Below are 288,358 nucleotides of genomic sequence, written 5' to 3' on the forward strand. Positions count from 1 at the left end.
TATATATATATATATATATATGCTACACCCGCGAGCATATACATACATGCATGTGCTTGTGTATATATATATACATGATGCAGGACCCGTATCCTGCCCGGAGAGCGGCTGCAGAGAGCGGTGAAGCCGCTACCCTGTCCCCGGGAGCAGATTTACGCGGGAACACAGGGAACAGGGGACAGAGGGAACAGCGGGGACAGCTCTCCGCAACCCCCGGCACCAGAGCACCCCTCGCATGCACAGCCCGCGGGGACCAGGCGGACAAAGAGAGCTCTGTGAGGACCAAAAACGAAAGCCCGGAGAAAACCGAGGGAATTTAGGAGAAACCCTCCGACTGCACACCAACTCCCACCCCCCAGCCCCCCAAACTGCTGAGAGGATTTATGAAAGTCCGCACGGCTCCCTCGTCCAGAAATGCACTCGTGTTTCCACTCCTTGGCGTGGGCATTTTAGTTTAGTTGAGATGCTTCAACGGAGAGGCAAAGGAGAGCCCACGGGTGTGCGTGGTGTGCTCTAGAAGCCACCGTGCCAAGGTCCAGAGGGATGCTGAGGAACATCTCACAGCAGACTAACGTATAAATAAATAACTCCGGGAGAAAAGGGGGGAAGTTCGTGTCCTGACAGAGAACACTCCCCTCGCTTCCAATCCGCCGGCAGAGATCGCCTTGGCTCTGAAAGTTCTCCAAACGCCCCTACAGACCTCAGCACCTCCAAAGGGAGACAGGGATGCGAGAGGAGCACATACTTCCCTCCTCCACCCTCAGCTACCCTTCGTACCGGTCATATTCCACCGCCAGACACCGACTCCCCGCTTATACCGCTTCTCCTCCCGGTATGAGGGGGAGGGTTTACCGCAAAGTCCGGAGAGCGGCTTTGACTTGTAGATCCGACCGGCGGGGGCTGAGACCAGAGTCAGCGGCTGCCGCCCCCCGCGCCGGGCTCCTGTGGCCCTCCCGGGTCCCGGCCGGTGACATCAGTGAGCCCCGAGCCCCGGAACCGCGGTACCGGGGGCAGGGATGCTTCGCCTGCTTCAACACGGCTGCCTCATGCAATATGCTGGGGGAGGGAGGCGGGGGATTTTAAATTTTTTAATTGCCCGGAGTTTTAAATTTCCCGCTCGTCGCCTGATGAAGAGAAGCAGCAAATAGCATCCCACTAAAAAAAATAAATTAAGAAAAAAAAAAAAAAAAAGAAAAGAGGCAGGACGGGCTCGGCGACGATCCGGGGAGGTGGGCTTTGTTTTGGGGCCACGCAGGGGGGGGGCGGGCAGGCTGCTGCTGCTGCCAGCGCTCATTTCACTGGGCAAGGGCGCGGCAAAGCTCGGGCAGGCAGCCTTGCGCGCCCGCGGAGGAAGCTTGAGGCTGTCTGCTCGCCACCGCTGCCTCTTCCCCAGCCCGGCTGCGGGCGGAGGAACCGCGTATCAGCAAGTAGCATCTCCACGGCTGCGCCTCCGCCCCGCGTCCCCCATCCCCGCTTCACGTTCAAGGTTTAACGGCGAGGTCACGTCCACTGACGTCAGCTCGAGACATACTGTACGTCCGGCTACATTTGCATATATCAAGGAAATTAGAGCAATGAAAAAAAAAAAAAAGGGGGGGGGTGGGGGGGGGGGGAAGGAAAAAGAAAAAAGAAAAGGATATGTAAATCACGCCGCTTGGAGAAGAAGAGACCGAGGATTCCCGGAGCGATCGCCCTTATTGCAGAAGATCCTAATTAACGGAACAAAAAATTGGGCCTCCCTTCTCCTTCCAAATATCATCAACAGCAACAAAACAAGCATCCCCGAAACAAGCGATCCTGGCTGCGGCTCAAGGAAGAGCCTTGCGGGGGCGGGCGGCTCCGGTGCTGATGCGGACTCCGCCGCCGCGCCATCCTCCTCTCCTCCTCCTCCTTCCACTGCTCCTGTTGGCTCCAGCGTCTATTATTTTTAATGCTGATGCCTATGTAAAGGTATATGTGCATTTTTAAAAATTTACTGGAAGTTACAGGCTATGGATTTTACCTTAATGTCTTCTTTCTTTCTTTCTTTCTTTCTTTCTTTCTTTCTTTCTTTCTTTCTTTCTTTCTTTCTTTCTTTCTTTCTTTCTTTCTTTCTTTCTTTCTTTCTTTCTTTCTTTCTTTCTTTCTTTCTTTCTTTCTTTCTTTCTTTCTTTCTTTCTTTCTTTCTTTCTTTCTTTCTTTCTCTCTCTCTCTCTCTCTCTCTTTCTTTCTCTTTCTCTCTCTCTCTCTTTCTTTCTCTCTTTCTCTCTTTCTCTCTCTCTTTCTCTTTTTCTGTCTTTCTCTCTATTTTTTGTTACACCCTCCCCGCTTCCTTTTTTCCTTTACCCCCGTTTTTTGGCCAGGTTCTGCTGTCTGTGTGTCTTTATACTCCGTTTCCTCAATGCTTCAGTTTATATAAGGTTACAAAATAGGCAGGGTGCTAATACCACAAAACGAGGTGCACAAGATGCTTGTTGGGTCTTGAGCGGAAAGGAGGATGTAGCTACCCTGCTCAGCTGTCATACCGCTAGCTCGAAACTGGTGCTGTGATCGCCTAATTAACTTCGTATTAGGGAAAGAAAAACCCACACCATAAAAATCCCCCAAACAACAAAAGAAAACCAGCCCAAAAACCTTTTACCATGTAAGGCGATATAGGTAGTGCAGGTGATGGGAACTGTTTCAAAGGATTTATGATGTTTCATTGCTGTGTGACGACCTAAAAGTGCACTTAGGTCTGCCTTGATTTCAGGACTATTTTATTTAAAAATCGCTTAATATATGTAGACCCAGATACGGAGTGCTTTCTCTGAGGAAGACATTTTGTATGTTCTGCCCTAAGTGCGACGTTGTTATATGTGTTACATCTCATTTTAACGTGTGAAGCTATAAACCCACTTCCAAATTCGTTACAGAAAAGGCATTTTTTGGAGGTTATTTTAAAATACTGGAGATAGCATTACGTTTGCTTTTTCTGAAACCCACAGGCCTTGAATTCCATCGCAAGCAGGGTTTAGCACATTTCGATTTACCTGAATGGGCAAATCCTTGCAAGAAAGAACAGTAGTTTAAATCTGATTAAAACCAGAATATTACTCTCTTTTTATGTCCAACCATCTTACGTTTTTTTAGACGCCTAACGTTATTCCATAAATAAAACCAACACCCGCCCACACATACTTTTTTTTTTTTTTTTTCCCCCTGGGGAAAAAATATTCCAAGTGCGTTCAAGATAATTCGTTACACTAGGAATTACTTATCTGCATGAACGTATAGCCCTCCCCACAGATTGTCATGCATGTGTTTTTATTATTTTTTTAATAAAGAACTGAGTGTTCTGCTCGGACTGTATTACTCAGTGCCTGTTTCACCACATTTATACTTTAATTATTTGGCGTTTCTCAAGGTATTTCCAGTCCTACCTCTCGCTCTAGATTTTCAAGCCGTGCACTGATATGTCACCCAATAAAAAGATGGTCAGATGGCTGCACGTAAAGCATCTAAAAAAACCCCAAAAAACCCACCCCAAAACGGAAGCCGACACCACCATCCCTTATCTTAGCTCTTACCTTGTCACATATAGCAACAATTCATTAGGAAAGTACCATTTCTACACGTTTTTACCAATAGCTGGTGCTGGTGGGGACTCCCTGCCCTCGGACGCAAACCCAACCCTCCCTCCCCGCTTCAATTAGCGCACGTGCAGCTCTCGCTCCCCCGGCGGGCCCACATTAGCATATGCAAAAACGCGGAGGTGAGCGCGGGGGCGTGCGCCTGGGTGTCCGCCTGCCCGTCCCCGCAGCGCACCCGCGCTCACCCCATCGCTTTCCCCTCCCCTCCCATAGCCCCCCCGCCATCACCGCCTCCCCGCTTGCTTACCTCCCCGCTGCCCCGACGGGACGGGGGTGAGACCCCCCCCCCGTTTCCCCGGGGCCTCAGTCGGTATGTCGAGGATCCGCGTCTCAGCATCACTTCCCCCCCCCCGCAACAACTCCGCTCCTCCCCGCTCCGCGTTACCATCCTCGAATCAACTGCGGCGGCGTTTGAATGAACCCCCGGGATGGGGGGCGGGGGTGGGGGCAGCGCCTGCTCCGCGTCCTGTGCCTTGGGCAGCGCGGGGACAACTGGCTGCCCTCGGCCACTTGCCGCTCGGACGTGAACTCGACGGGTGCAATAGGGACAATAAATACTCCCCCCCTTGCCCCCCCCCCCCCCCCCCCGCTTTCCCGCAGGCGCCTTACCTAATATCTGCCTTTTACAGCTACAAATACTGGCGCGGACATTCCGCTGCGCGTCCGCACGGCAAGCCCGGGGCCTTCAACGCGCCACCGAAGCTGACGATTTCATGGGTATCCGGACAAGGATAGAGAAGTTTTTAAAAATGAATGCAAAAAGACGCTGATAATGCTCAGATTTAGGTCGGCAGCAGGGATGAAACAGGTTGAACATAAATAAATGCATGAAATAGATCCACTCCTTCCTCTTCCCTTTTTATTTTTTCTTTTCTTTTCTCTTTTCTTTTTCTCCTCTACCCTCATGGTGCTATTATTATTATTATTATTATTATTATTATTATTATTATTATTATTATTATTATTATTATTATTATTATTATTATTATTATTATTATTACTACATTGTATTTATCCCAATGCCTTTAATGCCTAGACTGCCCTAAACGGAGCACTCACAGTTTGCACTTAGATTTCCTCTCGCACCCTTCTCTGTCTTATTATCAAACCGTAAATAGTCGAAACGCTCCGATGTGGCCTACAAACGAACGTAGATGTTTGGGCATTTTTTACAGGTTATTTTAGAAGAGATGAAAATGTAGAGAGACATCCTTTTTATTTGTTTATTTGCCGGTTTTCTTGTTTGTTTGGGTTTTGCTTTGTTTTCTTTTTTTTCTTTTCGCATTTTTTTTTTTTCCTCCACGAGATGTAAATACTGAAACAAAAAGGCGTAAAATGGCAAACATACAATATGTGAAGTAACGTGATTTCGGCATGATATTTTTTTTTTCTTCAAGTAAAGAAAAAAGCTGAATTTAGAGTGTCATGCCTGCGCACACACACACGGAAACCAAAAACCAAAATCCATAATTTTGAATTCCTTACACAGAAGCTTCCAGCGCGGATACACCCTCACGCTACACCTCCTTTGGAAATACTAAAGAGCACCCCAAAACCATACTCCTTCTGCCTGCTTAAAGACCTCTCCCCTGATTCGAGGCAGAAAGGTGGAAACCACGAAGAGCGACTGGGGTCGAGAGCTGTAACACCTTCACCCAGACTTCATCGCTAAATGGGGATGTTGCCGGGACGTGACGTACAGTAAAGTCTTGTTAGGGGCGTTTTAGTGAGCAAGCAGCAGGACAACTCCAGCAGCAGCCCGGGATGAGGGGCCGAGGCAGCTGAGTTTCCGCGCACGGCTCGTTTTTGGCTTCCAGCCCCGGCAGGACAAGCGAGACCCATTTTCGCGACGGCTTTTCTGCTCCTTCTCTTTTCCTAATCAGTTAACCTCTGGGCAGAAAATAATCCATCCGTGAAGGCGAGGTTTGAGACGCACGGTTCTTTCATAGAATCCTGGAGTGGTTTGGGGTTGGAAGGGACCTTAAAGAGCATCCAGTTCCAAACCACGGGCGGGGTCACGTCCCACTTAGACCAGGTTGCTCCAAGCCCTATCCAACCTGGCCTTGAACACTCCTCGAACGGGCCGGACCCTACTTGTGAGAGGGGCGGGGAAGGATGCAGGGAGGGGAGCGACATTTAGGTCCTCGGCGGAGCTTTTCCCATCCCCCGGAGACCCCCAGGCTGGCCGGCCAGGCGGCTACCAGGAGCTCCAGGCTCCCATTCCCACCCCATTCCCGACGGCGGCGGGGGGAGAGCGACACCTGCCGGTGCCCGCCCGCGAGTAGGAGCAGGCAGGATTAAAAACAGTAAATAATTTGTAAAATAAAATGAAATTAAGAAAAAAACCCAAACAAACAACCCAACATATATGAAGACCTGGCAAAGAATAACGATGAGCGGCTGCTTGTGGGAAGAACATGGGTGACGGGCAGCAACCCTGGCTCCGTCTGCACCCTCACCCCGGGGGGAAGGGGGAATTGTCACATAACCCCTCTGCCCCCTCCTCCGCCCCTCTTCGAGTGTTAATTGCCGGGATCAAAATATGGCCTCGCTCCTTGGGTGCCTGTTGGAAGAAAAGCTGGGCTGACGGAGGGCCGGACACTGCAATATAGCAGGGTAATATTTCAGTGTTCGTCCCTGCAGAATGGCCCCAGCCGGTACCCGATTTGTACCTGTGCTGCGTGGAAAGTGTTTTTTCTCGGAAGCACTTAATCGTACGAGGTTTTTCCTTTCCCAGACTCTCCGTTCTTTTTTTTTTTAATTAAAAAAAAAAAAAAAGAAAAAAGAAAAAAAGAAAAAAGAAAAAAAGAAAAAGGAATGCTTGGTGTTACGGAAAAGCAGTTTTTACCAGCGGGAATGGCGGTGAGGATCTCTCATCGCGGTAGGTTGTCAGGAGGAAGACACACTCCCGAGAAGTTGGAGGTTAGTTTGATTGGATTAACCGCCACTTTTTTTCCTTTTTTTTTTTTTAAATTTATTTTGTTTGTCTGTTTTATTTTGTTGTTTTGTTATTTTGTTCATTAGCCGAGCTTCCGCCAAGTCGCTGTGCTTCAATAATTGATTTCCCAGATCTCCTTCAAGGAATTTTGGTTGTCTCGTAACTCAGCAGGCTGCGGGTGGAGAAAAATAACCCCTTTCTTTCGGAGAACATCACTTCTGCACCCGAAGCATTTAATATCTTCTTGACCGAAAACAAACAAACAAAAACAAAAACAAAAAAAGCGCCTGCAGGGCTTTTACAATAAGGAAAGGCTGTAGGGGCACTATCATAAAATATTTATATTACAGAGTGGTGTGGTTGCTGTATGCTGCTGCAAAAACACGCGGGGGGTGGCTGCTGTGCTGCAGGAACCGGCCTCGTGGTACCCGGGATGCGCACCGAGGCAAGCCAACAAAACTTAGCCGAATCCCCCAGGTGGTAAAACCCGAGTTGTAAATTATTCCCCCTCAATGGCATAACAAGCCTGAGTTATCCTTCTTAGCGAAGGTATCTATTTTAAAATGGTGAGTTTTCTGAGCAGTGTTCTCTCTCGGGGTGGGAAAAAAATATATGGATTTAAACCAATGACAAAACCCCGAGGGGCTGCAGAGGTGCCTCGGCGCTGGCTGCCCGTGCCCTTCTCTGCTTCCTGAGAGGGCTTGTTCTTTTGTCCTAATGAGTCCCGGAATCGCCAAGCACTATTTTGACAGTGCAATGACAGCCACGGATCTCACGTATTCTGCCCTGGACACGCCGATATTCTCCCACTCTCCCTCCGCCGCACCGGGCCGTGTTGGCAGAATTGCGGCTCCCCGCCGTGCCGTGTGGGGAGGACGGAGAGACAGACAGACGGAGCCAGCTGATGGCACCGGTTCCCACGCTCCCGGAGCAAACCCCAGGCCGAGGCCGCAGGTCCCTCATCAAAATCTTGCCGTATTGGTGCGCATGCCCAATGACAAAAAGTTTCCAACCTCTCCCAGAAGCATCCTCCGCGCCGGGTACCAGGACCAGCTCTGGTCGGGCAACCGCCTCCCCACCCTCCACCCCGGGGCATTAGTCAGGACAGGCCAGGCAGAGCCTCTTGCCCTGCGAGCCTACTCACTCCCTTGTTTTCTTCCCCTGATTTTCAGTAACAATTTTCAGTAGGGAATCAAGAAAAGGATGAAGGACTGGATTGGAAGGAGCAAAGCTGCTGTCCAGCTCGGGGCCGGCTGGCGAGGGGGCGAGGGGGGTGGTTCGACACACTGGTACAGAAGGATGGAAGGGTGACCGCTGCACCCCCACCTGCTCTTTCACCCCCCAAAAAGGACGCTCGGCGGTAGCAGAAAGACCTTGTACATCGGCTTCAGACCTTGGACTCCCTCGCACGGGCTTTTTCAGGAGCCCTCGAGCAACCACCGGAACGCACCATCCCACCTCGCCCCCACCCCATTTATTTCGATTTATGCCCGGGGTTTACTCTCCTGGCCTGTCCCTCGTCCCTAACCCTCCGTGCCGGTGCGGTGGGATGCTCGGGGTGCGGATGTCTCCGCTCCCCACGGGCGTGTTTGTGGAGCCCGTAGCTGAGCTCCCATCAGGTGACCAGGCTTGTAATCCAATGGCTTCTGCTTGCGTAGATAACGTTTGTCACTGACGGTAAGAAGTGTAAGGACGAGGAGTGTTAAGAAGAAAAAGTGGGCGGCAGAGGAATCCTCCATCTGCCCCCGGGAACCCCCCACCCCGGCACTTACCGCGCTTCCTCCGCTCCGCGCTCCGCAGCTGCCCGCGGGAATCTTCACGGAGAAGGGAAAGGGCGACGGAGGGAGGGAGGGAAGGGAGGATGGAGGGAGGAGGGTGACCACTGGTGCTGCCCCACACAGAGCTGCGACTCAGCTTCCCCCTCCTCTTTTCCTCGGCACTTCCCACCCACTCACCTCCCCTCTCCACCCCACATCAGGCAGCCGGGGGGACGAGGACACGTCCTTCGGGGCGGTCTCTCCTTCGGGACCCCCGCCTGGAGGGGGCGACAGGTCGGAGCTCTGCCTGTGGGGCTCTAGGGACGCTCGGTTTCGGGCTAAAAGAGACAGAAATAGGGTCGGGGGCTTCTCGCTCCTGAAGGGGGTTGCTGTCGGAGCTCAGGAGGGCTGGCTAGTGAGGCGAGCATCGCCCCTTCTGCGCCAGTCATCGCCTCTTCTCCTTCATCTTGTCGCTCTTACTACTATTATTACTCCTACTAATAATTAATTAAGGCTTTGCAAACAGAGGCCGGCACCCGGGGCTCGCTGGGACAGAAGACATTGGGGAGGGGTCTTTACGAGGAAGGGGGTCTCTGCCCACCCCGGGAGGGCGGCGTTCCCGGGGAAGGACTGATTCGGCATCACCTCTGCAACGCCGCCCGTTCCCCGGGAAGTGCATTACCGCAGGCCCTGGTGGTTAATTATACGGGAGGCTTGATGAGCTGCTTCTCTCTCTACCGTTAGAGGGGCTTGGGGGCCGCACACCCATGTGCAAAGGGCTGAGGTTGTCTGGGGGTTCGCCCTGCCCCTCCTCGAAAGTTTCCCTACCGCAGACATACTAATTGCCCCCCCGATTCCTAGGCTGAATATTTATTCGGCGATTTTTCTCCGAAAGGTGCATAGAAAACTTGCTCTCGTTGGTATCCAAGGGCGGTGCAGCACCAAAACCCCCAACTCCCGCCCCAATTTGTGATGCGCCTCCCCCCTCTGTGACTCCACCACGACTTGCCGGCAATTCGCAAGCCAGAGATTGCATCATTCTCAGCCCTCTGAGAATGCAAATTACTGCAAAATATGATTTGCCACGGAGCTAATTGGAGCAAGAGGACAGTGAACCGGCAAGGCTGTGATTTCCGTGGCATTATGGAAGTTTCGTGTTTATACAGAGTGAAAACCAGCAAACGCTAACAGTTGCCAAAGCATTTCGGGATGCTTATACGTGCTACAACCTAATAAACAAAATAATAGAAGGAGAGATTGTATTAATTATATCGAAATAAAATGAAAAAGTAAGAATTGCACTCTATTTAAAAAACAGCACTAAAATAAAAATAAATCGTCGATGCTTTAAGAAAAGCAAAAAAAAAAAAAAGGCATTGTAAACATATATGTTCAGAAATTGTCTTAAATTTCGTATGGATTTTGATGTTCTATAAAAATTATAACAAATAGAAACACCCAAGTCAGATTAAATTGAGAATTACTATTGTTTAAATCATCAAAGTAAAATTCATCGAATAATGATTTCGAAATAGTCGATAACGAAATAATTCGTTTTAATGAACATGGAAACGCCTGCCTTTTAATTTACCTGCTTTAGAACCAGAAATTAAATTAGGTTAGAACTAACTTCCTTTCAAATCAGAAGGGTTAACATTAGCACAACCGTCTGCATTTTCTTGCTGTAACATGCCGCTACCTGAAGCATAGAAATCGAGCAGGCAAATCACTGATTTTGCACTTTTTTTTTTTTTTTTTTTTTTTTTTCCTTTACCCCACCTATAATCCCTGCTCCTGATTACATGTACTCGCTTTCTCATGCAGACCATCGATTCTCTGGTGTCTGCTTCTTGCCAAACACATTCAGGTTCATTGTTCTTAAGAACATTTTGTTTTTCTTTTTCTTTCTTTCTTTCTTTCTTTCTTTCTTTCTTTCTTTCTTTCTTTCTTTCTTTCTTTCTTTCTTTCTTTCTTTCTTTCTTTCTTTCTTTCTTTCTTCCTTCCTTCCTTCCTTCCTTCCTTCCTTCCTTCCTTCCTTCCTTCCTTCCTTCCTTCCTTCCTTCCTTCCTTCCTTCCTTCCTTCCTTCCTTCCTTCCTTCCTTCCTTCCTTCCTTCCTTCCTTCCCCCCTTTTTAATTTTTAAACTTATTTTTTATTAATAGAGAAAGATAAAAATTTTGTTCGACTTAGTAAACCAGCTAAGCTCTTTCTGGGTAGCTCATCTCCAGCGACTATAGACAATGGCGGCTGTCGAGTTCTAAGAATTCAAGCGGGGGAAAAAGTGGATGATTAAACATGGAATCATCACCAAACTGATCTTAAAGCCCTTGAAATCGGTGCGATTTACTTTAAAGGGGCAGAATTTGGCCCAGTTTTTCGAGTTGCAAGGGCACGTGGCTGTTTTAAAATGTACCTCTCAAACTCACCTCTTGCTAAACTTATATGTACGTCAGGTAAGGGCAAGTGTTCAGCTTTTTCAAAGGAATTTAAGGGGGATGGGGGGATCTGCTGAAGTTAAAACTGTTTACTCCTAGATTAATCAGATTTCTGCAGCAATGCAGTTTCACTGAACCTAAGTATCAGAGGAAAAATCCTTGCCCAGGGGTTGACGCCATACAAATAGGGATAAAAAAACATAAAAATACTGCTTAATTAGTCTGGCGAAGTGAAGTGCTTTAAATCTGTTTCCATACTTCCTCCAGTGATTTTCTTTCCCCAAAACTCGCGAGCAATACACCTGTACTTCTGAGCAAAAAGCAGAAACTCACTGTCCGGGCAGTGGGAGCTCGGCGGGTCCGTGATGCACCGCAGCAGCCACGTCTGCCCCTGCCACCTCCTGAACCCCCTGGAAAATTCGGCTTAAGACAGATTTTGTCCTCTTTTTCGCTAGAGTAAACCCCTTCGAGTACATTGTATATAAAAAATGTATTATTTTTTATTAATTGAATAACTCTAAAGCAGACTTCAGTCCTGGTTCTCTAGCAGAGCATCACGAGAGGGAACATTTTTCCTGGGGAAGGACTGAGTATGGTCTTAAAAACAAAGATAAAAAGTTTGTCGTGTTCATTTGAAGTTGTTGTTGTTTTTTGTTTTTGTTTTTTTTTTTTTTTTCTTAAGTCTGAGTGGAGTGTTATTATAACAATGTGATTAAGTAATAAAACTAGAGCTTCTGAACATGCCTTGGCTGTGCACGTCTGACTCGAATTCTGCAAAAAAATCGTGGAAGATCCCTCTCCCACGGCAGAAGTATATAAATAAAAAGAAGAATTCAAGATGCTGTTGCGTTCTGCCACAGCAGGAAGAGTCCTTGAAGCGCTCTTTTCTACACAGAGATGTGAATTCCGGGCTGCTCCCCTCTTCCCCTCCGAGGCACCCCTGACAGCCAGGGTGTGCGTTGAGCCCTCGGGGGGTCTCGGGGGGTCGCGGGGGGTCGCGGGGGGGGAGTGTGGGACACGACACACTGCGATACCCCTCCGTGTTTTCGGTGTGAGTGAAGAAGAGAAGCAAGCAACCTGGCCGGCCTCGAAAACGAGGTGGGGATTTTCCCTGCCAAAAAGGCACCAACAGTCTCATCCCTTGTGAGGAGCATCAAACGGTCGTTCCCTGAGCTCCAGTGTCCTGTTTAAGCTGAGATCATTGTTGACACCAGAGAAAAACGAAGAGTTATATGAAGTTCCTCAATCTACCCTTTAATTTTATTATATATTTTCGGGGGTGGGTACTCTTTCAATACGCTGAAAGGGCATAATTTTCCACAAGAAGTGCAGAAACGACGTGAGAAATTTTCAAGAGTCCACTATTTTCCTGCCTATTTCATTGTTGTGGTTGTTTTGTGTGGGTTGTTTTGTTTTGTTTTTACTTTGGAAGATTTTTTTCAATTGGTTTTGGCTTTTGTTTTTCGCTCCCCAAATGAGCAACTAACCTTGCCGAACGCCTCAGGGGGACGAAAAGAACTCCAAAACTAAAGGAGCTTAGGTTAAATCCACGGGTGTGATCCTGGACCTGCAGCAGTCGATCCACCTGGAGGTGGGAATCAACAGTGTGTAGAAGTAAGCCTGCAGCCCCGCTCAGGTGTTACACCCCACATCAGGGATTCCATGTCCTTACAGACCTGCAGACACCCTGTGATGTGCCATACGGAGTACCTCTTCGGCTATATGTGATTAAGCACAGCTGCTAATAAGAGTGGAACGCTTGAGGAAACGTTCCCAGCTGAAGTTCCTGCCAGGTGAGGAAGCCAAAGCCCTCCCTTCCTGCATGTGCAGCTTCTCCCCAGACACCACCAGCACGTTGCTTCTCTCCTCCTGCACTTTTTCCTCGTAGGCGGGTTCCCCAGAATTGTGGTGAGAGGGAGGGCAGGACGCAGGTACACTCCTTCCAGAGGAGTTTCTTTTGTTTTGCTTTGGAGAAAGCAGCACCACCCAGAGAAGATACTTGTGCACCCCCCACCCTGCCCCGCCACCGACAGCTAACTCCAGCCGTGTGGAACCGTCAGCCTTCAGGAGAATGACAAGAACAACTACAACAAAAAATCCTTTTTCTCAACCCCTGGCCAGGTTAATATAACACCGGGTTTTCATCCCTACGTAAGTGTTTCAAACTGCCTTGTGCAGGTCGGTACCTGCTCCCTGCACGTGCCTCTCCCCTTCTGGAGGAACACATACAATAAATACATAATAATATTAGAATCGCTTAGGCTGGATAAGACCTCTAAGACCATCAGTCTAACCACTAACAGCACTGCCAAGGCTAAGCCATGTCCCTCAGCACCACATCTATCTGTCTCTGAAATCCCTCCAGGGATGAGGACTCCACCCCTGCCCCGGGCAGCCTGAGCCAGAGCCTGACAACCGTTCTGGGGAAGAATTTGTTCCTAATATCCAATCTAAACCTCCCCTGATACAACTTGAGGCCTTTTCCGTTTGTTTTATTGCTTGTAACTTGGGAGAAGAGACCGACCCCTTCTTACTCCAGCCTCCTCCCAGGTAGTTGCAGAGCCAGCAGGTCTCCCCTCACCTCCTCGTCTCCAGGCTGGACACCCCCAGCTCCCTCAGCTGCTCCTGCTCACACTTGTGCTCCAGCCCCTTCCCCAGCTCCCTTGCCCTTCTCTGGACATTCTCCAGCCCCTCCATGTCCTTCTTGGAGTGAGGGACCCAAAACTGACTCCAAGATTGGCACAGTCTCACCAGTGTCACAAAGGACTGCACCACCACCAATAACAGTGACAGTATATTACATTATACTTGTTATTATTACTGTTATCAGTACTATTATTTATAATCACAGCCCAGATTAATAAAATATAGGACAAATAAACCAACCTGCTGAGCGGGCACCTCTCCCCCGGCACGGGCGGTAGGACGGACGGGCGGTAGGACAGACGGACAGGGAGGATCAAAGCCGCTGTGGACTCGGGTGGGACCCCCATAGCCCCTCGCCCCCCTCTTCCTCCGGGAGCCACCGGTGGGTACATGGGGTGTCCCGGGCTCGGGGTGGCCGGTAACGGCGGCGGTGGCAGCGCCGGGGGTTTGCGTGGGGGGGACACCAGGGGGGGTTGGACCAGGGGATGCGGAGTTTGACGGGGCGCTGCTGCCCCCCGGCGGCACCGCCTGGAGCCGCCCCGCCCCGCTCCGCGTTCGCGGAGCTGCGCGGAGCCGGCGGCGTCACCAGCAGGGGTTAGGGCTGCCACCCGTCCCCCTCCTTCCCCCTTACTCCATAGCTTCTTCAGGGGCTTCCACGTCCCCCCACCACGCACCCCCGGAAACGGGAAAACAGTAGGAAAGACAGAAAAAATAGTAACAACGGTATGAAAAGGCACGCGGAAGTGAGGAAGGGAATGAGGAGGGAGGGGGAGGCTGGAGGAGGGGAGGGAAACACACCCATGTCCCTTCTCTGGGGTGAGATGTAAAAAAAAATAAAATATATATATATATATATAAAAATCCGAAACAGAATAAGCCTAAAAATAGAAAAGACTTTCTGCTTTTTAGGAGTTGCCGGAAACTTCGGAAAACCACCGCGAGATGTGGCGGGGCAGCACGCTGGAGCAGCTGGGTCCAATGCGAAAAACAGGGTAAACGGGCGAAAATTTAGAAAAGATGGAGGAGGGAAGGGGACAACAATTTTTTTGGGAAACGCAGGGGAATGAGGCCGTGGAGAGCTGTGGCAGGAAGCGCGGATAGGGAGGCAGGGACGCGGCAGAAGTAGTGGTGAAATGGACATGAAGCATCACCCGGAGTGGGGAAAAACAACCCAGTTGTGCGTAGGTTTTAATTTTATTTTCCTTCGTCGGATTTTATCCTCTGCTGGGTCCAAGCAGCGGTTCCGCCATCCGGGCAGATGCTCTGCTGTCCCCTCTATCCCCGCCCAGCGCAGCCCCTGCGGGAGTTCCGCTGCTCTCCGCGGGGATACCCGCTGCGGGGATGCAGCGGCAGTGCACAATTGCTTGAAAATTTGGGGGGTGGGAGGGGAGAGATGGGTTTGTGGGATCATGTGGAGCTCTCAACACTGTGTAGTGATATTTAACACTGGCGGGACCCAGGAGGAAAGTTGACTCTCTGAACTAGGCAGCTTTTATGGTAACCATAATTTATAAGCCCAAATCCCCTGGATTCTTCTCCCGTTGCTGGTAGGGCAGAACTAAATTTGGGCAAACAATGCCAGGGGTGGGTCATGAGGAAAAATGGCCTTCCCCAGATGCAGTCCTGCCCACAGAAAGGGGTGAGACTTTTTAGATGTAGGTCTTGTACGTGAGAGCTGTCAGGGTGCTCATCACTCTTTGGGAAGCACAACTTGAGGACCAAGCTTCCCCCAGTCATCCCTTTTGTCACTGGTCACCTACTCCCCCATGAGGACAGCTAATCATCAAAGGGAAGCCCATGTTCATTAATGGAGATCAGCTGTCCTGAGAGTACCAGGCTCCTCTCAGTGATGGAGTTTTGCTGCTACTGAGGTTAAAACACCAAATTCAGGACATTAGCAGGAAACAGCTATTTCAGATGCCAGCTGACCCTTTAAATGCTGTTTTCATTGCAACTGTGATGAAGAACCGAGGTCTTGTTCCTGCTGTCAGGCCCTTGCTTCCCACGCAGTGCTTCTCCTGCTTTGCTTGTGATTACTCATCCAAAAACATGTGAAAGAAATAATTTATCTGTCTAAAATATGGGGCTTTTTTCTTGTTTTGTTTGAATTTTCAGACAAACATTTTATCAGGTGTTCAGCAACCTAAGTTCCAAAGCCAAGTACAATTAAAATAAAACGCTAAATACTTGAAAACCAAATAATCTTTCATATGCCTAAGGGTGTTTGTAATGAAGACTATTTTCTGGGTTAAACTTTTTTTCATCCATGGATATGAGTACAATAGCCTTCCTCTGTGAGTTCATGTTTAACAGCTGTTAAGTACAATGGCTCAGCTGTTTTTCCTGAACTGTATCAAAGCGCCCATCGCACGATTTTGCCAATTAGAAAACGGAACTTAATAAAACTGAATTCGAAGTCCATTCTCTGCTACATGCTTTTGAAAGGGTAAGATCAAAACAGATGGAATAACAAGTATTTGTTTTTTCCTGCTGTGTCCAGAGCAGCATGGGTAAATGTCAGATGCTAGATGCCATAAGGCTTGGAGCTGCCACCCCTCCCCTCCATTAAATCTAGTCCTAGCTTGGGGGTCCTGAGGTTTTCCATATATTTACAATCTACGCACAAAAAAACCCTGTAGGCTCCAATATAGAGACTCACTTTCTCAGCCTGAGTCACTGCAACACATAGCAACACCATCACTACTGTTGTTTTTGTTATGTATTTAATTACTAATCAAATAAATGAGCATGTTATGGGGGTACAAGTCTGAAATATCTAAGTGAAGCTTATGTTTCTCTTCCTTTCCATTAATTTAATTAGACACACGTTTTGGACTACTTATCTTTTAGAAATATTGAGCAATACTGAGATTATGTGTTTTTTATTTCAGGGTTAAAATACAGAGCTAGAATATACCCAGCTTTGCTGCCCCACACAGTTATAAATGCTATGACTCTTTCTTAGGCCCATATTGGGATCCTGAGAGAGTCACTTTCTGGCCCAGAGGTGATCTTGTAGGATCACTGTTTCTCTTAATGCACTAGAGCCTCTTGACTTAGGGCAGAAGCAATTAGAAGCCTTCCACTAAATTTCCCAAAAGTAAGAGAGGATCTTCAGTGCCTGAGTACAATTCACAACAATTACTAAAGATGAGAAGCGTTGACCAGATAGTGACCATGATGATTTCAAAGTCAACACATGCACTTTGCAAACATTGATGAGTTTTAAAAATTTATTAAGCACACATTTCAAAATCCAGGAACCACCAGCCTGTGAACTGACTCTAAACCCCATCTCCAACCCCTGTGCCACTGGGGGACGGAGGGAGAGAAACCAGGAACAAAGGGATTTGGGGCTGGGAAGAAGGGAGGGGTGGGGTAACATATGCAAGCCCTGCTCTGTGTGTGTCTGTGTGCTGTGGGTGTTTGATTAGTGTGAAATTAAGTTACTATTTTTTCCCCAAGGTGAGTCTGTTTTGCCCGGGACCTTCATCGGTGAAGATCCCTCCTTGTCCTTTGCCTAAACCCGTGAGCTTTGTTCTCCTCATCCCAGAGTGTGTGTGTGGGCAGTTGAGTGAGGCCATGGGGCTGTTCCTTTGTTGTCGTGTTGGGCCCAAACCAGGACATTAATGGTGAGCCAGGCAGGAGGGAGACAAAGAACCACAACATTTAGTAAATGTGAAAATTAAAAACCCCTATTCTATTCACAGATAGGCATTTTTTCTTCCCTCCCCACCCGCCCCCCCCCAGTTATACACAATTCCTGCTACACACATTGCCCTTATAGGATGACCTCAGTATTTTAAAATGAGTCTAGCACAAAGAACAGAGCTATTAAGGCATTCCTGAAGAATCTTTAATCCGTGATTTGAATGGTTTTGTTCTTGGCAATGGGGCAGCAATCTTCCTTCACTAATGAAATCCAATATCATTCCATGATACAATTGTATGTAATCTGGGGGGATGGAATAGCAGGGTTTGATTCCTGGACCCCATCTGTCCTTGGCATCTGAAGGGGTTTCCAGCGGTGATGTCAACTTTGAGGAAATCTGGAGGAGAAGCAGACTGAGCAAGCTGTGGATGTTTATTCCCTTCAGCAAGGGAAATAAGTGATTCAACTGAGTATGCATCACACACTTTTCCTTAATACCTAACAATTAACTGATTGGTTTGTGACGAGCAGCCACTCACAATGTGAGATCTTGGTTTATTTGTAAACTCTCCCTACCAAGTTGCCAAGAGAGGGACCTGGAGTTTGTCCCCCACATTGTTTCTTCCCAGTGTCCTTTTAAATTTTCTGTTCTCCTCAGATGATGCTGATGTCTGGGTCTTCTGATTAAGACTAACTATTGACATTCCCCTATAAAACCTTCCTTCTCCCAGCATATTGCACTTCTGACAAAGGCAGCTTTTTACTACTTCCCACCATACTGTAGCCATTCACCAACAGCAACAATGACAACCCCTGCCCCCTGGCTGAATTGTCCAAACATCGATTTTCTCATTTGCTCCTGCTAGGTTATTATAATTTGTGCTTCTTAGCATTGGCATGGGTTTTCTTCCCTGTTGGCCGCAGCTTGTCTGGAAGGCAGAGGTGATGCAGACTTTGTGCCCCCAAAAAATCAGAAGCATCTGACCCTTGTTCACCCTTCTCCTCTCTTAAATGAAGTATCACGTTTCTTCAGTGAACTGCTTACAGCCTCCCTCCTCACCCTCACCTGTCCCAACTAATTAAGTTTATATTATTCGTGCTCACTCTGCTGAATCTACCTTCAGTCACTGACAGATTTCTCCTGCAGAAGTCTATGACCTCTATTACACACTCCCTGATCTTCCTCTGCTTTAAATACTATGTCCTGCCTTCTTCCTAAATCCCGTCTCAGGTTGCTACACCTGCCTTCTTCTTACTCACAGGGCCTTTATTTAACATTTCTTTCCAGCTACACCAAACCTGATGAGGTCTTTGTGCAAAGGCATCATGATCATCTTTAGCAGTAAAAACTGCATATCTTTAACTCACACACCCTGGCAAAATAAATGGGAAAACACTTGAGCCAACACTGCTCCCTAATTGTTGCATGTACAAGAAAAATAGCAAATTTATTCAGTGGTATTTCAGCAACATAATAAAACTCATCAAATTGTGTGGATTATATGTAGTTAGTAAGTTTAGATAGCAGTTTGAAATGAACAATGACGTCATGGCTTGTGACCTTGAGATCAAAGATGGATAGAGAAGAGAAAACCCAATTCATATGATTTCACTCTGTCTAACCTTGTTTCTTTGTAAAAAATAAATGTTAAAATTGTCACTTTCCAGGAAGGTCACTGAAGGCTCTCTCTAGTAATTTGCTTTTTTGAAGAACGTGTCAACTTCCATGTGGCTGTTGGGCACCAAAAACTAACTGCTGTGCCTTGAAGTGCACCGATACCATTGTTTTCTCAGGAAAATGTGCTTGCAGAAGGTCAGTTGGGGTGATGCACTCTGCATGTTTCAGCATGAGGAGAAATGCATGTCTTTCCTAATGCATCCTTGAGCTGATGGAAAAGAGAGGCAGCATCATGACTACCACCTTCCTAGTGTCAGGCAATGCAAAGAGCCATCTGCTTGTCCTGTCACCTCAAGGTTTTTCAACACCATGTTCCAATTCTTCATCTTTTCAGTGACTTGCTGGTGAACATTGCAGTCTCATGACTTAGGAACTGCAATAGTCACAGTCTCTCAGACGGTTTGCTAAAAAACAATCTATAATTTGCAGGAGTCCAAATGTGGTTATAGTGGGTGCTCTATCTACAGCTTTCTTTGCAAAAGCTTTCACTCTTCACACTCATTTCTTCAAAATCCAAACTTTTGTGACTGGCAAAATCAGCTCTGGAGATTTGTACTTTAGCTAACACATCATCCATTTTGTACCTTTGTTTTATCATCAATTTCTGTAGACTGAAGACAGCATTTTTTGATGGTACCATTGTGCAAGTAGTGCTTCTGGGATCATATTTGTTGTCTATCAAGTCAACAGAGACACGCAGAAAAATCTCACTCGTGATATGTTTTGAAATTAGTAACTTTCTGTGACAACATCATGCTCTCTGTGATCAGAACTGGATAATTTGCAGTAAAACCTATCTGATTTATACACAGATTTTTGGGTCTTTTCAGCCTCAGAACAAGAGTGACACTGACTGCAAAGAGCCAAAGAGCAGAAGAATGGCTGTTGGAAAACTCAGTGCTCTCCCTCTGATATATATATATATATATATATATATAAAAGTATCAGGTGTGTGACTGGAGCTATTTATGGCTATTTTCAGCAAGATCTTGAGTTGCTGAGAATGAAAACTAACTTTAATTTCTCAAAAAGTGTGCATTACTGCCAGCAACTACTCTTTTTGTATGAAACAAAGTACTGAGAATAGGTCTTAATCACTCATAATAAAGTTCCTGTCTTTTTGTATAGTTCTAGTTATTTTTAGAATGTCATGTTACTCCGGGCAAAGTAAATGAATTTAGCATCAATCAATTATATAGTAATAGAATCATAGAATAGTGTGGGCTGGAAGTGACCTAGAAGATACCTAGTTCCAACACCCTTCAAGGGCAGGGACACCTCCCACTAGACTACGTTGCACAAATCCCTGCCCAACCTGGTGTTGAACACCTCCAGGGAGGAGGCGAGAAGAGAAGACTGATAGGGGATCTTATTAATGTATCTGAATATCTGAGGGGTGGGTGTTGAGAAGGAAGAGCCAATCTCTTTTTCAGTTGTGCCCTGTGATAGTACAAGCGCCAGTGGATGCAAACTAGTACACAGGAAGTTCCACCTCAACATGAGGAAAAACTTATTTACTATGAGGGTGATGGAACACGGGAACAGGCTGCCCAGAGATTGCAGAATCTCCTTCTCTGGAGGCTTTCAAGACCCATCTGGATGCATTTCTGTGTGACCTGCCCTGGATTCTGTGGTTGTCCTGCTCTGGCAGGGGCTTGGACTCAATCTCCAGAGGTCCCTTCCAACCCATATCATTCTGTTATTCTGTGATTCTGTGATCTGAGACAGCATAATGAGGTAACTGAGGTATGATTAATCCAGAAGAAACTGAAGGATGGCAGTGCAACTACTGCCAGTTCACAGTTTTATGGAAAATGGCATTAATCAGAGAAATGTGACTTCAGTTTTGTGAGATAACTGGTTTGACTGATAAGAGTAATTGCATAGTTCTGCATGGTGTGTGATTTAGCAAAGCATGACAGTCAGACTGAAGACCAACTGGCTATCAAGAAAGCACACCTTATTATGAATTAAGAACTAGTCAGCCAGTAGACCTCAAAATATTTGCACCAGTGGAAAAACTGTCAGATAAGTGTTTTCCTGACAGGATTCCCATTGATCACTTGATGACTCTGTCCTTTCCAGTATTTTATTAGCTATCTGAAACTAAATACAAAAAATCACAACTGGCAATATTTGCAGACGATACAAGCTTTGGATAAGAGAGAAATAATGTTACATATGAAAGTGTTACAGAGCGTATTGTGGGGTTGTAACTAATTTGGGTCAATAAAAGCATTTTCTAGTACATGCAAGTCAAATGCAAAGCCATGCATCATGGGACAATTGCAACCACCTGAAGAGTGGTTGTTATTTTAAAAAGCAATAGCCTTGTAGAGGTTCAGAATCTACAGGCAACTCAGCACTAATTCTCATCTTGAGACTTCTGGAAAAAAGACTAATCTGTTTTCAAATGGTGAAAAGGTATTAGAGTGTCCAGAAATATAATTTTGCCTTTTTGTACAGCTCAGGAACAGGGAGTCACAGCCTGGACACTCTCTTGTGTTCACAGTTTCTCAGGTTCACCTTTCAAAATGGATGCTGAAAAGTTGGAGACCACACCTAAATATATATATTTGAATGCTGGGGAAAAACCAAAGCCTGAGTAAGTCACATGAATGAGTATCTGCCTATCAAAAAGAAAAAGAAGAAGGAAGAATGATGTGCTTACATAATTAGCTTTACTGAGAGAAAGAAGATACTGAAGAGGTCTTCTTTGTGGGAGGGAAACATGGGGCAGATGGTAGAGCTGTATTTGTCATGTGTAGGCACATATCTTCAGTGCACAGAGCACCCCACCTGTGCATCTAAGCCTTGCTATCCTGACTCAGAGGTGTATTTTAGCATGCTAGTGAGCTCATTGTGGGGTGTCATATGAAAATCTACAGCCCACAAGACTCAAGAAGTCAGCTGAGATGATCTAGGGTTCAGTCCAGTTTTCTAACCTGAGGCGATCACTTAAACTTTCACTTTATTTAGGAGGCTATTCCCTGTAGGTACTCAATAGTCACTGGAGGGAGACAGAGTCCTCTGTGAGAGCATTTAGGGACTGTTCTCGGGAGAAGCCTTTTTTTTTTCACAGCTGAGTGGGATGTCCAGAAAAATAACAATTTCCTGATGCTGGTGGTAAGGCAGAGGTGGTCTGGTGCAGATATATATATGTTGCCCCTCTGCCTCATGCTTCTTGGCACCTGGAGGCTTCTGGAAACCAGTGTCTACCCAGGCAGGGGTGGGGAACAGGATACCCCAAAAGCAATGTCCCAGGTGTCACAGAAAGCAGAGTGGTCTCCAAGAGGAGGGTGGTCCAGGAGCAGGTGGTGCTTCAGGTGGTGTCTCTGCAGAAGCAAATGATGACAAGGTAGCTGAAGGGCTAAACTCTGCTCTGGAACAGTGGCAGATGTCTATGTGAACAGCTTGCCTGGTACTTGGATGCCAGCTCCACAGCATACATTTCTGGAACAGGAGTGTCAGACAAGGCGTCTTGTGAGGCTCAGTTTCCTCTGTCTCTGTTGTTTGGGAGGGAGAGGTGGCATCCTGCTGCAGGCAATGGGAGCCAAAGGGGGGACAAGAGCTGGCAGCACACCAAGAATCAAGGTCTTATTCAAGCAAAACCAAGACATAAAATGATGTTCCTGTAAAAGCAAAAATTCCAGCTGCTAAACCTCTATACATCAAGGAAAATCAAAACATGAGTACATTCGTGGAGAAAAATTTCTGTTTCCTTTGTACAAGCAGCCCTTAAAGATGCACAACTCTCCCTCTCTGAGCGCTCTTTATTTTGTGACACTGGGAAATAAAGATCTCCAGGAACTGCCCACTTCCTCTTTGATGAACAATTCATGTTCAAAACATGATGCCCGAACTGTGGTCCACAGTTTGGGACTGAGCCCTCACAGTACCTTGGGCAGCCTGATGACCACTCCAGTGCCAACAGCAGGTTGCAGTGGAATTTATCACAGGATCGTTCTGGTTGGAAAAGACCTTTAAAATCACGGACTCCAACAATAACCTAACTCTAACAACCATTAACTTAACTCCACCAAGTCAAATGCTTAAACCCTGCTCCTAAGCACTGCAACTACACATCTCTTAAGCATCTCCAGGGATGGAGACCCAGACATCTCTCTGGAAAGCCTATTCCAGAGCTTAGTTACCATTTCAGTGAAGAAGTTTTTTCTAATACCCAATCTAAACCTCACTGGCAAAACTTTAGCCCATCTCCTCTTGTTCTGTCACTTGTTCCTTGCGAGAAGAAACCAACCCCCATCTGGCTACAGCCTCCTTTCAGGTTGTTGTAGAGAACAAGAAGACTAAACAACCCCAGCTCCTTCAGATACTCCTCAGACAGCTAATGCTTCAGACTCTTCATCAGCTTCACTGCCCTTCTGTGGACTTGCTCCAGCAACTCCATGTCTTTCTTGTAGTGGGGGGCCCAAAACTGAACACAGTACTGGTATGGGCACAGTATGGTCCATGGCTACACCAGAGCTGGAAAACTGTGCAGTAAAGAGGTGACCCAGGAACACCAGCCCCTCTCCTGCTCTGCACAAGACCTACAGATCAGGTCCTGGTTTGACACTAGTCCATGAGGTGGCAATGCAAATGCTAAAAGAAGGTGGCCGTGGAAAGAAATAACCCCTTTGGATTCCCTCTAGACCATTTCCTCAAGATCTCACTTCAATATACGCTACTGCATTCTAAAACTGGACATATTTGAAGAGGACCGTCTTGCCACCTTCTTTTTCACTCTCTTTTCTTCATCTTTATAGCCTTCATCTTTATCCCCTTCCAGGTAACTCAGGCTTTCCAACTTGGATGAATTTTTTACTGTCGCCTCTGTCCTCCTTTTTTCTTGTGCAGGAACCTGTCAATTCTCTTCACCTCTCTCTCCACACCAGAGCACAGTGGAGACATGCCACTGTACTGCCTGTAATTCAGACTAGAGCTGTGCTGTGACCCTGCTTGGTCCCACGAAAATGCCATATACTCTCATCTTTTGCTTACAGAAATGGTAATTCAGATTGTTAGTTAATTGTTTTATTTCATGACATAAAATAACACAAGCAGATGAACAGTCTCATAGATGTTCCCTGTGGCTAGATCTTTTTTTATAGGGATTATCTGGTATGTTGCCTTAAAAACATTGCCTTACTAACACTATAGTGGTAGAAGAGCAGACAACAATCATTAACTTTTACCTGCTACTGATTTTATACAAAGGTAGGGCATTTGTACTAAGCTTAATAAAGTCTTCTAAACATTTATATTTATGTTCCAGTACTGTGTATGATGAGTGATAAATTTAACTATAACAATACTATATATTTAAGCTTAACTATATACTTAATTTGCCTTATTCAAACTTTGTAAATTATGGAAATTATTTACCATATAGTGTTTAACTGCAAACCCATATATAATTACGAGTGATCCTCAAAGTCTTTCCAAACACACTGTAAGCTTTTGTGAAGAAAGAACATAATGTCAGCTCATACAAAAGAATGAGAGCTTCCATCTCTGCATTCAAAGATGTAAGGTCAGAAAGGACCATTTGTATCACATAGCTAGATATCTCTGTGTCCAAGCTGTAGTGGTTCACACGGGAAGATAACGTGAGTGATATTTTTACCAAAATCTTGCCATCTGAGAGCAAGAAAGCAGCAGCACTTGCAGTTTCTATAGCTGCTTTTCCTGATGGGGGCTGCCTTCATGTGTCTGAGGGCAGGGCTGGGCCCATAGGGACTATTATCAACCTTGGGGTTTTACCTGCAGATCTGTCAAAACATGGAGTTATTAACACAATCACACACAGAGAGAAGAGCACACAATTGCTTCCAGCAATCCTAAACTTACGGACTGCAGATCACACAGACAGTGTGGTGGGGTGGTGTCACACGCACCCTCAGCTCCCCCACTTGGACAAGTATCTGCTCCTGAAAGGGAAAAGGAGACCCAGTTGCTTGCTCAGGAATTAGGAATGGGAAAGCTAAAGAGGAACACTGAGTTAATCTCCCACCACAGCCAAGAAGCTTGAAAAAGACTCTTAAAATGCTTTGCCATTTTCCCCTGTTGGAGCTCATCTACCAGGAGCAGGGTTTGGCACATGGAGGGGTAGATCACCACTCTGTATCTCAGCTTAGACTAAATGGGGTCTCTGTTAGTCTAACCTGGAGGTGCCCAAGGGAGATGTCTGAGTGCTGCTATGCAAAGGGGATGTTGTCTGCGTTCTGCAATGGTCAAGCAGCTCCTGAAGTCCTTCCTGAGTATGAGAAAAGTGCCTTTGGACAGACAAGTCCTGCTCTGAAGCCTGTTGAAGGCAACTGGAGCCCTTACAACACCCTCAGTGAAATTAGTCTTGAAACATTAACTGAAAACCTGCCTGGCCTGTTAAAGCAAACTGGTTATATAGCTGTGTAGGGGTTTCTTGAAAAACCCATTGATCAGGTTCTGGTTTTTTTTTTTTTTTTTTTTAATGAAGCTGGACTGTTAGTCACACAAATGGTGCCAAGCCACTAAGTCTCTCAACCCCATCACGGAGATGGAAGGAACTAATTCCACCAACAGAGGGGCTTCTCCATCCCAGCATGCAAGCTAGGGTTAGTCTGACATCCTCCTTGCCAGGACTACAGTGTATATGTTTATATTAATCTTCTGCTCACTTGTGGACATGCAGTTGAAATGGTCCTGGATGGTTTGGGAGTGTTTCTGACACTGCAGAAAACTGAGAGACAGACAGAGTGGCTTGCCTGGGAGGAATTGTGGAAGATTTATTAATTTAAATTTAAATTGTAATTAAGGTGAAAAAATGGCCTCATCAAGTCTCTAGGCACCTAACACATAGTTAATAATAATATAAAATCGTAGCAGCAACAAATAATGGTTTGAAACAGTAACTTAACCAGCCAGTTAAGAAAGCTTTGTTGCAGTCCTACATCTCTCCAGGAGGAATATTCCCATTGCTCTCCAAAAAACCTCTAACTAAACAGATGTCTTTTGCAGTGTGCCCAGAAGAGCTGGGCACAGCTCTAAATCATAGGCATTATACAACAGAGAGGGGGTTAGGATTATCTGTGCTACCTTAACTTCAACGTAACTCCTATATGCCCTGGCTCTGCATGCCTCTGCAAACTCTCAGTCTTCTAAGAAAGACTTTAAAATATACTTCTGTCTTGTTGTCTGTCTGTTCACTAACCCCGTTATTAACATTCAAACTTTATTCTTCTAGCATTGATTAAAAAAAATACTTTGGAATTAAAGGGAGAGGGGGTATCAGATAGTTCTGGAGCTCCTAACATAAGAAGGACATGGAGCACCAGGAGAGAGTCCCGAGGAGGCCACAAAGATGATCAAAGGTCTGGAGCAGCTCTGCTCTGGAGATGGGAAACTTGGGGACAGGAAGTGTTGATTTTGTTTTTTGTTTTTGTTTTTGTTTTTGTTGTTGGTTTGTGTGGTGGTTTTTTTGGTGTGTGTTTTGTTTTTGTTTTTGTTGTTTGTTTTCATAAGAAATCAAAAGTCAAGAGTTGGGTAGCCAGGTTTCACTCTTCTCTACCACACAGGCAGGTAGATTGTGAAAAATAGAGATCCAAAGCACTTTACTGACTGTTGTATAACACTTTGAAGACAGCCCATCCACTGCCAGACTGGTCTGGCATGGTAAGGAGTCCTGGATGGTAACTCTGTGTGAAGGCAAAGTATCACAGCTGTTATACAGGAAACACACATGGGATCTGGTTAATCTTTTAAAAATCTCTTCTGCTTGATCAGTTCTTGGTCTCCCCCAGAACCCCTGCCTTTCAGCAGAGGTGTCTGTGGGTACTTATCCCACCATCAGCTGCTCAACCCTCTGCCTTGGTGCATAGCTCTTATTTCTAGCTATGAAGGCTGAGCATGTGCTTCAATACCATCAGCACTTTATATACCAGCTGCCCTCCAGGAACACTATGTGATGCATCCATCACCAGAGTACCCAACAGAGCAGGGCAGGTTTTTTTTTTTTTCTGCTTTGAGCAATGTGAGGACAGGATGAGATTTTTCTACATGTGGTATCCACAGACAATAGTTATGTACTGTAAATTCAACCCAGTCCTGCACTCTAGGAAGAAAAAACATTAACCTCAGGGAAATAAAGTCTCCCAGGAGTGAGACTGAGCCAAGGTGCAGCTGTGCAAATGCTGTGTGGCCTCTGTATCCCTCTCTGGCTGACTATTTGCGTCTACTATTTGCTAAACCTGATTAATCTGATGAGAAAATCATAGGACTGGGACCATCTTCTGATGGAGAGAATGATTGCACCAATTCTCAAAAAATCAGAGAAAATTCAGGCAGGCAGCAGAGAGGTTCCTTTAAGGTATCTGAATCTAGTCCAATGTGCAGAACTGGCTTTTAAAATTATTATTATTATTATTGGTATTATTATTATTATTATCATTATTATTATTATTATTATTATTATTATTATTATTATTATTATTATTATTATTATTATTATTTTCTGTTTTAATATTAAGTGACTACCTGGGCTGCCAAAAAGCAAGAGCAGAGGCAATGACCAAGCACCTGGGACATGGAAAGGAAGGGTCTTCCCAAAGCCTCTCCAAGTCTCATGCTCTGCATCTCCAAAACACAGGGCAGAAAAACCTCTACAAAAGAGACTGGTACCTCTCTCCACCAACAGAACTAGCTTCCTGATAATCTAGTAGGCTGGAGAAAGCTGCTGACATTCAGAAGGTGGTAAGAGAAGAGGTTTGGCTAATGCTCCCTCTTTCAGCAGCTATTCATAGATTGTTTGAAGGAGATTGATGTTAGCATTAGCAGAGAAACTACCCAAGCTTTGCTATGAGGCCTGACCTCAGCTGGCAGCATAGCTACAGAAATTTATCAGAAACAGCAGTCAGTCTTTTCAGCTTTGTCAAAGGAATTCAGTGCAAGTGGGCAGCTTACACTGTCACCTATCAAAACTTTTATGAAAAGAGACTATATTGGATAAAAAAGATTGAGAGGTCTACACTGTCTACTTAAAAATTAGCCCTAGTTTGAGGATGTTTTACTGTCTTTTATATAGTGTTATCTTCCCATGCTTGGCAAATAGGCCGAATAATTGTGAGGCAAAGTGGTCCTCCTTTGGATAAATACATTATCATGTTTTTCTTCCCATTTCTGACTAGGAAAAATAAATTTTTCAGCTAGTAAGGAGTCAGAGGGGAATTTTGCAACTTAATGCAGAACAAACCTTTTGGTACAGCCTCCTTGATGGTCACTTGTGTGGCCACAGTGGCCTAAAACCTGAGACCTGATATCCTCAAATAAATGTGTGATGAGAGCCTTGGATGAGCTGAGCTTTGAGGTGACAATGTCTGACTTTTTCTCACCGTGAGCATTCTCATCAGGGTTCTCTCTCTTAAGCAAGGTTTTCTTGAAATGGTAATTGCTAAACACAAGAAAACTTTAAATAGTGGAATATCAGGTCTGCAGGATGAGACATTAAGTAAGAGTAGGTAAATTAACTCTCTTCTTTTCTTGTTCCTTGTAGTCTTACTGGTCTTGTCTCCACTCCAGCAGCCTTTTATGGCCTCTTGTACTGTACAATCTTCAAATAATTCCCTCCTAAGAAATGTTCCTTCCCTTCCTCCTTTTAGTCTTTCCTAGGGGAGGGTATTTCTTGCCATGGTCAGTACCCCTCTCTTGGTGGGTGGCTCAGACTGTGATTATATGACCTTCCAGAAACTCTCTGCACAGTTTCTCCCAGCAGAGGCTTCATCTCCTTGTTTTTCCAGAGTGCTTTGCCTGCATAAAATAGTAAAAACCACAGTAAAGCAAACTAGTTGAATTCTCAGACACAGTCCTTCAAACAAAACATACTACATGAACATAGTAAACTGCAAACTGATAAAACAGTGTTTATTATTAATCAGTCAGGAATGGACAAGCCAATATTGCTGAACTGGAAGCAACAACTGTGATCCAAGTGCTGCTGAGCACCTACATAGAGGAGCAATGGAACTCTCACCTATGCAAAGATGCCCTGAAGCTAGTCTTTATTTTCACAAACTGTTTCTTTGTGGTGAAGTCTTCTTGCATGTGTAGACACACATATAAACACCACTTTATAAACTGACCATTAATTCTCCCAGCTTCTATTTTCTGATTTCAATGGCTTCTCTAAGTAGAAACATATTATTAACTCTCTTTCTAATATGATAGCATTTTGCTCTCATTCTGCTAAGTTATATAAAACTATCAGCAGAAAAATGAAAAAGGACCAAATTGGCACCTTGTAAACATGGCATCTTAAAACCAAACAAACATGACAAAGCAGGAGAAATTTTGGATATTATTTTGCAGAAGGACATATTCTGAAAAATAAATCCATACAGACACCCTATTACACTAAATCTTCTCTCTTTTCTGTCTCCCATCTTAGAATGTGTCAGAAGGAGATAAGCAACCCCCAAGGTCCAGAATAAAAGAAATGTACTTCAAAGTCTTCTTCTAGCCAGGGCACATTTAAGGCAGTACAGCAGAAGGGAGCTGAGGAGGAAAAAAAAAGGATTTTTCTCCTTTTCCTGTTATCCATCAGCAAGGGGAGAAAGGGACAGCAGAATATTTGCTAAGGCATTGCCTTCACTGACTAGACAAGTTGTTGGAGCACCTCTGCTCTATTTTTTATGGCTTTCCCATGACTGCCTGTCCCTAAAACAATATTTCATTTGACACTGTGTTTCAAAGCTGCTGTTTGTCCAACAGTTTACTGAAGCAGAAAGAATTTTGCTTTCTCTGAGCCACATTGATAGTTTATGGGGTTTTTTCATGTCCCCATAGTATCCTGAAAGCATCTTATAATAGTAACAACTGAAGAGAGGAAAAGCTAGATATTTAATAAATTGGCTCTGGAATTTAATTGCAATACTTAGCTATTACTTAACAGGTGAGAGACTCAGAAAGGTCAGTGGTGGAAAAAAAAATCAGTGAAAAGCTCAGAAGGTGACTGATACGTCCCTGTTGCATGTTGGAAGAAGAGAAGACCCCCATGTTATACCAAATCACACTGTACTTCATGAATATCCACATTTCATGCCGCAGAAATAGAATGAATCAGCCACAAACACTGGGTTGGAAAAACCTCTCTTATGTTTTCAGGAGGCAAGGTGTGCGTTTTATCTGCTACATTCAGGAGCTAAGAGAACAGTAGCCTAATTGTTCAGAAATTCTTGCCTGTGTCACACTCCAGTCTGTGCTGATTAGCCATGTTGGCTCTTCTAAAACCTTGACTAGATCAATGCTCTTCTTACTCTTTTCAAGGTCCTTTACCTTTAAAATGGGACTAGAAGCCACTGTATTGGTAATTTCCGTTACTTGATCTTGAGGTTGACGCTAGCTCTGCAAGTTCCCCCATTGCTATTTACACTTTGTGAACAATGCTGACACAGCCATATGAGAAGCTAGATCAGGATTAGCTTTACAACTATTTAAACCTAACATCTATTTTTTAAGCATTCAAATTTAGAAGAGCTAAGATTTCAAACAGATTTTGGCAAGATTGCCCTGAAATACTGTTTGCAGGCTGTTCAGGCTTCTTGCATACTTTTTCATTTGTCCAACCGTCTTCTTCTCTCTGTATTCTATCTTGGGACAAAGCTTGATTTTCTGCAATAATCAAATTAAATGATACACTGAATTGTTCAGCTAATATTCTGAGAGTGTAAATAGAGAAGTCGTTGCAGAAGGCTGTGTTTGACGAGGACTCAGCCTCTGCCTCCACAGGCTAAGGTAGTACAAGGGAGGTTTTTTAAAATTATTGTTACATTTATGCTGCATCTGTCATGAACATTTCTTGTGAGCTGCTAAATTACTCTCACTAGATGATTTCATAGCTAGACTATTAATACACTTGACTAGTTCACAGTCTCAGAGATACAAAAACATTTTTAGAAGCTCCTAAAATACATTGGTCTACATTGAAGGATTAGAAGCAGCAGAAACCACCATTTGACAACCCTTGAGTTTGATCTGTGTAGCGTATCTGTGGAATTTTGCTTAGGAGTTTCTGCACTTAGCCCTGTAATTTTGACGAAATTACAGCATATTGTTTAAGTCAGTCAGTCTAGACAAGAAAGTCTGCACAAGGATGGCTAATCCAGGATATGTGTTTGTGCACTGATCTGATGGGCTGCTTGCAAAAGCAATCTTAATCCGCTGAGCACATGGAATACGTTTCCCAGTGATGCTGTTCCATGGAATTTCCTGTGTGGCTGGGTGCTCCAACAGTGAACAAAGATTTCATTTGTTATCCTGGGCATGTATGTAGTTTATTAATTAAAACGTAAATACTAGCATATTTACATTTGCAAGCATGTTTTTTTTTCATGGTGGGAGCAGTCCCAGTGAATTAGCTGGCACTTTGGAGACAGCTACAAATCAATCTTTGGAGCAAAGTTCTGGTGCTTGGTTGAACAGAGCTTATCAGCCCCAAGTCTGTATTTGTGTCACTTCTCTGTTTTCATTCCCCACCCCCATGGTTACACTATCATATTGTCCCATTCCTGTAGGTGCACATTAACTCTATCAATCACACATCCTTAACTGTACTTGCACATCTGTAGTTTATGCAGTTATTAATTTTTCCTGGCTGTTGTGGAATAAATAAACAGGTGCAAGTCAACTGGATGTGCCTCACAATATTGAAAAAGCAAAGCCATACTAAATGTAAAGGCCTAACAGCTTTAGCTCTTGGCTTTTCAGGCATGCTGACTGCTTAATTTGTACTGTATTCATTTCTAACATATGCATAGTCTGGGAAAAAAAAAAAAAGGGTCTGCAGGGAAAGAAGGATGATTATATTATGTGATATGTATGTAGACACAAGAACTGCCATATGGGATCAGATCAAAAGTGCATTTATCTCATTATCTTCTCCCGGACAGTGGTCTGTAGGGGATTTTCAGAGGGAAGAACATGAAAAAAAAAAAAAGGCATATATGAATTCTCCCCTAGAATACCTCTCATTTTCCAGAAATAAGCTGTGGAAAATCTTCCCTTACCCCAGCTGTGAGCTGTAAGTGTATCATCATGCTTAACAGGAGTAGCACCCCCTTAATTTGTCTAACCCCTTATGAACTTACCCAGACTTATTCTTTCTACAATGTTTTACAGCCACAACTGCCCCCACTTAATGACATGTACTGTGGTCATCATAGATCCTTGTGAACCTGATATCTGGTGGTTTCCTTTGACATCCCTTGATTCTGCTGTTTTTAGAAGAGAGCTGGTAGTGGTTTCCTGGAGATCTGCTGCCCCCACACCATTCATGTAAGGATATAGTCTCTCATTTACTTATTTTCCAAGCTGGAAGCTTCATATTTTGTGTAATTTCTCCTTCCGACCAGATCTGCCAGTGGCTCATCCTACTCCATACTCTTTTTGAGGAAAGGTATTAGATCAGAGTTTCCTACTGTAGCAACACATCTGAAAGAATGTCCTAATGGTATTTCCTAGGTCTCAGTTCTTCTAAAAATCCATTCTAATGTAGTGTAGAAAGTTCAAAAAACTTACTTGGACAGCCGTCAAGGAGAGATAAATTTATGCAGGATGACTAAGTGCCACATGTATAATATTTTGACAAGCTTATCTTTGAACGTTTAGGGTGTTGCTGTGAGGTAACAGCCACAGTGCAATCTCCTCCAAGTTTATGTCTTAAATTTCACTGAGTGACTGTTCAGTACGCATAGTTAGAGAGTACCACTGTAAATCAGGCTGCTTTGCCTCTGCTGGTGACTATAAACTAAACACACTTAGATGAGGAACCTCTTTTCAGTTTTTCCAAAGTAATTAATATGTATTATAGCAAAGTATAGGGAGAGAAAGTGATTGCTTCCTGATACACGTCAGAGTTTCACATCAAGAACCACTCTTTTGACATATATTCATATATGTAGGCACAGAAAAGCAGAATTTTATGTTTTATTTGTTTATTTTTAACAAGCAATTCCTATGATGATTTCCTCAGTGGTTCAAAATGCAACCTAGTAAATGCAGTTGATTGCATCTGTACCAGTCATCTTGGTGGTCTGCATGCTGTGTCTTGGCTTGTCAGGTGTCCGTAGTCAGATTCCAGGTGCTTTTTCCTTGTTTCCTCCTTCTGAGTTTTGGAGATGCAACACACTTTTGTACACACTTGTCCCAGGATTCTGTGTTTTCACTCTGAGACTGCATGACCTATGCTGAGCAACTCTTCTAAATACAGCAAATAATTAGCACTGTAATGTGCTGTCTGAACAAAATTGTGGTTTACACCAATGTTTATCACGAAAATATACTGCCTTGAAGTTTTCCCAGCCAATTAAATGTTCTTTTACATCCCTTCTTGTATTCAGTTAAAGAAATGTAACCTTTCAGCTAACTGAGCTCAACCACTGCCTCCAGAATCAGGCAATATATTTTCTAGGCTAAACCAATTGTGGGTCATTATCCAGACAAGTACAAGCAGATACTTGAAATGAAAAGCTCTGGGCAGGCTACGAAGGAGTTGCAGACAAAAACACAAAGACAGAAGAGAGTAGAAAGGACAATTAGAACAGCATACTTTGCAGGTTTCAGAAGCAATGTATTAATTTCAAATTCATCATTTGCACAAGCATCCTTGTGTTAGCTTTGAACCATCCCTAGTGATTAAGGTGATGCAGAATGGAACCATAGCATGCTTTGAAATCTGCTGGGAGAAGAGGGAGAAACACCTTCATCAGCAGAAACACTACTGTTAGCCATAATGCCTGGTAACAACAGTTAAAGTTATCTTGGACATGTTTACTTGAGCTGCACAGAATGCAGTACAGATTTACCAAGTGCAGGTGATCTGAATACTCAATATAAAGTGTCTAGTGCAGTACACGAATACAGAATAAACACAGCATGAGTTTGCTATGGCTATGCAGTCTGAGCCTCCCAAAATCAGGGACTCCAGAAAACCAGAGTTCCATTTATATGTATGGGAAAACATCCACGGAGCAGGTGAAGCCTTACTACATTGCTCTGCTTTGGTAGTTTTCCACTGAATTAATAAGAAATAGAGGCATGAACGATGTCTTTCTGCCATTAACCAACTAAATGGTCGGATTGTTTTAAGATAATTTCTCTTTGCTGGACCTTCTCATTGCCCAGTATTTTACCTGTGAAAATGCAGGCATTACCTTTGAGAAAGGTCTAGGCATGAAAGGGTCACAGCAACAACAAGCGAAGGTATAAGCAGAACTGGAAGTCTGAGGTCTCTTTTTAGACGTATGTAACAACTCTCTCAGCACAGTTTTCCAGTTCTAAAATGATGATGTTGACTTTTGCTAAAGGAGATGAAGCAAACAATTCAGAAGAAAAAGCTATGTGGCTTACTTAGATCATACAACTGCTCTTTAGAATTACATATGGAACATTATGGGAGAAAACTCATTTAAATAACTGGTCCACTTCTGTTGCAACACACAATTAAAATAATTGTTTAAAAATATAGTTCACAGAATCTAAAGCAAAGTAATCAGCGTGTGTTTTTCTGGAATAATATATAACAAAACATAGTATATAACAGACTCTATTTGCCAAGGAATTCCTTTTGCAGTGCGGGTATGTCATTGTCAGTATTAATCACACAGATGAGTGACTGAAGGAGCAACTACTCCCAAATATTAATTCTCTGAGGTTTCAGAGAGTATTACATTCTACTGCATTTCCAGAAATATTGTGCTCATCCTTGCCAACGATGACAAAAAATTATTTACTTGAGAAAAATGTGTTATGGAATAAAACCCATAAGACATTTAATCTCAGTTTTAGCATCTAATTATTATGCTGCGTCTAACACTGCAATACTAGAAATGTTTATATTTTAAAAACTGTCATTAAAAGCAACAGGTAAATAACAGCACAGCTGTTTTCTTTCATAAACATATTTAGAAACTAGGCCTTGTAATGTTATTTTTGAAATTGACACATTCACCAAGCACCTTCAGTTATTAATAGCTGGTCTGCCTCTGGCATGAAAAAAACATCTTGTTGAATTAAAGTGATCCTTGTATTTTTAGACTCCAAAACTATAAATGTTAGAGGGGGGAAAAAAATGAAACTACAACAAAAGTACACAAAAAGAAACAGATTAATTCTGACACAGTCTCTACGAAGTTATCATGTTAAAGCATATATATAAAGCATGGACCCAAAAATATACGAATTTGACACAGAACACCTTCTTGTTTGGTAGGGTTTTTGCATAGTTCTCTGCATGGGGAGAAATTACAGGACATGTATATACAAGAATCTGGATTCCCTGACAAGGACTAAGTACCTAAAAGACAGGCATTATCTCACCTAGCTCTGCTCCTAGCTCAGACATCAGGGCCAGATTCAGATGGACTCATTCAAAATGACACTAACTTCCAGAACAACTACAGATTTTCTCTACCTTGGTGGGATGATATGTGATGGGGCATTAACATTTGTGTGGCACCAATATGCTCAGGGCACTACAAAAAGGTGCTTAACTTTCTCAGCAAGCACAAGTGACAGGCAGAGAGGTCCTCGAGGCAACTGCCAGCTGTTAAAGTTCTGATTCTTTCACATATTACAATGCAAAACAGTGAAAATAGAACAGTATTCAAATTAATTAAAAAAAAAAAAAATGCACCACAGACACCATATCACTAAGAAAGCCAGTAACTTTACTGATTTGTCTGCAAAATACAAATTATACCTTATTTCCAGCAGGAGAATCTTTTGAAATTTTCCCATTTTTGTTCACTACAGACAGCTGAATTAAGTCCCTTGAGATACACAGATGTGGTTTAACTTAGTTATAACATCTTGTCATCTAGTGGCGACAAAGTCCAGCTTATGCCGCTGTGAGCCTCTACTTTAATATTTTTGCAAATGCTTGTATGCTCCCATTTACAAGCTATTTTGTTATCACCATTGTTTTATGGAAGCAAATCCCCATGAAAGAGAAGAAAAAAAGAAAAAAAAAAAAAAAAAAAAAAAAGAGGATACAACAAACCATCTGAAGCAATCCAAGTGTAATGCCTGTGGTAACCCAGGTCTGATATTAGTTACTCCACAAAAGATTCTGGTACTGCATTTTAAATTATTTTTTTAAACTTTTTTTATTTTATTTTTTTTTAAATGAGTTGCTTAACTGACCTTTTTTGAATCAAACTGAGGTATGGATCAGTCTGAGGTATGAGCAGGGAAGGTAGAAATGCAACACCTGATAATGAAAATAATCAAACAGTTTTGATGCAGAAGGTCTGTGGCTCAAAGCTTGGATTGCTCCACATCTTTGGTTAAAATATATTAACAAAAGCCTTTTTTTTACATCTACAGTCTGAAGCATTCTAACAGACACCAATGTTCCATCAGTCCTTCAAGAGACCTGTAGTGGCAGGAAATTAATGCCATATAACTGACGACATCACAGCAGATGGCACAAACAGGAACAGATGAAGTATGCCATGTTTAGGCAACAGCCTTTATTGAGGTTTCAAGTGGCTTTTAAAAAATTACAAAGCATTTACCTTCAAGGCGAAGGAAGAAGGAAAACAAAACAGCTCTGTTAGGACTATAGATAAAAGAGGGTATATAGGATAACACATACAATACAAAAGGGTTGACATCCTTGAAAACAGTCTATGGGTTCTTTTATTCTTATGCTAGCTTTACCTGAAAAAGATCTGAGGACAACAGATTTTTTTTTTATATTATTCATTAAAAACTGCTAAATTCCTCTTCTGGGAAAAATATAAGCCATTTTGTTATAAAACACAACTTTTGAAAAACACTGAAATGACAAAAGCTTTACTGCCAATGGCTCAATGCATACAATATACAGGTTGTGCAGATAGGGTATATCATATAATTGTCACCAGCAATTAAACACTAACTGACAACACCTTTTAATAGAGGTTAGCATAGCTATAACAATACTTGCAGATGTCTAGAATGCCACTTCAGGTGTTTGAACTTACAATTAAGAATGTTGCCTAAAACATTATATAGCATGGGTTAAGGTAAAGTAAATGTTAATACTCTTTCAGGGCTCTGCCCCAAACTCCTTAAATACAAAGGAATCACACAATAAACCCAAATTAGCTTTGCAAATACAATAAATGGTAAGGTACAGATAAAGGAACAAGAAAGGTAGACAGTTCTAGTTTACAGAAAGTGACTTCACAATCAAAGTTGTGCTTCTTATAATTAGATCAGTTTGCAAATATGCATTATCCCCCACAATTTGCCAGTATAAGTTAGTTGCCCTCTGCAGCAGGAACTAGAGGGGTGACTGGCATTTATTTTCACGTGATTCTGTTCTACTTGTGTTTATACAAAAATCACTGTCAGAGTTAATATAAATTGCCCAGGCAATACTTTTCACGCTATTTCTGCTTAGTTACTTGCAGTAATATATTACACTGCATCTTCGTTAAATACGATACCTTTCCTTTTTCATGCGTTGCTGAGGCAAATCGCAAGGTAAACTATTAATATGGCTATTCTTCATATATCAATAGACCAAATCCCCTTCCCCACTGACAAGTTTCTACTACAATACTGATAAAGTTGTATTTATTTCTTGAAATTACAAGGTACATTTGTGATATATTTGCATATTTTTGACACACCAAAGATTAAAATTCTCAGAAGAGAATACGAGTATAGATTCATTTGAAGGTGAAGAAAGTGGTTTCAAAAACAGCTTTTTTGTGTTTTAAAATTAATTATGGGCCCCATTATACCTTTTTTTGTTTTGTTTTGTTGTTTTTTTGTTTTGCTTTTTTGGTTTTTTTTTGTGTTTTTGTCATTTTTTTGTGTTTTTTTTGTTTTGTTTTGGTTTTTTTGTGTTTTGTTTTTTTTTGTGTGGTTTTTTTGTGTTTTTTTATTTTATTTTAAACATGCGTATCTTTTTGTTTACCCTGCAGACTGCTACACGAGATAAGATGTATGCATTAGCAGCACAGTATTCTGCTTAACGATTATCCAGATTATGCACTAGCCCCTGCACGGCTGAGAGTGCCTGTAAGGCAGGCTTCTGCAAAGTCTTGTTAAGTGAAAAGTGTATGTCCCAATGCGTGCTGTGGTCTGTTCATCTTTCTCTATGGAGAGGTTACACTCTGTCATCCAGCAGTGCACAGCAACTGCATGTACAGGTGGGAAGCAGCGAGTGGATTTCCCTCAACAAACTATTCTGTGTTGATTTTTAGCTGTCACACCTGTAGCCTTCGTCATAGTGTCAATGTAGGTAGGTGAGAGTTGGAAGGACTCTTGGAAAAAGGAGAAATATTACAGTTTTACTCTGGCACGAACATTTTGCTTAAACACTTTTTTCCCTTCAATAGAAAGGTTAAACTGAAACACTTGAATATGTCATTTTCTGGTAATAAACATGAGGGACAAAGAGAGACTTATAGGAGGGATAGATTCCCTCTGGTCAAGCTGTTTTAGTCAAAGGAACAATACGAGGCAGGAGAAAACGTGGGTGCCATTTGCTGAAGCAAATCTTGCTAGGGTGAAAATATACAAGGAGCGACCAAAGTGCCCACGGTGAGATGACATGGCTGCAGAGGTCCATGAGAACCAGGGACCTGATGGCCAATATTGGCTGTCTAAGATCAATCGCCTTCTGAATGGTCCTTTAATTGAGGATCTCTCTACTAGCTTCGAATCTGTGAGAGAGGGGAGCAATCTTTACAGCAGGCATGTTCGTGCCCATCCCTCCCTTTAACTCTCCCTACTGCTTCTGCAAATATTCACCTGCACTCACGTAGCTGACAGCCGTTAGAGCTGTACATCCAATTCTGACAGGCAGAATACCAGCTTAATTAATGAGAAAGGGCCAAGTTATGCCACTTTGTCATTTAACCCATGGAAAACTACAAGATACGCAGGACATTGAGTAATAGAAGGGCCCTTAACTTGTTACAATGCACAAAACAGCATGAAAGAACTAATCAGTATATACAATGGATCGCAATTCACCCAACTGATTGTAAAATGCTGTATTAAAATGATTAAAGTTGTTACACCATGGGTAAGTTCTAACTTTTTACAGATCAGTCTTTCAACAGCTGACTTTGATCTGTATAATATCTACCCAGTAAAAGAAAACCAAAAGAAAATAGTTAAATGTGCAACTGCACAAATATAATTCCCCACTATTAAGATAACAAAAACTTTTGCTATTACCATAATTATTATATATATTAGAAAGCTATACACAAGCATGTTAATTTCACAGATTTTTTTAAAAGATTCTTAATATTTTATATAATTAGAAATACACATTTCAGAAACAAAACTTCTGCAAAGAGAAAACAGTTAACTTGGTTAGCAAAGCATGGAGTTCTTCATGGCTTAGGGTAGTGCTTTCTATACAAAAAGTCCTTTTTGTTTGTTTCTTCAGGACTGTTTAAAAGATTAGCAAAGCTATCAAGGAAAAAAGAACACATTTTGGCTTAAGGAAACTACAAAAGCCACAAATGCTTTGCAAACTCTGTCTTATTTTTTAATATGAAAATAAGCAAAATGTAATGTACATACTTTTATTCTTTTTTTATTTAATAAGTGATGCAGACCCAGAATTTTTAAAATTAATTGTTAGCCCTCAACCTCAACATTTTTACAAGTATGGTCCTCTTTAATTGTTTTGATCCTTTTTAACTGAGTGCCATACTCCAATGATATGCCTGCATGTTTGTTAGCATTTTCGGCATGTTAGGTGACCCGGTCTCTTTCTAGCATCAATTCATGGTCACCCAACTGCTGGGTCTGTCAAAACATCTGTACATTTTCTATATGTTGCATAACAGCTGCTTTCTCTCTCAGTAAAGATCTGCCATTTCTGGCAAATGTTTTCCTTTTTTTGTCTATTTACAAGTAAATAACGTTGAACCTGCAACATGACACTATCTATTGTAACATACATTTTGCAAGGGAGCACAACAGTGAAAAGAAGTTAGCCTTAAAATCTATTTTGTACAAGTGTTCTGTTGTACAACTCAAGTGCTAAGCTTATCTCAGCATTTCTGTTTATCCTTATACTGTATCACTGAGGCAATTTAAAAGTACTTTTACAAAACAGAGTACCTGACTTTTTTTTTGTTTTGTTTTGTTTCCACACACGGCACATATAATGCATATCGACCCCCCCTGCCCCCCTCCCACCTCCCTCCACCCCCCCCCTCCCATTAAGGTATAGCACACACACACTGCAAGAAAAAAAATAAAATAAAATAATAAAAATAAACTAATAGGTAATAAAGTTATCATGTCGCCCATCCTTCAGAGAGCCGCATGCGCTTGACAGAGGGGCTTTCCCTTTCGTCCGGCGAAGGTCTGGTGAGTCCAATGGGGGAGTGGAATTCGTTCCGGTGGTCTTCCCGGTCACTTCCATCGTAGGAACTGCTACAGCTGCTCAAACTGTCAACAGGAGATCTCCCCGCCTCATGGCGCGTGTGCTGTGGGTATCTCGAGGGTGTGGTGGTACGGTCTCTAGGAGGAGAAACAGGTTCTGACTTGATGTTGAGGCTTTGAGTAGAAGGCAGGGAGAGATTTGTACTCTGAGATAAATGAGTGCTAGTGCAAGCTCTGTAGGAGGAAAGGAAACCCAGTTACAGACGGAGGAGGCATGGAGCCCCCAGATATGCACAAACACTCACACAAAACACCAGTGTAAAGGCTCGCACGGGACCAGCGCCTGAGGAGAGCATAAGGACTGTTTTCTGGGTAGAATTCACTAATTCAAAGAGGTGAAAGCCGCACAACCCATGTGGTTGGCGGGAGCGGGACGTGCCCTTGGGATTCCAAGGAGGTCTTGCTTTTCAGTCTCTCTCTCTCTCTCCTCTCCCTTTTCTGACTCAAGCGTCACCACAAATTTTGGAAGGCGAGCCTTTGCACTGTTGCAGCCACCTGAAGGTTTCATTGTAACTAATGCTTGTGTGCGTGTAGGCAGCGGCTGAGACAGGGGAGGCGCGGCCTTTTCGCTGGGATTAACCCAACTAGTTTGAGTGCACCCAACTGTTTCATCGCTGGTCATTTGACATGTGGCTTCGGGTGCAAAAAGAGGAACAAAAAATTAGGGCCAGGTACATTTTATGCCTTTTAGAATCGAGTTGAAATTACTGGTCCTAGGATTGACATTTGTAAAATACCGCAGGCAGGGAAGGATTGAGATACGATTGTATGGTTTAAATCGATGGATTCATTACTTAATCCAGGATACTTTTGAATAAACTACCAAAGAGATGCGGAAGAGCAGTGGAAGATGCCACAGGATTGTACTCTGCCTGTAGGAGAGCTCAGCTCAGAGGATGCTCCAAGAATCAAGAGAAATTGCTAAAACTTTTTCAGAGGTAAGCTCTGTAACTATTCTACGGTTCATTTTCTTTCTGTGCATTTTTTCTGGGCAGGTGGAGGCAGAGGGAAGTTGAGAGGCAGGGAGGAGAGTGAACAGTGAGAATGTGCTTTATCTCTATGAAGAAATGAGATCGCTTGTGTCTGCAGGATGTTTTGTACAAAAGCACCACCTCCTGGCAAAACCTGACGTTTTGTTATTAAAATAGAGTTCTCGACATACAGTTCACATACTACATTGCTAGGCTGGAGTTAGTGTCTAGCCCTAGAGAGACAGTTTCAAGGGTTTTGGTAGTGAGTATTTGTACAGGGGGAGACTGAAGGCAGCTGGGGGCAACAGGCCTCTTGGCCTCAAAAGCTTTTAAACCCAATGGATGTGCAGGGTTTTTACTGCAAGCAAAAGAAGTACTGTGATTTGGAAGGAATTTTTAAATATTTAGAAGAAAAAAAAATCAAGTTTAGATGTGGTATTTTCAATTATTTAAATATTCCACTTCTTATGATTTCTCATCAACTGGGAATTGAGCTTCACTTACACAACATTTACTATAACTTCCATGAAAGAAAAAATGTTGTTTTCGTCTGACAGAGTTAAAATGAAACTACACGACTTCAATATTGAATGATATAAGCTGCTTTCACCAGGAATTATTACAGTCTTTAATAATGGATGGATCTTGTTAGAAACAGAGAAAGCACGATGTTCCACCTCCAATTGTTTTTATGTACCCTTCATTCCTATACAAATGAATGTGCCAAATTTGCAGCAAATCCTTTCATAAGTCACAGAGTTCTTGAGTACTAGCCCTCACAGTAGTAGAGGTAGGCATTTTTTTTTTTTTTCCAAAGAGGGCATTTTATTTACTTTTGTAATGACTAAATTAACATATATATAAGGAACTTCAAATATCAGACTTTGTCATTTCAATTTAGTTAAATATTCCACTCTTTTCCTAAAAACTTGTTGCAAAGAATCCAACAAGAATAAAAAAATGCATGCAAGGTTGGTGTTTGGTTTTTATTGTTTCTTTTATTTTTTTTGCTTTTTTTTTTGCTTTTCATTTCCAGTGACTTTATTTTTAAGTTGCTTAGGAGACACTAGGACTTCACATGGGAAAACTGACTGTCAGTTTAGTAACATCAGCAAATAGTATTTAATAGTATTTCAGAAGTGAACATGAGAATGCATCTCTATAGACCTTTCTTTAGGTTCCTTGTGCAGGCTTATACAAACACCTGGCATACAAATTTGGGACAGTCAAAAAAATTCTACAGGTTGATCTACATTTTGGACATTTTTTGTAAAATGAAAAAAAAAAAAAGTTAAGAAGTAATTCTGGCAGGTCAAGACCAAATTTTTGAGGTTTAAAACAACATCAATATATTAAAGCAGTAATAAATATATATATATTTTTTCTTTCTAGTGTAGTCTTTTTCAGCTACAACTATTTCTGAATTTTAATATCTGGTTTTTTTTATGACTATAATTTACTTCATTTCATTAAAATTTTCTGGAACATTTTAGTGAGAATCTCATCTCAGCTAAAATGGTTTAATTACAAGGGAAACCTGCAGTTGCACATAGATGTGAGTGATGAAACAATACATACTTCGGTGCAGTCCTTAGACTTGTATTCTAAACAGAGGATTGATCTCTATTCAGAAAAGAAACTGTATAGTAAAAAATGAGAATTCTGTCTGCTGCAAAATTCTTTCTTTTTGTGTATTCATGTGAGTGAGTGGAGAAACAGCTGCTTGTGTCTATATGTATCAATGTATATTTCATACTGTCACTTCATATAGGCTGTTCTGGTCCAGGCATGTCTCATTTTCATCACCTGAAACCTACGCTAAGTTCACTGGAAAACAAACAGGTTTGTAATATAGAAAATCCACAGAGAAAATAAAGCAAATTACTTCAAAGAATTGTTTATAATTGTAGGCACTCAACAAGTGCCATGCAGTCCACTCACGTTGATTTAATCACTTTTTTTTTTTTTCCCTCCCCCCCATATATCGCATGAAAACATTTTGGTTTATACGGACAATGAAGAAAATTAATGTTTTACTTTTACACAGCAGTTCCTGTTGAGACCAGCATGGTGAAAATGTGATGCTTGTTTAGAATAAAACAGCCACAGGGGAGAAATGCTGATTCCCATCTGGGTTGAACACAGAGCAACTACACAGCTCTCCTGTGCAAGGGGTGGGAAGCAAGTCAGGACACAAGGTGCTTACAACTGGGCTTGGTCCTTGCTGATGCCAGCGAGATCAGCTCTGTGTTTGTCTCCATCTATTCAAAACTTCAGCTGGTTTGGAAGCTCAGCATGCACAGGTAGAGATGCAGGTCTGAGCAGGTGGTGAGTGAGGACATGAACATGCACCAAACAGGTTTGTACAGAGGGAACAAAGTGTTCTATAGAAGGAAGGAAGAGCCTCACATACCTTTTCTTTATACCCAGACTTACTTCTCTAAATCAGTTTACTTCCTCACATCATACAATTTCCCACCATAAATAGAAATAAGGAAACATTGAACAGTCACTGCAAAATTTTGTTATGTACCTTTAGTTATGTGCTCGTCTGTAGCTAGGAGAACAGAGGGTATTTCTGACTTGCTAGCAAAGCAGCCTTCCTCCCTCTCCTCTGTTTTTCTTTCAGGTAAAAATAAAGGTTTTTTCATGCTTTTGATCAATGTAAAAGCAGAGTAAGAATTTCTGTGTCAAGATATTTTGATTATTTCTCATAAGTTAATGTCTACTCTTTAAAAATAAATTTCTAAATGAAGAATAATATGAAATTGAATTACTGGCACATCTTATTTACAATAATGGTATAAGAAAAAAGGCTCCACCCTGAATATATAGGGCTTTCATTCAAAACAAGGAGGTTGGCAGAACTGATACAAATTCACAAAACATGATATCTATGCATCTAAATTTTTCAGTAAAAATGTTTCAGTGGAGAATATTTGCCCATATCTAGCTGTGAATATTACCCAATCAAAACTAATTGTTGCTAAGTAGTAACCTTGCTGTGTAAGAGTCACAAAACAAGTCAACAATATTCATTAATTCAGCCAATTTATTTATTTTTTTCAAGTGAGTAGAAATTTGGAGGAACTTATTTTACATAAACAATGAAATGCTGTTTCTATGTTTGCATTTGTATTTTAGAAGAGCTAAAATTTCACCTGTGGATGATACTTAAGGAAGATTATATACTGTCTTAGACTGGGAAATATGGATGAAGGATAATATTTTCCATAGAATGGACTTGTGCCCAAAAATATTTAGATCGTTTATTTAAAAGTTTGGAATGGACTTCCCCTCTGGTTAGCAGCAATTAACTTCTGGTAAACTCTTTGGTCCATGTTAAATAACTAGTAACCCTCTCTGTAAGAGACACTGCAACAGTACTCAGACAAAATCCCAAAGTTTTTAAAGGGATTGCTTTTCAATAGAATTTGTCTTAAAAATGGTTCTGATAGTGCTGCTGAAATTGCTGGGGATTTATCTTGAGTGAGCTAATAATGTCTAACCGTATTCTAGTCTATTAGTAACCAAATTCTTCTGCCATGCACTGAGGAAGCAGAGCTGTTTTTCACATTTAGGGTTCAGTGAATTAAAAACCTGCTGGAGAACTAATATGTCTGTTCCAGTAACTGTTTTCTCACAGATCTTTTCAGCCTACTGTTATCGACCAGCATCTCACAGTTGCTAAACCTTTGCAGTATATGACCTCACTCAGCACGGGGATCTGGGTTGTCAAAACCTTTCTGGATGTATTTTGTCAAATACCTGGGCATGAGTATAATTTTCTGTGATTTTTTTACTCTTCCTGCAAATTCTAGCTTAGCTTGACATGTACTGAATATGTTCTGTATAACTTCAAGTTTTTCAAATAATCCAAGTTAGCAGAGGTGCTTTTTCATGGAGAACTCAGTGACTAAAATAAAATAGAGAAATGCTTATGATTTTCTGCAGTGATAGAAGACTTCTCCAGAACTGCCAGTGGAGCAGCTTTCATAGCTGAATTCATTTACAAATAACTGGAAGAACAATAATAAAAGTAGCAACTCAGAATGTATTCCACCAGCCACAGCCATTACACTTTGACATTCTGTGATACGAATTAAAAACAGATGATGTGTGACATATCTGAAAAGGCATGTAGTTAGTTTAGGATTTAATTTCTACTTTTTTGGTTAACCAAATAGCTTTACTACATTCTTTGGTACACCGCTGAAAACAATCAGCTTATTGTAAGCTTATTGATACCTAACATGTGAGTTTTCAATTTATTTGAGACTTTATGTCTTTAGTTTTACAGTTAGCCTGAATGTTGCCCCAGAAACAGTGTAAACTCAAAGACAAAATAGAAGTGTAAGACAAAGGTATTAAGACTGTTTTTTTCTAGCACAAAAAATAATTAAATTGTCTGGTTTTGTGTAGTTAGTATCTATATATGCTTATTTATATAGAAACAAGGTTTAAACAATTTTGTTTCCTCTGAAACACTTGTATAGCTGTCCTTTAAAAACCAAATCTACCCGTATATGATAAAGAAATTACAGAAAGTTACAAAATGTGGTCAGGTAAAATAGAAGGAGAATTTTGAAGTTTGAGCCACATTTATAGTACTAACTAGTTTCACACTATGGCAAACATCCTGAAAAAAAAAAAAAAAAAAATCAAATAATGCAGATGTGCAGCATGTCTTTATGAAAAAAAAAAAAAAGTTACCTTTCAAGTAATGCATGAGAATTTAATTTGTCCTCATAAATACACTTCAGCTGTATTCAATTCTTATAATAAAAACTTATAAAATTCAAACATGTCTATCCATACTTTGGGCTGTGCATGGTGTACTGGTGAATGCCTATGGCCTCACTCAACAGAAACTGCAGATGCCAGGATTTTTGAAAACCATAGTCTTAAACTTCACTTCAGTGAGCCAATAGGTCGCTTTTTTCATTAGGTGACTTCCTTGTGTGTATTTTCACGGTTTGAAATAATTATTTAGCAGTGTGCTTTGCCAGTCTTGATCAAATGCCTTGCAATTACCCACTAGAGGGCACGAACACCTATGCTCCTTAGCACGGGAAAATTGCTTCAAGTTTCGTGGATTTACAGGTTTTAGGCCTAATTATGTTATTTGCTTGCAGAAAACATTTCTGGAGAGATAAAACTGGAATGTCAGGCTTAAGCAGAAGGGAGTATGTGATTATTATATAAAATTAAGACTCAATCTCAGGTAAACTGTTTATGTCACTCTTGATTTAAAATATTTAGAAAAAAATTGAAGTTTGCTGTAAATGTTTGTGCTACAGTAACTGGAAATAAAAAGCATAAATGGCAAAATACAGCAACAGTACAATATGAGTGTTTAGTTTGGTGTTTAGTAGTGAAATGAAATGCTATCTAGAGAAATAAAGGAGTAAAACATAAACAGCAGACTTTACTACGCTACTGAGAAAATGTCATGGACACAGAATATTTCAGTTTAGCTAGTAAACTTTTCACAGAATACGTAGTTCCAGTTTGGGGAAAAAGAGCTCTTACACAGAGGAAATATGTGCTGATAGGTTCTCTTGATACATTTCAGATTTGGGATTACTGGGGAGATGGAAGTCATTGTAGAACAATAAAGAAAACACTGCTTACCCCAATTGACTGAGAGCAGACGGTGGCATGTTATGTAGGTGTTGCTGTTGCCAGCCAGTCACAGAACCAAGATGAAGAGCACTGGCTGTATTAAACCCAGAGAGAGATGATATATCTGCACTACTCAGAGAATATTCTAGATGTGAAAACAGAAAAGACAATAATTAAAAGAGGATTAAGGAGGAAGCAATTAAACAATAACTAGCAACATAATTTTCACGTTACTTTATAAGCCTTTTAATTTTAATTACACCAATCACATTAAATTGCAGCAAAAAAAGTAGACCTTCCTCCTCCCTCAACTCATTAAGTCAGGAGCAAATAATGCACTAATAATTATTCTGCAATTTAGCAGGGCTTTTGTGGATCTGGAAGATCCAAAGCATTCTTAGCCTTTATATCCACCATACTACAGCTACATACACATAACTACAGATGCATTCTCACATAGTCAAAGACTTAAAAACCATAATATTTTGGTTACAGTCTTTCCTGCAGAACTCAGCAGACAGTCTGTCTTCAATAGGAGCACTGGATCTGTATGCCAGCATGCCCTACACAGCAGCAATGTGCAATGGGAACCAAAGGATCCCTGGAGGCTTCATTTTGAGTCTCTTCCAGATAAGTATATGACAGCCTACAAAGTTACTGATCTCTGTTTCAAAGCCAGTGACCCTGCTTGCTCCCACTACCTTATGACTTTAAGAAGGTGCACTCAACTACAGGAAGTTACCTGTGTTGCTAAGACTACTAAGAAATGTCTTTTAAGTTACTTTTAAAAAATTATTATTTTTATTTTTTTTAAATAAAATAAATGGAAAAAAAGCTATCAAACCAGTTTTTCATTTGAACAAAGTAGCTAACTTTTAAATAGATATGTCTCAACTTAGTGACAGATACAGAAGTAAATGCAGTGCAAAAATGTATCAGCTATGAATTTTTCAGTTTCTCCCAATGAACATTAGCTAATTAATTAGTGCTGAGATAGACATTTGTCAGCTTCTTAATCCTTCCCCCACTCTTTATATTTTGCACCCATACTTACCAGTACCATATGTTGTTGAGATGGCTGATGGGTATCCTCCCATCCCTTGCCCTGGTAGAGTAGGAGTTGCTACGGAAACCACTGGAGTAGCCAATGACTGAGCAGACTGGGAGTTATTTATCCTCTGATTCTTTTAAAGTAAGTAAAATAAACATATTATTGACTAGTTTTAAGTCAGTTGAGTGTATTAGCTTTCTGGGTGTGTTTTGTGCATGAGAAATACAGGCTGATACAAATTTATGGAAATTAATCATTTAACATGTGGCTTTTATGAACTCTGCCAACCCTATCATTTACAAGCCTTCAAGAGACCAGTTGTCACCATAGTAACCCATTACATCAGTATCTCCTAGGTAACTGAGCTAGTAAGAAGTTAGATTGCTTTTATTGTGGGTAAGAAAACAGATCCAGTGAAAAACTAATGAAATATGTAAACTCTATTCCCATTATTTCCCTTTCACTCAAATGGAAAAAACAAAACAAAACAAAACAAAAAACCAAACACCACCCAACCCCCAAAAAGAACCCAAATCCAGCCCTGCTGGACTTACTTCTTTGGAAGTGCAAGGCACTTCATGATTGCTGAACACTGAACTCATTACCAGCAGATGGGGCTCTGACTACTTTGTTTTTGTGCAATAAAACAAACTTCCAAGACCATTAGGTAGCACAGCAGTTACTCAGTTTTTAACTCCGGGGCACTAAATGTTGCACTGTAAAAACTGCACTAGAAACTCTAATCCTGTGGGTGGCAGAAGAAAACGACCGGAGGGCTACCACAAAAATATCATGAGGCTGCACAGTCTTCAACAGCTCAAGTTAGAAGAAAACTTTATTCTAGCAGGCACAATTTGAGTATGTGCAACAACTGCACCTGGCCTTCCATATAAAAAATTACTATGACCTTTTTGTTCACAACATAGTTAAGGTAAAGTTTTCTGCTTTATTTCAACCAACACTTCACCTATTCAAGCATCAATCATACAAAATAACTGATTTTCTTTTCCTTGTTATTAACATGAACATCACTACCACTTACCAGAAGCAGATCAACATCCTCAGACTGAGTGCATAGGAAAGGAGCATTAAAAATTAGTGAATATAAATATTTACCAGGATGCAGATTTCTAGCCTAGGGAATAGCGTTTTCTGCTAGGGGCAGCAAAGTAAACACTTTCTGAGCATAGTTTGCAAAAATAACACTTCATAGATCTCTTCTTTGTCCTTCTAATGGGATGTTTGTCTCAATGGTGAGGACAATCTATCCAGTTTTCAGCACAAGACTTTCTCTAAGAATCCATTATTTCTTTAACAGCCCCAGTGGCTGCAGACTGTGTTGCTATACCTGATTTCAGGAGACCTGACCATTCACAGAATCCCTTGGAAAGTATCAGTTTTAAGGACCTTGGAATAAATAATTTGATGCAGGCAGCTTGTCACTGCCTTGGTTGACTTTCAGCATTGCCTTGTAGGAGACTGTTACTTATCCTCTCAGAAGGCAGCATCACATTTATGGGAGGTTTATTTTGGTGTTCAAAGTTAATTTATTATGCGTCAAGCTGAAGTAGCCACCTTGGAAGTTGTTTTAATAGTGTCTGTTACATAATGGAAAAATGTGGTTACAGTGTCACTTAAATTGACCATCAAGAAATTAAGCTCAGTTTTAATGTTAAATCACTCATGAAAGATTTACGTGCATCCACTAACTGACTTTCAAAAGGGAACTACAAGACATGCACATGACACCTTCAAAATTCAGCCTTCTAGCTTAATAGGCTGCCTAAATGTTGTCAATTTTGGCAGGACATACAGAAGTTTCATGCTCCTTTTTATCTTACTCTACTTAATACCTCATCATTACAAAATTTGGCCTTCGAAGCTCAGAGTGATAGAGTTCAAATTAATGTATTTGCAGTTAATCTGCCATCTGCTCAGACTGTGTGTGGCTAAATATTTAAGAAAAACACGGTAGATTAGGAAAACTCAGGGTTACATTCAGCCTTTGTAACAAATCCAGGAAAAGTTCTTCCAGCTACTAGGAAAGAGAGTGCAGAAGTTGAGACTGTGCAGGATGCAGTTCCTATTTTGCAACTCAATAGGAAAAAAAAAAGGGAGGAAGCAAATATGACTTCATAAAAGCAATCAGACAGGCTCTGCTTACATCCTCAGCACGATGTCAAGCCTAAAGGTTAGGCACCAAGACCATACAAGCAAGAATGTGGAATATCATTCTGCTGATTTTAGTTGCTTGAGCAGGCCTTGAAATTCCTAAGTATCTCTTATATGAAGGAGATTTAAAAAGAAAAAGCTTTGAAAATGCATTACCACTGATGGCATTGTGTTCTTGCTGCCAGGTGGAATAAGCACGCGGAGATCTGGTTTACGGTTGTTCATTCCCAAATTCATTGGAGGCGGAGATTTTGCTTGCATATTCTTGTTCAAGTTGCCAGGTGAGACCAGCAGACCTGGTGAGTTGCGGGGGTTGCCATATCCATTTCCTGTTCAGATGACAAAAAGAAGAGGAAAAAAAAAAAGAAAAAAGAGAGAGAGGGTTATAAACTCCAATGTATTTCTTAAGACCAAACACTAAAAACATAAAATAAAAAAAACAAAACAACAATCAAGGTGAATACCTGTGTCATGCAATATGTCTTTACAGGAAAACACAACACATGATATATTTTGAACAACTGGTCTGAAAATGCAGCTGACATCTCAGTGATGTGCTGAAGTAATTTAATTATGTGACCCTGTTTAGAGTACTATGGTATATAGCGCAATACGCTGTGCACTCAAAGCACCCAAGATCTAATGTTTGCCTTACAAGAGCATGAGGATAGTCAGACAATTTTATGGCTTAAAAAAATGTCAAAGCTATACTGTGTTTTCCTGACAACTACAGAGAATTTTGCCTTTCCTGACTCAGCCCTTTGCAGGTCATGATTTTGTTTTGTGTTTAAACAAAGGATGAGTATAGCTAGGCTATAATTTCCAGAAAAGGCAGGGGGAGGACTAAGAAGATACTTAAGTGTTTTTTGGCTCTTTCACCACACTTTTTGGACCTGATTCTGTCAACACTAAAGTCAATGGGAGCAAGAGCATAACCTTATTTGGAAAATACCACTGTATCTTTCATCCTCATCTTTCTGCTCCTTTCTGCAGGCCCCAGGAACAAGTCTGACAGGCACACGATTCATTTGCCTTTTTCAGAAAAGGGTTTCCTTCTCTCACCACATAGCACTGACAACTGTATTATCTGTAAGGTTACTGACCACTAAAATGAGACCTTCCTACTTCATCTGCCTTATTTTGCCTCTTATCCACACAAAATCTGGGGAAATAGGTGACCTTTTAGTGTAGCCTTGAAATTCTGCCTGCTTGGCTTAAGAGAGATGCAGAAACTGCTCAGTCACAGAAAGTGAAGAGCATGAAAACTAGTACAGAAAGAGAAAACCTTCACAAACAAATACTAAGGAAACAAATGCTAGGAGGGACTGTGCTCATCTTCTTACAGCTCACAAGCTGAAAAGTGTGGTAACCTAGAAAGTGTGAGAAGATGAGCTAGAGACTGTGGCAGAGACTTATGAACTAGAAGCCCTGGGCATTCGAATTTCCTTTGTAGTCCCAAAAGTCAGTGAAGAACTCAGTATCTCAATTTTTTTTTCCCACACCTGAAATGGGGCTTGCAGCCCTACAGGGCATAAATGGATTATAGAACTGAGTTGATAAAGTCTACGAGGTGGGCACAAAAATAACAGTATGTGAAAGTAAATCTGCTTTCTGGTTAGGATCATGAAATTAGGCCAAGCTTGACCAAAATCAAGTAATGTTTTAATCCACATGATAATTGTATTAATCAGATGAGAAAATCCAAAGGAAAAAAACCAACCAACCAACCAAACCCCCCCCCCCCCCCCCCAAATCTGCTAAAGGCTATTAGATAAAAAACCCCAACAAAACAGGCTTTGGAAGACTCTGAATTGTGAAGACCAGGCTTAGGACACTGGGTAAGTATCACAAAATGCTCAACTTTCATGTTTGTGAGGTACCTTTAGTCCCTGGTCTGGCCTCATGCTTTTTATTACCATGATCTTCCAGGCCTTTGCAAAAATTAATAAAGATGAAAACTTAGAAGTACTCAGATCACTCCAGAGATTTTGTGTTAAAATACTTTTCATAGTTAATCTTGTTGTTTATTTCCTTAATAATATCTGATGTAATGAGATAACACAAGCTAATGAAAAAAAAGTGTATTTTACACTTATCAAACTAAAATAGCAGAATGCTGTCAAGAATTTTCCGTTTTGTGTCAGTAGGCTTTTTTTTTGTTTTAAACTAATAATTGCTCTCATCATGGTTTTGCTCATATTATGCACTAGTCAATGCTATGTGTTACTAGAGGCAGTGAAATTAGAAGTGGTATTTTGAATACACAGTATTTTCTTTTAGAAACTGCAGTCCCTTGGTCTTTTACAAACTGAATATGGAAAAACTAATGATGTGGAGAAGATACCACCTGAAGAAATTGAAGCAAAAGTAGAGTTTCTTTGGTGCTGGCTTCATATGGGAGCTATTTTACCAAGAGGAAGTAAAACTGCCACGTGAAGTCTGTTGTATGACAACTTCTCATCTCAGAGAGTGAAAATTAAGCTGTTTGAAGATGCAGTGTATTTGATTTTAGTTCTACAGTATGGCGCCTAAGATATTTAACAAAACAGTATGCACTGTAATCTGTATTTTTTTCTTACAGCTGTGATTTTTGCAGAATAGAAACCCTTAAAAGAAAGAGATCCCATTTTCTGCATAAGATCTATGTAATACAATTTACTATTAGCAATTAAGAGAAAGAATGCATCTGTATACTGCCTCACTCTTCAAAACCTTTTATCTGACCTTTATACTATTTACCTACTGATGCAACATATTTGGACAGTGATAACATTTCTTACATTTATATTTTTAGAACACCAAATTATTTTTAAGCCCTACTGCAATCTTCTCTTTACCAGTAGATTTCTGCTGTACATGGCATACGATGCCAGTTAGCATTTTGGAGCCATATAATAACCATTCCTCTTTCCAGTCACCAAATTGTTATTCTTTCGGTATAATGTGGATTCAGGAATGTAAGACTGTGGACCTTAAACCAATGATACAGAAACCCATCATTTGAAAATCAATGCTGAATGCATGCATGTGGTTTACAGTTAAGAAGAGTCTGCATTTAAACCAGGTCTTTAAACCATATCCTCTTTACCCAGAAAGCAGTGGCCTGCTCTGAGGCAGCTGTCCCACCTTCAGATAAATTCACCAAAGAGAATGGTCTCATTTACATTCAGAGGCAAAAAAATGTATAAGACTTCTAATATACAAATTAAACCTTCCTTCTTCCTATACTTTAAAATTACACTCTGCCTGGACCATTATCAATTTAGATGTGACTGTATGCAGAACACTGCATTCTGCTATCCACTTGAAAGCACAAAAATTATATGTCATGTATGAATGGATTTCCTGATTATAGATTATAAGAAAATTAAAAACAGATGGATTTTAGAGCAAGTTGGCTTTACATTTTTATTTGGTTAAAAGCCATATTTTTGCTGGAATAGAACATTTTTAAACATTACAGATATAACTTGTTATGTATGATGAAAATAAAACCAGTAGATACACAAGTTTTAAAGGGCAGAATTTGTAAATTTGCAGCATTTTCAATTTAATAAGTTATCAGATAATTTTTTTTTCCCTCATATTGTTTGTTGTATTGACTTGAAAGATCAAAAATATTTTACACAGAAAAGAGCTTGTTTCTAGACAGAACTAGCAGAGCAGCACGTGTCACGAAATGCAGTGCCAGACTTTGTATTTGGACTAATGGCAGAATATAAAGATAAATACTTTCTGATCATAGAATGCTCTTCTTGGGCATGTTTCCACATTCTGCATTTAGGCACAAGTGCCATTGACTTTAGAAGGAATTCTGTCCAAGTACAGACTGCATGATTATTCCCTGCAATGTTACTTCTTAAAAACATCCAGAAAAGTTATTTTTGTTCACCAGTAGTTAGTCAGTCAAGAGGAATTATTAAAAAAAATATTATTTACTCATAAAAAACTATGATTTGAACTATGTTACAAATGAATGTTACAAATGAATCTTAAATGGTCACTTCCATGTTTTAAGAATTTAAGGGTCCCAGTAGGGTGTAAGTTTATTCAGCACAGGACAGAGAATTAAGTTTACTTCTCTTCTTTCATCCCCCATTAGTAGCACCTGTACTTTACACGTAGTTTTGGTCACTGGTGTTACAGTGATGGCAAAGTGGCTGCAATTCTTGTTATTCTCAGAGTTAGGGCAGTAACTCTATACTAAGCATTTAAGTCAGGAGATGTAAGAGAGAAAAGGAACACTCCAGCCCTTCCATTGTCTTCATGGCTTCCTCTGGTCTCTCTGCAAAAGCTTCATGTCCTTCTTGTTCTGGAGTCTTCAGCACTGGACCCACCACTGCAGGGGGGTCTCACAAGAGTGGAGCAGAGGGGAACAATCCCTTCCCTGGCCTTGCTGGTCTTACTGCTGGGCATGCAGCCCAGGACATGGTTGGTTTCTGTGCTGCTAGCTTACATTGCTTGCTGATGGTGAGCTTCTCATCATCCAACACCCCCAAGTCCTTCTCCGCAGGTCTGCTCTCAATCCGTTCTCCACCCAAGCTGTACTTTTGCTTGGGATTGTCCTGACTCATGTGCAGGACGTTGCACTTGGCCTTGTTGGACTTCATGCAGTTTGCACAGGCCCACTTCTAAAACCTGTCACTGTTCCACGTCCTGAGGGACAGTTTGTGAAATATCAGCTGCTTTTTGCACTGAAATATGATGAAAGTATTGTAAATGCATAAACATTCGGAAGAATGAGAAGAGAATGGGGAGAAAACTTTCTCAACAACACCACGTTGTAGCTTTAGAAACCAAAAATTCAGAAATAGTGTAAATAAAAAAGCAGAGATTTCCCACAACAATATAAGAAAAAGTTGATAACCAGCTCTCTTTCTAACTCAACTCATTCTTGCCATGTAGGTTGTATAATTGTTAATGGGAAATACTTGCTTTTTAAGTTGAAAACTATGTAAAGGGCTCTAATGGCACAACAGTTACCATATGCAGGTACAAAAGACAGTATTTGGGTCTCCCTAAAATACTGCTAATAGTGTAGGCAATTTAGGTGTTCATGAAGACCACCTGCACTGTAGCTGCGCACAGCTAAAGGCTATACTATGCATCCCATTTCACAATTCTGGGTGTTAGCGAAACCTCATTCTGGAAACCAGGCAGATCTCCGCTGCTTCCTCTGCAGTGGAGGTAAACAGTCTCATCAAATTTCCCAAGGAAAACAGTGTGTATCATCTGCTTATTGTTGTAGTATATTACGCAGAAAGTGACTTCTGTGTTCTGTGGCTCACATTTCTGTTTTGCTTTGTCCCTCGGCTGGTTCAAGTACTTAGGCTCAGATCCCATCTACTGGGACAGTAAGAGTCTTACTGCTAAATCCTCTGTTTAGTGTCATTAACAGTGTGTCATTAACATTTAAGTGTCCTCTAACCAGGCTTTCAGTTCCCCTCACCAAGTCTGATTCAGACCCCCACTGATGGGGCAACATCCTGGCCCATTCCCTTCCCCACAGGGGTGTCTGATGCCTGGTCCTGGGTCTGCCCTGCTGGCCCCTCATCAGCCCTGCTCCCTAGCTGGGGCAGTGGGATGGGTCCTGCCTTCCAAGCCCTGCCCTGCCTCCCTAGGAGCCTCCCTAGGAACCTCTGCTGCTCCTGGCTGCCAGCTGCCCCCCAGCCCTCATGGAGTCCTGGCACCATGTTCCGCATCAGGAAAGAATTAAAACCCAACTCTTCAGTACCTCATGTCGAGAACTGCCAGCTACCTTAATGAACTGTTTACATGGATGAACTAGTCAAAATTATTTCTAACCCTTGGGCTAGTGCCATATGAAATTTGGAACATCCTTACAATCTGTTCTATGTGGAGTATTTGCAGGTGCACACAGCTACTGCTGGAAAAGGGCACGTGTAACCCATAAGGCAGCAACTGGGCTCAGATTTCCTTCAGGACAGAGGTCATGCTTCTCAAGCAGAAGTGGGAAGAAAAGAAGTGCCTCTTTGGCCTCCCAGCAGTGCAAAACACATTGCAAAACGTGTTTCTGGAAATCTAAGGACATGCCATGAATCTAGGAGACTAGAAATATGAGATGCAATTTTTTTATTATTATTTTTTTTTCCCCCAGCCAAATGGCGAAATAGATTAGTCTACTTAGATGTAGAATCACAGAATCACAGAATCCTAGGGGTTGGAAGGGACCTGGAAAGATCACCCAGTCCAACCTCCCTGCCAGAGAAGGGTCACCTAGAGCATATCACACAGGAACGTGTCTAGGTGCGTTTTGAATGTCTCCAGAGAAGGAGACTGAAGGAGAATCAGAGACTATGATAACAGAAACCTGACCTGTGCATCACAGACCATGACTCTTCATGCAAATACTTTACTGCTGAGTAAAGTGCATAACTAAGTACATGGCAAACTAACCTGATCACCAACACTGCGGTTATGCTTTGTTGCTATAATAAGATCTATATTTAAATGTTTCTAAAGTATTTCCTTGCACTAAGCATTCTCCCACTTTAGTCTAGAGTTAACACCTTAATAAAATAAATATAAAGGTGGCACCTGACTGTCTGCAGAATTACCCTGTGGCTACCCACATAAAGAACTGTGAGCAACCCTTCAAAATATTCTTTATTGCAATTATGTTTCCCAAGCTGCAGGCAGATATTTCAGCACATCTCTGGACTCCTTCCTTGCAGTCTCTCAACAGGGGTGTGTCACATAGGCTGTAAGGGTCTGCTGCCAACTATACAGTGAAAGAAGGGGGAAGGCTCTTCTTCATCAAGGATTATCATCCTTATTCCTCCCTTTTTTTACTTAGCAAAGAGACACAACAATAAAAGATGTAAGTCCAGGCCCTGGTTGTGTTTTTAAAATTTTGCAGCACTGTTACTATTGTCAGTATACTTGTATTGTCTGATCATAGCATCTTACTATTTGCTTTCATAATTATTTAAAGGCACCCCTTTTCATGAATCTCAGACCATATTGCTTTAATGAAGAAATGCTATATTTTTCTTACACATATTTATTTCTGATTGTATTGATTCAATTATTTCCACTCCCACAAGACTGTTTTCTTCTAACACAGTTATTTCAACAGCTATGCTCTTCTCAGTACACATATGTTCCAAGTTAACCTGTTTGGCTTAAAGATCCACCTAATTAGCACCGTTACTAAGTTGTAGTTATTGAGAGAAATCACTTCAGAAAATCATACAGCGGTCTTCAGTTTTGTACTACACGTCTGCAGTTCAAACACGTGAGCACTGCATCATAAGCACCACAATTACATTCCCCCATGTGATAAGTTTTTAAGGTCCAAACGAAATTTCAGGAATCAGATAGTCATTTTAAAGTGTCTTGCCACTGGGAATGCAGTGATATTCCACACTAATGGTTAGCCTAATAGGAGAGGTCAACACCAAAGATCGCAGAGGGTTTTCAATGGTGCTCATCTGAAATTTACTTTGTGTAAGAGCTTTTCTGAAAATCTTGCAGTGGGATTGACCTCTTAATATGTGCAGGAATCACAAATCTCACCTCAGATAACCCCCTCTCCAAAATATGTTTTCAGGACTTAGATGGCTTCTTATGTTTATAAGTTAATTCTTATTCCAGGAAAGCAATTAAATAATGCATTCTGGGAGCATGTATCTTCTTTCTTCTCGCATTCTGAGAAGATGGCTCCACTCTAGTTGTGTTTTTGCAAAATAAAGGCCATTTTTTCTTCTGCTTGTATAATCTGCTCTCAAGTCAGCAAATAGGAAAAAACCTGCCTTATGTCAGAGGGAAAAAACTGTATTACTGAAAAATACAATCTTTTCTGAAGATACACAAAAGAAAGATGCAAGCCTGGGATGAGAAGGGGACTTGTCTCTCCTCCTGACTGCCTGAGTGAGTCTTCCACAAGTCACCTGTTTTTAACAAATTATTTGCTAATGAAAAATTAATTCCCTTATCTGGGTGTTTGAAATAAATTATAATTTTGGGGAAAAATGCTTTTAAAATGAAAAATATGTCAAGACAAGAAGTAGTTCCAGCTATAAACTGAACACATTTAATGATGTACTTTTTTGCTTCCTGAAATAATTTTTTAAAATAACTGTTAAATTTGTTGGGTTTTTTTCATAACCAAATAGCTAAAGTTAGATTCCTGATTTTTGTTAAATGCACAATTGTTGAAAAAATGAAGAATTCAGAATGTAAAATTCAGTGTCAGGCAAGTTTCAGGACTGTATATATTAAATACAAATTTTTAACTTATCATTGTTATTAGAGCAGATCTGCACACAGAAGGAAAATGTTTTCCACATAGATAACACTACTTAGATTTGTTCTGAAATTCAAGTAAAGATCAGTAACTAACTCATCCCTGTCTACTCTGGCTCTTATTTCTGGCAGGCTCTCCCAGCTCTTACCAGAGGAAAAATCAGCTTGCAAGAGATTTGCAAAACATGGGATTTATGGATTGAATATCTTATGGGAGGATCATGTTAAAAGTTAAAGAGCAAGGATCACATTAACTTAATACTGCCAGGAGCTTCCACGTGTGGCTGCAGACCCAGCTTGAAGAGGTTAAAAGCATTGCTTGCTTTCTTCTAAGAGCAAAGGCATTGCTGCATTCCAGATCCAGGAGGCATCAGCTATCTCTTTCAGGACCCAGACAGGCATGAAATCCAGATGTTTGCTAATTTGCAATGCCTTCTTGTATTTTCTGAATTTGAACAAGAATATGGATTGCAGTGTGCAACAGAAGACAGTGTGGTGTCGTTAATGAGCAAGAATGCACAGACAGAATAAACAGTGAAATCCCTGCCTCACGGAAGTAAAGCATAAAATTACCCCAGACTTCAATAGGAAATGGATTTTATGTAAAGAATCCAAATTATTCCTGAGGAACATTTGAAACTCTTGTGATAAAGGAAAAGAAGTCAATCACGCCTGTCTTTAAAATCCCACTTACAAAGAACCACCGTTTGTATGACTCACTTAATTGTTCAGTGCATGTGAACTTAGAGCTTCCTCCCTTTCAATCCTTTCAAGCTGTCTTTTTCTAAATACAAATATTGAAACACTGTTGATTAGAAAGATGATGAGACAGAGAATAACTAAATAAATTACTAAATCCACACTTACACAATAGGTGGAAACCTAACAAAGGCTGAATTTTCATAGATTTTCATTGAGGTTTACTCAGAACGTGCTTAGGTGGACCTCCTCACTGGTGTAAGGTCTCATGAGCTAGCTGAAAATATATGCATCCAAACTTTGTATATGACAACCCTTGCAAGATTATTTTCACACCAACAGTAGCATCTATCCTTTCAAACTTATTCTCAAATTTTCATTGTTGTGATTTTTACCTGTAGGAAAAGAGTCTGAATAAGCTGTATGAAACAGATCAGTTGCTTAGGGCAGAAATAGGACTTAATTTTGGAAAGGCCTGTGTTGCTTGCACAGAGATGAAATTCAGTCACTGGTTGGTAGACTTATTCTCTTCATACTATGTACTAGGGCTGTCAAAAAAGTTCCAGTGCTCTTCCTGTTTTAACACAGATCTCTTACCTGTAGGTACTTTCCTTAAAACACAGGGAAAAAAAGAAAAAAAAGAAAAAAAAAAGGATATATCCTCCTGATATGGAGGAAAGTGTGGGAAAGGAACACTACATGGCATAATATGAGAGGAAAAAGAGAAGAGAGAAGGAGAGCTGTTATGCTTCTCATTTCTTTTCCCTCTCCATGATTTTAAGCCAACCTGCCAGTTTATGAATTCTCATTGTCTGGATTTGGCACTATTGCACCACAAACTCTGTTATGAATGACTGCCTGTTCTTGCTTTTGGACTGTAAACTTCCTTGGACAGGAACCACTGTTTACTATACTGCTGTGCTGCATCTTGCCCAATCTTTGGATCAGAGGTCTGTGGGCAGCTGCACTCATGGAGTAACAAGGGAAGGGCAATGACTTGCCGTGCTCTCCCTGGCAAACTCAGTCCTAACAGGTTGCCCATAAACTGTGGTTTGGGAATCATATTTCACACTGTATCTGAAGAATTTATCTTCTCTTGACTATGCCAAACAAGATTTCAGGGTATGGTGGAGAATATTTACATAACCTTCCAATTAAAAAAAAAAAAAAAATATTTAGTGCTAGTTTGCATATTTATATTTATAGTTTCAAAAGACACTAATGCAGCTAGGTGACTTTGAAATTCTTGCTTATTTTTGCTACTGCTTGCAGATCTATTTCCTATTTGGGCAGATTACTTTTTACTAAATTAGTAAACCTCTGTTTGTTTTGGTTGGTTTTGTTTTGTTTTTTAGAAAATACAATCCAGATTGCCTTTACTCTAAGGGCTTATAAATTAAAAATCCCTCCTTTTACAAACATTTCTGTGTGGTTCAAAATACTAGTAGAATATATAATATATTCAACCACACTCGGTACATGACCAAGAAAATAAAAAGGGGCAGGAAAGCACTAGCAAATTATGATGCTGGCTGGCAGATCCAGGACCACAGCCCTCTGAAAATGAGAAGGCAACTTCTAGCTTGAGGTTAATTTCCATGAGGAAATGACTAGCTGCTCATCTATAGGTAAGTGTGGGACTCAGTTATTAAAAAGACATGAGATGAATGTTTCAAAATGCACTACTGATCTTTTAATTTCCTAACAATTTTAAAAAACAAGTTTAAAGGTAATTTGAGGGTGCTTGATTTGAAGAGAACTACCATGTAGTCTCTCTGATAGCATTTGTAGAGCCCCAACAACTGTTGAATAACATGCTCTTTTAGTTTAATAGTAATGTCAAGATGGAGGCAGTACAGAAATCAACTAGTGAGAAAAAGAAGTACAGAAAGTGAATAAAAAATTAAAGCAAGTATGTTTTTTATTGTGCCCATCCTGGATTTAAAACTTGAGATAGACTTTTCCCTTTGATTCTATTATTTATAGTAATTTAAAATATAAAGAAATGATGTTGATGTAGGTGGGCTTATTCCATTCAAAAGAAAACTTAATTATAAAATACAAAATGTCATAATCTGAAAACCACAGAAAAATAATAAAATATAACTAAATCTAAAACTATAAATCAGTTTAAAAATCAAAAGTTTAAAGTACAGATGCAAAGAAAGATGATCCCAAATATTGTTGCATTTTGATTTTAAAACTACTGAAATATTTTAAAAGATTTAATCTTTTATAAGGCTTTCAATGTAAATATTGAACCACTGAATTAAACTAGAGTTCATGCAATTTACAGTGCTAAAACTCTGTAGACATCACTTTTCTTTATTAAGTTGTTTTGCTAAAGACTCCACTCCCTAAAACTGAAAAGAACATCACATAGTTCTTTTCTGTAAACAAGTAGCATGTCACTCTGTCTTCATATTAGTTAGGGGGTAAGCTAAATTACTTTCAGAGAATACCAGTTTGGGTTCAGATATTTCTTGTTTTCTTTCAGTCAGAAGCCTCTGGCTTCACAGAGTGTTACCCAAGACATTGCTATATTTATAATTCAGCAAATATACTAAATGTGAAGTTCACTCCAATTTTGTTGGCAGATTTTATTGTCACATGATAGAAAGCATTCAGTCAGTGTTTGTCTAGGGACAAATTTACTTTAACAAACTTGAGATAACTTTGGGTTAACTTAAAAATATTTAGTTGTGTAGGATAGTAAGTCAGTTTTTAAAAATTCTATTTATGTCTTGGGTTGACTCCCAAGGTAAATTGTGAACGTTTTCAGGGTTATTACTTGAAATAACCCAAACCAACAAAAGAGCATACTTCCTAAAACAAAGACTTAACTTATCTTTTTCCATTTCTGATATTGCAGGTATCATTTAATTTGTTGTAATGTAATTTGTGGAAGTAGTGGAGAAACTGAGGCTTGGTATTAGTAATCAAAAGTAGTTTCATTTTATAATGGCAGAAATGAAACTCTTTAGACACTTCTTCTTGGAGATTTTGAATATATTCTATTTTTGGACACTGCAGAAAAATGCAAATTCATAATGGTCTAGTTTGGCCAGAAATATGAACACCAACAGATTAAACCACATGACTGTGCTACCAGCTTCTAAGATGCCAAATAGAAGAAAACACAGAGGTCTCTGTTTCTTGTGAAGAAGGATGAACAAAGAGAACTTTTGATGTTTATTCTTCTGCACCCTAAAGAAAGAGGACTGTCCAAAATAGTGCCATTGTGGAATGATGCAACTAAGGCAGAGGATTCAACCTCATAGTGACCTTTTAATCTTCCTTGAGCCCTGTATCAAATTCTTCCTACTGCTCTGCATTGAAGAGATTTAGAAAACACTTCTTTAATGGTGTTTAAAGCTCTTATTGCTAGATAAAGAACAAAGACTATTCATACGATTAAATATTTATGATGCATTCCTAGCAATACCCCTCATATATATGCTCGTCAAATCAATTGTCTACTCCAAAGTTACATTGCTTGAGAGCTTAATGCATAACACTGCATGCAGGAAATAAAAATTCTTAATTTGTAAGTAAATAATCAAGCTATTCCTCTTCTTATTCTTATATATATGATTTTAATATATTTGCAAAAAAACCCGTATTTCAAAGGAATGTAGATTTTCAACTGGGGTATTGATATACAGATTTTAGCAAGCACCAAGATTATTAAGCCAAGTGCATGTGTTGGCAAACTTTTATTTTAGTACATGCCTTTTTTAAAAGAAAACGTTGACTTATTTACTAATTGCTTTCCAGCGTGCTTTTAAATGAACACGGAAACCAGTAACAGGGCAATGATATTTCTTAATATGCCAGAAGAGGGAGCCCCTTAATAGCGCAATCAATTTCCTATCCGAGTCTCAGTTGCCATTCCTGAAGTTTCTGCTTTACATGAGGTTAAAGTGAGATGAAATGTGAACGCTGCCAGAATGAATCTTCCTTTAGCTGTGTTTCACAGGCTAACAAAAGATAATTAACAAAACTGTAATTTTCTATCATGCTTTCTTTTTCTGAGAACAAAGGAGACTAATAGCAAAGTTCCTGTGGTCTGCCTTCCCTACTCCTAAATTAATAAAATATTGACCCCTCAAAGCTCCAGCCTGTGTTTAAAGTGCCTTTCTGATACAATGCTGTGCAGCTTCAATTTTACTACACACGTAACACACAAACATCTGTGACTCATCTATGCATGAAGATAAAAGGGGGGTGGTCCAATGCAGGCTGAGAAGAGCCAAGAGAGAAAAGATCACTATACCCAGAATTTTTTTATAAGTAATTTTATGAGACAATGTCAGAATTGGCATTTATATCAGCCTTCGTTTATAGAGCACAAAATAGACCTTCCAACTATTTTTCCATACAGTTCTTTTTGAGGGCACTTAACCCAGTAAAATTGGATATGCTCCATGATTTACCACTCAGCTTATTTTCCTCAAACATATGTGTTTACTTCTCAAACTGAAACAGTAATCTTGCCATTGTCTTTTGTAATCTGTATTTGTAATAATGCAACATTGCTGACATTGCTAACAAACCACTGAGTTTACTGAGCAAAGGGGACTACTCTGACAACATTGCTTTGATAACACAGACCTTAGCAAAGTACAGTTCTCATTAGTTCTATGGGAGCAGGACTAAAAGGCTAATCTTTTTTTTTCTGCATGGGTGTTTTGAAAATCCTTTCCCTGTTGTGTACCAAAGAACTTAAGCAAATACATAAAAATAAGCTTAAGTTAATTACTGATTATTTAAGTAAATGCAAACAGATTTTGCTGACCAGCAATGGTCTTAGAGCAGGGGCTTGAAATCAAATCTGTGCTCAGCAGATTGAAGTCTAATGAGAGACTCAATATTGAAATCTTTACTTAAGCTTAAATTCATAAAACGAAACCCCATTTCCAGTAAAGTAAATGGAAAAAACCTCCCTGTGATTTAAAAAAGGAGCAGGGTTTCTAACACTGGCCTCAGTAGGAGTTTTGTCTGGACAGGGCTATGCAATGGACCCAAAAGTTTTTACAGAAAGGCTAATGTGAAGGAAAGCAGAGTATTTGTATCTGTGGAATTTGTTGAGGTGCAAGATTTTTCACATTACTGAAAACAAGCCTCTTCCTACTAACAAGAGACGCACAAATACCAGCTCCCCACCCCCTAGATGTGGGAAATAAACCAATGCTGATCACCTTCTAATATCCCACCTCCAATATGGAGCTATTTTAGGACTCAGACTTTGAAGGAAGTCCTTTGTTCACCTAGAAAAATAAACATAAATTATTTTCTCTTTACCTGCACTGGTGCCTGCACCGGTTGTGAGGTCTCCACCCATCAGGCCACCTAGGGGGTTGAAATTAAATACCTCAAGTGAGCACAATAAATCATAACAGTCAAACATTCATAACATTTTCTTCAAGTGGGCTGCTCCAGTATACACCACAGTTTTTCTCTGATTTTATAGAATTATAGAATCATAGAATACTTAAGAGTTTGAAGGGATCTTTTAAGTTCATCTAGTCCAACTGTCCTTCAGAGAGCAGGGACACCTTCCACTAGATCAGGTTGCTCAGAGCACCATCCAACCTGGCCTGGAATGTTTCCAGGGATGGTACATCTACCACCTCTCTGGATAGCCTATGCCAGTGTTCCATCACCCTAATTTAAAATAAATAAATAAATTTCTTCCTTCTATCTAATCTAAATCTTCCCTCTTTTAGTTTAAAACCATCATACCTTGTCCTATCATTACAGCCCCTGCTAAAAACCCCCTTAAAGTATTGAAAGATGACAGTTAGGTCCTTCTGGAGACTTCTCCAGGCTGAACAACCCAAACTGTCTCAACCTGTCCCCATAGGAGAAGTGTTCCAGCCCTCTGACAGTTTTTGTGGCCTTGTCTGGACTCATTTCAGGTCCATGTCTCTCCTGTGCTGAGGGCTCTAGAGCTAGACACAGCACTGCAGGGTGAGGTCTCATGATAGCAGAGCAGTGGGTTGAACCACCTCCCTCAACCTGCTGCTCAAGCTTCTTTTGATGCAGTCCCTTTAGCAGGCATTGGATCAGATGCATAGTCATAAAATTGCAGTGTTTAGTGTTACCAGCATGAGACTTTTCCCTTTAATGGACAAACAAAACATGTAGTACACAACATCTATCAACATCTATCTTTTTAAAATTTTCATACTTCCACGGCATATGAGAAACCAATTATATTTGAAAGTTATGCATAGTAATTCTAACTAACCAATTTTAGTTCACTAATGGCCCAAAAATCAAAGGTTTCTACATAGAATTGGAAGGAAGAGACTGAAAGGTCCTGGATGAGAACATAACTCAGAAGCTGTAATATGTATTTACACAGCTTTTCATTTTAATTTCCTCAACCTTTCACAGACATTTGCTCTAAGGATTTTTAAATCTTCTCTTTGCAGTTGGGAACCTCACATGGTTGTTTGAACCCAGTGTACTTAAGGATCTTGAAGTTGCTTCAGCCAGATTGAATGAACTTAATCCCCAATTACCCTATTCAGAGGTGAGCTCTCATCATCACCAGAGCAAAGCACAGCCTCTTGCTATACCAGGCACTCAGCTACAGAGCTTGACTAACATTTACCCATCAAGGAACTTCTGAATGCATAAAAGATAATAAATTCTGCATTTAGCCTCTAAACTGATGATTGAACTAATGAGTGTCCTGTTTTACTGGCTTCAACTTGTTTGTGTTGGCTACATTTTCTCCCCTGCTTCCATAAGCTTTATGTTATAGAGAGTTCTTGCATGAATTAAGTAGACAAGCTGCCTTTTTAAGAAACAGCAAATTGTCTGCCCTTTTATCCTTTATCGATTTCCTTTAATCTTAGTCAATATTCAGCTTTTCCTAGACCTTTTTTTTTTTTTTTTTAATTTTTAATTTTATTTTCTAAATTGGGAATAGAAACCCCTTTGGCTCCTCTTTCGATTTTTCCACGCAGCAGTTTTGGACAAACTGTTACGACTGGTAAAAAGAAGAGTCCTTGTTTTTCAGAGTACAGTTTAAAGTGACCTAAAGCACACCAGCAGCTGATAAAAAAGCATTTAAAGGATGGGATGGAACAGAGCCTACCTGTGTTACCTGCACTCGGAGGCCGATGTGTCACGCCAGGAGACATGCTATTTCTTTGCAAAGAAGGATGAGCCAGCGGCAAAAGGTTGGGGTTTCCCAGCGAGCTGACTGGGTTACTGTACACCAAACTGTTGTGGTTGGACACTGGGATAGAAACTGGCATCTCAAAGTTTGGTGGTGGAACAGCCTGTACAAGCAAAAAAGGGAAACAAAGATGGGAATAGTACAGAAGCACAACAGCCTTCAAATACAGTTACTCTGTATTTAGTTCAAATATTTTGTTGTTGGTGGTTAAAATATTTATTCTCACCCTCTTCCCCAAGAGTCAAGAAAAGGGTTTCAAAAGAGTTGCCAGGGCTTTTAAAAAATGATTTTTCAAATAATAATTCCATCTTCCTTAAATGCAGCTTGCACGTTTACTTTGTAAGAACTGGAAATATTTTAATTTTTTTTTTTCTTTAAAACAAAACCCTGCTTTATGGAGCTTGATTTTCTTTTTGCTCCATTCTGTAAAGCCACAATTGTTCACTTCTGATATCTTAATCTAGTGTCACAGATGACTGCAAGATCAAAGGTACATGATTATGATGACTTCATTGCATGGAGAAAAATTAGAAGCAGTGGAATGCAAAAGGGAAAGCTTTAATTCCAGCTTATGTTGCTCTAGCAACCAGAATGATCCCAAATCATGTTAAAGGCACTAACACTGTAATTTTTTTTTTTTTTAAAGTTCCTATCTCAGCCTGGAGTGGCTTCAAAGAAGCGAAGTTCTACTCAGGGACAGGCAGCAAATACAAGAACTTTAGATACACACCAGTCTTTGTATTATTTGTGGGTTTGGTTTTTTTGTGTGTGTTTTTTAGGTTTCTTTTGGAGAACGGGGAGTGGTGGTGTTTGCTGAAGCCTTTTCCGTAGTCTTTTCACACTTTAAGGCAAAATCTTCTCCTGAGCCATTTTTCTTTGCAAGAATCTCTTTCAAAAAAGAACTGAATTATGGACCACTCTGACAGAGGGTGTGAGGAGATGCAGTACTTGATTCTCATTATGAACTTAGCAAGCCCAACTCAGGTTTTCTAAGATGGTTGCTGGGTGTGTTGGTTGGGTTTTTTTGACGTTGCAATTTTCTGAATTTCTTCAAAATGAATAACTCTGGTGTCATTCAAAGACATGAGAACTCCATATTTAACTTACTTGTTTTTCAAGTAATTTATTTATTGTCTTTTTGAATGGAAAGAAAACTTTTTCAGAATTACCTGACTCCATTTAAAATTCTCAAATGCTTGAATGCAAATGAAGTACCCTTTGATTTACCACTTAAAAATTGTATAATCTTCAGGAGTCTGAATCCATAAAAAATTCTTTAAACCAACCTTGTAACATCTTTGGAGGGAAGAAATCACAGATTTTAATTTTGTTGCTGGCAGCTGATACTACTGGTAAGTCTTCCAGGATCTAGAGGGAGTATGTTGAGAGCTGGACACATAATCTGCTGTGTCAGGCCACCAAGGCACCCTGACCTTGTGCCACCCACATGTCTCTTCTCTGGCTAGCCAGAGCTGTTGGCTGTGCCCTGACCACCAGATTATGGTTATCCCTTCATTTGTTTTTGGTCCTCTCCCCTTTCTAGGGCCAGACGTAATTTTGTTCTAAATATAGGGGAATGATTTTGCTTAACTACTGAAACACACAGCAAGAATTTAGTTCAGGTATGATGTGAAGGGTACATTACACAAATGCCTTGGGACTTATTTCAACGTGTCAGCTTAGTTCTGGAACCCACTATGTAGCCTGTTTTTGTCAGAGATGGACATAGCAGGATGGCTGAGATCAGGTAGGGCACTTGAGTGAATTGATCTGCTGACATTGCTCCTGAGCCAGGGCTGCATGGTGGGACTTGCTGCCCTTTGCCAAGAGGCTGAAGTGCACCCCAAGGATTGTATTTTCCTTAGAGCTGGTTGGTTTAAGAAAAGGTTTGAAGGGGAGCAGCAGTGTCTTCAGAATCTATGTGCTCAGTGTATAAGAAGCTGCTAGGTCTGCATAGGGATCCTGAAACATACTAATGTTTATGTCTCACAAACAGTAAAATGAAAACAAATGATTACACTGTGAAAAATGTAATTGCTGAAGTATGTTCTTCATTTATTCCAGAAGCAACCTTTTTTTGCCTGCAGATGTTTTTACAGTTGAAGTCCAGCTCACTGGCTGCATCTGTGGCTTGTGTTTCAAAAGAAAATTTACGTGGCACATAGCACAAGCAGTACCAGCTTATGCCATGACTGAGGTCTGGGTTCCTTGCAAACAGGTTAGCACAGCATGATCTGAAATGTTTTATCTGCCTGAAGGTAAGTTTTGAAGCAAGACATTCTCTTCACTGACCACAGAAGGACCAAAGAGGTTCCCAAACCCCATTGGAGTCAGAGTGCATGGCTGTGTCTGGAGCTCAAAGCCAGTTGCTTCTGCTGATGGTCTCTGCTTTTTCAAAAGGTTTTAGGCAGTGAGTTCACATGAGAATAGAAGTCTCAGCTCCACCTCCAGCCTGATGTGAGACATAAATAAGTCAACATGGAGTCTGTTGTTATTGCAATGTTCAGGGCTGTGTTGGAGATCTCTCTGTCTGGTGGCTCTGAGCACACGAAGTGGCCTGTCTGAGCTCCAGCTCATGTCAGACTGAGTGTCACCCACTGGGAAGCACTTTGCACAGTGTTTCTTCACCTCTGTCATGAGATCTGTGAAATCTGCCCTCTGAGCCTGGGTAGACAGCTGGTGGCACCAATATTGTCTCTGTTTTCTGAGTTTATTTTCCCAATCCCAACCTCTGTTCGGCTATCTAAACTAAAACATGGGTACAAACGCAAATCTTAAGGCCTTGCCAATCCTGAACAGGCTTGTCTACTTTAATCATTACACTGTGTTTCTCCATGTACAAACCAAACCCTTCCAGGGCAGCAGTCTTTTTCTATATTAGTACAGAACAGTAGAGCTCCAGTCTTGGTTGCTCTTGTGGCTGCCAGTCTCACTAGTCACCTCTGAAACTTACAAACATAGCTGAAGCAGGTACTTAGCTTTCCTTCTGTAATATATTCTTTTTCAAAAACAAGCAAACAAAAAAACAAAACCTAATCAAGCAAACTATTCTGTGAATTTCTGTAGTAAGGGTTTCTTTTTCACCATTATATCTACTGTCTGGGTATATTTACATCTATTTGCAGAGTATTTGGTAGTTTTATTTGGGAAAAGTGAGTTCACTCTCTGCTTTGCAGTACAATACATACTATACCTGGAATATAGTAGTTTTTAGTTCTTCTCCTCAGTAGCTAAAGGTTAGAGAGGTCTGACTGGATAAGCACCAGTATTAAGCAGCAAGTCTCTAGCTACAGTTTTTCTCTGGCTGCCCAAATTTTATTACAGTCTTGTATGTCATTCACCAAGAACTGCAACCTACTGCAGATTCCCTAGTCATTCCTGGTAGCAAGTCACAGGGTATATCTATTCCAGCTAGGCCTGGTGGACATTAAAGCTTATGATGCACTTGCGTAATATCTATATTAGTAAATTAAACTTGCCTAGGAACTGAGGCCATCTGAGGCCACAGAGCAGTCCATCTCCATACCATTAAGCTTTCTCAACCTCAAAAACATCATGACTACATATAAACTGACAATTGGGAATTGTTCCTGGCCTGGGCTAACTACCAAACAGAGCTAAGAAATTGCCTGGGAGAGCATTATCTGGCCAGTGCCAAAAGCATGCCAGGGACTGTTCAAACAATTCAGGACAAAGATAAGCACCTCCTGCTGCCTTGGTACGTTTTTGCCATTTGCTGATTTACTAGGATAGTGTAGCCTTACTCTAATGTGCATGCACTTTGCCACATTTTGCTTTTTTTTTGGTGTGTGTGGGTTTTTTCCTCCCCTCTGTCTGTTCTTCTTTGGACACCATTGCCAAAGAGGGCAGATGGCTCACCTGAGAGGAAATGGCCAGTGCACAGCACATACTGTATCAGATTTGTGCTCCACAAGCTGTGGCACATTGTGCAAAGCAGCATGTTAGGGACTCAAAACCTTCAGCAATTAATGGGCCAAACACTCTGTGTTAAATATTGTTTTTATCCTTCCCATGTTCAACCAGGCCTTCATTTATTTAGAGACAGAGGTACTTATAGCTCCCTTCTAGTGGACTATTTCTGTCTCCTCTGCTTTCATCACTCTTATGAAAACTACAAATAAATGCCTAATTATTATCAGATGTTTTAAAACAATATAAATACTTATCCCCAGAAAATTATCTGAGGAAACATTATTGGCCTTAGCTGTTGTGAGCAAAAGCCAATTTTGTTTTCATTTGGCAGCAGCTTTATTCTGTTACAAGACCAGGCAGAGGCATTGCATTCTTTTATATATTTTGTAAGTAGTGATTTAATGACTTGATTTGATGACTTTTTGTTCAATTTTACTTTCTTGCCTAGAACTTTCTTGGCTACCTTTGCTGATCACAAGTAAATTAACATAACTTCCCTGACTTCACTGAAGTTATACTGATTTGTACAGCTAAGGATATTATTGTATATATTACATATATATTAAAAGATATTATCTTTACAATTTTCCATTATGTACTGTCCTTTAGCTCAGTCTTGCCAGCTGCATCTTGGGCTACACCAAGAGAAGAGAATCCTGTTGCATTAGGGGAAAACACCTACTGATTTTTTTCCTTTTGTGGTAAGTAGCTTGAGGAAGCACACAGACCTTGAGCTCTGCATGCCAAGTATTCAAACAAGGGATATCCTCTCTTACATAAAAAGAAATGCTCACATTTTGCAGTTCTGTATCTCTGAAGCATCCTTGAAGTAATCTCACAAAAAGAGAATACATTGTACCCTGTAACATCCCCTCAAGGTAGGAAGCTACATTATACACAAAATACAGCCAGGAAAAAGAGTTAATCACCCAGTTAATAACTGAGGTAGGACTATACTTGACCTCAAAAGGTTAAATTTAATGAAAGCAACCAGAGGGAAAGTCCATTAATTTTTGGGAGGGCAAAAGTGACATACCATGTTTTGATTAACTGTGTTGTCTCTAATTCCTAGAATTTCCCTAGTTTTATAGAAAATATGTTTATTCAAAATGCTTATACAAATAAAAAAGTGATAGAACTCACTATCACAGGAATGAGGTTTTTTTTCCCAAGTGCTTTGCTTTTTTTTTTTTTTTTAACTTTTAAGATTCAAAATGGTTTTAAAGTGCTGCTTTGTTGCAACAAAAGCAGGTAGCATGAGAAAAACAGAGGATCTTAAGGGTCACCCCAAACAAAATCTTTAAAGTGGAAAAAGCTTGGTTAAATACTATCTGATTGAAAATTCTGCTGCTTTGATTTGAACAAGCCAAAGGTCATCCTTGAAAGAGGAAAGGATTGGCAATTTGTAAGATTCTGAGGTGAAAAAGGGTTAAGCATTCCAGTCACCCAAAATGCTGCAGTCATGGTTTGTCAAACTTAGTTCCATCCTAGGAAACCAAATTCATGGTGACAACTTTAGAGGTTTGTTTTTTTTTTTTTTTTTCCTGAGAAAAACATCCATGCAAAAGAAGCAAATAAAAGGGAGGTAAAAAAGATGCAGTATGCATGTATTTGTCTTGATATTTTATACACATGTGGCATGTATACAAGGGCATCTTGAATCAACCATTCCAAATACTAATTTATAAAGTTTGGTGCCATTCTGATCTCTGGAAATTTATTTTTTTATTTTTTTTTTTTCCCCAAAAATACATTTGTGATGGTCTGAGAACTTCTTCAAATTTTGATGGACTCAAGTGAAAATCCTTCTGCCGAGAAATAGCAGAAAGAAGGCTTAGAATGCATGAGACAGAATCTGAGCCACCTTAAAAGGTACTCTCAGCTTAGGTATCAGGTTTTGCACACACAATTGGCTAGCAGTACAGAAGAGACTTTGCTCAACCTGGGAATACCAATATCTTTTTTTTTTGGCAGCTAACCACACAACCTACATGTGGGAATGAGGAATGAACACATCCAAATGACTTCTTCTAGAACCAGGCAGCTATCTGTGTAAATTCAGGTGTTTCCTTGGACCTGGACAGTTTTTTGGTGTGTTACATTCTCTTTCACATACATTTGGAAGAGAGGACAAAATATAACCTCCAAACCTTCACATTCTTTTTGTTGACCTTATAAATGCAACATCAAACATAATGAAAAAGTATTTTCTCCTTCTATGTCTTGTGCAAACAAAATAGCACATGCAGAGTTATTTCTCTTAGATATCTGGCAAGGCATATGACTGATGGTTAGAAATTTTGACTTGGTTAAAACAAAATTTAGCTCACGTTAAAGCATTAAAGAAATGCTGATGAGGTCAAAGCAAATTCTCTGGTAAAGCTGTAAAATCACCCCAACACACAAACATGTCTGAATCCTACCATTAGGCTCTCATGCAGTCTGTTTCTCTGCAGCGAGCAAGTAGCTGTAACCCTTCAGTGCTGCAACTGAGTTTAGCATAGATGAGAACTGAAGTGACACGCACACAACGCGCTAATTACTATATATAAAGGAATTTCAGTTCTACATCGTGTTTTTTTTTCTATATTACCACAGAAAGTATTCTGTGGGTTTGTTAGCCTGTCCACAAAGCAAGATTTCCATCGTCGTTTTTTAGATATAAATTAGGCGAGTGGTGTGGTAGAACAGTTCTGTAAATCAAGTGAATATAATGTATATATGTGTATTTCACTTCCTTCTGTAGGTTTCACCTATAGTAGGCTTTGTCTGTGAGTCAGAGGTAAAGACTTGGAAGAAATATATGTCGTGTGAAATTTTCTGACCACAGTGCTTAATTATACAGTGGGCTATTAAAGCCTGTTTCCAGCTGAAATGTTTTCCTTAAGAAGCCAGAACTGAAAGGGTTATGGTTTGTTACTGCAGCAGTTATCAGCAGACAGCCATCTAACCTTTGGTACTTACAGGTATTTTATGGCTCTTGATCATATTATCAAATTCTTCATTAATTTTTTTGTATTTTTCTTCAGTGCGTGGGGTGAGAGCGTAAGAGGAGTCAGGATCGGGGCTTTCACAACCTTTGTTTTCTTTCTTGTTCAATGCCTGCCAGGTTCAGAGAAATATCAAAAGTAAAAAAAATGAAAGGGATCTCAGAGTACTTACACATAATCTTTGCCTGCTGATCATTAGATCAATATCTTCATTAATTTTTCTGTACTTGTCCTCAGACTCAGGGCTGTGACCTACTGAGTCGTCTGCATCGGGGTCTGGACTGTCACAGCCATTAAGTCCTTTCTTTCTCAACGTCTGAAATACATAATTTGGAAAGTTCAATCCTTGACACAGGCAGCAAGAAAGACTCAGTAGTGTTACAGTAACACAGACTGCCCCTCAGTGCAAAATTTTACATTATGCCTTAGGGAAAGAAAATGACTAGAAATCCACCACACTGATACTGAAGGACTCCAGTTATGAGTGGGAAGAGAGGACCGTACAGACCTCTTCCTTCCAGAACTGGAATCAGTCAATAAAGAATAAAGCTGGCAGTCTGTGCTAGTGTCCCCCCCTCCCCCATATCTGATAGCATTAAGGTGTAAAGATACCCACCCAGAATGCAATTTATTTGAACTCATTTATCCATTTGAAATGAAAAAACCCCCAAACATTAAAGGCAAAGGCGACATACTGTTTACAATCAAATACTCTGATGTTTTCCTTTTCTCTAAAGAGAGATAGAGGAGGAAGAAATTGAAAGAAAAAAAAAAAAAGAAGCCTGCAACAAATTTAGGAATTTTTCTTCTTCACAGAAGAAGAAGGAGGAGTACAATAAATTGGATCATTCCTTTGAATTGGATGCAAGGGATGACGTTAGCAATATCCTGCCTTCCTAAATGTATGCTTTTGATAGGACAAGGGGGAGGACAGAGTTGCTAATGTGGCTGTGAAATACTGATTAAGAGCTTCTAGACATGGTGTTTATTTTTTATTGACTCCAGTTACAGTGCTACAAATGCTTAGTGCCCAAGCTTAATGTACAGGAAAAAGCACTGCTGAAACAAAGTCAAAACAGGTGATTTTCAGGTTCAGCAGCTCAAATCAACCCTCACAACCATGACAATCCTCACCAAAATAAATACTAGAGATTAATTAACTTAAAACCGGAATGAAATCAGTAGCTGAGAATTCAGAATGGTTATCTGGCCTCATTAAGGTTTTAACTGATCTACCCCAACAAATCACCAAAGGACAGTCATAGGTTTCATTAAGGTAAAAGAATATATGAAACAAGTCTTTGTGGACTCCCCACCTACAAGCAATAGTACAGAAAGTCAATATATGTAAGATTTCTCAAATTGAGCTTCAAGAATGTCTCAGTCAAAAACTCTTCAAAGAGTCCATTTTGCTGTCTGCAGACTTCATTAGACAGCATGCAGTTGATTCTGAGTGTAAATCTGGCTAAGCAATCTCAGGTACAGCATACAGATCACAAAGCACTTGCGTTAGTAAGTGGCTAAGCTTGTGCTGTGCATCAGTGTGGGAAGCTCTAAGTGGTTTACTTTTGCCTTCTCAGCATGGCTGCCTCTCATCAGACCTTTTTATTCCTTTCGGAAAGGTAAATGGCCTAATTGTTCTCTTCATGGCAATGCTCAGTTTACCACGATTAAAGCCCTCAAGTATCACAAAGTTATACTTTGTTTCTGTAATATTGTATTAATTTGCTTATAAAAAAATTAGGCCTTATTTTCTGCCTTTTACCTGATACTTCAGAACAGAGCCCTCTTACTCCTGCAAAAGCTATGAAGCTGCATGCCTTGTGGAGGCACATCCCCTGAACCTCCTATTTTCATCAAGTCAGCAACATAATGGTGATCTGGCCTAAGGGAGCTGAGCCTTCCAAACTCATGTTGTAGACCCCTGAAACAGATTTAGGCAACTGTGGAAGTCTGGCTCAATGTAGATCTTTTTTTTTAAACTTTGTTTCAGTAGAGCTACTACTGACACAAAGACAAAACTATAAATCCTTCGGAATAAAAACCTAAGAAGCAAAACAACCTGAATGATTCTCTTCTCCACTCCCAGTTATCTCTCTTCTAAGCGTTAACTAGCAGAATGGAGAGAGTATTGTATGATTTCTACTGCTACGAGCTTGAAATAAGCCAATTATAAAGAAGGCTTTTGCAATCAGCTGTTGTTTGATAGATTAATAGATACAATATGATATATTTAAAGTGAAATTTCTCTCTCACATCTGAATAACTAATATCAGCTAATGTTTTTCTCATCATATAAGTACAAACCAGCTGTTCAATGAACCCATAAAACATTCTGTTTTCAGATCAAGCTGTTCAGACATAAGACCCAGATCAGCACTCTAGAGACCTTTTCTTCAGCTCATCTGACTCACTGATGGAGTCCTGCTGATTCACATGGAGCCTCTGAGGAATGAGGCTGATGTGAGCTGGATTGGATGGAATCATTAACTCCAAACTTTGAGATGACAGTCCAGATCCTGTATTTACAAGTGGCAATGACCTCTTTTTTAACCAGAGGTCAACACAGCTGGAAATGAATGGACATAGGTGCACAGTCATAGCAAACAGCCCAGACAAAGAGCAATATGACAAAAGGGAGAATGTTTTGCAGCCTTTTTGAATCTTTTCCTCTCCCATCATGCCCAAATCCTTGTCTGCTACATTCACTGAGTGAAAGAAGGTGCACCTTATCCTCAGCACACTGTCAGTGTCCTAAAGCTCTGTCACCGTCTCATCAACAGTCCTGTGAAACAGTCATTTCTGTGGTTTGTAGAGGTTCAGGAATGCACTGCCATCTTTCAGATGTTCAGAGAAGGAAATGTAACCTAATTAATGTCTTGTAGCAGGCTTCAAAAGGAGACCAGGTTTCCTCCCAACATAGTAATGTATTTGTTTTCATAAATATTTTTATTTTCTTGTCTTAGAAAGCAGGCTGCCACATCAGGCAGGGAAGAAGCAAACTCTGTTTTAATCAGAAAGGCCAAAGACCAACTCTAGCGAAATCATACTGGTAATTCTACCCAAAATTAATTTTAGCCCTAAAGAGTAGAGCCATACCTTTCCCTTGCAAACCCAATCAATCCAGTGTGTTCTGCTGGTACTTTGGCTGACTTGGCTAATCAAGGTCACTAATGCAGTGCACTTCCTCCCTGCCCACCTCCCCCCTATCCCTGGGGGGAAAAAAAAAAAAAAAAAGAAGAAGAAAATAAAACAAAAAGTAAGAAAAAAGCACGTCTCAATGATCTGGGGTAAAGTTAGGCAACAGGAATTTCCAGAAGTGTGCTGCACTCAGAGGCATAGCTCCTAGCTTTGTGAGTGCTGGAGCTAATGTTGAGTTCTCTGTGATTTGCATTTTGGAGTAAAGTGCAATAATCAGAGAAGTTTTGCTGTGGCTGGGTCTCTCGAGGTTTTCCTTGCCTGCTACCCATCCTTCTGCTGGTTCTTTGTTGCTAATGTGTGTAAGGACTCATCCTGCAAGGCTGCCTTCAGCTGTGAGTCTTTCTGGAAGTAATTTCTTTTTCTCTTTTTCTGCCCAGGAACATACGATGTTCATGAAAGTTGCTGAAATATCCTTATCTATGAGACCTCTTTGAGCCACATTTGCTTGGCACTGAATAAAAAATGAAAAAAGTTGTAAGGGAAATACAGAAGAACAGATTTTAAGGATGGCTACCAAGAAGATGGAGACTCCCTGTTTACAAGGAGACACAGGGAAAGGAGAAGGGGTAATGGGCACAAGTTGCTGATTGTACACAAGAGGTAAATTTTTCCCATGAGGAAAGTCAGACATTGGAATAGTCTCCCAAAGGAAGTGGTAGATTCCCCCACATTGGACAGTTTGAAGTCTCAGCTGGACAGGGTGAGGAGCCACTTCATATCAACTAGAGTAGTGCCTAGAAACATTGGACCAGACAATCCTTGAGGTCCCTTCCAGCCTGGCATGCTATGATTCTATGATCTGTTTACATTGTTTTTTTTTCTTTTTTTCCCCCCGTTTTACATAAAATAACTACACATTGCATACACACTGCATCTCTCACCAACTTATTTTCCTGAGATACAATTATTAGTCATAGCAGTTGTGAGTCCATAAAAGAAATATTCCTGAAAAGAATCATTCCTGAAGGAGTCCAAAGATGTGACAACTGTAATGAAAAACTGAATATGAGCCAGTAATACGCTCTTGTAGCCTGGAAAGTAGGGCTGCACAAAAAGACGTGGGGCTAGCAGGTCGAGGGAGATGATTCAGCCCCTCTGCTCCGGTGAGACCCCAGCTGGAGTACTGTGTCTAGTTCTGGAGGCCACAACACATGAAGGATGTGGACTGTTGGAGTTAGTCCAGAGGCGGGCCACAAAGATGATGAGGGGGTTGCAGAACATCTCCTCTGAGGACAGGCTGAGAGAGAGACATCTGACAGCCTAGAGAAGAGAAGGCTACAGGGTGACGTAATAGCAGCCTTCCAGTACCTGAATGGGACTTAGAGGAAAGATGCACAGGGACTCTTTATGAGGGACTGTAGTGATAGGAGGAGGTGTAATGGTTTGTGTGAGGGTGGTGATACTGGCACAGGTTGCCCAGAGCAGTTGTGGATGCCCTCTCCCTGGAAGTGTTCAAAGTCAATTGGGATGGAGCTTGGAGCAACAGGGTCTAGTGGAAGGTGTCCCTGCCCATGCAGGGGGGTTGGAACTAGATGATCTCTAAGTTCCCTTCCAATGTAAACTACTCTCTTCTCTTCTCTTCTCTTCTCTTCTCTTCTCTTCTCTTCTCTTCTCTTCTCTTCTCTTCTCTTCTCTTCTCTTCTCTTCTCTTCTCTTCTCTTCTCTTCTCTTCTCTTCTCTTCTCTTCTCTTCTCTTCTCTTCTCTTCTCTTCTCTTCTCTTCTCTTCTCTTCTCTACTGATACTTCCTCACTTACATGCTCTATAGACTCCATGTTAATTTTTACTCTTCTCCTCTGCTCTGTGTCAACTTTTGAAAGCAGAGGCTGCTTCTGGCCATCAGACAAGACTGGAGTAATTAAGAAGATCAACTGGGTTTCAGCAGGCTAGAGTCTTTGACCCAGTCTTGCAAGGATTTAGAAACCATTTTTCTTACCACGTTAAGCTGTCACAGCCTCTTGCAAACCCTGGAAAACAGCCAGACCTATCGCATCCTCCTAGAGATTTGCTAGTTTCCAAAGATTTAATGACTATTCAGGGAATTTTTAAGAGGATAAAATTACACAAGTGTATACTGCACTGCATTCTAGAGTACCCCAAGCCAGATTTTGGTTATTTTTAAAGAAAATAAGCCATTTTTGAACTACGGAAGCTCTACTTCTTCCAAGCAATTAAACAAGTAATTATATTGGACTCCAATAACATAAAATCAGCCAAGGCATCTGAAAAACAAAATGGTTAAAGGAAAACAACCTTTGGCTCAAATCTCATATGCCAGCAATTAAGCCTAACTCCTGCTCTATAAATCTTGAAGGAGAAGTGCTGACTTAGTGACATACTAGCTGCTGTTAAATGAAGTATAAACAACTATTTACTTTCATATCATGCAAAATTTATCATCACTATAAAAGCACAAAAGAAAATATGGCACTACCAGCCAGGCCTGATTTTATCTAGGCAATAGAAAACATCACAATTTGTAGGCTTTTGAGGAGGAAAAGCCTTTAATTTTCCTAATCCTGTCTCTGTTTCTGCAGTATTTTAATTTTTTTTTAAATTATTTTTTATTATTATTTCTGTAACAGGAAGAGGGGAGAAGGTTAGAAGTTTTTTTTTGTTTTTTTTTTTTTTTTCATCCTATCCTCTAGCTTGCTCATATTTGTAGAAGGTTGTCTCTTTTCTTCATAGCAGGTTCATCTACTGTAGAGCTGCTTCCCACTAGGGCTTGAGAAACCACAGATATTTGGGCTTGGAAATGCTCCAGTATAGCTACTGAATTAAAAAGACCTGGTTGGTTGGTAAGTTCCCCAAAAGGTTCAGACCAGCCTGCTTTGTCTGTTCCATTACGATATCTTCTGCAACAAAGGGATAACTATTGCAAGGTTAATCACTGTCTTCATTTGTGTAATGAAAAATGTGATCTTGCTGGCTCTTCAACTGTAATCAAGATCTACAATATGGAAAAATTCAGAATTACACATCTACAAATTCCCATATTTGTTATGTTGTCTAGAAGCCATCAGAATGATCTCTAACTGCCTACTCCACTAGCAACCATGACAATCCACAGAGTTGTAATTTGGTAAATTATATCCACTGTAAGAAGACAAAAACCACAAGAGACTTCCATTTTCCACTATGACTTTCTTTCCTGTATCTGGATGGGATGAATCTTTTAGCCACAAATGAAAAATGGTTTGGTCTCTTTTTTTCTCACTGAAGCCACATATCTACGTGGCAAGGCAGACAACAGACAATTACAAAGGAATGATATACTGTTGGGTTCAACTGTCTTATTATTTGTAGCCATTTCAAAGAGCACAGACAAATTTATGGAGGCCTCCTAAAAAAGCAGAAAATATTTAAATCATGGGCCTGATTAATTTAAGCATCAGTTTGCTCTCCGTAAAACAGAAACATTAAAGTTAGAAAGTGTGAAGACAACCTTCACTCTCTTCTCTTGCACAGTTATATAATGATGAAATTTTATGATGAAATTGCACGATACAATGTATGGTGCAATCAAGTAATGAAAGGTTCTAGTGAAATGAAAAACACAAAGAGGAAGAGATAGGTTGCTATGGGAACCGTCCATCTGAATTCCCTGACTTCTGTGTAACTAAAATCTCAAATTTCATGTTCCATTAATGTAGAGTTCTTAGATTTTTACATTTAATAATGAACATAAACTAGTATGCTGGTACTAATGTACTTTAATTGCATGTTTAGAAGAATCAGATAAAACAATATTATACTTACTGTTATCTAACAAGCTCTGGGCAAAAAAAAAAAAAAAAAAAAGTATACCAGTAACACAGGATAATGGAACATTTCTTACCTCTTTTGTATAAATAATAAAATGCTTTTGTGGTTTATACTCATTTTGAAATAAGCTACAGGCCTCATATAATAGCTGAACTTCTATAACCACATGTCAACCTTTTTGTTACTATTTTATTTTCACCAAAGTTTCAAAGAAAAAAATATTTCCATTGTCTGGTCCTGTACGTCTGTCTTCTTCAAATGAATACATGTGCTTTTCACAATAATACACCCAACCCTCTGCTTGGATTTGCCTCTCATTTTTGCATGCCAAGTGGTTGTTCTCTCCTCCTTCAAGTACCTTCTCTAATCACACCTCTTGTGAAACCAAATAATGTTGAGACCCTTTGCCAGTAACATCTGCTTCTCTTTGCTTATGAATGATCAACCAGCATATTATGAATGTTTATACATGTGTGCTCCAAGCTCCTGCAAACATGAGGTTTCTACCTGCTTAGGGAGTCCAGTCTATTCTTTTCCCCTCACGCTCTTGACCTGTGCCAAGGCACACCCACAATGTTTTGTAAAATCTGTATAAAATGAAATTAATCTGTGTTTTTTTGACAGGGCACTTAGACAGAGAGGTTTTTGCTTCTTTGTATTGTGTAAGTTGGGCATGGGGGAGCTTTGCAAGGCAGTGAATGCACCTGCTGCAGCCCCTGAGCCAGGGTGATGAAGCACAGCCCTCTGGAGGTGCAGTCTGTTCACTCTGACCTTGCAGTCTCTAGCAGGCCTCTCTGCACTGTGTCACCTGCATCCCTATGACAGAGCACACCTGGCCATCTGGTTGAGATGGTGGGGTTACCCCTCTGGAGAGATGGTGGGATTGGAGCTGTGGAGATGGTGGAGGTTTGCTCTCTAAAAGGAACCAAGCACAATCCCTTTAACATTCAATCGTCTTATCACTTGCCAGTGCCTTTCTATTTAGTATCAACCTAAATTACACAGGGCAACTTTGGTTATGTGAGCAAAAACAGAAGAAGGATATGTAAGATTCAGAGATATCATAGCAGCTAATCTAAACCATGTATCTTTTTGGATTTCCTCAGAAAGAAACAACAGCAAGTAACATGGTCACTCCAGCATGGAGGCTTTGTAATAAATTTCTGTTAATGCACACAATTAGGCTTAGACCCTCCTATGTCCACAATTATTTTGTGGGACACACAAAAGACTTTCGCCCACCACTGCACTTGTATACTATTTTATCTTTTAAAAGAACTGAGATCTGAATAATTCCCAAGGCTCTAAGTAAGGATATTTCCTCATCCTTCAGGCTTTTCCCATCCATCATCGAGGCGCAAAAGGTCTGAAAACCCCACAAATCCCCCTGGGCAGCTGACGTAGGATTCCTACGCCAACCCTCAATGGAAGGGATCGTGTTTCCCTGGCCTTGACAGAGGAGATGAGCTCTGAGCTCAGCCGACCGGGAATCCACGGGGAGTGGGGGGGGGGAGAAGAGCATCAAGTGTCTGGTGGCACTGGCTGGCGCGATGTGGCCCTATCCTGGCGGGAAGCGGGTCCCCATCCCAGCCACAGCAATGCCACGCATCCCGGCCATCTGCACCTGTCAGCGCTGCCACCTGCTGCCCCATGGCCATAGATGGCTGTCCCTGGGGCTGCTGTGCTGATTGGGGACGCTCTGCTCACAGCCCCACCAGTCGACTGGTCTGGGCTTGGATTTGTTGTGTGGGTTTTTTTGGTTTTTCTTCACTTGTGCTGCTGCCAGAGTTCTCGGCTCTCACGTGGTCGCAGCCTACAGGAATGCAGCATTTGTGTTTTACAGATATATATATATATACATAAATACAAGTGTCTGTCTGTCTGTCTGTCTGTCTGTCTGTTTATCTATCTATCTATCTATCTATCTATCTATCTATCTATCTATCTATCTATCTATCTATCTATCTATCTACCTATCTATCTATCTATCTATCTATCTATCTATCTATCTATCTATCTATCTATCTATCTATCTATCTATCTATCTATCTATCTATCTATCTATCTATCTATCTATCTATCTATCTATCTACCTACCTACCTACCTACTTACCTACCTACCTACCTACCTACCTACCTACCTACCTACCTACCTACCTACCTACCTACCTACCTACCTACCTACCTACCTAAGCACACCCACCCTCTACTAGATCATTTCTCAGCACGTTTTTGTTCAAATCTAGAGGGATTTTTTTTGAAGTCTTCATGCAAAAGCATGACCAGCCTGTTTGCTATGATGCAGTATAATACCAGCTTAATATTGCTAGTATTTATCTCTGCTAGGGGTTAGCAGAGATAAATAAAAGAGATGTGCTTTTCCAGACAGGATTGCCATTTCCTTAATATTGAATTCATATGCAAGATTAATTGGAGGTGTTAAGATTAGTGACATAAATGCAATGCTGACCTTGTTGTGATAAAATCACCTCTACACATACGTGAGATTTAATAAGAAAAAAAAAAAAAATCAGCCTTGGACAAACAAAATTCCTTTTAAACATTAGTCAAAATATTCTCTAATGTCAAATGCACCTTTTGCATCCAAAGACTGTGTTAAAATTCCCTGCCCAAGCGGGGGAGTTAGAACTCGATGATCTTTAAGGTGTCTTCCAACTCTAACCATGATTCTATTATTCTATAAAACTAAACTTCTGTGTGTCTGTTTTTTAAACCTGTACTTTGTAAAAATAAAATTCTGCTCTGTTGTGTTAAAAAAAACTCATCAAACAACAAACCTGACAACTTTCCAGGGACTGGTTGTCAGTGCTCCATGCACAAAATTACTGGATTATTTACTTAAATCAGGGGTATTTTCAGGATATTTGTGTTTTAGGGATGGAATAGTTATCACCGCTCTTTGAACACCCCAATGATTATAACCCCTTACTGAGAGTTCAAAGGCCAGTCACAAGCAGTGGTTTTGCGTGATGGAAATATATAAGATGTAGTTAAGGGCAGAAAACTTCAGCTTGCTCTCCTGTTCCTCCCACCACTCTTTATGCATGCTGCCCTGCCCATAGCTGTGTGCTTTTCCTGCAGGATGAAGGCTAGTACCACAGCCTAGTGGCAAATACCTTATTTTCCATCCTCTGCCTTTGAAGGTGGATTTACAGAAAATGGCCTTCCACTGTTTATCAAGGCTCAGTATTTAGGGAATGACTCCATGAAAGCAACACTGCTATACTCTGGCTACTTCTACTAGTTCACTGGCAGGAGCACCACCAGTCTGCAAGCAGACCCAGTCTGCCAAAGGGTGCAAAGATGGCTAAAGCCAGAAGAAATGCGTCTCTGACTCTCCTCTTGCCCCTTAGCCACAGTATAATATCAGTCCATTATATCCTTTACTGATTTTTCAATACCGTTAAAGTGTATGAAGTGTTTAAATAGCCAGGTTTTCTCTAAGCTTTATTGAGCACATTTAAAATAGAAGATGATCTTGGTAAGACATAGTGTATTTGATTTTCACTAGGTTTTGCTGCCAGACACAGAAAGTACACGAATAGAAAAATAAACTTTACAGTAGTTCAGCAGAATCATCTCAGCTTCTTTAGGGAATATGAGGCCACTTTAAAATAAACACTGTAATCATCAACAGGTTATTTCCCTTCTTCTTTCTATGTTCGTCTAGCTATAATCCTTCCCCACTGACTCCAGCCCTTCCAGATGGAGCACTGCCCTCAACATTTTCATTTGTGTCTAATTTAGTCAGACATATACACAAATACAAGGCTGAAGTCAGATCTCATTTACACTAGTGTAAATCTGTAGCTGGATTTGGAACAGCTGTAAAGACACCAGCTGAGTTATTCTAGATGTACAGTGGTGTTACCAAGTCTGTTACATCAGTGTTACTATCTCTTGAAACATACAGTATTTGAAATATGCAGGGCTTAATATAAATGACTGCAGAAACAATTAACTATTTCAAAGGCAGCTGGTGTTTTTCTGTGATATAAGTGGGAACCTTTTATACTAAATGCCATATTCAAAATATGTGAGAAATGTGACATACAGGGTAACACATTTATTTTACAGAAACCTTTGCCACAAAAACTTATTACAGAAAGGATGGCAGCTGATAGGCATTATACTTTCCATATATTTTGAGCATTATCTATGTCCTACAAAAGAGATTCTGAAATTACATGTTCAAGCACTGCTTCACACACCATTAAAATGCAGCCATCCTGAGGGGAATGTGTTGTAAACTTGTGTAGCTACACTATCCAGCGGAATTTTCAGAAGCAAAAATTATATGTACCTCAAACAAATAAAATTGTAACACATTACATGAGTCACTCAGGATGGAATTTCTCCTAGACTATGGAGCAAGCACCTTCACCCTTAACCTTGGGGCCAGGGAATCTTAGATGACCACAACATTTGCTTTTCCATTTCATCTGAAACAGCACCAGCACAGAACTGGTCTGGTGCAGTACTGACTCAGCAGTGAAAATGCCACCCACTGAGACATGAACACCACTTCCTTCAGCATCTGGATTTTCTTTGGAGGTCTCCCATAAAAATCTTGACTATATCAATGTTCTGAACATTTTTATATTCCCCCTCCCCTTAGAATTTGAACATTTCTTTTACAGAAGATCAAATTACAGGGTATTAAAAAAAGAAATGGTACCAATATGACAATGAACAAATATTGATGAATAGCACTTGCTTTTAAAGGAAAAAGTACATTGTCTTTTATTTTTTAATATAGTAACATAATAGTTTTATCCATTGGTAAGAATACCCAAATCAATATATTTTCAAAAATGGTGAATTATAATAGAGGTTAGATCTCTGAAACTCTACCCCTGTGTTGCATTGCAGGATGGAGGCCCTAAATAGCACAAAGCAATAACCATCAGCTCACTGTTGTGCTGATAGAGTCAAGTTTTCACCAAGAGAAGGAAGTCTTCTCACTAAATTTAAAGTGAGCAAGCTCTCTTTGAGAAGAAAAATTGGCCCATGATTTTAACTATGAAATCAGATGACTCAAATGATGCAGACTTTCATTCTTTAAGATGGTTTTGTTTTTTTTTTTCTTTTGGACCAACAATTTCTATAAATTCTGTTATTTACCAGAAACATTTGTACAAATGGTATCTGTCTTTAAACAGCTGCTATAATCTCTAAGAGATGCATTTTTCTGCTCACTGAAGTGTCATCTACTAGAAAAAAAAGAACTGGGTTTTGTTTTCCCATGGAAAATCCTATAGGAGTGGCAAAATTCAGACAGAAACTTTGCAAGTTGAAACTTGCAAATAACTCAATGAAACACTAACCAAAAAAGGAGACAGTACAGTCAGGAGCTGTGTGGAGGACCTGGATGAAACTCCAGAACTGCATGATTACTCTAGGAAGCTGGTCCTTCAAGCAGCTCTGTTTTCCTGAAGCATGACTGCTTCAAAAGTCATACTGCTCCTATCACTCTGCTCTTGAGAGGAGTTTGCACTTCTCTCAAAAGGAAAGGATCAGTCAATAGAGAATTAGCAAAAAGTGGTCAGATTTTTATAATCATCATGAGAATTTAGGAAGCTTTCTAGGAAAGGGATTCTAATGTTCCATTACTGCAAATTGTGCCATCATGGAAGCAAGATTACACCACTTACAGAAGGAAAAACCTAAGGAAACTGATTTACTCAGTAAGGAGTCTAATTTAATACAGGCAGAAAGATGCTTGCATACATGTGCAAAAAACATTCTGCCCTCTGCATCCAAGTTAACAACATAATGGTTGCTTCAGTGCTGTTTGAGAATGAAGAAAACTTGAGAATCAGAGCTGCTTCTAGCTCTTATCACTGCTTGAGAAAGCAGAAGTGGCAGAGGCAGACTCAAGGTCTAGTCAGAAAAGTTTGACCAGAACTGAGGACAGACTTTACAGAGATACAAGAAAACTCATGGCTGAGCAGGTAAAATAGAAGACAAAATAAAAATTAATTCAGAAACAGCTTTTTTTTTTTTTTTTTCTTTTTTTTTTTTTCTTTTTATGAAAATTCCAGCTTCCTCCAGAGGCAGCTAAAACATACTTTAAATGTTAGAGTTTTTCACTGTAAAACTGGATTTATTTTTTTTTACAAAATTATAGTTTTGTAAAGAAGAACTGGTATATTGGCCTCCCAAAGCCCTACTGTCTGAAATCTTCAAACCTTTAATCATACGGTATTCCCACACAGAGAATTCTGTGGGCTGCAAAAGATGTTTCTGCTTGGGTCCCCTAATTCTGCAGGAGATCTGGACAAACAGAACAAGATTTCAGCCTATTTTCTTTCTTCCAAGACCTTGGTAGAGGTGGGAATGAAGGAGGCTGTGAACATATGCATGGCCAGTACTGTCTCACTGGGTGAAGACTTAGCTGTGGAGTCTGACCAGCTTTGGTGTCTGGCTGCTGCAGGATAAATCCTGGTGCAGAGCTGCCTGCTCTGCTATCTGAGATCACTCACCCCATGCCAGGGCTGCGGAGGTGGAGCAGCCAAGGGGTGGGCATGCATTCCCTTCCTCTGACTCTGCTGCAAAGGTGGTAAACTCCAACTAACAGAGGAAAGGCAATAAATAGCTTGGGGTACTCACATCTCCAGATGCCACAGCTGTTTCCTCAGACAGCCTCTGGCAGATTCTCATAAGGCCATGTTACACATGAGAAAGGGAACTTTCCTCATTGGGAATCCCAAACCCAGAAGACCCAAAGGGACTGTATTTCTTTCAAAGAACTGCCCAACTGGGGACTAAACCTGAAACCATTATACTGAAAGATGGAACAAGAGTATTTCCAATCAACATTACTGTGGCAAGATAAACGAGCTCATTGCCATTATCTTGGCTATCTTCTAAGCTGTGGCCAGCAGACTGAGAAAGGTGATTCTGCCCATCTACTCTGCCCTGGTGATACCTCACCTGGAGTACTGCACACAGCTCTGGAGCCCTCAGCACAAGAAGGACAGGGACCTGTTGGAATGTGTCCAGAGGAGAGCCACAAAAATGATCAGAGGGCTGGAGCACCTCTCTTATGAAGACAGGCTGAGGGAGTTGGGGTTGTTCAGCCTGAAGAAGAGAAGACTCCACAGGGACCTTATAGCAACCTTCCAATACCTGAAAGGGGCTTATAAGAAGGCTGAGGAAGAACTGCCCACAAGGGCATGCAATGATAGTTCAAGGGGTAACGGTTTTAGGCTAGAGAGGGTAAATTTAGGTTGGAAATTAGGAAAAAGTTCTTTAGTAGTGATGGATCACTGGAATGGGTTACCTAGAGAGGTGGTGGAGGCCCCAACCCTGGAGACATTCAAGGTGAGGCTTGATGGGTTTCTGAGAAATCTAGCCTAGTTGGAGATTACTGTAGGGGTATTGGACTAGATGACCTTTAGAGGTCCCTTCCAGCACAATACATTCTATGATTCTATGATCAACCTGTTGCCACACCAGTGAGAGCTCTTTCCTGAGCTCTGCAGAGCATTTACAATGCAAAAAGACAATCTAGAGGCAAGGTAAAGAGTATTACATGGAGTGAAAATGAGTACTTCAGGTTCTCTACCATTTTTTTTCATGTTTGAATATGAAAATTAAGTTTTAAAACCAATCAGAAGCTGACTGCCAAAGAAACCAGAGATTGTGATAAGACCAAAGAGATTACCTCAAAATACATGTGGCTTTGCCTCTTACTGTTGATATATTGAAATCAAAGTCATGGCAAAGATATCTCTACTGATTTCAATGGGTCCAGGCTTTCAAACAGCCCTTACAGTAGCAAATAGAACAAGTGCACAATATGGCTGCTAGCATCTGCAGAGAAGTTCTTTCTCAACAATGTGAAACTTTGAAATAAACTGCAGCAAAATTTACATTGATTTCAAAGTTTGACAGGATTGCTGTTTCTGCCTGGGGTAAGCTAGATCACAAGACCTCAGAATAAAATAGCGGTAGCAGGAATGGATGAGTACTTCTTTTATTTCTGTCACTGAATTGGTCATGGAGATCAGTAGGAAGTAGACTTAACTGCAGAATGTTTAGTCAGCTCTTTTGCTCCATCAGTCTCCATGAAGGAGTAGGTGGAATTAAAAACACCTCCCCCACGAAAAGGACTGTACAGAAGGAGTAGGAGGATTTCTCAGACTCCTTAATGGGAAGGGAAAGAAAAACTTAGACTGTGGGAGAGACAAGAGAGGCTTCTATAACCCTTGGGGATCCAGTGTTTCACCTCAAGTTCAAGCCCAGAAGCATCTTAGTTCTGTTCAGATTACAGCTGTGAACACCTCACGGACATTACTATCAAGTTTAGTCCAGCTAAACAAACTCCTTACTGTTGATGCAGGTGAGGACAGAATTGTCAAATATCTACAGAGTTCCTAAAAGTTAAAGGGTTCTGCTAAAGAAGCTCATTAGGCCGTGTGTTTTTGAAATGAAGAAATCTCCAGGACAGAGAAATGAGAGCACACCTTTTTAAGCATACTTTGGAACAGAAACATTTTTTAAAGTGACAGGGTAGGAAAATTGTCAATGAGGAGTGATCCCTCTCACCCACATTGCTTTAAGCGTACCCTGAAACCATAAAAAAACCCCAGTCCACACCTTGCTGAAATTCCCTTGCTGCAAGGAAGGGCCTTGTGACAGGAAAGGGCTATGGAATCTGTCCAATAAAGGATTCAGGGACACAGAAAGCTCAATTTGGCAATACTGACTATTTAGGCACCTGACCTACAGAGTGGAATTCACACTGTGTTGGGATCTGAGGCTTCCTATACAGGGCAGCGGAAGAGTTCGGTGCTACAGAACAGGATCCAAACCTAAAAGCATGTGGTGAAGTTGTGAGTGACCCAGATCAAGCAAATGGGGTTTCAGAAATCCTACCCCTCTTCACAAGTTACAGAGCTTACCCAGGGCTGCAGAGACCCCTTCATTCACAAAGCCCTGTTGGACATTCAGGCATTGACTCAGGCATGATTTTCCCCTCCTACAGCTAAACTTTCACAGATTTAAGGAAGAGTCACTCTTCCCTTTTAAGAATAGGCTGCTGTTGCAGATTTTCTGTATAGCAACTACTGGTTTGAAACCTGCTACAGAACTGGAAACGTAGGTTCTGTTTCTTCTTTGATCTGAATGGTCTCATATCTTTTCTCTCCCATACCCGTACAAGGGGTAGGTTTTACCCAGCTTCCCAAGATCTATGAAGTTCCAGATAGGTTAAACCTCTGCACTTCCCCATAATGTTCTGCTTTTTTAGCGTTAACAAGTGCAACATTTGTTGGGTCAGAGAAACAGAACTCAAGAGGGGACAGAGCTCTGTGACTTGTTACAGCATTTTTGTTTGAGGGAGGAGTTCACTGAAATCTGATTTCTGCTCCAGAGCTGGTGTTCATATTTTATGTTAAACAGGCTCTCAATAAAATGCAGAAGTAATCAATCCTTTAAGAAAGGAACTAAACTGAAGTCTCTGTCCCATTGATAGCACACAAACTCCAGTAACATTTTTTTTGGACAATCTTCTGAAAAGCTTGATCCTAGACTTGTGCGCTGCATTAGGAATGGCTTGCCAAAGGTATTTTGTTCACAGAGGACTGACAGTTCCTAGAATTTTGGGGCTTAAATTAGGAAAAAACTCTCAATTTTGGCCCAGATTGGGTTAATGCTTAGTAACTGCAGTAAAGGCTCCTAGGAATGTTCAGGATAAAATAGTAAGACCTCACATACTGTTCATGTGCCACCAGATTAGGCTCTTGGACAAATTACCTTAGTTGTAATATTTTAAAGTTTGTGTTTATTCACCCCTGTGAAACACTTTCAGATATATGATGGAAATTACTGAGCACAATTATGAATTTTTATTCATGAGTTAAACAATATATGTTGGTTGTGCAAAATTTTGCATCTGAGAAGGCAAGCTTCTTTTAAAAAATACAGATTAAGTGTTAAGGCACATACTGGTAACTGATGAACACGAAAGTGTAAAGCTTCCATTTTACTGATGCATGTTTGAACATGCTAGAAGTATGTAATAACCAAGCCTTGGAGTATAACAATGAAAGGAAAAATTATGTGGTTTTATGTTTTTCATATTATAGCCATGATGCTATTGTAGTAAGATAAATATACTTTAAACATCATATACTCCATTAGGAACTGCTTCTTTGTCAAGATTTTGATCTCTTTTGAATCAATCTATAGCAGCTGTGTGTTGTTTAAAGTACTTTTATTGACTCTTGTGTAATTTACTTCCTTTGAACAGCCTGTGTGCTGTAACATTTGATCAAAGAAATAAACGTATACTTTAACAACCCAATGTAAAGTGCATGCACATTTTAATAACTCTGCAATATAAAATGTAATTATAGTTGTCTATAGATCACACGGGATGATATAAATAAATGGGTTTGAGTTTTTTAAATGCAATTCTGTCCAATATATCACAGATTTTCCCTATAACACCACTGCCTATCCTATCAAAGCCTTAATGAACTGTTTAGAACAGAGATGATGCAACCTTTAATATGTGTTTACTCCTTCATTAACTAGTAACCATATATAGAAACACTGATAGCAAAATCAAGTAAGGAAGACACAACAACCTGAAGTTGTGGATAATTTACCACATGAAGAACTTGTTGATTGAATATCTGTTTTAAAGGTGTTTTGTTTTGTTTTGTTTTGTTTGTTGTATTTTTTCTTTTGTGTGTGGTTGTTGTTTTTTTTTTCTTTATCCAAAGAACAATGGGTATTTAAGATTTAACTATATTCAGTAGTTCTCGACTATGAACATTAATCCACAGCTGACTGCTAAACTTTTGATTATTAAAAATGTAGAACAGTAATGCATATGTGTAAGAGCTTTTACAGCCCTGCAGATCTGGTAATATATTAATTTCAATAATCTTTTATATAAACAAACACATAGAGGCCTCCCTAAATTCACAGCAAATGGAGTCTAATCAATATGAACTACATAATACATAAAGCATGAATGCAAATTTTATAGTACACAAATAAATAATTAATTTATACCTTCTTACTGTAATAAGTAAGAAAAGTCAGCATATTTTGAAGTTTAACAGGACTTTTTTTCAGAGCTATGAGAACTGTGGAAAGGCATCTCAAGAACAGATAGTGTAATTTTTGTGCAGTCCAGAGAAGGGGAGGTATGGAGATACTTTGCTTCATGCAAAACAGAAGGGTAAGGTGCTCTGGCCTGAGCAGAATATTTAAAATGCCAGCTCCCTAGCAGGTGGCATGAAGCAGGCAAAAAAATCCACGATTTGACTGACTTTTTGTATCCCCAGCTACTCTGGTGATTAAGCTCCCCTTGCACAGTGCCTCTGTTACTCAGGGAAGGGGGTTCTCTTATTGCCAGCTCTGGGGTATGGAAGGGAAGTGGACAATTTTACTTCTCAGTATGATGCACAAATGCTACTCCTAGTGTGAACTGTTTAGGTCCCAGTTCTGCCCCCCTCACTGACACTGGAACTGCTGCAGACAGAAAGCCGTGATTCTGCAGATATTTGCAGGAGCATTCAACTTTTTCCTTGTGAATAGTTTCACTGTCTGAAACAGGACTTCTATGAATCTTTGTAGAAATAAGACCTCTTCTAGTACTGCTTACTACAAAAGGTGACAGCATCTATAGAAATTGGTGTCTGTGCTAGGAACCAGAGGGTTTTGAATTTTAGTCAGAAGGCTCCCAGTGACCAGTCTAATCTTTAAATCAGGGGTCTAATTAAGCCTGAATGGTGAACTTTACATGTCAGGGTTTTTTTTTGGCTTTTGATAGCGTAGGGGTCTTTTTAACCAAACACTATGGCTACGGGCCCACATCTGCAAAGACTTATACACAAAAAAAACCACCTTTGGTCATATGCAAGCCTATGAAGAACTGTGCATCACTTGCTGATTTTCCTAGAAACTCAGTGCTGCATAATCTACAACACTGGTTTTACAAAGAACAGTTGACAGTTTATGGGAATCCGATAAAATAAAAAGTCTTGAGGGAAAAGAGGGCAAGGTCAGTAGTTTGCATTAAAGGTAGTTGTAAGGTAAGAAAACATGAGGTATTTCTACACTTGTGATCATTAGTACTGTGTAAGAATCCAGGTAAATAACCACATTTTGTATTTACCTTGCAAAGCAGGGATGTGTCAGTGATGAAAATGAAAAATGGGTTTGCTCACAAAAGCCTTTGTGTCTGGGACATTGCTATAAGTAGCTCACTATCTAGGTTGAAAATGGTAATGCAGGGTAGTGTGTCCTATTTTTCCATGCTCGCAGTGAAGACACAATACGGGAATTCAGCCTTGGTAATTACTAATACACCACACAGACACAATTACACCCTGTGTACTGCATAAAGGAATCACTTGTGGTCTGCCTCCATTACAAGGAGCAGTAGGGGGCCAACATGCAAGAAGACAAAATGCTTTACAAGGAGGAAGGAGACCAGAAGAGTCGATGTACCCAAATACAAGGACCTTGATTCTTTTTGGAGTGATTTAAGTCCCTTTCCATCAATTATCGTCCTTTGTCTCCAGAGTCTTATCACAAGCAGCATTACAGGAACTGAACAAAACAATACACAGGCTCAAATAACCCTGTGAACTGTGCTGACATTTCCACACCCTGTTGCTGTGTTTGACCAGGTTACTTAGTTTAAAAAAAAAACACCAACAAAACACACACACAAAACCTCCAAAAAAACTCCATACAGAAAAACAACAAACATTCTTGTTTAAAATATGTTCAACCCTTTGTGGTGTCTTTTCTGCTGTCTAGTGTTACTGATACCTCACACTGCAATACCACAATGGTGATGGGATATAAAAACCTCTGCAGCATAAAGATTGACTCTCTCTAACATGACTGCTTTTCGAATGAGAAGCTCTTGCTTTCCGGGGCTCTTGATAGGTTTATTTTTAAGTTAATTAGAGCCTGCCTCTTGCCATTCCCATCACCTCTACCCTCTAGATGAAATTTGATTTCCAAATAAATGAAGAATTACAAAAAAACCACATATATGCATCTAAAGTTTTATTTGTCAGTTAAATAAACCAGCTTTCTACACATTCAGCTTTACTGCTCAGAATCAGAATAATACAGTTTTCTTTCTTACTGGTATGTGAAGTTTCGTGGGCAAAATTTTAAGTATGAAATCAGTGGAAAGCATCTTTTTTTTTTTTTTTTTTTCATTTATTCACACTAGATATGTGACATTTCATGGTAAATCTTGACTGAACATTGGAGTCATTGCTCATCTGAAAATAAATTTAAAAATGTGGGAAGTCAAAAAAAGGACCTTAGGAAAGTCAGCTATTTTTGACAGTAAGTTAGCTTCTGTGAAACAAAGCCTTGTCTTTCAGAAAGTGTTTACGATCCATGAGAAAAAAAAATTAAAAAAAAAAAAAAAATATATCCTAGGGCTAAAATGTTTATTGGCAGCTAGGAGTCTGAAGAGAGCAAGTCAGGCCTGTGGTTTTTTGAGGGCACTTTATCATCGCCTGCATTCTCAAAGGGATCTGTGAATGAATAGAGCTGGATTACTCAGCCTTCTATTCCACGCCTATTCCTCTCCATTTTCCTTGGCAAGACTGAGAGCCAAGCTATTTTTAGTTAGGCCGTTTTCTATTTTTAGACAAATATCAGTTAAGAGACATTTGTTAGGAAAAATTTAAAAAAAGAAAAACACAAAAGGGGGAGGGGATGAGGCTTCCCATCTTATATTGTGAAGCAAGCCCTTCAACCTGTAACTCCAGGCGTTTCAGCTGCTTCCAATCTTGGAAAAATAAAGAAAATTCAGAGTTCAGGGATTTAAAAATAAACCTACCCTCTGGCAAAGAGACCAAAATACAACAAGCTGTTACTATGTGAAACAGTGACTACAAAAACAAAGAACATTCTCCAATGACTAGATTGGGATAAAACTTTGGAGCTATTAAGTTATAAGAATGTTACACAGCCATGTAAGATTTTTCCAGCTTCTCAGCCAGATATATCATGTTTTCGAGAAAGAAAAAGTGATCTGTGAAATAGACCTTGCTCTAAGAAACACCGATTTAAGTTCCCAGTTTGACAAAGAAAGGAACTATAAACTGAGTTTGAAGCACATGTTCTGCATATATTTTTCATCTCTGTCACTGCAGCATTTTTACAACACTCCATGCAGAACATTTCCTAAGTTATTAAAATATACATTTAAATCATAAATAAGACAAAACTCCCTCAAAATATACTCCAAAGTAGCTTTTGCTCTACCATATGGTTCAAAGTGACTTTGCATCTATTTTAATTTTCTCTGTCTGTATTATTTTATTCAAGGTATCAAAAAAAAAAAAAAAAGCTATCAGGTGAGCTATTGCACTTTCATTTGAGATGCATTAAGGTTACAAATTATGTCTCATGTCTACCAAATCCTTGTTGCAAATAAATCATAGTAGAAGACTTTTCTTTTTTCTTTTTCCTTTTTTCCCTTTTTTTCTTTCTTTACAGAGAAAAACCAAACCAACTCATTGTGCAACTTTCCTATAGCTGCATTTTTCACATTTTGGATTAATTCGAGATATATTAGAAAAAAAATGTGTTAATACTTGATCCTCTACCTAGAGGAAGAAATCCTCTAGGCTTCAAGGCATCAAAAAATCTATCACTTACTAGATACACAGCAACAAGATGCTGCAAAGTTATCAAAAGAGCTTAAACAATAGCTTCTGGATGGAAAAAGTAAAAAATCTCATGTGGGTAAGAGAGAGGAAGGGAATAAATTGCTATCTATTTGATGTAATAGAGGGACTAATTTGGGCAGTCCCACTGACTGTATCAGCAGTTCCATTGAGGGAGGACTTTGGACAGAATAGAATTGCCTTCTTTTTATACTAATCATGGCTAGGAAAAACATGGGGAAAAAGCTCATGAGGATATTAGGTTACAAACACATTTTCCAAGGGCTCAAAACTCAGAGTCAACAGAATACAAAAAAAGTCAACAGAATATAACAAATACGCTGAAGATCTTGAAGCTAATCCTATGATTTTGTCATACATGAGTTTAGCAATAATGGTTTGGCTTATATTTACTAAAAATGAAACAAGAAGTAAGCATTTAAAAAGCCTAAATCATCACCCAAAGGAAATTCTTTAGCCAGTTGACCCTGTCCAATCATCTCCTGGCCCATGGAAACTGGTAACAGTAGCTGTTTGTTTAACAAGCTGGTTTTCAACCAATTTACAAAGGAAATCAATAATGCTATCCCCATTTTACAGATAGGGAAACTGAAGTATTAGGAGGAAATGTGACTTGTCCAAGGTCACACAACAATATTTGGCAAAGCTATTAATAAAATCCAAGTCTCATGAGTCCTGGTCCAGGGCAGTATCCAATAGACTGTACTGTCTTTAGATCACCCTGAATAACCTTTCTTACATACAGACTTACTTTCTATACTGTCCCAGATCTTCAGCCCATGGTAGCTGAAATAATTCCCCTGATTTCAATGCTGAAGAGCTGAGTTGGTGTGTATTTCACAGTTTGTTTGTATGCAGTATTACGTTATGATGACAAAAGAAGAAAACACACTTATTAAATTAAACAAGCTACAACAGTTGCCTTACTTTTCCTAAAAAGAGCACATTTAGAGAGTTATATGGGCTTATTTACTACAAATATACAGATAAGAGTCTTAATTGATATTAAGAGGCTTTCAGAATCTAATTAACCTCCCAGCTAGTCATTAGCTCTGTGACCTTTAGAAATAATTGATGGAATTTTTTTTCTTCTTCATCTCATTCAGAACTTCCACACCAAGTGGGTAATTCTACATGTTCTATAGGACATACTGCACACCTGTAAGAATTAATAGGATAATGTGCAGCAAGTCCCTCAGCAAAACAGAACTGTGGCACTCCTCCCAGGCACAATATACTTTCACAAACATGCACTTTTTACTGCCATCCTCATCAACTCCAGCCTTCCAATGTGCTAAAGTTGTGCTAAGTTTTAAGTCTCGAGTTCCTCAAGCCTTCAGAAGACTTTGTAGTATTTCATGGTTATTAACACTCCATTGCTGGTCAGACTAAAAGTGATCGGATCTTTCATTCAATATAGTTCTTCTACAAACCTGTGGAATTATTCATTGCTATCTATCATTAGTTGCTTGTTTTCATGATACACATTTTTTAATAGCAAAATACCTTTTTTAACTAGTAATAACACACACACCAAAGAAAAGTCTGAATTTCACCATCCTATAAGCCTTGGTATTTCTTAGCATCTTAACATTAAGGTCTGTAAAGATCTCTCTGTGTCTTGTAAAACCCACAGAATGTGCAATCTGCGGGGAGAATTTCACACATCCACAAGCTCACTTCTTCCCCTTGCATGAAAATGCTGCTTCAAATGGTACTCATCTTTCTTGCTATCCTCAGTTCATTCTACATCACCAAATACGGAGCCCACTGGTGAAGGGAAAAGACTCTGCCAAAGGTCAATATATCAGCAGCTACTAGAGCAATGAAGATGTATGGCTCTATGCAAAACAAATTAAAAAGACAATGCTAGATCCTGAGTATTGATGAAAAACAAGCTATAATTTGTAAATTATTTTAAAATGTGACATACTATTGTAAATTAGAAATACTGTTTTCCCATGGTCAACCAGCAACTCCATCACAATGGCCCTAAGGTAATTAAAGTCCTCTAAAGCAGCTCAGGCTGATTTGTGATGAAGTCTTCAGTATCGCTAAAATCAAGAGTTTACCCAGTGCAAGTTTCTTCAAACATATCCAATTTCAGTGAGAAAGAAAAGGGAAAAGAGGATGAAGAGGCATCAAGTGTAACAGAAAAGTGTTCCCTAATGGGAAGACTAACAGAATAGCTGGTGAGACAAGAGACAAAGGAAAGCACAACTTAATAACCCTTTCAGAGGCAGGAAGACAAAAAAAAAAGAATCAGGTACTTGACTGCAGTGGGCAAAAGATTATGAAGGAAGAAGCTGAGGATGAGTTGAGGATGGAGAGAATCTCAGAAATGCATAAAAATGGTCCCTGGCATGAGAGGTATAAACATTGTTTGATGGAAACAGGATTGACATATCTTACATGAAAAATCATATTACCGTATCATCATCACCACATTATTTTGCTACCTGTTCTTACTGTGCCATGTCTGAAGTAGGGCTGCAAGTACTTTGAGTGGGGACCTGTTACTGTGCATTAAAACACAGCAAAATTGAAAGAGTGAGTGGAGAGGTGGGTGAAAGGGCATAGTATGCTTGATAAGTATTCAGGTGAAAAAAAACAACAACCCACAACATAAAAAATAAACCACACAAAATGAGGCAATGTACAGCTGAGAAGTCAAACAAGGTAAGGTTTTATTGAAGCAGAGGGTATGACAGTATATTGCAGGAGATGACATCTTCCTTTATGTAGAAACAAAACAAAATAAAGCAAAAAAACCCAAACCAAAACAACAAGAGAGACAGAAAAAGGATTAGTTGAAGCCAGATGCCAGCAAAGGACAGAGCCAAAGGCAGATAGCAAGAGAGGTATTTCAGAAAAGGAAAAGACACTGAGGTCATGGAAGAGTTCTATTGTAAGATAAAAGACAGCTGCAAAGATCATGGGCATGTGTGTGCATGCATGCAAATTGGCAGTTTTGAGTAGTGAACTTTACACAATTCAGAGAAGATTTGGTGGGTGATCAGTACTGATAACATAGAACCTTAGTTAGCAGAGGAAAATGGAGGAAGTTTGGGTTCCTCTTTTTAGTCTGCCAGTGATTAGTGGTATGGCAGAGGGGAACTGAGGAGGTGGATGTTTGTTGGTCAGAAAAAGGAAGATACTGTAAATGGGTTGAAGGGGCTGACCTAGTCAGAGAACTTGTGTTTAAGGTAGTGACCACTGAATCAGCAGAGAAATAGGATCTACTTGGAGAAAGAGGGACAGTAAGAGCAGCAGGGTAAAAGAAACTGATAGATTTGGGGCTTTAAAAGAGCTGAAGATGAAGGTGGTGATTTGTGGATTTATGTGCATGCAGAGCAAGGAACAACGTTTTAGCCTCAGTGTCTAAAAAACAGAATCAAACCCAGGACTTAGTAAAAACTCACTAGAGGTCTGCTAAAGCTGAGAGAGTAGCTGATGCCTTGACATGAAAGAAGCGACAAAGAAGAAGGGACAGCAAGAGAGAAAACAGGCAGGAAGTTTCACCTTAAGTCAGCAAAGGTGTGATGGCCTAGTTGATGAACCATAGCAGATTACTGTAATGTGGTCAGGATTGTAATCACATCTGGAGCAAGGATGCAAAATATTTCCCCATATTTCTACTCTGAATTACACCCCCTACAATCAAATGATGATGTCCTTTCTGTCTCCTAAGCAGTGGGCTCACAGTGCTCTGGGCACTTGATTCTAATTACCCACAGTAGTGTGGCAGTGAAATATCACTGAAATTAGTGTGTTACATCCTTTTCTCTTTTACAGAAACAAGGAGAGGATCTGCTCTCCTTTTAAGTAAATGTAAAAAATGGATAATGCATATAACTGTCTGTTGTACAACTCTGATATTTACTCCTCCCTCTCAGTGCCATAAGAAAATTATTGCCTAGTCCTATACAGTTATGTTGATAATGCTAAACAAAAAACCCATAAGGTATTTTTTTTAATTTTTTTTTTCTGACACAGCAGACAGGAACTGGATGTATTGACAAATGTCTAAGGACAGATTGGATGTCTAGTTGTAAAAAACACCACTTAAGTACCAAAGACTGCACTAAATGCCACAGGATTTTGTAATGAGAGAAAATGTAATCCCATTTTAAAGTAAAGAATTACAAATCTAGTAATTATATCACAGGATTTTAAATGACAGCTGCTGAATATGTTGTTGTTGGTCTTTACACATAGCACTTGGAAGCTACACAAAGACGAAATTAATGTTTTTTTCCTCAGCGTTGAAGGAATCCTGCACTGGTTCTGTTATTCTGTTACTATATCAAGCAACCAACATGCCTTTTTTAACAGAAATAAACTCGAATGAACAACTGTGGTGTGAGTGGTTTGGTGGATAAGGACATGAATACTTCAGTTTTAAGAATCCAGTTAACTCTAAACAGAAGTCTCAGAATGATATTATTATTATTATTATTATTATTATTATTATTATTATTATTATTATTATTATTATTATTATTATTATTATTATTATTATTATTATTAATTACCCCCCCCCCCCCCCCCCCCCCCAACTAATACATATCATAAAGCCTCCACACAGGTTTCTGGTAAGATTCACAATAATTGGCACTATTGCTTAAAATGGATAAACTTGAGTATTGAATGCAAATATTTTCTCCTTCATGAGTGCACATTTACTTTCAGTTACCTCTGGATGTTGTATTTACCAGGTAATAACTGAAATGCATTCAGTTGGTAGATAATTTTTGTGAGCTAAAGAACTCAGATATTCTGAATTGCACATTAATCTACTGCATTTTGAAAGAGGTATCTGGAAAAGACCATCTCTGTTATTTTGTTTATTTGTAAATAAAATTAATACATGTGTAAAGAAAGTATAAGCTACTTGTTTAAATCATCAAACCAAAATAGCTCGAAGACTAACAGTAACTGAACTTCAGAATTCTCTTAATATTAAGCCACTCCATTTTACAGTATAACAGATGTAATCAGATTGTATATGTATAAATTGGGTAGGACCATATTGCTTGATTTGCAGTCATACAAGTACTAATGTTTATGTAAAATATTTTTTCCTTTGAAAAATTGTAATGTTTGTTAGAAGTATGACACTTGGTGTCTTCTGATACTTCAAGTAACAAATTATAGCCTGAAGACTCATTCCTTCAGAAATGCTAAATATAATTAATCCTAGTAATTAAATGGAAAAATTTTGCTTAATAAAATTATCAGCTTTAGCAAGACCTACAAGAAAATTAATGTAATTTTTCCATCTGAATAGCGGTGGTTTAACTAAAAAGTAATTAACTACATATTAAAGACCTACTCTTTTGATTTTCTTTAAATATAGATTGTTCAAAGAAGTCAAACCACATTCTAATGCCTGATTACACAGTTCTACCAAATCCAAAAAGCAACTAAATAGTTAATATTATGCTGAATGTGCACACAAATTGGATTCTAAATTAAAGACCTCTGTATGGTTGACAGTTATATTTCAAATTTTCGTAAGTCTACCTAAAAAAGTTTTCTTTCTCTAACACTGTGCAGAAATCTGTGAGGACAGCTATGCCCTTTTCTTCTGCTGAAATATAGTTATTGAACAGTCATTTAGTAGAAAATTATCAGATTTAATAATACTGTCTGATTCTCAGCTGCTGTTGATTGCTCTGGAAGAACAAGATTAAAAACTTGTAAGTGTGACATCTAGCTGTCTGGAAGTGAAAAAAAAATAAATGGGCTCCTTACAAGGAAAATGTGTGTAATGTAGTCAGTTTAACTGATCAATTTAAATATTTAAATGTGTCACAGATTTATATCCTGTACCTAAAAATATATCCATACTACACCAAGAGTCAAGCCATTTCTCAAATGGCATACTTCCATGGGCCCTGTTCCTCTCTTGTAACTGTTATGTTAATTATCAAGTACAGGCATGATAACTTGAAACTCTTGTTCAAAACCTATACCCTGCACTCCATTGATCCTGAAATAGTACTGGCACTGTTGTGTCTTAAGTATTTAGCATTACAGGCAGAATATTGAAAAACCTAACAGCAAAACGATTGAATGACTGAATTCAGGGCTGACAGAAAATATGAAAAAAAAAATACGGAAACTGTAACCACGCAGTTAATTTGGCCTTTTCTGCCTCTTGTTAGATCACTCAATTTAAATACTGCTTCTTCCAATTGCCTACTTTTATTTGGCTTCTTCTAGAGGAGCAAAACGAGATGGTCACCAAATTTTCAGTATAGCCATAAAATTATATATTTGCATGCAAAATTGCCTGTCAGAATATCCAAACTGGCCCACTATCTTTGCAGAAAAGGGACTTTGTTGGTGCAGAGAGTGCTCTTACGGAATGTCTTGGAGTTACAACAAAATAGACATGATTTTAAGTTTTATATTTCCACTCAATTTTATTGAAAAACCATAGTTCTCATGATCAAAAGTATTCATTCATTGTGAAGCAAGTAATAAATCCTTAACTGCTGGCTTACTCACCTATTCCCACAAGAAAACCTGCAGGAAGAGGTAAAGATATCACAGGAAATTTTTCCTGCCAAGAATATTCTGGCTTTTTGCCACTCAAAAAGGACAGGACATTATTCTGGGGACAGAATTTGAATTCTGCTGGACAGGACATGGGCCTACCAGAGCTAGGTCACAGGAAAGGCTTCATGTCTATACAGGAGATTTGAAGTAAGAAAGGAAAAGAGATGATGGAGAGGAGGAAGAAATAATGTACTTTCCTCTTAGTCTTAACTCACATAAATTTTTGTTCTGCTGTCAGAACCTCATACTCTCCTAACAAGGGAGAACATCTGCCGGGAGATCACGAAGGAAGTGAAACAATATCATCCTATATGTTTACATAAGGATGGACAGAAAAGGGATATGAATTTCTTGGTTGCAAACTTTGCTAATCTATGGTGGTGTGACTGCAACATCTTGTAAAAAGTATAATGATGTTTATTCTATAGTATTTTTTCTCCAACATAAATATTTCACGTGCAATTTACAACCTTATTTTCTTTCAATGATAGTCTCAAATACGTGGCTAACCCAGGTGAAGCTTCCAAAATCACCAAAGTCTCATTTTAGACAACATCCAGATTATATAAAAATATGAAACTAATACCTTTAAAAAGATCTGAAGGAATCTAACTGTATAGGCCAAGGTATTCAGAAGCATTTATGAAAAAATTTCGACTGATCTTCAAGACAAGACCTCATCCTTTCAAGAGCTTTTACAATCATACTGTTAGATGCTTAATCATTTAGGTGCTTTGAAAATAAAATTTGTGTAAGTTATCTAAGCAATTTTTTACATAGTACTCTGAATGTTTTGCTATTACAACAAAATCATTCAAAGCTTTATATATTTTGCATGTGATTATAAATTAAGCTGACTTATCTGCAAACATTAGAAGCTGAAAATTGAAAATCTTAAATTTTAATTAATAATCTTCAGTAATTGGAAATACAAATTTTCCTATATGTTTATTGTGTTGTTTTTTTTAATTACAAGGTGTCTCCAGTGTTCTGATGGTGTTGGTTTGATACTGCTATTATTATATAAAGGCAGCATTCTGTGTGAGAGAGCTGAAACATTTGTCATAGTAAGTAAACTTCACATGCATTTTGTGAAACCTCCTTCCTTTGTAAATAACAAAAAAAATGAAACAGGTCAATTAGATGCCATAAAGCAGCGATTCTAGATCTTCTTCTATGTCTTTTACAGTGTATTTTTTTAGTTCCTCATGGATGGAGTACATTAAAACTGTTGGAGTAAGGGGACAAGGCACACCGTGCTTTCTGGAGAGCACATCACTGGCAGCGACTAGGAGACAATGGGCAGATTCAGCTAGGAGGAAGTGGTCCAGGTGTGTAGAGGACTGATGGGACAAAGGGACAAAGCACTACAGAATGTGGGACAACAGGGAGGCAGTGATCCCATTGCAGGGTTTTTGCTGAGCGTGTGAGACTCAGGAGGATAAAACTTATGGTTCACAAAAGACTTGGATTCCCTCCAGTCTCTACTGCACCACCCCCAAGGTCTGCTGCTCCTATTCTGCTCTCCTTCTGCTATGTCACCTCCCGGGTATGCTCTACAGCCCTCAATAAAGAAGATCAGGCCTCTCACTTTGAGTACTTCTGCCTCAGAGCAAAGTGAAAACAGAATCCTCCCAGAACATGAGATCTTACCTCAACAATATCTGAATTCGTTCGACTCTCATGCGGCTCATTGTACTCGGTATATTTCAGCAACACTTTGTCCATATCAGTGCTGGCATACTGGAACAATTTGTTGGTGCTGTTGAAGATGATCAGAGCAATCTCACAGTCACACAGAACACTCAGCTCGTAAGCCTTCTTCATTAACCCAAATTTCCTCTTCGTAAATGTCACCTGGAGAAAAAAAAAAAAAAAGAAGAGAAAAAAGTCCGTCAAAAAAATCCCCAAGCTGGTCTTTGTAGCCCTTCTTTTTTTGGAAATGTGTGATTGCTGTAGTCTTTGAATTGAACAAGTTCAGAAGGCAAATGCATAAATATAGATATAGTTCCAAAACAGAATGTATGGGTGTGTTATGAAAGTGATGAAATATACCGAATTCTGGCTGCACAAAACTCAAGATACAGGTAAAGAGCATTTTCATTAAGTAGCCCTATGAAGTGTTAATATTGCATCTTTCTCTATAAATTTTAAATTAATATACTCTTTATATGGTATGCATCTTTCACATCAATATTCTAAAACTGCACCGTGGATTTTAAAACTGCACCTCAGATTTACAGCTGGAAATAGTTCAGATTTTGGCAGTCAGTTCTTATTATTGAGAATTACTGACTTTGATTCCATGTCCCAAAACTCCTGCTAGATTTTTAATGAAGAAATTAGTTCATACAGCATTTAAGCTGCGTAAAAGAGATACATTGCTCAAGTAAACACCCTCACAATAATTTTGAAGACACATCTAGTGTTAAAAGTTCAAACACCCATGTGACAAATGAGAACTTAAAAGCCTGAATGAAGAGGAAACAACACTGACCAGCAACAAATACCACCTTAGAAACACAGTCTTTTCTAAACACATATGCGGCATACATTATTTCATTTCAGGTTAGATGCTTAGATACATGAACTGGCATTTTTTAGTATGAAGGACTTTGGGTCATACTGCATAGGAAAAATAGGGATGTGTGTACAAGTTCTCTGTAGGCCAGCAAATGCCCTGACACCATGCAAAACCTGCACAGTATGAAAAATATTGCTACTCTGTACAAAATGTTAATTTCTCACAGTGACTGTTGTGACAATGAAAAGACCTGCACATTTTGAAATAAATGTTGTTTGTTCTTTGTTGTTTTTTTTTCCCTTTTCTTTTCTGCACTAACTTACAAGTTCCTGTAAGACATGTGACTTAAAATGAGAAACTACCATGAAATGTTCAAGCCAATTGTATGGTGGATTTTTTCTACTTCTGTTACGTCATATATTAAATTTCCATTAAGTGTATACAATGACTATGATTTTTTTTTTATATACCTACATCTTTTATCATAAAAGTTTCAATGACAATAATTTTTAAGACAAAAATACTGTTCTGCTAGTAGTCAAGGTATTTGATATGTCAAGGACAGGCATGCAATGCATTTATAGTCCTGCCTAATCCTGCACTTGTTGCTCCATTCTTTAATACCCTTAAGCAGTAGAACCTCTGAACTTTAGTGCTGAGGCAAGTAGATTCTCCTGTACACGGTTCATATGGCTGCTGTTTTATCTTGTCACACTCCTAATGCAAGTTAATGCTAACTGCAACCCTAGACTACCTTAAAATCCCACCACATCAAGGCATGGAAAATGTGACCTTTAAGTATTGCTAATCCCTATTTGCTAGTCTATCTCAGAAACATGAGGCTCTATGCCAAAGCTATGAACATTTATTCTCCCAAATGTATACTGAATGTTATTCTTTTTATTGTAATTTCAATCTCTTTAGCCTCTGTCAACGTACTCTTAAGAAAAGATGGATTGCCACTAAATATTGTTATTCAAGCATTTTAAAAACACATTTTCACAGTACTGTACTGTTAAGCATAATTGATACTAAGTTACTTTTTTTTTTTTTTGTCTGTCTCAATGGCTTTTGATATCTGGGATGCTTGACGTGATAGGTAACAAAACTTCATTCAAATTCTGAAAAGAACCCTCGTCTTTCAGATACTCTTTTAATGTTTTCTCTGATTACAGAAAATTGCAATACATTTGTTGAAGTGTATATATATATATATATATATAGATATGTAAGCATGTCTTAGAAAAAGCTAAACACACAGAAAACAAAATGTACTAACTCAACATATTTTTCTGCATCTAAAATGTCTTTCAATCAACTTCTTGACCACAGGGCTGTAGGTGGAGTGTCTCTGTACAGTATGGTTTCTGTTGCACAGAAACCTCAGAATTTAGCATGTTGCAGCTTCTTACCATCAAAGCACACTCCAGTACAGAAATATCTTTAAAGCCACTGTTTGCATTTACTCTTAGGTGCTCCCGAACATTTAGAATAACCACACAGCTGTGCTGCACAGCACATACTTATTTCATAATACTTATCACCAGAATGACAGTGGTTAGAGTTCCTTTTTGTGGAAAGTGAAAAAAAGAAAAACAGCTAGACTTTTTTTTCCTTCTCCTTAAAACATAATCTTAATTGCTCAGAATTTGATTTGTTTTTAACTCTTTGATCTTTCTAACATTTTCTAAATCTTTCAGATAATGCTTTCTACAAATGGTGGTAAGTGCATTAAAACAATTGTATCTATGATTGTTTCTATGGTGATCTGGAATATTACATTTTTAAAAAAATACGCCTTTCATGATGGCTTACCTTTACATGTATGTATTACATATATATGTTATATATATATAAATATATATAAAATTGTCCTGTTTTTACAACAGTTTGTGGATAATATAACACATCATCTTTATTACTTAACCTTTTTTGTGCCTCAGTTTGTTAACCATTCTTTACGTTAGCCTAGATACACCCACAGAAACTGAAAAGTATCTATTGCAGAAGATTTGCCAAGTGGCAAAAATTAATGTAAATTTTAAAAAATATTTGGTCTCATTTTTTCTAGGTGGAAAGTAGAGTGAAAACTACACTTAAGAAGCTCTGACTGCACTTGAACTGATTCAGAGCTGATAATGAACAAGACAGACACAATCTGCATGTTCACAAACTTTCGAGTAGATGTAGTTACTGTACCAAAAAAATCCAGGTGGTCATACAGTCTTATTATTATATACTGTGTTCAAAGTTCTCAGTCATGATAGCATTGTATAACAATGACTGTTATTTTGCCATTTGACATAAAAAACACTGGTGAGGCTGAAAGAAAACATACACAGTGAGACAATTCACCAACATATTTTAAAAAGGACATCCAAAAAAATTAATGCATTTCAATATCTGTTTAATATTTAACTTTTTACTTAAGCAGAAAAATCAAATCACTACATGTTCTTTCCTGACAATGTTTGTCAAGATGTGATTAATTATCTCTGCTGTCTAAACCACTGACAATTTTTAGATGTTTTTCAATTCACAAATTTTCTCCTCTTTAGGAGGCAGGCTATTTGGAAAGTCCTTCTTTTTCAGAGATGTAGTATTTTACAATGACAGTGTGAGAACTGGGGAGAATGGGAGTGGAGTGGAGGCAGGAAGTGGATCAGATAAAAGACCAGCATTCTACTGTCTTTAAAAACTTTTAAACATGTGTACATAAAACACAAGGTTTGAATCACTGACAGTGTTTAATTACTGTTATGAGTTGCTTTTATGCAGAGTTTTTATATATTGCAAAAAGAGCAATGTGCAGAGTTTACCCCTGAAACATACAAAAAAATAACCTAATTCAATCTCTTTGTATTAATCAAAAACCTACTAGTATATTTCTGTCTGTTTTAGTCCTGTAGTTATTTTACTTATTTAAAGGTTATTTTTAAAACCTTCAGAGGCAAACTGCCCTCATAATAGGAATGGTGGTACTGAGAGGGTAGATTACTGAAGCATTTTTGTATATGAAATATTACAAATGCTGATGACTGTACAGGCTGTGAGCAAAGCAGATACTGCTCTCAACTATGGGAAAAACTGACAAAAAACCCAACAAAACCCTAACAGTGAAGTAGCCAGCTTCTAGCTTCCTTAACATAAATCAAGGCGAGCTTTTCATACATTTTGGATGAAATTCTAACCAAAGGTGAAGCCCACTGTATGTGCTCAAGGAAAGACATTGACAAAAGGAGATTGTTAAAAGGATGTTTTTCCACTTCAACTCTGGATCTTCTTTAATACTGTGGAAACACGGAAACACCTCTCAACTTGCTCTTCATGCATAAAGCTGCAAAAATCTTCTGAGAGGTGGTTTATGGACGAGACATTGCAATGAGTGGGGCTGCAGATAGCTTGAATTCAAGCCTGCATAGTACACACTGTGATATGCTCCATTTAGAGGGCAGTTTGGACAAGCGCACACTTCCTTGTTTAATTGCTAGTAAGTAAAACTTAGACTAAATAAACTAGAAGGTAATGTTGCTTTGTTGTGAGTATAAATTCTTTCATGCCTTGAAATTTAAATTTAAATATGTGTGTGTGTAAATGGTGATAGTGGCCACTGCTAATAGTCTTTATTTAGCTAATTTTGTAACAACAATTATGTGCTTCTCACAGATGTTAATACATTGGTGGAGGAACAGAAACAGCTATAAATAATCCCATTAAATTAATAAAGCCTTCAGGCTACCTTCTTTACCTTTGTCATGTTTCTTTCTGTATTTTTGGGTGGGAATGGTTTGGACTTATTAAATTTTAGCTTATTTTTTTGCTTTAATTCAGGTTCTTCTAGTACTTGTCCTGAAACCTCATCTACTCCAGGAGGCCGAGTGGTAACAGCACTCCATGTTTGTCACTAACAGCCACAGCATATGTGCTAACATTCTGTGTATTGAACGCAGCAGTCCTGTGATTTTTCAAGCAATTCAGTCCAGTCAGTGGCAAAATATAAGCATTCCCCTTGCTTCTTCCTATTTTGATTATAAATATATATATCTGCTGACACAGGAAAACAAAAGAAACAGGGAATTTGCACCTAGTGCCTCCCATATGCATCTCCTGCTGTTAAACACATATGAGTGATTACTGAAAATCAGGGACCACTGATGCACAGAAGCGTCTGATAGAGCCACTGCCTGGTCAAGAATAAATATTATTGTTCTTGTTCTTATTTCATCTCTGAGACAGGGACTAGCACAACTGTGTGGTAGATACGATGCATGTGACAAATACGAGCTGCTACACAAGCAATCTATCCAACTTCAAACATAATAAATTCAAGTTGTCCATGTGGAAAACAAAGGGCTCTTGACTAAAATGTCACTAACAACAGGCAGCTAATCCTATCGTATACTGAAATCCCAAACTACTACTGGAGAGGCAAGAGCTCTTGTCATATTCTCTCTTCCCCTTCCTCCTATTTGATTTTTATTTAGATCTGTTTGTCATATGAAGAGGCCTGGCTGCCTGGTTATCTTTACATTAACCCTCGGTGGGACTGGGAAGCAGCACCAGCGCAGGATTCACTCCAAACAAACCTTCCTTTATGCATTAGCTGGGCATGCCATATTAAATGAAAGACCCTTTAAAGAGAAGTGAAGGACCTTCAGCAGCCTGCTTCCATGTTCTTATAACCCTCCAGCATAATTTACAGGGAGGAGACAGCAGTGATTTGTGCTGGTAAAAGAGCTATTGTCCCAGAAAGCCTCAAGCATACTGAGCTACAACTTGCTGAATAGTTCAGATAAAGAGCAGTTCTAAGCAGGATGCCCTAAAATTATAGCTATGAAAAATAAAATGTTCATGATAAATCTGTATAAAAAAGGAGGTTTTGTACTTGTGTGTTACACCCCCTTTTTAGTATATTAGTACATAAATAACAGATCGAATACTTGAAATAGTGATGTAATTCAATCTGCCCAAATCCAACACATGAAGGTGGGTCTCATACAATTTTCTTCTTTGTAAGTAAAAAGAAGGGAAATGGAAGATGTGTTAGTTAACAGATGAGATAGGAGCTCAGAAATTAGTAGGTTAGACAGTATCAATATGCTTCCCACTTTAACTTAGAAGTTAAGATCTAGAAGCAGACAGGGTTGCAAGGATAATGGTTAATCTCTGATACTTCATTTCCTTTTGTTGAATCAGAGAGATAAAATTAAGTCTATTCTATACAGATATACAGATATGTATGTATTTTTGGCAAAAAAACCCCTCATAATCTCTATCAAAGTCATAGTAGCTAATAAAATATACAAGAAACATTGTTTCTTTTCTTTTTTTTTTTTTTTCTTCTTTTGTATGCTATCACCAGTTCTGGCAGGTACAAATAGATGTTTAGGGTAAAAAAAACATGTTTACTGGTTCTGTGCTGCTAAAATGTTCATAAGGTAAAGGTCAAAGAATATTTCATTCCCTGCTGAGCAAATGGTCAGGAAGCACATTTGTCTGCATTTCCTGTCATAACAGGAAGAGTGTAACTTCTTCCTCTCCACAATGGCTTCAGTTCTGCTTCCCACCGCCAGCTCTTTCTCCCTCAGGGCTTTCCAACCTATTCCTTGCAAGACAGCAAGGCTGAGCCCGTGTCTGCACTGGTTTTCAGCTCTGCTGTGCTGGCAGATGCCTCATTCACTACTGCACTCTCTTTACTTAGGATTCTTGCTCACACTTCAAATTAAAAGTAATTTGACCTAAATATTTACCTTATGCTAATCCACTCTAAATTATGCTCAGAACATACATTTGTAATACAAACACACTTAAATATAATGTGTTCTAGAAAACCACAGTTCAGTTCAGCAGCTCTCTTAAGACTTTATTTCTCAGATAGTCCAGTATAAAGTGAAATGTGCTGCCAGAGTTGTACAGATCACTACAATTTAGGAGTAATGAAAACTTGGGGTGTATTCTTTGCTGACAGAAACCTAACCCCACCTCTGCAAAAAACTAGGAGCAAGGTGTAACTGTAATTCTGTATTTGAAGTATATGTACTGTTGTGTGCAATTTAACGTAAGCAAGAAAAGGAATTTGAATACCTAAAAGATAAAAAGCATGTGATGTGTAACACAAACATTCATTGAACAGAATGATGCTTAGTTGCATAGATTAACAGCTGTTTTCACAGGAAAACATTTCCCTGAGGGAAAAAAAAAAAAAAAAAAAAAGATATTGGATAAAATGAAGACACCCAATTTGCAAAGACTGAAATGCCAGGAAATTAGTGAAAAAAAGTATTCTATCTAACTTGTGCTCATGTGCAAGGCTCTTCTCTCTTTCTACAAGGGAGTTTCTGATTCAGTTGATAGTCTCTTACTCATTCCTTTTAAAAGGAGTTGAAACACAGATAAAAATAGACACACGAGGCTGAAATTAGTTTTGAAACTAACAGCATTAGGTATCGAAGTCAGTAGAACAAATCTAGGTCTTCCTGCAAACGGTCATTTCCCTCTGGGATATTCTTCCCCTGCCCCGTAACCTCACTTTACTTATCTGCTTTAATTTGTTCTCTATTGAGCTGATAACTGCAGTAAGTCTGGTTTATGGCTTTACAGATTTTCTGGAATCAAAGAATGACAAACAGTCTATGAATGAAAATGTTAAACAGCAAGAGTTTGTTAGTGTCGTACCTCAGGGTTACATAGATATGTTGCTTTTAAAAAGGATGTCTTCTATTTAAGCACCTTAATGCTGAAGTGTACACTTCCTATGGTATTTAATAATACTTAAGCTCCCAGCAGCTCATTACAAATAGAAAGGTATGTTTTAAATGGTATGCAGAATCATTAGATAAGCTTAACTCAGTTTTAGCTGTGAATCTGAAAACAGCATGCTTCACGAGCAGGAGACAAAAGTGCAGAACTAATGATTTAGATGATCGAAGGGATAAGAAATGGTGGATCGCCATGTAAGACCTGATAGCTAGTAATACATAGGAAAAACAGCGAATTAGAAGAGAGCAGGTGTTCCAGACCTGATACTAGAATGTCAGTGGGTCAATAAGCCCTCTTTCCTGGGTCAGTGTTCCTCTGGATTTAGCTCACAGCCCATGGATTTAATGAGATATTTTGTAAGTGACCTTCTATGACAGTAATACAATATAATTTACGTCATTACACCTATTTATTTGAGATCTGGGCAGCCCAGCCTGTACTGCTGCAAAGAGAGTTTCAGATGATCTCAGTCTACAGCAGACCACAAAAGGCCTTCATTAAAAATTTCAAAGTTATTAAATAGAAAAAATACAAGGATTTTTCTGAGGTTAACTAATGCAATTTTTCTTTCATATGTTGACCCATGTTTTTGCAAATGCCCTCCCTCTTTTCTTTTTTTTTCAAATAAAACAGGATTCTTCATAGCAGCCTTCTCCAATTTGGCCAATTGAAACTTCTGCACAAAGAACTAGTAAGAGTCAGGAGCTTCCAACATCAGATGTCAGTGCTGATATTTTTGGCTATCAATTCTGTTAGTGGTGCAACTAATATAATATCTACTTGAATAGGCTGTTGACAAGGATACTGTGGTCTCATGAGCCTAAGCAACACTACCAGAGATTCATTCCACATTTAAGACTACTACATTATCCAGTGCCGCAATAATAAAAATAAAGTCTCTGGTCACATTGGCTGCTTATAACAGGCTTCTCTTGGGACTTTTAATTTCCATTTAGTTTCATGACAGTAACTAAACTACACAAGTAAATACATGTTTACTCTAGGCCTGGCAGTTATTTAAAATTCTTCGCCCTGTGGCTAAAAAAGGAGGGAAAGGGAATTTTTCAGATGGGCTTGTCTGAAACTCTCACAACTGCAGAGTATTTGTGATTACTCAGAAGATTCAAACATCCTTGCCTCCTTTGTCACCACATAATTCTAATGGCCACAAAAATACAGCCAACTGGCAGCCCACATGAAACAACACAAAATTAATGGCTCCTCTTAGTTAAAAGCCTGAATACTTCACTCACTGAGGTCAATGACAGAGATCTTATGCAGCACAGGGTAAAAGGACCTGGCTTCTAATGTCTAGGTTGCAGAAGTTTTCCTTTAACTTGTCTCAAAATGTCAAAGTTTTAAATAGTTCTTGGGGAAGTGCAGATCATATCCCCATATTGCACATTTTCATGAAATTTGCAGTAAGGTATCTGACTCTGGACAGTTTCAACTGACACTTCTTAATATATGGTCACTAAAGTACACAAATTCAACCAGGTAGACTTGCTTGGAAGGAATCTTCTGGAAGGGAGGTCAGCACTATTTCTGTCCTTCCCAATCCAGTCATATGAGCACTTTGAACAGTTGGGGAGTCTCCTACAACAGCAGACAGTATTGTGGAAGAAAGCAGTGCTGATACTAGTAGAACAAGTGCTCCATTCAATGGTTAATGTAAATAGCTAGTCAGGACACTGGGGAAGGAGTGTAAAAGCAAGGACAGAAATCACCTTTCATGGCCCTTTTTAAATCTTAAACCCTTTTGCAAAAACTCTGTTATCCAAACAGATTCACCTTTTCACTAGGAGAGAGCAGAAGAACTAAACTATTGCTGTATCCCCTTGATTCTGATGTGTTCCACTTACTTTTCCCTGCATGTGGTGTCCCACAGAGAATTTATGTGCTTGAAAACAGCTGAGGATACACTATCCATGTGTATCATATTCCCACCTAACATGCCTTGTATTGTGAAACCACACTGAATTTGAATGTGAGTAACAGTAAGGAAGTTTCAAGTGAACAGATTTGCTGCTGTTCTTGCAGACATCTTTCTGTGAGGTAGTAAGAAAGAAAATAAAAGAAAATCGTCTCCATCCATATAATAGTAAATGAAGCTACAAGTAATCTTTCTGGAATTGTGTTTCAGCTGGTATCTTAATTTTATTATGAAAAGTTTTCAACCTTTTTTTTTTTTTTCCTTATGGTGCAACCCTTTAATCTTTTCTATGCATTCAAATATAATTATGTAATCAATTAAAACAAAAATTAAGAATGTAAACCAGTTACTGTTTTAAGATTACTGGAAGTGTATAAGTTAGAAAACAAATAAACTGATGCAGCTTCACTGAGGCAGCAATAGCCCATGGAATAGATTATCTTTTAAGAACTAGTAAGCCCCATGAAAGAGGGGGGCTTATCTCATACAAATGGTAAAAAGATCAATCAGCTACTAGTGGAAGTCTAGTTCTATTTAAACATGTAGATATCACTACAACTAGAAAGCCTGATCCCACAGCACAAATGAATCAAGGGAAATATTTTCATTGGCTTCACTGGCTTAAAATCAGGGCACTGAATGCAGAAGGTAAAACCAGTAGAAACACTTTCTAAATTATGTTTCAATATATTAATAGAAATCAAAAGCAGAATCAAGACAATTTTTGTATTTGGAAGGTAAAGTAATGCAAATCTATTCCTTCAGCCTCACCGTGACTAATCAGCATGATGGGATATTATCAAATGCTAGAAAGATAAATGCTTTCTGCACCAACACTATAGTTGTTAGTATCCTAGTGTTGTAGGTTTATTCATAGTTACTAGTTCTAAAAGCTGGTGCTAGAAATCTTGACACTCTACTGACTGAATTGAAAGACTAGATGTCTTAAATTTCTAAAGTGAATTTAGCCTTTTGAACAATATCTCATTGAAAAAAATGGCGATTAAGTTCTCTGTAAATCTTATATTTGAGTAAGCAACTTGACACTGAAGCTATTGTATGAACTAACATTGCTAATGACAAAGAATTTGTAGTATCACTTCCAAAATAATTCAGGTTGACCTCAAAAAGAAACAGCGGAAGTATGGGAAAGTTTCAAACAACTCGTGTCTTAATGTTTAATGATAAATTCTGTTCAATATTTCAAATCCCATTTCAATTGTAAGGTATAAATAAATTAAAATAAATACAGTGACAGTTTTATAGTGATACAATTACTACTTTTTGGATTGGCCCACAGCAACAGGCAACCTCTAGGGAAAACAAAAGAAAATATCCATCATAAATTTAATTTCGCTTTTATACATAATTTTCCGTCATGGTGAACACAAGTGCCTACTAACAATACAAAAATTATGAACTATTGGAAAGCATATTTAAAAGTCATAATTTGTTGTTATGCCATAGCTCAGTTTTTTATGGCTTTATAAAATCCTTGAAGACTAATAACATTACTTCTTAAAAAAAACCCTTGCATATATGAAGAAATTTATGATTCAAATTATTATATCTAATATATTAATAGTATTTTGGTATCAAGTTCTTTAAAAACAATTACTGAAGATTACTCCTAAATTGCAGCAAAATGTATTAAGAACACTAATCATAATGTTAAATAATTTTGTTGCCAGTTTCTCACATGTGAACCTACAGTTTCAGCAAAACATCTATCCACTACATCAAATGTAAACAGCAGCAGCTTTTCACTGATTTTAAGATGACAATTGCTGAACTTTATTTTTCTGAAAACAGGAAGGCAGTTTCTCTAATTTATGACCATTAACCAGCAGAGATAGTATTGATAATATACAGCTACTTAGCCATTTTATCTGAAGCAGTTAATTAACCAGTCCTGCTGGACCTATTTAGACATAGCATCAGTAGCTGAGACTTTGTTTCATATTTATGAAACATAGATTCTATGATTCTATCTACAACTTGTCAATATTTTTGTATGCAGGTATTAGAAGATGTTAGGCTACTCACATTCTTTTACAAATTCAGACAGGAAAATATGAGACTTTTTATGAAGTAGTATCATTTATATAGGAAGAAGGCAGAATTAAAATCACTGCAAACATGTAGAAACATAAGTAATTTGGATCTATGAATTTAAATGCAAGACCTCCTGCAAATAAACTTATAATAGTTCTCAAAATACAGTACTTCAAGCCTGTATCCTGTAACAGCTTGCAGATGTGCTTAATCATGTATTTTGCACACTGAAATCAAAGCAAGCGCAGAAGGGGCCCAAAGTAGTACATACACATCAGTCTTTGTAGAATCAAGGCCTCAACTGATAAATTCCTAACTACACATTATGAAACTAGAAAAAACTGTGTGAGGTTTCTGGTTGCTTCCAAAAGTACTTTTTCTTTGATAGCCTTCCACACAATGTGTATATGTATACATTTAAGCAGGTATGTATATGTACACAAAGTTATCAACTTTTTAATCACTTATAAGTCACCTTAGAAATACAACACAATGTTCCAATACAGTATTTTTGCTACTCACCTGTCTGTTACGTTCATCCATAATCCTTGTAATCTGAATCTTTTTTCTCCCCATAGTCCCCGTTTTTTTTCCTCTCCTTCTTCCTTAGTATTATGTATTTTTCCCTTCTCTTTTCTTCCTCTTTCCCGTTTCCTCAAAACAAACCTCCTTCTTCAGCACTTGCACTACTCAGTTCACAGTCCCCTGCCTCCGTTCCTGCTAAACACAGAAAGGAAATAAAATATTATTACAAAACTGATAACTAGATGAAAGTTATTATATGGAGTGTCTGAGTATCCTAAGGATAATTTAAAGTACAAGTAAATGATAATAAAAAAATAATGCACCTATGAAATAATACCTAGAGAAATAACAAATAAATTCAAAGGCTTATTTTTATGAACGAACCCACAAATATATCCAGAAGTGAAAAAAGGACTGAAATCCACATTACCAAAATTTAATGGAATTAGGTGTCTCTAGTTTTAAGTATCACTCACTGCTCTAATATGAAAAATTACCTAAATCAGAGAGTTAATGAACCTTTCCGTACCTATGTATGCTAAGTAGGCCAGCTAATTCGTTTCTGAAGGGAAAACAATCTTGTGTTTTGACAGCAGAGGTGATAATGTCCCTCATTATGCAAATAGGATGGACCTTTTTTAAAATGTTACTTGATATATCAGAGATGTCAGCTACTTTAATTCCAAAATTTTAATATTATTCTTTAAAAATATATATTAGTCCAAGTATTACTCAGGATAGTTGAAGAAGAAAACAGTAGTGTATTTTCCCTCATTTCATTTCAACAGAAGTTCTAAAAGGTTTTGACAAATGATTTAAGACTAGCAAATACATACATCTTTCCTCAGAAAAATTCTTGCACAAAAAGCCAAGCTGTGTAACATGGAATAACAGAGACAGATGATAATTTAAGAATATTTTGAAAAATATTTTCACAGTTTCAGTAACGCACCAATACCAGCTCTCTGAACTTTACAGTACACGTTCTATCACAAAACTAAGGACAGGTAGATGCAATACGTAAGAATACACAATGCAGTGCACATTCCACATTTCACAAAATGTCATAAATCCCAACATAAATTTCTAATGTATGCAAATTATTTTTAGCAATAAAAGAAATATAAGAAAATACAGAAATAATGTTCAGTCTTGTACTAAAGTAAAAGATGCACTTTTGTCCCTTTTTAACCCTTGCTTATCATATTTTTATATTTAAATATTTTTAACAAAACAGCACAGAGTGCTTTTAAATACAGGAGAGGGAAAAAAAAAAACTGAATGAGAATGATTTTTTAATGTTTTTACGTTAGCTCTACAGTGTATTAAAAATATTGCTTGGGAAATAAAAACCCAGTAACTTTAAAACAGAAGCTGGTGTTCCCTGATTTATTTTAAGGCCGCAGTCTCACAGCCAACCTGATAAATTCTCACAATATCTTACGTAACACTAAGCCAATGTCCTGGCCATTTAATCCATTATTTGGCTCTGATTCAAACCCGCTGAGGTAGAAAAGCTAGAGCTCACTCATTCTGATCTTCACTTCTCTTGTGATTTTCTTTACATGCATTAAACTTTAAGCTTCTCAAGTGCTTCACCACTCTCAGAAAAAAAATGAGTTGACAAATAAGCAATACATCTGATCTTCCAAATTAGCGACTATGATATAGTTAATCTGCCGGGCAAAGCTAATTTTGAAGTATAATACTATGTTTCTGCACACAAATGCCTTTTTCTATTATTTGCTAAGCATATCTATATATGTCTAAATCATTACCATAATGCAGAGCATGGAACCATTCATGTTAACAATGTAATAAAGTGTGCAAGCTGTAATTTATTTTTTTCCTGCTTTTTACTTATTTGAAAACAGTTCAGCACTTGATCATCCTTGCGACAAAAAAGTCCTAAACTTTGAAATAAATGAAGTTGATTTAATGTATTTATAAAACTTTTTTTTTTTCCTTTCCAAACAAAGCTCAGAGAAAGTCTTATGTGATATTCAGTGTTGACAAACAAACCCAGCCTATTTTTAGAAACAGTTTTAAATTTCCTCGGACTGGTTTTCTTTCCTGTTTTTCCTATAGCCTTACCTCCGATACAAAGAGCAAGTTAGAATGGTGTTCCCCATGCACATGCGGGACCCAAAGGAGTCTTAACAAGCTTTCTCTGTAACAGTAAGCCAATACACTAATCCACAGCAAATGCATATGGAACAATTTCCTTGCCTTTCATTCAGCTGAAGCTAGTAGCACTATTGGCTTACACCACTGCGCCTGCCTAAGCTCCTATTCACTGCAAGGTGGAAGGTCAGGGTGGACAGATTAGAACAGTGGTGACAGGTCAGCAAGGATGAGAGCTGCTTGCCAGATCAAAATGCTGCTGCTGAATGAGTTCAATAAAATCACCAAATACTGAGAAAATCTACCAGGAAGGAAAAAAAAATCTTAATGGAGGAGCAATATGTCGAGTCCCTCCCACACACTTACCAGTTCCACATTTAGGACCAGTTTTAAAACAACAGGAACTTTTGTAAACAGTTTAAAGTCACTTAAAATTCCTATGATCTACACAAAATTACCCTAAAGTAATTAATGTAACACTTGATGAGCGGAACTTTGTTATTAATTTACCTGCAGTAGTCCACTAAGTATACTAGTTTTATTTTAAGAGGAAAAATAGATATGCAGGGAAATGAAGAAGAACAAGGATGATTTGGTTCTTAAATATTATAATACAATCTGAGAGAATGTGAAGGAATCTGAAGGAGAAGACAGAATGTGTTAAGTCTTACATATCCAACATACAATTTGCAATTAAACAGAATTTCAGTAAGTCGAGTTTTCTTGCCTTGATGAAAAAAGTCTCTTTCCTGTTTGCTTATTGGTTAGTAGTCTAATTTAAAATAAAAGCACTTCAGATTTTTTTTTCAAGCAAATTTATTTCCTTTAAAAAAAAACCTCCTATTTTTACTGCTACTAAAAACAAACTAGCAATGCTGTGGTATGCTCTCTGTCTTACTGTTTTACAGATATATACATATCAAAACATCCTGCTTCACATGCTATTCTTACTCTGTGTTTGCCTATAGTTAGATTCATTTCATTAGTATACACATTTGCACATGTACATATATAAAGCAGATAGCTGGATTGATTCCAAATCAATTAGATTCAGATAAGTAAATCAAGACATCTGATTCAAGGGCTACAACCTTCAAAGGCCAGTGACTCCTGAGTCAAACAGAATGTGAAGAATTCTGGAGACCAGCAAATTCCCATGGCTGCTTTAGGACTTTACCTGTGTTCTCAATAATTTCTGAAGGTTTTGCAGAATTAAGGATTACATATTAAGTATTTAAAGTTCCTGTTAACTGATAAATTGAATTTCCTTAATGGTAATAAAGAACACTTTAGAGAAGTTGACAGTACTACAAAACTCAAACAGTACTGCAGGATTTAATTATGAAAGAGAATCTAAAACGGAACTGAAAATAATTCCAGAAGTTTTGTTGAAGTAACTTTTCACATAAAAAAACCCTTCCAACATAATGACATGGTTACACGCAAACAAATTGCACTTATTGAAACACATAGTTACATGCTACGGTGTTACAGTCTTCAGCATTCCTCCTTTTTGCAAACCCAAACATAAAAAAAAAAATCAAATAAAAAAAAAAAATCAGACTGCTTACAAAAAGAGGAACCTCATTTTTGGCGGGCTTCTGTTCACTATATGATTTGGCAGAGAGGCAGTCGTAGCTGACAGAAGACAGATCTGAGCCTTGAGGAGGGAAAAGAGCTAATGGACAAATGCAGCAGATGACTTGTACATTCAGACACAGACGTACACACGCGCACACTCACACATGCACACCCGCTATCCCTTCTCTGCAGCTCAGAACAATCTTGATAGAATGGCAGGAAACACGCACAGAGTGGTCAGGGAAGGATATGATGTCAGCAACCACGAACAATAAAAGGTGTAAAGGTGCTTCCTTCCCTAAACTGTTCCAGAAGTGCAAAATGGGAACCAAAACTCTCCACTTCCTTCTCCTAGCAGAACTGTCTGAATCTGCTTTGCTGCAACACCCCAGACAGAGAGTTCTTTGAACAAGTCACACCAGGGGCAATAAGCAGTATCAAAACAGGAGAGTCAAAATATTTAGTTTATAAACAAGAAGGCAGCCAGAGGAAAACTAAGTTAAAATGTGCTAGGGTTTACCATTTTCATGGTTGCTTTACAAAAGAAACAAACTTGCCATAAAGATGCCCCTGTACCATTAAGCAGCTTGCATTCTGAGTAGATTAATTAAGTTAAAACTAAAAAAACAAACTATTTTTTCCTCATCCTGATGTAAGGAAGCAAACAAAAAATGTTGTCCCCCTTCTCTTACCATTCTTACCTTGATAAATAAAAGCAACTTCAAAGATCTGTGAAATCTTTTTATGCAAGCTTTTCTGTTTTCTCAAAAGAGTTTTGAATCAGATTCTAAACATCTAAATGTACTGAGTAACAATACAACAGCTACTTTAATGGAAATAAAAAAAAAATACAGCTGTAAAAACTGCAACCTATCTGTGAAACTCCACAGTAGGGAACACATATCCAAATAAAATGGTCACTGATGTGTTTTCTGCAAAAGCCCTAGCTGACTATGTTTCATATACAGAGAAAGACAGCCATACAGTGAAGAAACAGCACACTGCATCAAATAAAGATACCAATAATTTTGAGTCTGCCACCTTTAGCTGGCTAAAGTTGAGAGAAATACAGAAAAGGGGGAAAGCAGTGATCATCTCTTACGTTATCTGACTGAGATCATCTGACATTAAAGATAGAAGTGGCCCTTCACATTGAATGTGGTTTGGTTGCAGGGTCATTAGAGAAGACAGAGTTTAGGCCATTAACAGAAAGGTTATGATAAAATTATATATGTCATCACCACAGCAATATATCCGTAAAGCAGAAATAGCATGAACTGCAGTATGGCTATCCAGGCAGAAAGCCATGCAACAAATGAATCTGAGTCATCGTAAGATTTCAAACATCTGTCCACAACACTCCTATTTAGAAATTAAACATAACCTACATTTATGTGTTTTGATCTCACGGCCAGGCTGCCACATGAAAAGATTTGAAGTGAGTTCATCTTAATCTACTATATTTAACTCTCGGAAGATTGTGCATTTTGCTGCAGGAAGCATAAACCAAACATTTAAACCATAATGGATATAATGTAACAGATGAAATACTACAGACTACTAGAGAGGGAGTACGTCAAACTGAAGAAGTCTGTACACTAGGAAAATATTTGCAATCTTCAACTAACAAAGCTTATTCTTATTTAACTTTATCTAACCTGATTCCTGATTTGTGGCATGAGTTTAATTTATAACACATAATGGCATTAATTTCTAACAGATTCAACAGCAATGAAGTTCTGCATCAAGGGAAGAATAAAATGTTCATAAATGTGAAAACTGTCAAATAATTCTGTATATTTAAGTTGTTTATTAAGAGTTTTAGAGAAAACTTGAATGATTTGATCTGAATTCATATTCCACCAATTTTAGTATTGATTTTGAAAGCATCTGCTGAGTTTGTAGAAGTCTCTATTCCAGCTGATACCCCACATCTTTATTTATTTATTTGTAAAATATAGCAGAATCTGTTCATTTTTAAGCCAGAGCTTCAGGAGATACAGCTTATTTGCTTTTAACATTTATATTTAAACACATTATTACTACACTGACAATGTAGCAGTGAACTGCAGAAAATTCCTCTTTCAGCGAAGCTGCTGTTTTATAATCAATACCATTATTTGTATACCTAGGAGGAAGAGGCATGAGAATATCCAGCACTGTAAATTTTTTTGAACTTCAATTTAAAGACTTCTGAAAAACTAGTTGTAAGAACACTTCATCTCCCTTGAATCAAACACTGAAGTCATTGTATCTTACAACTCAAATACAGCACCAAGTTTTTTCACAGATTAAGAACTAAGACACTGTGGGTAGAAGAGTTTCACTTGCTGTTGTTTTGCAAAGTTCCCCTGAAAAGCTTTTTTTGGGCAAATTAAGTATTGTTGCCAAAATAGAAAAGAGGATGGTACTTCCTAATAGCAGTCCTACTTCATTATGCCACAGACCCTGCTTTTCAAAGGACTGATCTATCAAGTCTGTAGCCACTTATCAATTTAAGCCCAAATGGAAAGGAAAGCAGTGACTTCAGTTTACCTTCCAGAGGATGTGCTAAGTTGTCCATCAGACACACTGAAGAAAGGTTTTCTGAATAGTACATACGTGTTATACCAAACCTGGACATGCTGATAATGATCCATGATAGGAGGCCAAAGGCCTTCCAAATGATTGTGGAATTTGCCAGATGGTGAGTCATTCCTTGCAGCGGTGCACCAAAAGAGGAAGCAACCACCAGCAATCTAGATGAGAATTGATTGCCTGCAGCCCAGTAAAAAGAGGTGTGTGCCTGCTACGCTTGATGAAGAAAGGAAGACTTGGCTAATTTACAACATTTTGGAAGAATAGATGAAGAAAATAATCTAATATTCTTTTTTAATCTCTATTTTTTATTATTATTATTTTTCCAAATTTGTATTGAAAAGGTGTATTGGAACTGCTCCAGTCTTCATCTAGCTATATTTAAAGACATCTTGCATAATGTAAAGCAGGGAATGTAGACAGTAATGCATATTTTAAGGAAAGCAATCAAGTGAAATGCCAATATACTAAAAAAAAATACCAATGAAAGGCTGATTTTATAACTACAGTGACTGGCAGGTGATATTTCAGTGTCTACCCATCACTCAGTTGAAAAAAATGAAAAGCAAATAGTTTGAAGAAGAAGTTTACAGGTTTAAGATCAGGTTCATGACATATCTTTGGCATCTAGACACGCATAATGGGACTCTGACCAATAAATATGGAATAAGATCCCTGAAGTGCTTGGGAGACTGGCTCAACTATAACAGTTTATTGAATCAGACAAGCTAATAATACAAAGGAAAAAAATAAAGGACTGAAAACTGAAACACCTAATTGGTCTGAAATGGAGACAGTGACTAGGAATGGAAATCTGTCTGAAAATGGAGTAGGGAAATGGGACTGCTGCAATTTAAGCTAGGAGTCTCAATCATTTTGAGATAATAATTTGATTGGATTGCATTATAGTTAATAGGTGTGCAATAAAAACCAGAAAAGGTGTTTTACAAATTCAGTCTGCCATTTAATGAGCTGGAGGAGAAGGGAAAGCATTTAAGTGGACAAGAGAGTATGATTTAGTGCCCTCTGTGTTCAGATGGTGTCTTGGAACTGCTCTGATTTTGGTCTAGATATAGTTACAATTTTCGCTCTTATTGGGTAAGATACTAGTGCTTAAAGTTTGGGAGCAGTCTTATACACAAAGGATTTTGGGGAGTGTTCACTTGTTAGAGGAGAACTCTAAGACTTCTAGATTTAACTAATTGCATCACCTGAAAGCAGTCCTTGGCTGTGGTTAGATCTAGATTTACAGATTTGTTACTAGTGCTTGTATGAGAGGAAGTCTGTGGTGAGGAACATAAATCCCCACAATGGCTTTTAAGAATCAGGGGACAATTCCAGGTATTATTGGAAAAAACTATGCACCACAATATTAAATCACAGTCTGAACCTCCTCACAAGTGCTTGGTAATACCAATAACAGTGGTAGACAATTGGAGATTAAGCTCTATTGAAGAAAGTAAGGATTGATTCTTAAAAGGAGTCTTTGTTACCAGTAAAGATTTTTTATTACTTTCTTCTTATAATTTGCTGAACTGCAGAAATGAAAGCAAGCTTGGTACATGCACTTAAAGAAGCAAGCTGGAGACAGTAGTGTCTGAACTATCGTAAATGATCAGTCTTGAAGCAACAGACTGAGTAGATGGAATTAAATTTTGGGTAAGACAGGTGGACTTGTGCAGCTCTACAGAGACCTGGTCTCCTTTATCTTCATCCTACAAGCTGCCGAGGAGTTTTATACACTGAGCCCAGATCCTCCCTTTTCTCACTCTAAGGGCACTGTATCTGTCTAACAACACAAGTTCTGATATTCTAAGTTTGAGCTGCACCACCAGTTCATCTCTGTGAGGAGGACCAAAGATTTGGACTGTAGAAACCTAATCATAATATTTTGAAAAGGGATACCTTACACATTTTCAAATAAAACTTTTCATGAAGTTATTTGAGAAAAGAGAAAATTTTTATAACAAGAATTTTGTGGCAAATCAACAGGACAAAACATAACAAGAACCTGAAGTGTTTTGAAATACTGAGGAAATAAATGAGTGAACACTATATTGGGTTCACAGACTAAGATGAAAATTAAGAAGGATCATCTAAGGAGGTAGGATATGGGCAAAACTGAGGATGAAAGTACCTTACCTTACCTCGTGAATGTGAGTGTAGAAAGTAGGAGAAGAAAAACTGAGATGTAAACAAGTTCTTCATAAAATGTGTTCCTCTGACAGACAACATATTCTATAGAAATATTGTGAAGGGGTTAATAAAAGGAAACATTTCCAACCTGATCAAAATAAATGACAAAAATTTTCAAGGTAAAGATTGAATTAAAGTAAAACTGTTTTGGATTAGTGATGAGAAATATCTTGACAAGGGAACTGTATAAATATGTTAAGATGATAAAACATTTTTTTTGGGTGGGAAGTGTTGTTCATGGTGTTGCCATTTTAAGAGTAATTTGAGTAAAGGCTGGAAGATGAAAGGAGGTAGAAGGCATAGGATTACTGCTTGTAAATGTAATTTCTGTGATCTTACTTACCTGGATACTTGTACAAAATACAGCAAAGAATTTTGCTAAGTTTGTGATTTGTGACATTAATTCTTTAGTTACTTTTCAGTTCCCTGCCCTAATTAAAACAACTTGCAACACCCTGAATTTGGCTAGCTACTCCAGAAAAAAGGGAGCAGTATCTCTAAAACATATCCCCTGACACGGTTCAGCTTAATACCAGAGAATTGAAACAATAATTTGTGAAAGACTTAAGGAAGGTGTTGCAGAGCTGCGGAAATTACTCAAAATCTGACCAAATCTGGGGAGATCCATGAAAGCTGTACGTGCCAGTCTCTCAAGTCCAATAAATAGCTAATAGTTTGCTATTTTCCTATTCAGGCTTGAAAAAATAGACTCTTCATGGACTGAATAATGCCTCAGACATCTATATGTTTATTTATTCATTTACTCATCAATCTATCTTGTATGATGCAACTGGCTATCCAGAGCAATCACTGACTTGATGGACTTTGATATGATTATAAATCCAGAGAAAGCCCTGATTTCTATGTAGCCACTCGTTTATACTAATGCAAACATGAGAGCAGATCCATTCCTAGCACTGAAAAAGAAGTTAGACAACTTTTGAAAGCAGAGTTAGTATCTAATACAGATTCTCCAAGTTGGAAAAAAATAAATTGCCTTTACAGTGTACAAGCCCTTCTTTACAGTCTCTGTGTACCCAAAACTCACTTTTTTTCCAGCTGTAGAAGGTGGTCTAATAAAATACATTACCTCTGCCTAGAAACCATCTCTTGCTTGTGGTGTCAGACCATCGCAGGTACAACTATACTACCACAGAAACACAGTTGTTTTTCCTACAACATAGACCTAAACACATACATTTCATATTTCATTACCTTTTTTAGTCTTCTAAAGCAAACTCAGATCACATTCTTCATCTGGCAATTCGCTTCTTAGAGAAGATTGATTAGATACAGAGATGCTCTGCTTCTCTCTTTTGTATACCCAGTTCTAGAAACACACCTCTTTCCCTTTAATTCCTAACCTTCCCAGAAATATCAAGAATTAAATATAGTTCTCCTTAAATGTAATGTAGAATGCACAACATGGTGGAAAGCTGCTGAGCTGCTAACTGCTCATTCATTCTGTGTAAATGTTAATATGATAAATAGGAGTATAAAAAGTATGACACTCCCTGAACTCAACTGCTTGCCCAGAGACAGCTGCAGGCTTAAAATGAGGAGGAAGAAAAGAAAAAAAAAAAGCAAGCAAAAAAAAAAGCAAGAAAAATATATCAATCTTCCCAATGACCATGACAGCTGGAAAGTCTACATTAAAGCTTCCAGTCCCTCTCAGCCATTTTTTCCCAAGGACAAAAGGAGATGAAATGTATGTCAGGTACATAACAAGGCTAATAAAAAACAGAAAACACCTGCATTTTACCGAATAGGGGTGAGGAACTGCCTCTGTCTGTGAAATACATGCCTTTTTCTAATGGCAAAGCTTACAAATTAGGACAGGTTACTGCTTTTAAATATACAAAATATATACAATTTAAGTATAAACATAAGAACTCAGAATCTGTTCTACCAAAAAATGAAAAAGGGAAAATACAATGGCAGTGTAGCAATTAAGCACTTACATTGTGATTACGAAGATCTGACACCTCCTATATGCCACATGACAGGAAACAAACCTTGCAAGTATACTGTTTGGTGCCTCATGTCTGGAATTTTGCATGTTTAGGATGAGGCATCTCTTAGAAAAATGGAAGGTTCTGACTACCAAGAAATAAAGCACATGACCCTATCTGCTAGTTCTATCATACTGTCACTCATTTGCTGAAGCTACTTGCGACTTGCAGACTACCTCCTGGCCGTATCTTGACAAGAGGCCTCTCTCTGTGCTGGCAGATCCAAATTGGATTCCCACTGGTTTGAAACCAGAAAAAAATGCATAGAGACATAGCTATAAGAAAGGAAAGATAACATGGAAGTTGTTCTGAGGGACAAAATAGCAAAATATGCCTCATGGGAGAAGAAATCAGCAAAGTGCCTGAAACAACTGACTTCATGTTTGTGTTGAGGAAGGAATTTTCTGCTGTTCTGGCTTAGTGGGGTATTCTGGAGATTTCACTATTTTTTTTTTTTATTATTATTATTTTTTTTTTGTCCTTCATGGTGCAGAAAGGGGCAAGCAATAGATATATCTGTGTTAACAATATTCACATGGAAAGAGAAAGGACAAATGTAAAGATATACAGGCCACTAAGGAGTTTTGCTTCTATAGGATAAAGAGCTGAAAGAACTGCACTTCAGACACGGAAGATTCATCTTTACAAAGTCAGTTACAAAGACATAAATAGCCCAATCTAATCCAGCATGCTGTTCAACCACTTCATAGTTCACAATCAGTTTTTGAAAATTGTATTAGGTAACCAATTCATACTTTCCACATGAGGATTTGTTCTAATTTTTCACAGGAGTCTAAGAGCTCCCACCCCAATACCTGTAAAGGCACATTCTCTATGAAACAGAAGGTGTTTACCACAGAGATACACCTACCACTGTCTACAACTACAAAAGCCACAAGTGAGCATCACACTCTGCCTACTGAACCTCAGCTGTAACCACTCCATTAGCACATGCATCTGGATTTATTTATTTTATTTCTTGCACATAAAAAACACATTGCATTTGGCAGTAGCCAATGCAAAAAGTCAACATCCTTGACAAATATCAGAAGAAACCAGATATATAAAATGTGCTTAATTTGCAGAGGGAAATACAGTGCAATTTGCTTCATAGTCTCCATTCTATCTTGAATGAGCAATTTTTTTTTCTAAATGGATCATTGCCAGCATTGTTCATTTTATTATTGTCCTAGAAGCACGTTGAAAAAAAACAAAACATAATCAATACAAAGATACATTAGCTAAATCTTTTTGTGGCCTTGGTGTACATTATGTTTTCTCAGAAATGGCACTTTTCGAACTTTATTGATATGCAAGGTGATTTCTGACAAAAAATATTCTTAGAAACAGACAGCTGCAGCAAAAGTAGCAGGCAGTATAGTGTAAAGAATTGGATATATGGTTGGGATGCATATGTGGCTGAGATGTGCTCCTTTTTCTGCCAAAAAAATATTTCATGCCACCTTAATTTTTTCCTCAGTTTCTCTGTTGGAAACCTGGGGATATGAAACCTGAGGATTTGTTCATGCAAATGTTCGGAATACAGTGAATATTTATTACAAAACAGAGAAATTCTCAGGGATTTCAGTAAATATGCTATAATTCTCATATGGCATGGTCAGTGTGTATGCAAACATATAGAAAAGATCATTTAGAAAATAAAAACATATTAAAGTAATCTTAAAGGCAAGATTATACTAATAAAAATATTAATATCGTGCTTAAAATAGCTGATTTCAGAAAGTTATAATTATCTTGTATATCTAGAGGATTTGTATATGCATGTTGTTCTCGCACTAGAGTCCTTCATGCTAATGTATATCTTCTTCAAATAAAGATATTTGACAGTACTGTCATATAAGGTCCAACATGGTACACAGCAGATTCATCATTTTCCTGTTTCTCACCCTCTCTCTCTTACAGCATCCTAATCAACCTAATTAAAGCTTTGTTCATTTGAAACCTCAGATGACAATTTGTTTAACTCTATCCCACTGTGGTCTTTTTATAAAGAGAATTAAATTTGATCTTCTGACAGCAATTATTAAATGATCCCAACTGGCCCCAATTAAGACACATGGCTCACAGGCCTCAAAATCCAATAAAGTGCCAAGCCCTCTGTTTCACTTGTACATCTTCCTTTACCCTGCTTTATTTTCTTAAAGCCAATTAAGCTCATCTTACCAAGTGGAACGAAATGCCATTGTGCAGACTAATTCAAGATACAATGCATCAGTTTACTTTTACAGACATACTGCAGTCAGGAAAACATGCTTAAAATTATCCTTCCAAAAACCCTCCCTGGTTCAATTCACCTAACTTGAATGCTTTTCACCATGCTACACTTGACCTACATATGCGTATTTTTAAAACACTGCCTACAATGAGCAGTGATTGGAGAAATATATTAAATATCCATGGTATGAGTTTTGCACTGCTTACAGTAATACATCTCTTCTTCAAGTATTCCACTTGGTTATAAATTCACTTCAAAAATTCAAAGAAACGTGACATTTCTGTAACTTCTGAGGTTAACCTTTTTTTTACCTTTAATTTCTGCTCTAATTTTTTCCACACATGTTCAGTAGTAGGCTGTGAAGAAATGTTCCCAGGATTTCACGTAAATGCAGGTAGCCCCAGGATTTGGAACTCATTGATTGTGTGGTACTCCAGGGAAATAGCTGAATTAAAACCAGCCTCATGAGACCGAAGTAGCTTCCATACACATCTGGCTCTTCTTATTCTAAACTCTAACACCTGCCTGGAAATTTAACCCCCATCTTTTCTCTGAAGAACAAATGGGACAGATTTATCTACTGCCATTTGGTTTAGGTCAAAGCTGAGCTGTGTGGTGTTCTGCTAAATTAATTGCAATGTAATTGATATTGTTTGACACAGTTTTTGAAAAGATGATGATCCATCCATTTTATGACCAGACTGCTCTCTCTGAATTAAAACACATAAGATTTCCTATTTCTGCACATTCACTCCAAGTGCAGCTTTGAGTAGTAACATATTAAAATATAGCATACATTTTCTATCTAATATTTCTAAATAATTGCTGTACAAGATAAGGTTATGTGCACAATTGTCAGCAGGAGAGTAACAAGTAAAAAAAGCTCAAGGCAATGCTACTTCCCTTGTGTTGAATGTATCTTATATTTCTGTAATTTATATACTGAACCATGTAAGCACAATATTCCTTAAACATGAAAAAGAAATAAATTGACATTTTTTTTCATTAGCAGGAAGATGTGCAAGTTTATGTAAAACACAACTAGACATATTACCTGACCAGCTGGGAGCACACTTTTCTTTGTAAAAATTTAAAAAATTAAAGTGATGCCAAACACTTCTCAAACAGTAAAATAAATTTATTTTTAAAGAATTTGCAAATATTAAATTTAGGAATTAAAAAAAATATTGCTACTTCAAAAGGCAGGCAGAAGTTTTACTGCTAGAAATACTATGTGACTTCAATAAATCTGCAGTGTAACATGCAAAAACAGTTGACAGTGAATTTCTAATGATGCATTGAAATTTCTGAAGATTAAAATGATTCCAGTATACTGCATTGCAAATTATTTCTCATTGTATTCTCATAATCCCATGCAATATGTTAATTTTAGATAATTCTTTTTCTAAAAACAGCAATCCCTCTAACACACTCAGTGCAAAGAGCTGAAAATATCCTTTGGAAAAAAAATCTGTACAGAAATCAGATCAACCCAAATCCTGCCATTACTCAGCACTGCAGTGACGTGCAGATGTTTGTAGTGGTTTAAGGAGCCAGCAGGGGCTGGAAACTCTACATACTCAACTCCAACATGATTGCAATTGAACCTCATCAAAGTAAGAGCTCATAATTTGTCACAGAAAACAGCCAATTAACATATGCTAGAAAAAGGTTCCCATAAAGATAATATATGATTAAAGATCCAATGCAGCTGTCACAAATCAAAATTCTGCATTTTAAAAAGAAATACCATTCTGCGTTTCTGAATGTTTGCATTGATAATGCATACAATATAGTTTTAAAAACTGCAGGGGAAAAGAGCCCCTAATGATAGTACTTCCTCCAGGCTTGGAGTTAAGCTTAAGGAGATCTGGGTACCAAAGCACTATTTACTGTTCTGGCTGTTGTGCTGTTAATAGTTAAGGCTCTTGCCAAAACACAACTGTTATTTTGTTTTAGTGCTATTTTAAAAGACAGACCTTCATTGTGAGTGAGGTGGCCTTCAGTGATGAACTTTGTTGTCCAGACATTCCTCTGAAAACACAGCATGTTCTTATTGCTACAAAAAATACAGTACTGTAAAACTGTGTACTATAGCCCTGGGGCCACTGCTGTGATCCTAGCTATTCAAATGCACAGTCCTGAGTAAAACTGCACTGCAGCCAGTTCCACTATTTCACATTTGCATTGGTGAAAATGAGAACTGAACGTAGAATGCAACCATCCTTTAAATAAATACACAGATTCAAAATAGTTTTCAGATATATGCATGGAAAATGAAGCCTATTGCTTTATTAACACAAAACCCTGACTGTGTTGCCTATTCTGAACAATAATCTTTATTCCTTATATTTTGCACAGCAATATTTCAGTTACTGAAACACTGCATAATTAGGCTGCTATATTTTGCAAGCTTTATGCATTTTTTTTTCCCTGCTGTGATTTAGGATCTGATCTATCAGTCAGTAAACTCTGAGGCTATTTCAATAGTATCTTGTTTGTATGTGTGCATATGTGAGTGTGTGTGTCCTTGTCTTGACATCATGTTGTAAAAGGAAGTGCTTCCTCTTTTCTGTTTGAAAGAGACCCAAGAAAAACAAAGTTTTGAAAGTCAGTAGTCTGACATTAGTCAATGTATTTTTAAAAATGCTTTAACTCCTATTTAGTCAAATACAATTTTATATTGATGGGATAAAAGCAGGGACAAATTTTAATCGATGTTAAGAGAGACTAATATAATGGGGACAGTATTCTCCTGAAGTGGAATGTGATGATTTTCTCCCATTTAAAGTCTTTCAGTGATTCAGAAATACTGTTTCCATTAATGTTAGAGGCTACAGTTTGTGTCATCAGCACAAAGTTAATTCTCCTAAACCAGTTCCTTATTATATTGGTAATTAAGTATCTGTTAACTTTAAATCTGTGGTTTTGAAAGCCCTGAATTGGCACAGACTTTTGAATATGCTAAAACTTTATTTGCCAAGAGGTCAAACAGAAAACTCTTCAGTGTTTAAAGATACTCGTGTGTAAGACCGTCAAAAATATCAAAAATACTGAACATTTCTGACCAATTTAAGTGGAGCAGAAGTTCAGTCATGATGTTCTTTAATATTCTTTATTATATTATATTAAAATTAATAATAATAATTAATCACTGTCCCTTTTAACAAAACACTGTTAGTAATGTTAAGGTTATGCTGCTTTTTTTTTCCCCAGGAGTGTGTTCATTGATTCCCAAGCAATCAGTAACAGTTTTGATTAAGATCTCAGAAATAGCTGAAAATCCCATGGCTTCTCTACTATTGAAACTTCTCATGTCTTCGACTACCCCCAACTAATGACAGTAAACTATGCAGCCTCAAGCTAAAGAGATTAATTTCCACTTTGCAACGAATAGACAAAAAGACTGGACAAAATCCATTCCATATCAAGTACATTGTTATGTCCATTACAGAAAATACACTTTTGGCCCTAGAGACAGATTGAGATAGGAACAATAAAATTCAAGGTGCAAAACAAATACTTCACACCAAATGATATAATAAGCAGGAGTCAGAGAACTGTATTTTTTTATCATACTTTTTTTTTTTTTTTAGAATAAAACTACATGTTTTGGATAAGCTAGATTAAAATTTAGTTCTTATTCTTGACAATAAATCAGCTTTTAAAAAATGCTGCTAACAATAGCAGCAGAATAATTAAAATCAAGGTCTTCATCATGAGGAAATAATGTGTCAAAGTGATTTTCTATTCTGTAAACTTAGGTTTCCTCTATTCATAGGTAAAATCAAATAATTTTACAATTAGATCATGTTTAAATGACAAGTATCAGTCTGCTGCTATTAAGCAACATAGTCTTCCAAGCATAATTATCAAATTAATCTGTTTACTTATCACCATATCTCTAAGATATCTCCAGCATTTTTTTTACTACAGACTTGACAAATTATACATGACGAAATGCTTAAAAATATTCATACTCCTATTTATCCATGTTGTGCTGCATAAATGAAACCCATCTGAGTCAGTAATGGCTTCCACCAAATAGAAATGTTGACAGCACGTCATAACCTAATTCAGTATATTATAGGTTTCTTTACAATTATTTTTAAAAATCTGATTGTAGAGCTTGGAAGCAGGGTTCCTGAAAATATTATCTTACTTTCTCACCACTTCTGTGCATGTGGAAGTTACTAGAAATTTTTCTGTTTACTTTAACAATAGTAGCACTGAGACTTTGGAAAAGAATTTGAGGATAATGTATTAAAAATGTCCAAGACTACTCTAGTACTCAGGCTGCAGACTCTATACGATCTTACCCACACAACTCTATGGCATTAATCTGTTTCACTAAAGAAAAACCTGCTGATGCTTCTCAGTCTCTCTGAGGAGTCCACTGGGCATTGGACAGTTCTGGAGAGCAGAAATGAGCTACCACGATGTGGAAGGCTCTAAATCCTTGTAGGTTACAGCCATGTTATACAGTAAAAAAAAACAAAATTAAAAAAAATAATAACAAAAAATATATATATATCAGCAGCATAAAGCTCTGAAAGTAAATAATAATAGTAATAATAATAATAGTAGTAATAACAATAATAATAATAACAACAACAATAACTCTGTAGCAGCGATGTTAATACAAAGACATTAGTCCTGTATGTTACCTAAAGATGATCACCAAGGAATCAAAGGCTTCTTTTTGGAATTTTGCATGAAACAACTACAGAATACGTTGAATATATGCAAGGATAAATTAAGTACTGTAACTCCTACAGCTTTCACTGTTAAAATTTTTAAGTTACTGAAAACTCAAAGGGATACTTTCAAGTCATTTTAACCATCCAAAATTTTCCCATACCAGCTCATGGGTTTACTTTTCAACACCAGCAGCCTGAGACAAGAATGCACTGATTTATAGCCCATGCTAGAGGAGTATGCTGCTCAGTTGTCATTTTTTTCTTGGCTCCAGTAGATGGAAGCAACTCTCTTGCTGGGTTTTAAGTTTAGTGTGGTTTTGGGGCTGGTTTTTAGGCCAAAATCTTTATTTTTAAATTTATTTTGTTGTCTGTTGAACCTTTGATGTTAGATTCCCAGATAATTTGTTCCAGTTCCCAGAGCAGTTTCTTTAGATGAGAGCCATGGGTTAGTAAGTCTTTAGCTCCTGAGTGAAACCTCTTGCAGGGATAAACAGCCTGTAGCAAATCTACATGAGCTGGTTTCTGGGAGCTTTAACTACTGCATGGTTCTGTAGAAAGAACCAGTGACAAGACACATGCAAAAAAAATTGTGGTCTGGATTCAGGTGCTTACAGACTGGTAGTTGTCAGTCTCAGAGTACAATACTGTGCCTGATAAAAAAACCCCATGGAAACATGACAGCCTGCATTCTTTTGCTATTTTGGTTAAGCCAGTGCATCATTTGTTTCCCTTCACCTGTCAAAAAGTATGCTGACTGTGACATTCAACATCATGCCCATGATAGGCAGGTGTTGGAAGGATATGGAGTAAAAGGCTTCAGGACCACAGGCTACCCTGCTCAACTTGGCTTGTATGATGAGAAGCAGAAGAGCAATAGGAGTTGAGAGTCTGACACCACCTGGACCAGACTGTAATGATTTCTTCAAAATTAAGCAGGTGTTGTACCTGACACAGAAAAAGCATATTCCATACTAAGATAGATATGAAAAGTACAGGAGAGTAGAAAGATTTGCCCCCATTTCCTCAGCCCCTTAGTCTGTGCAGTGCTTTTCTGCCATGTAAGAAGGTGAGCTTAGATGTTCACCTTTTTAAAGACTTGTCACCTTCAATTAAAGAGGTGTTAACTACTCTTAACCTCTATGGCATATGGTTACCTCGGTTAACAAAAGACACACTTCCTTGAGTCTGCAGTGAAACCAGCAAGTGCTGTAATCCTGTAGATTCTCACAAGCTAATCAGGGTCAAGTGGGCTCATATTTATGTATGGGATTTTTAATTATATTCCTAAAGAACAGGGACAGTCTCTTCCTAAAAGCTTCTATGGTACGAAAAGTAACAGGCAAAATAATGGCCCTTCATTCACAACTGGAATATAAGGATATTATTGAACTCTTGTACATATTTAGCTGCAGATAACAAAAAACCTCCAAACATGTGCAGGTAATGCATGAAGTTAGAGAGATTTCAACCAATGGTGGATTGAGGGCACTACTCTAACAGAAAAGAGTGTGTTGCAAATCAACTGCAAAATCAAGATCATCATCGCTAAGAACATTAAACATTTAATTACAATCTTTACAGAACGAATTATGTCAAATTTCCTGGCCAAATTCCATCTTGGGACATTATTCTGCCCATATAAATTCTAATGCACTTGGAGAAGGCATTCTTTGCTTTTCTGGTTTAGAAAGATTTGATGATGTTTTGTTATGTTAAAAGAGTTAGGAATCACGTTCCCTGCTTGCATTTTGTTTTCAGTGGGTTATATAGAGGCCTATTTCATACTACACAATTAGAAAGCATTTTTATTAATAGGAATTCCACCATGTCTGAAGTGAACAAAATCTTTCTTTCTTACCATCTGTTTCATAAAAGTAAAACAGAAAGAAGAAAAATACTTATAAGAACCTCAGTTCAAATTAATGAAGACTAATGAAGACACGAATATTTTGCATCCAAACTGCCCCAATGAAAGTACTATCAACATTTTCTCTTCCCAGATATAACTGATTGAAACATGGAGGTTTTGGAAGTAGCATTTTATGGATGACTACAACAATGCCATGAAAGAAAGCTACGAACTAAACTAAAAGGGATATATACTTAATTCTTGAGTGCTGTCTGAATAAACCTAACCTAACTGATAATCTTTTCTTAAGAACAATATGGTTTACATCGACACAACTAATAGATAAGAGAAAGAACAGCTCTGTGTCACTCAGGGCAGCTGTTCTCATCACAACAGCAGAAACGCACATTCCTGCAAAATTTTTCATAGCCTGTATCTCCCCCTGCATTAGTTTGCCAACAGAGTAATCAACAGATCAAACTAGTGGATATAATTAAATCATGAACATGTTGAGGGGTAATTAAGGACACAAACCCTGGGGTGTGGAGATCCTTATTAAAATAAGTTGTTTTTTTAAAAAATAAATTATTATTTTTAAGTAAGGTCAACTGATTCTTGGAAACTGGTTTTAGTACTCACTGTTTTCAATAACTCATTTCTGATGGTTTTAAAGTTGTCACATAAAACAAGTATCTTAAAGACAACTGTTTTAGTGGTGGTATTTTCAAACAAGTATGTTGGAAATTTGACAGACTTTTTGTGCAGCAGCCTGTTTTTCTATCTATTTTTAGTATTGTCATGGCATTAATTACATTTAATGGCAAACATACCACTGATTTTTAACAAATTGATGCCCCAATTTCAAGTTAACCTGAAGATGTCAAATGTCAGTATTTGGTGGAATATGGTTAGAATGGCCAACTTCCAGCGGCAGAAGGGGGGGGGAGTGAGGGGGCAAGGACAGGATGGGCTTGACTGTGTGACTAGTAAATTGGATCACCAAAATTTAGCAAGGAACACAGCTTTGACCAGAAGGCCAGATCTACTGCTCAGAAACAGGGATTGATGGGCTCCATGAAAACAATTCTTAGTAATATAAGAATGCATACACAAAGGACGTGAAAGCCCACTCTACACTCCTGGCTTGGCAAAGAACAGAACAGAAAGATCTCCACACAAAAAATACTATGTTGGTAGAGGGGAAGAAATGTCCTTAAATATGTTCTCAGTAGTTAAAGATGGAATTTTATGTATTGTATTTACCTTTTTTTATACTACTCATTTATTAGTTTTATAGGTGAAATCAAATTCTCTGTGGTCTTTTGAGATGGAAAGATCAAAAATGTCTGCCAAGTAAGAAACTGTCTCTAGCATCAACTCTTTATACAAGAACTTGTTACAACAGAGTTTTTCACATTATTATGAATCAGAAGTCAGTGATCCATGGAAATGCTGCTAATTACCAGGAGATAGGTATACTATAACGTGCCATAATATGCTAGAGCTCGAGGCACTTCTGATATGAATAGATTATGTTTCCTAACACTATTCTGTCACATACACTATAGGTATTCTTGGTGTAGAGTTTTTATTCTCTTGCCACTGATGGGGAATGCAGTGATCTAGGTCTTGTCCATTTGATTAAATAGTTTGAGAAAGTCCTGTTTCTGAAAACCTAATTGCCTATAAAATCTACCACTTGAAAATGATAGAAGGAATTTTCTTCTACACATGCATAGCTTCTTATTGAAGTTGGACAAACTTCTGTGGGTATTAAATTTGTTTGCCTGCTTTCCTGGAATCATCCATGGAATAATAGCTTTTAGCCTTGTTGACTTGAATATGAACATAAAAATAAAACAAATAAACCTGCAAAATAATTATCTGTTCCTTCTTACTATGTGTCACAAGAAGGAGCCATACACAAGGGAACACACAGACACAAATGGAGAGAAAATATCAGAAACTAAGTCTAGATGAGGGCGAACGACGGCCATAAGCAACTCAGAACTCTTCCTTAAATTCTGATTAGGCAATGTTTTAGCCTAAATCAGTCTTTAGAAGGTAGCATCTGCAATGTATCAAACAATTCTGAACAAATCTGTCAAGATGTCAGACTCTTACTTTGTGTTTAAATGTCTGCCACAAAAACAGATGACAACACCAGCTTTGGATGTGGTCAAATTCTTCCTGGAATTGGACTAAAAGGGTAGAAAGACCTCAAAAACTCCATAGGTTAGATTTGTAACTTGGCAGTTCTGGGAGAGACTCATCAGGCAGAACTAAAAAAAAAAGAAAAACCTTCAAATTCTACTGCAGACTGTATGTTAGTGCATTACTTTCCTCTGGCTGATCAAATTCAGCTGCCTTTCAAATGCATTTAAAAAACAAAAGTAGTTGAACAAGATAAAGGTGTTGCTGCAGCACAAGCTGGAATTTCTAAGCATTCTGTTTACAACAGTTTCAAGGGCAAATCTCCTTTCCAAGGCTGAGACTTATTCCACTTTTGTCAAATGCCAGCACTGACGTGGAGTAGATTGCTTAATGTTGCTAACAGCAATAAGATAGTTCTTAACCCGGAAATTGTAATTAAACAAATCAATCCTACATTTTCTAAGGTACAGCCTGGAAGATGCAGTCAAATAAAATAATTTATCATTGAATTTATAAAGGACATTATAGATTCTAGTTTGCTGTTAAATCTGCATGGAAGAATCTAGTGATAGATTTACTTATATTTTTGTCGGCTGTTCCCCCCAATTTTTTTCCATATTTCAACTGAAATGCATGGAATTTTCCACTCAACAAGGTAAAAATAATTGTAGAATATGGTAAGACCAAAAATCAGTTCTAAACAGGGCATAATAAAGGCCTAGTCTTACTGAAAGAAAAGCAGCTTGTGAAAAATATGATACAATATGCTCAGTACATGAACATAATTACCAAATAATTCCATACATTTTAATCAATATCTATTGTGAGACTGATTTCTTTTTTTATAAGCATTATAAACGTGTATCCTTTGTGAACTACAGAATTAATATTAACATAATCTGTCACCTTATTTTTTACTAATTGCATGATTTCTCACGTTTCATTGCAGAAAAAGGGCCCACTGCCATGGCTATGGGGTTTATATCTGCATAGTAGGATTACTTGTCATATAAATTATGAAACCAAAAAGCGTGAAGGGTAAATATGTGCATTGTGTAGAAATGGTGGCTCCTCTCAGCAATGCTGTGCACCTGTTGCTGTGTGCTGTGACTCCTCTTAAATCTTCCCTGTTCATGAAATAATGATCAGTAACAATAAGTAATTTAGTTCTACATTCTTCTTCTCTTCTGTGAGCTAGATAATAATGAAAAAACTCCTAGTTTGCATTTTAAGAATGACTGTGTATTTCCTATAACTGAAAATCTGGTGATGCTGTAGTATAACATTTTGCCCTTGCTCTCTTCAGTAAATCTAAAATGATCTTTAAAGTTCTGCTGTATCACAGCCCTTCAGCAAATACACTCTACAACTCCAGTTCATTTTAAATCTCTTGCGTCTTATCAATGATTCGATTTGAGATTATGAAGCAGGTTCTCTTGGTTGTATTATAGCTTTAAGACTCTGTCCTGACTTTTTGCATCCTTGCACATGCATATTATTTCCCTTCTGCTGTCCATGAAAGATAAATGCATTATTTACAAAAAATGGAAAAGGATAACTTTCAAAATATGTAATAATATTCCAACTTTCACATAGATTTTAAAGAAAACTAGAGTAAATTAACACTATCTGCATCATTCCGAAGATACGAGGCTTCCATTAGAACCAAACACACAGAAATTTAAGAAACAGCTCTGATTTGTCCATTCATCCGATTTATCTAGTGTCCTCCATCTTAGTATCTGAACCCACAGTAATGCCCACGGCATCACTCCTTTTGCCTCTGCTTTGTCTGCAGCAGTGCATTTCCTTTGATGATGGGGAAAAGTTAATAATTTTAGTTCTTCTTATGAAAATAGACTAAATATATGTCCCTACTGCTACCTTGTTCATTCTGATGTAATATTCCATCTTTAGGTAACTAAACACCATCTGAACTTGTCAAAATTAATGATAGAAAAAGACTCCAGAAGTAACCTTCACTCATGCACTCAATTAAGTCCCAGGGCACTACAAAAAGAATGGAGATCAAACAAGAAGGAGAATTGAAGGTCCTGGGCAGAAGCTTGTTTAAATACATTTGTTCAAGATAAGAAGGAAAAGAGAAAATATGCATTCCTTTGTTAAAGGGAAAGCTTTTTTGTGTCTAATATGTTAGAGAAATTGTTCAAGAACAGTTCATCCTTACAGAAAGATTGTTTGTGTAATGCTGTCAAGGTCAGGCTCAGCCTGGTTTATCAGTTGTGCACTGGTAAGTGCCAGACGAGCAAGTTAAGCTGCCTTGATTCTCTTTTCTGCACTGCATGAGAGCCTGTTTCTTGCATGCTAAGAAACAGGTAAGTGAATAACAATTTCCCTGAATTTAGACAAATATGTTGCATGCTGACACACTTCTTTTTTAGTTGTATAAATTCAGACATATGTACAAATCATATAAAATATTGACATTCTTTAAGGATAATTCTGAGTCAGCTCAATATGAGTATTTTTTGTGTACATAGTTGCAACCAGGACTGGAGGACAATATCTATTATTTAATGTAGCAATTTTATACTTTTGATTTACAACAGTGTTTTTGGAAAACAGCCTAAAACAGTGTAACTTCTTATTTACCAATGACCTGTAAAATGTGCTGCATATCTGTACCTATAACTGATCAATATTCATACTGTGAGCATCAGGTATAGCATGACTAAGAACAAGCAGTATGTTCATATTGGTTATCCAATCCCTGAACTGTAACAGAGCTATTTCTGTACTGTGAATAAAAATAGATTAACACATCTCTTTTACAGTTTTGTATCTAGGGAGAATAAATCATAAAGCAAAAGAATGCATGGTATTCCACGATGCCACAATAAAATTTGCTCATAGGAACCAGCGTTATTAAAAATACCACATTCTGCTGGGATTGTGGTTCAAGGCCTAATGATTAAGAGTAAGTTACCCTGAAGACTATCCAGTAATGAGGATTTGTAAATTCCCAGCTTAATAATATGCAATACGTTTGGATTTTTTCAAGAATTATTTGGGCTAAAAAGTGCCTTGGTATTCTCACTGACTGCAATCCATCAGAAGACTACTAAAAATAACAAGACAAAAAAAAACATGTTAAAAAACCATCTATTTAGCTGACCTAAGGAGTTTGCACTGAAGTTAAATTTAGAAAGATCTAAATATAATGGAGTTAGCTTCAGGTATTCATGTCAACTTCCTCCATTTCCTTTTTTTCCCCGGAAATAACTAATTTGTAAATTTTTTTAAAGAAAAAAAAGAACCGACAACTTTTATTATTGTTATTTTTTCCTTAAGACTAGCTTTCACTTTGCAATAATACAAAGTCTGGAAAATGGTCTGAATTCTGATCATTTCAAGCAGGTTATATAAGTAACTTGCATCCATGGAACACTTTAAAATTAAAAGGATTTAAAATAATTTAAAAGCACTCTGTCACACCAACCAGGCAAATAAAGGCTTAATGGGGGGCATTTTGCTTGATGAAAATAATTGTGACAACATCCAAAAATAGTAAAAATATGTAAGTACTGTGTCTTGTAGCCCCAAACCCACAAGCATGAATGTGTACACCTAATTTGAAACACTTGAGTAGTTCACTGAAGGCTGCAGAATTGTTCGTGTACCTAAAATTAAGGACATATGTAATGGTTAATAGGAACGAAATCAGGGACATTGTTCCTGGTTCCCAGTAGGTGAAGCAAGCCAACAAGAACCTGAAATCCATGAGTACATTAGAGAGGCAAAATCACTGATGCTGCTCATAAAGCTTTGGTGGATACAAGTTGCATGCATCTGAAGACAGGCACTGTGTTCATCTGACAGGCGGTACAATCAAGACATGGATCAGTATTTAGAGGTATTTAATAAAAAGTGTTCCAAATGATTCAATTATTGAATTCAGGTGTGAAAAATGCAGTTAATTATTAGATGTGGTAGTGAAGAAAACAGCCTTACGTATTGCACAAAGTACTTTATGAATGCCTGCGAGTGTAGGATCCATCTGACCTCACCAAAGCCATCAACATTTGGCATCCAGTCTAAGCTTTTTCAAACACAGTCTTACTTTATCATCAATGGAGAAAATTAGGCACCATATAAACATAGCTGTAGACATCTCACCATAATTACAGGGACTATAATAGATGTAGGAAGACAAACAGACAGCAAGACAAGCAAACAAAGATGAGGATTCCTTTCCATCTGAAGCTTTGTACAGCTGAAGCCTACTGACTTAGAATACACAATGGGAACAAGAACGGAATAATTCCTTGTAAGGAAGAATACAGATAGAAACACTTAAAAAATAAATTAAGTATTTTGATGAACTTGTATGTTAACATGAAGGAGTTTGTACTCTTATCATGCAACCTGAAACATAATTAAGAAGTCACTAATCAATAATTACACCACTAATATGCTTAGGTTACCCTACAAATAAGGAAACAAGAAAACCTGAAATAACAACTCTAACAAATATTACTGAGAGCAACCATAATAAATATGGCCTCAATAGGAATTATGTTGAAAAATAATAGTGAAGAAAGAACACATAGCTAAAAAAATAAATTTAATTTTGATGTTTTCTGATAAGGATATATGGTTCAAGACAGATTTCCTGGGGGAGTTCCTTAACTGAAGGCCCATCACAGCAAAGGACATAACTTGCCAACCTAAGATGTGATGTTGAGATTCCTAAAATGTGCTATGGGGGTGGTGATATCTGTCAAGATGATATTTGTGGAGGAGTTCTTGAAAATAGCTAGGATCTAAACCATTAAGGATTTCAAAACTAAGAGAGCAAACTTTAAAATCAAACAGCTACTTCATAGCAGACAAAGTAAATGAGTTATGGTACAAGAGGGATGATCGTATTTGTTCAAGACAGGACAGGAGTGTGTCTGCATTCTGAACAGGCTGCGAGTGACAGAGCTGAGCTGCTGGAAGCCTTTCTAGGAGGGAATTACAATAATCCTCTCCATCAAGAGGGCATGTGCTGCTGCTATGAGGTCATCACAGGATAAATAAGGGCACTGTCTGCATCAAGCACACCACTAAGAAGACATTTCTCAATCTCATTCACTGCAGAAATCTTCACAGCAGAGAGGGGAATGAACTGGACATCTAAATCTTTACTATAATTTCCTACTGCACTCAAATCCCCCAAATCAGCTTGTAGTGACATGTAAAAAGTAAGCAGTCTCCTAAAGATAACAAATACACTTTGGCATGATTTGTGCTTTCCCTGTGGCTGGGGCAGAGGTAGATGGCAATCCTGCCTGTGGGAAAACAGAGTTACACTTGTGGAATCCCTGGAGTGAGAGGCACACGGCTCCTTATCGCTCAAACTGGGATGAAGTTTTGATATTTAGCATTCCTACAATACCCACCATGAGCACGCACTTCATGACATTACCCTGGTGTCTGTTAAACTAACCTTGAACTTCAGCACTCCTTCGAAGAACCACAAAGTATTTTTATTGCTAATCTGATAGTCTGCACAAAAATTAGTTGGCTAATGCGGGTGTGAGGCTTAGCATTTGGAATATCAAGTGCTTGACTTCCCCGCACTTCGTGCAAACTAAGATTTCCTTGCATTTGTACATGTTGAATTGGCCTATGAACTGAAAAATGTATCTAAATAACAGCACACAAAACCTCCTTGTGCTCTGAAATAATGAAAATATTAAATTTGTAATTAATTAAAATGTTGGGGGTTTTTGGTTCATCAAATTTAATTGTGGTTATAAAGCATCATTACGTACATTTTCCACTGCATTTTTATAACAGTTACATCTTGAAAGCATATAAAATTATTCGCATTATCTGTGAATTAAAGCATTCAAAATTAAGCACTTATCGTCCCCCAATGAACAATAACTAACTTCCTTGTAAGTGAAGGCTTATATGATGTACACAGTGTAGGAAACTTCTAGTAGCATGATTATTAAAAGTAACAGCTTGTACCCCTACTGCCTGACCGAGTTCGAAAGAAAGTTCAGAATGGAGTGGGGGAATTAGCTGATGAACTTCTGTCAACTACAGCAGTAGCCTTCATGAATAATGCAATATATGCCCCATCCCCTCTATGTCTCAACAGACTAACAGCTGCAGCTCTCAAATGACAAGTGTTATTTTTCAAAAGCTTCTGAAAATAGTATACTGATTATAAAGTAACATATATAATAAAATAAAGTTTTCCCTTCTTGCTTTCCACTCCTAACTTACAGTAACTAAAGAAGTTCTACAGCAGAAGGAGGAATTTTCAAATGGACTTCTATGAGTTAGGCAGTATGTCTACAGGAACAGTTACGAAAAGATTCCGAGTCCTCTGCTAAAGATTTGGTCCTTTCTCTTAATAAAACCACATGATTCAGCTAGATTACTGTGTCCCCAAAGCCTCATTAAGAGAAGCTTTGGACATAAAAGCTACAAAAATACATTTTCATAATATGGACATTTATCTCGGCTTCATACAAACAGGAATAAACTTTCCGGTCTGAGGTTTTCGTATTGAACAGTTTCTGTCATGTTCTTTCCTTCATAGTGAAAATGTGGCACTTTAGGATGTCAGGAAGTTGACTGAACATGTTTGGTGAACATTCTGATGTGGAGCAGAGTTTCTCTTGGGCCAACAAGACTTCAAGCAAAAAAGGAGAGAAGCTTAAGCAGACAGTAACACAAGTTTCCTTGATGGTAGTGCAACTGTTCAAAGGAGAAATGGCTTTCACAGAATGTCTTCTCACACTCCAACAAGTTAGAATAGAAACGGTACAGATCTGCTTACATATTTTTTTATAAAGTAAGGTAGGCAAAGGAACCAAAATTAGGTAAAGCTCTCATCACTCCGAAAAAGACCTTCCACTGACACGAGGCCTAACTGCTTAAAGGAAGGGATCTCTAAGATAGGTTCGTTTAAAAAAATTGAGCATTTTTCAATTTTGTAAAAAGACTTCTCAGTGGCATTATGTAACAGTGGGTATTTAGGGATGGAAAACATTAGCTTCGTGTAATGCTGAAATAGCTACACATGTAGCTGTTTCCTGATTTACTCAGAAGCTACTATGTGCAGCACTTCTGACTGAAAGCAGCAGCGGACAGAATCTTTTTGATGATACAGACTGAAAGATCAGCTTGCTGCTTTGCATTAAAAAAAAAAAAAAAAGTATAATCTTTCTGTCCATGAAACCCGCTTCTATTTATAGAAAGTGTGCTCTGTGCAAAAGAGAATAAAAATTCTTTGCCTTGCATGCCCTATATGAATATCACCACAAAAATTAAGCAAATAATGAAGATTAGAAAGTGATCTTGTTGCCAGGAGATAAGCTGAGAGGTTTCTTAAACATCTGCTTTACGTTCTGGTAATGAACTTTTTCTTTTCTCAGCTCCAGAAATGCCCTGGACCTTCTCAGTAGACATAAAGTCAACATCCTTCAGTTCTTGTGTGCACAACATGTCTGATCTAGGCATGACTTTAGCTGGGATGCAAATTACTTTACTGACCATTTGAATAAGAGCTTTCTTGCACTTTATTTTTTTCAGAATTGGAATTTTATCTCCTATTGATGCTGTGTCATACAAACATAAAGAAAGTAGATTTCTATGATGGATGGAAGTTTATATTGCTAATTATCATACAAAATACTGAAGACAGAGGTTTCGTTTTACCTCAGATGTACCATTTTACCTCATCAATGGAACGTTTTCTATATAGAAGGAATCTGCAAAATCAGAAAGCTATAATGCACATTATATTTTCAGCTGCTTACATCTAATATTTTAATAGTTAAGTTTTCAAACAAGCTAAAACAAAATTATAAGTCTTTGGAAACAACAAAGCTATCTGTCTGTTCTTATTTTCACATTTTCAGCTAACAGAAATAAAAAATTGGAACAGTTACTGAGATGGTATATTTGAAATCTTAGTAACACTGCCAATTAAAAAAAATGTTAATGTGGTATTAGATATTTTTGTCAGCTGAGCTGTTCTCAAGCTAAGATAGAAGTGTTGCTACCAAAGGGCTGCTTCAACCTTAGCTATCTTAACACAGTTAACATGGTTAATCTTTTGGAACACTACAGAATGTACATTCAAATACAATATTTTTCTTCAAAATGATAATTTCATAGTTAAAGTACTGTCTGTATTTTTGCTGAGGACAAATCGTAACAGAAATGGAAAGCCATGACAGAACTGGCCAGAGAATTGATTACTGATGTTTTTTTCTGTTGAATACTGTGATTGGATTAAAAATGAATAACTTGTAACGTGTCTCCTGCACTGTATAAATACACACAACTTCTACTTATGAAATCTATGCAGGTGGAGCATGACTGCATAACCCCACCAAATCTGTGTGTCTCTTAAGAGTCAGCGGTCAACTCTGACTCCAACCGGACAGTCCTCTTCTCTCTTAGATTGTGTACAATTATAATTTCATCCTGAGTAATGTCTTGGTTCTGCACCCTGGTGCAAATAGATAAAAAAGGATGAGTGTATGTTTAAAAGGAAAAAATGCACCCAAAAAACGGTGCTTTCAATAGGGGCAGTACTAGCCCAAGAAATCCAAGCTATCATTACTGGTGAAGAGACTTGCTCTATGAATTACACATTTTTTGGTCCAGCTCACAGCACAAAAATAGGTAGCTTCTGCTACTGAAAAGTCCCCATCTAGGCTGATTGTCGCGGGCCGGTATGTGGGGGGAGAGAAGACGGACCGTTCCCCACATCGATAAAGGGAAAAATCCGCTTCATACAATTACAGAGGGTGGTTACCCCATCAAAAACAGGCTACTGGCACAGCACTGGAAAGTATTTTCAGGTGAAAAATCCCATACTGTTCCACCTTGAGAACAGCAAGAAAATGTAATTTTTTAGTATTGATTTAACCATAATTTTCCAGTGCATAATCATACCTCAATCCTTTTAATGATATTTTTTTCAGCTCTTTAAATTACTGTTAACAGTGTTAGAAAGCACAAACTACAAACATACACAGGAATTACTGACCTATTCTATCTATTTGTCTATCAGAAGATACACAGATATCTTCATGCTATCCCTTAAGTAACTATCAATATTTACTCCTGAAACATTACTGGGAGATTGAAAATATTAGTCCCTGTTCAACAGAGATGAAAGCAAAGGGAATACAAAGATAAATGTCCTCTTCTATGTAAAATAAACCCAGCAACGTCTATTGAAAAGCAAGTCCCAGCCTATTGTTTTTCTGCTAATCACTTGATCAGCTTTCCTTATGTATTTATTTTTCATAGATGGAAGTTATCAGCTATGCGTAAAATGAGGGGAGTTTATAATCTGGTTTTCCCAATCTGGATGTGTATAAATTTCATCTTTTTTTTACGATATCTGGCTCCAAGTAGGATTGGGAAGTACCAGGCAAACAGATTTGAGACTCTTGTGCTTAGCATTTGTATCTAAAAGGAATATATTGCTATGCTGAACTGCGGCTTACAGGGGGTTTTTGTTGCCATTATTATTATTATCATTGTTATTATTATTATTAATTAATTATTATTATCATTATCATTATTATCATCATTATTATTATTATTATTTTACAAAGAAAATATAATTAATACACTGAAGTTTAAATTAAAAGTATATTAAAATAATAAAGAGAAATACAGGTTGACATAATGAGAGAGCATTACATTCCATGGTCTTTCATTTGGTCTTTGGCCTCTTTCCTGACACTTTGTATACGTATCAATTCTTTTGACGTATATCAGGATATAAAATCTACCCTTTTAGAAATGTATTAATTATCCCATTCACTTCTTACTGCCTGATTTACCTCTACGAGCGCTGGTTCTGTTCTAATCTTGGTCTTAACGGTGTAATACATATGTGTTAGCAATATTTCTGGAGTTGAACTGAACCTAGTGATCAAAGCAGAGAGTCAACAAAATAAATAATTTGAGGACCCTATTTCCTCTTAGCCTTCTTTTTAAATTCTGTGAGATAACTGCTATACAGAAAATACGTGTCTCTTAGGGAGACACATATTAATGATCCCCATTCGAAAAATAATCCTAGGACTAAATAAAGAAGTCTGTATTATTTGCAGAAGCCCTTGAAAAACATAGCTTGCATCAAAAAATAGCATTAAAAATATAGTAACGGAAACTAGGGGTTACAGTCATCTTCTAAACCAACCTGTCTATAAACCCAAGAAAAAGTTATGTTTGGGATGCTTATATATATCATTCCTGTACCTGAAAAGTACATACAAAAGTCTACTAAAAAATACAGTTTTTCTAACCCGTAATGTAGAAAGGCTGTAAGTCTAGAACAACAGGAGAAAGACTTCCATTTTATATAGTAACTGTATATATGTGAATAAAGACCACCACGTGTTTATGGACTGATTATTTTTATGAGGTCTAACTGTGAAGAGACATTTTGACAGTTTTATTTACAGCGAAAGGCATACCCAGAGGCATGCAAGCATAGTTTGAAAACCATATATATTTGTATATAAAGCACACAGATACATATATATATATATATGTACATATGTATAAATATATGTACATGATCATAGGAAGTGATTTTACAGAAAAACCACAAGCCTAGCTAACATGGCAGTCTAGTGCTGCGGCTTATTTCTAGATAGCCTTAACTTACATGCCCTCTCAATAATATAAAATCTGAATTATGTGAGGTACAAAAACTTTAATTCGGCGTTCTAAGAATAGAAAGGCACTAGACAAAATGAAATAGTGTTTAAAAATCCCAAAAATACAGATAAAATTTCTTTAAATATATTTAAATTATGTTAATACATATATGTAGCTATTTCAAATACAGTCAAGTCACTAAGCTCATAAATTTAGTTTTTAATTTTGGGAATTATTGCAGATTTTCACTGTTGAAGATTTTTTTTTTTTTAGCTATACATAAAAAAGAACCCAGAGATATCAACCCCTCTGAAAAAAGCACAATTCAAAGATAGAAGTTAGACAATTGAGGATGAAAATAATAGCATTACAGGCAACACCAGCTTGTAAAACAAATTCTGTTATTTAATAAACACCTAGTGTGCCCATACAGATTTAATATTAACAGTTTTTAATGGCTGAGGCTGTAATCTTAGTAGCACAGTATGGAATTTGCTACTGTCTTTCCTGCCCTCACTGGGACAGAGGTAGAAAGCAGCAAAGCTGTAGCTCAAAGTTATATTTACCAAATTTGATCTGTTGATTAATTTTCCTCTGGCAAAGATACGATGGCAACACCGCAACACCTTATAAATAGTATTGTGCTGGTTGGACACCTTCCATAAAGTTTAATTGGCATATAAAGTCTTCCTATTAAGAAGAACTGCAAGGTGCTTCTAATAGCAAAACTATTTGTATTTCTTTTCCTTCTACCATCTTTGTATACCCTGCTTGCTTATGATGTGAGTGGCTTAAGGTAGATGCTGTCCATTAATGTGTATTTGCACAGCATCATGCACTCTAGGCCCTAACGTCGCTTAGGACCGGTAGCTGTTACCATTACACAACAGCAAGTGCTAATGTTAACTATGTTTAAAGGGTTTGTTGCTGTTTGTTTTTTTTCTGTAGGCAACAAAGCCCAAATAGTCAAATTTCATTGTGCTATTTTTATCTACTCAGCCTCTTACTGGTCAAGTACTTTGCACTGGAAGGAACAGAGACCACTTTACACAGTATCTTTTTGTATGCTACATACACATGCAGGATGCTTAACATTTCACATTTTTTCGTCAGCAATATTTACAAATTGGAATTTTAAAGAAATACCATAATATTTTCTACATAAGAGTTGGGATATTACATTGGTTCCAGAATGGCCAGGATAGTGGCCACCACTTGAAATGGAGGGCTATTGGTGTATTGTGATGATTTTCTACATATATTATTGGCAAATCCATATTTTACAAACTAATTAAAAAGAAAGCTAAGATGTTAAACAAATACCCCGTTTAACCTGGTACAGAGTAGCCTGGATAAAACCCTATGATTGAACAATATATTAAAAAAATATAAAGAACTAATTTATTCTCAGATACTTTTTAGAAAAGAGAATCCTGTGTGACTACAGCAGCATGTTCTGTCACATTCTTTCCATAAACTGAGCCCTGTCAGTGACAGCAAAACAGATTGTGTGCATCTGCTGGGAAGGAGCCAGATGACAGTGGAAGAAACACACATGGATACCTTGGCACAACAACTAAAGAAGTAGAAGAAAAATGGACAGAAAGAAGCAGAAAGTTCTAAACTTTAATTAAAATGGCTCTCTAACAAAATTGAAGTTATCTAAAAGTCTGTCACAGACTGTATGCTTTGCTTTAACTGTAACTTTCCAAGAGCAACTCCATATTTATACTCTACATTGTCTTGTTTACTCCCTATGGTACTCATATGGCCACCATTCCCACAGTGTCTGTGTCCCACAGAATTTGCCTCAGGGAAGTGCCATCTTCATTCTACAGACAAGGAATTGATGCAACAGTGAAGTGAAATCCTCAAAGTCATCTAAAATAGGTTATAGAAGAAAGAGTTAAATGCACACTGTCCAAATTCAGGCTGCCATCCTAAATGCTAAAATATCCCTTCTATGCATAGCGTTGCTTTCAAACAAAAATACTGTTATACCTAAAATTCACACCAAATAACCTTCTCATATTCAAGCATTACAGGACTGACTAGCCTGACACGTTAAATTAGCACAAATGGTGACTAAGCCAGCTTTGCTATTGCTGCGTGTGTCCTATCAAGTTTTATTGCTGAATATATGGATTCAGAGCCCCAGATGAATTTAAAATAGATCAGTGAGTTACAGTCTTCAGTACAGAAATGCTACCACACATGGTGGTAGCTATGTATTCTCACAGAAGAGGAGAACCTGACTGTCACTAATAGTTAAAAAGCGCTCCCAGATACTGACTCATCATGGCAGCAGAACTGCATGATTGTGCTCAGGAATGAATACTGCTGAGTCTCGAAAATAAATCTTTTGTTTCAGGTGTAAGGTATCTGACATTGTTTCCTTTTTGGTTAATCACTTGAAGATAGACCAAACAGACATGGAAATGTATTTTTTTTAATCATTATTATAATTATTATTTTCTGATTATAAGAACATACAAACTCTTCTGAATTTTGAAATTAGGTTTTACACACTATTTTGCTTTATATATCAGGAATAAGATGTCACTGCCAGCTCAGTAAAGATTACTATAGCACCTAATGGTCCGAGCAGCTCACCTCATCCATTTAGAGCATCTGGAAGCCCCGTGAGGCCAGGGTCTCAGCCTGTTATGTATTCCATATGCAGTAACTGTATAGTACTCTGATGATACTTCAGAAACACATTAGTAAAATGGAATTATTTGGTATTTATAAACCTCATATATATAATTAGATAGTACAATTAACCTCCAGCAGACAAGCTGACATACTTGCTTAGCCTGAAAAAAAGCTCTAGAACAGCATAAAATTCTCCTTCATGTTCCATCTAATTTCAGGATGCATGAATGGCAGCCCCACATACACAAATTTTAACCCCCAAGTGGAACTTTGAAAACTATTAATGTCTGCTTACAATGTTCTTGATAAGGAAGCAGCAGGTCTCTACCTATTCTTCCCAGAGTGGTCTGGAAGAGAAGGTATGTTCTATTCATAAGGTATCTTTGTTTCTAATGAGTCTGGAAAAGGAGTCAGAGCGGAACTAAGAAAAAGAGGTGGATGTTAATTAACAACATGAATGATAATTCTGTATATAAAGCAGTTTTAAGTAGGTCATCAAGTCAGTGGAGTTATTCTGGAATAAAAGAGCAAAGGACGTAATCTCATATATTCAGTTGCATCTGAAACTCTTAAATATGTTAATGTCTGTGGATGTAACTCCTCTTTGTGAAACTGGAATTTCCCAATTATAGTCAAAAGAAAAGAAAAAAGCAGCACATTTTTACAGCTTATGAGTTGTTTCAACCTCTTAGATAAATACTAGTCAAGACTGAATATCAGCACAACCTTTAACCAGAGTTGTTATTCTTCTTCATTAATTCAAGCATAATAACGTGGTCAGGAAGTCAGGTTTGGATTCACACCCACATATTCAAAAGGCACACAAATTGTACAAGAAACTGGCTGAAGAGGCATGCATATACTAGGCCACCAGGTCTTTCCTAAGGGACCACCCATGCTCTGCTGAAGATGACTGAGAACATGCACATAATTGTTATTTTTAACTATTTGTTCTCATAAAGGTTTATTAAACTCCCTTAGCTAGCCTGAGCAATTTATCGCACCCTGAAGCTGTACTTCCTGTCTCAGCCAACCTATAATCAATCCATTAGTCATTTACAGCATGCTCATTGTCCTCATATTCAAACACCTCTTCATGTTTCTAACTCCTACCCTAGATTTCAGAGCTTTGCCAGGTATGGTATGCCTCAGTTCAAGAAGCAACTCAAATGAAAGGATGAGGCCACTAAAAATTACGACAGACCGACACAGAGGTATTTATAAAAGATGCAGATTCACTTATTTACATTCATACACTTGTGAAGATTAAAAAAGGGTACTTTCTTCTTATACATTGTATTTTATGAAGTAAAATCAATGCAATAGGCAAGATGGCACAGAATTGGTTGTTTAAACTAGTTTTAAGATACATTAGAGAATAGAAAAACAGAAAGGCTTGTGTTTTTTGAGAAAGAGATAAAAAAGTAGAAGAGACCAACTCAATAGCTAAAGGACTATGGCATTCCAGTGAAACATGACTAAATTACAGCCTTTCATTTGATGAATATTTAATTATCTATACAAAAATGGGATGGTCCCACATTTGGAAACTGAGAGTAGCTTTCTCCCAGAATATTCTATAGCCAGCTGATTAAGGACTTTTCCAGCAAGAGATTATTGTCTTTTCTGTGAACGGCTTTAAATTAAGGGTAGGAAGTATTTCAAATCAGGCTTCTCTAATCCTAAATTTCTGCTATAAATGTTAAAGCTGTGCTTATAAAGAATGCACAGACTTAATCAGGGGATATGGATCCTGGCAGACAACAGGACACAGCAAAGTAAAACCTAAACTTCTGTTTTTCGTGTTGCCCCTTCTGAGGATACATCCTGCCATGCTGAATAGATTTTACCTTTTACAGCAGCTTAGTATAAGATCTGTGTTCTGCCCTTGGAGAATTGAGACATTGCATAACAGACTTGCACAAAGAAAGTTTGCAGATATACTTAAAATTACATTTAGTGGTGCTGAGTTCCTTTCATATACTGTGCGCATCAGACCGTTGTGCAGCATCTACACTTCATTTGCAGGCTTTTCTACCTTGCAACTAGTGCCTGAAATAAAGTTCATGTATCTTTTTAAGGATGATGATTAGTGAATTTTATATTACAGATGTACAATATATTTTTAAAAATTCCCCCTTTGTTTCCCAGTTCTGGAGTACGTACTGAAGAATTCTGCTCCCTGGTCTTATTGGAAGACATCACGGATGGTTTGCATATGGCGCTGGCAATGGTTATATTCATGAAACTTGCTTAAAATTTGGAGCACACATTGGAACTGAATGTGCTTTTTCAATAGAAAACCTGTATTAAAATCTTAGCTATCTAGTTTAGCTCATGATATATTCACAATGTGGTCTGTGAACAGATACAATAGTGGGTATTTGTTTAAACATTCTGCATTTAAGAATAGCATTTAGACCAACATATGAAATAGAATGTTAATGATTATTTTGTTCACAAGTATTAGCAGTTGTATCTCACAAAACAGTATGTCTGTAGATTCCTTATGATTTTAAAGAGGCCATATATTTTGAAACATATATTTTCTATTTTTAGGATTATGTTTAAATCACAGAGCAATCATCTGATCCATTAGTGGAACAGCTTCCTCTTTCTGATCACATCTGGAAAACAGTAGAGTGAAAGGAGAGAACAAACACTTTCCTCCTAACCACCCTCAAAATCACCTTTAAACAGAAATCTGTAAAAACATTATTCCATGTACTGTTTGGGGTAGTCAAAGTAGTGACGGGTCTCACAACAGGTTTGCCTTTAATCTTATACAGAAAAATGTGGTAGAACATAGTGCTACTGCTTTAGAGACGACATTTAGCGACTTGTAACAGAAGGCAGCACCAGAAAGAAAATCACCACTTGTCCAGATACATGACAAGCACTGCTCTTCAAAACACACCAGAATATCTTTACTTTGTGTCATGTCTCTTCGCTGTATCACACATTGCTTCATATTGTTATTAAGTGACACAAAAAAAAAAAAAAAGAAAGAAAAGGAAAAAAGAAAAAATAATTCAAACAAAGAACACACCCATCCTCCATTGAGAAGTCCTATTGCTCTCAACTAAGTATTTTGCTACAGGAGTGCAAAAAAAAAGTCTAGTAGCATCAAAACTCCATGCAAAAATAGCGCTTCTTCTATTGCTTACTTTGTATCTGTCATAACGATTACATCATGCCTATCACTCCTGCATTTTATCACTGATACATTTTTTTTACAAAAGCATGCAATCCCAGAAAAGACAGCACTCAGTAATGATTCCTTCAAAATGACTGTTCTGCTGATCACCACAGAATGTAATACTCAGCTTGTGACAACATCTACTGGAAGCATAACTGAAATAAATGCAGTATTCTGGTTAGGGATTTAAGTATTTGAACTTGAACTGAAGATAGATTCTCATTTTGGTTTTTCAATATCAAGCTTTGGAAATTTTCAACTTGTATGAAAACTTATTATACAAAATGCAGAAGAACATTTTTCATTTTTTGTCCTAAGCATAATCTTTTATAGGTAAGCATTCTCAATTTGTATACATGTAATTATGGGCAGTTTTGATTTAATTATGTAGCTTGCCAATCATTCCATCATGGTTATTTTTAAGAAAAAATTGGAATGTTATTTCCCAATTAGCACAAAAGTTTAAAAGTAATTTGAAATTATTTCCAGTTGCTAACAACATGTCACATATAGATGACAGTAAGCCAGCCAGCCTGGGTTATATTTCTTTCAATGTGTGCTCCCAAGAACAGTAATGAAATTCTGCTTTGTCCTGTTTAGTTTTAAATGAGCCTAACAGTCCATAGGCTCTTACTAACATTTATGGTGATATTTTTGATTTCTAAAATTGATGTGTGTTTTGGAAAAAGTTCTACATTTTGTATACCACTGCAAGGATGCATTCCCTGGCTCAGTACTCTGATATAAAGAAGGTGTCACAAAGAAGTCTGGTTAATTGTGCTTCACATTTATTTCACATATTGCAGCAGGTGAATAAGCTGTATTTTTCTTCATTCTGCTACTATATTAATTCCTTCTCTGCATCCTACACACATAAGCAATATAAAGGAAAAACTGATCGCTTGTCCAGGATTCTGTGGGCAAAACAGGTTCTCATCAAATATTGCTTTAAAGATCGGTTCCTTATATGCACAGAATACATTTAAAGAATAATTGTTACTATTTTGTCAAAACTGCTGCCCAATGTCTGCAACAATTATGGATTATCCATAGCAATCCAAATTCTATACACCTCAATAGGAACTTCATTTGAAAAAAAATCTGCAAGATTAAGGCTTTAAGTTTGACTATTATGCATTGTCCACTCTCCTCCATTTTCATACTATTTTAGCAAATATTCTCATTCTAGCCATAGTCTTCCCAATCTTCCTAAAGCCTTCCTCCCTTTTTGCTGTTTCTCCCACTTCTCACATTCAGTATAGGCAGAAGCAATCATCCTGCCCAATTCAGGACACAGATGGACAGAGATAAAGCAGGCCCGAGGAGAAGTGTAGCGAACATACTGTCTCCTGCTGGTTTCACAGCATATCCTCAGACTGTACTAACTTTCTTTACACACTGCTCAGGCATTCACAAGGGTTATGGCAACCAAAGCGGAGCTCCTGGCAGCACATGTCTGAAGGTAAAAAGCCAGGCTGAAGGGGACACCTGGCACAGCACTTCGGGATGGTCACAGAACCTCCATATCTGGTTGTTTCTCTACATCACCTCCCAAATCTTTAGGCACAGCTTTTCCACCCCACTGCAAAAAAATAAATAAATTTGAAATTATCTCCACTGATAAGTCCATTTGGAATTTTTAAATTAAAAGTGCTGTAGTTTAGCTTCTTACACTGGTGGATATGTTTTGGAACGTTTTAATTTTTGCAATGATCTGACAATGCCTAAATTATTTGGATTAAACCAGTGTCGTGCTATTTTGGATATAATGTCATATTACAATATATTTGTCAGTAGGGGAAAGAATTTATCAGGAGTCAAATAAATAGCACATGCTACTGTGTTACTTGTTCTTTATATTGGTGAAAGTAACATTTCACGTGGACCATGTTCCGCATTATGTTTGCTTTTGCAGATGTGTTTTATAAACAATTTCACAATCTTCCCTCCTTGTCCTTTGTACATACTTTGATAACAGTTATTGATTGACTACTTAAAAGTAAATAGTGAAATTTAACTGAGCATGGGTTCCACAAATGGTATGCAACCTGAAACTATAAAAGCAAACATAAATAATGTTATTTCTAATCCAGTTTACTTAACTGTACATCGTGTGATTACAGGATGAGAGATAAAGGACAGTAATGTCTAAGGAGGATTCCTGCACTGGCATTTGTTTAATAATAATTTAATTATAAACTTCACTTGATTATACAGTTGAAGAAATAAGAGCCAGAGAAGACCTGTTAGGTTGGATTCTAAGTTTCAAATAAGCGGTGCTTTATAACCTGGGAAAAGGAGAGAAGAGCTTTATGCCATCTGTTCCATCCTGTCCCTAATCTGTGGGATGCCTTACGGTTAACTTAAAAGAAGGCATTAGATACTGACTTTGCAGAACCAGCTGTTTTGGCCAGGAGCTCTGAAGCTCTCTGCTCAAACTCTTGCAGCCTTCTAATGTCAGGGAAGGTGGCAGAAGGCAGAGATAAGTACATCTAACCTGCTGAAGCAGGTGACTGCAAAGTCACCTGTTCAGGGAATTACAAAATGAGCCCAGACTACAGACCTAGCCGGTGGAGTCATTGAATCCGGCCCGCGCAAAGAGTTTATTTAATACAATTTTAAATATTTCTCCAATAATTCATCCAGACCTGTTTCTAAATAAGTCATATTATGTACTTCTAGGATCTCTCAGGATCTACTTCTGCATTCCAAATGTATTTAGTTGTTAAAAAGGAAAAACAAACAAACAAACAAAAGAAACAAAAGGAAAAAAAAAAAACACTTAGTAGACTTCTCTTTAGCTGTTTTTCAGGCTAATACTCCTACACTTGAACTGCCTTAAAGATTCTTTTTCTCTATGCTTCCCTGCATTTCTTTTGCAAATTTACTTTCTCTTTGCAAGGGAAGAAGCAATGTAACTACATGAGAAAATGTTATCACTTTTGCAGGTTAGGTTTCCTGGCTGAATAAAGGGTGTCATTTGTATACTTTGAAATGCTTTCAGGATGCAAGGAAGTTTAAATGTTAGGGTGCTACCCAATATTTACTAGCTTAAATAAATGGCAGATCTCAGAAAGGTGTCTTTACAGTTTAAAGCTAATGGGAGAAAAATGCAGTACTAACAGGGTTGATGGCAGAACAAAATCCTGAAAACTGAATTTTTTTGTGTATTCTAAAACCAAACACTAATTCCCACTATTGAGATTTGCATATATCGATTTAACTTTCTGTATTAAGTGGGCAACAATTATTTTATCTGTAAGCAGGCAACTGTGTGAAGACGCAAATGTTTATTACTCATATTAACTGGGTAAACTTATGATCTTTTAATTGCAAAATAATTCTATTTTGCTTTAAGACTTCCTCAGTGGAACGAATATCTAGGAATTCCACCGCTTTTCTTGAAATTCTTAGAATAACAGGTTATATTTCCAAAGCTATACTTCTATTGTTATCATTAAAGTGATTACATAGTTTACTTAAAACCGTGTGGCATTAACACGTGCAAAAGTGCAATCAGCTCTGGCTGCTTCTTTATATGACCGTACCTGACAGCTCAGCTGGGGCCTATAAGTTGCATTTTGTCACACTGAAGTTATGTAACTTTTTGAAAATTACACCCTCCCCTCAAAATAAAGAGGAAATATTCTGCTATTGTGATATAAATCTAATATAACTGAGTGTTTTTTCAGGTATTCATCAGATATATGACCAGACAACTTTTAAGAAAGGGACACTATTTCAGTCTTCACCACTGCAAGCTCTGTTTCAGTATGTTACACACACAAATTCTTTTTCAAAAGTACTGCTCATCCACATATACAATCAAAAGTGTAAGATGCACATTTCGCACATTTGAAAACTTCCCTATTACAGTTTTATTTTTTATATATCAGTAAAATAACCAGGAAGAACTACCAAATGTGAAACTTTACTGTTCTTTAAGGACTGTAATGAGGGACCGTTTCTCAGACTAGTCTTTTTCATCTTATTAGACTGTGAGGTACTTCAGGATATTTCAAACATTTCTGTAACTGCATTTAATGCTTATTTCCAAGAGCTTACTTTTCAAAATATTATCCTACCAAAAATTGTTTAAATTCCCATTTGAGTCTCAAAGTACATTGCTGAGAAGTTAGTGTACTGCACATAGGAAAAAAACACAGAGAAAAAGAAAATGTACATTTCATATAACATAAACTTTACAAAATATAGCTAGGCAGAGCTAGAATGAAAGAAAATATAAATGTGCTTCCACTGTCCATTAAGATGAAGCACCTGAATTTATAGGAGTTTCCTGTCTGATTATAATAACACACACAAAATTAAATACATAAATATTAATTTTATGTATCACTTAAGATGAAGACAATGAAAAAAACCAACGTTTACATTTATGGTTGACTCATTAGTGTTTTATTATGTGAAACACTAGGAGGCATCAGTTGGGTAAAAAAAAGAGTTCTTCTTTTGAAAAATGGTAAGAAATTAGCATAGAAGTTATCAGCTTCGTAGTTTCATAGTTCCAAATTTTAAAGGCTGTGGGCTATAACTAAACTATGTAAATAGCCAAAATTCTCTATTCTCACTGCTAAATGACATATTTAATAATATAGGGACAACATTTAGTTTCCTAGCTTTTTTCAAACAAGACTATTTTCACATACGCAATAGTTTTACATCATATGACATTTGAAAAAAGAACACAATATTGGCAACTATAATGACTTACTTGTTCCTCATTAATAGACTTTTTGATATATATACAAAGCCCTGGCATGTTTTACGCACTCTCCTCTGCAGGGCAAGTGCAGTGAATTTAGTATAGTCCTAGGCACTTTTAAGAACTTCTAATTGCTATTACAGGGTATCATCTAGGCAAAAAATATTTTTTAAAAATCCCAGGCCAGTCGTCTACTACACTTTAATTTTTTTTCCCAAGAGTGGTGAATTAAACAGTTTTTTCAAAAATTGTATAACAATTCTACAAGTGGCTCTGCCTTTTACTATGAAGTAACACGAAACCAGTAACGTCAAAACTGAGTTTTCCTTCCTTCAAATTGCATTTAACAATGACTAAGCAACAGAGTTATAGTTGTCTTAGAAAATAATCAATTAAAATTGAAGTGTGCCTTGCCATGCTGCAGCAATCAGCTTTTATCTCTGCCCAATCAAAATGACACGTGAACTGCCTAATCCTTCTTTTGTGAGGCACATAAGACTTTGTTGTCACTGTTGGTTTTGTGAATCGCCTCTATAAGCTGGTGTGATTTCCTAAAGATGACAGATTCTAGTGAATAGACAAGCTGTACTGCTCTGCAGTCAATGAGACAGTGAGATTAAAGTGGAGGACTAAAGACACTAGCTTTTAATCACCTGTCCACATGCAACATGAACTATCAGTTCTGAGAAAATTACCTTAAACCTGGTCAGAGGAAGCAAATAATGCATTTTAAAAGTAGAAAATTCCAAAATTAAATGTTTCCCTTTTTCACTTGCACTATCAGTTGTGTTTGCTGACCAGAGTTCTTCTAAGCACATTTTGTTTCTGAAATCAGATGCAAAACTGCATTTTCATCATTTTAAAATACCAGAATCCTAAACTTACTCTTCAGTCTGAGATTTTCTAGCAGTTTGGAATTATGCATATAATTTTTTGGTATTTTATACCTAAGTCAACAAAGGACATACCAAAATCTCTCTGCTGATACCACATTGCAATATTTGAAAATCATAAAATTAATCACAAATGTAAGTGCTTTGGTTCTTCCCCAAAATACTAAAGCAGAGACTATAAACTCTGTCTAATTACACAGCACCTTACTTATGCTCATCTTCATAATCAGTGTTTTCAAAAGAATACCACTACACCTTACTTGATTTTTGGATAAATTACCATGTAATTTAGAATAATCATGTCCAACAGGTAAAAATGGAGTCTACATATCAAAACCCAAATGCTTATTCTTTCAAGCACCTAATAGCAGTTAATGACTTCTTGCTCAATGAGATGTAGAAATATCCTTATCTGTCTCTGATAATGAACTGAACTGCTCTGGTGAACAATAAATTAACCTGTTACAGAGAAAAGTGGAATTAAAAGAAATTAAGTTCACAAAAGTATTCTGTTCGCAAATCCTGTTCAGTTCCTAAGCTTCTATGTAGTTCTAGTTCTTTACTAAATAGTGAGCTAACAAAATCTTTCAGAGGTAAACTTTTGGGAAAAAAAAAAAAAAAAAAAAAGCAGAAAGCTTAATTTCTCCTTGTCTGTAGTATTTTAGATGTTTTAAAAAACAGAACCATTTGAGAGAGACATCTGTCTGTTTTTAAATATACTCGTTGCAGGTACAAAAATTAAGAGCATTTATGAAAACCGAAGAAAAATTTTCTGATGCTATATTGAAAGAAAATTCAAAGTAAGCAAATGTGTATATGCTTTTTCTTATGACCCTCCAAAACTACCAGCTCAGGAACAAAACTCTAAAAGACTTAATCTCAAACACTATTCATCATTTAGCACCTATTTCTACAAGGCTCTTAAGCCTAAGTTTCCTTTTTCTTGGTCAAGTAATCTTAAGAGGATACAGACCTATCTGAGTCCTGCATATAGGACACTGAAAGTGACAGTCTTTATATCTCTGTCCTAAGATCGCTATGGGACAGAAATGGGGTTTAGGTCTCCCTGGAGCCTGATCCTGTAAGTCATTACTCCTGTGACTTGTTCATTTTCACTCACATAGTCTCAGATTTGTCACTGGGACTAGTTGTGTAGATGCTGTTTGTGTGAAAGATTTTCATGTTCAGGTCCCATCTTCTCATGCTAGCTATATATGGCACATTAGTAAAAACACACATAAACAGAAAGTTTTCAAAATAAAAGGATGTGTGCTGTAAGGAACATAGACACTCTGAATTTAGGGCTATTAACTTAAGCTCTTCCTCAAAGAATTTTTCCATTACTTCCAAAGGGACTTAAGTGTGAGCAGACACTTCGGCATTAGACTTGATCTGAATTATGCATTCATTAATATACAGATAACAGGTATTTTAATAAAACTGATAAAGTAAGATAGTCTTACGAGTTATCCAACTTCATGTTAAGTACCTAAAATCATGTAACATAAATAGTTCACAAAATGACAAATCCCCAAAGTGGCCATTTGCCTGAGCATTTGAACTGCAAATCAGTATGTATGTACTGCAGAGGTTAGGACTGGTTCACAGGTGGTTATATTTCCATGCCCTGCCAAGCCTCTGGGGATTAGAGTTATTATACTCCATATAAACATCTTTACTCTTCAACCACAATACCCGGGAAAGTGCCAATGAAAGAAACCTAGTCACATTTGCATCTAATATAATTGGTTTATCATCCATCTTGTAGTTCTTTTAAAGTAAAGATACGAAATTAGGACATTTGCCAATAAGCTCATGGTCAGATAAGTGCCAGAAAAATGCATTTTGTATCACGATAAGTCTTTTCTTATTACCAGTAAAATACCAGCAAAGTGCCTTTCTCTGCTTACATCTCCTAAAGGTTCAGTCTTAAATTGTGTATCACAGTATTTAATTCAAGATACAGGTATTTGCTAATAATAGTAATTCTATACAATAAACAAAAAGAACTCTTCCATAAAATACAACGCTTAGGTTCCCACAATGATTCATTAAGTTTTGTTTTGCTCTGTGCTGCTTTTTTTTTTTTTTAAATAAAATAATATAAAAGGAATCATTAGCTTGTCTTTATACTTGTTTTTCACGCTGACAAAAGGTCAGACTAAGTTTTATGGGAAACAGTAAATATTACAGTTACATAATGCAGTCTTATGTCTCACATTTACATTAAATGTTATCTTAGCCTGCAAGTAACTGTATTGCAACTAAACCAGCCAGTTTTATAAGGCTGATTAGCTCTAATTCCCCATGTTAAAAAATATAGATTGCTCAAAGTACTATGTAAAGACCAAAGTAGACTATTGCAAAAGAGGCTTACAGCTCATGACTTAAATTCCCACATCAGTAGAAGGGGTCTTTCCATCTCAAACGCAAGTATTCAAATGAAAGATGCACAAAGTTAAACACATGGAAGCATGCACTACCTAAACTCCAGAACTGAAGAGCCTATGATACAATGAAGTTTAAGAGCATTTCACTCAAGATGTATTGTTTCCTCAGTTTGATAAATCAGGGTGCAAGCACTACAAGGTCATAACATTTGGTGGACTATTCAAATCAAATAAGCTTCAAGCACTTCACAAGATCAAGCACACAAATGATGTAAGCTAACTTCATCAAAGTTTAAACACTGAAGACACAGAGAGAGACAAGTCAGCAATAATTCACTAGACAGTGATTTAACTATGTTACTTATCTAAAAAGTTACTTTTAAGCAATTGATAGTGCACTTACACACTTCAAAAGTCTGCAAGCAACCTCAGTCCCAGTCCACATACAATGACTGATGCATTCTTCAAACGCAATAGGACATGTACAGAGGGCATTTGTACCATAGCCACAGTATTTTATTCCGATGCTGAATTTCATATGTACTTACATTATAAACATTTAGCTGTTTGGATGATCAGACTAGTCCTTGAGATATTTTCCTTTCATAGGAAAAAGAAAAAATCCCTTTACTTCTTCCAGCCTTAAATATTCACCACCTGGTTCAACATGCAGCCTCCTTGAATCACACACACAACCTTCAAAGTCAATCCAATAAGCAGCCAGAAGAGTCTGGTGTGTGTGTGTGTGTGTGCGCGCGTGTGTGCAGCCTGGAGGAGGAGAAAGTGGCTGAGCTGCTGGTCGGATTAAAAGTAACCGGACTCGTCCTGAAAGCGTCCAGGAAGGAAGTGACAGCAGGCGAATGGGAAAAGGCGAGCAGCTCACAGCCTTTGTAACATCGCGGAGGGGAAGGGGGAGGCGAGGAAGGGATTCGAACTACACGCCTGATGAGGTGTCCTTTTCTGCTTCGCTCCCTCTTTCCTCCCTTTTCTTCTCCTTCTCCGTCTTTCTATTTCTCTCTCTCTCTCTTTCTCTCTCTCTCTCTCCCACAATCCCAAACGAATGACTCTCTCCTCCCGAGCTGGAGAAATAATCAGTTTCACTCTTGCAAAAAGGGGGCGGGATCAGATCCCGAAAGCGTTTTAATAAAACAAACATAGAGCAGCAGCAGCGGCAGCAGCTCCCTTCCTTGCCCCTCTAGTCTAAACTAGATTGATAAATTACTCCACTACACTACTTTAATTATGTATATGGTATGCAGAATAAATCACTGAACATCAGCACCTCAATCAAGCACTTTTTAAATGATAATTGCATCTTGGGTGAATCAATCTTTCCATTCCTGACATTTTGCTAATTTTAGTTTTACGGTGGGGGTAATGGCATACGCCACACGCAAACCTAATGACAATCCTTTATTATACCGACCGAAGACATCACGGCGAGCCGGTGCATGTTTTCCCCCCTCTCCCGGCGAGGTGAGGGCGGCAGGACCGCTGCAAAGGGGCTGGCGGGAGCACACAGCCCGGCTCCGCTCCGCGGCGGGCTGCGCGGATGCTGCGCTCCGCGCCTGCGGCCGCTGAGCCCGGGCAGCAGCGGCGGGACCGCGCCAGCCCGCGGGGAGCTGCGGAAGGGCTGGGAAACGTCCCTCTTGGCGTGGCAGCACCGCTCCGCTCCCACACCCCTCCGGGAGGGATTCGGGAGGGGAGGGCAGCAGACCCGCGGTCATCGCCCTTGTCCCCGCAGCGCGGGGGCCGCTGGCTCTCGGCATCCCCATCCCTCCCCTACCGAGAATTCCTGCCCCCAGCTCCTCGCACCTTTGCCGGGCTCCTTCTCCCGGAGCCCTCCGTCTGCTGAGCAGCTCCAACTTCCCAAACTCATCAGGCTTCGCATCCCACCGCGGGTGGTTCACCCCCCGCCCCCAGCCACGGTGCCCAGGCCGGGAGCCATCCCGATGGCAAAGTTTGGGGCAGCACCTCCTTCCCTAAAAGGGAATGCTGTCCAGACCAAACCCCTCTCACCTCCTCGCCGGGGTCCCAGCCACGGCCGGAGGAGACGGTCTCTTGTCAGGCTGACCTACAGAAATGCAGCTTTAGCAGCACACTGTGGAAAATGACAGGACTTTTTTTTTTTTTTTTTTTTTTTTTTTTTAATAGGTTCATTTGCTTTTAAAACCGGACTGAAAGGACTGCACTGTATGTCAGCCTTCAGTCCGAATTAAGCACATCCAATAATTTGCGAGCGAAACCGGACTTTGCAGATACTTGTTTTAATTTCTATGTACCCAGCCAACTTTTATGATCCTTCAAGGACCGCAGGGGAGTTTATAAAAGCACAGACAATTGTTTATATGATAGATTAAGGCACTGGAATTGGGAACAGCACGCATGATGAAACTAAACGACTGAATTCGAACAACAGTGATAAATACATGTTTGGTTTATTTTGATACGAGTCCTTGGTCTCGCAGCCTTTTCCCCTATAAACATCTCATTGGGCCACTGACCTACTTCCGAAGTTCTGTATTTGACAGGGAATAAATGCCTTCTCAATTCAGCTGTACTTCTGAAAACATGGATCCTCAAGGCACGGCCAGAGGAAAACGAAGCTAAGGCAGTTCTTACAAGCACCCTGCAACTGCTCTCAATGCAGATCCCTGGAGAATACCCTGTAGTGACCATTGGGTCTCATCATGCCCTGCTCTGTCTCGCTGAGAATAAACTACAGAGTGGACAAGTGTCAATGGACCGTTACCCAGAACAACAACGACAGTAATAGTGATGTGCCTACAGCCACCAGGCAGCCAGACACAAGCCAAGCACATTGTCCAGGGTGGTGAGAGGCACATATGCTTGGCAGTGTCAGTACCAAAGCCCAAGTAACATTGGGGAAGAGATACTTTCTCAGCCTCAGGTTTGGCATGAAGCACAGCAGGAAAGAAATATGGAACAGTGACATGGGTTGTACCCTTGTTATGCCTCTTCTGCAGACAATTTCGGTCTCCCAGCACGGCACCCAACTATCCAGTAATATTCATGTTTTCTCAGTGGCAAAAATAGAAACCTGTGTTAAGACTTCACACTCTCGTGCTCTAATTGAAATTGACTGTCATCTGCTTCATTTTGTGCAGGATATGTACATTTTCAGGTTTCTGGCTAGTTGGTAACACAGCCCTTCGGCTGGCAAGACAGAATATGAGCACTGTCATATCTTGAAAGCAATTATTAGAGTAGGCAAGTATTCCAGAAAATTAAAGTATACAGCAGCTTAGCACATCTACTACAACTCCACGTGAGCACTTGTGGTCTAATCTTTAAATAGTTGTGACCTTCACATACTGGAGCACCTTAAAGCCATGCCAAGTTTTTGTCATGAGTACAATTCATCAAATCCACGTAAAGGACACCTCAATTTTTAAAGCAGAGTTCAGACGCTGGATGGACACACAGAAATAAAGGGAGGGGTCAGGCTGCCTCACTCATCTCAGGGTTAGATGAGGCATGAATTTGTGCAGTCTCTTTTGAAGTGTTCAGGATTTTTTCCTCTCTTTCGCTGCATTTAATTTTCAGATCTGGAATAATTTCAAACAGTGAAAAACCTTTGTTCTGGTATCTGTATTTGCACTGATTCTCCGCAAATGCACCCTTTTCAAATTTCTGGCACAAGACTCAAATAGACTCTTTTTTGCTGTCCACAGGTCACGTGTAGGTCTGCTGACAAAATAATCTTTTTCTTCATCCACCACCTGAGGCATGCAGTGTTTGAAACAATGAGGCATCAGTCAAAATGCAATAATTACAAAATCAGATCTCCAAAGTTTAATCAAAGAGTCAAGGGTGTATCCAAGTATCTTTTCACCTTACAAGTGTGATTATCTCAAGGTAACATTTCCTTTGAAGATGACTATCAAAGTCCGTTTTTGTTCTTTTGTGGATGCAGAACACATCTTTCCCTTAGGAGAAATGAGATTGCCAGCTTACATCTTTTACTGGCGTTTAAACTGAAAAGCAGTAAGGTTACTATGAAATGATCCACCTCCTTTGCATCTTAACCCTGGGGTGGCTTGGTTTCTATTTTCTGTTTAAAGTTCTGCTCAACCCCACTCCACTCGACGCCTCGCTCTCTTCCACCACCTCCCTATCTTGTAAGAGCAATGCAGTATAACACTTCTTCCCATGTCTGGCTGCTTTTAAACTTGGCCCACGCTGGGTAAAGCGCTTGAAGTGATCTTCACAAAATTATTTTAAAGTGAGCTGGGGAGGTTGCCACAGCAACCCACCCTGAGAGAAATCGAGGCTATAGATTAATCTACCCCACAAGATTATTCAACAGTACTGTATTTGTTCTTCATTCATTCAGAATATTCCCTCAATCCATATGCTTTTATAATGAACAAAAGATGTAAACACAGATAATTTCAAAGATAGTAGGATATATATTCCAGGAGCACAATTTAAATGCTTTTGTAAACCACTGCAAAGGACTGAAATGTATGGAATTCTTTGCAAAATCATTTAATCTCAAAAAAAAAAAAAAAAAAAAAATTCAAGGTAGGCACAGCTGACATATAAACTTTAAATAAAATGGCATGCCATTACTGAAAAGGTGTTATACACATCAAGCTATGATTACAGAAAGCCTTTGTCACAGGTGTACCTGTAAGTACATAATACAGCAGAGCTGGCTCTACAGGCTTTGCTTTTAACACTACATCTGAAAACAATAAATAGTACTTTGTAATATTAAATGCAATAAATATTAAACACTCACCACATACACCCTCTTTATTGTCAAAATCATCCGCCTCCAATGCTTTACTTAGTCTTTCCCATAGTAGTTACTTCACAGTTTACAATTCTTGTTCGGCACCTTAGATGTTTAAAAGCACAAAAGTAGTGTATTATTAAAATGCAAACCTGTAGTACTTAAATATATTCAAAGATAGATTTATGAAACAATTTCTATAAAAAGAGTACAAGCCTTTACTGATGTGCACTTAGGCCTAAAAGGAATATCACTTGTAAGTAACTTTACGTTTTCAGAAGCTGTAATAAACTCCACCTGAATCCTACCTTAGGGATGCTACACCATCAATAAAATTACAAAACTATTGATCCTGGACCGTGCTCATCCTCCAACTGGTACTTAGGAAACTGCTCATGCTTTCAAGTCTTATGGAAAACGCAGCCATCTCATTGTTTAACAAACGCCAATTTAAAAAGTTCGGGCCAAATGCTGGCATGTTAAAAGCTTGACATGTTAAATGTCTTCAGTCTTTCAAGGACAGCTCTCCGCTCTGCCACCACCCCGGGACGCATCTCCTCGGGCCTGCCTCGAGGAAGGAAGCACAGGCTACCACCGGGATAAGGTTTTTTTCTAACCCCAGCTCCCGGTTTTGCTGCACCTGCGGCGTCCCCGCCGAGACGCGGACAACTCGGCCTGAAGGGGCGACCGCTCCGCTCCCTGCCCCCCAAGCCCTCGCGCCCTGGACACACGCTGCCTGACATCTCCCGGAGGCCTGGGCTTCTGCCCGCTCCTTTACGCCTTTATTCGGCGGGCCGGGATGCTCTCCCGGCGGGCCGGGGATGCTCTCCCGGCCGGGCGCTGCGGGCGGCAGGGCCGGGGACGCCGCGGCCGCCATCTCCTCAGGCGAGCGCGGCCCAGCGCCCGCCCCGCCCCACCCCGGGCGAGCATCGCCTCAAGCCGCCGCGGGGCCTGGCCCGGATAAACCCCGGCTCCGCTGCCCCGGCCCCGGCCGCGGTGGGGAGGTAAGGAGCTGCCAAGCGTGTGTGGAGGAGGCCGGCGGGGCGGTGCGCGGCCCACGGGGGAGCTGAGGCGCTGCCGCCTCCTCCTCCTCCTCCCCGTTTCCGCGGGAAGGGGTGGGTGGAGTAAGTTCGGCCGGGCTAACGCGAGAGCGGGTGGGCCCTGGGAGGTGGGGTGGCGGCTGGAGGGGGACCCTCGGGGGGGCCGGGGCTGTGTCCGAGAGGATGGGCATAGCGATAGGAAGTGCCGGCTAAAGGTTTGTCTCTGGGAAGGGGAGCGGCGGCCTCATTCCGCACACCTCCCCCCCCCGGTGCTGTCCCCCTCTGAAGCCCTCCACAGCCTTTGCAGCGTGTTTTCGCACCCCTCTTTTAACATCCGGAATAAATGCGTGCGAGGCTGAAGTGCAGCCTGCGAAGCCCTGTGGTGCCCAGCTGGGCTGGCTCGGCCTAAAAAATTGGGGCGTCCGAGAGCCGGGCTGGGTGAGGGCCGCGGGTGGCCAGGCAAGGGCTGCAGAGGTTTGCAGGGAGAGGTGCGATGTGCAGACCTGGAGCACGGAGGCTGGTAAAGCAGCACAGGGGTGGAGACAGGCTGGGAGAGTTGGGGTGTTCAGCCTGGAGAGGAGAAGGCTCCAGGGAGACCTTAGAGCACCTTCCAGTGCCTGAAGGGGCTCCAGGAAAGCTGGGGAGGGGCTTGGGACAAGAGCAGGGAGGGATGGGGTGAGGGGGGATAGTTTCAAATTGAAAGAGGGGAGATTTAGATTCGACATTAGGAATAAATTCTTAAGTGTGAGGGTGGTGAGAGACAGGCCCAGGTTGCCCAGGTAAGCTGCGGAATCCCCCTCCCTGGAAGCGTTGAAGGGCAGGTTGGGTGGGGTTTGGAGCAACCTGGTCTAGTGGGAGTTGTCCCTGCCCATGCAGAGGGTTGGAACTAGAAGATCTTTAAGGTCCTTTCCAACGAAAATGTCCCATGATTCTCTGATGCTGGGAAGGGGATTGAGGGGAGGCTGTTGGGAGCCCAGGCGTGCAGCTGGGGCCATGGAAGGAGTCGGGATAGCAGCATCTGGAAAGATAGCATAAATTGTGTTTCTGGTTTCAACGGGGAGCTTGGAGGTGGACTAATCTGGGGCATTACCTGTTACTTTCCAGGCTTTTGGAAAGTTGTTTTTTCAATGCCTCCTTTTTAAAAAAGTGAGACTTTTTTCATGCTTCCATGCTGATATTTTCAAGAGCCTTTGCAGAGAAGAGTCTGATTGTGGAGGGGAAAAGGCTGCCAAATGCACTAAGTCAACAATGAAAAGGGGGCTTGTTTGTTTTGCTAAATTGATCCAGTTCTAGTAATCTGAAGTGTTTCATTGTTACAAAAGCCAGTTTCTGAAAATGTGGTTTGCAAGTTGATACTGGCCTTTAAATATCTGATAGACAGTTGTCCATAGATTATCCAAGTTTTTTTTACTGTAATGTTTGTGTTTTTTTTTTTAAACAGTGTTTTAAAACTAGACATTGGCGGTAACTTCTTCATGGATGAGTGCTTTCTTTCAAACATTAGATATTACTAAAATTGTTCAAAAAGAGTAAAATAGTATCTTTTTACTTTGTGAATGACAATATAGACTAATATTAGAATCAGATCTGGACCTAGTGATAAACACTCTTTTTGTTTGCCACACATGCTTTTTAGAAATAAACTAACACTTAAAAGTCAGTCACTTGTTTGAAAGTAAGGCTGAATTTGCATCTGAAGGAGTTAACAGCCAGAGAAATGTTAAATCTTGTGCTTGGTGTGGAATAGGGATGTTGTGGAGCTCATACACAGCGTCGAAAGTCCTCTGAAGTCGGATGAAATCCAATGCATGCTGATAGGTTTCAAATGAGACCTTAATATGGAAGCCTGGCCTGATGTCAGTGGCCACCCAGATCCTATTCCTGCCTCAGAATTAATCTTTGGATATGGTGTAACTCCAGTTACAGTGCCAGCCGCTGTCTCTCTGTAAGACATTCGTGTCCTCATCATCTTAAGACAACGTTCCACCAAATGTATATAGTATATATATATATATATACACACAGATGTATTTTAGGGGGACAGCACTTGTAGTCAATGATCTTACTGAAGTGTAACTAAAGGAAGAATTTAACCTATTGACCTTTCCTCCGTTGAGATTTAGGGACTCCAAAAATGTGAGTCTAGACTTGCATGGAAGAAATGTATCAAGGGTTTTGAAGTTCTTCAGTGCTAGTCAGAAATCGGCAAGCAAAAGTTTAGTCTCAGACAAACTCCAAATCTCAGAAACTAGTTCCAATTCTGCCCCCCCTTCCCAGTCTCTTCTGACACAAAGTTAATTAGGTGAAATTTGAAGGTAATTTTTTTTTTTTTTCCTATGCAAAAACATAGATCAAATATGAGCTTAGAGTGGAAATTTGGAATCAATTCCCTATCTTAATAGGGTTCAAGTACAGGAATGCATTTGAAGAATAAGTTTGGGAATGGCATCATTTTCATGAACTGCTGTTCATCCGTCTCATTATTCTGCATCTTCATATGCCTCAGAAATGTTACGTTGTTGTTGCGTTTGTTTGTTTGTTTGTTTTTTAAAGTGAGGCATTTGCTGGAAATGTAACTTATCGTATGGTTTGTTACAACTGTGATTAAAGTCTGTCTAGATTATTAAACAGCCTTCACCCAGGAAATACGGTATCTTTACTATTCAGCTCGGTAGCTAATACAGAAGAGCACACTGGAGGGAGACGTGCTGCACTTTGGTGACTCTGTTCTGAAGGGCCTATGTCCAAACAGGGACTAAATCAAAGCAGCCCTGGGGCTGCTGGAATTTACTGGAGGGATCAGGTAGGTTGCTGCCAACTGCCAAGTACAGTGCTGGGAGTCCCTGTCTTTTATCTTCTAGTACCTTGCACAACCTCAAGCCTTGATGCAGAGGAAGATTACTGTGTAACTTGTTAATTACGCAGCTTTAGAAGGTTTAAACTTCTTCACTATTAGCTGGTCATTTAGAAAAAAATTTTTGCTGGGACAGTTTCCCCTAATTTCCTTCAAGAGGAAAGGCTTCCAGAAATTGAGTTTTAGAAATAACATTTTAAGTAAGGACCAACTTTCTCATTCCTGCTACCACATTTGTTTGTCCATGTGATTGCCCCCAGTTGAATGAAAGAGAGACTCCCTGTGATCCCCTTTCATTTTGGGAAAGGTGTGGGGGAACAGGATTTTTTTAGGCTGTGCATTCTTTCTCATTTCCTGAAATGGAATTGCCTGACTAAGGTACTGTGATATTTTCAGATATTTTGCCAAAAACTGCACAACCCAAAACAAAAAATATGATTGCACCCCCTTGCTAATTGTGTGACACTCAACCGTTTGTCTGTCTTGCACTGCATGATGATGTGATACAGAAGCAGACAGCCATAGATGGCCAGAAAAGGCTTAATGAGTATTCTGCAGCTGCTACAAATTAGATCAGCATCTGCATCTGTGTAGACAATGAAATTCATGGTAATTTTGAGGGCCAAGCAAAGTAGAGAATTGTTTTGTGTAGAGCCCTAGCCACAATTCAAATAAAATTCAAATCAAACCTGTACTAAGGGTAGAAAAATGCTAGTCAGTTTCATCTCCTGTCACTGATGGCCACTAAGTTTCCCTCTCCTGGCTACAGATACGGATTCCAGGCTACCACATGAAAGGCTGAAGTTACAGTATCGCCAGCTAGAAGAGGAAATGCTTTTAGCTGTTTGTTTGTTTATTTATTTATTTAGAGATACCAAATTCTCAGGAGTTTTCCAGACTAGACTTTGAGATGTGTATTGGATAAGCACCCAGCTTTTTGGCTTTTTCTCTGGCAAATTCAAATTGGATATTGCCTTCTAGAACCAAAGTTGGAGTAAATGATATGCAAATTTTAGGCGTCATCCTGCCTGTTGCAACAGTATGCTGTGTGATATTTGCAGCAAAAATTGAATATGTAATACAATAATAATAGATTAATGTATAGAGTGCAGGGCTGAAGGTGTTGCTGGCAAACTGTTTTATACAGATACACTTGAATGCAGATATCAAGAAGTAATAGGTTATTCTCTGGACATTTTGAGAAAGTATGCTGTTTTTAAGTTCTTTTAAACTCTTCAGTACTAGATTCTTGTTTTTGTTTTGCATTTGAACAACTCCAAATGCAAGTGTTGATCCATAAATGTGTTTTCTAAGTGCTAAGTAATATTAATACTTCTATTATCAAAACAATAATTAATATAAAACTTTTATTAGATGTTTTAGAGAGGCCTTTTGAAGGTTGACAGCTCTTGTTGATAAGTGAAGAAGAACTTGCAACCTCTGTGGCCATAAAATGTAATTGCACAATAGTTGGGTCAGCTTTTAGATGTGCTTGTGCCACTTATGTTCATCTATATTAAAACTTCCATGAGCCTCCAGCTGTGATGTCATTGGTTATAACTCTTCCCATGGAAGCACTTTAAAAAGTTGATATTACTGAGGTTAAAGATATTACTGAGGTTAAAAGAAAGCTAAGCCTCAAGAGTTCATGTTTGGATATGTACTTTGGTTTAGATGTATTTCATCTGAAGTTACTGTTGCTGTCGTATTATCTAGTTCAAGCATCTTTGCACAGCTCCTGTGTGGTATGGGCAGATTTAAGTTCCCATTTCAGGTCTGCTACATTCAAGAAGCCTGCACCTATCGGACCAGCAAGATCTGATTTCAGCAATGACTATAGCTACACTGACACAGTTAAAGGACAATAAATTTGATTAATGAACCACAGAACTTTTTGAAATTGAGGGTTATTATTTTTGTCATGCAAGTAAGGAGTGTACAGAGACAACTGCAGTTCTTTTTTGTTAACCAGTTACTCTCCAGTCAAATATATATTGAAACCTCTTGAACTGAGCCACTATGTCGCTACTCTCTGAATTTTTAAACTCTCAGTAACGCTTATTTAAGTTAAGTTGTGGTGGCACTAGCCTTGTCTTTACCTTTAAATGCAGAGCAGTTTGAGGGTCTGTGCTGTAAAGCCCCTTTTCAGTAACATCTCCAGACATGGCATAGTTCTGGCTGTGACTCAGATAAAGAAGGAAAAGCTGGAGAACAGGTATGTGTTTGGAAAGGAGTCACGAGATTTTCCAGCCCTTAAGTGAGACCGAAGGGTCTCCTGGGGTGTAGATACTCAGGTAGGGTGAAGATGGTGCAGAAGCCACCTGGGCAGAAATAATTTAAGAACTGCCACTAATGGGGATAGACAGGTTAAAAATTTCTGGATTAAAGTAAAATTCAGTGAGAAGTTCCTACATCCTTTTTGCAGATTAAACCTAGCAGTTTTGAAACTATTTAAAGAATCATTTCTCCCAGGAACAAGGGAACAAGTGTTTCTTTGCCTGAAGTGGGAGCCAGTTCCCTCATATTTCTGAGGAAGAATATAAACCAAAATCTCATTTCAGTGAGGTTGTATGTGCCTAGGATCTAAAGTGCTATCAAAAGCATAGTAGTTGAGGACTGAATGGTTAATGAAGTCAGTCAGTGCAAGGACACATAATTAAATGGAGAGTTGTGTCTTTCCAAGGGTAGGAACAATCTCCTGATATACACATAGATTCTTTCACGATCTTTTCTATTTTTCTCAACGTCAGTAGACTCTTCATTAATTTCTTTAGTTATTGTACATGATCCTAATTTGTTATTACCAAGCATTCTTCTATAATAGATTCAAACTCAGGAGACGGATTGATACTGGGGAAAGGGCTATTTGCATATAGTTGTATTGGATAGAGAGTATTCTGCAACCACATAAGAAAGTGAAGAAAAAATAATTAATGCTGCAGATATCTATAGCAAAAGCTGTAGGAACTGTTGATTTTTTATACTTCAGAATTATTTTTGGTATAGCAATAAAATGAAGTAGAGAGATCTAAAAATTACTGGGGGAAAGTTTTGTGGTTTGGTTTTGGTTTTTAATTGGTTGTTATTGTTTTTTAAACAGAAAACAAAACCCCCACAAACCAAATCCCAAGCAACCCAGATACAAAAAGGTTGATTTTGCTAAATTAATCCTTAGCAGCTGGATATCATACTATTCAGCTTTTAATTTTTTTGTCCTGACAGATGCTGTCATATTTCAGGATACAGTACGTTGGCTACATTAATACTAAATTGATCTTTATACGCTGTGAGCATAGCTTTTAAGTATATATGTAGAACTAGGATTACTATATATATATATGAATAAAAAAGCAATAGCTGTTTTGATCATTCTGTGTACTTATTTTACATGTTTCCAGCAAACTAGTCTATCTTAGCTTAAATCTAGATGTTTATCCTTTGTAAGCTGTGTTTATTGAACTAGATTTAGAATCCAGTGCCTTTAGAGTTATGCATAGAATGCAGCGTTGCTTTTGTCATTATTGACAATTTTTTAATGGTGCTTTCAGAGCTTGCCTCATCATGCTAGTTGCTTTCAAAGGAACAAACCCCAATTTGACTGTGCAATTAATTTTTAGTACTTTTGTTGGAGAAGGCAAGTCACTTAACAGCTTGTGTATCTGTGCATGGTGACAAGGGGTGTGCTGGCTGCCAGGCTTGTTCACACTACCTTGTTTATGGTGAACTCTACAGGGCAACAGCATTTTTGAAATGGGAAAGCAGGGAGGAGCTGCCAGCAGTTGTGGGGAGTGGTATCGAAAGGCCGGGGGTGTCTACATGGGAATGAGCCCCAGTGAGGTGCAAGAGTGGGGAGCAGCTGCAGAGCAGCCTGTCTGCAGCCCCTGCAACAGTCAGGGCTGAGGCCCCCCAAGAAGGGCAACCAGACTGGTTAAGAGGAGAGTTCTCTGCTGCTTCCTCATGGGCAGGTGGTCCTGTGATTTTCAGGGAGGTGGTCTTAGACCAATAACCACTTAATTTATTTGAACAAAACCCCTGAATTAATAAAGGTCCATGAAGGAATTTACATGTGTTTTGTAGAATAAGATTTTGCTGACTGTACCAATTGAAAAATAATTATAAAGTGTATATACAAATAGTTACGTACATACACACTATATATACACAGGTGTATATATGTATGCACACACACATAAAGTTACAATAGAAACATAACATGGAAAATTTGCATGTTTAAAATGCTTATATATGAATCAGTAATTAAGACAATTCATTCTACTTTTGCCCCCTAATTTTAATCATGCAGTTCATCTTCTTACCTAATTTTTAAAAGCAGCTTCATTGCCTTCAGTGGGCAGTGTCCAGTTTTCACTAGCATAAATCAAAGGAGAAGGCAGCAGGATATGCTTTGAAAATACTGTGTAACATTGTGTGAAAAGCCTTGAATTAGCTTTTGAAGAACACAACACAGAGTCACTAGATTGTGATTTTTGCCAGAGCTTTGTGGTGAAATCCCATTTTATATTTACACGCACTATGGAATAACTAATATAGATGTCTTCCTGACGCTAAAGCTTGGGTTTATTGGAAAAGACAAACACGTGGTTGAAAGCTGAGCTAGACTGTAGCTTTTCAAAATAAGAGAGATAAAAAGATAGTTGTAGAATAGACTGCCCTAGTTTACAAAACAGACAACAGAGCTCTTAGTTAATGGCGAATAGTTGGTACGGAAATAAATGAGTGTACCAGGCACTTTAGTGCTGACTCTATTAGTTGCTGAAATAGCAGTAAAGTTTTAGTGAATTAAATAAGGGGTTTTATTTCTTAATCTCTCAATATTTCATTAATAATAAAACTACTTAAGAATTTCACTGGATGTCCTTAAGTCTGGTAATGAGAAGAATAAGAAACAGAAAGACCAATAAAGGACACTCATTTAAGTTTAATGGTATACATTATCTAGTATGTAATCTCTAGGTTTGCAAAATTAAACAATCTTTTTCTAGAAAAGTAGAACATTCTGTACTGAAGGATTTTTTATTTATTTATAGGTTTATTTTTTTTTACAAAGCAGTCTTTTCCCCAAACGCAGTGAAATATAAGCTAACTTAATGTAATTCCATCAAATTATCTAGGAGCTTGTCACATTAATTACTGTTTCTGAGCCTTTAAAATCAATACAGTAAAATGCTGACAAACTTAGAGTATGCAGAATTTAAAACTCTAAACCAAAGGCTATATGTTTTTCTTGGTTTTAAAGGATTGTTTAGGGGATTTGGTTTCCATACACTGCAAATGTTATGCATGAAGCAGCAATGTTTTACAAGCATTACTTAGTTCAAAGGCAACTCTAGTTTTGGGGCTTTTGTTTTGTTTTACATTTCATATTTCCATGTCAAGTCTACTTGTCCCACAAGCAGCAGCCTAGCTAAAAGAAAATAATAATAAAATAATCACAGATCAGGGATTTTTAAAAGGGCCTCAGGTATTATTATTTAGCCTAATCTTAGGCTATCCATTGCTGATAAGTCCTGTATTTTGAGATATGGAATATCTACTACAGAAATAGTCCAACTATATATTGACATATGATTCCTTTTGTTCTCCCATTAATGTCTTCTATGGTGAGCATGTGAATGGTGAATATGGGGTCTGTTTAGTCAAAAAGATTCATATGGTCAAGTTTTCTATCTGTTTACTTGCTTAAATAAATGTTTTCAGTTTAACACAACAATTTGTAATGAATACTGTGAAACAAATCTAAAATAATGAGTTCTTGAAATAGAAATCATAATAAAAGTGCTTTTCTCCCCTCCAGAATATTTATTTTAACATGTGGTCACATTTTTCTACATTTTCGCATTAATTGAAATCTTATTGTTCTAGAAAAATAAATCTTTCTTCCCTTTGTCTAGTTTCCCAGTTCTTACGCACATTAAAGGATAGAAACATGAGCATAATTTGTGGTTTTAAAATAAGAAAAATTGTACCAATTCATTATTTCTTTATAAAGCATTATGCCAAGCAGTGCTTTAAGGTAGCCTCTGTTTTGTAATTCACCTCATTTTAGTGAAAGGTGACAGTTCTGTGTGATAATACTTTGATTGCTGAGTTTTATAAAATGTCCTCAGTATTTTTAATTTCACTCCCTTATTTATTACAAAGTAATCTTATGTTGATGTTCAGAGTTTCTAAGGCTCTGGGATGTCCAGTGAAGCTCCAGATACTGGGAACATTCTACAGACAACACATCCTTCCTATTAATTTGGAAATTACTAGGATAACTAATTTATTTTAAAGGAGGCAGATGGGGGGGGCACAGAGTACACCCCCAGTGCTGTCTGGCTTCTGGTGTTCCTGTATGTAATCTTCTGTGTTCTTTCCATCCAGATTCATAGAAACAGTTTGAAAGAAACTGACTATAAATATCCAGTCACTTTCAAGAAACTTTTCTTGGCAACAGAAGCTAAAATCAAGGACCATATCAAATAAAATGCAAAGCACGCTACAAAGCTTATCTGCTTTCTCTTGAAGAAAGCTTTGTGAGTGTAGGCATGAGCCTGGAGCTGAATCACCCAGTGCTGTGGCAAGCAGAACACCAAAGACTTAAGAATAACATTTTAATAATTTTCTGTATTAAAACTCACCAGTGCCCTTCTTCTGCTTCTCCAGGAAGTTGTACCCGTCAGCACCTGCTGAGGGCTTCGTTGATCAAACTGGCAGGTAAAAAATTCCTGTAGAATAAAGCCAGACCAGCTGGCTTTGAAGAGAAACCCCCAGTTTGGGTTGTGTTTGCCTCACTCACGCTCTCCTCGGCAGCCCCGGGCTTTTTCTCCTTTGGTTGTTGACCTGTAGGCTGCGTGATGTGGGCGCACAAGTGTCTGGCAGGGCAAGGTGCACCTGCTTCTGTCACTCCCGAGTAAATTTAGCTGTAAAAGGTATTGCTGACAAGCAGACCTTTGTGAGCGCTGGCAAGCGAACACAGTGTTGCTGTCCCCCTGCAAAGTACGCCGCGAGTTCAAATGGAAAATATCAAGTCGCTCGTCTTGTCCAGGAATCACTTCTTCGAGAAGAAAAAAGGCCAAATTGCTTGCATGTGGCAAAAAAACTTTTCTCCTTTACACATATGATAAAATTACAGTATTCCAAGAGTAATCTCTGAACAAGACGGGGTTTTGTTCTATTAATTGTGTCTGGAAGGAAACTTTTTTTAATGGAAATACAGCACACACATATTTCAATTCAGGTTATTAAATGGTGTTAAGTATTAAAGTTGATTGCCTTTACTCATTGTGCTTTTTTATTCAAAGAAATATTAGACGACTAAAGCCTCTCAAATAGGAGGTATTAATCTCTTTCCCAAAATTAGAAAGCATGCAGTGTTGAGAGACTGGATGTCAAAATTACATGTTCATAGCACTTATGCAGTGGGTATCTAGGAACGAAACACTTTTAAAAGGGGAGTTCAAGTAAAGTGGGAGTCTTCTGAAAGAAGCGATCAAAACTTGGTGTTCTTGTCCTTACTGGATTAAGGTAAGGGTACTTATCATTTATATATGCCCCTTGCTTTTTTTTTTTCTTCACTTCCTGGAAGTGGCTTGTGGTGACTGAAATAGAAGGATGTAATTTGCATCAGTATGTCTTCTTGCAGCTCAAAAAAGAGCCACCAATATAAGTCTGCCAGGATTGGCAGAAGCATACCTAGATACTCCATTTTCTATTAGAAATCTGTATCATAAACAACTTTAAGGAAAAATTTCAAAAGTGTGTATTATACTACAGTATGCTGTTTAAAAGGAGCAAAAGGTTCCTTCTGAAAAACTGATAAGCAAAAGTGTGGGTCAGGAGCTCTTTGTAAAATAAACAAGATTCCTATTTACTTACTTGTATAAACAGCCACTCACCAAGCTGTATGTCTCTGCAGTGGCACCCTTTCAGATAAAAACATGGACCTGATTGGCATCATCCTGTATCCATGGAAACATTTTAAGTACCTCTTTCTCAATACGTACTTCTCTTATTCAGGGTTTTAAAGCTGATTACTGAATAAGTAAGTGTTTTTATTTAATAATTATACAGGAGGTGCTTTGTGGAGGCTTGTTTCTTGGGGTTTGTATCTATCATAATAAAGACCTTATGTTTTCATCGTATTTAGTAAAATTGTGTGCTTCATTTCAAGCCTTCTCTCATTCTTACATTAAAAACAACATTCAAAATGTCTGAATTAATGAAAATTCTGAAATTTTTGATGATCCATTACTGTTTGAAAATAATTCACATAGTTCATTAACCATCAGACATAGGGACTGCTCTAATTGTGTTAAACTAGTCATTTTCATGCCTTCTGAAAAAGGCATAAGAAAAAATACTAAGAAGTGCGACTGTTTTATTTTGGAAACATCCATATCCACTTATATCACTGTTTACTGAGTCATAGAAGTTAAGAACTTCATGATTTCCAGTGTTATCAATCTTTAGACTGAACCAAAAGACTGAAAATAAAGGAGATGCTTTAGTGTAGAAATACAAAATAATTTTCCTGTTAAGTTGTATGTGCCCCACTACTTAGTTATCAAAGCAAATAACTAACAGAAGTAAAGGATTTTCTGTCTCCATATTTCCATAGGCATGAACTACATTTATTTTAAAAACTATCATTTTAAGGAAGATCCTTTGCAGATGAAATGTAATTATTTCAAAGTTGCCTTGGCTCAAATTCAAAACTCTAGAGTTCCACCTATTTATTGTCTGGTGTAACTGGTGCATGCTTTTAATGCAGTTAGATTTAAAAAGTACAAAAATGAGTGGCTGCTATCCATTAGTTAACATTCTGTATGTATTTTTTTTAAAGCCTGCCCTAATTTTGTTGGTGGAAAACATTTTCTCCACCTGGGTCAGGTTGGAACACTAAAATGCCTTGCTAATTACAACTGCTATCAGAAATACACATTTATGTCTAGAAAGATCCTGCAGTTCTTGCAGAAATCCAACTGTTTTAGCATGTTGGTTTGCTTAGTTTGTATCCCTGCATACTATATTCATTTAATACACTTACTGTTTTTGTTTTCCACCTTGTCTTGACAGCCCAGTCCCTGCTGAGTGCAGGTGACACAAATTAGCCCTCCATTGATTAGGCTGGAACAGCCTTTTTAGAAACTCTACAGAACTTCGCTATCTAATGAAAGTTGTTACCTTTTCGCAGATTCTCCATATGAGGCTTACACTTTTAATTATGCATATGCATTTACAAATGTGTAAAGATTTCATTTAAGAAGTATGGTTGTTGCATGGGCCAGTTGAACCTGCTTGGATTTGTGGGAAAGCTTCAGTGGGTCATCTGCCTGTGGGCTGGCCCCTTCCTCCTGCAGATTGCCACATGAGACCTAGGATTGTGTTTGCTCTGAAGAACTTCCAGTCTGAGCCAACTAAGCATATCAGAGAGGTGAAACTTTCAGCCTCGGGGGAAGGATGCAGCACACATGACAATTTTGCACATTTCCCTTCTATCATGTGCCTGTCCTTGCTACAAGGTCAAGGCTGCTGGGGTACTAGCTGGGGAAGTAGAAAGATGAGCCCCAAGCTCGGCCCTCTGTGCATTCAGTCTGATGTGGACAAGGAAGCTCTGACCTTGTTCACCACCCAGAACAAATAAAATTTCAGTTATGTACTTGAGTGTCAGGACTGCTCAGGTGCACTGCAGGATGCAGCAAAGGCTGGGCTTGACCCTGCTGCACTGCCATCAGGGAAACAGGATTTGCCCTCTTGGCCCTGTGTAATGGGCAAAAAGCTGATTCCTCCTAGCCACGGATCTTTGAGAAAGAGGGGTGAAGGAAAAAGGATAATAGTATCACTTGGGCAGATAAGTCTTCATCTAAGTAGTACGTTCTCAGCTTTCTGATTTTTAGCTTTTTAATCCAAGATGTCTTTTTTTTTTCTTTTTTTTTTTCTTCTTTTTTTCCCCTAGCATTTGTTAAAGAATCACTTCCAAAATGCTAGAAAGTCAGCTTGAGCATATTGCAGATAAAATCTGTCTCCCTTCTCCATCACGTAAAATAGAGATACAACATTTGGCCTATATTCAGTTTTTCAGGTGCTAAAAAGCTATGACAAAACTGCACAGATCGTATGATAATGGGCATATTATACAACTCTAGATCATCATATGCCCAACTTATTATTACTATTTCAGTGTTTCACAGACCACTTTTTTAGCACCATCAAGTTACATGTACTTCACAAACATAAAGGCTCATTGCATGCTTTTTGAATCTAGACGATATACAAATAAGTGGGGAGAAGACCAGGAAAACATTTAAGAATATGACAAAGGTGTAGGGAATATTGCTGTGAAAACTGAGCTGAGTTGTTTGAAGGCTTTTAAAGATCATCATCAAATGAAAGTGTAGACAAAGAATTCTCCAAGGATCATCTCCTGTTATTTTGGATCCATCAGAGTGAAAAAGGGCTCTAAATTCTGACATTTCCATGCTCAAAACATACCCAGATAAAAAGGATGGAGAAAGAAACCTGGTGGACTAAAAAGCAGCTGCATGCAGCACTAAAGATACATATGTGAAGTTGCATGTGGCTTCCATGTATCATTGTGCAGAGCCCAAAAGCAGCGAGAATGTAAACACAGATTTGGCAAGCAGGAGGGAGGGCAATTTTATGTAGCTTTTCCTAATAGAGAAGAGAAGCTGAGATTTTGTTCCTGAAGATAAAGTAAATTTCAAGTTATATAGACAGTAAGAAAAAGGTGAGTTCAGCCACAGCATTCTGAACAGTTCTGAGGGAAAGGTGTAGGGCAGGGTTAAGGTAGAAAGGTGAGATGTCTGTCCATTGAAGTGGGTGTTATCGGTGGTGGCCAGCCACATTTCAAAGCAGAAGAACTTTAATAAGGAAACAAGTTTTGCAATAGAAGTACAGAAATCTGTAGTTTCATAAGTTAAGACAGAGAATGGAGTAAATACATTGTGAGACAGGAGATGGAGAATGAGTCAGAAGGAAGAGATTATGTTTTAAGTAGGAATAAATCTGTGTGGCAATGGCTTTTTGTAGCCAGAGAGAGATGCATGCTGTGTTGCCGGGAAAAAAATAATAATTGAATAATACCAGGTCAGAAACAACCTCAAGGATCATCTGATCCAACTAACCTTGGCAAAAGCATGTGTCTGAGTGTGAGGAAAAGAATTTGGATTGTGCTTCTCTACCTTGGAATTTTTAGTGTCCTAAAATGAAAGCAACTTTTCAAAGGAAAGTTAAAATCAGTGAAGGGGAAGGGTGGACAGTTGGAGAGAGAAGAATATGACCTTGCAGGGAGTTACTGGTTCTGGTGAAAATACTGTGCCTGAATGTGCTCTATACATACCTATACAAGCCCATCAAATGCCCCTAACTCTAGATTCTCTTTAAAAATATTTAAAATGAACTGTGGGGAGAAGTTACAGCTGTAAGCAGAGGAAGTAATTTCTGACACATGCAAAAATAGTGGGTAGCCCATACGCCTGTATGATATGCAAAGGGTACAGGCAGGAAGGGATGAGATGAGACGGTAGGGCCCAAATTTGGTGTTTCATGCCGAGCAGCCTCTCTGCAGCTCAGTGCAGGATGTGACGCTGCCTCTGTCACACCAGGTTCACGTACAGGTGTTCAGATGGCAGGCTGATTCCATAGGAAGGTCTGTTCCAGGAGTTACAAAGACCTAACTCACAACAAACCCGCCTCATTAGATTTTGTTGGAGTAAGGAAAAAAAAAAAACAAAACAGTTCTAGGATACATGTGAATAGATCTGTACCATTGCACTTAAGGAGCAAAAGCAGTGTGAGCAGCTGCAGTCTGTGGGAGCTCAGGTACGTATAAGCCATTAATTTAAATGTGCTCCAGGATCCTGTCAACACAGGAAAGAGAGGAGAGCTTCCCCAGGAATGTTTACTGCAAAGCAGTTACACTGATTGTAAGTTACTTTAAAGTAATAAATTAATAATAGTGACCTTCTCTGTCAAAATGTAATTTATTACAGACTGATCTGCTGTTTTGTATAACTGTTTTACATACTAATTGCCAGTATAGTTGCCCAAGAATTGAAATATAAATATGATCAGGAGTGATTCATAGGCAGTATTTTAAAGCAAAACCAAAACCCTCAAAATGTGACAGGCTTTTAGAACTAAAACATTTCAGTGCAAATCAGCAATATGGTGTATTGTCAAATTAATTATTTGAAAAGGAATATTTATAATAAATATTGGAAAGGATCAGCGGAATAAAGGGTTTCACTAAACATTCCTAGTTTCTTGTAAAAATTATTCAACTCCTGCTTCTGCAAACCGTTTTTCGTATATTGCTATTATCTCCCAAACTCCTACAAGCTCCAGTTTTATAAATATGCTGTGTTCAATAGATAAGAGATTTATTTTGCCTTTTTCCTGGTGTCTACAAAATATCCTTACTAATAAAACAGAAAATAGCCCTGCTTCTTATTTTAAGCTTTTCATACTATGCAAATAGTTGATTTGAAAGTTATTATTGTAAATGGATCTGGTATCACAGCCATACATTAGGTTGCCCAACATTTCTCATTGAGATTTTTCGTTGTTTGTAGGTTACCAAATTTCAATCATTAAACTTTAATTTTATTTTATTTTTTTTTGGAGGGTATGTTCTTTATCCTGGGTTTTCTAGAGTGATTAATTTGAAATGAACAGGAAGAGCAGTATTCTAGATTACATATGTTACGAAAACATGTAAAGTTGTTTCACTAGGAATCTCTACAGAATTTGGAATAATGGATGAAGTTCAGGGACAGTCTTAGGAATGTACCTGATGCCTGGCCAAATAGCCAAGGAGAAATTAGCCAGGAAATTACCAGGTCATGTATACTTGTCTGAGGTTTCAGTTGGGAATGTGCCACCAAAGAAGGGGAGGAAGTGGTTAAAAGCTGTTTGGCAGGCCTATCTGCATAGAGCCAACTGAGAGCTTCATGGCAACCCATACTGATATTCATTATATTTTAAGCAATGGGCATGATATTATCCCAGAATCTGACGGCTTAGTAAGGTGCACACTAAACTGCATGTTTTGCTTTTTATAGGGACAGTTGTGTCAGCTGCTGTCCACTCCTTACTTACCGGGTCCCAATTTCTAGGGCAAAAAGATGTGTATCTAGGCAGTTCTTTCTTTTCTTTCTTTCTTTCTTTCTTTCTTTCTTTCTTTCTTTCTTTCTTTCTTTCTTTCTTTCTTTCTTTCTTTCTTTCTTTCTTTCTTTCTTTCTTTCTTTCTTTCTTTCTTTCTTTCTTTCTTTCTTTCTTTCTTTCTTTCTTTCTTTCTTTCTTTCTTTCTTTCTTTCTTTCTTTCTTTCTTTCTTTCTTTCTTTCTTTCTTTCTTTCTTTCTTTCTCTTTCTTTCTTTCTTTCTTTCTTTCTTTCTTTCTTTCTTCTTTCTTTCCTTCTTTCTTTCCTTCTTTCTTTCCTTCTTTCTTTCTTTCTTTCTTTCTTTCTTTCTTTCTTTCTTTCTTTCTTTCTTTCTTTCTTTCTTTCTTTCTTTCTTTCTTTCTTTCTTTCTTTCTTTCTTTCTTTCTTTCTTTCTTTCTTTCTTTCTTTCTTTCTTTCTTTCTTTCTTTCTTTCTTTCTTTCTTTCTTTCTTTCTCTCTCTTTCTCTCTCTTTCTCTCTCTTTCTTTCTTTCTTTCTTTCTTTCTTTCTTTCTTTCTTTCTTTCTCTCTCTCTTTCTCTCTTTCTCTCTTTCTTTCTTTCTTTCTTTCTTTCTTTCTTTCTTTCTTTCTTTCTTTCTCTCTCTCTCTCTCTTTCTTTCTTTCTTTCCTTTTTTCCTTTTTTTCTTTTTTCCTTTTTTCCTTTTTTCCTTTTTTCCTTTTATCCTTCTTTCCTTCTTTCCTTTTTTCCTTCTCCTTGGAATAATACAGGGATGTGGCCACACCTTGTCTTTCTCTCCTTGTGCCACTCTCCCAGCAATTAGTATGGCTGCAAGCATTGTCCAGCCTTGCAATGAGTGAGTGAGAAAAAAATCTAGTAGAATTAATACATTCCAAAGAATTTAGTTTTGCAGTAACCAGTTGTATGTACAAAAATGTAATTCTAATCCTCTGTTGTTTTTTGGCATTAGAGTACCATATTCATTGAGAGTGAGACAAAACTGCTGCCTCTAAGAGCCACTGATTTGGACAATTATCCAAAATCAGATTATAATAAATAGCAGTTTTAGGAATTTTGATTAACCTCTAAATAAATGTTACTTTGGAAAAACCCTGTCAAATGCATTAATGATAAGTTGTGAAGTAGTAGTAATTGCAGGCATGGCATTATAGATAACATAGTTAATTGATACTAGCCTTTCAAATATGTATAGCACATCAGCTGCCATTAAGCTGGAGTGATTATAATAGTATTTACAACAGTTTAAATACATCAGACAAGACGTGTAAAATGGAAACTTAGGGTGCTTACTTCGATCAGCTCACTTGATCATTTAATGACATTGCTTTGGGGAAATATTGCTTGGCCATTAACATTTCCATATTCTGATGAGGTAACTATGTACTGAGCTACTCTAATTAGATTTTAAGGAAATATCATGTGGTCCAGGTTGATTAGTCCAACTAGTCTGTATAGGGTGAAGTAATCAGTCAGGTCCAGGGGATCACCTGGAGAGCAGTCAGGAGCAGCAGGAGATGGACCAGGGACAGGGTATGATTCCTTTGTCCATCCAGGGAATAGGGCAAAGATGGGACTAGTGACAAAGCTGAAGCAAAGCAGAGACCTATCCACAGCCAAGGTCCAGTGCCCATCCAGAGACTACTACACGTAAAACACAGCTCTGTCTAATTAAGGGCCTGGGCTAAGCTTAAATGAAGCTCTTGGGTCTTGTGGCATGACTGTGGGGGAGGCCCTGGGGGAGGTTTATCAGGTCCATTACAGCCTGTTATGGCAATCAGAGCTTTGACAGCTTCTTCCTTTCTCTTTTCCTTATCAACGCTTGCAGTCACAGGGTTTGCAAAATGCATCTGCCTGGGTCATCCTTCCTTGCTGTTTTTCCTAAGAAGCAATGTGTTTTGGGTTGAGTTCAGGTTGAGATTACACATGGAAGTGGAGAACCTGTCTTTACTTTGGAGGTGTTTTCATAGAAATGCAGCACGGATCATACATGCAGACTAGCAAAGAATGCCCTGGCTTTGGTTTTCTGGGGGAGGAATGGCACACATTTGATGAAGAGTCCACAGTTCATCTTTTTTCAAGCATCACTGTACCCATCATCAAGTTAGGAGAAAATAAGCTGTGTTTTGATGATACAGCTGCACAGGTCCATTGAGACAGAGGGAGTTTTTTAGAACAAGAGGAAGGTGTTGACAGAATGGAAAGCTGGGAAGCATGGAGAGGACAGCCAGCACCAGCCACTTTATCATCTCCCAGCAAGTGAATCCAGGTGAAAGAAGAGGTAAAACAGGATATGTGTGTTTCTAACTTCAGCAACAGTGAAAGAAGGATGCCACCCCCCAGGACAGAGCATCAGAAGTGACTCTTCACATGGGAAACTTCTGTACTTGCAACTGATCATTCTGTATGTGGAGAGCGGTGTAATTCCATTGTCCTAGAAATCCAGGTATTTCAGGACCTGAGTAATATATGTAGTCTGCAGCATGGCTGGCAGGCTCATAGCCTAGAGTGGCAACATTTGACAGCTGTTTCTGAAGTGGACCTTCTGCTCCTGGTCATCCTACCCCTCAGCATGCCAGGTAGCACAACAGTCACAGCTTCTGTATCTCAACCAGTCTAATCATTTGATATGACAGAGCAATGATGAGCAGTGGGGTGAGGGGAGAGCTATCAAGCCCAAGTTAGATCTGCTGAAGTATGGCTTGGACATACTCACTTCTGTCACAAATAAATTAGGGAGGACAGAGTGATGCATTTGACCCACTTGATCCAGGAAAAGAAAACCCAGAGCTACCAAAGATATGTAAGCATAACTATGGGAGCTTCAGGGCTCCATTCTCTATCCCTGAGATCGCAGGTTATGATATGTAATAGGACATCCTTTTCTGGAAAGGAAGAACTTCAGAGTAGCTTCCTTCTGAAAACGTTCTGGGCAAAGGCAATGGATGTAGCTTCTTGAGCAAGGGAGCTGGAATGCTGTTGGGAAAGTAAGATGAGACTAAAACCTCAGGCTACAGAATATGCTCTGTAAGTGCTGTTTTTTGAGGAAGAATTTGCAAGTTAATGCAATTATTTTGCTGGATGATTCTGCCGACAAACCAACTATTTTATAGTACAAACCCATGAGATCAATTTTTTACCCTCTATTTAGGAGCAGTTCTTGTCTATTTTCAAATAAAAACTACTAGTGTTGAAAATTCGACCACTCTGGTAAGGGTAGAACACATTTTGGCCCATAAGTATAGTCAAAATAGGGCAAAATGAGCCTAAGTCCTGTATTTCCTCTAGGTTGCCCTAAACGAGATTTTGCTAACTGTGTTAAAAGCAGTTCCTAATTTGAAAAATTTGAATGTTTTTGAAGTAACATGATGGAGGTATTCACATAAAAGTTATCTTGCCTCTGAACCCTACACCCACCCATTCCTACCCCCAAACGGCAGAGAAGCCAAATTCTCCGTAAGGAAGCAGAGCTGTTGTATGAACACTAAGAACACTAATGTGTTCTTGCCACTTTTGTCAATTATATGAATTTGTTTTCTGATATTAAAGCTAGTATGAAGTACTGCTTCACAGTGAATAAAGTATTCAGTCTTAAATGCTAAGAACAATTTTTTTAAGCTGAAGTTTTTTTCTTTTGAGAGTTGTCCAAGGTTTCATTCCATGACTTTTTCCTAAAGCTACAGCTACATAAATCAGGCCAGAAGCATACCTGTTTACACAGCTGTGCCAGGGGAATGGTGCAGGAACTTCACCTTGCCAAGGGAAGGATTGCACCCTGGCAAGGATCAACTCGCTCTCTCATTCCTAACTTCTTTCTCAAGGTCAATGAGTAATAATTTGTGTCCTGAGAACAGAAAATGGTGCAATGTCCCTGATTAATCTGTGATTTTCGTAGCTGACTGAGAAGTACATCTCAAAGAAAGGAGTTTTTTTCCTTGGGTTTTTGGTTGGTTGGTTTTGGGTTTTCTTTTGTATGTACAAGGAGGCAGCCTCTGATCTCTTTGGGACTGCTTGAACATAAGATTACTAATAGGAAACATTATACACAATTCCATCTATATTTTCCCAGTCACTTTCCATGCACCAATCCTCAGCCAACACAACTGGCATTACTCCCACTGAACAGAAACTAATTTACACCAGCTGAGGTCCTGGATCTTATGTTGCTTTTATATTCGTATACTATAGTCTGGGAAATGTCAATAAAACAGGCAGGTTTTGAAATTAATAAGATACATGAGAGCAACGTAACTATTTTACATAAGGACTTGAATCAGAACTGTTACTTGTGGCTGGCATACCATGATATGCTTTCTTTATGACCATATCTTATGCTGCAGCTGACCTGACCTAAATTCTGCTGCAGTTTTCTGTTGCAAAAGATTTAAATTTCAGGCACTGTTGCAAATAAATTAAAAATAAACAAACAAATAAATAAATAAATACAAATCGAAGACTTTACCAAAATGGTACGACAAATTCAGCATTGTATGGCATTTAATCTTATATTGCAAACTATTGATTTTATGCCAGACTTAATTTTTCATTTTTAAGCAAGCTGCAGACTGCAATATCGGTACCAAGAATTGTCAGCACTATAAACAGAAGGTTTGGGGAGTAGATATGGGGAAGTTGAAATTTATCAAATTTGGCAAGAATATGAAGGTGGTCTGGGAACTAGAGATTAGGATAACGAGCAGCTGTGAAATACTTAGCATCACTGACCATTTAAATAATGGCTATCAAGTTTTCTGGTTTAATTAACAATTAAAATCCAGGAGCAGTTCATGCCTATTAGAGCCCCTGTGTAAGGCTGCCTGCAAATGTGGGCATGTATGTCTGCATGCCTTTATTTTCAGTCAACATCTGGAAGATTTTCTTTGCCACTAAAGGCAAACCTCCCCCCCCCTTTTAGTTTTAAAAATGACAGTCTGCATCCTGCAGTGTATGTCTGCAGCAGTGGGTGGATTCTCTGGCAAATTTAATTGCCACAGGATCACACGAGGCCCTGACTATTACCAAATGGTGTGTGATAAACAAACACAGAAACTTATTTTACTAAAGTATTCTTTTCATTTAGTACTTAAATGCACTAGAAGTGGCCATTTGAAAAGCACAGGTCGTGGAACAACAATTGCTGTTGGAGTCTCTGGATTACTTCACTGTTTATTTAATTTGACAGCAGGCTCACTACAGTTTCACAATTTAGATCATTTATTTTTATGGTCAAAATGTTTGTACAGTAGCAAAATGGTTTAGCGTATCTCTGCAATGGAATAGTGTCTCATTCTGCAGCTGCTCTGGCTTTCTTCAGATCAGGCTTCATGCAGAGTGGGTGCTTCAGGAACCTGGCAAGCTGTTAAATCAGCAGCGCTTTCCCTGTTGTGCCAGTATACTGTACTCATGAGTAAACCTTGGGAAGCTCATTTCAATATGATTTTCTGGTGTTTCAGGTAGCCCTGAGGGGAGAAAGAGATGCTCTCTGTGACTTCTCTTGAATAAAAGAGCACACAGATATGTAGGTAGAATTCAAAATCCTCCTGAAGACAAAGCTATTAATGTGCTTGGTGGTATTCTTTGAGTTACACAGAAGCACATCAGTGAATGCAAGAAGTTACCTAGTAACATGCACATTTCACATTCCTGGAGACTCAGGGCAGTCAATAATAGACCTTATCTCAAATTTTGTAGCCTTAACCCTTATGGTGGACTCAGATATGTTTCATCTTTTTGAGATAAGTAAGAAATAAGTAATAAAACAAAAGGAAAAATAAGGTCTCCATCCGTTTCCTTTAGTGCACTTTTGGTGGTGTTAGGAGAGTATGGGAAGAAGTACAGGAAGAAGGACAAAAGGTAGGTTATTTGTATATGCTTTCGTGGGAGACATCTCTTTTTCTCTCATGAGAACAAAGTTCCATGTCCTAGGGAGACACTCAGACTCCTCTCAAGAGCTTGTGGTCAGGGATCAAGAGTGAGCAACAGTGGACATGTTGAACAGAGAATTACACATTTGTGGTGACCTTTGCCTCCACTAGCTTCTCTGAAGTGCACACAGCTCTTTTGGTATCTCTAAGTATTCTTTCTCTCTCCAATGGCAAGAGGACAAATGAGCTAAAGTAGCAGCAAATACCCACTTAGCTCACCAGGGCTGTCTGCAGCCCCAGTGCACCACATGTCCCGGTGGTGGAGAAAGTCCTTGTGCAGTTCACAAGAATAAAGTGAGGTCTTGGTTCCTTGGTTCTGAATACCAGGTGCCATAAGTAAATTTTCCCTTGTTGTAATTTCACTATTTGTTCAGGCTGTGCTTGCATGCAAAAAACAAAGGTTTGATTTTTTTCAGCTAACACTGGATGTTTTTTTTATCCTCTAAGAGCTCCATAAGATTGGCGTTATCCTGTAGTAGTGTCACAGCCTGCAGTCGTTTAATGCCTCTTCTTGTGAGGCCAGGATTCCACGCCCAAGTGCATTTAGTAGGTCAGTACAGTAATTTTAAATGTCTTTCTTTCAGTCTTTTGCCATCTTCAATTATACCTTTCCACCCTACTATTTGTGTAATTTTCTTCTGTCTGAAGTCTCTTTACTGTTGTTCTCTATTGCACAGCATGACAAATTACCCATCAAGCCGTATCTTTTCAGCCCAGAAATGCACAGTAACACAGAGTCATGGCATTATCACATGTTGTGCACTTTATTTCCTCACAGTTCATTTAAGTGTGTCACTTTATTTTCCGGCTTCCTTTTGTCATCATGAAGATTAACCCTTTTATTCTTCCTAAAATTTAGGAACAATTAGAAGTGCATTACAGAGGAAGCTCAGAGCAACACCTGTACAATTCTGTGCAACTTAACGCTTCCCGTGCATGACAAAACCAGGTTAATGATTCTGAGTCTTTGCAGAAGCCATGGCTTTCATCTCTATTATAAAGCCAAGTAACCTTGGCTGTGGGCAAGAGAATTATTTGTAGCCTCTGGCCACCAACTGAATTAACTGTGAGACACCATTCACTTTGACAGTGTGCACTAGATTTTCTTGGGAGTTATGAAACTCTCCAGGCCTAATGTGTATTGTGCCCATAATCCCTTCTCTCCCTTCTCTCATCTCTCCATCTCTTTAATTCAAGATAAATACCAGTAATTTTACAGCTTGTGCTGAGGTATCTCCCAGGTGTTGCAAGTATGTGTTAGAAAAATCAATTGGAACAGCTCAGAGCATCAGCAGGGCTACAGCTGATACGTACATGAAATGCATCTTTAGAAATTGTGATTAATATGATACAGAGAAAGTTTGTTGTTAAAGTCATCATTTCCAAGTGCTCATTAGCATTCTGTGGGGACAGTGCAGGAGTTCAGGGGCTGGCAGCTCCCACAGCATCAACACCAAGTGTGAAGAGTGAATAATACAAAGCTGTCCTCATAACATGCCTGAGATGTGAGACGGTATCTCTGGGCAAACATGCCTAGGTCTTCTTTACAAGCTATTCTTTGGATCAACAGGAGGAATGGTTAATTAAAAGGGAGAAAAAAATGCTTCTGTATGGCAAGTTAGAGGATTTAGGATTTCAGGTTGTCAGAAATAGCACTAAGCCTGTGGGATGAAATTTGATTGGAGATAACTTCATATACTCTCAGATTGTTATTAACAAAGTGTTGACTGTTTAATACTGTTAGATTTTATGACTTTTAAACTTTTTAACCTAAATAAGGTTTCTGTCCCACTCTGCTGCATTTCATCGTGTACTTTGTAGTATTTACATATTCTGTGCCTATTCTGGACCTTTCATGTTGGGTTTTAAAAAATCCCAGATATCAATTAGCACCCCCACATAATTTAATTATGATTCTCTTTTTCAACTATATCTTTACAGGTTCAATGACAAGATTAGTATAGAAAGAAAAACAGATGAAGAATTTAGGAAAAAGATTACTTTTACAGTATCTCACAGTATCACAGTGTCTTTCTGGTTGGAAAAAACCTTCAAGAACACTGAGTCCAACCACTACCCTAACTCTGCAGTGTCTACCACTAAACTCTGTCCCCTGTCACTACATCTGTCTTTTAGAGGAAAGACGAAATCTTTTTACTTCAGTTTTTACAATTTTTTATGAAAGCTCTCAAAATTGGTTTAAATGGGAGTGGAAACTCTGTCTCTTGCAGTTAATTTTTCTTGTAATATTTTCTAATCCATTTGTTTTTGAATGTCAGGTAGGAGCTGGTAATAGAAAATCCAGCTCCAGTACATTTCACCATATATCGCCCTTATGGAAATTTGTTACCACAACTGATAAAGAGAATTATACAAGTTTTGTCACAGAAATCACATTATGAAAGATTCCAAAAACTTGACAATGTTGACAGTTGTTTTCAGCAAATGACTGCTTTACTGTAGCACTGTCAATGTTGATGTCCTTGTGCACATGTAAAAGAGCAATGTGATTAAGGCAAGCTTGTCCATGCTAGATATGAGCCAAGTTTTCAATCTCCTCATGGCACTGAAAGATTGCTCAGCTGTTGCAGATAAGGCAAGAATAGCTAGCAGATTTCTGCCATTAAAAAAAATAAAAAAAAAATCCTTCTCTTTGGGCATGCATCTATAGGAATTTGTAACATCTGCTACTGACCTTAAGTTCTAGATAGGAACAGCTCATATTTGTAACTTAAATTGAGATTACTTGGTTTAGATGATGCACTTCCAAGATTACTGAGGTATCTTTGTAAGAAGAGGTTTGTCTAGACAGCAGCCTAAAGCATGATATACTTTTATAAAGTGGTACAGTAGTGATTTATCACCATTCCTCTAGTACCTCTTATCACTGTCATTTATGTCCATCTTACATTGAATTTTAAGAGAATAAATTATCTATATTGCAATCTGAGAATATTTAATATTTATATGTGAAAACCAGTGCATGTTCCCTACCTAGAACATCAGTCATCTTTTCCATACTTTCTTTTCTCAGTATCAACTACATGAAAGGAGTGGAAAACTCAGTTTTTAAGCCAAAACTTTGTCAAGGGAAATGGGCCTGAGTTAACACAGTCATATCTTCCATCCTATTGACCCTAAATTCTTAATGTAAGATGTCAAAGCCATGGGACTCAGCAGATTTGTTGTCATGTCTGGGTGTGGAAATAGTGGGAAGAAGCCAATTTCAACAACATAATCTTATAACAAACCCATGGGGATTTTCTCATATAAATTAGCGTAGACTTTGTTAGTCTAAACATACTCAGATTTCCACTTTGTATCTACTAAAAACTCTCTTGAAAAGCCTGGGTTTCTGACAAGAGCCTGAGGGGGAGGTGGGTGCAGATTTTGGGTTGACTCACGGTGACAAACTGCATGTTTCCCCAAACATTCATCTTGGAATATTGCAGGGGGGGCTTAAAACTTTTGCAAGATGATGTGGAAAAATCTGTGGACCAAAGCTACCTATCAATAGCTCTTTCTGATAGGCTTGTACAGTGATGGAGTGGGGTCTTAAAGGGCAGCATTTGGCAGTCTCCAATTATGAAACCATTTTTTCTTGCAACCCAGTGACACGTTCCCTGTCCTCCAATAAATTCTGAATCAAATGTTCTTGACAAAAGTCTTCTTCACTAAGGAAGCCAAATTCAAGCCCAGGAAATGTTCCACTCTCTGCACTGAATGAGGCTGGACTCTGAAAGAGCAAGAGATTCATGATAAAACATGGGAAGAGCATGACATGATATACACAACCAAGGGCAAAAGGAGATAATTTAAGGTGCAGTCCTTACCTTAATTCTGGTATTCCCGTGTATTTTAAGACTTAATACTATAATTTAAACTTCTTTATAAAAAAGAAAGTTATTATGGGAAATCATGGGCAGCCTTAGCTATGGGCAGCACCACCTGTGCCTCCAATAATTACCAGGTTTAAAGTAAAAGTTATATCAAGTATAACAAACAGGGCTTTACTCTCAACAGAAATCAATATTAGTTTTGCATTTTGCATCATTAGGGTAAAATTAAGTGCTGCAATAAAAGCTATGTTGCAGGAAGATGTTTTTTTTTTTTTTGTTTGTTTGTTTTTTTGGTCACCTTGTGAGATTTGAGGTGAGAATAGAATTCTGTCCTCACTCAGTCTCAGATAAATATTTTTACCCAAATACCCTGGACTCAGGGAGTTGCAGTTAGGCTCATCTTTTGTTCTCAGGCTCTTTGGCTGAAAACCTAAATCTGATAAATGAAGAGCTGTAATTATCAGCTAGTAAATCTTTCTATCAGTGGTTATTCTTTAAGGTCAATTAGAGTGAAGAACATTTCAATCTGGATATATCATGAAGGAAAATCTTTCATGCAGAATTGAAGAAGCGGGAGTGCTTCTCTCCCTATACCCGCCTGCTCGCTGCTTTTCTGTGTTCCTCCCCTACAGCTGCATGCATTAGCAGGCTGATTCTGCTTTGAAAACCTTAAGCCACATTCTTCAGAACAGTTGCTTGGTGTTGGTCAAATTTCTCTGCAGCCCTTTTTTCCATTTGGAGCCACTGAGGCTGACACATAGTTTCCAAGAACTTCAGCATGTCTTCTGTCTCCTGAATCGTCTCCTGAATCCCAAATATTTCTCAAGTGGCTAGCAAAAGAATATCCAGATAATCTTCATCCTGGTGATACAGGCTTTGAGAGGAAAGCCAGATGGCTCTGGAAATGAATTACAAAGTAATTATTTCGTTTTATGTCAGCTTGGTGTCTTTAATACTTGTGTACTTTCATTGTTGCAGTTAGAGCATTCACGAGATCTAGGGAGACAATGAAATCCCACTAATTCTAGCACTAATAACAGCTTTTGTCGGTCCGACTGTAAATGATATTGCATGATGATTCATTTGAAAAAGCAATAATGCAGCTTGAAAAAATAAAAGATGAGCAATAAACTAAAACAAAAGAGCTTGTTGCCTTTCCCAAAACAACACTTCTTCATTCCTGACCTAGATTTACATTCCTCCCCTCCTTCTTTAAGCATCCTTTACATTATATTCTAAAAATAAATTCATTCAAGGTTCAAACTTTAAGTCCAAAATTACTGCCTTTCAATTCCTTTATTATCCTTCCAGGCATCTAAAAAAATAGGTCAAAGCAACACTGCATAATTTTGAAAGTTAACGAAATGTTGTTTATGGAACAAAAATGTAAGTAGAGGTAATTACAATAACTTTTAAACACATTGTTTCCTTTCAATTGTCTGTTAAACGTTTTAAAGAACTGAAGCTTTACACAATTTTTTTTTTTTTTGCCTTGTTCTCTGAACAAGATGAAGGGGAAAAAATAGTTTCAAGTGACATGACGTGAAGTCCACCCGGATCACCATCCCTTTTCCAGCAGTATGAGTGAGCGTTGGCTCAGAACGTCATTTTGTTCTCACTCAAAACATTGTGCCTAGATACCACTGGGAAGATGAGGACTGAAGATTGACACACAGCAGCTGTAGATACAAATGTACATTATGATAAATAAGGCTCTGATCCTGTAAGCAGCCATGTCCAGACACAGCTCCCCTCCAGATCTCTGATCTACATGCTCAGCCTACATTTTTTTATTCGCTTCAATTTCAGTATTATTGTGGGCTTTAACCTTCTCAATACTCAAGGCCAAGCAGCTAGCAGACATAACATTGATAATTGAGAAACAGTGTACAAAGAAAAGAAGGAAATATTTATTTTTAGGCCATACCTGAAAAAAGTGAAAGACAAAACATTCAAGGATTTCTGTCCACAACTGATAACTGAAAGACCCAAATTTCCCTTTGATTTTTGCTTTTTGTACAATGGATAAGCTAGGTTTCCCAAGATTTGGGATAGATCTCTTAGCATATTTAGGATGAACCCATATTCTGCAGTGTAGAACAAAGGAGAGAAGTCTGTAGAGCTGTCTGCTCAGGGCTTGCTTAGGTGTTCCACCTCTACAATTGATTTCCATTGACAGAAGCCACAGGGACAGTGGAAAAGCAGCTGGGTCACTGCTGGCATTTTGACCCCAATGGATGGGATTATTCTCACCAGATAAAAATTTGAGTCTAAGCTTGACATTTAAGTTCCTTTTACAGTGAGTGACAAGATTCAGACATCTTGTCACAGTTCCAGGTTAGAACTGATGAACCTTACCCTACTGGTGCCCACCACTCTCTGGCAAACTTAGATAGCTGGCTTCATATCTTGAAGCATACAACATGTTAGCAGGCAGGGACCAGATGAGAAGGGGTCAGGCACCAGCCAGGATTGTTCCTTCCTGCTGTCAATTCATAGAATGATAGAATGGTTTGGATGGGATGGAAACTCTGAACATCATCCAGTTCCAAAGCTCCTGCCATGGAGGGGTGAAATATGCCATTGTATTTCACTAGATTGGGCTGCACAAAGCATCATCCAGCCTGACCTCGAACACTTCCGGTGATGAGCCATCCATTAAGTGAGTAATCTCAGGTCATTCTCCCTCCTAAGCCTTCAGGAGCTGAGAAGCAATAGCTCCTGAAGTTTAGAAATAACTTGCCACTACTGTGTGTGTCTGCCTGGGTGTGCCATGTTGATGCTCTCTGTGACTTCCCTTTCCTATGCTCAGGTGCTTTAGGGCTTCAGTAATTAAACCTCTAATGCAGTTCTACAGCCAGTACACTTTGCCACCAGTGCTGCTCTTCCTTTAAAGCTTAATAAGTATGGAAAATAGAAGACATATTTTAAAATGCTTTTCAAGATTTTGTTCATGCAGACTGTGCAATGCACAAACACACACAGACACGCAACTAATGCAGGGTTAAAAACAGCCTGCATTTCAGCAGCATGACAGTCTTTCCAATTACAGAAGTGTAGGAAAACCAACCTCTGATCTTTTGTCAAATATGGACTGCCCATCAAATAGACTACATGATTTAATCAAGACATGGTAGTAAATCTATTTCCAGAAAATATTGTTTCCACTCTGTGGTATCTACTCAAGAAAAATAAGGCCAGAATAAGTACCGCTTGTGGACTAGGACACCCTATGCAATTACAATACAGACTCAGTAATAATTATCTAAAAAAACTATTGGGAAAGCTGGAATTTTCCAGACTTTGCAGTTGCTAATTGGATTGACCAATGTGGAAAAAAAAGGAAGACCTGATGATATTCTTTTGCACAATGAAGAAAAGTTTTACATACGTTTAAAACACTGATAAACTAGATTTGGATCAAGTATCAAAAATTAATGAATTATGTGACCACTAAATAAATGTCTTGCAGACGTGTCACATATTGATTTACTACTGTATGGATTTTGAGAGCCCTGGATTCCTCATCTTGCCCAAGCGATCACAGAAAATGCAGTAGGCTTTCAGGGTGAAGGATCAGATTGTTTCATAGAGTATAAGAAAATGGTCTTTGCAGAAAAATGGCACGATTTTGTGTTTATGTGCTGGTAGTGAAAATAACAAGGTAATTGCTAAAAATTTCCCTTATATTTCCCTTATATTTTTAATAAGAGGAAGAAGAATGTGGGCTTTTTTTCCCCAAAATCTTGAGAAGCTTGAAAGTGTCAAGTTTTAGGCAGACTTTCAAGAACGGTGGCTGAGATGAAGGAATAATATAGGAATTAGAAACCAAATATTTTAAAAAGTGTAAGTTTTACAGAGAAAACATGGCTTGTGTGTGTGTATGTTTGTTGTATTTGTTTTATCTGTCTTTATTTAGAATTGCATAATTAATTGGTTCTGTGGTGCCCCAGAAATCTAATTGTACTTCAAGTGCGAGCTTATTTGTAAGTGTTTTTGGAAGCTTTCTTCCTCGAGTGTCTTCATTTTTGCATGCCACTCCAAATTTACAAAACAACTCCAGAACTATTACACAGTCCAGTACAATGGATAAGCTTTGCTGGTGCCAGGTCCTCTAAATATCTTGACAGTACTCAGAAAAAGATGTTACCTCTCAGCTGGAACTGGAGAGAGTACCATGGCTGAAGCTGGCTGTGCTTTAAATCTATAACACATCTCCTGGGAGGCAGTAAAAAGTAAAAACACATCTGTGCTTTGGTCTGTGTCTGTTGGGCATGGGGTATTTCCAGCCCCATGGGGATGATGGGAGAAGGGTTTTAGGGGCAGTGCTGCAGAGCACAAGGTGTTGCCAAATTAATCGCTGTGATGCCCATGATCATCAGAGCTGTGGCACCTCCAGGCTCTGTACAAGGGCATCCAAATCCACCTGTTTAATGGTGGGGAGAGGGTGACATATGAGTTTTCTGGGGAAAGAAGTGTGCATGTACCACATTTTACTGGCTGATGTGAAGGCAGAAGACGTAGCCAGCTACTTCTGGCAATCTGCCTCTTTTTGTAGGGCCAATCCCCCCCCCAAGGATGCTGTGATTCCCCTCTGACTGGAGGTTGGTGGTGACAAAAAGGCTGCTGTCTGCCTCACAAGCCCAGCCACCATCCCACTGCCTTGGCTGTTTTCCAGGCCATCTCTTCACTTGTGCCCTGCTGCATCAGTTTTGTTAGGAAAAAACACTTCAGCCCCAGGAATGGTGTTAATAATGATGGTGTAGAGGATAATTTCAATGACACTGTCTTGGCTCTGGTGCATGGTTTCAGGCAAATACATCCAAGCCAGAACTGAGACCATTTTAGGACCAGAGACAAGTAATTTAACTGATTTCCAGCTGATGGAAGATTAAGGAAAATGCAGTACTGAATTTCACTGAATCTCTTGGCTTGTTGCTTCACTTGGTACTGGCCCCTTCTGTGGACAACTGAGCTGGTGGGGATCAATATCACAGAGCATGTGTTTTGCCCTTTGTGTAAAACTATTTTGTTCTTGATCTATGTAAGTCACTCTCTAGGAGTAAACAGCAAAGTGCCCTGCATATGCCTGAAGTAACACCAACAACACAGGATGTTTTTGTGAGTTAATAGGTGAATGAGTAGTAACTACTGGAATGATTATGGTGGAATGCTAAACTTAGATCATCTGCCTGCAACCTCAGGAAGGGGTATTTCACATATACATGTATACATATATATATTTATGAAGCTTCCAACCCTAGCTAGCTTTTCACACTCTTGTATTCACTAATCTATAGCTTAATGCATTTTGTTACTGAGAATACAATTTAGCCTGTCTGTTAAATCTAAAAATTATATCTTGTGCTGTGGCAGGTAGCACTAGATAGGGGAAAAAAGATACTGTAGCAACAGCAAAACTTACATGTTTTTAATTTAAGATAATCGGCTGATTGATAGAAAACTGGGGTGGCATCCACCATTTGAAAGTAGTTTATTAAAGCTTTTTTTTTTTTTTTCTGAAAGGATAGGTCACAGTTTGAAAAGCCAAGAACTAAACCCTAATGGCACAGTTCTTCAAACACATATGTCAGCAAAAGTAGTTCCAGTGGATCAGGAGCACTGCTTCCTTAAATTACATTACTGAAAAAGACAGGCATGTTCAGGACTGGCCCTTGGCATTTAGTTAGTTCTTGCAATCCCAAGTATGAAAACCAGTTTAATATGCCTTTTTGATTTTATTATGGAAATGAGATTGGACAGTATTCATCTGGCAAAAAAAGAGTGGCAAGATTCCTTGTTTCTCCTGATCTCTGCTCGTGTAAGAATAGAAATTTAAAATCAAGACATGCACACTATTGCCAGTTGATTTAAGGCCACCACGTTTACACCTTTAAATGAAAACCTTTAAGAGAGTCATTATAAGTATAGACAGCAGCCTTGTTATTTAATTACATCCCAGTGTAGCCTCTGCAACTCAAAAAGTTTACAGGCAGTTTAAGAACTGAGAAGTTAAATGTATTTTAAAATGTGTACACTGTGGTGCTTCTGAATAATTCTTTGCTACTAGTCAGTGCCAGCTCAGAATTTCACACCCTTGAACAGATTGACTGGTTTGGCTTGTGTAATAGGTACCCTGCTATCGTGGACTACTTGGTGGGTGGGTGGAGATGGGTGCATTTGGAAATGCCAATTGATAGCTAACCATAACAAGTTGGAGTTATGTGTGAGTTGAGAAGGTAGAAACATTTATCTGAAATAAAATAGATATACTGAGATGCCTAGGAGGAACCATGAAACTAGAAAGGATACTTTGCAAATCCACCAAGACCTGGTTTTGAGGCCAGCAATTGAGTTTCTGATAGTTCTTTTGGGGAGCAGCCACAAGGGATGCATGAGCTTGTTGGCTAAATCTGTAGGTAAACTAGCTCTGCAGTGGTGCCATGCTGGGCGTCCACTTATCCTAAGGGAATTTCTCTCCATGACAATATTGAATTGTCTGTCATCCATTTGCTTTCTAAACAGCAAAAAAAAAAAGTACATGGGAAGTCCAGAAAAGGGGAATTTTAATTAAAAGACTCCATATAACAACCCTGTACTCATTCCCATGGTATAAACTACTGAGAAAAGACTACCATCTTTGAATCAGTTAGGCATACTATAACTGAATGAATAAAACTTGATGGATTTTTGTCTTTCTTTTTGGAGAGGAAGCACAGACTGGTATCTTGTGCTATTTAAGGACCAACTTAGTTCAGGTTTGGGCTGTTTGTTTTTTTTCGCTCCAAAAAGGCGTCAAACCAAAAAGCATTGATTTTTAATAAATTCTTACATTGGAAACACGGTTAGTGGTGCTCTCTTTTGCAAGCAACATCTTTTCCTTGGAGTCACTACAACGTTTAGCAGTTGAAAGACTTAAAGACAAGCTTCACTGTTAGCTTAATGAGCTGCCTTCTGTCAAAGTCACCTTAGCCCAACAGGTCTGCTCAGAAATGTCTGCAATCCTCCCAGGTCTCAAGGAGACAGGCTGCTTGAGATCCTATAGGGCACTGCTGGCAGCACACAGCACATTCCTGGGTTTACAGGCCCTACATGATATTTCAGGCTGCTCTTGTTTCTGTGGCTATGACCTGTTGCTGAGAGTCAAGCCACTATGTAAACATGAAGGACTTCAAACTCGCAGTGTGCTGCTTTCCAGAGCAAGTGGTCATTTGTTCCAGTTTCCCATGACCACATTACTGCTTGGGTTTGCTGTTCAGAAAAATACATCAATTTGGAGCATTAATGCTAGACAGGGAAGCGGGGCTGGAAATAAGGGCTGCATTAGTACATATTATTAAATGTGCCAAGAGGATAGTGTTACCTTATCCCCGGTTTCAGCACTTTAAAATGCTCTCCTTATTAAAATAAAAAATGTTCAAACATTCAAACTTATGTAGCCAAAATCCAACTTAGGAAATACATTATTTAGCTATTAGGAAGATGATATGACTTTTAAACTGCATTCGCCATACTAGCTTCTCCACTGATGCCATTCAAAATAATTTATTTTTCATTGCATTTATAACTCTATCCAAAAAGAGAAAGGAAAAGCAGTATCAGAGAGTGGTGTACATTATGCTGGATTTTACTGTAGCTTGGCATTGTGAATCAATCTTTGAAATACTTGAAAAGTACATAAGGAAAAAGTCAGCTTCTAATTTGCTGAAGAAAATCTTCTGACATGGTGATAAGTGAGGTAACTGAAAAATCGTGGCTTACAAAACATTCTGAGTGATTGCTGTTTCAGCTGTCCCAATCCACAAGCTGGTATTGAAACAGACTGGTAGTGAATAGCACTCACAGCCTTCCTCTACCTGAAGATATTAACTCTCACTAAGTGACTGTTACACAGAATTAATGTGGACGTTTCCAGCAGATTCAGAGTGTTGCATTTAAGAGTGAACAGCTATAAAAGAGAGATGGATTTGACATCTTTATTTCACGTGTAAATACAAGGCAACTACTCTGAAGTTAGTGAGGTTGCTTCAGATTTATGTCACTGTTGCTAAATATAGAATGTGACAGTCTATTTTTAGATAACCCAGAGCTGTTATATGTTGAAAACCTCCAACAGTGTTACCTACTCTGGTGTCTTCAAGAAAAAGCTCAAGCACATTTGAAAATGTATGATTAATTTTAATAATTTGGAAACCTTCTTTACATGCAAAAATGTCACAGCCTTCAGGAGTCTGTCTGCTGCATCTCTAATTGCTGATGGTTGAAAGTCCTTTCTCTTTGCAGAACCTTTAAGACAAGCCCTGTTTATGCCACAGAAACTACTTTTTCAGGCAACACTTGAAGAAGACCTAAATATTTAATACAGCTAATTTTTTAACTGATGGGAGATGAGTTGGTTTTGCTGATCCTCTTTTGTTGCAGCTGCCTCAACAGAGAGCAAAGCCATTCCTCATCCAGATCTAGGAAAACTAGAAGTGTTAGAAACAAAGCTGATGAAAATATTTTTCCTTTTCAATAGTCTGTCTCCTGCAGCAAGAAGAAAGAACCAAGTGATCCTGGGGGAAGGGAACACCCCTATTCACAGGGGATCCCACCAGTGTGAATCCATCCGAGTGTACCCAGACAGAGTCAGTGGTCAGGGCAGCCAAACTTTCCAGGCCTAGCAATTAAGTATAAAAAGCCTGTCTTTATCCAAACAGACCATCTGTATTTTGGAAATTTCCACCACACTTCCTTCTGTAGCCCTACTTTTCTTAAAGTGCACAGCAGCATGCTCAGCAGCGGTTATGCTGGGGTAGCAGCAGTTGTAAAGTCACTCATGCTGAAGAACTAGGGCAATCTATTAAGTCAACATGAGTGATCTATGTCACTATCAATTTGTTTGCTCTTTTTAATAGTGGGTTTTTTGGGTTTGGTTTTTTTTTTTTTCTTTAATTTATTATTTTATTTTATTTTCAATTGTCCAAATTTTCCATTGTCTGCTGGAGATCAGCTGTTGTCAGTGAAAGTTTGACATGGATGACAGTGGCCGTGGGTGGCATGGACAGCATTTCATGTTACCCTGGTGTTACTTGTAACCTGAGAAGACTTGATCTTTTAAGACATTGATGCCTTTCGTTGGGACTTTGGTCAGACATTCCAGGAATAGCGGGGAAGCTCCAGTGCTGCTTCTGGAAATGGGGTGGGCAATGGGGGAGATAAATGAAAAAAAGGGGGGGGGGGGGTTAAAAAATAAAATGAAAGGTGACTGGAACCCAGTTAAATGTTATTAAATCAGCAGCATCATAATCCCTAGTTTTTCAGAAATCATGAACCAGATCATCAAAAATGAAGTTGGCTTCAAAATAAAACAAAACAAAACAACCAAACAAAGTAATCAACCAACCAAAAAAAAAAAATAAAAAAAGAAACTCCATCATGTGCAAGTCAAAGGCAGAAATGTCAGTGTTTCATTGGATCCATTTGGCATTTTTTTAATTTGTCTTCTGGTTTTTCACTTGCTAGGACTCTTGCTTTTTTCAATAGTTATAAGAGACTGAGGCTCTAATTGCCTGAGAAAGAGTGAGGATTTTATGGAAACCACCAAATGTCTTGTGACTGGTGATAAAATTGCAAGTGCTGCCAGTACTGCTTAGGATAGGCTTATTATTGTATTAACTTAGTTAAAATAACTCAATAAATTAAATATTTTGTTTTCTTTGATTAGTGTTGAATATGATTGGAAGGGAATTTTTTTATCCTCAATGTGGATCTCAGCCAAAGTTGTGATTAGCATCTTCTTGTATCATTCAAGCATTGAAAAGGGGGAAATACTGAGTGTTAAAATGTATCCTACCTTCTACAGATTAAATGAAGCAGGAAGAAAAATTAATAATTGTATTACCTACAGCAGAATATAATTAAACTGCTCTTTGTGGGGTGTCTCTGATGTAGTATCTATTAAAAAATTGTAATTTTGAAATATATTTTATACAGATGCTTGTCTTTATATCTGAAAGTAATTCCATTAAAACCACCTAAACTTTAATATGTTGAGGGACATCCTGCAAAAACTGAGTTTTGAGGCCTCAAAACATGTCATCAAGCACTCCAGGCAAGGGAGGCTTCACAATGCACATGCCAAGTCTGGAGTAAAAGGTGCTTTATAAGACATAAGCTTAAAACATAGGATTTTAAACCAGTATTTTCAAACACATATTTTTTGTGCTTCCTACCTCTTGAAAAAGGAAGTAAACTGGGAGGAAAGGAAACAAAGTAAAATGCACACATTTTGGAAAGTGTATTTAGTTAAAGCTCGTTCTGACAGCTGATATCCCAACTTCATGCTCTTCAGATTTCCCTGCTGAAACAGGTTTCCCTCCTTACAATCCGTATCTAGCTAAGATGTGACCTCAGAAATATGCAGGGGAAAAAACCCACTAAAGTAAGTCCTCTGTATTAACATGGTAATGAGCACCGTAAGAGCCCTTCTTACTTACCTGTCTTAATCAGTTATACAGAAAAATTAATCAATAGGTGTAAGAAGACAGGTTGTTCCTTTACAGCAGCAGTCAAAAGGAAGTGAGATGGGCTGTGAGGGGTTTTGCTTGGTGTAAGTGTACTCGTGGCCAAATAATTAAAAAAAAAAAAAAAAAAAAGCAAGCCAGAAAAAGCTGGAAAAAGATGATTCTGACTGATTGTGCCTGCCTATTTATTCTTAGAAAACAAATCAGCTTGCTGCCATGGCTCAATTAATTCTCCAGGGTAGTTCCTGTGTGCCCTACTGATCTGGACTCTACCAGAAACCAGGTCATGTACATCTACCTTCTTTATTCCCTTCTCACTATATTGCTCTATCCTCAGAGATACTCATTACCCAAAAGTAAAACTTCTACAGTTAAGAAAGGGGCAAAGTACAAGCCCCAATCAAACATACACTCTGCACCCCATCATATTAGGAAGGACAAACATGTTGATCTAAATATTATCTTAATAATGCTTCCAAGAAGTCTGAAGAGGAGAAAAGTTGATCACTTTCAGCTAGTCTCTTTGTCCACATGACAGTCATACTTCTGGCAGTTTTGGGGAGCTCTCCTCAGCAACCCAACTGATCAATCCCATTGTGGTCTTGGTTTTGCCTTTCTACATGCACTGATGACCTGTGTTGTGTTGAACCTGAATCTCCCAGCACAGCTTGTTTGTGGAGGAAACACTGGCAGAAGAAGTAGCTATTAAGGAGAAAGGGATGTGAAGTAGTAGGTAGAGAAAGCAGCTGAAATAGTACATTGAGAAATTTATTTTTGCTTGCTTGGATAGAAATGTACCCCAAAACTAGGTTGCTATGGTGATCTCTCTCCTGGGTGAAACTCTTGATGCATGGGTAGGAAGAAGGAAGAACCAAAGGACTGCAGTTTTGGCAGCTCTGGACCAGGGGCCAAATATCTCCTGGGGCCAAATGCTCCTGATATCTCCTGGAGGTTGGAGACATGGGCTGCATCTCTCCACTTCAGTCCTGGCACTGTGCCTAGGGCAACAATGGGGCTGTCTGGTTCAGGCCCAAAACCTGGAACTGAAAAAACCTAGTTGGCCTGCCAGAGCAGTGAAAAGCACTGAGCACCAAATATATCACAGGACTCTGAAGAAAATTCAGGCTTCCAGTACTTACTGTACTAATTCTAATAATTTTGCAGCATGTTATTTGCACAGTGTTGCTCTAAAGAAATACAACAGTTCTCACTGTTTTTTTACAGTCAGGTCTCCTAAGCCCTGCTAGTTTTCTAGACCCATCTCACAACTGGAGCTAGCTACTGTGAAAAACAACACCTTCTTTTCCTCTTTTCCAGTGGTTTGGGACATGACAAAAAAGCCCAACAACAAACAAAACAAAAACCCCAACAAGAAACATACTGCTAGTAACTGTGACCTACAACTGGAGCTGGTGCCAGAAGCTGAAACCATAATTTCTTTAAATTATGAAATGCTTCACATAGCCTAATACCACAGCAGTGGTCCTACTGGGTCTTTTCTGAACAAGTTAAAAAAAAAAAATACCAGAGGAGGGAAAATGAAGGGAAGAAAACCAATGCTTTAAGCATCAAATTACTACATAATAGAAACAGTATTTTCTGACTTAGACATTTAAGAAAGGTTCATGAAAGAGTTGAATAGTAAGCCAAACATTTGTTTGGCTTTGCTGCAGCCGGCTGCAGGAATGTAAACTTTTTTTTTCAATGACTTCAGCTCCTAATTTAAAAGCTAGGATTTTTAGCAGTGAGCAAGAGACTATATTTGGCTAAAAAATTCTGCTGGCTTTACTTAGTTACCCAGCACATTCAAAACAATACTCCTTTATCAAAAAACAATAGTCTGTTTTATTCACAGCACATGTAGAAGTTGGACCATCCACCGAATTCCACTTTCTTCTCTTGCAATATGTCTGTTCCTGGCTAATGATCTGCGACAGTGCCTGTGCTTCATTTTCAGCAAATTAAATTTATGCCTCGCAGGAATTGTGGTCTGGTCGTGGCAGTGCTCCTAGGTATGGGTGGGGTTTGTTTCTTCAACCAGCTCTTGGTTAGCCACATGGGTACGTGCTGTCGCACCACACAACAAAATCTTCTCTATAATAACTGGTTTAAGTAGCCATCCACCCCACGAAAGTGGATCCCATTTAATTTACTTTGTGTTTACAGTGCTCCCTTTCAAACGGTATTGTTGGCACAGATGAGTATTTATACAACTTTTATTTTAAAGTATTTATTTAGAGTTGGGACTTCAGTAACACTCACTGTCAGATTTATAGTGCATTTTTAAAACCCAGGTTCTAAAAATGTAATATTTCAAAGGAAAGGAAGCGGACAATGAACTTACACACTTGGGAGTCTATTCTCTCTCTGGATGTGATGGGAGCTGTTCACGTTGCTGATGAAGGACTTGGCCCTGTGGAGCAGAGTGTTTGCATCTGTGTTTATACAATCGCACTTGATCAAAACCCATCAAGACTGTGTCCAGTCTTTAGACTTAATGTAAACCCAACAGGCTGCTGAGGGAAGGTAGACTTTGAATCTTGGATCACTGTGCTCCCCTGGCAGAAGCAGATCTGATGGGATACTCCCTTGCCCATGGGTAGGCTCAGATCTGGTGTTGACCTTGGAGGGAAATGAGTGAGGTGCACCAAAAAAAAAAAAAAAAAAAAAAAAAAAAAAAAAAAAAAAAAAGGAGAAAATGGCTCTTACTCCGCCACTGAAAACAGGGTTATTCAGGAAAATGGCTTTCAAACAATCTTCTTTCTTCAAAACCAGCAGGACAAAACCATATTCCACTTTCCAGTAAGAGCTTTCAGGCTCATTGTAGGGCAGGAGAAAACATTATTTCGCCAATAAATAGAACTATCTTCATAAAAATGGATGTTATGAGCTGAATGTTTGCTTTCAGTGCCCCAGTTCTCCATGGCTAGCAGAAGAATGAAGGGCAATGTGTATGGGAGATGCAGAATATTTTATATCTACAGGAAAAAGAAATGTTACATTTAATGAAGGGCAACTTGACCTAAAAAAATTGGTTAATCTTTTTTTTTAAATTATATTTTTAATTTTGTTTTATTTTTATAAACCTATGTAATTTGTTGTATCTTCCCCCCCTACAGAACCACTATCTCAAAGCTTAAGTTTAGAAAGCCACTGATGTGTACATCTCTTCCTTTCCTGCCATCATTAAACAGTGTGGAAAAATAGTGAAGGAAAAATTCTTGTTAAGGATTTTATTTTCAGAGTATTTGCAAGTTTCAGTAACAACCATAAAATCACTTGGCAAACTTGTACTCCTCCCTTTCTCCTGAGATTCCAAAATTAAAACTTCAATTTTTACAACATCCCTGTGAAATAACAGGGAGACAGGTGAAATTATACAACTACTTTTTACCGAGGAATTCAGTGAGGAAATCAACAGTAGATTTCAGTGTACTTGGCTCTCCATTCTGTGCTTTAACTTCCAGTGCTCTAGCCTTTCAAGAGCTTGCACTCTTAATGATGTTTACTGCAAGTAGTTCTGCATAAGTTGGTTTATTTGGAGTGTGAGAACTGTTAAAAACCTGAGCAAAAGTTGGAAGGAGCCATGTCAACCTCTTCTGTGGTACTAATCACATAATGGTTTAGATTGGAAGGGACATTAAAGATCATCAGGTTCCAACCCCCCTGCATGGGCAGAGACACCTCCCACCAGCCCAGGTTGCTCCAAGCCCCATCCAACCTGCCCTTCAACACTGCCAGGGATGGGGCAGCCACAGCTTCCCTGGGCAACCTGGGCCAGGGTCTCACCACCCTCACAGGAAAGAAGTTCCTCCTCATCTCCCATCTAAATAAATATTTAAATATAATAATAATAATAAATTATAGATAATAAATATGTTCATGTCAACATATATACATATACATGTGTTTGTATTAATGAGTTTTAACCTTGAAACCTCAGAATAGCACCCACTATATAGCTCTACGATATTCTCCACATTAAATTAACTATCCTTGGCGCCTTCTCTTTGTGTAAAGCAATAGAAGCTGGATACAAAAAAATTATAACTAGTCAAAAAAGGCCTGATATTTTAGACTAGTGACTGGAAATGGGGAGTGAGCTTGGAAAGTGCAGTGTGATCTTTACAGCACAGGCTACAGAGTGGGGTGGTGACACAGGCAGGGCCAGGGTTTTGAGCCATGCACAACTCTCTGTAACACAAGAACACTGTTTCATCCAGGCAGAAAGAGGGCTGAAGCAGGAGCCCCAGTCACCTGCTTGGCTCTGTGGCTGGCTGCACACACATGTCTGGATGCAGTTGTGGTTTACTGCCCTTGCACACCATAACAACGCTTTCTGGGGCAGGCCAATGCTATTGATGCAGAATATAACTACCTAGTTACAAACAGCAGCACATTTTTCTTATTGAAAATTCAGTGAAGGGAAAGTTTCATGAAATAATTCATAATTAATAATAAGATTAAAATACTAGTGTTGGTAATGTACTTAATTGATAATTGAACTATATACAACTTATTATTACTTGTTTTCTGCAGAGGAGGAAAGTAATATTCAAACCACATAATCAGATGCTTTTCAGGAGTTGTTTATGGGACATTCCTGTCTCAGACCTAGCATTTACCTCACTGGATGTTACAAAGTCATGCAGTTAAATTTTGTTTCCACATGACTTTGAGAATACAAAGCCTTTGCAGAAGTGCAAAACCCTACTGCTATTAGTGCATTGTCATTTATGATGAGCCCTTCTTTTTCTGTGAAACAACTGGTGGTAAATTTCTTGCCAGACTTGTTGAAAAGATGCAAGGGGGCAAGAATTTAAAGATGATGCAAAGATGCAAAATACAAAAGTGTAAATAATGTAATATGGATGGTAGCTTGTTTGTTTTCAGATTACCTTTTTCTGTCTAGTTATTAAAACTAGCTACATTCCTGTCTGTTTCCTGGTGCTGCATTGAGGCCATGCCTGTGATGCTGTCTGAGACATTCATGAAACAACCATAGGGTGGAATCCAATTGCCAGAGCTGTCAGTGGAGTTTCAAGTGGTTGCAGACAAATGCATGTGGTCAACACTGAAAAAGTGTGATTGTCAAACAATTTACCTTATTTATAAGTAGTACAAGGAAGCCATTACGGCAATGAATCCCGCAGCCCTTATGGCCATGAGGAGGGGAGGACACCACTGAGCAGGTTTGCAGGAAATTAATTGTGCTCTTACAAGCAATTTGTTATAAGCAGTGTGGAGAAGGGTGCTTTTTTCCTTTTTAATTTTTTTATTATTTTTTTTTTAATAGGAACACGTTGAACGAAGGTGTTAGTGTAAACTGATTTGTAATAACAGTATGGTGCTTTCTGCAAATGTTGTGCACGCTCTGGTGTTGTTTGCAGTTATTTTGCACTCACTCTTCTTCAGGTGGTATAAACTGCGTATGTGAAATACAGTTGTGCCTGCAATAATCCCATATTCCTCATAATTATTTAAGTGGTGACTACAGAGGGCTCTAAGCTGGGCTGTCCTGCAGAATTGGGCCAGTGTTGGCTCTGCCTCAAAAATAATAGGAAGCTGAATTTGCCAGTTTTGCTTGCATTGCCCTGTGTGATATAGTACACAATTTAGGATGCTGGCATCTAAAAATAGACCTGGGCTTTTTCCAAGAGAGTCAGAAAGTAGTGCCCCTGTTAAAATGCCTTTCTAGACTGTAAAGCAAAGGTAAATATTCAAGTAGAGCTCTTTGTACATAAATATTTTCTAGTAGAGTCTAAGGGATTTGGTTCTCCGAATGGGAAAAACGCCACCAAAACAAAACTAAAACAAAACCCAGAGAAACAAACAGTCTAATTCTTGCTCCCAGTGTTGTTTTTGGAGAATTTTGTAAAAAAACTTTTTACTAAAATCAGGATTTATTAAAAAGCCAACAAAAACAAATTTTAAAAGATACCGTGGTGCCATAAAAAAACTCAAAACCAGAACTATAAACAAAAGCCCACAACAAAAAGCAATTTCCATATAACTTTCAATTGTTAAATTGTTTTATGCCAAAATCTAGGAAATGAAATACCTCAAAGTATAGTACATTGGAATTTTCTTATCAGTTAATTTTTTAGAAGCTCTACACTTAAGAGCACCATAATAACAGCTCTGCAAGCTGATTCTTCTTTACAGTTATCCACTGAGAGCTTCGCTGAAGACATTTCCTCTGGGATCAGAGAGACTAAAAATCAATTCTGATAATATTAGAACAAATTTAAAGAGTGAAAAGGCCTAGAAAGTATGTGATTAATAAATAGGGAGAACTTTATTGCCTGTGTAACCTTTTCTGCCTCTTTTTTTTCATTGTTGGGCTGTAAACAAATACTTTTAGTTTGGAAATGTTAACATTTTTTCATTCCTTCAAAACGTTTTGTAAAACTGGGGCTGAAATAATTCACTCTGAATTATGAAAGTATTTAAGGTACACTAATATTTAAGTTACTGAGCTACTAGTATTGACAAAGTAGACTGAGAAGTTCAGAGTAATGAAGATATTGATGAGACTTTTGCCAATCATTTGTGGTTTGAACGCATCTGTCTGGCGATTATTTTCCTTACAGCCTCAAATCTGGGTTGAAGAGTGAATCAGAATATCATTTACCTCCCCACAAAAAGCCCAAAGCTTACGATGGTGAAGGTGGCACACTAAGCAGAAATCCATCCATAGCTCCAGCCCCATGGTCTACCAAGGAAGGACTCTGTTTTGCACAGCTGATCTGACTCCACTCTGCAGCCTCCTGCTCCAACACCAAGAAAGTTTACCCAGACATTTTGGTTTAACTAACTGCAGTCATTAAATGAGGTTTAGGTTATCCTGATTATATGCTATCAACAATTAAGAAATATATAATGTGCCACAGACCAGCTCAGAGCTCCTGGGTGGGAGCCATGCTCTGTGTATATATGTCATGCTTCGTATTACTTTGTCTTCAGCTGCAGCTCTCCTTTTGCAGAACAAGCAGCAGCTGTGCTAGACAAAATAATCTGAATTCTCACATGTACTTTTCCTGTAGGAAACAGCTTACACTGAATAGCATTTCTGGTACCAGACACCACTACACCTAAGTGCAGTTGGGCTGGAAAAAAAAAAATTAAAAAAATTAAGTATTTTATGAAAAACAAAACAAAACACACCAAAACATTGACTCCTCACTGGTTTTTTTTTACAATCAGATTCAGTGTTTCATCCTGTCACATACACTTAGCCCAGAATGATGACCAGAAAATGCCTACCAACCTCAAAGTTGGCCAGGGGCAGCTCAGTAATATGTCTCAGTCTGTGTGCACGTTCTGTATCCAGGACACAACATCAGTGGTGGTGTTAGCACTTCTGATGATAGATCAGAAGCACAGTGAAGTTCAGTTGTCCAGGGGAGTTGTGGATGTTGCCTCCTTTGAAACTTTCAAGGCCAGGCTGGATGGGGCTTGAAGAAACCTGGTCTAGTGGGAAATGTCCCTGCCCATGCAGGGAATTGGAACTGGATGGTCTTTTAGGTCCTTCCAGCCCAAACCTTTCTGTGATTCTATCTGCAGAAACAGGGAAAGGGATGGATGTCTGTTATCTCACTTTCTCAAAATTTTTCATTGTTTCACTTTTCAACACTCTTTTGGCTAAAGGGAGAAGGAAGTACAGTTCTCTTGATTAACTCAATTTAATTAAGAGCTTGAAGCTGCAGCAACTGGAGCTGGGATCAGCCCTGATGAGATGGGGCACCACTGGCTTGGGATTCAACGACCGTCTGACTTTCCAGCTGCCAGCAGCTAGTTCCTCGAAATCCCAGTGTAATTGTTTCTGGAAGTACAATTCTCTTCAGCTGGAGAACAGAGTCCTTTGTATCCCTGCATATAAAATCCATGTGCCCACTCTGGCTCCAGGCCATGGCTTGGTGGGGCAGCTGGGAGCTGCAAGGTCTGACTCTGAGGCATCCAGAGCACAAACCCACCCATGTTTGTCCAAAGGTTGTTTACAGGTTAGGTTTGCAAGCCAAAGTATCACCTGCCATAGTACTTTAGATTTCTGCTTAAGCAGATATTAACTTTCCTGAAGCTTACCTAAACCTGGCATAAAGGAATAAGATTTCCAATTTATAGCATGGCTTAAAAACATGCATAATCACAACCCCAGGGATGTGGAGCACAGATTACAGGGCTTTGGGCTTGAATCTCTGAGGCTGGCTTTGTTCCATGGCACCATGGCAAACTCTGCCCTTTGCCATACCTGGTGGTACAAAATACACCAGAAAATCACATAAGCTCCCTGCAGTAACAATTTGTGTAAGTAAAATCATGGTGCCAAAGACAATCTGGTATCCAATGTTATGACCAATCTCTATGGACCTGGTGGCTGCAGTCTGAGAGAGGTTTGCATTATCTGTAGCAGTTTGGGTTGCAGATAGGTTAGCTGTTTTAAGCTAAACCCAAGGGTGCTGTGTGTGCTTCAGAGTGCCTGTGCTGGGGTGTGCTTGGTCCCTTGCAAAGTCAACAGTCCTTGCTCTGCTGAATCTGCTGTCCAATGAATGACAAAACAAAGAGGTAGATGATTTTATAATCAGAAGTTAATTTTATCTAATTCACTGTTTTATGAACTGAAGAATAATGTTGAGATTATTATCCCCTTAAGGACAAGAGGGAACTGGATCAAGTTGTGCCAGGGGAGGGTTAGATTGGCTATTAGAATAAACTTCTTTGCTGAAAAGGTAATAAAACACTGGAATAGGCTGCCCATGGTGGTGGTTGAATCATCATCCCTGGAGGTGTTTAAAAGCTGTGTAGATGTAGTGCTGAGGGACATGGTTTAGCACTGGAGTCAGTAGAGTTAGGTTAATGGTTGGACTTGATTATATGAAAGGTCTTTTTGAACCAGAATTATTCTGTGATTCTGTGACTGCAGGAAATGTTGGCTTTTATGGAAGGATCTGAGTAAAAGTTGAGTGTGTGTGGGATGCATTCACAAGGAGGATGGTAGGAGTAGGAACGAGCAGCAGAACGGTGCTTCTGAAGGCAAGAAGGAAGAAAAAATGAAGTGAGTTAGAAAAGTCAGGTTGCTGAGCCCCCCTTCAGGAGTGGAGAGCTATTCTGAAAGATGGCAAAATCTTTAAAATTACCACAAAGCTTTTAAAATGGCTATAAAAATTAGAACCCAGGAGAAGACATTGAAGGGAAGTTATACATCCCCCCACAATTTTATTTTAACTTCAATCTGTGTTGGTTGGAACAGTGAAGAGTAAGATCTGAATTTCAAACCTTGTTGTAACTTAGTCTCCTTATAACTTCCTATAAAGAAAGAGCTATTAGTATTTAATATTTCTGTACTGCACTTGAAGGTGTAACTTATATTCAGATGAGATACTGCCATAATTAAACAAAAATCCCAATGCATAACAACAGCATCTTAAGACCAGAATGACTTCTAAATGACACAACAATGACACTTTCCAATTATCAAATATTATTTTTGAGGATATACTTTTGCAGTCGCTTTTGTCTGGAACACTCAAGTTGTTTTAATAAGGAATGAATGAGGATTTGGAACTTCACACTGATATAGTGCAGTAAATACTGTCAAACAAATATATGGACATGGGGAAAAAAACTAATAGGAAGATGTGGAATTGCCCAAAAGTAATACATTTTTTTTTCTCTAAATTCCATTTTTAGTCACTGACACAAATAAAGGTGGTGTAAGGTGAGCTAAGAGAGATGGTTAAATAACATTATTTTGAAACACCTCTTCACTACCTACAAGTAAGTACCCTTTGCAGTTTTCCAGAGCTGTACACAGGGAATTAGTAATTTCTGGGCAGCCAAAGCTTATCAGGGGCAGGGCAATGTCAGCACTTTTACCACAAAATCATCATTGTTCAGTAGACAGAGAAAATACTTGAGTCATTTGAGTCTGAGGGACTGGTAACCATACAAGATGTAAAAAAAAAATAATAAAAAAAGTTCCATCCATTTTCTTAGAAACATGAATAACATTAGTGCCAAAGGAAAGGGAAATCTGCCACTGTGACAGCTCATCCCACAATTTTTAAAGCCTGGAAAAGAAAAGACAGCATTGGCTATTTCATGCTCCAAGCCTACAGAATAGAAAACTGAATACAGCTCCATCATGACATGAAAATGAGACAATAGCATGGTATGGCCCATCACATAAAGCCTCTGGAGCAGGTGACCCTGTGCAACACTACAAGCAGGACAGGAGTGAGGGTGGCATGTTTCACCTGGGGCTGAAATACTTCTAACCAGGTCCTGTATTTTACTATCTACATTTAGAGGAATTTTTCTGAAGCTGGTCCTGGCTGGAGTGGCTCAAAACTGTGCAAATGTTTCGGGCCTCTTTGCCCCATTGTGGATGGATTAAGTTCTCCTCTGCAGCAGGTGTTCAGGTGAGATCCCTGCTCCAAAGGCAGTTGTGAGCTAGATCTTGCCTCCCTGAGCAGTGGAAGGCATGTCATTTGCTCCTTCTTGGTGATGGCTGTGGGTTTAACAGAAGGTGAGTTGCCAGTCACACAGAAGGACAAACCAACATGAATGGTTGTGTAAGGTCAACTAGGTCCTGTTGGAAGAAACAGGAGACTTCAATATTGCACGGTGAGCCAGTATGACTGAGCAGCACATATCTCCTCACAGAACGAGGCTGGTATAAAGGACTAGAAGATAAAATCTACCAAATCCCTTCTAAATAAAGCTGTTGAGCGGTAGCAATATTAAACATCACATGCAAAAAGAAGTATCTGTAAACACTCAAGTCCTGAAGACAGACATGAAGCCTTCCATGGGCTGCAAATGAAGCTTCAGATGCTGTATTACTATTTTTTTTGGTTGGGTTCCCCCATGATCTGAGTTATACAGTGTCACAACGATTAGCTTACGGTCCCCATTTAGCTCTCCAATGAGGTGTGAATATTTTACGGCTGATACATGGTCCATTTTCACTGGTGTTTCATCTGTGTTTCATCATGCTGGGAGAAATGAGTCTTTGGGCATTTCTGAGGACTGCTGTGAAGAGGATAGGAATGTTTCCTCATCCTTTTGTCATGAGGTGTGATGGGGTTCCTCTTTCATGCAGTGCCAACCCTGTTTGGGGGAGTCTTGGAATAAGTATGAGTTGTCCTTGTTTGCTAGAGCTTGTTTTGTGACTCTGGCAGGAATGCATGTGCCTCAGTGGTGGCTATGTAAGTTAGGGACAAAAAAACCTCTTACATTTTCCTTTTCACACATTTTTAAAGTGAAGGAGCCAGGTTTATCTCTCACACTACTTTTGCATTTTTAACCAGGTGACTAATATCTCTACAGTGAACTCCAGAGATGAATACCAGAAGTAACTGTCATTGGCAGCTATCATCAGCCTGACAGGACAAACACAAGCCATAGACCTTCTTCTAGTTAGAAACACTACTGTTCCTGAGTGCATTGCATTAGATGTCTTGGTGGAAAATTCTATAAATCTCCTTTATTGTGATCAGGCTTGGGGTGTAATACTCTGTCTTGGCTAAGCATTTATTCTGTTCCACATGAGCTGCCTTTAGTCCTTACAGAAAGAGTGACTGGTGTTATTACATGACAGTAAGGATGCTGTGAATCTCAAATCTTTGTCTTAAAATTGGCTATAACTTAATTTAGAGGAAAAATAACAGTCAGCTTGAGTTCTTTAAATAAGCCAATGTGCTCCTGGAGTGCTGCCTCTTCTGTTCTCGTTTCAGAGCATCTCCTGGTCTCCGCTCATCTTTCAGGGAAGGTCCCTGTTCATTAAGCCCTGTCCTTTCTGAAGTTAATGGAGCTCTATGATGCCTTAATACAAAAGCTCTCTTTCATCTCAGACCCTACACAGACACCAGGGCTAAATTGCCATAGGTGATATTACCCTGGTTCTGAGAAACTGTGCTGGAATAACATAAGCCGTAAAGCAATTTAGCTCTATCTCAAGCAGGGCTGGAAGAGTCAGGGCTTTGTTTATCACACTTGCAAGTTCCTTATTTTCCAACAAACTGCTGGTTGCTGAATGCGGCTGCCACAGTGCTCCTCCAAGTTTGGGATTTGAGCCTCCCCCACCTGCTCAGAAGTTGATAGCCTGAGCTTGGCTTTCTCCCAGCAGACTGAGCAGGACAATGATGAGAACAGCCCTTTGTTTGGCAGTTAGGCCTGTTCAGCCTTCATGGTTTTTGGTCACAGGCTGTTCCTGAAATCAACTGCCTTCTTCTTCCAGATACCCCATCCTTCCCCAACATGTGGGCTCCCAAAACTGCCTTTGACAGGTCAGGCAGTCACTGACTGATGAGAGTATAAAATAGAGAGTATTGGAAGCCTGTAGTATATTGCAAGACCCCATGGTAAGTGTTCTGTAACAGACCAGTGCATATCACTAAGTACCTCTTCACTGATTACCACTGCTTTTTACATGAAAAAAGATGCATGCTGCATGGACTGCAGACATGCATTAGTCTAAATTCTTGCAGTCCTTGCTTAATACAGTTAGGGCGACTTGTGTCCTGCATGTGTCTGCTGGCCCCCAGCAGACCTCCTGGCAGGTGATGTGGCTCTGTTTTCCCGTAAGAATTCCACAGAAACACGTGCTGTGTAATGTAATACTGTGCTGTTCCCTTCCAAGTCTATAACTTGCTGTTGGGAGAAAAAAAAAAAAAAAAAAAAAAAAAGTTGCTGTTATGTAGTTTAATACTATTTATTAGATAATTAATATATTTAATTTATTAACTGGGTTAAAAGGGGAGGATTTCCATCCCAATGGAAATCAGTCCTGGTCCATTAAACAAAGGCACGCTTGCATTCTCACCTTGCATGGATAGCCTCATATACATCTCCCTTAAAATTACAGGGGTTTCAGGAGTACTGGGGTGTTCTGACACAAGGAAGTCTAGCCTTAGGGTGAGAATTGAATCCATCAGGAATGGAAATCCTTAACCATTGCTTAGGTCATGGAAAAAGACTCAGCTCTCAGCGCTCAGATATCTGTCCCTGTGCACACAACAACCGCATACCTCCTAAGCCTCTATCCCCTCCCCCTGCCCCAAAGCAACAGCAGTGCAGGCAGTTCCCAGCCCTTGATTCCTGATATGCCAACATATGTTGGCAGAGATTCCCTTTGCACAAATTTAAGTTTCTCTTGGGAGCAGGTTTCACTGGTCTGAGAAGGTAACAGACTGTTCTCCACTTCCCTCTTCTACATCTGAGAACATACCTCTCCTGTATCCTGTACATTGGCTCTGACATATGTATAGTATCTATGGCCATGAGATGCAGCCAAATTCCAGAGCTGCCCTTTGTCTGAATGCCTGTACAAATATATTGACTTCAAATTTTGGAGTAGGAATTATTAAAAACTGAAAGTAGCAAAGGTTTTAATATGCATATTTGTCTCTGAGACTTAGGGAAATCCAACAGCTTGTTAGCATTTGCATTTCCAGGTCTATAAAATTGTGCTGCTCCCTACATGCACTTACAGGAGGCAACAGGCAGCACAAATGTTTGATCCCTACAGAAACAATTTGAGATATGGTGACTTGTACTGCTCCTGGTCAGACTTCACTTCCAGCTGATCCTGTCCTTACCCTAAGACAAGCTCTTCCACTATACAAGGAAGAGTATGCAAAGGTTAAGTGCCAACTTTTATTCAGGAATGCTGTCCTCCTCTCAGCTGTCGTTGTTCTGTCATGGTCAATCTCCTTGGGCCTTCCATCTTCTTAAAGTGTGTTAAGGAAGTATTTCATTAAAATGCTACAGCTTGATTGCAAAAGCAACCTGAGAATACCTGGATTTGCTTTTACTTCTGGAGACTGCCTAAGGGTGGTGGACCCCTCACCTGTATTTCTAGATGTTTCAGCACCACATTATTCAAGGTCAGTCACTGATACAACAACATTGTAGTTTAGCAGGCAGTTGTAAAAGGATAGGTGAATTAGAGCACATTTCTATGTAGAAAACACCTCTCTGCACTGTGGCAATGTTATACGGCAGGATGCAAAGCTGAAATTCACATCTGTGTTGTGTAGTCATGGGAAGAGAGAGTGGGTTACAGAAGAGGACCATGAGTGCAGCATCACCTGCTCTTGGATATTTTACAGATACCTCAAATGAGGGGTTTAGTTGTGCCAATGGAATCAGTTTCTGATGAATGTAGATTGAGTGAGTCCACATATTTGGGTAGTCAAAATAAAGCATAAGCAAAAGTGTCCTGCCAGTGGCTAGTCAAAGATCAGTCAAAGCTTAAAAAATTAATGAGGAGTGCAGAAAGGGAAGAAAAAGAGACTCCTTTGAAAACTTCAGCAGAGCTCCAAGCCCTGAGGAGCAGCTCCCATGTCCTGCCAGCATTTTACTTTGGCTGCATGAGACTTATTTGGTGCAGTGCCTCCTGCTTCCTCTTGCACTTTGAGGACATGAAGGAAGGTGCATGCAAGTGAAAACATTGTCAGATAAAATCTTAGAGAAGGGTTGAAGCTGAGAGAGGAGCTGTACTCTATGTCCTATTTGGCCTAAATTCTGCACAGCCGTCAGAATAACTTGCCAACCTCTGAGTGCACTCAAAGCTCAGATCGCACACAGCCGGTGTTTGTACAGGAGCCGCACACAGATCCTGGGGGTGGGCTTTTCTTTTCTTTTCTTTTCTTTTCTTTTCTTTTCTTTTCTTTTCTTTTCTTTTCTTTTCTTTTCTTTTCTTTTCTTTTCTTTTCTTTTCTTTTCTTTTCTTTTCTTTTCTTTTCTTTTCTTTTCTTTTCTTTTCTTTTCTTTCCTTTCCTTTCCTTTCCTTTCCTTTCCTTTCCTTTCCTTTCCTTTCCTTTCCTTTCCTTTCCTTTCCTTTCCTTTCCTTTCCTTTCCTTTCCTTTCCTTTCCTTTCCTTTCCTTTCCTTTCCTTTCCTTTCCTTTCCTTTCCTTTCCTTTCCTTTCCTTTCCTTTCCTTTCCTTTCCTTTCCTTTCCTTTCCTTTCCTTTCCTTTCCTTTTCTTCTTTCTGTTACAGATGTGAGTTAATTTCTCCAGTATTTTGTTAAAGCTAGCAGATCTGCAAACAGATGCTCACTTAGATTCTGACAAGCAACCAGCAACCAAAGATTTTCTTTCCCCAAAACGGGATATCACTTTTTCTTTCTGATGGTCTCTAAATGATCTACTTTTGCTAAGTTAAGCAAGACTGCTATTAAAGCGCAAGAGCTATATTATCAATCTGACAGCCCTTCTTAGGGCCAGACCCTGATTTCATGATTCAAATTGATGACTGAGAATGATTACACTGATTTCAGTGGGACTGAATTTGACAAGAGACTATTCAAGCTCCACAAGCAAATCTGAATCTGGTACATGATGATTCCACTCTTATGCTTTAAATCAGCCTTGTAGAGAGACCTTGTACACTTTTAGCTTTACCACACACTTCCAGCATCCCTGGATATAATGTGAAAAACTGCTCAGGCATTTTTGTTACAGCATCCTTTTTTTCCCCAAGAGAAATTGGCTGTATTGCAACACAATTTTTTCCCCCTAAGTAAATAGATATAGTTTATATCTTCTGGCAGGAATAAGAAAGCAAAAATAAAACAAGCCCTCACAATTCTTGGCTAGATGAATCTTCCAGGGTTTGATCCCTTGGCAGAGCTGTGTGGTTTGGCTTTCTCTCTTCTCTTAGTACTGTGTGTGTATGCCTCATTTTCTTTGATTTTGTAGCACTATTTGTGTTTATCTTCTAGCTTTTGTCTCAGTTGCCAGTTCCTTTTCCTTTTCAAGATAATTCATCTACTAGACTATTAAATGCCCTCTTTTCTGTACAGTTTGGCCACCTCATTTCCTCAGTATCCATGCCTCAGGAAAAGACTCTGAATAACCCACCTCTCCTGCTTTTTCCCTCTTTTCTGTCTCTCCCAATTTCCCTTTTCCCCCTGTATCTCTGTCACTCCTTCCTTCAAACTCTGTTTTTTTGGAAATCTGTCATCCTCAAAGTGAAGATCTGTCTTCTTAATTGAATTATTATTTGTTTGTTTGTTTTGTTTTGTTTGTTTGTTTCTTGTTGTTGGTTTTGTTTTGGGTTTTGGTTTTCTTTTGCTTTGCTTTTCTGTTCTCCTAGCTTTTTACCTTTTGCTGTTATGAATTATCCTGTTCTTGATACAGTTATTGCTATTTACTTTTGCATTTCCATAATAAGTACCAATTAGTATAAAGAAAATTGGCTTAATCCTGGCTCAAACCAGGACATATAATAAATAGATTTGATTTCATTAGGCATTTTGGAATCCATGTCAAAATCAAAGCTGCCTTCTCATCGTGCTACTGCTTTAGAGGACACTTCCTGAATTTTTGTTGAAAATTCACAAAAGTGATTTTTTTTGTTGAAACTGAATTCTCAGTCTATTTCCTTCAGCAAAACGAAACGTACTTCTAGTTAAAAGTTTTTGTCAGTGAAAAAGGAATTTTGGGTAAAAACAGATAATTTGCTGTTTTGACAGTAAAAAGTTATGACTTAGTGTTACATGGAAGACCTCTGTGGAAACAGTTCTGGGCTCACTACTCTTTCCTCTGAATTCAGCAATTGCTCTGTCTTTGATTGAATGGGAGCAGTGTTGGGTGCACGGTGTGGGACCTGGAAAACAGTTTTCAATGCCAGGACTTACAAGCCTTTATAAACTGCAGGAGTTCTGAGCTGCAAGAACCTGTGCTGCTGGCCTGCAAATAGAGGCTGCTTGGTGGAATTTAGAGCTGCTCCAGCTGATCCTGGTGTGGGGATGGGACAGACTGTCAGACATGCTAATCTTATCCACCTTCACAGTTTAAGTTATTCCTGTTCATCATTACTTAGCTCCTAGGGAAAAATAAAAAAAATATAAATTTAATTTAGTAGCAATGTCTATCTATAGAAGTACAAGCAATTTAGCAGTGAGCTGCTTGTACAGAACCAAACCTGGATTTTTAGGACTAATTAATTTTACTTGCTCCAAAGTGTATTACAAATGTTATTTAGTTTGGTAGATCTTTTTCTAAAATATATTTTGTTAAAGATACCATCTTTAATAGAGCCTAATGGAAATGGTTAAACATATATTTATTTTAATTACTGAAAATTAAAAGGAACATCTTAACTTAAACTCTAATTTGGTATTCTGCCAATTCAAGCAAAGATGAATGAGGCATATTAAAAATGAACACAGTTGTTATTTTTATTGGTTATAGGGCCACCTTTCTCACTGCATACATCAGTTAGAAAAGTCTGCTTTCAGCAGTGGAAATTTCATTATCACTTCTAATTCTGGTTTTGTAGCACATTACAGTTTCCAACAGTTAATGACTCTGGTTTCTTTCTATGCAGGTCTACCTTTCATGAAGGAACATGGAAGAGGAAAGAAATGACAGTAAGTCTAAATTATGAACTTTCAGAAGCTGAGAACAAGAAGTGATTGTATTTTGGAAGCTGAATTCACTGCTCTGTATTAATGCTGGGCAATGGTGATTGCATGCATGAGATTGCTGGAGCAGATGTAGCTCATGTATTAGTCAGGTAGGCTAGAAGAGACAAAAATAAAACATTTATTCCAGTTTTCAATTTGATATTTTAAGAGTACCACAAACACCACTTCTAAAGTCTGTCAGTTGCTTAAAAACTGATACCAGGTGTTCCTCACCTTGACTGAAGATCCTTTCCACCATTGAACAGAGATCGTTGTCCTCCAGACTTTTTTATCAATGTCAAACTTCCTTCTTCTCATCTCTGACTTGTGCACTCATGTCCCAGAGATGGGGTCTTGGGTCCTTTCCATCAGCAGCACTGTCACCATGCCCCTACTCTGTCCATGCCATTGTCACCCTTACATCTGGTAGCTACTGAAACCAGAACACTTCAGTTGCTTCTCAGGTTATTCACTTGGGTGACTGAACATCTCTCTGAAGGTCACCGCTGTGTGGGACAACTGCAATCATGTCCCACAGAGGTGTCAAAGCTCTTAATTACATCTTCTGCAAAGTGCTTGGAGGTTCCCTGACAAAAGTGATTTCAGTGTGCAAAATACTCTGGCAAAATAAACCAATCTAGATAGCAGAGGTCAGTCCTGTCTGTCTACGTTAACCTAACAGGCTGTGCTTTTCCTCTTTCCTTCACCATTTGCCAAAACAGATTGAGTTTGTTTTTCCTTTGATCCCATGGAGTTGACAGTGACAGATTACTTTGTGTTTGTCATCTTGAACCTTCCCACTTTCCTGGTGATGTGACCCATGACATGAGGGAGATCTTTAATCCCAGGCAGCTGCCTCTCTGAGCAATGTCCAGATACCCCAGGAGAGATGGGACAGGACCACACAGAAGTCACCATCTTCCCAGCACAGTCACTGGGTCCTGGAGATGGGTGGTGAGAAATAACTGCGTGAGGAGCAAGATTTTTTCAAAAGCTGAGTGGGTGATAAGATTTTCACAAGCCAGCTCACTCTAAAGAGTCTCGTTTTCTCCGTGGAGTGGGGGTTTCAGGCCATTTTGAAGGAAGAAAGAAGAGACTGTCTCCAATTATGGGGTCCTTGTGTAACATGAACTCTATTTTTGTAGTATTTTCACATCAGTCAGTGATACTGGGAATAGTAATATTTTTTGTGTTCAGTCTTCCAGAACTGGAAAACTGCTGAAAATGGGTTTTATAAGTGAAAAGCAGGACTCACTTAGGATCCAGTGATGTGCTTTATGTACATCAGAGGCACCAAGCACATAACCAGGACTATGGGTAACAACAGGCCAACAATTGTCAATATCAGTCAGCCCTGTTATTCTCCAAATCCCAAAGCTCCTAGCATGCTTCATAGTATAATAAAAACCAAGTTATATCTCAAAAAGCCATTTGAAATGCAACATAAAAAGAAATTATCAGTAGAAGGTTTGTCAGAATTGACCAGGAGTTTTAAAACCCTGAGCACAGAGCACCAGTTATTCATCCTGGTAGGGATCTTCTGACCTCAGAAGATCACCTGTCCCACCTCCTCCTCAAAGCAGGGCCAGCTAAGAGGTCAGAGGAGAGTGTCTGAGGCTTTTTCCAGTCCCATCTTGAAAACCTCTGAGGCTGGGTTACAAATGACCTCTATGGGCTACATACTACACAGCCTTGTGTCCTCATGGAGACCAAGTCTCTACCTGCATCCACCCTGAACCTCTTCTGTTATCTCTTGTCCTCCCACCATGGGAGGATGGATCTGTCTCCATCTGAATTATGAGCCCTTGGGCCCAGTGGTCACTCCTATTTGGTGTCATCTGCAAACTTATTGGGAGAGCAACCCAGCAACCCCACCAGAACATTGATAAAAGTGATAAACAAGACAGGTCACACAAATATTGGATAAGCAGCCACCATTTATACTAGCCTGCAGTGTCAGTACACCATGTCCTTTGCTATAAAGAGCAAAAGCAGACTCTGAGACCTAAGAGAGACTGGCAGACTGGAGATCTCACAGAGAAAAACATCATTATGTGTATGAGACCTGAAGTGATTCTGCAATGGAAACTGCTCATCCACTGAGATTCATTGTCTAACTTAATGACTCCTTAACTTTTGCAGTTCTTGAAATCTGTCAACTTCAATAAGAACTCGATCACAGCCTAACATATCCCAGGAAAAGCAAAGGAACTGAACTTTGTCTTGAAAATTTCAGCAGCTTCTTGCAAGAAATAATAACTAATTAATGGTATCATATTTCTTAAAGTTCTCCAAACTCCTTTAGCAAATGTCTAACTAGAGACATTTGGTCTTTTAGAAGCTAATCACCAAATCTGTTGTAAAGGCTCCTTTGACAATGTTATTGACACATCAAGCGTAATTGTCAGCAGGAGTGTTCTGTAGGACAAACTTCTCCAGGAACACTGCCAGCCATAAATAGGACATGGCTCCTGCATCAGAGCTCATCGATGCTGGTGACTGAAGGCCTTCAGGGCAGGACACAAGGAAGAATATTTAACTTTGGTTTGACTGTGTTTTTGCTTCTCCTGCATTGGTAAACTCAAATCCCATACCCAAGTTGTTTATACAGCCTTGGCAGCAGCAGTGATCAGTTTATGTAGTACATTGGTTGTCTGAGCAGGGGTAATTTTTTTGTTGTTCTTGGTTGAACTTTGTAAATCAGCTAAAGGCTGCGGGTGCTGTTTAAATTGCAAGATGGTGTCAGCAAGTTCTAGCTCAGTACTTTATGCAAAGTAACATGTTCTGTTGTCCAGCAGTTTTACAAGTACAAAAATCTTGCAGTGTACATTAAATTGTTTAGAGGTAGGAACTGTCTGACTGTTCTGCAGTGGAAACCTTCTACTATGCAACAAGAACTTGTCCTTCTGAAGAAATATCCTCTCATTATGCAATATCCAAAATAATCCATATTTAACCAGATACAGGTATAACACCTTCTGTTCAAAGATTTGTGCATTGTTACACTTACTTTGGAAGAATATTTTGGAAAGTTTCCTGTGAAACTCCTGAAGAGATCACTCCTGAAACAAACTGCTCATACGTGCCCATAGGAATAGCATGACCTGAGTCATCCTACAACTGTATAGCACCAATTTAATTCTATCATATCTCTGTGCAGGTGTAGTAAATCCATTCCTGGGAGGATTGCTTTTGCTCCATACATGCAGTGTAAGTTTAGTCCTTCTGCACTCTGGCCATTTCCATACAATTTCTGCATTTCCGTGTCCAGTGATCCTGCTGGAGCTACTGCTACAGCTCTGTTCCAACTGGGCTGTCAGACATCCAGAAACCCCAGCATCCAGATATTATTGAAAAACATACATATTTCTCAGCTCTTGGGATAGTGAATGAAGTTAGAGGCAAGGAAACTTGGACGGCATAACACAGCTACCATAGACTGACTCTTACTGCTGTTGGCAGACCTCAAGGCTGCATGTCCACCAAGTGTTGAGACACATCTGAGGTAACTCAGTAACTTCAAATATCTGCAGTGAAGTTCCTTAACTCTTTTAAAAAATGCAGCCTTCAGATTCAGTCTCTGGGCTTTTTTGGTGTTGTTAGAAAATAAGACAGTAGACGAACATGCAAGAGGAATCATAAGAAAACTGTAAATATGTGCTGAAATATTTCCATAAAGTAGCAAGTTCTTCTTACCCTCTGTCAATATTATGAAAATGTAACTAATTCCATCATAGTCTAGATTATTAAAATTATATATTAAATAAGTGACTGAATCTACTTGAAGAATACAGCTTTGAGGTGATCCCACAGAATAAAGCAACTAATGAATAAAGATACTCTTTCCCTTCCCTCCCACTTCTTGATTTGCTTTTCTGTCACCACATGCTGCACATGTGAGGTGGAGCTGCCTTTTAACTTGAGAGATCAGCATGAAAGAAGGGCAGTGGAAATCAAACAAACCTTCAAAAACGCTAGGGCAGGAAGGCACCCACAAAACTAGCACTTGGATCCAAAGCTAGATGGGTGGTCAGCTTTATCCCAGACAGTCCATCAACAGCCTAACCACAGGTCAGACGAACTCCAGTGTTGCTCATGCTGTCCTTTGGCATTCACCAAGAAGACAGATATTACTGCCCAAGAAATTTCTTCTGCAGGGGTTGTCTCAAAGGGAGAGGGAAGGCAGGCAGACAGGCAGGCAGGCAGGCAGGCAGGAAGGAAGGAAGGAAGGAAGGAAGCAAACAAGCAAGCAAGCAAGCAAGCAAGGAAGGAAGGAAGGAAGGAAGGAAGGAAGGAAGGAAGGCAGGCAACTGTCTGATAAGGAAGATAATTGTCTGAGGTAACAGACAATGCATCCATGATCATTTAATAAAACTTTATAATCAGTTGGGGTTTTTTAAATTGATTTAGGCTCTGAAGACTGTCTTAAACAAGCAACCAAAAAGCATCTAGTGAGAGTCTTGGTGGGCAAAGGAACCCATCACTGGTAAGTGTGCATGGAGGACCTTGAAGGTCTCCATGGCAAGGTTTGGGTTCAACCCCTGTTTTAGCTTTTCAGCTTTTGCAAAACTTCAGGCTGTGCTTTAAAAGTGAATTCCAGTAAAAAATCCAAAAGCCTCAACTAAATGTCCCTTGTATTTTTCCCTTTACTTTCAGCCTCATTACCTACTTATGCTTCTATCTGCTAAACAGAAATGACTGGGTTTGTAATAAGAAAAAGTGTCATTTCCAGCTTTTGATCCAATTTCTAGTTAACAGAATTTTGACTATATGACACACATAGCAACTTGGACATGGCATGGTTTTAAAGGACCGTGGTTTTAAAGGACCAGCATAGAAAATATGCTAGTAACTAAGACATTAAATTGTGTGTGTTTGAAGTGTGCAGGTAGGTTTCTTAGGATGAGCTATCTGAAGGAACACTGAGTAGAAAGGAGCTGGTAAAATTACAAGGAATTGTGCTAGTAATTCTGCCCTACATTGTGCAGAGTAGATGAGGGGCAGGAGTACCTCATATTTTTCTGTAATTAGCTTTCAATAAACTGTGCAGGAAAATCTTTGATATAGATATCCCTGCAGTTTGCAATCAGCTATGCTGTGTGTTGTGCCATTGCAAAGTATCTTTTCTACTTACCAACTTAAACAAGGCAGGTGTTAATTTTTTTGCCACAGAACAATGTGAAATTCTGTGTAATCCCCATGTTATGGTTCCTGTTCTTTCTTGCTTAATCTACAACACTGGGAATTTGTTATACAACAAGAAACACATTTTAAGAATTGTCACATTTCGTAATTTCTTTTTGTGTTTGGAAAATCACAAGCATTGTGGCTCCAGTTCAAGCCAACTGCAGCCTGGAAATTGAAATATAATCTAAAAATACCATAAAAATGAAAATTTTTAGTGTTAATCTCGTGTAAGGTTTTTACATTCTGTAGAGAAGATATCTGAACCTGAAAGAGACTGACTGCAAATCGAGGATCTTTGCAGTTATTTGTAGCTCCTCTCATCTGCCAAGGCTGTACCCATGGGTCCCATTCATGAAAGAGTCTTTGACAGGAGACTTTGGTCCATCTGAGGACCTATCAAAAAGCCTGCAGAAGCTTTCATGACAGGATGGTTCTATCTCAGAGGAAAGGACAGGGAGTTAAAGGCACCAAGGAGGATGAGGGCAAGAATGGCTCTGTAGATAAAGGCGACAGTTTAAAGTTTGGGCAATCTGGGTTGTAGTTCCTCTCCTACTGCTGGTTTCTGGCTAAGCCCTGGCTGTATCTCTTGCTCTGTGTTGCAGGTGGTTGACCTCGTACTGGGAAGGACAGTCCTAAGAGAACAACAGAAAAAAATATTTGCAGGAAAAAAAGAGAGGAAAAAGGTACGGGATAAGTCTTTCCCACAGATAACAGGGTTGCCAGGCAGGGTAGATATGATCAACCCTCCAGTCCTATTTAAATCCATAGGTAAAACTAGGCAGCTCCTGCATATACTTCTTTATGATTGCCAGCAGCTTGTGAGGAGCCAAGACCTGGCAGGGCATGCTTTGGTATTAGTGACTGGAGTCTAGGTGCCTGTGTCATGTATGTGAAAGGGAAGAACCAACTGGACCTTCTTTCCAGTGCTTTGAATTATGCAAAATTTGGCAATTTACACAGGTTGTATGGCAGGGCTGAATAGGGGCATAGAAAGTTTGGAAGTATGCATTAACAAATTGTCATGCTGCTAAAATAATTTGTGTTTGTAACACACTAATGCTCTTAAGCAGTGCTGTGGTTGAACCTGAAAGTGAGTAGTATTTTCATGCTAATATGTGGTAAAATATCTTAGCAAAATAAGCAAGTCCCTCCACAGTGGGTGTTTATTTTCCTTGATATGATTTAGAAGATTCTCATGTGACAATCTTTTGTGTTGTATTTGTAAAACGATCTCTATGAGAATAGCACACTATTATAATACATTACAATCTGAAGTTGCTTGAGCAGCAGAAAGCCCCTAATACTCTGCTTCACAATGGAGCACTTAAACAGTTTAGTGCAGCTTTCATGCACAGTGTTTTAAAGAACTGCTACAAGCCCTGTTTGCAGTGCTTTCAGGAAAGCAGGGTAATTTTTAGGAGAAAGCTCCTTACCAGCAAGCTTCCTGTCACTGAAATATCGTGTTGCTGTTCCAGCAAATCCAGGTGGAAACATTTTCAAGGAAATGTCGAATACTTCTCCTTTTGCCCAGAAACAGCGTAGCTATTTTTAGGGATATTTTCCATTGGCCTGCAGCACATTTCAGTTGCTGTAGCATAATGGAGAGTGGCATATTGTATGTTACGTTGAATTGAGAAAATGACTATGTTGCATCATGTCTGTATTTGGCACTGAAGGATGCTGAGATATTCATATTTCCTCATACTTGTGCCAATTTGTATGCAACACAGATATATCATAAATAGAACGTAGGGTATGGGATCCATTCTGAGCTCTTTTAACCCTGTGACACCTCCATAGCATATGACTTTTTTGAGGGAGACTGGAATCAGTCCCAGTGTGTCCTGGTCATAGTCTGCTTGTGGTACTTAAATATAAGGCAGAGTCAGCGCTGTGGAAGGAGCTGTTGCTGTAATGTATACTTTATAGGCTCTACCAGTATAGATATGTAAGGCACAAAAAGATAAATATCCAAAAATTATTCAGTCTTTTCTGGGTATTTTATAATTAATGAGATACATGTTAAAGCCCTGCATGTGAAAACTCTTGAATAGAAAACAACATATAAAAAATCAAGTTCAGATCCTCAAGGAGGACAGGCTGCCCAGTGGGTCAGGAGGTACCTCTGCCCTGAAAAGCAGCACAGCTGGGTGATCTGCACTTATTTCACTTAAATCTCATCCATCCTGTGACACTCTCTCTGCTGGGATGTATGGTAGGACAGGATCAGTCTCTGCTGCCTCTGCTGCACGTGAGAATAGATGGACAGATAACACTCATGGTCAGGCCAAAATTAGGGCCAGATATGCTGCTGCAAAATTTCTTGATGCTGATTTCCTCCTCAAATCTTGTACCACATTTAGGGGAAAAAAAAAAAAAAGAAGAAAAGAAAAAAGTCTTGGTCACTCTCTTTAAATCTGTATAACTCTTACTCTAGCACTAGTGTAACAGTGAACTTGATACCGGTGACTAAAATGTAGACAATTAAACAACTGTTTTTGGAGGTACAGAAATGGCAGGGAGTTTCCATGCCTGGTTTGTGAGCAAAAGGACCCTGTACTCAGTAGTAATCTAAGTCACCCCACTTGATGCAAGCCACCAGGCTGAATTGGCACAGGCATTGCATTACTGTTAACACTAAAGATTGACACTGACTAAGTTACAGGAGCATCATGAGCTAATACTGTAACTCTGTTGTTAGAAGCAGGAGATTTTAGTTTTCAAGTCTGCCATTATCTCAACTTTTAGGTACACGCATCTCTATTCCTTCAGAAAATGGCACATCTTTTATGTGCAGATCTCAGCAATAACCAAGAAAAGACTTTCTGATTTAAATTGGAAAGATCAGCTACACTCTGTTTGGCAAGCTGGACTGCATATTAGAGTCACTTTTGATTTAGTCATTCTATGAGATCTGTCCCTATCATAGTTGTTTTCTTCAGCCCTTGACAGCAAGTTGAGGATGAACTACATTTTTGTATCTTATTTAATTAAATTACCAAATAAAAATATCTCCAAAAGTTCTTCTAAACTATTGTTTTTTTCTAGTGACTGGGGAATATTAAGGGAACAAATTCATTAAGGCAGTGCATCTTACTACATTGAAAGATAGCATTTCAAATGGCTCCAAGAAACATCTGTTTTGGGACAAATTGGGGTGGAGACCCCATGTCAGCAGCAAGCTTCATGAATGCAAGTGAGGACTTGGCCACTGACTCCGTGTTAGGATTTGAGTTAGGATGAAATATCAGTGTATTGATATTTAACCCTCTAGTCTCAGCTGGTGGTAAGTTAAGCAGCAGCTCATTAGGAGGCATCATTTATCCTGTGGAGTGCAGCAGTGATTGGTATTTCATGCCCTCACATAGTTCCCATTGCTGCCTGGTGGGTAATCTCATGTTGTACATATCTTAAAAAAATTAAGACATGAGCCACATTTTTCTTTTTATTTCCTCTCTGTTCAAATGCAGGCTGTAACATGCAGTGCTACCACTGCTCATAACTATCACACTTAATTACCCTTCATGTGCTGGATTTAGGATGTGAATGTCACTCAAGTGGTTCTTGCACACTTTATGATGGATTTTTAACACCCCCCAAAAAAATACAACCCTGAAGAAAAGAGATCATTTAATTTTCTAATCAGTTCACCAGATACAGGCTGTGAAGCATGGAAATATTTTGAGCTTTTTTTTTTTTTTTGTCTGTTTTTTTTTGTAGGGTTTTTTTGTGTTTTGTTTTGTTTTGTTTTGTTTTTTTCTCATGAAGTGTTACTGCAAGGAGAAGAGGATGTTGCAGCCCAGCTGTTGCTGTGCTCTGTGCAGAGCACCCTGCACCGGCTCGGGGCAGAGCTCCAGGCCCCCAGCCAAGGATGGCTGAGAGTGAGCCTTTTCCTTCTATTTGCTAAGCCACTTATTTATTTATTTATTGCTTTCAGAAAACTTTCCCCCCGCCCCCCCCCCTCCCTCAGTGGGTAAGCGCCTCAGAAATTTCAGAACTAAAGTTCGCATCTTGCCAGGGGTAGGGAAAAAGGGAGGGTGGATGTTTTTTTTCCTTCCCTCTTCGCAGAGGTGCAGGTGGTGGGCTTGTGTCTCCCAGGAGCTCTGTGGATGAAGGGACCTGCTGGAGTCTGACACCATCAGGGTATGTTGGTTTCCCCACCACGCTGCCCCTTCTGCTGCTTCCTCCTCCCTTCAAGCTAATCTCCTCAAATGTGCAGACGTGGGAATTATGTGTTCCCTGAAAGATGCAGATCAAGTTTTTCCTTTCAGAGCAAGCATCTAAAATAATGGGGAACATGTTAGCAACATTAAACAAATGTGCGTCAGATCCCCAGGGGACTCAGATGCCATGTATGCAGGGTTTCCTCCAAACATCTGAGAACCAGCATTGTTCTTCCAGTGTGTTTCTGAAGCAAAGGAAACAATAAGACATGTCCATAAATCCTGGCACAGAAGCCTGTGAAGCTGTAGGACCCAGACTTTACGTTTGAATGGTGCATGTCAAGGGGAGATATAACTGGTTCATCACAGTTCTTTCTTCCCAGGTATTCCTTGTAAGTGGATAAATACCCACACATGATTTTCCCACTGAAGGAAATGTGTTGTGTTTCACTTTTAAATAATTAAATTACCATTACAAGAATTCTGTGTGGGTATAGAAACTTGAAAATATAATGAATGCTCTGCTCATTAGGGCCACATGAATACCCTGTTTCTTCAGGAGCAGGGTGTGTAGTACTTTTAAAGTGCTGCTACTATCTGAAGTGAAAACAGAGAAGTGTCTGTAGGATGTCAGGTGTCCTAGACCTGGAGCCAACTAGTAGGCACCTGCAGAGATTAGTAATTGATTTTGTTTGGAAGGAATAATGTAAAAGTGATTGAATAAAGCAGAGAAGTGAGTTAAAAAAGAGCTGAGGTAAATAGTTCTTATCTGGCAGGGAAGATGCACCTTTTGTTTGAGTGGCCGTGGCTCAGTACTTCATGCTTTGCCCCTATTATTATTAAATATATTTAAAGTCAGGTAATGATAACAGATGTACAGCAGTAAAAAACAACACAAATGGAAAGAAGGAAGCCTGTAATCCCCAGGACATTGATTAATTTACATGATTAGGAGTCAGAGCTCATAGATATTTATACTTTAAATCAATGCACAGTGAAACAACCTACAACTGACTTGAAGAGATGGAATCTGAGATGCTAAGCTTTCCTGGGAGGTGCTGAGTGCTTCTGGCTTTTAACAATATTTCTAGGAACTGAATGTGCCTTGTGGCTCATTGACATTGGGCCTAGGAGAGACAGGGAAATTTCCCATACTTTCTTGACTTTAACCCTGCTTTCCTCATGGTCCTGCACTGCAGCTTCTCAGCAAGTGGCAATTAAATACAATTTTGTTCAGTTGTCCCAGGAGGTTACTGTTGAGTGTCACAAAGCGCTTTATAACTTCCAGGTCCTGAGCGGACGCTGCCACATTGTTTCCAGTCCATTATGATACCAAAGTAAGTGTGTAAAGAAGGAAAATAAGCCTCTCCAGCACCTGAAATGTATTGTAGAGCTTTTAACTGACCCAGTGTTCTCTCCTCTGTGTGTTGCACCTTGCAGTACCTCTGAAATAACTGTTTGACCCTGCTTTATAAAATCACTCAACATCTGAGAGTAGTGGGTAAATTCTTAAAGGATGAGATACCAACTAAACCAAAATTATTACAGTAATTATCGGGAGCTCTTATTGTCTTTTATAGAATATTTCTTTAATTTATTTTTAACAGACTGGATATTGGGAATCATAATTATTCTGAAGATTAAACTCTGCTCTTGGAAGCTTGTGGCTCAGTCAGTATTTGGCCTTTTGAAACTGTGTCAAATAGATTAATTAATAATTACTCAATGTATGTGTTAAAACTGCCATTTTATCAGGCTGTACCTTCCCTGTGCAGCCTAGATAGTGATACAGAAATCCTTCTAGATTGCACAGGTACTTGCTATCCACACTGAACAACGCTGTTTCTTTATTAATGTGGCAAACCTAAAAATAAGGACTTGAATACTTGTATACCGTGCTGAAATTGAGTCCAGTCACACACAATGTCAAGTGTTTTCTAACTTAATAGTTGGGAATTCAGCCAAGAAACTGTGGTTTTCTGCCAGAAGTAGAATAGCACACCAAGAATATTTTAGTACTCAACAACATTCTTATTAAAAGAACAGAGCCCTTAACAAGTTTTGCATTATTTTGTCTCTCTCTGGGTAATTCAGGTATTATCTTGGGATCTGCATCTGTTTTGCATGCATTTCAAGCAGACAGAGACTAATTGCATAACCCATTATTTTTAATTGTTAACCAGTTAGCATTGTAGTAAGCTTGTTTGCTTTTTAAGGCATTACTGAGACTCTGTTTGCCAAATTCAGCCAAGTACAGTCAGGCGGTTGCAAAGTGGTGGCAGTGGGTTGGACTACATAGTTATCCACGAATGTGGATATAAAATACCTCGGATATGGCCAATGCACAGTGGATTCTGTTGGCAAATGTCTCCTTGCATTGGGATTCCACACAATACCGCGAACTGTAGTAACTGATCCTTATGTGAGATGGCTGCACAACTGCACAGTTATTATTTTCTCCTTATAAGGATTTCAATTAGTTTCTATTTTTCAAAGCTGAATACTCAAAAATCCTCGGCAATATGTTCACATTAGAATCAATCATCAGCTTTACTGGAAGCAGAGTGAGATGCAAGACTTTAAACACTTGTGGTCTAGCGCTTCTAAAAAGCCCCCATGTCCATACAGAAAATGTTTTTCTCAGCTGAAATAGTAGGGATTTTTTCCCCTCCTTTTTCTTTAGTCTTTCAGAATTTCCAAGGATGTCTACCAATATTTTCTGAGGAAAATTTATTTAGCCATATCCATATAATGTCTGAATAGTCTTCAATTAGACTTTCAAAGCACCATACATGCAGTAAAGAATCCACACAACATTCTTGCAAGCTTGATAAAAAGCAATAACCTCATTTTGCACAGCATGAAACTAGGGCACAAATTATGAAGTGACTTGAAAAAGCATTGCAAAGCAGAAAATTTCAGGCTTGCTAATCCTTGGAATTTCAGTGTAAGTTGTATCTCTAAAACTGACTGTCTAGTTTTGGGCTGTCACAATAAAATATGCAGAAATATATTTCTAACTCCTTAGTATATGGTATTTGCTTCACAGGTTATGCACATGGTTAAATGATCTATTGGTTACTTTATATGGTGTCCTAAGAGCATTCAGAACAGATGAAAGCAGCTTATGGATGGTATTTAATACATTTCAATTCATGCCCTCTTGGTGTTTTCAGAAATCGCAGTTCACAGCTACATACAGATCCTGATAAAACCTGTAAAACAAGTAATAACAGTAGCATTTTGTCCTTAAGAGGCACCTGGATTGAGGAAGGCCAGATAAAAGAGTAGCCACAGATGTGCTTCTGATGTTACAAAAACTGACTTCTCCCATGTGTGCTTACTGAGGGGAAGGTAGTAAAAGACACATTCTCAGTGTTCATATTGCACAGGAAAATTATAAACAAACATCTTGAAAAGAAAAAAAAAAAAAAAAAAAGAAGAAATTAATACTTCTGGCTCTGTAATGTTAAGTTCATTAAAAAGTAGTGTCATATGTGGTTATGTGAATATATATTAGTGGCAAACACATGGAGCACCATCAGCAGAGAGATGTCCCTCAAAAGCTCAAAAGAAGAAGTGGTCATGTGGTTCCACACTCCTTTTCTAGATAAAGAGTAAAATTAAATCTGGATTATTTTTAGAAGTTGGTGGTTTCTTAGTAGCAAACATTTAAGAGAATTTCTTTTACAATATTGCATTGTAAGGGGTTTTAGTATCAGGACTACTAATTACAAGGACATTATTTCTGCATTGCATCTGAACCACCACCACAAGTGGGAGGTTGGGAAGAAGTTAGGGAAACCTTGACCACATGCTCATCTCTATAATTTGTCTGCAGACACCAATTTCCCACCACTGGTGGAGAGCAGGTAAAAGGATGGGTGTACCTCTGCTTGAAGCCAGGATGGCCACTCTTGTAGTCTGATGTTTACACTTTTATATAATAAAATATATTAACCCCATGTTATTTGACTTCATGACTTCAGCTTCTCTTGACTTCTTGACTTCATGACTTCATTCTTCTCCATGACTTCACTTTCTTCTCAGAGCACTGACACACAGGACTAATTTATAATAATCTTCAGGCACTCCAGTATTTTTGTAACATGCATGAGAACTTTTTGACTGCCTGGTGTCTCTAGTCTTCAGCTTTCAGTCTAACAATTCAATATATCGTGCGATCTCAGCATGAGTGTCATGCTGCCCTGACTTATTGCTTAAGTGCACCCCTGCTAAAATTCCCACACAATCACTGGTGGTGAGCAAATACAAGATAGGAACTGCAGTTTGACAGTTTCAAAGGAAATGGCATAGGGATTTAATTAGACCCTCTGCATGTGCCTCGTTGATTCCTAGGGAGGTTTTCTTTCTAGTGGAAGGAGATGTGGATGGTAGTGTCAGAGTCAGGGTTATTTTGCATGTTGTCATAGATAGGTTCAGGAAAAGTAAAAGAGCCAGGCATCAGGGGCCCAAAACCAGCTACCCAAGAGACTGGATTATTCAAAAATTAGCTGCCTATTTATTTATTTTTTCCATTTCTCCAATGCACAATTTTTATTAAAACTGAGAAGCAGAATGTGGCTGCAAGGTTTTCAGGCTGCACTAAAGAGTCCTGTCTATGTGGTATGTTTGATCACTGTTGGATAGCTTGCTAAGTCATACTGAATAAACTGTGCAATCCTATCTAGTCATGACCAGAAAGTCTTCAGTATTTCCAGGGCACAAAGCAAGACGTTGTGTCTTTGTTATTTGCAATTTGAATGAACATAGGGTCAAAGAACCCCGAGATCTACAAAAAGCTCATGATGTTTTCAGCAGGGTCAATGATCCAAGGTCAGCTTTTGCAAATTGCAACAAGTTGCTTTTTGCAGCCCTTGCAGCATGCTCTCATGAAGAGCTGAATCAAGTTGAAATGTAGCTCAGTGATGCTCCCAGTAAAGCACATACAAAACTAAGTGCTAGCCACACCACTTAGCAAAAGGTTCCCTATGCATCGGTTTCCTCCATCTGCAGCAGTAGATAGACTAACAGGCAATAAACAAAGGTAATATCATTAATTACACAGTTTTCCTTTGTATTATTTCCTTGAAACATAGAAATTGACAATCTGAAGCTGCATCTCCGTGGTAGCTGAGACAATTCTGCTGGTTACAAGTACCAGTTTCTCTGCAGGAGCTTTAGCCAGTGGTGTCTATGGACTCCTTGGAAGACTGGTGGATTCAGGAATCATAGTCTCCTGGTTTAAGCCATAGAGTAAACAATGGCATCATTACTGGCAGTGACTTTTCATGCTCACTTCTGACATTAAAATATCATGTCAGAATAGAATCCCTTCCATAAGGAAAGTGGTTACTAGGGGCCAGCACAAGAAATGATCTCTCGGAGCTTCCAGGTGCCACTTATTTTGAGCTGTTCTTTCAAAGAAGACTGAGGGAGTTTTGACAGATGTCCTCTGCAATATTAACTTTCATTTTCTGCACAGGCTTGAGTGAGGAACTAGGCTCATTCTGCTGACTTATCATCTCTTTTTGGCTGCAGAGTAAGACATAATGATTCTTTTACATTCAGTCTTTCATGCCACTGACCATAAGTTGCTACTGTGAGAATAAAACAGAGTGGCAAGCGGGCATGATTTTCAGTAAATTCTCTCATTACTGTGTGATAACCACAGCTGGACACTTTTCCCTTTATTATGACCCTACACAGGCTGTTTCATCCCTGGCTGTTTACTGTGCATGATACTATCCAAAAGGCATTAGCTGAAAGCATTAAATCACAGTTAATAAGGAGTATACAGCTCTCTGCAGATCTAGTCACTGAAATTTAGGTGAATTCAGCAATAGGTGCTTGCCAAGCATGAGCTTTGCAGATCCTCAATGCACATGCATAAAGGAATTTAATTCCTTTTTTTTTCTTTTCTTTTTTTCCCTTTTTTTTTTTTTTTCATTTATTCAGCAGATGGCCACTGTGTACAAGTCTCAGAGAAATAATTCAGATCAAAAGCTTTCCCTGGAACCCGTGCTATGCAGCAGGCCAGTTCATGACAGCAAAGTACAGTGAAAGTTTACATAGCGAGACTTCATCTGTGTGATACGTGTCTTGTATTTCCATCCTGTTCCTAACAGGTCACCCTTTGATCTGCTCATTATTCTCCTTCATGCTGAAAGGTTTCAGCTTTCCTATACAGAAGCTGATAGAATGAGGGTTTTTATTGTCTCAGCGTGTTTGATTTCCAGACTCTCACAAAGAGGATGGAGGAAACAGACCAGATGCTCATTCGGATATGACGGCTTCAGTATCTCCCTGCTTCCAATATAGATCTCTTCTGGGGGTGAATGTTCAAACTCCATGCTCAGCTCTCCACTTCATAGCTTTTCCCATCTTGCAGACTGATTTTCTCTGCCATCATGGAGTGTTGCAAAATATATTTTCTGTGGGGCAAGCTTGTCGTGTGTGTCACATGTCTAATGATAGTGCTAGTGAAGAAAATGTGGCTAGCAAACCACAGTGCTCAGACCTTAGCTTCAGTTGCTCTGCTCTATGGCAAAGAACATTTTCCTATTATAGCTTATCTTTTAAAATAGACTGAATATATTCTCTTGCCTCCAAATCATTACCCTTCTTTCCTATCTCATGAGTAGTCCTTACTGTGAAGATATTACAGTAATTAGAGCTGGTCAGAGGGTTACTTTTTTCCCTTTGGAAAATGGGAGAAGATAGCAAATTTCCCATAAAAATCTGGCAAAATATATTTTATTTGCCTTTCTATAATTTGCTAGTGATCCTGCTATAAATACGATCACTTACTTCTTTACTGTCCCCTTGAATTCACATATGTTCAGATAACTGAAGAATTTTTGACCAAGGCTTTGAAAACTGAACAATTTTGGGAGGTTCATATATTTAATGGAAATTTTCTGCCAGCTCTATTTATATACCTAGGTTTTGTAATTAAAGTTGTAATTAGCTAATAGTTAATGTTTTTTAAAACTAAGAAAACTATTATTTTCTCCTTTCCTAAGAAGACAGGGCTTCATTTATGCAAGAATTATCTGAAAAAAATATTTGCTTTACAATCACATTGTCAAACCGTTCATAAAAAGCAGATGCATTTGTTTACTTAGATAGAGTAAGACTGGAAGTTTGTATCACATCTTCATTCCATCAACCTCCTGAACCAAGAGCATCAACAGAGCAGTTTTGTGAACATTTCTTTTTTTGACATTCGCTAACCTAATATCTAGAGTTGGAAATCAGTTAGGGCAAGACACCGATCTTATGAAGAATTGATCTGCCAAATCTCTGTAGAGTAGAAGAAATATCAGGAAAATTTAAACTGTTGAAAGCAATTTACTCCGCTAAAACGATTTGAAAATTGTGAATGAAAAGGATCAATAGCAGTATGCAGGAAAACAAAGCAAAAAAAACACTTTTGTGTATATGAACACCATCTATCCAGTGGTAGATTTTCATACATGAAATGAAATGGCCTGAGTCCAAGCAAACTGTGAAAGGATTGAAGTGTTTCTCAGTGTGTGAGTGCACTACTTTTCAGGCCAACTGCTTTTTCCTGAACAGCTCAGACTCTGATTTTCTCTCTCACATGTATGGCTTGATTCAAAGCACCTCCCTTCCAGTGGAAAATCTTTATTAGCTTCAGAGTCACAGGACAGGCTAAAGGAGAGAGCACTATTGTTTAAAAAGGTTGCTTGAATTTGGGATTTGGTCAATGTATTCACAGTGGATAGGTGATATATTTTGCTTAACTAAAATCTTTTTAAAAGCACTTAAAAGCACCCTAAGAGCAGGTTGTTGGCAAATTATACCCCTCCTTGGCATGCAGACCAGGAAATGCCCTGAGCTGTCCTATCTACTGGTCAGATGATGTGTCTGTGTCAGACTTGGTAGGACCATAATGCCCTATGTACCACATAGGTTTTGTTCACATATGGCTTCACCAGAGCATTTCTCTTTGTGCTGGGGAGCTTCATGGTAGTAAATCATCTATGCTACTCCACCAGGTATGAAACAGGGTGCATAGTTAATTTCTGGCTATGGACAGAACTAGGAAGAAGCCTCAGGGAATGATTGAAAACAAAATGAGGAGGGTTTTTTTCTTTTTTTCCCCAGTGAAAATTTTGAAAAAAAAAATAAAAATTTTAATTTATGGACTACACTCATTAGTTGTTTTGTTGTTGTTGTTGTTTCCTAGCATTAGATAGTTCAATGTACAGTAATTCTACTTAACCTTTTTTGAATTCACAATAAAACATTTCAAGATAAAAATGTCAGAACAAAACGTTAGACTTTTCCAAAACAATAGCTCTAGCTTGGGAAAATGCTGAGAAGGCTTTTTAAAAATTCTTATGTCTCATTTTAGATACGGAATCCTGATTTTTTTTGCCATTTAAAAGATTTGCCAATTATTATTGTTAAAATTATGTTTTTTTTCCTCCTCACATTGCTATGGAAGGGAATGTTGAGCTGGATCAAAGGAAAGAATTAACACAGACTTGTAATAGGTTTACAAATCATATTTCCTCCCTCCATTCCTATAAATGGCTGAAACCCACAATTAAATGTAAAGCTTTTGAGAACTAAAAAGCTTATTTTAGTTGCTGATGAGGCAAAAAGTTCATCAGGATGGCAGGACGAACATGATGTCAGCAGCAGTTCTTGTCAGAGTTGCAGAACAGCATTGCTATTTCTGGGTTTTCATTCAGAAGTATGAATGATTGATTACATTCTACATTGCTTTCCATTTTCATAAATTATTGTAAAATTATATATTAAAGAGTGAGATCTTTAAATGCAGAGGAAAGGGGAAAATGCAGTCTGTTTGGAAATTTGGATTCAGATGGTCTTTTAAGATCTGAATTTTCATGGGCCACTGCTGCCAGAGACTGTTTTGGTGGCTGACCTCTGTTCACCTCTTTTCTTGCATCAGTCATCTCTGTGTAGACTGATGCAGCTGTTTGTCTCATTATTACTTTGATGAGACTAATTATCTCTGATTATGTTAGACCTCTAAAATAGGTGTTCTACAAGTATTGTGTAACAGAAGAAGTTAGAATTTAAACCCTTTGAAAACAACTTTGCAACCTGTTGGCGGATATTAATTTTTTTTAAGATAAGACTTAAATGAATAAAAAATGGTATTCTTTTATTCAAAGAATGATTTTTTCCCCCTCAATTAAATACTGTGATGGAAAATATGTTTAAGATGCAAATTAATCTTGCAAACCTCTACAAATGCCAAAAAGCTGATAGAAAGGTGGCATTTCAGATTCTTCAGAATCTGAACACCTAAGCTCTTCTCCTAGAAGTTTATTTTTTTTTATCCTGCAGCTGAGACAGGGTTTATGAGCCAGAAAAGCTCTGGAGTTGGACCACAAAGGCAGCCTGAAGGATCCCATTTTGTACTGTACATTAGTCTCATGTCAACCATATTGTACCACATTAGCTAGCAAGCAGTAAATCAGGTGAACCTATGATTTTGTCTAAAAGGGGATTTTGTAAAAGCAACAGCAGTGGTTCACATCTCAGAGAGCTGTCACAGGACTGTAGGTCAAAGATAAGTCCCATCAGAGAGACTACATCATCCTGATCTTTGACAGTTGAACAGTTTTGTTATGGAAATGCTAACCTGAGTTCATACAAATTGTGAAGGACGTGCCCTGTGCCTGTGTACTCATGTCCCGAGGATCTTCTCCTCTTCTTGTCCTTATCCTTTACTCTAAAGAGTTATATGGCAGTGCAGGTGCCCTGGAGAGATCTGCACAAAGAAGGACCTAATTGCATCCGTGCTCCTCCATTCGTATTGGGGAGCAAAAACCAGCATAGGGAAAGTGTGTTTTGCTCTTTTCATCAGATGGGATTAAAAAGCTCTGTTCAGCTGGCTGTTTCTCTCTGCATGGAACTTTCTAGCCACCTTCTCTCAGCCTTCTTGAAGTAATTCTGCAAAGGTTCCCATTATCCTACTACAACAACGGTTTACCTTCTAGAGGTAACCCACCCTGAACCCCACAAACACAGCTCCCACTCACTTGCTGGAAGTTGCCACTTGGACCCTGGCAGTAGCAGTTTGCCTCTTGTGCCACCACAGGGTGCAGGAACATCTGGGGCATACTTGGGTGTTCACAGGGTGCTTTCCTACTGTGCAGTTTATTGACTGCATTAAACCAGAAGCATTTTAAGGAGCTTTCCAGATGGATAGAGAAAGTTACTGGAAGCTGAACTATGAAGCCTTGAGAATCAAGGTCACGATTGCACAGAAGCATTGACTGAAAACGAGTACATAAACTGCTCAACACAGAACTTGAATCCTGCGTATTTAAATATTCAGAGCACCTACCAGTTTTTCTGCTACTCTGTGAAATACAGCTTCATTTGCCAGTGAATCAGGCTTATAAAAATGGTAATTGTGAAGTGCAGTTGCTAACTGTATCAAGAGAAAAGGGATTTTACATGTAATGGAGATTCTTTTTAATGATAAATTATCTAGCTCCTGGCTACCATGTATGAGCTCTATTAACTGGCAATAAATTGTTCATTGTTAAATCTAGTTCACTCTTCTTAATTAGGCCAAGGGGTTTTTTTCTCTTTAAATCTTTTCCTTACTTTAATATGGAAAGATATTTGAAATCCCAGTGATCCTAACAGCTGCACCAGACTCTACTGTAGAGTCACTTAGGGACTGATGTTACACAACTGAAGTCTGGAAAGATCTGAAAACCTATGCATTATACAAATCAGGGTTTGAAACACAGAGTTAATTGAAGTGCCTCATTACAGCTGCAGCAAAATTCTGGACACATTCCTATTATTCATTTAAAAAACCCAAACAACACCACACCATAAGTTTGTTAGTTCTAAAAAAGATACATAAGGTTACCTGGTTACTTGGAAAGCATTAAAAGACATGCTGTGCAAAAAATTGGTAAGGAAAATGTTAAGGCTATGAACTGCTGGTTAGGGAGCTCTGGGTGATTATTGGTCCAGAATAAAATCACAGAATCACAGAATAGTCATGGCTGGAAAGGACCTCTGAAATCACCGAGTCCAAGCATAAAAAAACAACTAACTAAACAAACAACCCCCCCAAAAAAACCCACCACAAAACGTACCCTCAAAAAACCCCACAACCCTCCTACAATCTCAGCCATTAGAGCATGCCCTGAAGCTCCTCATCTACGTGTTTCTTGAATACATCCAAGGATGGTGACTCTACCACCTCCCTGGGCAGCCTGTTCCAGTGCCTGACTACTCTCAGTAAAGAAATTCTTCCTAATGTCCAGTCTAAACCTCTCCTGCTGCAATTTCAGGACATTTCCTCTGGTCCTGTCATTATTCACCTGGGAGAAGAGGCCAACACCCACCTCCCTACAACCTGCTTGCAGGAAGCAATGAGTTCTAAATATATAAATATATATGAGTTCTAAATATAAGTATTTCAAAGAAATAGAGGGAAATTCATAGAAAGGCATTCTGAAAGGCATTGACCATTCCAAAGGGTGAAATAGGTGTCACACAAAGTACAACAATAATTTCTTTTAATTTCCATTGTTGGCTTTCTTTTATCAATGCAAGTGACAACCGCTACCATTACTGCAGTCCAACAGGTCTCCATGGTGTTTCACCAGCACAGCTGTATTACTAGATATTCTAAACCAAGACCTAAATGTTGTCTAGCAAAAGTAATTAAAATTTGGAGGTGCTGGCTGTCCATTGTAGGAAACCTGTGTTTCCATTCTACCTTTAGATGCCTAAATGAAATAATGGGGCAAATACACATGTATTTGATGTATGCTTTATCACACACTTTGCATTGCTAACCAGCTCTCTGGATACCATTTAAGGATTGGACTTAATCAGTCAGCAATTTTCATACTTATTCTGCAAGATGTGAATCTTTTCTTCAGGGCAGACAGAGAGCTGGACTTGAGCGACAGCAATTGTGACTGCAGGGAATCCCAGTTGTCAGGGTTGGAGTTGAGTCAAACCCATGTGACTTTTCCCACGGGATATAGTTAGCAGATCTCCCTGACAGAGGCTAGAGGCAAGAACAGATCAGATGTGCTGGAACTAAAATATGTTTGTGTGCTCTGAAAGTGGTTCCTCTCTATCTGCTGAGCAATTAGAAGCAGTTTAGACAATTGTACTCCTGTGTTATGCCCCTGCCATAAGTGGCCTTTTCTTCAATTTAGCCTAATCTGGCACACTTCAATTCACATCAGTGGGAATTTCAGAGCATTAAACATGCACAGTCCAGAGTAAACAGTGAGAAGGAAAGAAAAATAAATTTTAAAAAAGCTGTACATTTAAAATATTATTAAAAATATCAGCTCCATGGTAACAAACTTCTGGGGCAGAACAAACACTTGTTTTGACCAGAATAGGTTTTGAAAACTTCTAAAGGCTACATCTAAATACTCAGTTTTAACTATTTGCTTTGGTATGGGTATTTTATGCCAATTTGTAGAAACATACATATTTCCAGAACAAAATACATTACATATAAATGAAGAATAACTTCTACTCTTTCCCAGTTTTAGGGACCATAAGGAGGGATGTCTGAATTTGTGTTTATCATAACAAGAAGTATCTTCAATAAAACTCTTATAATTAAATTTTATTTGGAGTGTGATATTTTAATGTAGTTTTATCTGATCCAGGAGATATTTATAGAAGTTCATCCTTCTGATACAATGAATTTCTTTCAAATTATGTTTACTATACCAGATTCGCTCTTTTTGAGCATTAAAGATGTTAATTCTTGCTTTCCACCTTCCGTGCTCTCCCCAGAGCTCTTTCACACATCCTTCCAAAAAAGCACATCCAAAATATGGCTTTGAAGAGGTCAATTTGAATCAGGTAACAGCAGAAGTCATGCTTCTCCTCCTTTCTCTGCACAAGCCAGGTGCCTTCCAGCTCTTATTGTTTCCCAGTAATGTTTTGTCTCAGTGGGTTACAGCATTACAACAGACTTAATAATCAATAGCTAGACTTCTCCCTTCAAAAATATTCTCAGCTATATTAGAGCAGATATGTTTAATGGAATATTAAGCATTTTTGAAAAGTGCCTACAAATCAGAGAACAACTGGCTTTGAGAACAAATGTAGATTCATTCCTTTCTCTTACCTACTTTATATCATATTTATGTTCTTAGTTTGTTACTACATTCAAAATATCATGATCACATTGTCAGTGATTTTTTAATTGACATTTAAGTTCAGAATTATGTGTCAGCACTTAAACCCCATACAATTCAATGCTAGTCACTAAACAGGGCAAAGCCAGCCACGAATCAAAAAGCTTACCAATGTTAAAATTCTCATCAATAGATTTATTGCTTCTCTCACCTCTCCCTCAGGTTTGGATGTGGCATAATCCCTTGCATGTTGCCAAGTAGGACCAAAATAAAGGACCTATTTTTCTCTGCATGTCTAATAGCTAAGAACACAGTACAGTATGGACTTAAAATCAGAATTTCAAGTCACCCTGAAACTTACAGGCAACTGTGCATGCAGCCAAACACTTGGTTAAAGGGAAGCTGTTGTAGGTTCAATATAAAACTTTGGCCAACTCAGTTTAAAAAAATATTGTTTTAGTATATATTTTCAGTCTGATCTTTCAGTGTGATAGACAACTTCAAGTCTTGTCCTGTCCAATAAATAGTTAGGACATTCAGTTTTACTCTGAATGGGCTCAGCATCTTTCAGATTAGTTCCTTGACTTGTAGCATAATTGTGTTTGTTTTGCTTCTGTTTCTTTGCTAACTGAAGCAATATTTGTTATAGAGCTTATAAATAATTGAACCTCTACTTTTCAAGGATAAAATCATGAGAGAAGGATAAATTTTTAGATTTCCTGGTTATAATATATGTTCTTAACCTTTCATCTTATAATTTTGATGTATCTAAGTGCTGTCTCACGTCCTTTATGAATAATTAGTGCACCGTATGAGCTGACAAAGAAATAATACTGAAAGTATGCCTTCCTGTAATTAAATACTGCTGCATTAAATAGATTCTGACTGTTTGGATTATTTTATTTTTTTTTTAACAGAAATGAAAATCAAGAAGAACAGTCTGGCCCTTCTCCCTTTCTGCTGTCTGATCTGAAGAGGGGACCACATGGAGGATAACAACTTCTCTAGCTCAACAAGTTCATCTTCCATTCAATTTTGCTAATTCTCTGTCTCTGCTTAACCTCTTGCCCTGAACAGCAAAGCTGTCTTAGCTCTTTGGAATGGGAGAAATAACAAAAGAGAGCATTAAGCCTAGATGCTGCTTTGAATCTAGCAGTGTCCATGGGTTCACCTGTGAAAGCTGGGACAGAAATCTGAGATATCCTCATCTCCATGTCTGCTCTGTGCAGGATGCAGGTGGTGCTTGGCTCCTAGCTTTCCAGCAGAGCCTGGAAGCCCACATCTCACTGTCTTAACCATAACATTTTTCAGTAAGGGTTTTTTTCCTTCACTGACATTTCTTATCTAATTTCAGTGACAGGATTCAGTGTTACTGAAACTCCAGATTCACCCAGGATTGATGAATATCAGTGCTGGAAGAGAGAGGGATGAAAAAGCTGCTGAGTATTTACGCGGACATCTTGCAAGTCTACTCCATCATCTCTGCCTGCAGGGTAATACTTAATACTAAAGCAGAGATCTACTGAACAAAAACCATTCTTGTGCAACAAAGCAGGAGAAACTGGCTGTCATTTGGCAGAAGCTGGGTCTGAAATGAAGGTGCTGGAAACATGCAGTTAGTCCTCTGTGAAATCAAGTTGTTGGAAAAAAAAAAAAGTCTTAAAAATATAACATAAAGTTTTCTTCCAAGTCTTATGAAAATATAAGGCACATGGTCATGGGGGGATGTCTGGAAAAAAAGGCATGAGAAAGTTATTTTTCACACTGGCCCTGTCTAGCCCTGTCTAATGTCTTACCAATAAAATAATTTCAGTTTGTGGAAACTATTGACAGGTCTGCATTATAGAGCTGTGAACAGAGGACAGCAGCTGGCTTTTACCACCTGTCAATCTGGAGGGAAAGAGAAGAAAGGAAATACAAAAAGAAAACAAAAGGATGATTGGCTTGTGGAGTACGCAGGGCTACTGCCTCCCCTCACCCAACTCTTCCCCTCCTCTCCTGAATGAACTGTGTAAAGACCTGGAGCTACTATAGAGCTACAAAGAAATAAGGAATTGGTACCAGATGGGACCTCTTGTCTCCATCTCTCTCCAGCCCAAACAATCTGCTGCAGAATTTAGAAGAGAAGGGTGGAGAATCTAATAGTATCTCAGAGTCGGAAAGATGGCTCTGGCTCGAGAACTGCCAGCCTGTTCTGGAGGAGGATTATTATTATTCTGTGTGCCAAAGGATATGGCTATTTTTCTCTCTCACTCGCTCTTTGCAACAAACATTTGGCTACTATTAGCCAGCTGGCAAACACAAATGAAACACTTAGTATGGAGAGTGCCACCCGCGTATTGCCAGCCGTGCAGCGGTCTGACTGCCAGTGCACATCGTGGCACATGCTGCACCTCGGCTCCTGGAGCCAGGAGCATGCACCAGAGAGGCTGGGAATTCTGCTCAGGAGAGAGAACACCCATGGCATGGTTACTAGACATCTTGTGGGAGATAAAAAATGGTGGACTGGTGACATGCTCCTAAACATTCATCCCACATTGCTTGTTTATAGCAGACTGCCTCCACTATGGTTACACAGGAAAATGCAGAAATGCTGGAATTGCATGTGGAGACAATGATGTTTATACCTGATGTGAAAACAGATCTTTGGGAGTTGTTATAAGCAAGCAGGAAGCACATTCTGCTCTCAGCTACACCCATGCAGTTTCAGCCCGTGATGTTGTCTGGGTGTAACTGAGAGCAGGATCTGGCCTTGTGCCATTGTTCTGCTCTCCCACTGGTTATTCTCACTGCCTCACTTTTTTTTTTTTTTTTTTTTTTTTTTTTTTTTTTTTTTTTTTTTTTTTTTCCCTTCTCCTCTTTGTTTCCCTCCTCTTTTTATAAAAGTTTATTTTATCTTTTTCACCATTCATATCAAGTACCGATCAATTATTATTTTTGTTCTGCATGTAACCTTTTCTTCATTCTTCCCAAATAATTTTCAGCAGAGAGCATGAGACACATATACTCCTTTGGCAGGCAATATCCTAATGACCTATATTTAGTGGTATGGTAGCCTGGCAAGCTAAGTATTTCAATACTTCTAATTGTCTCCTATCAGAGTTAAAATTCAAGACTCGAATATTTGCTCTTGGAACAAACAATACCGTGTGGTATCATAAAATTGCTCCCAAAGATTTTACAGCAAAACTAAGTAGCTATTTACTTTAAATATGCCAATTAAGCCTTCCTAATGTACAGTACATTTCTGGGCTAAGGATGATTGATAGTAGCATGCAGTGAAATGTTCTAAAACTGCAGTTGAAAAATGTAAATGTACAAAATGGAAAAAAAATATATCCTCACCAACTGACAGCACTATTTACATGTTTCAAAACAATAATTTAAAAATGTTCTTTTATTGTTCATTTATTGTTCTTTAAAGATTTTTCTGTTGTATTCTTCAACAAGGGGGTAGCCAATACAATCTTATCAAAACTTCTTGAAGGCTAGAATATTATTTAGAATGCGGTTCTAAAAGACCTTATTCCAGTTTCCTTTACTTAATAAAATATCATTGATTTGGGTATATAGTGATGGAGACCAGGGGCATGACAGAAAACAAGAACTACATAGTGCAAGACTATCAAGGTTTGCAGTTGTGGTGTGTTTATTTTCTTTTATTTCGTATGAAAGTGAAGAAAATTATTTCAAAAAGAAAGAAAGAGAATTGATGAAGACACTTCACAGCTTCAAGATGGCCTAACAGACCCAAGAAGATACTGTAAGGACATTTTTTCCAGATTATTTTAATTTTTTTCTGAGTTTAAAAATTGTCAGATTTGTGTTGTTCTGATTTAATACATAGACTGTGATGGGAAAAATCAATTTTGATTGATCCTCAGTGTCGTGACTATTGAAACAACAGAATCCACCAAAAAGATATTCTGTGGCCTGGTTATGGTAGTATTGTACCATTCCAGGTGCAGTGGAAGCTTTTGGGCTGTCTCCTGCCTTAAGATGGAATTTACGCTTTTGAGCAAAATCCTTGTCTTTTTTTTCCCTTCCATTAATCCAGGGGGAATGTTCATCGTTTGCAAAGAAGCACAGTTATTCTCCTCCAGATTGGAGCAATTTACATGTCCCCAGACTTTTGACTAATTGCAGTTGTGAAAAGATATAACAACTTTTTCTTTTTCTTTTTTTCTTTTTTTTTTTTTTCCCCAGTCACAAAAAAGATTAATCAAAAAGATGCTGACCATTTGCACTGGAGATTTGTCTTAAAAGCAAATAATAATGAGTTACCTGCCTCTCGCAATATTAGGTAGGTGATTGAAAAGATTAATTAGTAGAATTTGCTTTACTGATGTTGGAACCTGATCCTGCATGTGTACTTGATGGTCTCCATTTTTGTTGGGTCTTGAGGTTGTATGGAAATCGAGGGGTGCATTTCTGCTGATTTTAATGAGCTTTGGATCATGTTGTAAAAAATACAGAAATATCAGGCAGTAAAACTCCTATTAGCAAAGAATTCACTTAGTTGGGTGCCAATTTTACCTGATGTATTTGTACTGAGTAATTTGACAGCAGTTGAGTATGTGCAGTTGAGCTGTACTCTGTCATTTCTGACTAACAACGTTCACTGGCTTTGTGAGACAGTGTTAATAAGCACATTTCAGTTTCAAAGGCATCACCTGCATTATTCTTTCGGATTCCAACAGGTACAGCAAATGGATACTTGTTTGTGATGGAAAGGTTTTGACTCAATAAACTGTTAGTGCAAAAGTAACTTATTTGTAGAAAGGCCTTTTGAGACTTAAACTCTTAAGTATCAAAGTCCAATAACCACATTTCTAGAAAAAAGGTAAAGTTTTGAACTCTGTGGATAGCTTTCAAAACACGTACTTGTAATTTTCACCCTTAAGATATTCAGCATTATTTTGAAAGGACGTATTTAAACCTTTTCTTATGTTCTTTTATAGTAGAGCCTATAGTACTTGCCAACTTTCATGGCAGTTAACAAAACAAAGTTGCTCCAGTGTCTTCTGTCTGGGTTTTATTTTCCAATAGTATTTAAAATTCTGGGCAAGGAAGAGATTTTTCTAGCCGAAAGCATCACAGTTGAGAAATCTGACATTTATGAAAATGGCCTTCCCACCAGCACGATCCATTAACAGTTGCCTGTATCAGCAGCAGCCAAAAACTGTCAAGCCATCTACCAGCCAGGAATATTTCCAGTAACAAAGAATAACCAGCAACACTTAACTTTCAAAGTTTGCTGTTCGTTAAACAGCATGTAATTTCAGGAGTAGCATTGTAGTGGAGTCATCTAATGGATATACAAGACCTGAACCTTCTTTTCTGAAATATTTGTGGTCCATAGCTGCTAGCACCCTGGCATACCTGGGATACACTGGTCCTTCTGCTTTATTTCCTTCCTTCCTATAATGTCATGTTTATGTTATTTTATTAAAAATTCATTGTTGTTATAAAGTTCTGAGTTAAAAATCCTGCTCAACCTTAGAGCACAGAAGCAGCAACCTGGTTAAGAAACTATCTGTAAGAGCCCTGTACACACCTCTCCTAGAAAAGGTTGTGCTGATTTGGCTGTTTCAGTGCCTGTGCTCCAAATCAAGTCTGCACAATGATCTGATTTTTAAAATAAATGACTTTTTCTGTTTGTTTGTTTGTTTGTTTGTTTGTTTTTTTCAGGTGGCCTCAGAGAACCTCTTAGAGCATGGCAAGAGTGATAACTTAATCATTGCTACTGAGGTATATTAGATTCATATTTTACTCTGGCAGGAAAAGCAGATGGAGAAATACTCAGTCTCTGAGACTAGATTTGCTGACAATGATCACAATGTAGGAAAAAAAGCTGGGTTTTTTTGGGGGATTTGTTGTTGGTTTTGGGTTTTTTTGTTTTGTTTTTCCCAACTGTTCCAGTGTTTCCTAATTCAGGTACTTGGCTTAAGACAATTTTTGCTTTCTCTGACAATTTTATATTTCCACAAAACTTTTGTTGTTCTTCTTTTTGCATTGTACTGCAGTTGCCATTGTTAAAGGAATGCTACAAAGATTGTGACATAACAAATGAAAATGGTTTGGCCCAAACATTACCTTTTCTTTTAATTTTAAATATAAGTCTAATTGCTAAAGTATTTGTTATTTAGATACCTGCAATAAAAATAAAATATGCCCTGTATACCCTGCCTTCTGTGGTGCTTCTGAGTGTATTTGTGGGGGGTGGGAGGCACTCCAAGCCTTAGCAGAGGATAAGGGCTGGGGAAGATGCAGAGAGCTTGTTAAAGATGCTGTTGAAGAACCTCACATTTCTTCATAGCCTTGGAGGAGAGTGAAGTCTTCTTAGCACCTTGCAATAGATGGAGGACATGCAGCTTGTAGAATAATTGTGTGTTAGAGAAACAAGGAGGCAGAGTAGTGACATCAGAGGAAATGGATCCATGCTTAAAACTTTCATTTCTTAAACAGACAGAAATGTTATTACCCTCTTTGCCAGTTTTCCTCCCTGTAGAAGAGTCTCAAAACCTCACAGCCAAGGGCTCAGTAGCTGCTAGGAGTTAAAATGACACTGGATATCTCATTTTTTGGGAGCTGAGCTCAAGATACTTGTTTTCTTAGACAATTAATTAGTCACCTTTAATTGCCTCAAGTTGGACATCTGAAAACTGGAGTCTTTGAGATGATTAATAAGTGTAGAAAAATTTGGCTCCAGTTCATACATATGCTTGCAGAGAGCAAACATCAGGCAGAGGTACTGCACCAAAGAGCATGTGTTTTTAGACATTCACCCGTATGGAATATCTTTCAGCCTATCTGAAAGGATTTTAATTACTCTATCAATGAGTTAGTTGAATACCGAAGTGTGTACGGAGGGTAACTTAAAAGAGAATAAGAATGAGGTAGGGACTTGACACCACATGCCAAGATTGCATTCCTCATTAATGTTGCTACAGAGAGAGGAATTTGTCCTGCTGGCCAAAAGGTAGTGGGTACTAGACAAAATATTTCTATATTTGGAAATTTCTGGTTAACAGAATGATTGACAATTAGGAAGGGCAGGAAAAAAAAAATAAATGTTGTCTTGGCTCTGTATTTCAGATATTTTGCTTGAATCATACAGTTCAGGGTTCAAAAAGTTGGCTTTTAGGAACTCTGTGTTCAATTTTCAGCCTTAGGAAATGAAAAAAAGTATTTCAATGATACAGTCAATGCATAGTAATAGCAGCAGTCCTGGAAATATTACTCAGTAGTGCAAAGACCTAAATTTTATTCTGCTTTTATTGTTTTATGGGAATTCTCTGATAGTCCCCATAACAAAATTTCTGAGCAACTATTTTATTGTTATTCAAACATATTTATAAAAATATCACCTTGTTTAAGACCTGTAAAATAAAGTATGGCTGGTGAGGTCGATGTTTTCTGCAGTGACATCCAGCTTTTTAATGATACTCTCGGTTTCAGTGACGTATTCAGAGATTCTGGTATGAATTACCAGGGATTTGGTGCACTGAGATACCTCCCTTTGACAAACAGAAGCAGTTAAATTAAGGTGTCCATGCTAACTTTAGCTCTATTTGAAACTCAAGGAGAAAAAGAAAAAAAAACCCCTCAAAACAGTGTTCTTTAGGCTGAAATAAACTGACTGGCAAAAATAATCTCATTAGTAATCAAAAGCAGTAATCACAGCAGGGGCATGAAATTCTAAATGACTCTATGAGCAAGAGATCACTAGGAATGCATTGTCTGTGTGGCTATCTTTACAATAGACAGGTATGAGTTTAATGAAAAGGAGAGTCAGCTCCAAAAACACTGTCTGTGTGGTTTTGGTAATTACCTCCAGCCTTCTTAGGGAGACAGAGGCTATTTTGAACTGTGGCACTCAAAACCTTTCCTGACAAAATCCTCTCAGCCGAGGATTTCTGTACGAAGAGCTGTCTCAGCACTCTGCAAAAACTGAAAGAAGGAAAATATAATACAAATTATTAGCATGCTTTCTCCAAACACAGGAAAAATATTATAATTGTAAAGTCTCAATTATCACCCATTAACTGTCTTTCATCTATATGTCACTCCACTGTGGTTTCCAGAGCTCTATTCCTCATCTGCACTCCTGTGATCCTGCAGTGGACAGGCAGCTCTTCTGTGAGCTGCCATCAGCCATCCCAAGACATGCTGAAAGTACTCCTTCCTCTATCACATCAGAGGAGCAAGCCTGGGCTCTGGTAGCTGAAGAAGAGTCCCTCCTAATATATTTTGTGATAAGCATGTTTGGAGGTACCAACCTACCTAGTTATAGTGATTATGGTGGTTTTTTTGCTTTGGGATAGTTTAAATTTTCCTGGGCTGAGACATGATCTGCAATGAGTGGAAAGACTCCTTGAAAGTCCAGGTCCCACTGTCTCAGCAAGTACTGTGGACATAGTAGTGCACATCTTCTATGTGAAAAGCCATAACCTCCTTTCATGGAAGTTAAGGCAAGGAGAGTGAAATTCAGCCCCTCTGCTGCACTGGAGAGGTTGAATTCATGAATGAAGTACAGCAGCTATGGATCTGAAAAGAGAAAAACTTTGAAATAAGGCAAAAAAATTCAGAGAGGCCAGGGATGACTTAACACAAAAGCAGCTGTTTGTCATACAACAGAGCTTTATCTTGCTGTAGGTGAATGATACCATCATTTGTTTTAACAAAACAAATGTGCAAACATATGTGCAAAATGTGAGTGAACCTTTTCCATGTGATGAAGCAGTTCAGTGTAGTACACATTTTCTGGAGTGAACTTCATGAACTCTTGCTTAGAAACAAAGTTTTTCTTTATCCCTCCCTTAAATATCAATTATTGCAGACATTGTAGTCACAATATTTGTTACCTTCACTATCAGCCTGATGGTGGTTTACTCATGTGTGGTCATGGTTTAGACGCCCGAAGATGAGCTCAGATGATTATAGTGGATGATTTTAACTTCAAAATGTATGACTCTGGCCCCAGCTATCAGGCAGAAGATGTCTTGGTACTTTAACAGGATAAAATAACACTCCATGGCTGCATCTTCTGCAAAAGTTAAATTTCCTTATCCCTATGCTGTCTTATTCCTAAGTATCAGTGAAAGGAGAGTAAACACATTGCCATGGCTTTGATTCAGATACCATTTAAAAAAATCAGAAGTATTTTATAACTGGCATATCAGCAGTCACACAAAAATATGCACCAGTTAATGAAAATGAATTCTAAGGTTTGCATGATGAAGCTGGGCTTGCTACAAACTTTGATTGGAGGGGAATAAACATTAATGGAGAAGATATGATGGCTGTTTCCAGCAACGACATCACAAAATCAGATGCTTTGACAAAACTATAATATCTAATATCCAATCAGCAGTGCTGATGATTGCAGGTAACTTTCTGAAGATTGGATCTGTCCAGTTTGGACTGAGCAATGAGACATGTGGTAAATACTTGCAACAATAATACCCCTGAACACCAGTTCCCTTGTTCAGTCATTTTAAAAAATTATTTTTATTCTTCAGTGTTTGCAAAGATAGAAAGCTAAAGGTAAAAAGAATTGTGTTATGTTCTTCGTGAAGGGAAAGTGTGCAGTCTAAGCTAAAAGACTCGAAAAGCAAAAGTACTTTACTGAATTTTGAATTCTTATTTCCTTTGAATACAAGATATGTTGACCATATGTGCTTTAGGTCCTACCTGAATCTCCTCTCATCCATATATCATCAGTTTTAACACAGGATATAGCATGACTGGCAGACAATCTGGAATCAATCTGTTTATCTTTAAAATGCTGCTGAAAAGTTTTAGAAGTTGCAAGGTCCTGAACTGGAAAGAAAATCTTGGAAGTAACAACAAAGAAGTATTGGAAAGGCAGACAATAACTTCAGAGTCTTCTATCTGGATCCTGTTGTGCAAGAGCATATATGCCATCTCTCAGAAAACAATTTCAGTGGAATAAAGTCTTCCTCATTTATTAATACAACCAGGAATCAACCAGGCAGTTTTTAATTAGCATTGTAATTTTCAAGAAGTGAAAGATGGTTGCTTTATAGACTTCATATGCAGCTCAGAAGGGGCTCCAAACACAGCTGCATTTGTTTATAATATACTGCTATTTTTTAAGAGGATGCATCTGAGATGCTGTATGTACTTGAAGACCTTGTGCTGCATAGCTAGAAAATTCTTATCAAAAGCCATGAATTCAGTTTTGCTCTCTAATGCTTTTCTAAGCATTAGAAATCGTAGGCTGTAGATGGTTTGCAAATAACCACTCTAGAAGAAAGCTTCCACATGTATATTAATAAGAATAATAGAAATATTCCACAAATAGATGACTGCTTATTGAACATCAAGTATAGGGCAAATCTTCTGTGTTTTATTTGTTCTGCATTTCAGCCATATCTGACATTTAACTACAATATTTTGCATTCCTTCATCTCTGATATGCAAGGATCACACAAATGCCTTACAAACATCAGTGGGCTAAGTCTCAAAACATTTCTGAAAATAGGACTTGGGCGTGCCCGACGTTTATTTCTAGAGTTCATAACTTTCTTGCCATTCACATTATCTTACTGTCTTCTGAATTAAATATAATAATCCTAGAAGGATTCCTAGTGGACCTCTCTGCTGTCATGTAATGTAATAAGTTCTACCTGAAACAATTGTTGGATTTCACATTTTACACATTTCATTGTTGACAAAAAGAAAAAATCTGCCTCCTTTTCCTCAACAACAGCAAGATTTTGGATTAGCTGCACAAAAATAACAATAATAATAAATAAATATAGTAATTAATAAGAGACTTTTTATTTCTAGAGGAGAGACAGCATAACTGAGGGACCAGATTGGCCGTACATTCCTGAATTAATGAACTACTTTACTGCTCATAGATACTGCACCTTGTGGATTCTAAACACAAAAAGAAAAAAGGAAACCAGTTTTTAGTGCCTTGTTTGAGGCCTCTGCAAATAATGTATTTCAAAATTTTGTTTTCTCCCCTAAGGTCAGTTTTTAGGGATACTTAATCCTTTTCTTCAAAGGTTGATAGGCTCAAGCTTGTTAAAAAATCCATTGCCAAGGGCTACTAACAAACAAGGCTGTCATAAGACACAGATCCCCCCCTGTTGTTTGGCATCTGAGCCAAGTGGAACATTTTATTATTGAAAGGAATAGGCAAAGGTTTCGGATTTGGCTCATATCCCTTAATTGTCCATAATTATTCAAAATATCTTAAAGGACTCCCATAATCTAAGCTGGTAGGGTTTGAAGGTGAACTCAGGGAATGTTTCCAGGCTGGTTTTCACTAAATACTGTAACTTCTCCACACTCACAATAGGCTCAGCACTCAAGTCTAATATCCAAGCTCTTGCTGCGTCTAACAAGATGCAGCCAACATTTCTGGCTGGAGCTCCTGGCTGGCTCTTGTGTACTCACTCTGAACATGTGGCTCAATCCTGTGAAGTTCTGACTGTTTTCTTCTCCCCTAGAAGTCAATGGAAATTGTTTAAAGTGCCCAGCAGTTCTGAGGATCAAGCCCACAAAAAATGCTATTGTTTGGAGGCTGAATTGCGGTAAGACCCACTTTTGTACCGTGAGTTCATTACTATATATGTTCACATTTCCCCACAATTCCTTCTTAAACATATTTTGAACAGCAAGCCCTCATGTTTTATTTGTTCAATCTGGTGCTAGTTTAGAGACATTTTGTTTTGTTTAGGTTTTGTCCTTCCCCATGGGGTACGGCCTTACTTTCACTAGATAGGAAAGCAAGGATGGCTCCAGGAAGCCGTGCATAAAAAAATCAATCAAATCGTGTCTGAAGCATCTATCCCTAAACAAGGGGACAAAATCTGAAATAAAGGCAGCCTTTTTGTATTTTGCAGCAACATTTCTAAGTTTAAATCTTCTACTATCCCTCTTCACATAGTGTTCTTAAGTCATTTGCTGTCCTGAAACTCCTGCTTCAGCAAGGAACTGAATGACAAGTCGTCCTCTGAGCACATGGTACTTCTCTATGTAGTCAGTGTGGATAGTTCTTTAAAGTCCCATGCTGAATCCTGGTCCTAAACCATTTGAACACTAAGAACACTTTTTCATTTATTTATCCAGTTTCCCTTGAAGGACAGGAGGAAAATTATATATATATTTTAAAAAAAAAAAAAAAAAAAAAAAAAAAGGAAATTAATAGAGTAAGAAGCCAAAGTGAGCTTTTTCTTTAAAAAGCAAATTTACAGAAACTTCCATGGAAGGTTATAAAACCTACACTGTTTGCCCGAGAGACTTTTCTAATCACTTAGGTAAACATGGGAGGTAGCCTGGGTAAATACACATCTAGGATAGGCTAAATATTGAGGTATTTTAAAGGAATATTTATTGAGTTAAATATATTTATGTATACACACACATACGTATTGGTACCTGAAGAGTATATATTTTGGTATACTACCTCAGAGTCTTAAATGCTCTTAAGGGTACAAACTTGGCAGTTAGAGGAATTCAATTTAAAAATCAATATTGAGCAAATCATAACAAAAAAAAGCTTCAGTACGTGTATGGTAATCTTTTCTCAGTTCAGTGATATAAGACCTCATAAACTTGATGGAATCTCAATATCAGCAAATGTTGTTCATTTGGATGATGCCTATGGAAATGTAACTGTTTCTTTCCTAATGAGCATATTATATAGTTATTACCTTAAAAATCTAGAGGACAGATGAATGACTGGCAAAATTTTACTTACAATATACTTTCTTGGATGATAAAACTTAAGAAAAGAAACTTGAAACAAATCACTTGTAAGTGAAACTTTTTCATTTATAAGAAAAATAGGTAGCTTGGAAAAGTGAAATTAATCCTGCAGATGATCTTTAAAATTTTCTGTTATGGCCACTGGAAGCTTGCTCTGTGGTATTATTCATCCTAAGATACCCCTGATGACAGACAAACCTCAGGGAACTTTGCAGGAATATATTTTAATTTATGAACTCTAAAGGGGAATGAATAAAGAAATAAACACTAAGTAAATGTCCTGACAAGTTCCATTGATGAGAAAGCTTTTCAAGAGCATTAAAAATAGAATTCAAATGAAGATGTAAAAAAATGGTAAATATAGAACAGGAAGATAGATATTAAGCCATCACTGGTCACAGGCAAAGCGCCTTCAAGGTTTGACTTTCCACACTCTCTCTCTGGTCAGCAGTCCTTTTTAATGAAGTTGTTACTGAGGACAGTTTTTGCTTAAAACAAGTGAGTTTAGATGTAGAAAAAATGATCCAGTTGCCGCTTAAGACAGCTGTATTTACCAATAGTGTGACTGGTGAGACAAGTGAGAAAGCAGATACCAGATCTTCTTAGCTGTTTAGAAGCAGGCGACCGCTCATACTTTTTAATTACGAGTTGTTGTTGCTTTTATCCCAGCCATATTTTATTTTGTGGCTAGGCTCCCTGTTTCCACGTAAGCTTCTCTGGGAGCACAGACTGCTGACTCCACATCTACAGACAGAAATGCCACAACATAAATTAAGTTGGTTTTTGTTTTTGTTTTGTTTTTGTTTTTGTTTTTTAATAAAAATAAAAATAAAATTGTTGTGTTTTGGTTGGGGGGTGCCACCACAGATAAAAAGCCACTGTGCAGCTGCCTCGTGTGAAACCACTCAGCTGAGCACTGATAAAATTTATCACAGGGGCACACATATGAATAAGCAGCTGAGCAAAGAGCCTGTGGTAAAACGTGCAACAGCTAAGTATCTAAAGGGGTGCAGTAGCTTGACAACAAAACGGTGGCAAAAAGGAGCTGACAACTTGGGCTTCTACAGCCAGTCAGTCGCCTTCTCCTGTGGGGTGTTGGGTTTATTTACTGAGCTCTGTGCTGCTGTTTTCTCCCCAGTCCTCGAGCAGAGGTCAGGGTGCCTTGTACTTGAAGCCTCCCAGATTGCTTGTTTTTCTGCTGTGTCTGTAGCACTCTGTGAGCAGGAGTGGGGAATGTAAGAGCAGGGCTGGTACCAGCGCTCAAATCTGGTGCTAGGTGTCTGCCACTTAAACAGCTCACCTCCTGCCTCCTGGCTTCCTGCATTTATTATTATTATTACTATTACTATTGTTATAAAGTGATTTCTGAACTTAACCTAAAAAAAAGAGGGAGACTTCTCGGAGTGCATCTGACCCAAAAGTAGCCAGTATTTCACAAAAAACCCTGGTCCTGTGAGTTTATCAAGTGTTCATATTAATTCAGAAAACCACTAGAATTAGTAAAATCTGGTGTAGCTTCTTTCATTAAATGGAAATATAGGCATAAGGTTTCTCTTTCTATCTCCAGCTGTTCCTGCACTGCTTGCTGTTCAAGGGGGTTAATATGACACGTGGATACCTGACTCCATGTGTGTATTTTTAGCTCAGTTCTCCTGGGGTCTGGAAGCTGTAAAAAAAAAAAAAAAAAAAAAAAAAAAAAAAAAAAGAAAGAAAAAACAGTAAAAAAAAAAGTAAATCCCCCAAATCAAAGTGAAACATCCTCACATCCTCTTGTTTAAAGGAAGATCTGGATTAAAGAAGCTCTTGGGAACAATTGAGGATTAAGCAACAGCATGAGAGTGTTTGTGAGAGATCAGGCATGGATTAGGAATGATTGGTGACTCACGCAGGTTTTGCTCATATGTATCTGACACTCCTGGAAGTCTGCTGATTCACTCTGGGAAGGACAGGTTCTCCTTTCTCTTCTGCTGACATTTACAAGCAGCATAAATGAAAATGGTAGTATTTCACACCTGTGTCACACATGTGTAAACGACTGTAGGAAGAACACAGCAGCTGCAAATCAGGTCCAGAGAGCTGAACAAGAAGAAGCAGAAGGTTCATAAAAGAGCACAAGCTAAAGACTATTGCCAACGTGGACAAAGAAGAGAGAGAGTAGGAGAGAGGAAAAGGTCAAAGGAAGTGAGAGAAAGATAGGCAAAAAGTGGAACCAGGTTCACAACAAAGAAGATGACAGGAAAGAAAGTTTTTTGGTTTTTTTGGGTTGTTTTTAGTGTTTTTTCTGTGTTTTTGGTTTTTTTTGTTTTGTTTTTGTTTGTTTTTAAATTAAACAATCCACAAGAAAAAAGCGGGGTGTATTTACATAGAAAAAGTAAAAAGTACAAAACATGGAAAATAGAAAAAAATATTTCCTTCCATTCCCAGTCAAAAAAAGATAAACAACAACAACAAAACAACTGAAAATACACCTTTCAGGTGTATGATTGCTAGGAAGTTCTATGAAGGGATGAGACAAGATGACCCTCAGGAAAAAAATCACTCTTGGACCGGCTCTCAGATTTTGCATGGTGGGAGTGCTGCTATCACCAAGTATATTCTGGGGGTGGTTGCCCCTTTGCTGCCTTTTCTTGCTGATGAGGCCTTCCCTGTATGAAGCAGGGTATTTGTTTAGCATCCTTGGTGCTGCCAACTAGGAACCAGCTTCTTTCCCAAACAATCAGCCAGGCACAAGAGTGGAAGTGCTGATTAACATTGCATGATTAGCAGCAGGGAGACAGCTGCTGGTGTGCCAGTTCTGCCTGGCCTCAGGTCCTTTCTCTCCAGCTCAGGTCCCATCTCACTTTTGGTGTGTGAAAAGAGAGATTATTCACCAGGGTAGTAGACACATTTCTGTTCTCAAGAACACTGTGATATCATTAATCTTCTGGCAAGTTGGCAAGGGCGGGTTATGTGGATGCAAGTATTTTGCAAGGCTATAAATAAAATTTAAAGAGAGAAAGAGACAGAAAGAGAAGATGCTTTCCTGGAGTTCCTGTTGCTACAGTACAAATGATGTTAACACTGTAATAGCTTACTGGTAAGATCACTTAAATAAATAAATAAATAAATTCCTTTTTAATGTTTTTTTTCAACATCTGTCCAGAAAAGTGGAACATAAAATGGAATCCTAAGACTGTAATATAAATTTTCTAATCCTGTCAATAAAACAGGTAGTTAAGCAAACAAAGTGCAAAACATAACTCATGTATCTGTAATTTTTGCACTGTGCTGTTCAGCTGGCTGTTGCTACAGGCATAAATATCTGAAAGGAAGGGAAAGAAAATGATACCGGGTGCAGTATGAAGGTTTGTCAGAAAGAAGGTATGATAGATAGCCACATTAGTCATACCTAGCAAAAGTATAATTGACTTATGCAGCTTATCTTTACATATCCATACTATGTATTCAGCTCAGGCCTCATATGATTTTTGTTCTTCCTCCTTTCTCAGCAGAGTCTGGAACCTGGAAGAAAACAGGAATGCTCCTCTTTGCTCCTCTCGGAAACAGCACCTGAATGTCTTTTCTGCCCTAAGAAAGTCCAACAAAATAGCTAAACTGGAACAGAAAATACAAATTTAAGGTCTTGTACCCTGGGTCTTCCAAAAGGTGTGAGGCAAGACTGTTTCATGTGAAGGCACTATGTTTCCTTTTCCTAATAATGTAACATAACCTTTAAAACTATTCGGAGTTCAGATAAATCTGATTTTAAAACATGTAGTTTTCCAGTACAAGTTAGTAATTATTGCCAGCTCAGAGTGAGAAAAATGGACATTCAAAGGAGGGAAAAAGCTGTTTATGACTTCTACACAGAGTCAAAAAATGCTGTTTGTCTGAAGTTGCTGAGTGATCAGGAATGGTAGAAATATTTCCAACAAAAACAGGTGGTCAAATTGGCATGATAAACCCCAAAATTATGTGGTGTATTTTTTTTTAATCACATGCTTCTGCCATTTATTTAAACAGATATCATGACAGCTTACATGAAGCACTAATACTGATTTGAGAGTTAGAGCATAGCTACTGTTAATTTATCCCAAGAAAGTTAATCTACTTTTCCAAATTACTGAAACAAGATAGAATTTTATTCTGCATGATGTTGAAATGGCACACAGAAAAGTGATTGTTGATTTTATTTCAATGTTGTGAATTTTTATTGAATTAATTCAATGAGGTACTTTTTTCCTCCCCTGTTTTGTCAGGGTCACACTTTTTTCCTGCCTGGAGTAGGGATAGAAATGATGACAAGAGCTTCAATCTTACTGTCACTTTTGAGTGCAAGCACCAAGGAAATGTTAAAAAAAAAAAAAAAAAAGTACCCCTATGTGAATTGAGATAGTAAGGTAGTAAGTGGGACTCAGGAAAAAAAGAAACAAACATCTCCCAGGAAGATTTTTTGACTTAGTTAAAGCTGAATTGAACTGAAACTTTAGCTGTAATTCCAGATTATTGGGAAATTCTATACACTTGGAAGAGGGGGAATATGGTTGGGTAGTGGGAAGGGATTTGCGGAACAAAGGAAACCAATATGTTTTCTTTACTGTCCTTACCAACTCCACTGTTATGCCTACTGGAAGGTAGCTTCAGCCTTGACTTCCCAGTGAAACACAGCTGGATGCAACTTCATTTACATCTGTGTGCTCCCCATATATGACTTGGCAAAGGTGTGAACCTCAGTTTTATGATTGCAGGAAGGATGAGGAGCCTATGCACTGCGTTACCTGATTTATCCCTGGAAAAGTACTTCCTGGAGCATCAGGTCTAGGACCTGCTGTCCTAGATCTAATTATAGGTTTAGGTCATACAGTCATTTTAGGAAATGTGTAAAACTGTTTGTCTGGAAAGCAGTTCAGTTTCCAGACGACTCTACTCCTCCTGAAAGAGTCTGTAGAAGCCTCTAATGGTTGGGAATAGTCCCCTGATTACAAGCATACACTTACCCATTGCAGTTCATACACATTTGTTCTTCTGCCAACACTGTCCTTCACTAGCAGTTGTTCTTTACTACTAATGTATTTATAGACTGCAGTCATATCCCTCCTCAACCCTGGTTTTGCAAACTAAAAGAAGCCAGACCTTTTTCATTCCTGTTCATGAGACAGGCTCTTGGTTTCCCTTTCTATCTTTGCAGGCTGTCTCTGTTCATGTGCCAGTCCTGGCTTTTTCCTGGCTGGTCATAGCTTTGCACAATAGTCCAAATGTCGTTTAATCAGGGCTTTGCACAACGGAGCAAATATTTCTGCATTTCTGCAGGAATACCTCACCCCAGCATTTTTTATGGCTGCAATGTCACTAACTCATAATCATACAGTGTGTAATTAGTATAGCAAAGTGTTTCTCGTGCTGTACTATTTCCAACAGATGAACTCCAGCTGATAGCAGGAATTCCTGCTATTAGCCCCCAAGTTCATGTTGTTGCACTTTATACTATTAAATTTCATCATATTTCTCTATCTTCTCTTTTCAAGGTCATCCAATTCTTTCTCTGCAATGATACATTGCAAAAGTGCTGGCTTACTGCACTCCTTACTGTTAAATCAGGCAGGGCTGTGTTCTTTTTCTCACAACAGGTTGCAAACTGAGCCTCCTGCCCAAATAATCTACTTATCTCATAGTTCTCTGCAGCCTGGTAATACTCTGCCTCAGTCCAAGCTTCATGAGCAGAATACTTCTGGGAACTGTACTACATAGTTTTCCCTGAGGAAACCCTTTTCATTTGTAATTTTTGGTGGTTTAAGAACAAAAAGGATCAGAGGACTAGTAAATGGAGGACAATCATTTTCAGGTGTGAAGCCATCCTGGGGATCTCTTTTAAAGCCTCTTACCTTCCTACATGAATTTCAGTATCATGCAATCCAGATGTTGTTTGCTTCTGTGCAACATAGCCCTCATCTGAAATGAAAGGTGTTAAATGGAAGTCAGGCTGAAAAGAGAGGTGAACAGGCCTCTGGCAACTGAGAACAGGAGGATCAGAGGCAGATCCAGTGGCACCAGATTCTCACTTTAACAGGGATTGTGATTTCTTCCTCAAAGTTCCCTCCTTCCCTTACAGAGGTGATGAAGGGCACGTCCTCGCTTGACTGAAGTCATGGACATGCTGGTGTTATTGGAGCTGAGGCAGCTTGTGCCAGTTCAGGACCTGAAAATCAGGATGATCACTCCAGATTGTGTTAGCTGTGGAGCGAGCTTGAAGAAAAAAAACCTCATGTGTGAAGCTAGGCTGAGTTTTAGGGTTTTTCTCATGACCTTACTACAGTGGTGAGTTAAGGTTATTTGTCTACTCTGGGTCTGTGTTTGTCCTATCTTAAAGTTCTAGGCTTTCTTTTCAGAATGACCACCAGACTAAATTTACTGCATCTGTAATTTCTGGCTTGTGGATAAGTATCATAACAGCTGTTTTCCCTTTAAGTCACTGATATGTGCTTTACCTCTCAAACCCCTTTAAGGCTGTTCAGTGGGCCTATCTGATTTAAAAAATTCTATGATTCTAACACTATTCCTCATTATGATGTAGATTTTAATGCATTTTTTTTTTAACTGGGAGTATGGGAAAAAGGAGAGCTTGAACAATTTTCAAGAAGTTATTGTTGTGAAAATATAGGTTCTCAGCTTAAATAAAATGAGCTCTGAAAAAACTCTGTTGAATGACAATTGATTTTGTTTCAAGTTCCTGGATTCATCATTTGTACATTTGATTTTGGATTTTCCTGTTAAAAACTCAGCATTTCTAAATGTTATGCCATGGAATCCATTTGGAAAATGCCATGTGATCCCAGACAGCCATTTTGTAGCCTTTAATAATCTCTGTCTTATTGTTCTTGCTTCCACTGTAGTATTATTTGCTGTGCAGGAGTTGTGTCTTGGCTTCTACAATACTTTGCCGTTAACAGAGTAGTGCATGTCATAAATAACCCTTCAATATGTGCAATAATTAACTTTTAAGACTACCATTAAATCTTTTTAAAGAGGATTGATTAGGTTTCAATTTTATATGTTGCTTCAGATTTTCATCTGAACTGAAGTGTTTCTTTAGGCTATTCTGCAGCTGTGCTTGCTTTCTAGCACTGACAGTCATTCAAATCCATCTTGTGCTATTGTAACCTGCTGTTAGCCCATTAGTTGCAATCTGTGGGAGGAAAAGGAGACAAATTGTGTCACTATTCCTTATCAAGGGACCACACAGTTGTTTGCCACTTTGACTCTGTGATGGATAGTTATCTTGAGATGCGACAGGTGTGAGACTGGAAATTTAGAAGGAAACAATGCAGGAGCCTAGTAGCATTTTGTTATTGACACTTGCTAGATAACAACACGGGGTTAATCAATCTCTTGTGTTGTTCTTAACCCCCCTATCCCTTTTTGTCTTCAAGATGCAGTTTTTCTCATCAGACTGACACGGCAGGAAAAAGGTTCAAGTAGATAGCAGACATTTTTCCTTTGCCAAGTACTGGATGTGCAACGTCAAATTCCATGAAAAACACATATTTTTTTCCTTTGACAATTTAAAAAAAAATGTTTGAAAGTGGGTCAGGGGCTGGAAAAATACAGTTTAAATATCTGGAAGCATCTACAAATATACATCCTTTTTTTGAAAGAGAAACAGTCTTTTTCCAACTTGATTTTATTGTCAACAGGTTTTTTATCATTATGTTTTCACACGGGCTATAGCTCATTGCTGATTATTTCCTCCCCAGATAAGAGCTAAAGTAACTGTCATGAAAGAAACTAATACTCTGAATTTTAAATGGCCACGTCACTTAGCTTTGCTTAAAATGCACAGTTCAAAAAAATGCAGATCCAGGACAATTTATGCTGATATTTTGGAATTTCAGAATATTGTATCCTAATACAAAATTCATAGTTATAATAAGTGTTAAAGGTGTTGTTCAATATGTTTAGGACACATTGAAAGGGTATTGAGAGTTCACGTATAAACTAAGGTTCATGTTGAATAAGGATCTATGGTAAAAGCTAGAAAATTGTAAACAACAATTAACATTAGAGTCCTACTGTACTAGCATGAAATAAGAGGCATTGGATCCAAAGAGATCACAGTTGAAACAGCCAAGACAAAAGACGAGAACATTATTGTCAGTTCACTAAAAGGGGTAAAATCATCTAAACTATGGAGACTTTCCTGAAGTCTCCAGCAAGTTTTCAAGTGCTGAAGAACGACCTTCAAGACTGTAAGCTCATGTCTAATCTGCAAGATATTGGTAATTAACCCTAGCTGTGGATCTATCTGTTCGCTTTGTTTCTTTGTCCTGCTTTGCTGTCTTACATAAACCAAGTTGTTTAGTCTGATGTTTAAAGGAAAATGTCACACACACCAACACCTCTCCCAAGTGGTTGCAGAGTAAAGGACCAGCCTCCTTATGGTTTACGTATTATATTGATAATGGAAGCATCTTGTAATGAGGGATTAAATTCTTTAGTGTGAGGGTGGTGAGACACTGGCCCAGGTTGCCCAGGGAGGTTGTGGCTCCCCCAGCCCTGAAAGTGCTCAAGGGCAGATTGGATGTGTCTTGGAGCAACCACACTTAGTGGAAGGTGTCCCTTCCCAGGCAGGGGGGTTGGAACTAGATTATCTATAATCCAACCCAAACTATTCTATAGTTCTGTGATTGTATGAATGCACTGCTCACGGAATATTTGAAAACCTGGAGTAACATCCAGCAGAATCTGAATGTGTGGATGCCCAAAACCCATCCTGAAAGTATTTCAGGACTCCTGATGGGGCCAAGGGAGCTCTGTAGCAGCCAGAATGCTCTGCATTTCTCTTCAGATTTTCTTGCACTATGACACAACAGGCTGGTGAGTCCATGTAAAAGTGCACTTTTATTCCTGATTCTCATTTCCAAGATCTAGATGCAAAGGAAGGGCTTTGGACACATTTCACTTCTGCCTGTTCATTTCTTTTAAAAAATTTGCATCTGTTTGGTCACGTACATTCTGCATGGCCATGCTTTGCAGGGCAGAGTTATGATGTACAACATATCAACTTCTTCTGTCTGACAGACATTTGCATAAGCTCCTTTCATCTCCACTGTGGGAAATGTTAAGGATGGAGAGTGATATGCCACTACGGTTCTGAAATGTCTCTATCAAGTTTCCATGTTAGCCTGCTTTCACCACTTCTTTTCCCTTGCCTTCTGAGTTTAAGTAGCTGCCAATGAAATCTCAGAAAGGTCTCATTAGATTTGAAGCTCCTGTCAGACAGACCTAGAGGAAAATTTATCATGTGAGCTTCATATGTGGGAATTGAGAAACTTGTTTCTGTCCATCCTGATCACATTCAGGTTCTGCAAAGTGAACAGTAATTAATCAAAGGCACTGCTATAAGAACTAAAAAATTATGATGCACTAGCACAACTAGCAACTCTGCATGCCACACTTACCCTTTAGTGATAGCAGTTGACCACCCAGTTCAGCACAAGATGTATAAGGGACATCTGTTCCCTTGTCACTGTGGCTTTCCTGAGCAGAAAGGTACTTTGTGTGCTTTATAGCTGCCACATGGCTGACATTGTTCTTCCATAACCTTATGCCCCTGTTCTTGCTCCCTGTGCCCTTAAATCTTGGCTCTTGCATGCTTCTCTGTCCTCCACCCTAACGCTGTAACAGCTGAACAGCACAAATGCCCAGCAGCAACTGGGATTCCTCAGCAAAAGCAGTAGTAAAACAACATGCCTCTAAGATGAAGGAGACCTCCAAGATGAGGGAGACATGCAGGTTTCTGAGTGCTTAAATGACAGTTTTTAGTCATCCATGATAGCCATAATTTGTTCTTTTGTAAAGCATTACCTTGCGTCAGTTAAATGGACAAGGCTTTATAGGAAAATATTTAGGAAGATGTTCCTGTGACTGGGACTGATAATCTAGGTTCATGTCCAGTCTAGCTGTGTATTTTCTGTGAAATGCTGAAACATTGCAGCCCAGCTTCTTGAAGGTATTTGAAAACTACTGAAATCCAGCTGCTTTTTCAAGCAGAACATGAAAAAAGAGCTTTTCCCTGAGTGTGTCATTGTTCAAAACAGCAATGGATTGCATTAAATCCAAAATTACCAGGCTGCACTATACATATTAATCATTGCATCTGAAATACCTCCAACTAGTACCCAGCAACAACTCTGGGTTGTCTCTGTGCCAGGTATTCACGACCTGTAGCACACAAATGAAAGCCTGTGGACCCCGACATTAAATACAGTCTCCTTGTGCAAAGTGACTTAAATACCTAAATATCATTAAAGTCCTACACTTCACTATAATGCTTTTAAAATAGGAATTTTTTTATAACATTTCTGCTAGCTACTTTAACATAAACTTCTGGAGTGTTTGACATTGTGCTGTGTTCAGTGCTTATTATGGTAGGTCTTGATTTTGGCTGGGGCATGACAGATACTGTAATACAAACAAATAATAATAATAGCTTAAGGATATCAAACAGAAAAGGAGGACAGAATGCCTTTTATACTTACACAAAGATGGTGTCAATTGATCTAGATTTCAGAAAGCCGTAGAAGAGAAGACAAGTGTTACTTGTTATTGTTAAAAGGTAGAAATCTGTTAGCCTTTGATTTATTCTAACACTGTTTAGCACACTGTTAAGTACAAAAAGAATCAGAAGAACATAATATACCAATGTAGTTGCTAATATTCTTTAGAACGAGCTAGTGAGGAACACAAAGGAAAGGCATGAGAGGATTTTATCTGATACAATTCTTTGCTCAGTCTCAAGCAATGTTCTATCTAATGCAATGCTTTTCTCCCTAGATAATCAGAACAGGGTTCAGACGAAATAAAATAATTTGCAGATGAATTGCTAATGTGTCCTGTCACGCATGCCCTTCTAACAGCATGTCTTTCTAGCCTGTTGAAATACTTACATCATATGGAGAGACCTGAAAAGTTTGAACTTTTTGGTTCACTGCCAAGAAAAATTATTTATCAATGGCACATACTGAGCTGATGTATACCACAAGAACAGATTTTTAACTAAGAAACGAACATTAGGACAAGACCCTTTCCCTTCCTCTAGTGCATTAAGACAGACTGGGATGCTGTGCTCTCTTCTCAAGAACATCCAGGAAGAAGCCTGAAATATATCTTAGCTACTAATGCAGCTCTGTTAGACACAGTTTCAGGGCACTTGGAAGGTTCAAAGTCAATAATCTTACAGGTCTCCTGAGAGGTAGCACCATGGCGTTCTCACGTTTTATGGGTGGAGAACTCAGGTGCAGGAATCTTATGCAGGTGGTGTGTAGGTGGCTGTAGATGATAGGATGTGCTTGCGTGCCTGCAAGGGCAGGTGTGAAATGATTGACCGTGTAATTCCATAGCCTTTCGCCATAAATTATAGTTCCCTGTATTTAACAAAATGTCCTAGTTTTGCTGCAGGACAGCTACTGGCTCTAAACCAGCCCTTAACTGCCTCAGCACATTCACAGTAGTCATCTATTCCTCAAAGTAATTTCTGGAGTAAATACTTGCTCATCAAATTAGGCTCGAGTTTCAAGCATGATCTTTTTCTCCATTGCTCGAGAAGGGAATAGTGTGTCATCAAAAAGGCTTTGTTCCCTTTGGCAGTCAAGCTAACACCTTCAAAGAAGCTCAGGGAGAGTGAGCTCAAAGTTGTCATTAGAATTTCAGGCAGATCTTGCTTGGGCTGTGGAGTGTTGCTATCATTACATGTCGGTATGCTCCAAAGGTCAGCCAGATCAAAAGCCCTGCTCAGCAACCAATTAATAGATTGTTTAATATCAGGGAAAATAGGAAAAAAGGAAATACAATTAACATTTCAATAAAGAAAATGCACGTGACTGCAATATAGCCTGCAAGTGCCACCCAGGAGGGCTGGGATAATTTGCTATGATAGGATTAATTTACAGTTCTCTTGCTTTTGGGGGGTTTAAGTCTTCAACTTAAATATTTCTTTGGTGCATTATCTGCATTTGCATTTATCATTGGCTTGTACAATGGAATTTTCACAAGACTTGACATTTTGAAGTCCTAACTTAGGGCTTGGTCCAACTGCCTTTGAAGTCAACAAGAAGATTGCCACTAAGTTCAATGAGAAGTTGGATCAGGCTCTATAATCGCTATGGACTCATTATAATCTCACAGCTGGTAACAACCGTTGAGAAGTGTAGTATAGAAACTGTGATACTGGCAGGATGAGTTCAGGGCAAAGCAGAATCCCTTCAAGTTTAACATAAGTTTAACAATTTAAACAGATTTTAGAATTAGCTGCTCTCTTTGCACACTAACATCTGAAGATTCTTTCTGAAATTGAAAAGGAAAGAGCCTCTTTGTTTGCACTGTGAGCTGCCTGAATCCTTTAATAACCTTTTGTTTCTTTAACTCTAAATCAAAGTAAGAGGGAAATTTTTCTCTATCTGTCTGTTGCCACAGAAAGCAGTTTTCTGCAAAATGGTTGCTTTTCTAGTGATTTGCTGAAATGGCTGCTGCCAGGAGTAGGTCTAGGAACATGGCAATTGCAAAAGCTAACCCTTTCCCATTACATGTCACAGTTTGCACACAAGTATCAACACTGTGTGCTCGCTGTGTGAATGCTTGGGTTGCTGGGATGAACAAATTGAGGGCAGATCCCTTAGAAGTGAATCGAGGCTCTGCAATAATTTTGCAGAAGAGACGGTCTGAGCCACAGAATGATTATAAACTAGAGAGGAAATGTTTCTGTTGGGATTGAGGGGTCCCCAGCATTCAGGTGAGGCTGGAGTTCTGGCAGGCCTGCTAACATGTGTTTAGATTAACCTAATTGGGATCTATGTTGGTTGCTCTTGAGCAATCACTTAGTGTCCTACAAGTACACTTGAGAGTATCAGTGCAAAAAGGCCTTACAGCTGAATGAGGAAAAATGCTAAGGCTGTAAGAAGGTAGGCTCAGAAGTGTTTAGGTGACTCAGAATCTGCATATTTTCCAGCTGAATTTGCACACGACAAAATGACGCACTATCTTTGTTTTTGTGCATGTTGCTCCATATTTGTTCCGTAACGAGTATTCCAAAATCCTCACAAAAGCCTGAACCACTTCTAGAACCGCTGTTTCTTCATAGTGCATGAGATTTCCCAGAACAACATGACTCCCTCTTTGAACCAGATACAAGTGAAATGACTTTGAATACCAATTTTCCTTCAACAAAATATGCAGAAGGGTAAGTTGAACATGGATTACCCAGGGAAAACCTGCAGACAGCAGGTGCTGGAATGACAAAACACTTTGCACTGCTGTTATCTTTTGCCAGTTCTGCTTCTAATAAAGTCCTCAAATGCTGTTGGCATCAGAGCTGCAAGAAGAAATCCAAGGAATGGTTTTCACTGATTTTTGGAGGTTCTTTGGGGAACAGAAGGAGTTCAGAGCACAATCCAAAGTATGCGTCTAGGTTCCTCATGGTATTGTACTGATCCTTACCCAATTATTTTTTACTCCCATGCCTAGGGAGTGTAGATCTTTGTTTCCTGTATTGGCTTCTCTTCAGGACTAAAATATGTAAAGCTTCAGAACCTGTACATACACGCACACAAATCCACCCAGGGAAAGGCAGAATAATCCTCCATATCATGCTGCAGTAGTAATCTAGTTTAATGCAATCTTGGAGAGTAGGCTGAGCCAGTGAACCATTTCTGCATTACTGATGTGGTTTATGTGAGGCACAGAGCCCTGGGAGAGTATGATTGCCTTGTAAAGTACCAGTCCATCCATTACATTGTATGTTGAACCAATCAATTGATTTGTTTATGACATGCTTAATGTTTGGGGAATCCAACCTTCTGACTCACTTCAAGTCCTTTTAATTACAGTATATTCCTTGAAAACAGATGCTTTTAATATTCAAACTGAGTGTTTTACAGGCTATGCAAATATTTTATTTGTGGCATTTTTTCTGACACTCACAGCCAAAATGTGCTAGTCAGTTTTTAAGAAGGCTGTTTTATCTTACTGAAACTTTGGGAAATTCACCTTCCCAAGGTTACTTTTGCCTTTGCAGACTATACGTTGTTCTTCACCTTAAATCTTATACTGTATTTATTCTTGAGTTTTCTCTACTAAGCAAATGAGGAAACAATATCAGTCTGCAATGTTTAAAAAAAACATAAATAAGTTTCTGGTCTTTTTAACTAAATGGAGTGAGATCATTTGGCAGTATTTTATACTGAAGATTCTTTTTGTCATCGTACATGCAGGTTAGCTGTGGAAAGGCTGTAAATCCTAGCATGAAGATTTTCCACTCTTATAGTACATTTTGAAGAGGAGAATCCACCACAATTTTTAAGGAGATGCCAGCTTAAGGAAAACAGTTAAAGAAACAAAACTAAACAATGCTGAATTGCAAGTCTGGGAATGCACTAGTTCTCTGTATTTTGGCCATGAAATATAATTTCTCTATTACATTCCTATAGATAAATTCTAAATATCAAACTAAGCATAATGATCCCAGAGTATGAGGTATTGTCAAGGAAGGACCATTTGGAGGTTGGTAGAAGAAAGAGTATATCTAAGTGTCCATCCCCCTAAATAAATCTATCCCCAGCACACAAAAAAAACATCTCTCAGACCCATAGACGTTAAAGACACTGAAACTAACACATTCAGTCCCCACCACTGCAGTCTCAGCCCTACCTTGTACACTTATATTGCTCCTAGCTCCTTTCTAATGTTTTGTAGCCGATGCATAATGTCCATTAAAACAGAAAATAAACCTAAAAAAATCCCCTTTGAAGCAAAGTCTTGTACCAGAAACAGTGCTGAATGCAGCAATAATAAAACAAGGGAGAAAAAAAAAAAAAAAAAAAAGTAACCATGATCATAAAAGTTTTCCTTTTGCAGAAACAATAGGGTGAAAATATTCTCAAGTATCAATTCTTTAATGTGCATCTCCTGAAAAACTTGGAGCTCTTTTGTTGAAGCACTGTTTTCCTGAGCCCTTGTTATGTCTCCCTGATTCTCAGGGCCAAGCTGGGCTTAGTTCTGCTTATGCATACCTTGGATATACCTCAGCAGTCCGTGGCAGCCCTTATTTTCTTGTTTGCCCCATATCACCCTCTTCCCTTGCTCTTTCTCTTGAGTCCTCCAGTCAATCACAAAGCTCTTTATGACTCCTCTTCAGTAAACAATTTATCCCCAAAGCCATGGGCAATTTTTCTGTTCCCTGAGTGTTACTGAATTCACCAGTGTTTCCTAGTGATGGATTTCCATCATGTACTTCCATGTAAATATCAGAAAAAGCTTCTTTATTGTGAGAGTGACAGAGCCCTGGAACAGGCTGCCCAGAGAGGTTGTGGAGTCTCCTCTGGAGACATTCAAAACCCGCCTGGAGACACGTTCCTGTGTGATGTGCTCTGGGTGACCCTGCTCTGGCAGGATGGTTGGACTTTCCAGGATGATCTTTCCAGGTCCCTTCCAAACCCTAAGATTCTGTGATTCTGTGATTCTGTGAATGCTATTTCTCTTTCCACAGAGGTGTCTTACTGAGTTGAATGCAGAGCAGAATTACTTTATTTTTCTTCAGTATCTAGCACACAGCTAAAAAGTTAGGCTTCCGTTTCTAATTAAAAATATATTGCAAAAAATGGTACCTAGTTTGGTGTTTTCTTCATCTCATGATCTTTTAAGTACCACTGATTTCTGTGTTTTACTTTCTTGGTGAATACGACACACACACACACATACACACATATACAGACAATAACTGGTGTTTGCAAGTTGTATCTCCTTTTCCTGCATGGTCTAATTCTTCCAGTTCAGGCATTAGCACTTAGGTACGTGCTGAAATGCTTTCCTGAATCAGAGCCCGAGTGTTTAACAACGTGAAGTAAAATGGATGGACATTTTAATGTTTCCTTTTGTATGTGAAACACCCTTTCATCTCTGTATATTAGGAACATATTTTTGGGATCTTTCTGAAATAATGCTCTCTTGTTTAAGCTCAAAGCAGAAACACACATCTTGAATCACCCAGTGTGCTTTTCATTTGGGGATGTGGAAGAGCGGGCACACTGGCTGCTCTTTTGAAGCAGTTTTGAATGGTTGTGGGTGCTTGATATGCACAATTGTACCCACAGCTTGGCATGCACACAGTCAGCGGCAAGGACATGTTTCAGCAGAGCAAGAGTGAGGTTTTGCTCCCTCCTCCTGAGTTCCCTCACTCCTGCTCGGTAGAGGAGAATGTAATTTCTCAGAAGAAGCTCTGAAGAAGGTTGTCCAGCTCAAATTTGTCTGACTGGCAATTCTTCTTCTTCCTCTTCTTCTTTAGAGCTCTACAGGAACAACCGTAAACACTGTTGCTGAGAAGTTGACAGTGGAATTATTCTAAAGATTGTTTTTAAGATTTGCCTAAATTTCCTAAAAAAAAACCAACCCCAAACAAAACAAAAACAAACAAAGCCCAACACAAACCCAGAACCTGCTAAGTCATTGCTGAGAGCTCCATGAGTCTACAACAAAATTGTATGCAATAAAAATAGATTGGACCCATTCCTGCTGTTAAATATCATGAAAGAAATAAGAGCATTTACAGTATGCTGAAAGGAAAATGCCTTCTCCCACCCATAATAAAAATGTGTGAGTTCAGGGTCACTTCCTAATAGGTGTTATTTCCTCTATTTTAATAAAGGTATTTTAACACCTGTATCCGATGCCAGACAGTATTGTCATTTTTTCCACTGATTGGCCCAACAGAAAGCTGGCGGGGGGGCACGAGCACTCTTCAAACATCGCTGCTTCACGCCAAACACAACTAACTTGCAGAAGGAGGAAGCCAGAGAAAGCAACTACCACCCCTAATTACACCCAGACGACTTCCAGTCCAGCGAGGAACGGGGAGGCTTTCAGGATGGAAAAAGGTCAGGAAGCCCATCTAGGTCAGCCAGTCTCTGGCTTTGAATTGGCACTTGTACTACCCTCACCCACCCCCACAGCCTCACACACAGACTATTTTTGTTCTCCAAATAGTTGCCCAATGTGTGCTGAAAACTATTTATACTCTTTGGGACCGCCTCTGTCCTTAGTGCTTTTCTCCATACAGAGTGTTGACCTTTGCTAAGTTAAAGACCAAAACTCCTGTGTATGGAGACCTCAGTGACTCCTATGGAAGTCAGCAAGAGGCTTTGAAAAAAATAATAAAAAAACAAGCCCTTATTGCAGGAGAATTTTTTATTTCCATGGATCATTTTTTCTGTTTGCTGGAGTATTTTCTTCATAAAATACCATTCCATCCTCCTTTTTGCTGGATGAGGAGCATAACAGGGGAGTTTATGTAAAGCAGAGATACTACACTCCTGTCACCCAGTTTCTTGGGCAGATCTCACAAGCTGGAGCGTCCTGGGTTGCGTGTGAACAATCTCCTCAATGCCAGCCCATTTTGCATCCGTACTGATTTCCACACTGAATCTTGGATCCAGCTGGGCTGGGAACGTGAAACCAACCAAATGGAGGCATGAATTTGTTATGGATTTGTCAAAAGACAACCAGCAGACCTGTGGTCACACGAAGCAGAGCGCAGGCTCTCTTGAATAGTTTATAAAGCCTTAGTGGTTCTTGCAGCTTCAGACTTCATTGCTGTAACAGAAGATGAAACTACACATTTCCTGTGATTTGGGGTTTGGCAGCAAACGCATTACACAGGATGATGAATGTATGTAGCCTTTGTATATATTTCTAAGCATTTCCTTGGAAATGGAAGGTCGTTTTAGTGAGGCAAATTACAAATCCTTTGAAAGAAAGCAAACAAGAGTACTTGTCAGCTCGGCCAGGCTTCTTAGTAAATTGTATTGCAAATGCACTTAAAAAAAATATTTCATATATTGGACAACCAGAATGCAAAACTCCACTGTGTCTGTATGACTGAAGGCCAGAAGATCAAACAATAATTATCCATAACACTGCAAAAGCATAAAAAATTGCTCTTTGACCTTTGTAATAGACCACTCTGCACAGGCCAATTTGCTAAACTTACTTAAGCATCAGTTTTAATATTCTTCTGTGCAGATATAATTCACATGAGCTTTTGTTCTGCATGACCATGGATTAGAGGATGGTGGCCAAAAAGTGTCATTAGTGCAACCACAGTTTATTAGTCATGTATGACTGAGCTTGTTGCAGGAATTACTGGGGAGAACTTTACAACTTGCATTGTGCCAAAGGTCAGACAAGTTGACCATAATGGTCTATCCTAGTTTTAAAATATATTAATCAATGTTCTTGCAGTACTTAGGCAAGAAGCATAACAATAGCCAAACTGCCGAAAGCTAGCATTACATTCACAGCAGCACCAGAACTAGCTTTACCACAATATATTCTACAAATCCACTATATATTAAAATAAATAAATAAATGCAGAATATAGGGGGGCCAAAAGGCTTGTGGTGAGTTTGACACTAGCACTTCTCTCTCCCTTTATAAAAAGCCCTGGAAAGAAGGCACAAATATTTAAAGCATCAAAGAGACTGATTAATAGGGATGCCAGGATATTCAAATACACTTAGAGACAGTATTGTCAGGAGATTTTTTCTGAGTTATGATACTAAAGATAGTAAGAACCAGCATAGAAAAGGACACTGTAGAAATGCAAATCTTCTAAATGTTGAATCTATTAGTCCATAGCACACTTTCTTCTGAATCATACTTACTCAGATGTACAGGCAACAAAAGTATTTATAATATTTGCATAATTTCAAACATCCAGTTCATAAATTATTTATTGGTTGTGGTCAAATGAATGTTAGCACTTTCATAATTATCTTTTATGTGAAAGGTTGCACAGTTTACAGAGACATTTCGATGGCAACTGAGGATCTGTGAGCTCCTTTAGTATTAGAGAGAAAAAATGGCAGCTAATTGTAGAGTTGCTACCCATTTGCTCTTGAAAAGTGGCAAAGCCAAGAAGATTACATGTAATTTGAATTTATTTTTAAAAGAACACTTACTTTTTTGTAGAGTCTTACTAACTCACATAAGGCCTCTGTACTGGGCATGCAGGAATAGTCTAAAAAGGAGGACAAGCTTGTAAGAGTAATTTTTAAAAAAATATTGCAGACCTGCTGGCAGTTTTTCAGTGAAAATAAGCTATATGTTTGTCATATTCTGCAATATTATCAATTATTTAGGCTGAATTATAAATTTTTTCTACAGGAGGACTATGAGTGCTTAATCTTTTAGCATCCTCAGAAGCAGCAGGTCCCTTTCCATTGCAGAGTGGATAGACTTGGCATAAGGGAGGGATGAGGAGGCACAGCATCAACTCGGCAAAGAGTATTTGAACAGTGAAATGAGTAACTGCTAACAGACATTGAGCAGAGGGTATGGACCTGATGGGCACCTCCAAAGCTGCTGTTGGAATTTAGGGTCTCATGGATTGGTCAAACTTCTCTGTTACTGTTAATTATTAGTGAAGGTGAATATGCATGTTCTAAAGCAGTGGACACAAGCATTTCTAATTATGAATGTAAAATAAAGGTGTAAACTTCAGAGACTTGCATTCCTGTTTTCTCTCAAGTGAATGGTTAGACTGTCATTTAAGCCAGTGTGCCAAGTGTTGAAGTCTTTGGTGTATGCCTTAATCTCCCTCTTATTCTGAAAGGAGGAAAGATTAAAAAAAACCCACAATGAACAAACAAACAAAACCCCAAAGCAACCAAGAAACCCAGATAATTTCCTGAAATTTGCTAGTGACTTGGGATTAAACTGTTTAGTTTAATACTCTAAAGAATAACAATCATACTACAAAAGAGTGTTTCTATTTTATAATCGTAGAAAGCCCCTGTAACTGAGGAGCAGGTAGAAATGAGCTTCCCTTTCACAGTACAGCAAATGTAAATATAAAGCTAAAAATCACCATACATGGTTAACGAACAAGTGACAGTAAGATGCTTCATTAAGAACAGTACTCAAATCCTCCATAACCCATCACATCACTAGAAGCAAGGAGGAAGGACAGAACCTGATAACTTCTTGGGGAGCCTTTCAGCCTGAAACTCAGCCCAGCTCTCATTTTGGCTAGTTTACAGAAGGCAATGGGATAAGACTCTAGTTCTGCTGCCTTTTAGAATAATACGCCCAGATGCCAGCGACTCTTCATAGAAAGTGGCCTGGGAGCAAATATACAGGAAATACAAAGTAGAACAGAGATCTCAGTTAGCTCTATGAATTACTGTACTTAGACATGGAATATTATTTTCCTTCAGCTTTTATGGAGAATTTCCTAACTAACATTGGCTTTGTAGAGCTGACTTATAAAGTCATGGGTCTTGGTGAGTTAGATATGGTTAACTCATGCAGTAAGAGAGCTCACTTAAGCCAGCATACAGTATGCTAAGTTTATTCTAAGAGGCAAACTTTACTTGTACAGTTGTAGGTCGGTTTTTTGTGTTTTGTTTGTTGTTTGTTTGTTTTGTTTTGTTTTGCTTTTTAATATTTAATAAGGTTCTATAGAGTTCTTGGGTAAAAAGTTTGGCTTCTTTGAAGAAGTTCAAATCCACATATAATTTATTGGAAACAATTCCAAACTCTTTGAAAATACACTTAGTATCAGAATGCACATGCCCTGTGTCCTTTTATACACAATAGATTTTATGTACTTGACACCAAATTGTACAATTAATTTGGACACACTTGGTGGGAAATAAGTTTTTGTGTGTATGTGAATTGATTAAGTAATGCAATGAACTTGCTAGTTGAATCAGACCTTTGTAAATTAATTAGGAAAGTTCCCTCTACTTTCCTGCAGGAGAAAGCAAAGTTGTTTAATATTATATGAGTGTGAGTCTTTTAAACAGTTTACAATGGTAAAACCACTCATCAGAAGCTGTGTGAACATTGTGGTGCATCACAGCAATGGATTTGCTGTCAAAAAGGAGATGAAGTTTTTCTTTGCTACCACTTGCTCTTAAGAGCATAATGACTCATACAACTGGCTTAACCAGATTTGTAAATCTTCATGGATCAAGAGATTCTGGAACATTTATTTCAACTCTTATTGCATTTCTTATATTGAGGAAGGCTTCTTAACCAGGAGATCCTAAAAGATTTGGAGAAAGGTCTTTGCTGATTGCTTTCCCCAGCTGAAAATACCTAGGATGGAGTGAATAGAAGGCATCAGTTTTTCATTCCCAAAAGCCGTGCTCTAAAGGGAAATCCATTGGTGTCTGGAGGAAAGGCATCTTGGTGAGGACATAGAGAGTGAGAGTATAACTGGAAAAATGTTAAGGTATCAACTGAACATTGAACAGGATGTTCTGATTAATGGAGCAAAATAAAATGAATCACCAAGGCTCAGCAGGTGGAAAATAATTTCCTATGGAAAAAAAAAAAAAAAAAGATTCAAAATTTCCTTTGATTAGTTCATTTTGCTCAATGGGAGGAAATAAAACTCCCTAATAAGGAGGAAAAATGGCAGATATTAAGTACAATAGAATCAGTATGGAAGGGATTTGGATATGGAGAAGCCAAGGAAAGAAACTGTGCAGTCCTACATAGCTGCTGAATAGTTGGTTCTCTGGGTTGTTTAAGAAAACAATCAGAATTACCATCTGCATATTTCCCTGTTGAAAATAATTTAAAGTCACTGGAATGAAAGAAAATATTAAACAAGAGAAATGGTCATTTTAGAACTGTTCAGATTTTTAATTATTATTTTCTTTTTTCCCCAGAAAGAGGTGGCCTGTCTTTTAGAACTACTTTCCTAAGAATGAGCAAACTGTAACATGAAAAAAAAAAACCAACAAGACAACTCTGCCCATAAGTACTTTCAAAATGTTTTTTATGTTTGTCCAAATATCTTGGAATGAAACCTAGAAATGTTGCTCATCTTCATTCTCCACTGCTGCACAAATGCTACCACCCGTCTTTACTTGGCATTTTCCCAACAAAAGACACATACTCCTCTGAACACATTTGACTGAAAATGAAGAGGAAGCTGTAGTTCAAAGCTAATTACATCTTGCTAGATCTTCTCTTCTCAGTAATTCATTTCTGCTCACACATGTTACTGCTTAGCAGTCCGCACTGTTCTCGGCCTTCAGCAGAGCCATCCTCATCTCTTCCTGCCGCTAGCTCACACCATAAAAATACCCACAAGCAGAAAACAGCAATTAACACCTTTAAGCTTTCTTTACTGCACAAATCAATCAATAATGGCTGGCATGACTGGCAGCATAAAGTATGTTCTTCATTTCAGCTTTTGAAATTAAAACTATTTTCTTCAGAAACTTCCGTCTTAAGTAGAGAAGATTAGAGAGGCCAAACAGAATAAAGAGTGCAAAATCCTAGTTCAGATGCAGTGTGTGGCAACATATTATGCTTTCTCCAGACTGGTCCAGATTGGTTCAGGTGGTTGATCTGACAGTCAGAAATACTGTAGCCCTGGAAGAAAGTTAGGTGTTTGTGGGTGAATAAATTTTTCTGCTGTACATTGAAAGCTGTATTGGATTACATGCCCAGCAGATCACACCATCTTCTAAATCTTGAATAACATGGTACCATTATTCAATGACTACCCACATCACAGTCTCTATCTGGGGGAACTATCCTTGGCTGGTAACCCCTCCAGTTCCCATCAGTGGTTTGAAGTTAAGACATCATCTGTGTTTAAAAGCTACCCACAACAGGCTGAACAATACAGGTGTGCTTGACCATGTGTGCACCTTCCATGAGATATCCTTCCTTTGGGAACACCTTCCATGTGTGCACATTCCATGTGGGCACATTATGTATGAAATTTCAGCTTCCTTTGCTACACGTGACTGCTGGCTGCTGAGCAGGCACCACACTAGTCATGTCAAGTCCCTTGATCTAAATATGTGGTATTTCTTCTCTTTTCTTCATAATTAATTAAGTTGCAAACTCTTAAGTTACTGCACAGCAGATCTCCAAAACCTTCTGCAACAGTGCTTTCTGTATCATCTTTGTTTTGGGACTCATGTAATCAGGGATAATAACAATGCAGTGTGGATGCTATGCTTGTAAATTCACTGAGTTTATTCACTGTTTTTAGTTTCTCCCCTTGTTTGTAAGCCCTAAATGCTGGTGGGGCCCCAGGTTAAACAACAAATTCCTGGAACACAGTGTTGTAACACAAGTACGACAGGAATATGATATTTGAACGGCACTTCACGGATGCAGGCTTTTGGGTATTACTGTTATTCACGAAAAGAAGCATTTAATGAAGATGGGAAAAGGAGGCAACATGAATGTGGAATTAGAAGGTTGTGAATTACTATGGATATACTGACTCTTGTCTTTCTCTGTTTTAATGGGTTTGGGGTCAAGTCCTCTGTTAACTAAGAGAGGAGAGAGATGAATTTGAGTAAAGGTGCACTCATCTGCATATCAGATCAACTGCAGGGAAATTGTTTTCATTCTTACAATGAATTTTTTTCCATAAATCTCCATTTTCTTCTAATTCCTTAAGTCCACTGAGATATTGCTGTAATTATTCTGCCCTTGGCAATTACTGATCCATTACACAGTGCCTAACCAGTTATGAAGATGATATAAGATTGTGGCTTCTTAAGTAGGATATACTACATCCTGATCCAAAAGTCAATGGAGCTGAAGAGAAAGACTCCCATTACCATCAGTGGAGACTGAACGGGGCACTAGGCAGGAAATATAAGCTGAACTAGAAATCCTAAGTGTGATCCTCATGCTGTGCTATGGTTTCTAGGCTCTAGCTGAGCAATCAAATTACATACTGTGAGAATACTCCTGTGAGATCAAGGAACGCTTTACAGAAGTCAGCCCTTTACCTTCACCTACTGCTTTGGTACAAAAAGGTGCATTATGAGACTCTCTGAGGCTCCTGAAGGCAGATACAAGCTGCAAAACAGGCTCAGAGAACATTGCCTTGCAACCAACTCCCATAGAACATCCCTGCTTGTCCCAGAGCTTTGCCATATTCTTCACTGTGGCAGTGAAGTTTTCCTAGGACTTGTATTTTCACAGCAAGGTATTTCATGCCAACAGTTCCATGCACTGAACTGCCATCCACCTGTGGGATGTGCACATTTATTCTTGGTGGACCAAACCTGTCTTCCCGTCACAGGCTGTTATATCACCACTTCTGTCTGTATCAAACTGAAAATACAGTGACCTAAAATACTGATGATCCAGCCACCTGAGAAGACTATTCGGTGTTAAACAGCTTGTTTTCTTCAGCAACGCAAAATAAGCATTTGCTCATATTTGCTTACTGGCCTCTTCAGTTAGGACTCTGACTTTTAATGTAACTTTCCTGTTGTCTTGGCTTCTTTGCTGATACCTGTATTACCCTGTGGTTCAGGCAAAGTTCCAATGTATTTGAAACGAGAACAGATTTTTCTTTTTTTATTTATACTTTTTGTATGGGTTACATTTCTTGTTTTCAGAGTCCCATTAATAGCCTTTGAGGTGTTGGTCTGGCAAAAACATATTAAGAGTGCTGAGCATCCAAGATGCCATTATCTTAAATGACTAAACCTAACTGTTACTAGTTTTGATAATCCTTTTTCCTCCTGTGTCCTAAAGGTAGTTGGACTCACAGCTTGCTCTGTGCTAGGTAGGAACTGCATTTTTTACTCAGAAAAAATAAGAGAGAAAGCTGTAAGCAGTGAATGCTGGCAAATGAACATTTTCTTTTTTATTATGAATGCTTATAGCTGAAGTATTTTAACTGAACTGACCCGCAAAAAGATCAGGTTGAAAAACTGTCCCCAACTTGCCTACTTGACTTAACAGCAGTGTAGACATGGCAACATGGATCTCTGTTTAAATTTGCCACCTGACCATTTCCCTAGCATCTCAGGCAAGCTTTGAAGGTGTTCTTCATTTTGCCACCCAGTAAAAGGTGGTCAGTATATGAGAAGCTACCTGGAAGGCAGTTAGATAAATCTGCACAATCTACTGATGTGGTTGGGAGCACAACGTTAAGATACTCTACATCTTATAACATAAGAACAGAGAAGGCAGAATGAGATCCCTTCCTGAATGAAGCACACACATGTAATTTGTTGCTGACTTTATCTCGTGAGAATAGTAAGTCTGGAATCCATCTAGTAATTTCAGTGACAAGTTGAAAGCACAGTGTTACCATAAGCCGCTATCCATGCTTTCTCTATAAACACTTGGAGCTGGTAGTTGCAAAATGATGGGATTCATATTTCTCATCAAAGAGAGCAGAGTTTGGTGAGTGCTGAAAATGGAACCTGGGTGTCGGTCTGCAAACTGTTAGCTCCAACTCAAGCAAGAAGTTCCCAGGGCCTGGTGGTGTATGGAAGAAGACATCCCTGTATAAGGAAGGCCTCGAACTGTGATAGCAAATGTCATTCCTTTGCTAGGCCAGCTGCTCTCCTTCTTGCATCTGTGAGAACTGAAGTGCCATCCCTCAGAGGAGATCAGGTGCTAGATCATCACCTAAGCAATGATAATCCCAAACTGTAGGGTAGCTAGTTTGGGATGCTGTTTTATTAGATTGCATTACACTGCCATCCAACTCAGGAACCCCTGAGGTCTCAAGCCATGTTCTAATATTAAGGACATTTTCAATGGTTAAATAATTTCTTATTTTTTTACATAGATTCCACAGTGGCAAGCTCTGTGAGAACAGGAACAGGAAATCTCTTGGCATTAAAAATCCTGCTGCATGGAAAACAAAATCCTAGTGCCAGAGGTTTACTTTGTTGTAAATAGCTGATGAATAAGCCTAAAATATTGAAGGATTTCAATTAAGTGTTTGTGATTTATGCGGGAATACCAGTTAAATTTTTCTCACATGTTACAGTCAAACAAGATAATCATAAAAGTCCATTCCTGGCTTCTAAATTATAGACCTCACAGATATCCCTGGGCTAGTATCAGGCAGATAGGCAAGTTTAAATTCAAAGTGTATGCCTGTTACTGTCCAGCTTGAGACCATATTGCTGTGTGGGATTATAAATCCCCAAACCACCTCTTTGTCTTCCTTTAGCTAGAGATTAAGAACACCTCAAGAGGTGCAAGGACAAGGAGAGGGATCACCATCCAGGTGAGAGATATTTTCACATTTCCTGTAAAATACGTGTGCTTAGGACAACATTGTGGAAAAGTTTTTATTTCTGTTTTAGTAGATTTACTAAACCCTTGGAACATTCAGGTGATATATTTTAGACTTCACAGTTCTGAAACTGATGTGCTGCTTCTGAACTATAGCTAAGACGTCTGCAGACTAACACTTTGTTATTCATAATGCTTGATTGCTTTGTCGTAAGCACTGAATGCAGTCCCCTATTTTTTAGATACTTTTGTGTTTAGACACAGAGTGGGGTGAGCATTGTTTCTAGGAGTTCTGAAAAAAATTATTTGCATATTTATTTTTTTAAATTTTTCCAGCTCTAGAGTGAACTTATGGAAAGCATGACACTCACAAATGTACAGGGTTTAGGTTTTGATTAAACTGTATCAAGGATATATCTTTCTCATACAACTAATTTGATTCCCCAGACCTTACCCAAGCAAACTGACAGAGAAATCAAAGCTACACTTTTCATCACTCTATCATCTTTTATGAAGCTGCTTTTTGTTCCCGACAGTTCCAAGCTACCCTGCAAAGTTAGGAGCACTACCTCCAGAAGTGACATAGCGTGCATGAAAAAACCCACAACAAAGAACTGTATGGAGTAACTGATAAGGAGGTGTCAGCAACAAATGGGGATTTCAAGGCCTTGGATTTGGTGTTCAGCTTTCGTCTCATCTCTAGTCAGAAGCAAATAATTCAATATCAGAAAGGCCTGTAGACTCTGAGAACATTTTGAGATACAAGTAATTTCTCAATGATCTCAACAGCAAATGTCTGAGGACTATTTTTTCTTGCAGTCTATTACAGTAAGTAGTAGTAGCAGCTTTAATGGTAGTAAAACATGTTTCATTTTGCATTGAAAATTCTTAAACAATGCTGAGACACCAACCAGGAGGGTTTCAACCAAACAGTACAAATGAATGTAGGTCTCAAAGTTCGAATCTTTGTCCTCTGCACACCAGATAATATATTTTTTTTTATTTGTACAGAGGGCCGAATGTGAAAGGGAATGTACTCTTGAAAGGCATGACTCTAACTGAAACATTTGACATTCACAGCTGAACTGCTGATATTTAAGAAGTTAAATATATTTTCCTTTTTGTCTTTCACATTGTAGCCTGTTCTGAAGAAGGTGAGAAAGGCACGAAGTAGGAAGTTATGTAAAGGTTCTTACCATACTTTTATCTGCAATTACCTGGAAATATAAAAATCAAGCCAAGGAACACAAAACGTAAAACTAATGGTGGCTTCTTTTACTGTATTAACTTCCCAGATGTTTAAGAATAGCATTTTGAACACTGGCAGCAGAAAAAGATAAACAAATAAAATAATAAATAGAAGTCCTAGAATAAGAACAAATGTCCAGATGAATCTCTAGAAAAATAACAAAATTGCTCATGTTATCTGGATTCGTCCCCTTAACTTGAGCCACTGAAGCACAGTGAGGCTTTCTTTCTTTCCCAACCCACTCTGAACAAGCCTGTGGACAATGGGAGCTTCAGGTTGTATTGCTGCTCTCTCTACAGACTCCAAATTAGCATCATTTCTTCAATCCTGGGTTTCACACGGTGATTACTCTTGAGAAAAAAATGGGTATAAGGGACTGACACCCTCATTTTTGCTCTCATACATCTTTTTATTGAATGTGATAAACAGCAGGGAGATTTTAAAAATTAAGTACTCTTTAGTAACTAGAATATTAAACTATTCTAATCATACTCCTTATATGTGATTATTTTCCGTAATTCCTCTTTTTTTCCCCTAAAACCACTAATTACCAGATTTAAAACTATTCTGGACCAGACCCAAATTATTTAAGAGCATTTTCTACAGCATTCATGTTGTTTTTTTCCGTTGTAGGTTTTTTTTTTTCCCTTAAAAGTTAGAATTGATGTTGTTTTCATGAATTGTAATTTAAAAAAAAATAACTTTTAAATGTCTTGTATCTCTTGGCTACATTATTGAGGCAATGACTGCCTCAAACATTGAGATCAACTTTAGATCAGCAGACATATGGTGGCTTAAGCTCGCCTCAAACAAACTCTGTGGCTTCTGCTCCAACCTCTGTTTTAGAAAAAGTATAACCTTGAAAAATTTTCTATCCTCACATCTTCCTTGAGCCATTCATCAAGTCTGACAAAGATACCACTAACTCTGTAGTCTTATGAAGCAATATATTGTTTTAAACCAACAAACTCCCTCTGTGCAATAAGAATGTTTTACATTTTTAATGACGTTTGTCTTGTTCTTACAGGCTTTCTTTGAATTCATCTCTAAACCCCAAACCTGTCAATGCCTTCAACAGAGGGTATGGGTATTATTTTACAGTGGTAAGGAACAGTGCCCAACTCACTGCTGCAGGATTTATGTTGATGCAGATGTACTCCAGGACCATAGAGGCAGTTTTTTGGGACACCAGAAATATTTAAGCTCTTCATGACATAGGAAGCTTGCTAAGTTTTCATAGCTGCTAAACCAACTAACCAACTAATGTGGAAACACATAAAAAGCGAATCTTAATAGCAGACATGAAGACCAAAAATGCACTTTTCCCCCTGCAGTGGTTAACATCTGCAACGCTTGGAGTAAGGGGTTTCATCTTGCTGCCTGTATAGGGTTGACATTTGGAAGAACAATAAATTTAGTATGTCTCATTTCTATTTTTGTCAATAATAATTGTGATAATTCCACAAGAATTTCCATTTCTACATGGTACTCAGAGTGTCCTGTAAACACTAACAGCTCACATATAGACTTTGGAGTTTAATAAAGAATTCACAATACAAGAAGTGTTTAATGAACACTAATTCTCTTTCTCGTAATGGTTTAATGTGACGTCCTTCACTAACTACCTATTTAATGTGACAGATGAATGGCAAATGAGTCTTCATGCACATTCAGAGCTCCTTGAATAATATTGTTTAGTTGTAATTATCAGATAAATCTCGTGGCATGGATTCTAACTCTTACTGGCTAAAGATACATGTTATTAAGGGTTTTTACAAACACCTATGATACCCAGATTCAATAGTGACATTAACTTGAGTTTAAATACATTTTCTGGAATGAATTTTACTTTCATATAGCATACATTCAAAGGAGGAAAAGAAACGTTAAAAGGACATTTACTATCATTTATTTGTGCTTATGTAAAGCAAAGCACAGTTCTGCACAGGCTCATCCAAACCCCACAAAAGTCATTGGAATTCGTCTAGCTAACTGCAGATTCACTATTCAGAACATCATTCCTCCATGCTAGCTGCAAGATCAAGATACATCCATACTCTTTTTGAGTAAATTTTTAATATCACTTCTACCACACCAATACCAAGCCTATTGATGTTCTGTTTAGGGAATGATGATAAAGTTACCCTATAGGATATTTATTACGCTTTATCTGAGGACAACATAATGATTCCATCCCAATCTTCTAAGGCCATACACAGCTGTTTGCTTTATTAGTGCAGTTAATTTAAAATTCATTCGTAAACATTTAAGTTGCCTATTGCACAGATAACAATAATGTTTACCAAAGCCTCCTTCATCGCTTTCCAGCTGAATTAAAACTCTTATTTTAAAGTTTCATGCTACTTGATGTATAGTAACTGATTTAGAGTAAGGTTTCTATTAGAGAAAAATTTAAACATGATGTTTAGTTTAATGTAAAGCTAAATTATGTTTTTACTGCATTACTATATATGGAAAAAGCATACATTACATCTGGCTATAACAACTTCTGCCAGATTTTTTTTTCTTTAAATTTTCTGTCAGTACTGTGTGTAATATAAATATGAAACAGATAGATACACGGAAGGATGGACAGATAGAGAGATTTTGGTGAATAATATTTAGACTCTAGTTGTCTGGAGTAAAAGAGGATTTATGCAAATTTAAAATTGGTATTTCCTCTACACATCAAGGACTACAGTTTTTGGTGGGATTTTTTGAGGAGAAGTAATATAAACAAAAGACTTTCTGTATAATCCAAAAGATGCAGAAAGGGCAAAACTCTATGAAACATTAATCTGCTACACAACAGAAACAAAAAAAATAAAAGATAAAAATAAGAAAAGAAAAAAAGGGAAAAAACAAAAGGGGTTTTAGCAGGACTTAGAGGATTCCTTTGGAATTTCAAGAACTGTTTGGAGTTTTAGACAAGATAGTGTTGCAGAGGTGTGGCTGACTGGGAGTAGGATAGGCTCTTACTCTAGACCAAGATAAACTGAGAGAGATGACTGAACTGGGAATAACCCAAGAGAGCTAACTAGTTACTAAACTGGAAAAGATTTTGCATTGTTTATTATGGTTCAGACAGTCCTTTAAAAATATGTGTGAAACCAAAATACTGATAAAGAGCTATTTTCCATGGAAATAATTAATAGTTTTGATGCAAAAAATAGTCATAGTTGAAAATTAAAAATCCTTTAGGAAGAATATATATATATATTTTTTTTTGTTGGTTAGTTGGACTAGTCTTTGCTAAGACTTAAAGATGTACCCAAATTCCCCAAAGAAAAATGTTGATTAAATCTTCCTAATGATTAGCAGCTTGGTTGTCCCCCATCATCTGTGCTGTAAATTCAGCAAGCCTTTGGGATAGCAAATAATAGCCTTTCTACAGTACCCCCTGCAAAACAACAGGGCAATGAGGCAATTAATTCCCTGGTTCCAGATTTTGCTTAGGCTACATGATAAAATCTGAACTTCTTAGCATGTGATAAAAATAATTAGTCTTTTTGGATACACAGGCAAAAAGCTAAAAAGAACCCTAGAAATATATTCTGTTACTAAGTTCTCATACATAATTTGACCACAAAACATGGGTTAAGATGAAAAACATGGCATAATTTCTAAAGCACATAAAGCAAAAGTGTAAATTCCAGAGTATCCTACATTAGATATTAATCAAAACATAGCAACATACGAAGGGAGAGAAGATGCTCTTTTGTGTTTTTTTCTGAACTCATTGAAGTAGAAGGCTAGATTAAAAAGAAGAGTTTGATTTTAAGAAAAAAAAAAAAAAATCAAGGCTTTTCCTTTAAAAGGCCACTGAACTCAGCAGCTTGGTGTGCCCTTTGGAAAACAGAGGAGAAAGTCTTCTTGTAGCTGTTTAAACTCAAGGGTCGGATGGCTGATAGAGAGCATTGTCTGGAGACTTTCACAGTTCAGGTTAATGCTATCAAACCCTCTAATTACACCAATATACAGCTGATAAGAGACCCTAATGGCTCTTTCATATCTGTATGGTAACTAGGACGTACACCATATATGGGTGTAAGATTGATACCTATATAGCTTCGTTCTGATAACTTGACTTCCTGTCAAATGATGCATTGCAGAAGCTTCTTCCAGCTTCTCATCTCTTTTCCTTCAGTGTTTCATGCTGCTAAGTAAAGTTCCAGATATTTAAAAGTGTCTATAAGCCTGAAAACATACGAAGTTCTACAGAGAACTAAGGGGAAAATGTGGCTTACTGAGGCATGCTTTTCAGCAATGTAGTAATCCTTATTCCTTTGTCAACATTTCTACCAGATTACTTTGTCTTTTCTTGCACTTTTCCCAATTAGTTACCAACTACAGATTGGAAACTAGCATTTCTAGGAATTTTAGCAGGAACAAGTGATGGCTGCAATATTATACCATTAACTGCACTGTGTACTGTGGTCATGCAATGTCTTAGTGCAGGAGATTGGCTTTAGATACATATTTTATGTCAGTCTTCTTATTTTAGTTCCAGAGAGAATTGCAAAAGCAGAATCAATGTGTTATTTAGATTCACCTTCCCACCTTTGGAAAACAGTGGAAGAATATGTGCTGAACTAAAATATACCTTATGAACATAAAGATAACAGTATTATCTTCTGCTCAGCATTTATATGATGTGTAACTGGCAGTCAGGAGTGCTGCATCCCACTGGGTGTATTCATTTTGAATTGGAGAAATTGTGTCTTCTGCTGGAGCAGGGAATTTCACTCATACACAGAAAAAGACCCATGTGCTTTGAAAAATGAAATGCCTCTCTGCATATCACAGATGCGACTTCCAGGTATGTGCTGTGGGGTTTGAATGCTTCTGGAAGATAAGAAAATAAATTATATAGCCCATACTAATGACATTTCCCATAGCACCTCACTCTGAAAACCAGTGTGAAAATGGCATGTCCTACACCCTCAGACTTGAGTCCATCATAGCACATGAAACCTCTGCCTTCAACAGAGCTGCTTTTGTTTCTTTTGAGAGCAGTACTAGTATCCATAAAGTTAAATGTATGTTGAAGTGTTCTTCTATTTGGGGTCTTACAGAGTGTAACAGCAGACGTGGCATACTGAGTTGTTGCCATTCTGCAAAGGCAAAAATTCAGAGGAGATACTCCTGTAAAGGTATGTGAAATGTAGAAGATCTCATCTCCTGGTGAATGATTGTGATGCTTCTTGCTGGTTGGGGAAGTAGCATGCAAAGATGCTGGCATGCACATGT

General features: G+C 38.6%; 1 protein-coding gene across 11 annotated transcripts; it reads right to left on the reverse strand.

Annotated features, from left to right (window-relative positions):
- Nucleotides 1-35,392: 35,392 nt before the first annotated feature.
- On the reverse strand, nucleotides 35,393-176,515 carry MEF2C (myocyte enhancer factor 2C). 11 transcript variants are annotated; one of them, XM_051642563.1, is made up of 13 exons: nucleotides 176,345-176,515; nucleotides 165,813-165,911; nucleotides 115,094-115,291; nucleotides 102,954-103,157; nucleotides 73,231-73,374; nucleotides 73,033-73,170; nucleotides 66,052-66,238; nucleotides 64,245-64,292; nucleotides 50,130-50,302; nucleotides 48,844-48,867; nucleotides 47,805-47,934; nucleotides 46,760-46,895; nucleotides 35,393-40,328 (listed from the first exon to the last, which is right to left on the reverse strand). In XM_051642563.1, exons 3-13 carry the CDS (start codon nucleotides 115,145-115,147, stop codon nucleotides 40,007-40,009), a joined length of 1,560 nt encoding a protein of 519 aa, XP_051498523.1. In that variant the 5' UTR covers nucleotides 115,148-115,291; nucleotides 165,813-165,911; nucleotides 176,345-176,515; the 3' UTR covers nucleotides 35,393-40,006. The 11 variants fall into 11 exon arrangements, with proteins under 11 accessions (XP_051498523.1, XP_051498520.1, XP_051498516.1 ...); XM_051642560.1 differs by lacking the exon at nucleotides 48,844-48,867 and having other exon boundaries at nucleotides 35,393-40,232; nucleotides 73,315-73,374; XM_051642556.1 differs by lacking the exon at nucleotides 48,844-48,867 and having other exon boundaries at nucleotides 73,315-73,374.
- Nucleotides 176,516-288,358: the final 111,843 nt, after the last annotated feature.

Source organism: Apus apus, chromosome Z, assembly GCF_020740795.1.
Source record: "Apus apus isolate bApuApu2 chromosome Z, bApuApu2.pri.cur, whole genome shotgun sequence".
Classification (NCBI taxonomy): Eukaryota; Metazoa; Chordata; class Aves; order Apodiformes; family Apodidae; genus Apus; species Apus apus.

Excerpts from the sequence above, each read along its gene's own strand:
- MEF2C (XM_051642563.1), bottom strand. The coding sequence starts at position 115,147 with ATGGGGAGAAAAAAGATTCAGATTACAAGGATTATGGATGAACGTAAC. Across the intron at positions 46,896-47,804 it reads CTCAACAACATATGGTACTG|AATATTCTCTGAGTAGTGCA; the intron begins GTAAGTATGGGT and ends TTTCACATCTAG. Across the intron at positions 40,329-46,759 it reads TCTGCTCTCAGTCAATTGGG|AGCTTGCACTAGCACTCATT; the intron begins GTAAGCAGTGTT and ends TTCCTCCTACAG.